The sequence below is a fragment of the Scyliorhinus canicula genome, chromosome 1 (assembly GCF_902713615.1).
Source record: "Scyliorhinus canicula chromosome 1, sScyCan1.1, whole genome shotgun sequence".
Classification (NCBI taxonomy): domain Eukaryota; kingdom Metazoa; phylum Chordata; class Chondrichthyes; order Carcharhiniformes; family Scyliorhinidae; genus Scyliorhinus; species Scyliorhinus canicula.
Genome location: NC_052146.1, coordinates 38,462,050 through 38,716,042, shown reverse-complemented (window position 1 = coordinate 38,716,042; position 253,993 = coordinate 38,462,050). Strand labels below are relative to the sequence as shown.

General features: G+C 46.6%; 4 protein-coding genes and 1 pseudogene across 9 annotated transcripts in view; 3 read left to right on the top strand and 2 right to left on the bottom strand.

Moving 5' to 3' along the window:
* Window positions 1-19,257: 19,257 nt before the first annotated feature.
* Window positions 19,258-67,378, bottom strand: sf3a1 (splicing factor 3a, subunit 1). The gene is made up of 16 exons (XM_038785345.1): window positions 67,242-67,378; window positions 64,621-64,733; window positions 64,337-64,529; window positions 62,881-63,138; window positions 59,400-59,474; window positions 56,674-56,824; window positions 52,497-52,693; window positions 50,656-50,773; window positions 44,028-44,213; window positions 42,731-42,852; window positions 41,676-41,912; window positions 37,708-37,912; window positions 35,388-35,536; window positions 28,599-28,700; window positions 27,784-27,855; window positions 19,258-19,773 (listed from the first exon to the last, which is right to left on the bottom strand). Exons 1-16 carry the CDS (start codon window positions 67,293-67,295, stop codon window positions 19,672-19,674), a joined length of 2,334 nt encoding a protein of 777 aa, XP_038641273.1. The 5' UTR covers window positions 67,296-67,378; the 3' UTR covers window positions 19,258-19,671.
* Window positions 67,379-67,617: 239 nt separating this feature from the next.
* ccdc157 (coiled-coil domain containing 157) lies at window positions 67,618-163,345 on the top strand. Of its 6 annotated transcripts, none has more exons than XM_038785742.1 (11): window positions 67,618-67,693; window positions 70,546-70,922; window positions 119,442-119,601; window positions 122,566-123,271; window positions 125,451-125,528; window positions 137,585-137,775; window positions 144,134-144,310; window positions 149,223-149,391; window positions 150,774-150,910; window positions 151,371-151,465; window positions 163,179-163,345. In XM_038785742.1, exons 2-11 carry the CDS (start codon window positions 70,675-70,677, stop codon window positions 163,195-163,197), a joined length of 1,980 nt encoding a protein of 659 aa, XP_038641670.1. In that variant the 5' UTR covers window positions 67,618-67,693; window positions 70,546-70,674; the 3' UTR covers window positions 163,198-163,345. The 6 variants fall into 6 exon arrangements, with proteins under 6 accessions (XP_038641670.1, XP_038641409.1, XP_038641730.1 ...); XM_038785481.1 differs by lacking the exon at window positions 163,179-163,345 and adding an exon at window positions 154,582-155,193; XM_038785642.1 differs by lacking the exons at window positions 67,618-67,693; window positions 163,179-163,345 and adding exons at window positions 67,703-67,922; window positions 154,582-155,193.
* On the bottom strand, window positions 160,576-187,331 carry rnf215 (ring finger protein 215). Its single transcript, XM_038785908.1, has 10 exons — window positions 186,993-187,331; window positions 179,858-179,992; window positions 177,397-177,468; window positions 176,957-177,042; window positions 175,487-175,541; window positions 172,310-172,414; window positions 165,043-165,162; window positions 164,578-164,715; window positions 163,565-163,667; window positions 160,576-162,996 (listed from the first exon to the last, which is right to left on the bottom strand). Exons 1-10 carry the CDS (start codon window positions 187,299-187,301, stop codon window positions 162,974-162,976), a joined length of 1,146 nt encoding a protein of 381 aa, XP_038641836.1. The 5' UTR covers window positions 187,302-187,331; the 3' UTR covers window positions 160,576-162,973.
* Window positions 172,424-172,975, top strand: LOC119957844 (annotated as a pseudogene).
* A 17,060-nt stretch (window positions 187,332-204,391) lies between the features above and the next one.
* The window catches only part of LOC119957181 (SEC14-like protein 2), a 122,701-nt gene continuing 73,099 nt past the window's right edge, over window positions 204,392-253,993 (top strand). Inside the window, exons 1-4 of the mRNA XM_038785021.1 lie at window positions 204,392-204,541; window positions 227,801-227,876; window positions 246,413-246,456; window positions 251,827-251,889. Of these exons, the coding sequence (XP_038640949.1) occupies window positions 204,488-204,541; window positions 227,801-227,876; window positions 246,413-246,456; window positions 251,827-251,889 (237 nt within the window). The 5' untranslated portion in view covers window positions 204,392-204,487. The remainder of the gene's footprint in view (window positions 204,542-227,800; window positions 227,877-246,412; window positions 246,457-251,826; window positions 251,890-253,993) is intronic.

The window sequence follows — 253,993 nt, the reverse complement described above, 5'->3', positions numbered from 1 at the left end:
ACCTCAGATTTACAAATTGTAATGCAGTCTCTGGATTTTTAAAAGGCCTTCAATAAGGTTCCCCTATCTGAGCAAGGGCAGATAATACAGAGTCAAGTGGCTGTCAGGACAAGGGCAGCAGATGCATGGGAACATCACCACGTGGATGTTCCCCTCCAAGCCTCTCAACATCCCGACGTGGAAATGTATTGCTGGGTCAAAATCCTGGAACGCCCTCCCTAACGGGACTGGGGGTGTACTTACACAACATGAATGCAGCAAGAAAGCATCTCAATGCCACCTTCTCAAGGGCAGATAGGGACGGGCAATAAATATTGGTCACCCACATCCTGTAAATTAATTTTTAAAAAGCTAAAGAACTGACTTCAAGACAGAAAGCAGAGAGTGGAAGTAGAGGGAGTGGCAGAAGTTGGGCGTTGCACAAAGATGAGTGCTGGGGCCTCTGTTGTTTACAATTTACATTAATGGTTTAGATTTAGAATCAAAAACTCAATTTCTAAATTTGCGGATGATACCAAATTGGGAATGGTTGGGGAAGATAGTCAATACTGAGGAAGACTGTAACAAATTTCAGAAGGCTATTAAGAAACTTACAGAATAGGCAAATAATTGGCAAATGAAGTTCAACACACATTATATTGTGAGATAGTGCATTTTGGGAGTAAGAATAGGGAGGTGGTCACATATGGAAGGTGAAAGTCTGGGTAGGGTAGATGAACTAAAGGATCTAGGTGCACAAATACACGAGTTACTAAACGTGGGTTAGCAAGGCCATAAAAAATAACAAACCATGGATTCAGCTTTATTTCTTGAAGAACAGAATTGAAAAAACCTTGGTTAGACCACACTTCGAGGACTCTGTGCAATTCTGGACAGCATGGGCGCGATCTACCGGCCACTTTGCACCCGGCGTGGATCCGTGCCAGCCGGTTAGATTGTGGAAGAGGCAGAAATCGGGAACCACGGTGGGCCCCGATCTAACCGGCCCGCTCCCATTGGCGGGTTCCGGATCCCACCGAAACATGGCAAAAATGGCATTTATATTTTTAACCATCAAATTCCAACAAAAACACAAATATAACCAACAAACCCCCGGAAACAAACCCCAGCCAACATAGACACACAAACAATGCCACCTTCCCCAACCACCCCTCTGTTGGTTCTCCTATCCTTACTCATCTCTCTCAAACCCCCCCCCCCCCGGCTGACAGCTTAATTTTCCTCAAAGAAGTCGATGAACAGCTGCCATCTCCGAGCAAACCCCTGCAACCAACTCCTCAAGACAAATTACATTTTTTCAAGTCTGAGAAACCCCGCTATGTCGCGAACTCAAACCCCCGACTTCGGCACGAACCCCTGATTTAATGCCCTGCCAAACTCTAACCGGCTCCCCCAGCAAGCTGTCACCATTTAGCACATATACTTAAAAATGGGATTAGTGCAAAATGGCTGCCAAAGGGATTGGAGGAGGTGAGTAGCCATCTTTGAAATTGAGCATGTAGCCTGGGGGCTCTGCAGCTGCTTCCTCAGTGCTCCGGGGCGGGGCGGGGGGGGGGGGAGCCCACGGAGCACACGGAGCACACGGAGCAACAGGCCTGATTGAGAAGAATAGGTGCCATCGGTGAGGGGTGACTCCTGAGCTGGGGGGGGGGGGGGGGGCGAGGGTTTCAGTGGCTGCGGGTCCAACAGTCATCCCTCGGATTGTGTATACTCATCACAGTGGCAACTTCAGTTGCTGCCTGTCCATCCCACCAAACACCCCAAGGACAGAACCCCGTTTGTGGTAATATGGTGAAGGTCACTTTAACCCCCTCTGACAGTGGCGGCCTCTGGTTGCACACCTGAAGGCTATCGCTAATAGGGTATAGACATTGTTAGCTGCACAAGCACTTCACAGGTCTCATGTGGATTCCCATGGGTAGACGTGCTATGTCTCAGACAAATATTATTACCTAGCATCCCAATCAGACTGTGAAGCCTGCCCTCTCCCGGAACACTGGATGCGCCAACACCGCAGAGGCAGCAGCCAGCAATCTTTAGAGCTGGGCTTCAGCATTGGGAATATCCCTGTGGCCTGAGGATGGTGTGTGAAACCGTGGCACCTGAGCCCAGTCCAGGTTATGTTCCCGGAATCGGTCCGGGGTCTGGAGTCCGGTGCCCAGGGGCTCCTGCTCCTGCTGTGGGTACGTGTGCAGGGGCGGGTTCCCCAGCACAACAAGCTTTTGGATGGCACCCTGAGAGAAGGCAGGGAACATAAGACTGGGGGAGTCTTGGGGCACCAAGGGTTCTGGGGTGAAAGCTATAAATGACTGTCGGTCTCTCATCCTCTCCAATTCCATACAGGTATCACATTATGGAGGGTATGGTGGACCCCGCAGCAGCTGCCCTCACATTGCTGGTGGGAGTTCAGGCAGGCGGCCACCTGCCAGATAAGGCATCCCCGGAGCTCTCCTCTGAGGTGTTCTCTTGGGAGGTGGGTGGTGGGGTGGGGGGGACCTGGATGGGCCGGCACCATCAGTTGGAGATCCTGCGGGAGAATGGACATGTGGTCAGTGAGAGGAAGGGATCATCTCATCTGACATTTAAAACTCATTTGGCAAAAGGGCAGCACGGTAGCCTTGTGGATAGCACAATTGCTTCACAGCTCCAGGGTCCCAGATTCAATTCCAGCTTGGGTCACTGTCTGTGTGGAGCCTACACATCCTCCCCGTGTGTGCGTGGGTTTCCTCCGAGTGCTCCCGTTTCCCCCCACAGTCCAAAGATGTGCAGGTTAGATGGATTGGCCATGATAAATTGCCCTTAGTGTCCAAAATTGCCCTTAGTGTTGGGTGGGGTTACTGGGTTATGGGGATAAGGTGGAGGTGTTGACCTTGGGTAGGGTGCTCTTTCCAAGAGCCGGTGCAGACTCGATGGGCCGAATTGCCTCCTTCTGCACTGCAAATTCTATGATAACTGCTTCTATGATGTGCAGAGTAGGTGGATTGACCACACTAAATTGGCCCTTAATTGAAAAAAAAAAGAATTGGGTACTCTAAATTTTTTATTTAATTTTGCCAATTACCTTAAATCTGTGATCTCTGGTTACATACCGTCCTGCCATTGGAAAGTTTTTCTGTATGTTTTATCAAAAGTTTAATAATTAAAAATTTTTTTTTAGAGTATCCAATTATTTTTTTCCATTAAGGGGCACCTCAGTGCCATAGGCAGCAGTGCTAACCACTGCGCCACTGTGCTGCCCTAAAATCTTAATCATTTTGCACACCTCTATTAAATCTCCCCTTAATCATCTCTGCTCTGGAGAGAGCAATTCCAGCTTTTCTCATGTCTGTAACCAAAGGTATCAGGATGAGGGACATGATGTGCAGCTTACTCATATCTTGAAGGTAAATTCTTATAGAAAAGAAATACTATGCCCGTGTGTTAAATCCTTCAATAGTCACATCATTCCGATCTCAGTAACCCTTCCTGTCCTCTTCATTCCTTAGACCCAACCTCTTTGTCTCGCCACTGGTGGGAACACCTAGGGCCTGATTATTTTCCAAGTCAAATCAATGTCTTCCAGGTTGGCTCCACTATACAAATTGTGCCAGCAGTGCCCGCTGATTATGAAATTGGCGGACACAGCATTGAATGTGCTGCAGGGTCACCTTCATCCAGCAAATTGGACAAATCAGAGTTCAAACAGAGTGAAGAATGGGAGGCCAGCAGGGAGAATGTTAGATCATTGAGTGAAAGAGATTTGTGCAGGATAACATCCCTCAATGATTAATTCTAAACTGCTGAAATAATTGCCGTCCAATTATTGACTACGAATTGTATGGTGCAATCACTACAGAACAGTACTGCTATGTGATTTTAATTTTAATTTAACAATCATCTTTATTGCCACAAGTAGGTTTACATTAACACTGCAAGGAAGTTACTGTGAAAAGCCCTTAGTCGCAACATTCCGGCACCTGTTCGGGTACACAGAGGGAGCATTCAGAATGTCCAAATTACTTAATAGCACGTCTTTTTTTGGGACTTGTGGCAGGAAACCGGAGCGCCTGGAGGAAGCCCACACAACACGGAGAGAATGTGCAGACTCCGCATAGACAGTAACCCAAGCCAGGAATCGAACCTGGGACCTTAGCGATGTGAATTCATAATGCTAACCACTATGCGACCGAACTGCCCCTTGGTAAGATAATTAAATCAAAGTAGATGTATAGAGAATATCTAAAGTTTGTTGCCATTTTTAAAAATAAATTTAGAGTACCCAATTATTTTTTTCCAATTAAGGGGCAATTTAGCATGGCCAATACTCCTAACCTGCGCATCTTTGGGTTGTGGGGCTGAAACCCACGCAGATATGGGGAGAATGTGCAAACTGCCAAGGCCAGGATTGAACCTGGGTCCTCAGCACCGCAGGCAGTAGTGCTAACCACTGCTGCCCTTAAAGTTTGTTGGTAGTGACATTTGCTGTAACCCAATTACATATTTTCTGTACATTGTTGCTAATTAGTTTATTTGCTGTCAATATAATCTTTTTATTGTGATAAAAGACTTTAAATTGTCGTTTGCTACGTTCAGCACAAATGCCAATTACTGCGTGTCATATCAAATTTGCAGACACCACTAAAATATGTGGGAAAGCAGGTTTCAATGAGGAAATAAGAAATTTACAAATGGATTTGGACAGCCACTGCTGTTTGTCATTTTTATAAATGACCTGGAAGAGGTCATTTTCATTAGAGAGGAGAAGGCTGAGAGGTGACTTAATAGAGACATATAAGATAGTCAGAGGGTTAGATAGGGTGGACAGTGAGAGTCTTTTTCCTCGGATGGGTTAGTAAATTTGCAGATGACACGAAGGTCGGTGGAGTTGTGGATAGTGCTGAAGGATGTTATAGGATACAGAGGGACATAGATAAGCTGCAGAGCTGGGCTGAGAGGTGGCAGATGGAGTTTAATGCGGAAAAGTGTGAGGTGGTTCACTTTGGAAGGAGTAACAGGAATGCAGAGTACTGGGCTAATGGCAAGATTCTTGGTAGTGTAGATGAACAGAGAGATCTCGGCATCCAGGTACATAAATCCCTGAAAGTTGCCACACAGGTTAATAGGGCTGTTAAGAAGGCATATGGTGTGCTAGCCTTTATCAGTAGGGGGATTGAGTTTCGGAGCCACGAGGTCATGCTGCAGCTGTACATAACTCTGGTGCGGCCGCACCTGGAGTACTGCGTGCAGTTCTGGTCACCACATTATAGGAAGGATGTGGAAGCTTTGGAAAGGGTTCAGAGGAGATTTACTAGGATGTTGCCTGGTATGGAGGGAAGGTCTTACGAGGAAAGGCTCAGGGACTTGAGGTTGTTTTCGTTAGAGAGGAGAAGGCTGAGAGGTGACTTAATAGAGACATATAAGATAGTCAGAGGGTTAGATAGGGTGGACAGTGAGAGTCTTTTTCCTCGGATGGTGATGACCAACACGAGGGGACATAGCTTTAAATTGAGGGGTGATAGATATAGGACAGATGTCAGAGGCAGTTTCTTTACTCAGAGAGTAATAGGGGTGTGGAACGCCCTGCCTGCAACAGTAGTAGACTCGCCAACTTTAAGGGCATTTAAGTGGTCACTGGATAGACATATGGATGAAAATGGAATAGTGTAGGTCAGATAGGCTTCAGATGGTTTCACAGGTCGGCGCAACATCGAGGACCGAAGGACCCGTAATGCGCTGTAGTGTTCTATGTTCTATGTTCTATGAGTGGTCCAAAATTTGGCAGAGAGAATTTAACGTGGATAAGTTTGAGGTTATCCATTTTGGTCAGAGGAATAAAAAGGCAATTTACGATCTAAATGGGGAGAAATTTAAAACTGCTGTGTGCAATAGGATCTGAGAGCCCTCATGCATGAATGGCAGAAAGTTAGTATGCAGGTGCAGCAGGTAATAAGGAAGGCAAATGGCATTTTGGCATTCATTGCTAATGGCATAGAGTATAAAGGTAGGGAGGGGCTGTTGCAACTGTATAGCCATGATGTGGAGATGCCGGCGTTGGACTGGGGTGAGCACAGTAAGAAGTCTTACAACACCAGGTTAAAGTCCAACAGGTTTGTTTCAAACACGAGCTTTCGGAGCACGGCTCCTTCTTCAGGTGAATCTCCTTCTTCACCTGAAGAAGGAGCCGTGCTCCGAAAGCTCGTGTTTGAAACAAACCTGTTGGACTTTAACCTGGTGTTGTAAGACTTCTTACTGTGCAACTGTATAGGGCATTGGTGAGACCCTCTTGAGTAATGCACACAGTTTTGGTTCCCTTACTTGAGGAAGGATGTAAATGCATTGGAAGAAGTTTAGATAAGGTTCCCTAGATTGGCTCCAGGTATGGAGGACTTGTCTTATGAAGAAAGATTGAACAATTTAGGCCTATTCTCACTGGAGTTTAGAAGAATGAGAGGTATATAAGATGCTATTAAGGATTGACAGGGTAGATTCAGAGTCAATGTTTTCCCACGTTGGACATTCTAGAATGAGAGGCCATAGTTTTAGGCTAATGGATGGCAAATTAAAACAGAAATGAGAAGTAATTACTTCATTCAATGAGTCGTGAATCTGAGGTACATTGGCATCTTTCCAATCCACCGGGCCCTTTCCAGAATCCAGGGAATTTTGAAATATCATAACCAATGCATCCACTATCTCTGCTGCCACCTCCTTTAATATCCTAGGGTGCAGGCCATCAGGTTCCGGAGACTTATCTGCCTTTAGTCCCATTAGTGTATTCAATATCTTCTCCCTAGTGATGGTTATTGCACTAAGTTCCTCTGCAGTAACTGCAGTTCTTGAAATTATTTTATTAGCTTCTACTGTGAAGACAGAGGCAAAATATTGGTTCAGTGCCTCAGCCATCTGTGTTCCCCATTATTACCTTACCAGTGTCGTCCTCTAAAGGGCAAACATTTACTTTAGCTATTCTCTTTATATACTTATAGAAGCTTTTGGCGGGCAGCACGGTGCCGCAGTGGGTTAGCATTGCGGCCTCACGGCGCCGAGGTCCTAGGTACGATCCCGGCTCTGGGTCACTGTCCGTGTGAAGTTTGCACATTCTCCCCGTGTTTGCATGGGTTTCACACCCACAATCCAAAAAGATGTGCAAGCTAGGTGGATTGGCCATGCTAAATTGCCCCTTAATTGGAAAAAAATTAATTGGTTACTCTAAATTTAAAAAAATAGAAGCTTTTGGTACCAGTGTTTATGTTTTCTAATAATGTTTCCTAGTTTCATTTCATATTTCATCTTAGCATTTTTGATTTTATTTTTAGTAGCTTTTTGCTGACCCTAAAGTTCTCCCAATCCTCTGGCTTACCACTAGCTTTTGCAGTATGGTATGCCCTAGCGTTTGCCTTTATGTCATCCTTGACTTCCTTGTTTCGCCATAGAACATTTTTCTCCCTTTTACTATTCCTCTTACTCTCAGGAATATACTTTAATTGAGAGGAGGTGTTTAATATCTTCCTGAACATCTGCCATTGTTCCTCAACTGTCCTACCCTCAATTATTTGTGCCCAATCTACTTGAGCAAACTCTTTCCTCAGGCCTTTATAATTACCTCTGCCCAACACTAAAACTCTAGGATGGCATTCTGTCCTCTCTCGCTCAATCTGAATGTGAAATTCTAGCATACTACGATCACTCCTTCCAAGAAGATCCTTAATGACCAGAGTATTTATCAACCCTTCTTCATTACATAATACTAAATCTAAAATAGCCCACTCCCTGATTGGCTCCATAACATATTACTCTGAAACAATCCTTAATGCACTCTATGAAATCTCCCTCAAGGTTACCCTTACCAATTTGATTAATTCAGTCAATATGCATGTTATGCATATCCAATCACCCATGATTACTGTTGTGCCCTTCTCACAAGCCCTCATTATTTATTGGTTTACACTATGCCCCACTTTGGAAGTATTTCTCCCGGGGGGGGGGGGGGGGGGGGTGGTAAATTACTCCTACCAAGGAGTTTATTCGCTTGTTTTTTTTATTTCCACCCAAATCAATTCAGCATCTAGGCCCTACTGCCAATACAACTCCACCTTCTGTTCCATCTATTCTTTCGGAATACTGAGCACCCTTGGACATTCAGCTCCCAGTCCCAGTCCTCCTGCAACCATGTTTCAGTAATCCCCACCAAGGGGCTGGTTTAGCATACTGGGCTAAATTGCTGGCCTTGAAAGCAGACCAAGGCAGGCCAGCAGCACGGTTAAATTCCTGTACCAGCCTCCCCAAACAGGTGCTGGAATGTGGCGACTAGGAGCTTTTCACAGTAACTTCATTGAAGCCTACTTGTGACAATAAGCGATTTTCATTTCATTTTATACCCATTTGTCTCTATTTGTGCTGTCAGCTCATTGACCTTATTCCGAATACTGCGTGCATTTAGGTACAAGGGGTTTTTTTTTGTTAGTTTTTTTTAAATTTAGAGTACCCAATTCAATTTTTTTTCCAATTAAGGGGCAAGTTAGTGTGGTCAATCCACCTCCCCTGCACATTTTTGGGTTGTGGGGGCCAAACCCACGCAAACAAGGGGAGAATGTGTAAACTCCACACGGATAGTGACCCAGAGCCGGGCTCGAACCTGGGACCTTGGCGCCGTGAGGCCACAGTGCTAACCCACTGTGCCACCGTGCTGCCCAGGTACAAGGTTTTTAAATATGTCTTACTGATTCGTCTTTCCCTTACAGGATTTTCTTGTGCACTACGCTTTTCACACATTCTGATCTCCTTAATTACCTAGGCCCACTCCCCATAACCCAACCTAACCTTTGGATACTAAGAGGCAATTTAACATGGCCAATCCACCTAACCTGCACATCTTTGGACTTGGGAGGAAACGGGGCACCTGGGGGAAACCCAAGTAGACACCGGGGGAACGTGCAAATTCCACACAGTCACCCAAAAGTTGGAATCGAAGCTGGGTGCCTGGCAGTTTGAGGCAGCAGTGCTAACCATAAAGTCTAGGTTAGGGCATCAAAATCTGTTCTTTTGAAATATGAAAGGAATTACAGGGTCAGCCATAGAATCATTTGTATTACACCATCATCAGATAGCCTACTGAAATGAACTGATACAGGCTCACATAGGAGAAATTGCTAGTTGGGTAAGGCTGGTCCCATACCTCAGCACAAATCATCGTGGTGAAGAAAATGTGAAAAAAAGGCTTGTTAAACTATGGTCGAGACATCTAAAAGCTCTGCCACTTAAAATGAAGCAACGGGGCCAGGATACACAAAGATCAACAGAAGAGCAAAGGAAGTAAATTAGTACCGGAGAAGATTGCAAAGGTAAGATAGGGAAAGGCAATGAAAGGATTTGTAAAGGAGCATGAGGATTTTAACTTCTAAATAGATCAGTGAGGATTTGGGGGTGGTGTAATGGTCAGGCATGATTTAATGTGGACATGGAGTCGGTAGCATCGTTTGGGACATGTTAGGAGTTTGTGAAAGGTTGGAATGCTGGATGAGTAAGCCATTGCATTGTTGAATCTAAAGGTGAGCCTCAATTAGGGTTTTCATGGTCATGGGTGAGGAAAGGGTGGAGGTGCAAAACTTAATTTTTGTTCAGGTGAACAAGTAGCTCGGAAAAGGAATGGATTCAGAGAAAATGGAGTATTTGTCTTGTGGCATCTGAAAGACAATCTGTTATGATGGAACAAAGGTGCTTGTTGGATTGGGGAAGGTAGAGCTGGGAGTTATCAGAAAACATGTTGGAGCTCATTGAGCTATCCTCAATGACGATGTAATTGAGGGACAGCAAGTGGCTGAAGAGAAGGCCGAAAATGGAGCCTAAATAAAGCAAATGTGACTTATCTGTGTAAAATCTCCAAATACATGCTTATGATGACATGGATTATTTTCTTTACTAATATGTTATTCATTGAAATTGTAAGTGCTGACATTTTGAATATTATTGAAATAATTAGTTGTTTAACAGATTATATTTTAGTTTAACTTTGGCTCCTCCTACAGGATGTTCCAACGACAACAGCCACAAAGCTATATTTAGCGTTATGAAAAGTTTTTCAGGGAAGGGAAACTGTACAGTTGGCACCAGAGACCTGTCTGCTTCCTTAACTATTCCTAACTATGCATTTAAGCCTATTCTTGCCAAAAACAGATCAGGGAAAACAATGGGAACATTCTTTTTTTCCTTCTGTTGATCTTTTCTTTTTAATGCCAGAAGACAGCAGGATCTGCCTAATATTTTTAAACATCTCACTGTAATGTGTTTCAGGAGTGTTGTACAGCTGTGTTTCCTCAGTGAAAACTGGTTTTCCCATCAGCAATTCCCGTTATATGCCTGGTCTAGTGTTGCTGTTCCAAAGGAATCTCTCTTAAATTGCAGAATAGAAGCTTGGCAGCCGCTGTGGAAAATATGAACTGCACTTGTAAAACGCCAGCATGAAAACTTCAAAAAGGTATTAAATATATTATAAAACAAGATTTGGGACTGCAACCATAACACTTACATTCTCTTGGGGTTCAGATGTCTTTTGTAAACTGTACCCTTTTGGCATATAATGTCATTGCAAACGTTTATTTGCATATTATCTAATGCATTTATAGGCATTGTTAATTTCGTACTTAATGCATACAAAACATGCTAACCAAAATGTAACTTGCAATTATTGTCAAAACTAGTTAGCTTATTGACTAGGTTTTACACAGGATGTGCTGTTTCGTACAAGTGCATACTTTAACACATATAGACCCTCACTGCTGCTCAGTAACATGAGCAAGTGTGAAAATAAAATGGGTTTCTTCATCATATTCAACTTTGCAGCCACTCAAAGTAGAAACTGGTGATACTTCTCCAATTTTAATTTGAAAGTTAAAATTAATTCACATCCTCTCAGTATTTGTTAAGTAGCAGATGACCTGTTCCCAACCCTTAATAATAGATGAAAAGAAAATATAGTCAATGAAGATGATTCCACGTTGCCACAAGGCTGTTTCCCAATTGGCCTTCACTTCAAACTCCTCACCCAAAGTATTTTTTTAAATTTAGAGTACCCAATTATTTTTTTCCAATTAAGGGACATTTTAGCGTGGCCAATCCACCTACCCTGCACATCTTTGGGTTGTGGGGGTGAGACGCACACATCGCGGGGAGAATGTGCAAACTCCATACAGACAGGAACCCGGGTCCTCAGCGCCGTGAGGCTGCAGTACTAACCACTACATCACTGTGCCACTCGACCTCACCCAATATAATAAATTGCTGTGGCAGTGACCTATTTGCATTGTTTACCAAATCCCCAAAAGGTGCTGGTAGTTTTGGCTGTACTGTAAAGGGAGATTCTGAGTAAAAGCACTTTTGTTTGCACTGAGTGCTGAATTTGTGTGCTTTTGAGTGCTATAGTGAGAGTTTAGTGACTGAGGGGTATTAAGGGTTTATTTTTTAAAAATCTAAAATCTAGTCTTTCTTTTATTTAGTTAATTAACTTAAAAAGTTACTGTTTGGTTGAGAAGAAGGTGAACTTTCAATCAGCTTAAAAAAAGGTTCTACTCATAACTACTTGCAGCTGAAGCTTATTAATTAGCTAATTGGATTAGGCCAGTTTTCAGAGGCGAGAGTCACAGTATAAATCTGAGCTAGTTACAGTGCAGACTTTGTTTGCACTGAGTGCTGAATGTGGGTGCATTTGAGTGCTATAGTGAGAGTTTGGTGACTGAGGGAGTGCTGAATTTGGGTGCATTTGAATGCTATAGTGAGAGTTTGGTGACTGAGGGAGTGCTGAATTTGGGTGCATTTGAATACTATAGTGAGTGTTTGGTGACTGAGGGAGTTAGGTGAGGAGGGAGTAAGGTACTCCTTTTCATTTCATCATATTTCTTCAAAGAGCGTGAAGGGAGCCGGGCGTTTACCGAGAGTACAGCTGACTGGGAGCAGAGTCAGAGGGCAGAGTTCCAGTTGGTCCACAGGGCAGTTATATTCTGTAAGGTAAGAGGGGATGGAGGCTAGGGCAGTTGTATGCTCCTACTGTAGGATGTGGGTGGTGAGGGATACCACCGGTGTCCCCGCTGACTATACCTGCGGGAAGTGCACCCAACTCCAGCTCCTCAGAGACCATGTTAGGGAACTGGAGCTGGAGCTGGAGCTGGAGCTGGATGAACTTCAGATCATCCGGGAGGCAGAGGGGGTAATAGAGAAGAGTTACAGGGAGGTAGCTACACCCAAGGTACAGGACAAGAGTAGCTGGGTTACAGTCAGGGGAAAGAAAACAAACGGGCAGACAATCAGGGATCCATCATGGCCGTTCCCCTTCAAAACAAGTATACCATTTTGGATGCTGTTGGGGGGGATGACCTAATGGGGGAAGGCCCTAGCGGCCAGGTCTCTGGCACTGAGTCTGGCTCTGGGGCTCAGAAGAGAAGGGGGGAGAATAGAAAAGCAATAATGATAGGAGACTCAATGGTTAGGGGGATAGATAGGAGATTCTGTGGTCGCAAGCGAGACTCCCGGAAAGTATGTTGTCTCCCGGGTTCCAGGGATGTTTCGGATCGTGTCTTCAGGATCCTTAAGGGGGAGGGTGAGCAGCCAGAAGTCGTGGTGCACATTGGTACCAACAACGTAGGTAAGAAAAGGGGTGTGGAGGTAATAAACAAGTTTGGGGAGTTAGGCTGGAAGTTAAAAGCCAGGACAGACAGAGTTGTCATCTCTGGTTTGTTGCCGGTGCCACGTGATAGCAAGGATAGGAATAGGGAGAGAGTGCAGTTGAACACATGGTTGAAGGAATGGTGTAGGAGGGAGGGCTTCAGGTATTTGGATAATTTGAGCACGTTATGGGGAAGGTGGGACCTGTACAAGCAGGACGGGTTGCATTCGAACCAGAGGGGCACCAATATCCTGGGAGGGAGGTTTTCTAGCACTCTTCGGGAGGGTTTAAACTAATTTGATAGGGGAATGGGAACCGGACTTGGAGTCCAACTACCCCTAAGGTAGCCGATGTTCAGGTTGTCAAAGCAGGTAGTGAGGCAGTGGGGAAGGTAACACTGACAAAGGAGAGTACTTGCAGGCACGGAGATGGGTTGAAGTGTGTACACTTCAACGCAAGAAGCATCAGGAATAAGGTGGGTGAACTTAAGGCATGGATCGGTACTTGGGACTACGATGTGGTGGCCATCACGGAAACTTGGATAGAAGAGGGGCAGAAATGGTTGTTGGAGGTCCCTGGTTATAGATGTTTCAATAAGATTAGGGAGGGTGGTAAAAGAGGTGGTGAGGGGGGTGACATTGTTAATTAGAGATAGTATAACAGCTGCAGAAAGGCAGTTCGAGGAGGATCTGCCTACTGAGGTAGTATGGGTTGAAGTCAGAAATAGGAAAGGAGCAGTCACCTTGTTGGGAGTTTTCTATAGGCCCCCCAATAGCAGCAGAAATGTGGAGGAACAGATTAGGAAACAGATTTTGGAAAGGTGCAGTAGTCACAGGATAGTAGTCATGGGTGACTTCAACTTCCCAAATATTGAGTGGAAACTCTTTAGATCAAATAGTTTGGATGGGGTGGTGTTTGTGCAGTGTGTCCAGGAAGCTTTTCTAACACAGTATGTAGATTGTCTGACCAGAGGGGAGGCCATATTGGATTTGGTACTTGGTAATGAACCAGGACAAGTGATGGATTTGATAGTGGGGGAGCATTTTGGAGATAGTGACCACAATTCTGTGACTTTCAATTTAGTAATGGAGAGGGATAGGTGCGTGCAACAGGGCAAGGTTTACAATTGAGGGAAGGGTAAATACGATGCTGTCAGACAAGAACTGAAGTGCATAAGTTGGCAACATAAACTCTCAGGGAAAGACACAATTGAAATGTGGAACTTGTTCAAGGAACAGATACTGCGTGTCCTTGATATGTATGTCCCTGTCAGGCAGGGAAGATATGGTCGAGTGAGGGAACCACGGTTGACAAGAGAGGTTGAATGTCTTGTTAAGAGGAAGAAAGATACTTATGTAAGGCTGAGGAAACAAGGGCGCTTGAGGGATACAAGATAGCCAGGAGGGAACTGAAGAAAGGGATTAAGAGAGCTAAGAGAGGGCATAAAAAATCTTTGGCGGGTAGAATCAAGGAAAACCCCAAGGCCTTTTACACATATGTGAGAAATATGAGAATGACTAGAGCGAGGGTGGGTCCGATCAAGGACAGTAGCGGGAGATTGTGTATTGAGTCAGAAGAGATAGGAGGTGTCTTGAATGAGTACTTTTCTTCAGTATTTACGAATGAGAGGGGCCATATTGTTGGAGAGGACAGTGTGAAACAGACTGGTAAGCTCGAGGAGATACTCGTTAGGAAGGAAGACGTGTTGGGCATTTTGAAAAACTTGAGGATAGACAAGTCCCCCGGGCCTGACAGGATATATCCAAGGATTCTATGGGAAGCAAGAGATGAAATTGCAGAGCCGTTGGCAATGATCTTTTCGTCCTGTCAACAGGGGTGGTACCAGGGGATTGGAGAGTGGCCAATGTCGTGCCCCTGTTCAAAAAAGGGAATAGGGATAACCCTGGGAATTACAGGCCAGTTAGTCTTACTTCGGTAGTAGGCAAAGTAATGGAAAGGGTACTGATGGATAGGATTTCTGAGCATCTGGAAAGACACTGCTTGATTAGAGATAATCAGCATGGATTTGTGAGGGGTAGGTCTTTCCTCACAAGTCTTATTGAATTCTTTGAGGTGACCAAGCACGTGGATGAAGATAAAGCAGTGGATGTGGTGTACATGGATTTTAGTAAGGCATTTGATAAGGTTCCCCATGGTAGGCTTATGCAGAAAGTAAGGAGGCAATGGGGTAGTGGGAAATTTGGCCAGTTGGATAACGAACTGGCTAACCTATAGAAGTCAGAGAATGGTGGAGGATGGCAAATATTCAGCCTGGAGCCCAGTTACCAGTGGAGTAATGCAGGGATCAGTTCTGGGTCCTTTGCTGTTTGTGATTTTCATTAATGACCTGGATGAGGGAGTTGAAGGGTGGATCAGTAAATTTGCAGATGATATGGAAATTATTGGAGTTGTGGATAGTGAGGAGGGCTGTTGTCGGCTGCAAAGAGACATAGATAGGATGCAGAGCTGGGCTGAGAAGTGGCAGATGGAGTTCAACCCTGAAAAGTGTGAGGTTGTTCATTTTGGAAGGACAAATATGAATGCGGAATACAGGGTTAACGGTAGGGTTCTTGGCAATATAGAGGAGCAGAGAGATCTTGGGGTCTATATTCATAGATCTTTGAAAGTTGCCACTCAAGTGGATAGAGCTGTGAAGACCACCTATGGTGTGCTAGCATTCATTAGCAGGATTGAATTTAAGAGCTGTGAGGTGATGATGCAGCTGTACAAGACCTTGGTAAGGCCACATTTGGGGTACTGTGCGCAATTCTGGTCACCTCATTTTAGGAAGGATGTGGAAGCTTTGGAAAAGGTGCAAAGGAGATTTACCAGGATGTTGCCTGGAATGGAGAGTAGGTCTTACGAGGAAAGGTTGAGGGTGCTTGGCCTTTTCTCATTAGAACGGAGAAGGATGAAGGGCGACTTGATAGAGGTTTATAAGATGATCAGGGGAATAGATAGACAGTCAGACACTTTTTCCTCGGGTGGAACAAACCATTACAAGGGGACATAAATTTAAGGTGAATGGTGGAAGATATGGGGGGGGGGGAGGGGATGTCAGAGGTAGGTTCTTTACCCAGAGTAGTGGAGGCATGGAATGCACTGCCTGTTGAATCAGAAACATTAGGGACCTTCTGGGCAGCTATTGGATAGGTACATGGATTACGGTAGAATGATGGGGTGTAGATTAATTTGTTCTTAATCTAGGACAAATGTTCGGCACATCGTGGGCTGAAGGGCCTGCTCTGTGCTGTATTTTTCTATGTTCTAAAAGCCAAGTACTTGGAAAAAGACTTAAATCACTTGGGCTGGTCTTGCACATCTCCAAGTAGTTATCTATTTTTACAGAGACAATGGGTTGGGCAATGTCTTTGCTGCTTAAAAATACTGAAAGGATGTGAATTAATTTTAACTTTCAAACTGAAGTTAACTTTCAAATTAAAATTACAAAGTTGATGAGTTGCCGTTAATTAATTATTGCAATATTGAATTTGGAAGACTTGAACTTATAATAGGAACTGATGCAGCTTGTCAATCATTTGGCTCATTGAAGACTAGCTTGCATACAATGGAACGTTTGCACACACAAACTTTCACCAAATCATTGAATGGAGACACAAAATAGTACATTATTTTGCAGAGGTATAACATCCCACGTTCCTTTGTTACTTTCTCCCCTCCTGACCACTATTCCTGAAGGTGCAGTCTTGCTGGGGTATAGTCTGACCATACTTCGTAAGCTAGATTGCATGCAATGGCAATTATTTTCCATTTCTCTTCCACTCATGTCTCTCTCCCCATGCCTCACATATTTCTTTAGATTTACTCCAATTTGATAGTTTCATTTATTTTAAAGATACAGGTCATGCAGCAAGATCGAAGCAAATATTACCAGGTCAGAGCTGGATTCTGTGCTAGAAAACAGATTGATGCCTAGGTGTGTCAGTGGATACCGTCCAGGAATTGCTGCAATGTATATGACTGAGACAAATTATGGGTTATGCCTTTATTACGATCCTGGATCAATCTCCAACAGTTGCTAAGATGCCAGACAGGAACCCCAATGACTTTAAGTTTGTAAAAAAGAGGAAAGAATACTTTCCACACACAAATAGGGATATAGTATATTAAAACAAACTTTATTAACACAGTATTAAGCTACTGTATCACAGAAATACAGCTAACAATTACCATTTAATCAATGCTCAACAATAAAATCAGAGAATCCCATCAGTTCAGAAGGAAGCCAATCGGCCAATTGAGTCTGCACCAACCCTTTGAAAAAGCACCGTACCTAAGCCCTAACTGTTGGACATTAAGAGGCAATTTAGCATGGCCAATCGACCTAATCTGCACATCTTTGGAGCACCTGGAGGAAACCCATGCAGACACGGGAATAACGTGGCAACTTCATACAGTCACCCAAGATCGGAATCAAACCCAGAATTTGGTGCTCTGAGGCAGCAGTGCTAACCACTGTGCCACCCTGCTCCCATATGCAATGAAACACTAACTCCTAACTTTTTAAAATAAATTTATGGAGTATCCAATTCATTTTTTCCAATTAAGGGGCAATTTAGCGTGGCCAATCCACCTATCCTGCACTTCTTTTTGGGTTGTGAGGGTGAAACTCATGCAAACACGGGGAGACTGTGCAAACTCCACACGGACAGTGACCCAGAGCCGGGATTGAACCTGGGATCTCGGCACCGTGCTAACCACTTGCGCCACCCACTAACTCCTAACTGAGGCCTCTCCAATCAAGCAAAACCCATCACAGGTGAAAAAACATTTTAAAATAAAGTTATCAAACACAGGATTACAGGCTCCTCCCATTCATCATTTCCATCCCACTCAAATCTCATGGCCCAATAAAGTGTCTCTAATTACCTAAACCCCAGGAATTATAACAAAAACTCATTAGGCCTCTCCTTATAAACAAAAGCATGGTCTGAAATGATGATGGGGCGGGATTCTCCCGTATCCGGCGGGACGGAGTGGCGTGAACACTCCGGCGTCATCCCACCCCAAAGGTGTGGAATCCTCCGCACCTTCAGGGGCTAGGCCGGAGCAGGAGTGGTTTGCGCCACACCAGCCGGCGCATGCGCGGGAGCGTCAGCTGACGTCATCCATGCACATGGCGGGGGGTTCACCTATGAGTCGGCCATCGCGGAAGCTGACACGGCCCCGATCGCAGGCCAGGCCACCGTGGGGGCACCCCCCGGGGCCAGATCACCCCGCGCCCCCCCCCCCCCCCCCGCCCCGGATCCTGGAGCCCGCCTACGCTGCCAGGTCCCGCCGGTAAGGGACCTAGTCTAATCTATGCTGACGGGACTGGCAAAGAACCAGTGGGACTTTGGCCCATCACGGGCCGGAGAATCGCCGGGGGGGGGGCGCTGCAAGCGGCTGTCGACTGGCACAGCGCGATTTCCGCCCCCGGCGAATCTCCGGTGCTGGAGAATTCGGCGGCCGGCAGGGTTGGGTTTCATGCCCCCCCCCCCAGCGATTATCCGACCCGGCCGGGGGAAGAATCCCGCCCATGGTCTCACTTTTACGAAGGGCCCAAGGACGGCGACTAGGGGATTTTCACAGTAACTTTTGTAGTGTTAATGTAAGCCTACTTGTGACATTAATAAAGATTAATAAAAAAGGTAACAGACACAGCCATTCCACACTTTATGCCTTTAAGTTATTTACTTTACCCGATTTCCTTACCCCTTCCTTTAAATTAGAATTTTATTTCTTGAAATATACCTCCCAACTTCCTGTTATTTTGTATTGATCCAATAAAATAATTTTTGGAGCTACTGTGGGACTAAGGAAGCCTGGAATGGGCTTATTCTCTCTCCCCCTCCCCCCTTGCAGCTCATTTGTCAGGGATTAACCTGAATATATTTAAGTGTTGGTGCATATAGTTGAAGTCCAAAATAGTGGACATTATGTATATAGAACAGCTATTCACACTTTAACAATTACAGGAGGCAGACAGTAAGTGAACACCTTGAGCATTTTCAGTCAACCAGTATGTCAAACCCTAAACATCTATCCTCTGCCACAATGTCTTAGTTTTATTTCGGTCTCCGTGCTATAACATCTGCCTGTTCATGTTGTGAAATTAGACGTTGATTCAATGCGGCTATTTAAAAAAAAAAATCAGCTTTTACAAAGTATTGAGCTGCACAAAATAGCTGGCACACTTACTATATTATAAACAGCATCTTTTTAATTGACATCTTTGGCGCTGACAAATATTTAGCACTATTTGACCAAGTTAGACAGTAATACAGAAGGATAATTTACGTGATGACTACTGTTTCTAAGATTATTACTTTATTTTAAACTGCAGTAGACGAACCAGGGGACATAGCTTTGAAATAGTAAAAAGTAATTTTAGGACTGATAAAGGAATTTTTTATTCATACAGAATGATTAATGTGTGAAATAAAGTTGCAGGTAGGGTAGCAAAGGCAAGAACTCTGGAATCATTTTGTTGGATTCTACAATGGAATCTCTTTGAATGGATGAATTTAAGGTTATCCCACACACGTGCCCCTGCCTTCACAGAATAGTGAAGAAAACTATTGAAAAAATATAGAAATCTTTACAAATTATAGCCAGACACATAAGAATCGATATAATTTTATTTTAAATATTCAACAAAGTTAAACACAATGCAATAATCTGATAAGGAGCAGGGAGAATCATTTAACCAATGTGGGTTTTGTGAATGCAGATTATTCCAGAGGTCAAACCCAAAATTCAGTTTAATCTCTACATGTTTGGAAACGTTTTCACAGAAGTCTTATCAAATTGAATAAATCACATGTACGAAAAGATACAAAGTACTGAACTTTTAGATTTTTTTTAACATTTTAACTTGTATACAGAATTATTTTCATATATGCTACACCATTACATACTTCTAAATAAAGATGTTGCAAGTCTGAACTTCTGTTCAAAAAGTTAACAAATTCTATCGTTTTGAATCGCAATTCCATATGTGTGTAAAAAAAAAAGAGTTCCATTGCAGCATGGTGCTACTTCTTTCGACCTCCACGCTCTTTGAAGGCAAGATGGATAACTGAGCCACTGGTCACGTTGTAGTAGGCCAGAGAGTTTGAATCTTTAATAAAGATGCCCTAAAACAAAAATAACGTCATAATAAATTCCGTGTTCTTCCCCAGTTAGACAGAAGTTACATGACCTTCAACTATACGGTCTTAAAAGCAGCACCAAACAATCATTCCAAGAAAATGGCAAACTTTCCAGCAATTCAGTGCGAGGCAGAAAACACAGTGAAAACAATTTCAAACTACTAATCACAAAATACGTAATGTCCATTTGTAATTCAAGTAAAGGTTGGGCAACATTTTATACTAACTCAAGGAGTACAAATGAATCCCTCCCTTTTGGATGAGGGGTAAGCCATTCACCCCTTTGAGCTTGCTCTGCTGTTTGATAAGATCATAACTGATCTGGTTGTGGCCTCAACTCCACCTTACCATCTACCCGCCATAACCCTTGGCTGTCTTGAACCGATCTAACTCTGCTATGAATAAATCCACGCCTCCTCTGCCTTCTGGGGATGAGAATTCCACAGATTAATGACCCAACAGAAAGGAATTCTCCTTGTCAGTCTTAAAAGAGAGACCTATTAATTCTTAAACTGTGACCCCTAGTTTTAGTCTCCCCATAAGAGGAAACATCCTCCTGGTCTTCACACTGTCAAGCTCCCTCACAATCCTGCATGCTTCAGTAAGAAAGCCGTTAATTCTTTTAAACTCCCATTGGTAGAAGACCAACCTTTTTCACAAGTCCTTGAGTGTACCTTTTCTGAAATGCTTCCAATGCAATTATATCCTTTCTTAAATAAGGAGACTAAAACTGTACACAGTACTGTAGCTGTGGTCTCACCAATGCCCAATACAATGGTGGCAAAACAGCCCTACTTACATATTCCATTCCCCTTGCAATAAATGACAACATTCTATTTGCTTTCCACTTGCTGTACCTGCATACTTTGGAATGGATCCAACAGAACACCCAGATCTTTCTGTGCCACAGAATTCTGTAATTTCTCTTCATTTAAATACTTTATTCTTCATGCCAAAGTGGAAAAGTTTACATTTCCCACATTACACTTTATCGGCCAAATGTGTGCCCACTCACTAAACTCATCTATAGTCACTCTGTTTTTTTTTCATACAAGTACCCAATTCGCTCTTTTTTTAAATTAAGGGCCAATTTAGCATGACCAATCCACCTACACTGCAAATCTTTGGGTTGTGGGGGTGAGAACCACAGGGAAAATGTACAAACTCCACATGGACAGTGACCCGGGGGCAGGATTGAACCCGGGGTCTCGGCGCCGTGAGGCAGCAGTGCTAACCACTGAGCCGCCCTACTTCGAAGACTCTTTATCTTCTCTTGACAACTTATAGAACATAGAACATTACAGCGCAGTACGGGCCCTTCGGCCCTCGATGTTGCGCCGACCTGTGAAACCATCTGAAGCCTATCTGACCTACACTATTCCATTTTCATCCATATGTCTATCCAGTGACCACTTAAATGCCCTTAAAGTTGGCGAGTCTACTACTGTTGCAGGCAGGGCGTTCAACACCCCTACTACTCTCTGAGTAAAGAAACTGCCTCTGATATCTGTCCTATATCTATCACCCCTCAATTTAAAGTTATGTCCCCTCGTGTTGGTCATCACCATCCGAGGAAAAAGACTCTCACTGTCCACCCTATCTAACCCTCTGACTATCTTATATGTCTCTATTAAGTCACCTCTCAGCCTGCTCCTCTCTAACGAAAACAACTTCAAGTCCCTGAGCCTTTCCTCTTTATCTTGCTGTGATCAAATAGTTGAGGTCACAGCACTGATCCCCATAACACTTTACAAGTTAAGTCTTGCCAATCTGAAAAAGACCCATTGATCCCTACTGTTTAGCCAACCAATCCTTTATGCATGTTAATATTCCCCTACACCATGTGTTCTTATCCTGTGTAGTAAGTAACCTTTGATATGGCACCTTATTAAACGCTTTTGGAAATCCAAGCACCACATCTACCAGGTTCCTCTTTTCCCAACTTGCTTGCTACTTCAAGAATTCTAATAAATTAAACATTATTTCCTTTTCACAAAATCACTGATCCCATTATGATTTTCTAAATATCCTGCTTTAACCTCCTTAATAATGGATTCTAGCAAGTTCCCCATGTTAGGCTAACTGACATTCTGCTTTCTGTCTCTCTCCTTTCTTGAATAAAAGTGTTACATTTGCTACTTTCCATTCTGCCAGGTGCCTACCAGAATCTAAGGAATTTTGGAAGATTAGAACCAATATCCCTTTATCTCTGAAGGCACTTCTTTTGAAACCATAGCAATCTGGTCCTGCCAGCCTTTAGGTCACAGAAACATGGGAAGTAGGAGGAGTAGGCCATTTGGCCCTTCGGGCCTGCTCCGCCATTCAACATGATCATGGCTGGTCATCTGAGTAACCTGTTCCTGCTTTCCTCCCCATATCCATTGATTCTTTTAGCCCCAAGACCTATATCTAACTGCTTGAAAAAAAACAATGTTTTGGCCTCAACTACTTCTTGCGGTCGCGAATTCCACAGTCTTACCACTCTCTGGGTGAAGAAATTTCTCTTCATCTCAGTCTTAAAAAGGTGTACCTCATATTCTTAAGACTATGATCCCTGGTTCTGGACACCCTCACAATTAAGAACATCCTTCCTGCATCTACCCTGTCTAGACCTGTTAGAATGTTACAGATGTCTATAAGACCCCCCTCATTCTTCTGAACATCAGCGAATATAATCCTAACCGATTAAATCTCTCCTTGTATGTCAGTCCTGCCATCCCAGGAATCAGTCTAGTAAACCTTCTCCGCGTTCCCGCTATAACAAGAACATCCTTTCTCAGATAAGGAGACGAAAACTGCACACAATATTCCAGATGTGGCCTTACAAAGGGCCCTGTATATTTGCAGAACGACAACCCTGCTCCTGTAGTCAAAACGTCTCCCTCTGAAGACCAACATACCATTTGCTGTCTTTACCGCCTGTTGCACCTGTATCCTTGCCTTCAGCGACTGGTGTATGAGAACACTCAGGTTTTGTTGCACATTCCCCTTTCTTAATTTAAAGACATTCAGATAATAATCTACCTTGTTTTTGCTACCAAAGTGGAAACCCTCACATTTATCCACATTATACTGTATCTGCTATGCATTTTCCCACTTTCTATAATATAATAGAAAAATTCTATTATATTATGGTCACTCATTCCCAAGGGGTCTCACACAACTAGATTGCCAAAGATCCCATTCTCATTACCCAGTCTGGGATGGCCTGTTCTCTAATTGGTTCCTCAATTTATTGGTCCAGAAAACCATCCTGTGTACACTCCAGGAATTCTTCCTCTACAGTATTTTTTTTTTTTTTTTAATTTAGATTAGCCAATTATTTTTTCTAATTAAGGGGCAATTTAGCGTGGCCAATCCACCTACTCTGCACATTTTTGGGTTGTGGGGGCGAAACCCACGCAGACACGGGGAGAATGTGCAAACTCCACACGGACAGTGACCCAGAGCCGGGATCGAACCTGGGACCTCAGCGCCGTGAGGCGGTTGTGCTAACCACTAGGCCACCGTGCTGCCCTTTTCCTCTACAGTATTGACTAATTTGATTTACCCAATCCACATGCAGATTAAAGTCACCCATAATTACAGATGTTCCTTTATCGCATGCGTCTTTAATTTCCTATTAAATGCCATTCCCAAATTCAACACTACAGTTTTGGGGTCTATATACAAGCTCCACTATTTTTCTTTTGTCCCACAGTTCGACCTATTCAGATTCCACATCATTGGTGCAAATATCATTCCTCACCATTGTGTTAATTTCCTCTTTAACTAGTAACGTAGCTCTACCCCCTTTTCCTTTTTTTCTGTCCTTCCTAAATACAGAATACCCCTGGATGTTCAAATCCCATCCCTGGTCACCCTGCAGCCATGTCTCCGTGATCCCGAATATATCATATCCATATACATCTATTTGCATGATTAATTCATTCATTTTATTGTGAATGCTCCGCTCGTTAAGGCACAAAGACTTTAGGCTTGTCTTTTTAACATTACTTGACCCGTTACCACTATTTCTCACCGTTGCCTTGTTTGACTTTTGATTTCTCTACCGATCACTTTTCTTATTCACTTTTCTGAATTTTGTTTGCGTCCTTGGTTCCCCCTCCTCTGACTCCTTACATAGGTTCCCATCCCCATGCCATTTTAGTTTAAACTCTCTTTCACTCTAGCAAATACTCCCCCTGGGACATCAGTCCCGTCCTGCCCAGTTGTAACCCATCCAGTTTGCAACGCTCCCACCTCCCCTAGAACTGGTCCCAATGTCCCAGGAATCAGAAACCCTTGCCCTCACACCATCTTTTCAGCCATGTATTCATCCCATATAATCTGCTATTTCTCTCTTGACCAGCACGGAGCATTGGTAGTAATCCTGAGATCACCATCTTTTAGGTCCTACTTTTGAACTTGCTTCCTAAATCCCCATATTCTGCTTTTAGGACCTCATCACTTTTTTAACCTATGTTGTTTGTATCAATGTGGACCAAGACAACTGGCCGTTCACGCTTCCCCTCTAGAATGTCCTGTAACCGCTCAGAGACATCCTTGACCTAGCATCAGGGAGGCAACATACCATCCTGGATCTCATTTGCGACTACAGAAATGCCCAACTATTCCCCTTACAATTGAATCCATTATAATTAGTGCATGACCACACTTTATTCCTACTCCTAACCGTGGTGCAACTAATTTGGCTGTTGCTGCTTTCCTGAGAGGCCATCCTGAGAGGTTAATGTAAGCCTACTTGTGACAATAATAAAGATTATATTATTGTACTAGTCACTTCTCACTGGAATAAATCTTTGATTAGAGTTATTAAGTATCTATTTAAAAGTCTGCCATTGTATCCCTACGGGCTTCTCTTAAACCTAGTTTCCCCAGTTCACTTTAGATAGCTCTGCCTTCATACCTGTAAAATTATCTTCATACCCTAGTAATTATCTTTATTCAGGTTTAAAACCTTACACCCATTAAAAATGAACATGAAATTCTACATCAGGTTATGATCACTGTCATCCAAAAACACCTTTACCTTTAAGATTACCATCTTCTCTCACTGCTCGTTGCCTGGCCGAAAAAAGCCTGCTCACTGGTTGGCTCTAGAACATACTATTTTAAGAAATTGTCCCAAATATTTTCCAGGCTACCTTTTCCAATCTGATTTGCCCAATCGACATGCAGATTAAAGTTACCATGATTATCGTGGTACATTTCTGACACAGCCTATTTATTTCTTCCTGTATATTCTCTCCCACAATGCAACTGCTGTTAGAGGGCCTGTAAGCGACTCCCGTAAGTGACCTATCCCCTTTGCCATTCCTTATACAAACCCAACTGATTCTATATCTTGCTCTTTCGAACTATGGACATCTCTTCCTACTGTACGGTCGTCCTTAATTAACTGGGCTACCCCCACCTTCTTTTCCTAGCTTCCTGTCAATTTGAAATGTCAAATTTGAAATGTCATAAAAAGAGTGGAAAGGCAAGTTGTGGGAGGGATACAAACAGTTTGTAAAGAAATATTGACAGGTTAGGCAAGTGGGTAGAAAGTTGGCAAACGGAGTTTAATATGGGAAAATGTGAAGTTATTCATTTTGAAAGGGAGAACAAAAGAACAGTATTATTTGAATGGAGAAAAACATTTGTGCATGAAACGCAGAAAACTAGCACACAGGTGCAGCAGGTAACTGGGTAAGCTAATGGAATCTTGACCCTTATTTCAAGGGGATTGGAGTACAAGAGTAGGTAAGTATTGTTGCAACTGTACACGGTACGAGTGCGAACACATTTGGAGTACAGTGAACAGTTTCGGTCCTCTTATTTAATGAAATATATAATTTTGTTGGAGGCGGTTTGGAAAAGATTCAGTCGGATGATCCCGGTATGGAGGGATTGTCTTATGAGAAAAAGTTAAACAGGTAACAACTTTACTCATTGGAATTGAGAATAATGAGAAACGATCTCATTGAAACCTATAGGATTCTTAAGGGGATTGACAGGGTAAATACTGAGAAGATGTTCCCCTCATGGGACAGTCTAGGACCAGAGGGCAGTCTCAGAATAAAGAGGTGCCAATTTAGGACTGAAAGTAGTAATTTCTTCTCTGAGGGTTGTGAGTCATTGGAGCTCCTTGCCTCAGAGAGCTGAGAGGGCAGAGTCCTTGTGTATATTTAAGGCCGAGACAGACAGATTCTTGATCAGCAAAGGAATCAAGGGTTACGGGAAAAGGGCAAGAAAGTGGACTTGAGGAATGTCAAATCAGCCACGATCCTATTGAATGATAGAGCAAGCTCGAGGGGCCAAATGGCCTACTCCTGTTTCTATTCTTATGGTCTTTGATATTCATGACCCAACCAAAGTCATCTTGCAATCATGTCTCTGTAATAGTCACACACATTTATTTTATTTGCACTAACAATTCATCTTTTTTTGCTATTAATTTTTTAAAATAAAGAGTACCCAACTATTTTCCAATTAAGGGGCAATTTAATGTCGCCAATCCACCTAGTGCCTTGTTGCTGTCTGGCAGCAGAGGTCCCCACTGGAGGTCCCTCTGTGGAGGAGCCCTCCCCCTCAATCTTGGGGACCTGGGGTGGAAGGTGCTGCATGTAGCAGTACCATACAATCACCGATTGCATCGGTTCACGGACTCCCAAGAAGCCTGCCATTTTTTCCGCTTGGGGAGTCCGTGGACCATGTCTATGTTATATGTTTTAGGCTGCACCTCCTTTTTAGTTTTCTAACCAATCTTTTGCTGGAGTTTTGTTTGCACTTCAGCCCCACGCTCCTGATCTATGGGCACCCAGTGCAGAGGGGGACGGGGAAGGCGGAGGACCTCCTTGTTAACCTGCTCCTGGGCCTGGTGAGGCACGCCATTTATAGGTCCAGGCAGCCGGCGACCGAGAGGGTTGTCCGGGCAGACTGTCTGCCCCTCTTCCACGGCTACATTCGCAGCCGGGTGTTCCCGGAAAAGGAGCATACGATGTCCATGGGCACCATCGAGGCCGTTCGTGTCCGGTGGGCACCGCAGGGATTGGGGTGTTTTATTGCACCCTTTAATTGCACTCTTATTTGATGTTTTAAGTTTCCATTGATCTTTGCTATATTCAGGCAGTGCTTTGTCCCTCAGTTTGTTTTCTTTCTTCTGTTTTGTTGGGGACCTCATGAGTGGCCAATCCACCTACCCTGCACATCTTTGGATTGTGGGGGTGAGACCCACCCAGACATGGGGAGAATGTGCAAACTCCACACGGACAGTAACCCAGATCGAACCTGGCTCCTCAGTGCCATGAGGCAGCAATGCTAACCACTGCGCCATTGTGTCGCCCATTTTTTTTTGCTATGAATGTTGCGCACCTTCAGATACAGAACCTTTAATTCTGTCTTTGAGGGCAGCACGGTGGAGCAGTGGCTAGCACTGCTGCCTCACGGCACCGAGGTCACAGGTTCAATCCCGGCTCTGGGTCACTGTCCGTGTGGAGTTTGCACATTCTCCCCATGTCTGCGTGGGTTACAACACCACAACCCAAAGGTGCAGGGTAGGTGGATTGGCTACGCTAAATTACCCCTTAATTGGAAAAAAATTGGGCACTCAAAATTTATATTTAAAAAAAAATGTCTTTTTGTACCATTTTCATAATTTCTGGCCTTATCTGCTGGTACAGTCTTAAGTTTGTACACTCTGTCCCTTCCTGCCACACTCTGGTTATCATTCCCTCCATCACTATCCTGCTTAATTATCTCATTGGTTTCCTTTGAGTTACATCTCCTCTCATGTGATCCCTTGCCCATACTATTCACTTTAAAGCCCTCTCTACCACCCAGCTATATTTCACATAGTTATGAATATGTTACAGTTCATTACCCAACAACCGTTAGTTACTAAATGTTAAATATATAAAGCTAAAAACGTTTCAAAGTATTAATAGCAACAGAAGCATGTATATAAATGTAACTAAAACCATTTTCTCTCAATTAAAGCTCTGCAATTTATACCTCATATTGAAGCTTCTGTTTACCAGCAGGCATTCCTGTAGCCTCATGGATTTTCACCTTGACAACAGACACCTGAAAAAAACAAACATATGCATATCAAGATCACTTGATTGCAAGTCAAAAAACAATATTAAAAGTTCATGTAAATGACTAATGAAGCCAACTGAGCAAATCAATAGTAAAGTCGCCATAGTCCCAGATGACCAGAGGCTGCTTTCCTGAGGGGGGGGGGGGGGGGGGGGGGGGGAGAGCTGACTGGTAGTGGTTTAACCCGAGGATCACCACATCTCAGGTGAGGGGCAAGGTTGAGAAAGTGGGGCCTTCATGAATAACCTCAACCAGGTCCAGAAATTAAATCCGCACTGTCGGCCTTGTTCTGCATCACAAACCATCTGTCCAGCCAACGGAGCTAAACAGTCAATACAATAAAGAATACAGGAGAACTTTCACCCAGATTAAGTATTTAGAATGTGGTGCTTGCTACCAAATGGAGCAGTTGATGTGCATAGATACATTTATTGCGTAGCTGGATAGATACACAAAAGGAAAGGATTAGAAGAATGTACTCATATGGTTAGATAAAGTAGAGTAGTAGGGAGCAAGATACATTTGTTGGCCAAATGGCCCATTTTGGTTCTGTAAAAACCACATAACCAAGCACGGTGATGTGTACAAGAAAAACAACATGTGAAAAGGATCTCCTTGAAAGGTTAAATATTTGTTCCATTTTCAATGCATTTTTAACATATTATTTTGCTGCAAGAAATCAATTAGAATCCAAATTCACATCTTACATTTTCATAGCATATCCATACCTGGTCTGTTAGAGGAAGAGTGAAAACGAGGACCTGGCCATTCAGCTTCCATTCAGACTTATCCTGCATGTTAGGTACCTGTATCTTGACTGTGACTGGACCCTTAAAGAAAGAAAATTGATCATATTTGGAGTTGCAAAATTGTTTTGTTGAATAAAAATGTAATCTTGTATTCACTATAAAAAAAGGCAGTTATTTTCTGATATGCATGCAAGTAAGCACCAAAAGTGTATATGCAATGTGCTCTTCATATTACTTTAAGGAATCGAGAATACCAAGAGCTAATCTTGGAAGTACAATGCAAGATACATGAAAGTCCCAAAACGGACTTCCCGTAGCGGCCATGGTCGCACATTTGATAACTCCTGCCAGGGACGGACTTCTGGACCTTTTGCCCCTGTTTTTTTCCGGATTTTATGGGATAAATCGGTGAAGAGTGAGACAGTGAGGAGAAATCCCCCTCCAGTGTATGGAGAATTGGACCAGAAGTTGCCGTGTGAGAAGACACGAGCAGAGCTGGTAAAGCATGGCGGAGAAGCAGGGCCGCGGGGAGGTGGCACAGTGGTTGACGGAGCAGCAGGTGAAGTTTTTCGAATATTGCTTCACCAAGCTGAAGAAGGATACACTGGACCCGATTAAGGCTTCGATTGATCAAGTTGTGCAGAATCAAAAACACGGGAGAGCGATCCAGAAGGTGGAGAAAAAGGTGTCCGAGCACGAGGAGTACATAACCGTGCTGTAGACTAAGGTATAGATGATGAACGACCGCCAGAAAAGAATGCAGGAGAAGCTGGAGGTTCTGGAGAACAGGTCCAGGAGGCAGAATCTTAGAATTGGCCTTCCTGAAGGCAGTGAGGGATCGGATGCGAGGACTTGTGTGATGGACATGCTGGAGAAGTTGATGGGGGCTGAGGCATTCCCTCAGCCCCTGGAAGTGGATAGAGTACACAGAACCCCCGCAAAGAAGCCCCGAGTGAACGAGCCGCCGAGGGCCATGGTGGTACGCTTTCACTGTTTCCTGGACAAGGAACACGTTCTGCGGTTGGCCAAGAAGGAACGGAGCAGCAAATGGGAGAACCGTGAGCTGCGCATTTATCAGGACTGGGCGCAGATCTGGCGAATAGGCGAGCTGGGTTTAATCGGGCAAAAACGGCACTCTTTAAGAAGGGGTTGAAGTTTGGGATGCTGTACCCAGCCCGTCTGTGGGTCACACATGAGGAACGGGACTTCTACTTTGAAACACCAGACAAAGTATGGACTTTTATTAAAGAAAAGAGGCTGAAGGTGAATTAAAAGACACTGAAGCCTTGGCGAAGAACGGTTGCGGCGATTTGTTGTGCTGGGGAACTATAAATATAAGTAGTGCTATGTGTAATAAGGGGCTGTTTGGATGGCTAAAGGTAACTGTCTTGCAGGGAGCTGGTTCGAGGCAGGGGGGATGGGCTTTGGGGTTGGTTCTGCTTTTTGGGTGATTATTTTTCTAAAGTGGCTGCTTCTTCACTGTTTTTTCTGATGTTTGTTTACTGGGGAATGTGATGCTTTTAAAATGTTTGTCCATGTGGGGGATGAGAGAACAATGGGGAGACAGACTGCCTGGTGCCAGGGGCGTGCACGATCAAGTCAGCATGGGTCAGCTGACTCTTGGAAGCACAGTGTGGGGTGAGCAGGTGTTGAGCTGGAGCTTGACCTGGGGGGGTTGGTTTTCTAGTATTGTTGGGGGGGGGGGGGGGCTGCTTTGCTGACAGGGGAGGAACTGTTACTAGCGGACAAATGTGATTTCGGGAAAGGCGACTGCCCGCCGGGGGGGGGGGGTTTCCTCGAGGAAGCGGAGGGCACGAGCTAAAGGCTGGCGGGAAACACGGTGGCGCACTGGTTAGCACTGCTGCGGCGCCACAGACTACACAAGATTGAGGAAGGGGTGGGTTAGCCATGTGTTCCACTCAGGACTGGACTCAAAGACCAGGGTAGTATTGATCTTGATCAACAAACGAATGGCATTCGAGGCAGGGAGAATCGTGTCAGACAAGGGGGGTAAGTGGTGAGTGGGAAGCTGGAGGGGGTGCGGGTGGTACTCGTGAACATATATGCTTCAAATTGGGACGATGTGGAATTTATGAGCAGGTTTTAGGTAAGATCCCAGACTTAAGAGTCACATAACCTGATCATGGGAGGAGACTTTAACACAGTCATTGATCCGGAATTGGACCGATCAAAATCCAGGAAAGGGAGGAGGCCGGCTGTGGCAAAGGAATTGAAGGGGTTTATGGAACAGATGGGCGAAGTAGACCCATGGACGTTTCCACGGCCAAGGCAAAGGAGTTTTCCTTTTTCTCACATGTCCACAAGGTATACTCTAGCATCGACATTTTTGTTCTGAGCAGGGCGCCAATACCGGAGGTGGTAGATACTGAGTACTCGGCAATAGCAGTATCGGATCATCATTGGGTGGATCTACAGATTAGTGTGGAGAGAGGTCAACACCCACGGTGGAGACTGGATGTGGGGTTGCTGGCGGACGAAACGGTCCGTGGGCAGGTTAACAAGTCCATCCAGAACTACCTGGAAACAAATGATAGTGTTGGTCTCCGCAGCGACGGTTTGGGAAGCTCTGAATTAATCTCGATACGGGCCCACTGAGAAAAGGCGGAACGGGCTGAGAGGGATAGATTAGTGGACAGGAGATACTTGGAGGCCCCGGACGTGGGGCTACTGTGGGAGCGGCGGAGGTTACAGGCGGAGTTTGGGCTGTTGACCACAGGGAAAGTGGTGGAACAGTTGAGGAAGGCAAGGGGGGCGATTTAGGAGTACGGGGAAAAGGCAAGCAGAATGCTTGTGCACCAGCTCAGGAAAAGGGAGGCGGCCAGGGAGATTGGTAAAGTAAAGAGTAGAGGCGGGAATATTGTCCTGGACCCAGTGGGGCTGAACGAGGTATTTAAGGACTTCTATAGTAAACTATACGAGTCGGAACCCCCAGCTAGGTGGAGGTTGATGAGGCAGTTTTTGGATCAGTTGAGGTTCCCGAGGGTAGATGAGAATCTGGTGGAAGGGCAGGGACCCCAATTGAGATTGAGGAAATAATTAAGGGGCTGGAGGGCATGCAGTCAGGAAAGGCCCCGGGGCCTGACGGCTACCCGGTGGAATTCTATAAGAAGTTTTCAGAGATATTGAGTCCACTGCTGGTGAGGACATTTAATGAAGCAAGAGAGAAGGGAGTCCTTCCCCCAACAATGTCACAGGCCTTGATTTCATTGATCCTGAAACAGAAGAAGGATCCAGTGCAATGCGAGTCATACAGGCCAATTTCTCTACTGAATATGGATGCCAAACTGCTGGCTAAGATACTGGCCACAAGGATAGAGGACTGTGTCCGGGGGGGGTAATAGGGGAAGACCAGACGGGATTTGTAAAGGGCAGGCAACTCAAGGCCAATGTTCGAAGCCTTTTAAATGTTATTATGATGCCCTCAGAAGGAGAGGAGGCAGTAGTAGTGCTAGCGATGGATGCGGAGACGACGTTTGATTGGGTGGAGTGGAATTACCTGTGGGAGGCGGTGGGAAGGTTTGGGTTTGGTGAGGGCTTTATTGACTGGGTGCGGTTGCTCTATCAGGCACCAGTAGCGAGTGTGCGTAAGAACCGGCTAAGGTCAGATACTTTAAAGTACACCGAGGGACGAGGCAAGGGTGCACCCTCTCCTCGTTACAGTTTGCTCTGGCCATAGAGCCATTGGCCATGGCGTTAAGAGCCTCGAGGAACTGGAAAGGGCTGGTTCGGGGTGGGGGGTGGAGCACCGGGTCTCATTTTACGCAGATGACCTGCTCTTGTACATTTCAGACCCGTTGGAGGGGATGGGCGAAGTAATGCGAATCCTGGGGGAATTTAGCAATTTTTCAGGGTATAAATTGAACATGGGATAAAGCGAGATGTTCACGCTCCAGGCAAGAGGACTGAAGAGACTGGGAGAGCTGCCGCTTAGAATGGTAGGGAAGAGCTTTCGATATCTAGGAATCCAGGTGGCCCGGGAATGGGAGGCACTGCACAAGTTAAACCTATCCCAGTTGGTAGAACAAATGGAAGGGGACTTTAAGAGATGGGACATACTCCCGCTATCACTGGCAGGGAGGGTACAGACTGTGAAAATGACGGTCCTCCCAGATTTCTGTTTGTCCTTCAGTGCCTCCCCATCTTCACCCAAAGGCCTTTTTCAAGCGGGTGAATAAGGTTATTTCGGGCTTAGTGTGGGCAGGTAAAACCCGGCGAGTGAAGAAAGTGTTGCTGGAGCGCAGTCGGGGGGAGGGTGGGTTGGTGCTGCCGAACTTCTGCAATTACAACAGGGCAGCTAATATAGCCATGATCAGGAAGTGGGGGAGGGGTCGCCATGGGAGCAGATGGAGGCGGTGTCATGCAAAGACACCAGTTTGGGAGCACTGATAACGCCACCTCTTCTGTTCCCGCCGGCCCGATACTCCACAAGTCCGGTAATGGTGGAGAATAATCATTGGTTTATACCGGGTTGGCTAGATGCTGGGTTCTGGAGTTGACGAAGGGCAGGAATTAGAAGGATGGGAAATCTATTTATAGACGGGAACTTTCCCAGCTTGAAACCCTTGGATGATAAATAAATTTGAATTGCCAGCAGGGAACGGGTTTAAGTTTTTGCAGGTGCGCGACTTCCCGAGAAAACAGGTGCCGGCCTTTCCCTCCTGCGCCATGGGGATACAGGATAGAGTAGTTTCCGGTACCTGGGTGGGAGAAGGGAAGGTTTCAGATATTTACCAGGAGCTTTCGGAGGCGGAGGAAACTCCGGTGGAGGAGCTTACGGGCAAGTGGGAGGACGAGCTAGGAGGAGAGATAGAGGCGGGTCTGTGGGCGGATGCCCTAAGCAGGGTTAATACCTCCTCATCATGTGCCAGGCTCAGCCTGATACAATTTAAGGTAGTCCACCGGGCACATATGACAGCGGCTGGGATGAGCAGGTTTTTCGGGGCAGAAGATTGGTGTGCGAGTTGCGCGGGAAGCCCAGCAAATCATGTCCATATGTTTTGGGCATGCCTGAAGCTTAGAGGGTTTTGCTAAGGCAATGTCCACGGTGCTAAAAATATGGATGCTGCCGAGTCCAGAGGTAGCGATCTTTCGAGTGTCGGAGGAGCCGGGAGTTCAGGGGGCAAAAGAGGCTGACGTCTTGGCTTTTGCCTTCCTGGTCGCCCGGAGACAGATCTTGTTAATGTGGAGGGACTTGAAGCCCCCGAATGTAGAGACCTGGGTTAGTGACATGGCTGGGTGTCTCAGTCTCGATGGTTGGGGTGTGTGAAATTTGAGATGGGGGGGGGTATACTTATTATACTATGTTGATGTAATTGTTTATGTTATTTCTCTAAAAAATTTCAAATACCTTAATAAAAATATTTTTAAAGAAAAGAAAGTCCCAAAATGAAACTGAACTGTTGGTAGAAAGAGCGTGTATACAAATATTGGAAGAAACTAAAAATAAAAAGGTTACATTTAAGAGTTTGTGCTAGCAGTTTGGCTATTTTCACATGATGCATATATAACATAACAGTGGAATTACTCCTGTATAAACAGAAACTTCTTTTCAGAAGGAAAAACAAGGAACAGGACTATACATGCAATAGAAAGAACTTGCATGGTTCATATACATAAATCCCAAACAAGAAAACACAGGTAGATAAAGCCATCAAACCAACAGCATTCTAGAATAGATGTTTAGTACCAAGTAAATGAAAATAATAAAATTTGTACAAATGTCTGGTTAGGCGAGTTACAGAGATGTGTGCAGTTTAAAAAAAATTTTTTTTTTTTTTTTTTTTAAAAAAGAGTACCCAATTATTATTTTTCCAATTAAGGGCCAATTTAGCGTGGCCAATCCACCGGACCTGCACATCTTTGGGTTGTGGGGGTGAAACCCACGCAGACATGGGTGAATTGCTCCTTAATTGAAAAAAAAGAATTGGGTAATCTAAACTTTTTTTTAAATTTAAAAATTGGCCAGAAAAAGGGAAGAGAGAAACTATAGTTAGAGGAATTTGAGATACAAGACCATGTTAACTGCAAAGTGAGGTTATTTAGCAAAGGTTTTTTTTAAAAATGAGGAAGGATTTTGATTGAATGAATCGGGAAGACTACTTCCTTCAATTGGTGATTCAGTTAGGGGGATCATCAATTTACCAATTTCACTAAGTTAATGGAAGAGTTTTTGAAGAGATTGATTTATACAGAGTGTTTGTTGTTGGGAACATGACTTGACACAAGAGTGGTTGAAGTAGAGATAATTATACATTTTCATGGAAAATTGGATGAATACTTGAAAGAGAACAAGATACAGGGGGGGGTGGGAGAGATCAGAATATTAGTTTTAGATTGCTCCAACAAAAAAAGTCAGCACAAACATGATAGGGTTAATTCTCTCCTACTGTACAGAAAACATGTATATATTTTTTTAAACGATGATAAATTATTTTTAATAACTAATAGTCAAAATTATTGAATTTAGTATAGTTTATGGATTCATAAATATATTCAGGCACTATATGTTCCTTCCCATGGAGAAATCCATGAGCGTGGTGAGGAAAAATTTCTAAATTTAATAAAAATATAATATTTCGTTGTTAACTAATGGCAACTTAGATGAATGAAAACACTTGCTAGTACACTCAGCGATTGACTGAGATTAGACAAGACAAACTATATCAACTATCATGAACACTGCCCAAATGTGTCCTTAAATTTTAACTGAGCATTTATGACTTAATTTTTAAACAGTGTAAAACATACCTTGCTTCTTCGCAGAAACTCTTCCTCTGGGATAAGATTATCCTCGCTTTTCATCTTTTTGGTTGCTGGTTCATCTTCTAGAGGTGGTGGTGGACGAGGAAGTGAAGAAGGAATCGGAGCAGGAACCACTGGAGGTGCAGGTACAAATGCTGAATGTAACAATGAGAGAAAGGAGTTACTTTACAAGTCCTTCCTCTGAAACATAATATCCTGTCCAATATGAAGATAAGAACATAAATAAACAATGTATGTGGGTCACATTTTGTATAATTCACTGTAAGATGTCACACCCCATGTTAATTTTGTGCCCTATGTGATCGTAAAGCCCTGTCACTTGCACCCAAGCTTCAGAATGCATTTTTAAAAAATAATTTAAAAGATGTTGGCGTCATTGGCTTGGTCAGCATTTATTGTCCATTCCTCGTTGTTCTCGAGACGATGGTGGTGAGCTGCCTTCTTGAACCGCTGCAGTCCCAGAGGTGTAGATACACCCACAATGCTGTTAAGGAGAGATCCAGGATTTTGACCCGCAAACATGAACGGAACAGCAATATTTTTTAAAGTCAGGATGATCAGTGGCTTGGAGGGGACCTCCGGGTGGTGGTATTCCCAAGTCTCTGCTGCCCTTGTCTTTCTATATGGCAGTGGTTGTTCTGCCCAAGGAATCCTGGTGAGTTCCTGTAGTGCATCTTGTAGATGGTAACACTGCTGCCACTGTTTGTCGATGGTGGACAGATTGAATATTTGTGGAAGGAGTAGCAATCAAGTGGCTGCTTTGTCCTGGACGGTGTGGACCTTATTGAGTGTTGCTGGAGCTGTACTCATTCAGTTAAGTGGAGAGTATTCCATCACTCCTGATTTGTGCCTTGTAGAAGGTGGGCAGGCTTGAGAACTTAGAAGGCGAGTTACTCGCTGCAGGATTCCTAGCCTTTGCCTTGCTCTTGTAGCCACAGTATTTATATGGCTAATCCAGTTCAGTTTCTGGTCAAAGGGAAACCCCAGGATTTTGATAGTGGGGGATTCAGCAATGGTAATGCTATTGAATGTTAAGGGGTGATGGTTAGATCCTCTCTTTTTGGAGATGGTCATTGCCTGGCACGTAGCATGACTGTTACTTGCCACTCGTCAGCCTAAGGCTGGTTATTGTCCAGGCCTTGCTGCGTTTGGACATAGATTGCTTCAGCATCTCCTATCAAACTATATCAACTACATTGATTTACTAAAAATATCAATTTCATGAATGCAGAGCAATTATATCTCCATAAAGGGGCAGTAAATGTCATTTTAGCATTAACATATCCTGTGCATTATATGGTTATGTCCCTGTTCTCAAAACAATGTTTTCTTTCATTTACTTAGAAACATTCACAAGGAATGAATGCACATTTGTAGCACCTTTAAGAGCCTCAGGATGCAGGGGCAGCACGTTGGCGCAGTGGTTAGCACTGCTGCCTCACAGCGCCAAGGACCCGGATTCAATCCTGGCCCCGGGTTACCGTCATGTGGAGTTTGCATATTCTCCTCGTTCCTGCGTGGGTCTCAGCCCACAACGCAAAGGTGTGCAGAGTAGGTGAATTGGCCACCCAAAACTGCCCCTTAATTGTAAAAAAAAATTGGGAACTTTAAAATTAAAAAAAAAAGTTCAGGATGCTCCAAAGTGCTTCACAATTACAAGTGTAGTCACTGTTATAATGTGGGTAAAGCAACAGCCAATTTACGCACAGCAAGCTCCCACAAATAACAACAACATTAACAATCAGATAATCTGTTTCTAAAAGTGTTGGTTGAGAAATAGAACATCGACTAGAACACCAGGTGAATTCCCCCAGTTATTCTTTGCAAAGGTACCATGGTATCTCTTATGACCAACTGAGAGGACAGACAAGGTCTCGGTCCTATCACATTATCCAAAGGACGGCATCTCCGAAAATGAAACACTCCCTCAATCCTGCACTGAAATGTCAACCTGGATAATGTGGTTCAATGGGGCTTCTAATGTTCAGAAGGTGTCTGTGTTAACAGTGTCCCAAGACCTTACAGCAGATCACTAATTTGTATTTTTATAAAATCCCTATTTTCGTTAGTTAATTTCCCCTGCTATTGCTTCGGAACAAAAACAAAGTTATCTGCTTTTGTCCGATTCCATAATTCCCAACAGATGCATGGAAGCCCATTTTTTTGTGTCAGACAAGCATACTGCTAATGCACAAATCCATGTAGGGAACAATTGCTGGTTGGAAATTTTGGCTGAGAAACAAATCATTTGGATTCACAAACAGATTTAGAATGGAAAATTGGAAAGTCTTTTAAATAATCTTACTTGCTGGTACCACCATTGGTGGTGGGCGTGGAGTTAAAACTGGTGCCGATGGAGGCATTGGTACAATGTTGATTCGAGGTCCGGGGATCATTGGGGGCATAGGAGCTGATAAAACAGGTCCAGGTGCCAATCGAATAACAGGAGACATTGGTGGTCTGGGGATAATTGGCATTGATGACATAATATTCCGGACAGGAGGCGGCATCTGAATGATAAAAAAACATTACAATTGTACATAATGTAAATAATATTAAATCTTCATATATTTCCTGTCTACACTGTATATGTTCCGTAATACAAACTTGATTCAGAAACAACCCTGTATTTGAAACTACAAAAGATAGGCAGAGGATGGCACTGATCCAGCAGAAGCGCAAGAGGCGTATAGAGGGAACTTAAAGAGGAAATTAGGAGAGCAAAAGGGACGTGAAAGGATACTGGTAAGTAAAATAAAGGAAAATCCCAAGTTGTTTTACAAGTACATTGAGGAAAAAAGAATAACTAGGGAAAGAGTAGGGCCCTTTAAGGATTACAATGGTAATGTGTGTGTGTGTGTGTGTGTGTGGGTGGAGCCAGGGGATGTAGTAGGGTTCTAAATAGATTTCACTCGTGAGAGGACAGTGTGGGTATAGAAATCAGGGAAAAGGACTGTAATAAAATTAAAGAGATTAACATAGACTGAAAGGAGATTCTGAGTGGTCTGACAGGCTTAAAAGTAGACTAATCTCCAGGGCCAGATAAACCAGGGGCTGGTTTAGCTCTATGGGCTAGACAGCTGGTTTGTGATGCAGAACAAGGCCAGCAGCACCAGCTGAGAGTTCTGAATCCTCCCTCGGTGTACCTGAACAGGCGCCGGAATGTGGCGACTAGGGTTTTTCCCACAGTAACTTCATTGCAGTGTTACTGTAAGCCTACTTGTGACAATAAAGTTTTATTATTATTATTAAATGCATCTCAGGTTGTTGAGTGAGGCAAGAGAAGAAATAGCAGGGGCACTGGCAATAATTTTCAATTTCTCTCTGGGCACCGGAGAGGTACCGAAGGACAGCGAATGTGGTACCATTATTCAAGAAGGGAATAAGGGATAAACCAGAAAACTACAGGCCAGTCACTGTAACATCAGTAGTGGGGAAACTATTGAAAAAAATTCTGAGACACAGAATTAATATGCATTTGGAGTGGCAGGGATTAATCAAGAACAGTCAGCATGGTTTTGTTAAGGGGAGGTCATGTCTGACCAAATTGATTGAATTTTTCGAAGAGGTGACCATGTGTGTAGATGAGGGAAACATATTTGATATAGTCTACTTGGACTTCTGCAAGGCGTTTAATAAGGTACCCCCATGGGAGACTGATAGTGAGGGTCAGAGCCCTTGGGACCCAAGGAAATTTGACAAATCAGATCCAGATTTGTCAGAGTGGCAGGAAGCAGAGGGTGATGGTCGAGGAGCATTTTGCAGACGGACGCCTGTGTCCAGTGGGGTCCTGAAGGGATCAGTGTTGGGGCCCTGCTGTTTGTGGTTTAAAAAATGATTTAAATAGGAATGTAGAATCAGTAGGTTTGTGAATAATACAAAAATTGGTGGGGTGGTAAATAGTGAGGAGGATAGCCTTAGATTACAGGAGGATTATAGATGGGCTGATCAGTGGCAAATGGAATTCAATCCAGATAAGTGTGAGGTGATGCATTTGGCAAGGAAATACAAAATAAATGGCAGGACCGCTGGAAGCACCAAGGATCAGAGGGATCTTGGTGTGCATATATACCGTTCCCTTAAGGTAGCAGAGCAGGTAGTACAGTGGTTAAGAAGGTATTCCGCGGGTAAAGAAGGCGATGTTGGAGAGGAACCGCAGCGAGGGAGGGCTGGCTTTGCCGAGTCTGGTCAATTATTACTGGGCGGCCAACATCGCTATGATAAGGAAGTGGATGGTGGGTACGGGGTCTATTTGGGAGCGGGTGGAGGCGGCTTCGTGCAGGGGCTCCAGTTTGGAAGCCCTGGTCACGGCTCCTCTACCGCTGCCGCCGGCCAAGTACACCACCAGCCCGGTAGTGGTGGCGACCCTGCGGATATGGGGCCAGTGGAGGAGGCATGTGGGGGAGATGGGGGCGTCTGTCTGGGCGCCAATCTGCGACAACCATCGGTTTGCCCCCGGCAGTATGGATGGGGGGTTCCGAGTATGGCGGCGAGCAGGGGCGGGAAGGGTGGGTGATATGTTCCTGGAAGGGAGCTTCGCGAGTTTGAGGAGCTTGGAGGAGAAATTTGGGGTGGTAAGGGGAAATGATTTTAGATACCTACAGTTGCGGGACTTTGTTCGTAGACAGGTCCCATCTTTCCCGCGCCTCCCGCCAATGGGGATCCTAGACAGAATAGTCTCTGGGAGGGATGAAGGGGAGGGTAGAGTCTCGGGTATTTATAAGGTGCTCATGAGGGAGGAAGGGTCCCAGACAGAGGAACTGAAACTTAAATGGGAGGAGGAGCTAGGCGGGGAAATGGAGGATGGGCTGTGGGCAGAGGCCCTGAGTAGGGTAAACTCGACCGCGACATGTGCTAGGCTCGGGCTGATCCAATTTAAGGTCGTTCACCGGGCCCATATGACGGTGGCTCGGATGAGCAAATTTTTCGGGATAGAGGACAAATGCGCTAGGTGTGCGGGAGGACCAGCGAACCATGTTCACATGTTTTGGGCATGCCCTGAGCTGAGGGGGTACTGGGAGGGATTTGCGGGGGTCATGTCCCAGGTGCTAAAAACAAGGGTGGTGATGAGCCCAGGGGTGGCAATTTTTGGGGTTTCGGAAGACCCGGGCGTCCAGGGGGAGAAAGAGGCCGATGTGCTGGCCTTTGCTTCCCTGATAGCCCGGCGACGAATACTATTGGCGTGGAGGGACTCAAAGCCCCCGAAGACGGAGTGGTGGCTAGCGGACATGTCGAGTTTCCTGGGGATGGAAAAAATCAAGTTCGCCTTGAGGGGTTCTGTGCAGGGGTTCACCCGGAGGTGGCAACCATTTATTGACTTCTTTGCGGGAGAGTGAGCGTCAGCAGGGGGGGGGGGGGGGGGGGGGGGTTAGAGTAGAGTAGGAGGGAAAATATGGCGGGTAGTACCGATGGGAGGGGAGCGGGCTTGTGCAATATGTTACGGTGGAAGTATTGAAAGAACGTGGATGTTTGCACATTTTTGCCTTTTTTGCTTCCTTTCTGATGATGTCTGTAACTGTTTATAAAGCCAAAAACTACCTCAATAAAATTGTTTATTAAAAAAAAAGAAGGTATATGGTATACTTGCTTTTATTAGTCGAGGCATAGGTTTAAGAGCAGGGAGAATATGCTGGGATTGTATGGAATGTTAATTAGGCCACTGCTAGAGTATTGTATGCAGTTCTGGAATCCACATTTCAGGAGGGATATAACAACACTTGAAAAGGGTGGAGAGGAGATTTACTAGGATATTGCCTGGGCTGGAGAGCTTTAGTTATGAAGAGAGGTTGGATAAACTTGGATTGTTTTCCTTGGAGCAGAGGAGACGGAGGGGGGGGGGGGGGGGGGGGGGGGACATGATTGAGATGTATAAAATTATGAGGGGGCATAGACAGGAAGAAACTTTTCTTCTTGGTGGAGGGATCAATGACCAGGGGGCATAGATTTAAGGTAAAGGGCAGGAGGTTTAGAGGGGATGTGAGGGGAAACTTTTTTTACCCATAGAGTGGTGGGAGTGCAGACACTCACTGCCTGAAATGGTGGGTATCATTTAAGAAGTATTTAGATCTGCACTTACGATCCCAAGGCATATCGGCTATGGGCCAAGTGCTGGGAAATGGGATTAGAATGGTTGTTTTTGACTGGCACAGACTCGATGGGCCAAAGAACCTTTTCTGTGTTGTATAACTCAGATATTGTATAGATTATTGTTTCGAACAATCCTCATGCAGAAATGTTTGTTGTAATCATTTTTAAAACCATTGTTAAACTTACAGAAGGTGGTCGGGGCATTGATGCTATTGGTGGAACATTCATTGAAGAATTTGATACATTAGAAAGAGGTTGGGGTAAATCAGCAGGTTTGCTTGGTCCAATTTTCTCTTTGGTATCATCCTCTGGAACCAATCCCTTGGCCTTGTGGATGGCTTCAATCTGCTCCTGCAGAGTGATGTTGGCTTGTGCAGCTTGTTGTGTACGTGCCATACTGCCAGAATGACCATCCCAAGTAACCTTTGTCACAAGAAAATCAATGAATATAATCATTACTTATTGGCTTTTTAAAATGTACAACCAATAAACAGCATGTCTGCAATCTTTTTTTTTGCATTAAGCAAAGCTGGCTTTCCTCCATTCTCTTAAAATAATCTAGATAACCTGTTTTTAAAAATTCATTTAGGGGTGTGGGGGTCACTGATTAGGCCAGCATTTATTGCCCATCCCTAGTTGCCCTTCAGAGATGGTGGTGAGCTGCCTTTTTGAATCGCTGCAGTCCCGGATAAAGGTACACCCACTGTGCTGTTAGGGAGGGAGTTCCAGGACTTTGCCCTAGCGATAGTGAAAGAACGGCGATATATTTTCAATTCAGGGTGGAGAGTGGCTTGGAGGGTAACCTCCAGGTGGTGGGGTTCCCAAGTATCTACTACTCTTGACCGACTTTAACTGAGGCAATAACTTTTATTTCTGAATGTTTTCCCAGGATGAACAAGCAGACCACATCCATTATCAGCATTCTGCATTATACTGTCACAGCACTTTCCATAGTTTAATTTCCTTTAGCACAGTATTTTATAACAAGCCGTTGCTAAAATTTGGAATAGTCAATTACAACAGTTACTCATTCCCAATTAATCATTACTGTGTCAGTGAAAAAGAATGGTGAATGAATTTATATGCGTAAACAACCAGATGTCTGTGTGCAGTTTATGCATGGGAAAGGTTATGGTTAATTTGTGAAATTGCAGTACTAAGAAGCAACATGAAATCTGCTTCTAAACACAGTTTGAGTAATCAGTAAGTTACCAAAGACTCTTAGTAATGGGCGTATATACCTTCTCTTCTGGTTTCTGAATTTCTTCTTCACCAATCTTCTTACCGATGGCCGTTTCTTCCACACCAAAGATATCAGTACGTCGCTCAGCCAGTTGCTTCAAGCTACTTTCAATATCCAGACCTGATGGAGAAAACAGATCAAATCAGAAGAGAGTTCTATCCTAATAATTATGCAAATAAGAAACATAACATTTGCAGAATTTTTCATTAGAATTATTGTTTTTGGGACTAACAATAGAAAGATTTCAGCAGGGGGCAGCATTTTTCATAATTAATCAATGGAACAAGACTTATCACATCAAGGAAGACTAAACTAGTGTTTCTATGCTGCCGTTAATTGGCCATTTTATTTTATTTTTTTAAATTTAGAGTGTCCAATCAATTTTTTTTGCAATTAAGGGGCAATTTAGCGTGGCCAATCCACCTAGTGTGCCCATCTTTTGGGTTGTGGGGGCGAAACCCACGCAAACACGGGGAGAATGTGCAAACTCCACGCGGACAGTGACCCAGAGCCGGGATCGAACCTGGGATCTCGGCGCTGTGAGGCAACAGGACTAACCCACTGCGCCACTGTGCTGCCCTAATTGGCCGTTTTAAAGCAAAGAGCACATTAACAAGTGGCATCAAACGACTAGAGCATAAAAATATTGAAGATTGTTCAGTAGAACACACTTCTCTTTAAGGAGAATACATGCTAGATGTAAATTCGGACTAAACTATGATGAAAAGTTTCTCCAGAGCATCTACTGACTGGCTGCAGATCAGCACTAGATGTAGGGTAGTTTGCAAGTTGTGTACTCTCAACCAAGTTGAGGAAAAACTGGATTTGTGCAAGACAAAACTTTTAAAAATATATATGTGAACTGAAAATAATTTTGCATTTTAAAACAATAATAATAATAATTGCTTATTGTCACAAGTAGGCTTCAATGAAGTTACTATGAAAAGCCCCTAGTCACCACATTCAGGCGCCTGTTCGGGGAGGCTGGTACGGGAATTGAACCCGCACTGCTGCCTTGTTCTGGATTACAAGTCAGCTGTTTAGCCCACTGTGCTAAACCATCCTCTTTTTAGCCCACTGTACTAAACCAGCCCTAAGTATAAACAGATGAAAATAAGTAAACTCGATTATTAAGTGCGTATGAGGGAAAGGAATTACCTGGAACAATGATTACAGTCACAACTGAGAAACAAAACACACTTATTTTTAATATTGATGAATAAATCAGAACTATTGCTGGAAACCAAGTTCCCCTTTTAGGCAATGCTTCCTATGGGACGGCCAGTGCTACTTGCCTGGAGCATAAACTTCATCTTCACTCTGCTTCTCTCTAATTGAGCGTTCACGTTGCTCAAGCCAACGAGGATCCAACAGCCCAATACGCATGTGCTCCTGCATTTTGCTGGCAGGAATCTTTTCCCCAGTGATTGGAGAAATTAAATACTCATCAGGTGCAGGCGCACCAGTCACTGGTTTTGAAGCTAAACGGAATACAAACAAGTTATTTGTTAGTTTACTATTCAATAATTGAGTAAAATATATACTTATATATAATGTATATAATTTATATATATATAAAAATAAAGTAGGAGTAAAAATAGATATGGATACACATATTGAAGTACAAATTCACACCACATTAAGTAGATTTGTTTCTTCACAGTTCAAAAAGTACAGGCACTAAGTTGTTGAATCAAACAAATCAGAAACAAGGCTCCTGCATCATCATTGTATTTGTCTTTGCATCTATCAAATACAAATGATGCAGAGGCATTAATGAGACATTAGCAACATATATTAAAAAAATATTCACTATTAAAGTAATTTAAGGTTACACAGCTGCTTTATCCAGTATGTGAAATAGAAAAATATGGATACATGTATAATACTACAAAAGCCAATCAGGTATAGAAACCCTAAATTTTGCAGATATACATTTTAAGACGCACTGAAGTTATTGTGCCCTAAAACACCAAGGACTTTCTAAATATCCAAAATGACAATATGTCAACTGTACAACCGAGCTATAGATCTGCACTAATGAAATAAATGTTTTGAACTTATACAAGCACTGTACCTATCACTCAAATATTTTAACACTTTCCCAAATATACTTATTTACTCTGAAGTGATTTACTGCTGTGATGTAGTGGTTCAGCGGATTCTTGTAATAACCCAATAGGTTCACTCGAGTCCTTTCGGGAAGGGAACCTGCCAACTGTACACGTTCTGGCCTACATCTAACTTCAGTCCCACTCAACATGGCAGACTTGTAATGCCTTTGTGGCAATGAGGAATGGGAAATAAATGCGGTCTTGCCAGCATTGCCTAAATTCTAAGAACAAACATTTTTTAAAACACTAGGTTCCACAAACAGCAATAAAGTGAATGGTTTGTTTTTCTGGTGTTAGTTTCAGCAAGTATTGGTTAAGACATTGGAGGAGTTCACTCTCCTTCTCCCAGAAGTACCATGGTATTCACCTGAAGAGACTGGTGGGACCCTAGCTGGATATGAAAGACAACATCTACAGCAATACAGAAGTGTAATCCTGAGCGGTGTTGACCAATACATTAGCCACTATTCACATATGGATAATTAGTTTGAAGACCAGGGGGGTAGCAATTCTGATCAGTAAGGGTGTGGCATTCGAGGCTGGGATAATTGTGGTAGATAAGGGGGGCAGGTATATAATGGTGAGTGGAAAGTGGGAGGGTGTCCGGGTGGTGTTTGTGAGCGGCTATGTTCCGAATTGGGATGATGTGGAATTTATGAGACGCATGAGAGGCAAAATCCTGGACTTAAGAGTCACACAACCTGGTCATGGGGGGAGACTTTAACAGTCATTGACCCCGAGCTGGACCGGTCGAAATCCAGGACAGGGAAGCAACTGGCAGTGACTAAGGAACTGAAGGGTTTTATGGAACAGATGGGGGGGGGGGGGGGGTGGATCCCTGGAGGTTCGCGCGGCCGAGAGCGAAGGAGTTCTCTTTTGTCTCCCACGTTCATAAAGGTTTATTCCAGCATTTACTTTTTTGTCTTGAGCAGGGCGTTAATCCCAAAGGTGGCGGAGACAGAATACTCGGCAATCACAGTCTCGGACCATGCCCCACACTGGGTGGATCTGCGGCTTAGTGAGGAGAGAGGGCAGCGCGCATTCTGGAGACTGGATGTGGGGCTGCTGACGGAAGAAGAGGTTTGCGGGCGGATTAACAGGAACATCCAGGATTGCCTGGAAACAAACGATACGGCAATGGTCTGGGAGGCTCTGAAGGCAGTTGTCAGAGGGGAACTCATCTCAATTCGATCCCATAGGGAAAAGAGAGAAAGAGCTGAGAGGGAGAGACTGGTAGAGGAGGTACTCCGAGTGGACAGGAGATACGCGGAGGCCCCCGAGGCAGGGCTACTGAGGGAGTGGCGGAGTCTGCAGGCGGAGTTTGAACTGCTGACCACAGGGAAAGCGGTAGCACAGCTGAGGAAGGCAAGGGGGCAGTCTATGAATATGGGGAGAAAGAGAGTAGAATGCTGGCACGCCAACTGCGAAAGAGGGAGGCGGCCAGGGAAATCGGAGGAGTAAAGAATAAGGAAGGTAACACGGTCTTGGATCCGGGGGGGGGGGGAACGGAGTCTTTAAGGAGTTCTATAGTAAACTATACAAGTTGGAGCCCCTGACGGGAGCGGAAGGGATGAGGCAATTTTTGGACTAGTTGAGGTTTCCAAAGGTGGAAGAGGACTTGGTGGAGGGGCTGGGAGCCCCGATTGAATTGGAGGAGATTGTCAAGGGTATAGGGGGCATGCAATCGGGGAAAGCCCCGGGGCTGGACGGTTACCAGGTAGAATTCTATGAGAAATTTTCAGAAATATTGACCCCGCTCCTGATGAGGACTTCAATGAGGCTAGAGAGAAAGGAACCCCAACCCCCAACAATGTCACAGGACTTGATGTCACTCATTCTTAAACGAGGGAAGGACCCGGAACATTGCGGGTCATACAGGCCGATTTCGCTTTTAAACGTGCCAAATTGCTAGCTAAGGTTCTGGCCACAAGAACGGAGGATTGCGTCCCAGGGGTGATAGAGGAAGACCAGACTGGGTTTGTTAACGGCAGACAACTCAATACCAATGTCCGGAGACTTTTTAATATTATGGTGCCCTCAGAGGGAGGAGAGGCGGAGGTGGTAACAGCGATGGACGCAGAGAAAGCCTTTGACCGGGTTGAGTAGGAGTACCTGTGGGAAACGCTGGGGAGGTTGGGGTTTGGCAAGGGCTTTATTGGCTGGGTGAAATTGCTGTACCTGGCGCCTGTAGCAAGTGTATGTACAAACCGGGTGAGGTCAGGGTACTTCGAGCTTCACCGGGGAATAAGGCAAGGGTGTCCCCTCTCCCCGTTACTATTTGCCCTAGCTATAGAACCACTAGCTATGGCACTGAGAGCCTCGAGAAACCATCGGGTCTCGCTATATGCGGATGATTTACTCCTGTACATTTCAGACCCTGTGGAGGGGATGGGGGAGGTTCTGCGTATCCGGAGGGATTTGGTAGTTTTTCAGGGTACAAACTGAATATGGGAAAGAGCAAGTTGTTTGTGATCCAGGCCAAGGAGCTGGAGGAGAGACCGAAAGAGCTGTCGCTCAGGATTGTTTTCTTAACTGGGTATACAGGTGGCCAGGAAATGGGATGCCCTGCACAGGCTCAACCTGACTCGGTTAGTGGAACAAATGGAAGGGGACTTTAAAAGGTGGGACATGCTCCCTCTGTCACTGGAAGGGAGGGTGCAGACCGTGAAAATGACTGCCCTCCCCAGATTTTTGTTTGTCTTTCAGTGCCTCCCCCATCTTCATCCACAAGGCCTTTTTTAAGCGGGTGAGTAGGATCATTATGGGCTTTGTGCGGACGAATAAGACCCCATGAGTAAGGAGATCGCTGTTGGAGCGCAGCCGCCGAACTTTCGCAACTACTACTGGGCGGCCAATATAGCTATGATTAGGAAGTGGGCGATGGGGGTGGGGTGTGGGAGCAGCGTCATGTAAAGGTACTAGTCTGGGAGCTTTGATAACGGCTCCTTTGCCGTTCTCGCCGACCCGTTACTCCACAAGTCCGGTGGTGGTGGTGACACTGCGGATCTGGGGATAGCGGAGGAGGTACAAGAAGGTGGAGGGAACATCGGTCTGGACCCCGATATGCAACAACCACAGGTTTGTCCCGGGTAGGATGGATGGTTGGCTCCAGAGCTGGCAGGCATCAGAAGGATGGGATATCTGTTCATAGACGGAAGCTTTCCCAGTTTGAAGGCGCTAGAGGACAAATTTAATCTGCCGCCATAAAACGCCTTTAAATATCTTCAAGTACAAGCCTTCCTGAACAAAACAGGTAGTGGCCTTTCCGACGCTGCTGCCACTAAGGATACAGGACAGGGTGGTCTCCGGCACCTGGGTGGGGGAGGGGAGGGTGTCGGATATCTACCAGGAACTACAGGAGAGGGAGGAAACCCAGGTCGAGGAGCTCAAAGGCAAGTGGGAGGACGAGCTAGGTGAGGGGTCGGAAGCGGGTCTGTGGGCAGAGGTCCTGGGCAGGGTTAATTCCTCCTTATCATGTGACAGGCTCAGTCTAATTCAATTTAAGGTGGTCCATCGGGCACACATGACGGCAGCGAGAATGAGCAAGTTTTTTGGGGTAGAAGACAGTTGTATGAGGTGCAAGGGCAGCCCTGCAAACCATGTCCACATGTTTTGGGCATGCCCGGAGCTTAGAGAGTTCTGGCAAGGGTTCGCAAGGGCAATGTCCAAGATGCTTAACACACAGGTGGTGCCGAGTCTAGAGATAGCAATCACTGGAGTGTCAGATGACCCGGGAATTCAGGGGGCGAAAGAGGCCGAGGTCTTGGCCTTTGCCTCCCTAGTAGCCCGGAGACGGATTTTATTAATGTGGAGGGACTCGAAGCCCCCGAGTGTAGAGATATAACCCATGTCGGGTTAACGACATGGCTGGGTTTCTCAGCCTCGAGAAAATAAAGTTTTCCGTAAGAGGGTCTACACTAGGGTTCTCTTGAGATGGCAGCCGTTCATCGACTTTCCTCGGGGAAATTAAAATGTCAGCAGCAGCAGCAATCCGTAAAGGGGGGTGGGGTGAGTGCTTCATTGGGATGGTGTGGGAAGAGGGAAGACTGGGTTGCTTGTGGTAATGTCTAACTGTTATTGTATATTCTCTTTTTATACTATGTTAATGTTCACTCTATTTTGTTTTGTTATTATTGTTACTACTGTTTTACTATGAAAAATTCTGCAAAACCTTAATAAAAATACATTAAAAAAACATATGGATAATTAGGAATCCCAATGTGGCGTATTGTGTGTCAAGTGACTGCAATTTTCATTTGCAAAGTACACGCCTGTGTCCTTCCATGTGTTCGTTGGAAAATGGTCAAGATGAAAAGGGCTTGCAAGTGAATGTTCTACTTGATATACATGTGAAGCACATGAGTGCATGTAAAGAATTTTCTCCTGTGGATCGTCAGAAATGTTATTGGTCTATACTGTTGTCTTGTAATGGGACTTGATCCCATAGTTTTTTGGCTCGGAGGCAAAGATCTTCCAAAAAGAGTTAAGCTGACATTTGTTGATATAGCATACAAAATTCACCATTACTTGGTGGGGGCGGGGGGCAGGTTTGTGGGAATGTCTTTGTGCACAGTACTGGCATTTAATCACTTGGAGCAACAGAGTGGCTGCAGGTAGGAACTGGAGGTGGGTGTTAAAGATTCGTTGGGGGTGTCACATGATCCGAGTGCAGGGGAGGCCGTGTTTTCACGAGCTCGGGCTCTACTCATCTTTTAATCCTTCATTTTATCCAAACACACAGTCTATATATTTTTTGCATTCTTTCAAAAAACGCAGTATGTCTTGCATTCTGTCCCTAAATGATGTTGGTCCAAGTTTGCTGATGAGAAGCCGAGTTGAACCAGAGAATTCTCATTTGACGGAGGTCGGAGGTGCTGGGGTGGGGCCAGCTTGCAGTGGCGGTTTTAGTGAACGGGCACACACTTTGGTGGTGCTGTATGCATCGGGTTGAGGGGATATAAAGACAATAATCCAGCACGAATTTTGGAGAAGAGAGCAAGAGTGCCGGGCTAAACGCCGGAAACCAGTATTTGTTATATTTTGCACTGTAACAAATCACTTGCTCCAACACTGGAGTAACTTCAGAACCAAACATCTGGAAATGCTTCATTATTACACACAGATCCTTTAATCCGCCGCCAAAAATTTATGTTTCCAGATTAGTAGTTTATGAAAAATAAAGCAGCATGGTGCCAGTTTCATACATGTATGTATGCAAGGTTCAAGTGGATTTTATTGCCCATGGCAACAGTAGCTTATTCACCATAAAGTAATGATTTTGGATGCCTACGTTATTTATATAAACAGAATGAACAAAAAAATATAAATCACTCCTGCCCGTACAGATTTTCACTTAGAGGTGTTCTGGCTATACCGTACTCCCATGTGAGCACTGCGTAAAATTAAATACTCGTAAGACATGGTTTTGAATTCCTACTCTGTAAACGGTTTCATTTCATGGATGCCTCAATGTTTCTACTTTCATTTTGTGCTAGGCAGATCATTTGAAATGATACAACACAATTAAGGGGAAATAGGACATATAATGAATAGTTATAATATTAATTGCACTAGATTCGAGAGAAATAGAGTGAGTAATTTAATGATAGTTTTATGACAGAAACCAGACTACACTAAAACAAATTCAACAAAATGGTCAGTTTTGCAGCCTGATGCTGCATTCCATTAACTTATTCCAAGCTAACAATGCACAAAAGTGAACTTAACCACTTCAGATAAATCACTGGTCTTCAGACCAATCTAAAGCACATGTGTAACTTACAGCTTCCCTTAGTTCTGGAAGACTCACCTTTGGGATCGTAGTCCTTCCGAATGATAACCTGATCTGGAGTTGGAGGAAGTGGTGGAGGCATTGGATTATCAGGAGGCGGTGGGGCTTTCTGACTTTCTTCTTCTTCATCTGATCCCTAAGAGAATCATCATACATAAATGTGTAAAAACATACACCTCATTGAAAGCAAGTTAAATTAAAAAGTTGGTATTTTCCCCATTGTTTTTTCAGTTTTGTTCCTATTTAAGACAAAGGCTTACAGCGGTCATAAATCTAGCAATACCATTCTTGATATGATCACTGAAATATGAATGCCCCACACCAGTTTTCTCTCTATTGCTTTTGGAGAAGTCCTTTGAATCATTGACCCAAGGCACAGATAAACTGAAGAACTCATTACATGGTGATAAGCATGCACAAGAAAAAAATCATGTGTCACATTATTTATTTTAAATTATGCATCCGGTTGTGCCATGCAAATTAAATTATATAAAGAAATTTTAGGTCTGAGCTCTCCTTGAAGGAAACCGATAACATTCCAAAAATATAGTTGCTTGGTGAAACCTCCAGAGTTGATAAAGAGTCAAACATCTAAGTGAGAAAAGTTTTAAACCAACATTGAATTCAGTCATTAGAAAAAATACTTGCAACAGAATCTATGAACTAGAACCTAAGCCAAACAAAATCCCATATTTGTTTTTGTATTTGGATCACCTTATTTCAGGGGTGGGCAAACTACGGCCCGCGGGCCGCATGTGGCCCGCCAAAGGTCTTTATGCGGCCCACCAAGTCATTATTTTTTTTTTTTAAATTTAAAAAAAATTTTTTTTTTTAATTATTTATTTTTAAGGTTAATGGGGGGGGGGGGCTGTTGTGTTACTTACTGGTATAGGGTGAATACGTTGACTTGAGTAGGGTGATCATTGCTCGGCACAACGTCGAGGGCCGAAGGGCCTGTTCTGTGCTGTACTGTTCTATGTTCTATATGAGGCGCCCAGAATCATAACCGGGTGAAGTAATTATTTTACTTAATATACTATGCAGCCCTTTAAAATTGTGAATTTCTGAATGTGGCCCTTGCACGGAAAAGTTTGCCCACCCCTGCCTTATTTCCTAATCTTACATTGTAGGTGTACCATGTAGATAATGTTTACTTAGGAACCCAGCCAATCAATTTAAAAAAGACCTTAAAACAACAAATGGTGATTAACATAAAAATTAACTTGGCATCAATATCAAAAGTAAACTACATTTTGAAACAAAAATTAAACCACTCCTTTTGAAATATATTATGATTTAGAAGGTCCATTTTAAAAAAGGTAACATAAGTTCATTGTGACACCATAAATATCAAATACCTAAAATTTCAAACAGTTTCCAAAGTTTGATTCAAGTGAAATTCAGCATTAAGCTCATACCAAGTTTTCATCTAAAACATTACTTATTTCAAAATATAACACATTCTGTCAACAGACCAGCTCCAAGTGTTGGTTGACTCACAGGTCAAGATTTGAATGAAGAGAATATCAGTGAACAATACGGCCTGCGAAGAACTTGAAGGTGCACCAGAGTTGAATATTACCACGAATACTTAATTCATTATTCATATTAATCTTTTTTTTAAAAACAGATTAAACTAAATTGGCATAATAGTTATTACTTTTCTTTTTTCCAACTTTAACAATGAACATCGCCAATAGCTTTGGATTCTACAAATTAATTTCTATTCTATGACCTGTAATCAATTAGATTTGCAATGGTTTGGCCAGTAAACCTGGAAGGGTTTGTAAAATCTGAGGTAATGAAAATAAAAAAATATCTTTACTCAATAGGCAGGATAATTTTTTTTTGCACCTTACCTCATCCATATCCTGTACTTGTGTATCTTGATCCAACTGTGATGGGGTCTCTTCTGGCTTATCCTCTGACTCTTCAACTTCATCATCAGATTCCACCTCCATTTCAACCTCCTCACTTTCCCCAAATTTCTCATACCTCTCTTGCATCAAAATACGAGCTCCAAGCTCTTCTGGTGTAGTCGGTGGAGGGAAATGCCCTGCAATTAGAAAGGTTAATTACCTCATGAACTTAATTGTTATTAAATATCTATTTTCGTCCACTTTTCCCCCAATTAAAAGAGTATCACTCCCAGATTATTACAGAATTTCCTTCTTCAATTAGTGTTAGTACATGTGACTCCAGACCCCAGACCCACAGCACTGTCCTCTGAAATGACATCGCAAGCCACCCCATTCAAGGGCAATTAGGGATGGGCAACTTTGGCCTTGCCAGCGATGGCTACATCCCAGAAAAGAATAAAGCGGAAAAAAAAGGAGAAATTTTGTTACATTAATAGCTAACAGGAGTGAACTTCTGGTGATCAGCATTCAGTCATCCAAATTTACCAAAGAACAAGCATCATATGCAATGAATTTCCTAGAAATACATTAACTATTGTTACGTAAACAAATTTGGCAGCTCCTTTGTGCAAGAATTCTGGTTGAGAAAAGAATCTACACCAGAACTCCGACTGCTTTTAAAAATGCCATTGACTCTTCAACAGCCATCTAAACCAATGAAATAGCGAGATGAGGCCTCAACTTAACATCTCATCTGAAGAATAATATCACAATACTCGCTCAATACTTTGTACACACAAGTCTTGGAGCAAGGCTTAAATCTTTTGATTCATAGGCTAGTAATTAAGCTAAAATGACAGATGACAGAGTAGCTCCAATATATTTTTTTAAAAAACAAACTACATTGATTGATGCAGTATATTCCATGATTTCTGTTGACTGCAACAGCTACTTGCATTTATAAAATTAAATGTAGAAAAACATCCTAAGGCAAAAGGGAAAAAAACAGATCTTGTCAAAAGAATAAATTAGGAGGTGACACCAAAATTTTGATAAACCTATCAAAAAGTGATAAGTTTTAAGTAAGGTCTTCAAGGAGGAAAACAAAGATGTTTGGGGAGGGTGTTGTATAGCATAGCATCTGGGTGGCTGAAGACATGGCCAAAATTGGTGCAGTGAAGGGGCAGGTGCATAAAGGACCAGAATCAATCAACAGAGTTTCGGGAAGTGGGGATGGTATGATTGGAATTAGATGAGGCAGTGGCATAATTTAAACAATGATGAATAGATTAAATTTGTGCTGGGGAACTGAAAGCCACATTGGTTGGTGAGGACAGGAACAATGGATGAGATCTTGCTGCAGGATAGATCACAGGCAGTACAGTTTTAGATGGGTTGAAGTATATAATAATAATCTTTGTCACAAGTAGGTTTACATTAACACTGCAATGAAGTTACTGTGACAGTATATAGAGGGCACAAATCAGAGGCTGGTTAGAAGAGCATTGAGGAAATCATAATTATAGTTTCAATGATAGATAAGTTGAGGTAGGAGTGGTAGCAAATGATATGGCGGTAGATGTTGGTGGGCAGTATTTCTAATGCAAAAATAAATGAGTGTTAACAGTTTAGCGTGGGTCAAATGAATACTTGCGAGTACAAATAATCTTGCTGTAAACTTTCGGCAGGGAAAAGGTTGGGGGTACTACTGCTCAGCAGACATAGATTATGCCTGGATTGAAGATGATGATTTGATTCTTCCCAACTTTTAGCTGCATGAAAGCATTATTCATCCAAGACTTGTGTTAAAAAAACAGTCTGATAGCATTGAAACAGCAGAGGTCAAAAGAGGTGAAGAAACCATAGAGTTCAGTCTCATAAGTGTACATATGTAAGCTGGCCACATGTATGTGATATGAACTAGGGCAACATGTAGTGGAAGAGAAGAGGGCCAAGGGATGCATCTTTGATGGATTCTTGAGGACAGTGCAAGTGTGCAAATAGAACCAATTGTTATAGTCGGATTACAACTGGTTAGCTTAAGAGTGGAAGCAATTTCATCACACTGGACAATGGAGAAGGTTATTGATTATGTTGAAGGCTACACAGATTTAGAAATGACAATGCATCCAATCACAATTAAAGTTGCACAATAATATTCTCCAAGATCATTTTCGTACTGGAGGAGGGTTGAAATCTGATAGGAGGGATTCAAACAGGAAGCGGTGGGAGAAACATGAAAAAAATCTGGAGGCCAAAATATATTCAAGGATCTTGGAACAGGAAAGAGTTTGGTACTATTTACAATGTTAGCTAGCATGGGAGGTAGGAGTTCTGTGGAAATGGGACCGAATGAGGACTGGGTGAGTTTCATAGATGAACTGAGCTTGTTCAAGGGCAGACAAAATGGTGCAGAGAAACTGGAGTGATGGATGGGGTTCATAGATTGGATCGATGAGGAACTGAGAGGAGCTTTGGCTTAGAAGGGGAAGGAGAAAATAAAGAAAAACAATAGCTGAGCATATAGTTTCCATCTTTCCACGATCTCTGCATACTGTTCAAGGTGAGATTGGAGACAAAGGTGGTCGCTGGTGTTCAGTCAGACAGGAAAGGATCCTGCTGCATGATTAAGACAAATCTGACATTGGTGGTTCAGTTACTTCTGTGCTAGATGCACTTAAGTTTGCAACCTTGGTCTTGAATGGTTATCTCAGAAGAACAACTGGGATGGGACAGTGAGTGCTTTGCTGGATAAAGGCATTGAAAGTGGAAGAGAGAGACCAGCTTAGAACATCAGCTGCTGCAAAAAATAGTGCAAAAAATGGGTAAAAGTTTGGTTAATTGAATATTTTTAACATCAATTTATACAATTAACTGCACATGGAAGGAATACTAATGGTTAGAAACAATGCATCCCATGCTGCAAAGAATTGGTTTTCTCAAGGCCATTATCACCGACTTCCTTGCTCAATATCAGGACTGCAAATACCATGGGCGCGATTCTCCGCTCCCCACGCTAGGTGGGAGAATCGCGGGAGGGCCGGGCACTCACGACACGCCGCATCCCCCCCCCGCCCGCGATTCTCCCACCCCTTGCTCGGAAGAATTGCCGCTCGCTGTTTTTCACGGCGACCGGCGATTCTCCAGCCCGGATGGGCCGAGCGGCCTGCCGTTCCCGACCGGTTCACGACGGCGGCATCCACACCTGGTCGCTGCTGTCGTGAACATGGGCGGCAAAGTGCCGTTTGAAGCTTGTGGGGGGCGGAGAGGGGAATGAGCACCACGGCCGTGCTCCGGGGGGAGGGGGGGGGGCTGGCCCACCGATCGTCAGGCTGGCATCTCGAAGCGACGCACTCTTTCCCCTCCGCCACCCCGCAAGATCAAGCCGCCACATCTTTCGGGGCAGCGGAGGGGAAGACGGCAACCATGCTTGCGCGGGTTTGAGCCGTCACATAGGCGCCGCCGTCACGTCATTTTCGGCGCGCCGGCCAAGAATAACGGAGCGCCGCTCCTAGCCCCCCAGGTGGGGGTGCATAAGGAGAGAGGAGCGGTCTCCGAGGCCATCGTGAAACTCGGCTGAGTTCACGAGGGCCTTCCCGATTTTTTTGCAGGAGCGGAGAATTCCGCCCCATGTTTGTTTCAAATGTCCTTTTTTTATAGTCAGCTCACTAAATTTTCCTCTCATTCAACTTTTTGGCTGTATGCATTACACAAATCATGTATTAGTTTGGTTCACATGTAACACCAACAGATTATCCACCTATGGTGTTGATACAGGGACATTTGAACAAGCTTGTGATTCATTATAACAAATATCCGAACACAGGGACCATTGCATATTTATAAATTTAATGCATCCTACAAGTTAAATAACTATTGCCGTGTACTCTAATTTAAGTTTCATTTTCCCTTATTTGAACCATGTTCCATGGTTACGAAAATAATTTGTATTTAAAAGCTTAAAATGAGCAAGTTCAAAGCTTTCGGAATTAAACTGTTATTTTCTACTAATATTTCAAACCAAGTTACTGCCATTGCAAATTCAAATAAAATATTCAAAGGAAAGGATGTTAGAAATACTGTGATCAAAGAGTGAAAATAGTTAATCTTGGAGTAATTGTGTTCACCAACATTTAAATCTAAATCAATATTACTTTCGATAGTACGGTAAGATTACCTTGTTCATTGGGCTGGAAGTCAACAGTTTCCACCACCACAAAGTCATGCCAGTCAATCTGTGCATAGGCTACTCTCTCCCTTTCCCTTTCTTCCTCCTCTTTCCTCCTCTCACGCTCCTGAAATTTGGCCCATTCAACTCGGTATCTAACCTGCATTATACAAACTAAAATTATTTTTATGTCAATATCATGATCTACATTCTGTTTACGCATAGGTGACAGACCTTTTAAGACTGTTACACGCTTGAAAATGAAAGTTCCATAATTACAAATTAAATCAGATCAAAGAACACGGAGGCAGTAGAGGGGCTGAGAGAGATGGTGGGGTGGTAGAGCTGGGTGTTATTAATGTGTTATCCCGTGAAGAAGGAGATTAACATATTGAAGGATTACGGAGAACGGGCAGGACTGTGGAGTTGAGGCAATGAGAGATCAGCCACGATCATATTGAACAGTGGAGCAGGCTAGAGAGGCTTAATTGCCTATTCCTAGTTCTTATGTTCGAAAAAAGAACTAATGTGCTCAATTCAACCTTCCAGCTGTTGGTCTGTAGCCCTGTAGGTAACAGCACTTCAAGCACAAATCTGGTGTTCTTGAATAAGGGGATTTCTTGATTAATAAGGGCATCAGGAGTTATGGGGAACATATCAGCCATGGCTGAATGGCAGAGCAGACTCGATGGGCCAAATGGTGTAATTCTACTCCTTTATCTTATGGTCTCACATCAAGCTTACAGATGAAGGGTTGTATATCCAGCTTTACAGACAACACAATGTTAGGTGGCACTGAAACGTAGGTGGGAGTAGAAAGTCGCACAGGGACATTCTTAAGATTAAGTGGCCAAAACTGTGGCAGATGGGAGTTCAATGTGGGGAAGCGCGAGGTCATTGACATTTTCGACTTAAAAGATAGATGAAAGTATTTTCTAAATGGTGAGAAATTAGGAAATTTAGGGGTCGAAGTGCAGAAATCACAAAGTGGACAGGCCCGACAAATAATTTTAAATGGCTGTGGAATGCTGGCCTTTATCTCAAGATGACAATAACACAAAAGGGGTAGAAGTAATGTTAGTTATAAAAAGTTCTGGTTAAACTCCATTTAGACTACTGGGTTCACTGCCACTGCTGGGCATCTCATCGCATGAAAGATATACTTGCCTCTGATGGGGTTTAGCACAAGTTAACTAGAATTAAACCAGGCCTAAATGCATTAAATTGTAATGACTGTTTAGGCTAAATTTGTATTCCCTTCAGTGATCGGAGACATTTATCATTAAGGAAGTCCAGACTATGAGGACATAACATTAAATTAGAGCTAGGCTCTTCAGCAGTGATGCCAGAAGCACTTCTTCACGCAAAGGGAAGTGGAAATCTGAAACTTTCTCCCAAAAAGGTGTTGAGGCAAAGTCAACTGGAAATTTGAAAACGGAGGGTATAAAGTGATATGGACTCAATGGAGGTGGATGGACTTACGGTACAGATCAGGCATGATCTAACAAAATGGTAGAACGGATTTATGGGGTTAAATGGCCTACTCCTGTTCCTATGTTCCACATCTTGAATGATATTACCAAGGACAGTATGCGAATGAGGAAGAGACCATGGGTTGATCTGTGGAGACTTCTGAGGGGTTGAGAAGGCCCCGAATAAAAACACCACACATTATATTGAACAAGGTTCATAAAGTTGCAAAATCAAAAGGACCATTTATGGCCCCAAATAGTCATTTTAAAATTGTTACAGCAAGTCCTCACTTGTGGCTGCGGTCAGAAAGTTATGCCTTTGGGCAGCATGGTGGTGCAGTGAAGTTAGCACTGCTGCCTCACAGCGCCGAGGTCCCAGGTTCGATCCTGGCCAAGGTCAAGGTCAGTGTGGAGTTTGCACATTCTCCTAGTGTCTGAGTGGGTTTCACCCCCACAACCCAATGAAGAGCATGGTAGGTGGATTGGCCACGCTAAATTGCCCCTTAAAATCGGAAAAAATAATAATTGGATACTTTTAAATTTATTTTTTAAAAAGTCACGTCTTTAAGGGAAACAATTTTAAGAGAATCATAGCTTCCCTAGCAATCTATGTTTAAGTCATACTTGGGTTCCTTTGGACATTTCTAGCCTGGAAAGAAACATGTACAAGTTGAAATACTGTGCCGTACAGGCGCATTGTTGTGCATTCCTGGGTGAATTACCTTGCAAAATAAACTACATTCTGAAATATAAAACTACAATATACAACACAATTATATTATATTAAATCAGTACACAGTACTTTGATACCAGGCTCCATCTAGTAGAACATGTTTGTTGGTGCAGTTAACAGCTGAAATCTTGACCAGCTTCTGCCGCTGGAAGGAGCCCAGCAAGAAGCAAAGCTAGAAGTCAGGAGCTGCTGAAGAACAGGCTCCAAGGACTAAGGTAAGAACAGAGGGCAGGAGCTGTAGGAAGAGGGATTGAGGGAAAGGGTGGAAACAGTGCAGGAAAGCTCATGTCAACAGACAGGCCACAGGACAGGAGGACTGTGGCGGGTGATGTTGAACTGAAACTGGCCACATTAAATCGGCATACTGACACCTTTGCTATGTTAAAATTAAATGTTAAGTGACTCAACGTCAAGCAAGGATTTACTGCATTCCTTTATGATGCACTTTATAAAAACTACACACGAATAACAGAGGTATCAATCACAAACAATGCAGCTTTTGTTTATTACTGTAATATTTACAGTCTTACCTGATCTAAAACTTCTTTAGGATTTTCTGCTTCCTTTTTTAATTTCAGAAGCAGTCCCTTTGGAGGTATTAAGATCTGAACAGAAGGAAAACATAAATATAAAAAATGGAAAACATAAATAAGCTTTTCCCTTATAAAATTCTAACGGTTAAAATTAGTGCACATCTGATTATAATTCTGACATGGAACATAGAACAGTACAACACAGAACAGGCCCTTCGGCCCTCGATGTTGTGCCGAGCATTGTCCAAAACCAAGATCAAGCTATCCCACGCCCTGTCATTCTGGTGTGCTCCATGTGCCTATCCAATAACCGCTTGAGTTCCAAAAGTGTCCAACTCCACTATCACAGCAGGCAGTCCATTCCACACCCTAACCACTCTGAGTAAAGAGCCTACCTCGGACATCCCTCCTATATCTCCCATGTGTGCAGGTTTTTCTCTTTATTTTTTTAAGTATTTAAAGCCAGCTCTGTGCTTGCAGAAGAGAAGGAGAAAGCAAAATTGTGCAAAAAGGATGTCAGGTGACCTTCTACAGCCTCAGACAGGGGTGCCAATCTGCAGAAGGTGCTGGAAGAAGCTGGATGCCAGAACAGGAATCTGAGACAGATCCTGTTAAGTGAAGTTAAGAGAGAGGAGCAGAGGGAAATATTCCAAATTAAAGAGGCGGAGCTGCAGGAAGCAGACATGGAACAAAGTGGGCTTGCGAGAAGCCAGAAGATCTGAGGAAATAGTCGAAGGACGGTGACTTCTTACTATGGGCCTTTGGAGCAGTGGTGTTCTGCTTAGCATGGCTGATTACCCGAGAGTGTACATGGAAGGTGAAGCCCAAATGCACATAGAGATCTAGGGGAAAGGTACATTAGAAAGAGAGAGTGGAACTTTTTTGGAGGCGCAGACTGAAAAAGTGTTGTTTGGGAAAGAATTCCAAAGCAAGTTCTTTAAACGTGAAGTTTGGAAGCCCCCAGGTGAGAGATAGAGTTTCCGTGAGACCAGTGGCTTCACGGTGTGACAAGTGTCGGAGGGGAGGAGGCGACTGATGAGAAATCCATAAGTAGCATGGCATCTGTCACTTGGTTTTGGAATGTGTTGTGTCTGACTATTAGTCAGTCAATCTATTAGTTTACATGTACTGCAAATAATGCTGTACAAGATAGATATTGGAACCGCTGTTATCACTTTGTATCTGTAAAGGTATAGTTGAAGTGAAGAAGTACTGTAATATAGTTCTCATCTTTTCCTGTTTAACAAATGTTTTATTCTGTTGTTAAAGGTTCATCAGCAGACTGCTGTGAACCTGTTCGGTAACTGCCCTCCACGGTGGCGCAGTGGTTAGCACTGCTAACACATGGCACTGAGGTCCCGGGTTCGATCCCAGCTCTGGGTCACTACCCGTGTGGAGTTTGCACATTCTCCCCGTGTTTGCGTGGGTTTCCCCCCAAAACCCAAAGATGTGCAGGGTAGGTGGATTGGCCACGCTAAATTTTCCCTTAATTGGAAGAAATGAATTAGGTACTCTAAATTTTTTTTTTTTTTTTTTTTAAAAGGATAAGAACTTGATCCCCATCACAAACATGTTGGGCCGAAGGGCCTCTTTTTGTGCTGTAAAACTCTATGACCACCAGGGCTTCTCCCGAGCCCTCACCACAAAGATTACCAACCATAACCCTTTTTTATGTTTGGAGCCCCTTCCTTCTTAACTGGGACTTCTCTCTGGCCCGTCTGGGACTCTCTCCATTATGGTGCTCTGTACCCAATCGCGTGATGGGGGTTTGCATAAAATCTTCTTTATGGCATTGCCCATAGATCAAAAATTAGACAATGTGTCTCTAATAGCGTACTGGAATTAACAAGCGCCTTTTGTATTCTCTAAACATCAGACTGTAGATTAATATTTATTGAACTTCACGACCATAAACACAAAATCAAGTTGATCAAACTCAAAGACTAAACTGTGGCTCAAAGTCGATACAACAGATTTGACCTGGCTAAAGAATTGCAAAATTTATATCCGGTCTAAGAAAATGTGAACATTGTGGCAACTCTCTCAGTAAATACAACCAATCCAGTACACGTATTTTAGATGTTTTTTTCCAACAAATAAAGAGCTGCAGTATTGTGACAAAAGACTTCAACAGCTTAGAGCATATTGCTGGTGGCACTCATATATCCCACATGAATCTCGAAACTGGGATTGTACAGTGAAAACGTGGCTGTCATAATTTTAAAAGGTTATCAAATATGGGGTTACCATCTGTGTGGAGCTCTGAAATCCAACAGCCAGAAATAGTTCATATATGGGCAGCATGGTAGCATTGTGAATAGCACAATTGCTTCACAGCTCCAGGGTCCCAGGTTCGATTCCCGGCTTGGGCCAAAAGATGTGCGGGTTAGGTGGATTGGCCATGCTAAATTGCCCATAGTGTCCAAAATTGCCCTTAGTGTTGGGTGGGGTTTCTGGGTTATGGGGATGGGGTGGTGGTGTGGACCTTGGGTAGCGTGCTCTTTCCAAGAGCCGGTGCAGACTCGATGGGCCGAATGGCCTCCTTCTGCACTGTAAATTCTATGATATAGTCATTCTATGATATAAAGATATAATAAATAGTTATGAATACAAGACTTTATGAAATGATTGTGTTGTGAGAGAGACAGTGGCACTGCTGGATGCTTGCGAAGCAGAAAGGCTACAGCTATGAGAGCAGGATACTTGTAAGAGTCGGTTTTCTGTTCAGAAGGAACAAGGCAGATCAGGTGAAGCTTTTGCAGATTTAAGAACTAAGGAGTCACCAAAGTGGGTCATGTTTTTGGAAGCCAGTTTGAATATACACAGAAAATTGAGTGAAGGAACTTTCAAAGGACACTGATGAAACACTGGGAAATATTAGGACTAGAATCTACAAGGCTACATATCCACTGAGTGGCACAATGTATAAACATGGTATGGGGTTTCTGGTGGTGTTAACTAATTCATGGGGATTTTTTTCCCTCTGTCGTTTGTGATTTAGTTGCCCAAGTAATGTTTTGTAATTTTAGTGTGCTTGTTATTAGTAAAAAGACTTGAACCATGAAATCTTGTCATACAATCCTTCAAAGTGGTTACTGGGAAATACACAGCTTTTAAAACATTATTGGTCTCTACAGGGATTGTAATAAAACATGCATGGAATTTCTTATTCTTTTGAGATTTAATAGATTTCCCAGATCTTCACAAGCATTTACAATAGTAAGAAAAACTGTTCGATTACAGAACAAATTATGTGCGTTCAACTTCCATTTCTAACTTTCTGCATCTATCCTCACAAGATATTTACCCTTAATAAACTCTGATGCACAATTGTAGAAATATTAGTCTTGCACTTTCAAACTGTGTTACCACTGAACTTCAGTCGATCTTATGATGTGCAAGTACATTATTTTGGCTTGAATCACATTCTTACCAATTACACACTTCTACATAACTTCTATCCGTAGCTGTTAAATACCTTTGTGTACTGCTCCACTAGTTTGGTGAAATAGTTGAACAGACTGTGCTGCGGTCGCAGAAAGTCAAACTGATAGTTACGTTGTTCTTTCTGCATTAGCTGAGTCAAAAACTGCCGACCATTTCTTGCAACAAATTGAGCAGTTAGCTTCACAACATCTAAATCAAAGGCTGAGATTGATGGGGGATCAGCAATAAATTCAAATTCAGGAGGGGGTTCCTTTGGGACAATTGTTTCCTGAATCACTTGTGCTTGCACCTATTTAATGTAGATAAGAGAGAAAATTAATTCTCAGAAATTATAATTTTGCAAATACAATTGAATGGAATTGTAACTTCTTTTACTAAAAACTTGAAACTGCAAAAATATGATTTATTGAACAATAATTTATAAAAATACAAAAATGAAAAGAGAACATGTTATCTTTAAATGTTTGCGTGATAACACATCACAACAAATGTTCATGCACAACCTTTGTCTATTTAAATAAAATAGTTAGGGTTGCACCTCTCTCTTTTGATCCCTCCACTTGTCCAACATTCAGTGCTGGATAACAAAAATTTCCTTTCACTAAGTATTAGGAAGATCAAAACTATTGTTGTCAGTCCCCGCTACAAACTCTGTAACCTAGCTACTGACTCCATTCTGCTCCCTGGCTACTCCATGAGGCTGAACCAGACAATTCACAGCCTCGGGTTGTACTTGACCCAAAGATGAGCTTCCAACTACACATCATCTGCACCCTGAGACGGCTGACTTTCTCCTCCATAACAGTGCCTAACTCCATCCCTGCAGTTCACTTGCTGCCGAAATTAACATTCATGCCCGTTCCCTTGTGACATGACCATTCCAGGCTCTCCTGACAGGCCTCCCCATTTCCACCCTCCTTACTGCAGAACTCATCTGAAATCCCACTTCCCATCTCCTAACTCATACCACCCCCAATTCACCGATTAATCCTATGCTTGTTGCTCCAGAGTTGGCAATGCCTCAATTTTGATGATGAAAAGTCGCAGACCTGGAAAGTTAACTGTGTTTCTCTCTCCACAGATGCTGCCAGATCTGACTATTTCCACAATTGTTTTCTGTTTTATTTAAAATTATCATCCGTTTTCATAGACCTCCATGACCTTACCCTTCCCATTTCTATCATTTCCTCCAGCATTAGAACCCTCCAAAATCATCTCAGTACTCCTTCAATTCTGACCACTTGACCATTACAGATTTTAACTGCTCCACCATTAGCAGACTCTAAATTCTAGAATTCCCCAACTAAACCTCTCCACCTCTTTTTCTTCCTTAAAATCTACCTCTTTGACCAAGCTTTTGATCACCTTTCCTGCTACGTCCTTATGTGACTCAGTGACAAATTCTGTTTGATAATGCCTTGTGACATTTTCTGTTAAAAGGTGCCATATAACTGCAAGTTGTTATTATTGTTAGCAAGATTACTCACCTTCTGTGGCAGCTGCTGCTGCTGCTGCATAACCTTCGGTATAGCAGCTGAAGGTTCTTGTCCTTTCCCCTCCTTGAACTCATTAACTTTGTGCCGGTAATATGCATGGTAAGGATCATTTGGATTCAAGAAGTTAAACTTGGAGTTGTTTATTTCATTCTGACGGATTCGGGCTTCAAATTCTGGGCCATTTCTAATCAATGTAAAATAATTTGCACATTTAAACTCAGAGGATCAGTGTAGTACAGCAAATACAGACACATGTGTCAGAATGTAGAACTCACCTGGCTACGAAACTCGCAGTCTTGTCAACAATGTTCCTGACCTCAGGAGGAGGGTAGATAATACCAACAATAGGTTTGGTAGTTGCAATTTCATCTTTTGTTTCTTCTGGCAACTTTAAAACAAAATCAAATAATTGTCACCTATCACTTCAAGCACCTTAAGGTTTCCTTAATCACAGCTTATGTCTGCAGATGACAGAGAATCAGAATTCACAATGTAGAAAATTGTACTTTTGTTCCAATGAAACGCTACTGCACATTAACCTTCGAAGGAATGTTCATGCTATGGTAGGATAGGGGCAATACTCTCAAATGTTATCGTGGCTTACGCTGGTGATCAAGTAATTTAGGAAAAATCATTGAAATTGGATTTGCTTTTGGATTTATTTTTTTCATTGTCACGTGTACCTAGGTACAGTGAAAAGTATTGTTCTGCGCACAGTCCAGACAGATCATTCCACGCATTAAAAAAAGGACATATATAAGTACACAATGTAAATGAATAGGCACAGGCAACAGGTGAGCATACAGAGTGCAGTACTACTCAGTAGAGAAGATGTGTGAAGAGATCAGTTCAGTCCATAAGAGGGTCATTCAGGCACTTGATAACAGCAGGGAAGAAGCTATTTTGAATCTGTTAAAGCAGCTATCCACCCGAAAACTCAAACCTGTTTGTCTGCTGTATAATCATAATTGCTGGTGGCAGGATTAAGGCAAGGAGATTAATTTGACTCCAAGATCACACATTTGGTATTGGGATATTAGAACCTAGTTGATTCTCTGTTTGAGTGAACCGTTATTTCCACTATGCAGGTCTACAGTAGCCTGCCTAGAGAATTACTGATAATTGGCCTGCCAATTTGTCTCTTTGATGGGCCGGGCCTGACACTGGGGTATGGAATTCATCCCAGTCAACTGCAGAAAATCCTACAAGCCAATGCTCTATTTATAGGATAGCCTAGCTGGATGAGCAGCAAAAAGCATTTCAGTGTTTTTGGCAGTAGGTTTGGGAGATTGAATAATCAAATTTAGCAGTGCCCCTCTACAGACCAGAGGGTCTTACTTTCATGTTCACAGCATTGTTACTGCGCAGGAGGCCACTGCACAGCATAGCTCCACCACCTCTCCAAATGAGAAACTCATGGAGTACTATTCCTCCACCTTCTGGCCATAACACAGCAAATCCTTCCTTTTCCGAAACCAGTCTAATTGCCCTTTGAATGCTTCAATTGAATCTTCCTCCTCCACATTCTCAGACAGTGCATCCCAAACCCTAACCACTCACTGCATAAAAAATTATTCCTCATCTCACTTTTGCTTCTTTTACTAATTACTTTAAATCTGTTCCCTCACATTTGCGATCCTGTCAAGAGTTGGAATACTTTCTCCCTATCTACTCTGTCCAGACCCTTCATGACTTTGAATATCTCTATCAGATCTCCTCCCAATCTTTGAGATGTTGAAGAGTAAGTTTTCTTTTCAATCTGATCATATAACAGGCGCGATTCAACTAATTGGAAACAAAGTACCATAGCGAGCACATTTAGCCGTGTTTTTCCCAGCACTAAACTTATGGCTCCAAAACACCATTTGCGATAAATAAGGGGCCCCAGCGGGGAACATGCAGCCGAGGCCGCACACTTCTCAGTACAGCAATAGATCAGGATGCCATTTTAAAATCCCGATCTCCAAGGCCCTCGACATGGCACCAAACCCCAATGCACTATGGGAGGGCCCCCGGCACCCCCAAAGCGCACCCAGGCCAGATTGCTAGTACACCAAAAAAATGCCAGTTTGGCATCCTGGCAGTGCCAACCTGGCAGTGCCACTTGGGCACCTTGTCAGTGCCAGGGTCTTGAAGAGTAAAGTTTAACGTTATTAATTGGGGCCGGTTTTAGTGCAAATTAAACACAGCACCTGGTGTCACTGATCGGCCTGAGACTGAGAGAAATTAGATGGCATTCTCTCCCCCCCCCCCCCCCAGCCGCTGATGCTTGTATGTTATTTAACCATGCGTCACTCGCATTGTTTTTGGGCTCCACTCACATCACCAGCAGGAATTACAGCCTGGGAGGCAGGATGATTTGTGGGAGGTACAGTGGTCAGCACTGCTGCCCAACAGGACCCAGGTTTGATTCCGGCCTTGGGTGACTGTGTGGAGTCTGTACGTTCTCCGTGTTTGATATCGGCCTTGGGTGACTGTGTGGAGTCTGTACGTTCTCACTGTGTCTGCAGGGTTTCTTCTGGGTACTCGTTTCCTCCCAGTCCAAAAACGTGCAGTTTGTGTGTGGTTACATGGATAAGGTGGGGGAAGTGGGCCCAGGTAGGGTGCTCTTTCAGAGGGTCGGTACAGACTCGACGGGCCGAATTGTCTCCTTCTGCGCTACAGGGATTCTATTAAATCTATAAATAATAGATGTGGGCTCGGAGTCCCGAAGCTGGGGGGGGGGGGGGGGGGGGGGGGGGAGGGAAGAGAGAGAGAGGGGGATTGTTCTGTTGAGGGAGACCCAGGCAGTGAGGTGGAGGCCTGGAGTTGGGGGAAGGGGAGGCACCACATTACATCGACACGAATGACAACGGAGCCAAGTTTTATTTAATCCCTTTATTTTCTTTCAACTCACCTGGTTTGTTTCAGTCTGAGGTGGCGGCAGAGCTTGCACGGGTCCGGCCGGCATGGCTCCGGTACCGGGAGAAAGGGGGAGGGGACAGACCTCAATCCGTCGCAATTCCGCCAACAAACTCAGGGTAAACAAGATGGTGGCTGTGGACTGCACCATCTGCCTCCACTATAGGGGGTGGAGAGTTAGGCCAACGTCACACATATTTAACAAGGTTCGCGCCTCTAATCACGAGACATCTGAAGATCAATGTTTTATTTAACTTAATTATATTTTATTATTGTTATGTTTGAATGGGAAAGTCCTTTTTATTTGTTTGTGAACCCCTGGCTTGCATGGCACAGCCCTTACGTCTTGTGACGATATCACGCACGTAAAACGCGTGCGCAAACAGAGGTCATGGCACGTTACGTGCGTCCATGACAACACGTTCTCAAACTAACGGTCGGCCGCAGGTAAACACGGTTTCGGTCACACGCTGTGTTTGCCCCAGTAACTATTCAACGCCTCACTGTTTACCCCGTTTGGTGCAAAGAGCTTTGTAATCGCGGACCACGGGGTGTGAGACAAGATCTTACTGGAGATCAGAAAAATCTGTGCAACTGATTTGGGGGCTGCTGCTGGCTCTTCGTCTTTTCTTCATGTCAACAGCTTATTAGCCATGGGGAACACTGCAGTCAAAAGGCAATCCTGCCCCCACTTTTTGTCATACCCGCACAACCGCTGCGAATCAAGGGATTGACGGATTCTTCCTCTTCTGCTTTGGCAGTCCCTCAGGATGGAGGATGACTTGCTTCCACTCCGGCTTGATGGGTAGATGGCTGATAAGTCCAATGTGTGACCCTGCACCCCCCCCCCCCCCCCCCCCCCCCCCCAGACGCTGCCCCATGCTGGGCGGGTGGTGCTTGAAGGGTTGGGTTAATGGTTTTTTTGGTGGCTGGTGCGCCACCTCGGACGTCTCGACTTCATCTCATGATGTGTCTGGTGCCTTCCCAAATAAGCCTTCTCCACTTTGGTCGATAACAAGCCAAGGTGGCCCACGAGTCGGCGAGTATGACCTCTTTAGGGATGCTTTGAGGAGTCATAGATTTTTACAGCGTGAAAACAGGCCCTTTGGTCCAGCTTGTCCATGCTGCCCAGTTTCTATCACTAAGCTAGTCCCACTTGCCTGCATTTGGCCCATATCCCTCTACAGCCACCCTGTCCATGTAACTGACTAACTGCTTTTTAAAGGACAAAATTGTACCTGCCTCTACCACTGCCTCTGGCAGCCCATCCAGATGCTCACCACCCTCTGTGTGAAGAATTTTCCCCTCTGGTCTCTTTTGTATCTCTCTCCTCTAACCTTCCTGAAAGCGTCTCCGCTATCCTCCTAAGAGTCTCCTTCCGCGACCAAGTTTTGAGTAGAGCAATTGCTTTGGGACAAGCTGGGGTATTATCTAATTCACTTCTTCGTCTTCCCTTCCTGCTCAATTCCTCCAGAAAAAACGTAAAGAGGGATATTTTTGAATACATGATACAGAAATGACAAAGTTGGGGCGGCACATGGCGCAGTGGTTAGCACTGGGACTACAGCGCTGAGGACCTGGGTTCAAATTCCAGCCCTGGATCACTATCCGTGTGGAGATTGCACATTCTCCCTGTGTCTGCGTGGGTTTCACCCCCACAACTCAAAGATGTGCAGGTCAAGTGGTTGGCCACACTAAATTGCCCCTTAATTGGAAAAAAAAAATAATTGGTTACTCTAAATTTAGAAAAGATAAAAAAGAAATGACCAAGATACTTTTGTCTTTATATATTGTTTCAACGAAGGATGCCCAGAATTATGTTTATCATGTTACAATATTCTGCTGAAAAGTAATTCACAGAAATGGTTATAATGGTTGTGATTTCTGCATATAAAGCACGGTTTAAGTTATTGGCATATTCTTACATCATTAGTTTTATTTAGTCATGTTCTGTCATCAAAAACATATCTTGTGACTTTGGAAAATAATTTAAAAGTAACACATAAATACCCTAAAACAAAACATGCATAATATTTATATTTCTGAAATAGAAATGTGAGTAATGTGTATTGTCCATATTGTTAGGTGTTGTACTGGTGTTGAACATGAATGTACTCACATTATCCTTATGATTTGCATCAGATGCTGTTAAATCTTTTGGCAGCAATAGCCAAAGCATTGAATATCATTGTGTTATGTATGTGAACTGATGCGTGTACAGAATCTATAGATTATTTTCAAGGAATCCCTACAGTGCAGAAGGAGGCCATTCGGCACATCAGGGCCGGGATTGTCCCCTACCCGGGGGGGGGGGGGGGGGGCGGGGGGTCCCGGCGTACCGGAGTGGCGAGAACCACTCCGGCGTCGGGCCTCCCCAAAGGTGCTGAATTCTCCGCACCTTTACGGGCTAGGCCCGGGCCGGAGTGGCTCCCGCTCCGCCGACCGACGCGAACGGCCTTTGGCGCCCCGCCGACCGGCGGCACGGCTGGCCGAAAGGTCTTCGCCGGTCGCCGTGAGTCCGCGCATGCGCCGGTGCATCAGCGGCCGCTGACGTCACCCTGGCGCATGCGTGGTGGAGGGGGTCTCTTCCGCCTCCGCCATGGTGGAGGCCGTGGTGGTGGCGGAAGACAAAGAGTGCCCCCACGGCACAGGCACGCCCGCTGATCGGTGGGCCCTGATCACGGGCCAGGACACCATGGGGGCACCCCCCCAGGGTCAGATCGCCCCACGCCCCCCCCCCCCCAGGACCTGCTCGCGCCGCTTGCTCCCGCCGGCACCAGAGGTGGTTTAAACCACATCGGTGGGAGAGGCCTGACAGCAGCGGGTCTTCGGCCCATCGCAGGCCGGAGAATCGCCGCGGGGGGCCTGCCGACCGGCGCGGGGGACCGCCGACCGGCGTGGCATGATTCCCGCCCCCGCCGATTCCCAGGTGGCGGAGAATTCCGGCCACGGCGGGGGCGGGATTTACGCCGGCGCCGGGCGATTCTCGGAGAATTCCGCCCCTGGTCTGCACCGACACTCCGAAAGATCACCCTACCTAGGCACACACAATCCCCGTAACCTCACCTAACAGTTAGATACTAAGGGGCAATTTAGCATACCAATCCACCTAATCTGCACATCTTTGGAGTTTGTTCATTAAGTTTCCGAAAATATTTTTAATCTGGTTGCAAATATTTTATAAGTGCAGGACAAAGTAAACAATGCGCCATTACATTAAATTATCATTTAAAACTGCTATTTAGTTTATAAACTGTTGAAACAGCATCCTTAATCTAATTATTTTTTATTTCTTACAGATTAATTGAGCTTGTGGAGCCATTAAATTGTGGTGGCAATTACTTTATGATGCAGTAGCATTTTGAACTTACAACAAAGAAAAGTTTGTAAGACGATGTACGAGGTGCCTTCATTTTAGGAGTTTCAAAATGACACTTCTTCTGGGAAATCAAAACTGTTTGGATTGTTTGCGCAAAGATGTCACAGAAGTACAAGGGATAATCATAGATGTGTTTTCACGGGTTGGTGCAGTTCGCTATCCATCATGGAAATTTCCAGATAAAACAGCATGTGATTTGGATCTTGTTACTTTGCTGAAACGTTTTGATTATGTAGAAGACGACCCAGAGTACACACAGCATTCTCATATTGTGTTGTTTGAATTGGTGATCGACAGGTAAGATACAAGTTGCTCTTTGGCTCTTCTGAAGAAAGCTCTTACTGTGTTTGCTAGAACTCGAGCAGGAAAGAACCATTATACACTCCGTTGTAATTACTCATAGACATAAAGTGTCAGAAAATATTTCCACCTTCAAACAAATTTACCCCGTTATTTTTGTGCCTCCATTTCACAATAATAATGATACTGCTGAAAAAGAGAAATGCTGTTGCAGCTTTTTATCTTGTACTTATCAGACAGAGGCAGGAATGTCAAATTTCAGAGGAAGCAACAATTTGCATTGCAAGAGAAAAGGGTGCTGATAGGTTGGCAAGTCAATGCTGATTGATCGAGGGGTTGCCATGAAGAATGCACTAGGAAACGTTCTCCATGTTTTTCTTAATTCTTACTTCTTATACTAGCAACCAATGTGAGATGTAACCAATCACTGTTTGTCGATGTACCATTTGTCAATGTTCTCTGTTGATTATACTTTTGTCTACTATGTACGTACTGCATACGTTCCCTCGGCCGCAGAAAAATACTTTTCACTGTACTTCAGTACATGTGCCAATAAATCAAATCAAATCAAATGATCAGTCGGGCTCACTACAAGACTCACTTATAATTGCTAGAAGTTACATATATGCACACAGAGGGATCTATCCTGTACAGACAAAAGGAACATGTCCAGATAGTGCACGTGTTCTGATTTAAACAATGTGCAATCCTTTGTACAGTACTGGCTTGCCCAAAGAGTTTAGCATTCTATTGACTTTGTTGATTTTTCTGCAGTGATTACACTCAGAAATCCATCAGCACCTTTAAGAGTCTTCAAAAAAACTACCAATTTGGTTTAACTATAGCTCAATAATAACCTCTGTGTCAGGTCTTGGAGAAAGAGCATTGGAGGATGTTGTCTGGAGATTGTCGCTTCATTGAAATAATGAGCGAGTGCTGCACTGTCAGAGGTGCCAAATTTCAAGATGAGATATTAAATTGAAGCCACATTTAATTTCTAAGTGGACACAAAAAAAGCATGACACTATCCAAAGAAAAATATAGCAAGTTCTGTTGGCTACAAGAATGTAGGATGGTGTAAAAACTCAGCAGGTTTGGCAACATCTGTAAGGAGAGAAAACAGAATTAACATTTTGAGTCCAAATGGCTTTTCAGAATTGAAGAGAGAGAGAATTTGTTAGATTTTAATGATCATCATAAAAAAAGATTGCCTGGTCGTTTATCTCATTGTTTGTTGGACCTTGAGCACAAATTGCTTCTCACATGCCCCAGCTTCACAACAATGAAGCAGTACTTCATTGAATGTGAAAAACTTTAGGAGGTTGTGAATTATGCTATACAAATGTAATTATTTTTTACTTTTTCTACTGAGAACTCAACACATGTAATAGAGTTGTTGTTTCCCAATATAGAATGTTCACTGTCTTCCCATGAGGACAGGCCCCACTTAACTAAGTGCAGAGCTAAGCCTATGGACTTCCTATCTCCAGCTCCTATTACGCAGCTTACTAGTACAGATGGCCAATCGTGCATCATTCTGAGTCTCAGCTGCGGATTCTGAAGAGCAAAACTAAGAAAATACGCAATGTTTTGATAAATCCAGTTCAGTACAGGAGCTGTTCACTTTATAATTTGAAAAGGAACAAGCATGATAATCACAAATTTAGCAGTGACAAAATTAGTTAGGATTGTAAGTGGAATAAAATGGCATCAAATTATAGATCATATTTTGCACATTCTCCTGTGTCTGCGCGGTTCTCACCCCCACAACCCAAAACAATGTGCAGGATAGGTGAATTGGCCATGCTAAATTGCCCCTTAATTTGGAAAAAAAATGAAAATGAAATGATAATCGCTTATTGTCACGAGTAGGCTTCAATGAAGTTACTGTGAAAAGCCCCTAGTCGCCACATTCTGGCGCCTGTTCGGGGAGGCTGGTATTGAACGGAAATTGAACCGTGCTGCTGTCCTGCCTTGGTCTGCTTTAAAAGCCAACGATTTAGCCCAGTGTGCTAAACCAGCCCCAGAATTGGATGCTCTAATTTTTTTTTAAATTACAGATCACAAATATCATTGTATATATAATGTGGTCCTAAAAGTAAATTCAAAGTGCTGATCCCACGTAACTATTCTCTCACATGAATGTTTCTCATTTGTTACTTTGATAAGAAAAATGTATGCTCTCTTTAAAATAGTCTTAATTTTTAAAATGCCATCAACAGGCATTTTACTATACTATTCAGTGGAAATTTTCTTTGATAAATTTTGCCAATGGAATAGCAATATAAAGAAAGGATTTCTGTGATGACTTGAGACCACAAAGCAGATAGTTGAATACGTTGTTTAATAGTTAACGAAGTTTAACAATAACTTAACTCAGCCGAACAGTAGTAACAGTAATAACTATGCAAACAGGAGCACCAGTAAAACAGGGGCGGGATTCTCCGACCCCCCGCCGGGTCAGAGAATCGCCCGGGGCCAGCATCAATCCCGCCCCCGCCATGTCCCGAATTCTCCGCCACCCAAGATTCGGCGGGGGGCGGGAATCGCGCCGCACCGGTTGGCGGGCCCACCTCGGCGATTCTCCGGCCCGCAATGGGCCGAAGTCCCTCCGCTGACAAGCCTCTCCTGCCGGCGTGGATGAAACCACCTACCTGACCCGCAGGCGTGGGCGGGCGCCGGGAACCTGGGGGGGGGGCGAGGGGCGATCTGACCCCGGGGGGGCCCCACGATGGCCTGGCCCACGATCGGGGCCCACTGATCAGGTGCGGGCCTGTGCCGTGGGGGCGCTCATTTTCTTCTGCCTTCGCCATGGTCTTCACCATGGCGGAGGCGGAAGAGACCCCCTCTCTGGCGCATGCGCGGACTTACGCCAGCCGGCGAAGTCCTTTCGGCCCCGGCTGGCGTGGCGCCAAAGGCCGTTCACGCCAGCCAGCGGAGCGGTAACCACTCCGGCGCGGACCTAGACCCTCAATGTGAGGGCTTGGCCCCTAAAGGTGCGGAGACTTCCGCACCTTTATGGAGGCCCAACGCCGGAGTGGTATATGCCACTCCATCTCGCCGGGACCCTCCCGCCCCGCCGGGTAGGGGAGAATCCCGGCCCAGGTCTTGCTTACAGGTCCCCCTCTTACAGAGTGAAAAGCCCACCACAGCCCACACATGCTCAGAGCCTTCAACAGATGTCAGTAAAACAATTACATTGGGGAAAGGCTTATAAGAATACTCTGTACTCAAAATGACACTCGAAAACTTCTTTTCCCCCCCTTAATTTTCAATCTCCCATCAGGATAGAAATACGATTAATGTCTGAAATTTACAAAAGTCTGTCAGAAACTTAGCGATTGTGATGCGACTTGAGCAATACCACTGGAGAATCTTGTAACAGTTGATCTGGAATTGTAGATGAAGATGTAGATTTAAGAAGGTTGCACAGTGGTTAGCATTGCTGCCTCACAGCGCCAGGGACTCGGGTTCAATTTCGGCCTTGAGTGACTATCTAGAGTTTGCACTTCTCCCCATGTCTGTGAGGGTTTCCTGCAGCTCCAGTTTCCACCCACAGTTCAAAGGTGTGCAGGTTAGGATTGGCCATGATCAATGTGTGGGGTTTCAGGAATAGGGGGGGGGGGATGGAGGAGTGGGCCTAGGTAGAGTGCTCTTTTGGAAAGTTGGTACGTGCTCGATGGGCTGAATGGCCTCCTGCACTGTAGGGATTCTATGGAATATCTGAACATGAACATTCCTCTTCCACACCCCCAATAGAGTCAACTGGCAAATCTGGAAACACAGGAACAACTTCCGGGTGAACATCCACAACACTTACTGGAGAATGTGCAAGTCTCATAAGTAAGAAAATTGTCTCAGGAGGACATAATACCTTGAATGGCAAATCCAACAAAGGGAGACGATTCAACGCGTCCGCATTTGCATTGCCTTCCCCTGGTCTGTCCACAATATTGTACTGATGAGCTGACAATGTAATCACCCAGCCCTGTATTCTTTCTGAGGCCATGGGAGGAATACATTTTGACTCACTGAAAAGACTCATCAACGGCTTGTGGTCGATATATATGAACGACCATAGAGGTACCACTGGTGGAATCTTTTCTCTGCAAAAATGAGAGCTTAACCCTCTTTGTCCAACTGTACATATTCCTTTTCGGCCTTTGTCAGCGTCCTAGATGCAAAGCCAATAGGTTTTTCGGACCTGTCCTCCATTAAATGAGCAAGTTCCTCCCAACACCGTAGGGCAAGGCATCGTACGACAGGATAAGTTCCCTGTCAGGATCAAAATGGACCAGCAGATTAGCCAATTGCAGCAACACTTTCCAATCCTTGAACGTCTTCTGTGTGGATTCCCACTCCCATTTGATTTCTTTGTGCAAAAGTAGGTACAGTACTATATAGATCTGACAAAAACTTTCCATAATAGTTTACCAAGCCCAAAAATGACCTGAGCTCTGACACATTCCTGGGCTCCTGAGCTTCCTTAATGGTTTGAACCTTCCCTTCCACAGGAGATGAGCCTTGTTCAGTGATTCTGTGGCCTACACTACATTTTGAGCCTGGAAAATGTGCTTGCTCATCTTCAGATGCAGTCTCTCCTCTGAAAACCTTTTAAAAACTTGATCCAGATTGCCACGGTGCTTCTCCTCAGTCTTCCCTGTAATTAAGATGCCATCAATACTAAGAAACAATATTTTTCACTGTATATTAATATATGTGACAATAATAAATCAAATCAAAGTAAACTGTAACCTGAGGGCCCAACTCTTCCTCCCACTTGGCTTTAATCCCCTCCATGGACACCCTGTCCTTCCCCAAAAATATCCCATAGATCTCCCAAAAATCTCCCATAAACCCTCATTTATTCTAACCCACCGGCACTCCCACCCAACTCCTCACCTTTTTGGCATTCGCCACTCAATAATAATACAATAAATTCAGGAAGCCCAACCCTCCCCCACCTGCCATCCCCTCTGCAGGACCACCTTCCTGAGGCTGACTACACCCCCCCCCCCCCCGGAAATAGAAATCGCGACAACACATTAATTTTCATTGCCTAATGCACCCGACCCGCCAGTGACAGAGGGAGGCTGTCCCACCTTGCCAAGTCTGCTTTCACCTGCCCCACCAAGCTAGTAAAATTGTGCCTACGGAGCCCATCCCAGTCCACGCCACCTGCACCCCCAAATACTTGAAGTGGGCTGCCGTCCTGAGAAATGGCAGCTCGCCCACTCCCGGCCAGGACACTACAAAATAGTCACTCTTTTCCAGGTTCAATTTATATCCTGAAAAAGACCCAAATCTTCGGAGAAGATCCATTATGTTTCCCACCAACGTACACGGCTCTGATATATATAATAAATTGTCTGCGTACAGCGACCCTTATGTTCCCCACCGATGCACTCGGCTCTGATATATATAACACCCTATATATAGGAGACACCCTATGTTCCATCCCCACCCTCGTACTATTCTCTTGCACAGTCCCAAGCTCCTTAAAGCAATGGGCAAAGGCTCTATCTGCTAATGCAAATAACAGAGGGGGCATAGGGCACCCCTGTCCTGGTCCCCCGGTGCAGAGCAAAGTACCCCAAACTCATGTTGTTTGTGTTGGCACTCGCCATCAGTTCCTTATATAATAGCCGTACCCACTCTGTAAATCTCGACCCTATCCCAAACCTCTCAAGAACTGCCATCAAATACTCCATTCTACTCTATCAAATGCCTTTTCCGCATCTAGCGCAACCACCACCTCCGTCTCCCTTCCCTCAGAAGTCATGATTACATTTAATAACATCCTAATATTTGAAAATAGCTGCCTTCCTCTCACAAACCCAATCTGGTCCTCCTGTATCACCTTCGGGAGGTACCCCTCCAACCACGCCGCCAGTATCTTCGCCAGTATTTTTGCGTCCGCATTCAATAGCGATATAGGCCAATATGGCTCACACTCCGTGGGTCCTTACCTTTCTTTAACAGCAGGGAGATTGAGGCCTGCCCCAATGTTTGTGGTAGCACCCCCTTCCCTATCGCCTCCCCAAACATCCCCACCAGCAGCAGCGCCAATTTGTCTTTTAAATTTCTTGTACTACTCCACTGAGAACCTATCTGGCCCTGCCACCTTACCCCACTGCATCCTCCCAATTGTCTCCTCTACTCCCTGTTCCCCCACTGACCTCTCCAGTTTGGTCCTGTCTTCCTCCTCCAGCCTCGAATAGTCCAATTCGTCCAGGAACACCCACATCCTCTGATCCTGCCCCGGTGACGCTGATCTGCACAAATTTTTATGGAACTGCTCAAACATCTTATTAATCTGGTCCAGGGCCACCACCAATTTCCCCCTCCCATCCTGCACCTGGACAATTTCCCTCACCACCATCTCCCTCCGAAGTTGGCCTGCCAGCATGCCTTCTCCCCATATTTGTAAATCGCTCCCCTCTCCCGCCTCAGTTGGCGCACCACCTTCCCCGTAGACAACCGATCAAAGCTAGCCTGAAGTTCCCTCCTTCTGTCCAAAAGGGCCGGATCTGCATCCCCTGTGGAACTCCTGTCCACCTCCAACATCTCCTCTATAAGCCTTTAACGCTCTTGCCTCCCCTCTTTATCCACCTTGACCTTAAACGATATTACCTGCCCCCTCACTACCACCTTCAAGGCCTCCCATACCACCGCTTATGATACTTCCCCCATACAATTACAGCCCGCGTACTCCTCAATCACCTTCCCATCCTTCTCACAAAAACTTCGGCCCCCAGCAACCCCGCATCCATTCTCCACCCAGGTTTCTACGCTACCGCTTTCTCCAGGACCATGTCCACCCAATGCGGCGCGTAAACTGAGATCGCCATCACTGAATACTCTGATCCCCTAACCCCTGCCAGCAATGCCTTCCCTGCCACAAAAAAGTCTATCCCTGAATAAACCTTGTGAACCGAGGAGAAAACGAATACTTCCGCTCACTCCTTCCTCCCTCGTGTGCCCCCCCCCACCCCCCACCCCGACTGGGCAAGCAAGCGCGGCTATGACCTATCCAGCCATGGCTCTTGACCAGATTCCAATCCCGTCCCACTATTATCTTGTGCGAATCCAAGTCCGGAATGGCCCCAAGCCACCTTCCTCACAAATCCTGCATCATCCCAGTTAGGGCCATACACACTTGTCAACGCCACCAACCTCCCCTCCAACTCCCCTGTTACAATCACATATCAACCCCCATGGTCCGCCACCACCTCTTATCTGGAACCTCACTCTCTTACCCACCAAAACCGCTACTCTCCATGCCCTACTGTCGAGCCCTGAATCAAATACTTGGCTCACCCAGCCCTTCCTCACCTATTCTTTCACCTTCAGGTGAGTTTCCTTCCATGGGGCCTCACGGTAGCATGGGGGGGCCTCACGGTAGCATGGTGGTTAGCATCAATGCTTCACAGCTCCAGGGTCCCAGGTTCGATTCCCGGCTGGGTCACTGTCTGTGTGGAGTCTGCATGTCCTCCCCGTGTGTGCGTGGGTTTCCTCCGGGTGCTCCGGTTTCCTCCCACAGTCCAAAAGATGTGCGGGTTAGGTGGATTGGCCATGCTAAATTGCCCATAGTGTAAGGTTAATGGGGGGGATTGTTGGGTTACGGGTATACGGGTTACGTGGGTTTAAGTAGGGTGATCATTGCTCGGCACAACATCGAGGGCCGAAGGGCCTGTTCTGTGCTGTACTGTTCTATGTTCTATGTTCTATGTAACTATCCAGTCTGGAGGTTTCTCATGACCCCTCACCTCCATCCGCCATCATCACAACTCTGGGCCTGGCCCGCTCAGTCTCTTTGTTGCCATCAAACCCCACCCCAGAATCCCCCATCCACTTCCTCTCAAAAACAGCTCACTCAGTATTAGTCCACTCCCCCCACCTTTTACACCTCCTAGGTCTATAAAAACCTGTTTGATCAGGTTCCAATGACTACAGCTCCTCCCCCCACCACACTCCCATTCACTAGCCAGCTTGAGCTTGCTAGTGTGGAGGCCCCTGCAAAAGCCCCACTCCCCACAAATCCCCCCTCCCTTACCTGGACCCAGGTAAACAAAGAAATCCCCTTCAAGCAGACAAAACCCCAGAAAACCGTCATTGCAAAAAATCCCAACTCCAACCTTACCCAAATAGGCAACCCCATTTAACACATATAACAACAGGAAATAAAAAATAGAACAATATACAATCTCCCACCCCCTACCCTCAGGCCAAGACCAATACTCAGTCCCATTTCTCACTTCTGCCCCAGTCCTTCTGTCTTCACAAACACATCTGCTGCTTCTACCACCTCGAAGAAAAAGTCTTTGGAGTTGTAGGTTGGAGTTTGCGACACAGTAGCATAGTGGTTAGCACTGTTGCTTCACAGTGCCAGGATCCCAGGTTTGATTCCCGGCTTGGGTCACTGTCTGTGCGGAGAGTGCACATTTTCCCCGTGTCTGCGTGGGTTTCCTCCCACAAGTCCCAAAAGACGTGCTGTTAGGTAATTTGGACATTCTGACATGTTGAATTCGAGTTCAACAACGGCGCGAAACGGCCCCAATTGCGATCGATTCTGGCCCCGGGAATGGGCTAGCATTGGGGCCGCGAGGAATACGGGGGGCGTGACGTCGGCGCGTAACGCCCGAATGATGCCGCTCCGCATCGTAAAAGGGCGCGAATCACGCACGGAAAGGAGGGAGGAAAATGTCGGAGCCATGGAGGGCCGCCCGAGGTGGGCACGGCAGCCAGTGCTGTGGGGCAGTGCCGCAAGAAGCTCCACGACCTCGCCAGGGTAAGTGCCACGAGGGTGTCCCCAAGTAGCAACCATCCCCCCCCATGTCCCTCATTCCCCCCCCCCCCAGGGGGGGAGGGCACAGGGGGGAGGAGAGTGAGTGGAGGGTGGTTAACAAAGTTGTCACAAACCCACATGAGCGCTGCAACCCCCTGGACCCCCCATCCTCTGTCCCCTCACACTCTACCCACTGGACCTTCCATCCTCTCTCCCCTCACACTGCCCACTGGACCATCCTACTCCTGGCCCAGCGTGTCTAACTAACCCTGTATCATTCTGTTCCCCAGGGCCAGCTGCCGAACGTCCAGGGCCGTCTGGTGCCACACACCGACGACCATCCGCGACGACCAACGCACCCAGGGTCGCACGGCAGAGGGCGGCAGGAGGTCGGCCAGGAGTGCCATCCTCCAAATCCGGGACTCTCGAGCGGGACGTACAGAGAACGGACAGTGACGGCTTTCATGGCTGTGCGTTGCCCGAAGGTCGGGACGTGAGACAGGACAGGACGGGGTCAGTGGACCCAGACGCACAGAGGACGGCGACACAGTCAACGGACTCACCTGACGCTGAACTGTACATGGGCCGCGTGCGCCCTGCGCTGGGACATGACTGGGACCAGGACACTCCTGAATTTCCTGGGTCACGGTCTGGTGTGCACCACACAGCTGAGCCGGTACAGCAGATGGAGGTCGGAGCAGCCGAGGAGCTGGACGGTCGGAGGGCAGCCCAGGCCCAGCATCCAGCTGGCGGCCAGACATTTTCCGGGTTCCTGGATTTACTCGACCCACCTGGACAGCCGATGCATTTTGAAACCCAGGGACACAATGACGGGATGAGGGCCGTCTTCCAGCAGCTGCAGACGCAGTTAGAGGAGTCAAACCGCGTCCAGGAGTAGGGAGTGGTGCCGCTCATGGCAGCCACCCAGGCCGACACTGCACGGGTGGCGTCGGCGGTCGAGGCAATGGGTGAAATGGTATCGGCCATGGGTCAGGTTCTGCAAGGCGTTGGGCTTCATGTGCACGCGTCATCCATGGCCCAGGAGAGGGCTGCCCTCTCACAGGCAGCAATGCGCCAGAGCAACATAACATTGCCGCCGCGCTACGGGCCCTGGCCGAGTCTCACCAGGCCATGGCCCAGTCCCAGCACGCCATGGCACAGTCCCAGCACGCCATGGCACAGTCCCAGCAGGCCATGGCACAGTCCCAGTAGTCAGTCGCTGAGAGCATCGACCGCCTGACGCACGTGCTGGATGGCGTCGCACACTCACAGGTTGAGGTCGCACAGTCCCTGGCAGGAATGTCTCACTCCCTGGACTCCGTCTCAGCGAACGTTCGGACCCTAGTAGATACCGTTGCAGGCCTCCAGGACTGGCAGCGCCAGGTGTCGGTGGGGCGACGGGGCACCTCCCCGCTCGCACCTCCGTCCCACAGTGAGGCCCGGAGGACACCGGGCTCCCCGAGGGAGGAGGAGGTTCTGGGGCTCGTCCCATTAACCCCATCACGGGACGTCCGTGAAAGCTCGGCCTCCCCCCGTCCCATCCCTGATGCATCGGGTGGGCAGCGGGCAGAGCAGGGTGGCACCACGTCATCCGAAACGCCCGCAGAGCAGCCTGGCCCATCAACGCCGGGTCGCCCCAGGAAACGAGTGCCGACAGGGGGACATGTTGCGGGGCGTGATTCTCAGCAGTCTGCCTCCACTCCTGCTGTACCATCTGGGGATTCATTTAGACGTAGTGGTAGGGCCCGTAAGGCAATGAAGAGGGACACAGAGTAAGTTGGCACGGGTGAAGGGCAGTTTAGTTGTAGGGGCTAGGGCAGCTGTACATAATATTCACCATTAAACTCACTATTGCACCTAACTTGTAAGACTGTGTGATTTTTCCGTTGCCATGGGGATCGTAATGGTGACCGAGTGTCGCTGGGGTTGACGAGCGGTGAAACCTCGGTGCCCCCCCTCCCTCCCACAGTCGGACACCGTAGTCCTCGCCACTCCGGCACCAGCTACCCCACGCGGGCACGTGATGGAGTGTCCCTAATGAACTCAGCGACCACCGAGATGGATGGTTCAGCTATTGCCATGAGTCAGACTTTGTCGAACGATTCTGAGCTCACAGCTCATCGCAGATCGGGCTGTCATCATTCAACATGGCACTGATCACACCCGCTGACACAGCCATCAATGTCGTGCCGTACTGTTGTGCCGCAGTGGTAACGGTGATCTCAAAGAGAAGCAGTGTACACGGAGCAGGGGTGCGGGGAGGGGGTGGTGGTGGGAGTTGTGTGCTGTCCGTCTGCACGACTGCCAATGCAGGTGGTAGTGGTAGTGTTCAGTGATGCCGTCGCACGCGACGCGTGAATCTTGCAGCCACCAACGCGTTGCGTGCCCGCTGTCCTCGCCGGTGCCGTCGTGCAGCCTCCTGGGCATTACCAGCACCCGGGTTGTGTGTGTGTGCTGCGCCCGACGCACCGCCAACCTCCTCCACCTCCTCCTCCTCCTCCACCTCCTTTTCCTCCTCCTCCTCCTTTTCCTCCTCCTCCTCCGTGTTGACACCACTGCCAGTGGCTTCTCCCTCCGACTCCTCCTCCAGGGCATCTCCCCTCTGCATTGTGATGTTGTGCAGCACACAGCATAACACAACAATGCGAGCGACCCTCTCGGGCTGGTACTGCAGGGCCCCTCCGGAGCGGTCCAGGCACCCGTATCTCATTTTCAGCAGACCAAAGCAGCGCTCCACCACACCCTTGGTTGCTGCATGGGCCTCATTGTAAAGGGTCTCCGTGTTGGTCTGAGGCCTCATTATGGGCGTCATCAGCCAAAACCTCAATGGATAACCCCTGTCGCCCAGCAACCAGCCCCTCAGCCGGGGGGGCCCATCCCTCAAACATAGCAGGGATGAATGACTGCGCCAGAATGTATGCATCATGCACACTCCCAGGGAACCTTGCGCACACGTGCATGATCCTCATTTGGGGGTCGCATACCACCTGGATATTCATGGAGTATGTCCCCTTCCTGTTAATGAACACTTCCCCGGCCATGAGTGCCTGCGGCCTGCACGGCGACGATGGGCCACTCCGTGGCCATTCCCTCTGCTGCTGCAGCTGCCCCTGCATCCACTATGGGATGTCGCTGTGGACGCTGCTGGATGTCCAACTGCAGTGCAGCGGCCCCAACCACTGCGGTGAACATCGCCGTTCGGTTCGAATACATTATGGTCACCTACAGAAGGGTGGTGGGGGGCAGGGAAACGACATGTTAGACGGAGGTTATTCGACACCTCGGCAGCCGCCTGCCACTGGATACCTGTGTGTCCCGGTGGCCTGGTCGCGCTGCTGACAAGCGGCCAGCCTAACCCCTGGTCACTTTCTGCGTCCAACGGTCAGTTAACTACGTCCTCCTCACCGGTGCGTCAGTGGGCTGTGCCCATCAGCCACAGGACAACCAGCGGCCTTGTCCTCTTCACCGTCCTGCCATGGCAGGGCGGCTGAGATGTTGCATCCGGGGGTGGATGACCCACTCCACTCACTCCCTCCCCCCCTCCCACTACTCGCTCCCATCCCCCCTCCCACTACTCCCTCTCCTCCCCCTCCCCCTCCCACTACTCGCTCCCTCTCCCCCTCCCACTACTCCCTCTCCCCCACTACTCGCTCTCCCCCCCTCCCACTACTCGCTCCCTCTCCCCCCCTCCCACTACTCGCTCCCTCTCCCCCCTCCCACTACTCGCTCCCTCTCCCCCCTCCGACTACTCCTTCTCCCCCCTCCCACTACTCGTTCCCTCTCCCCCCTCCCACTACTCCCTCTCCCCCCCACTACTCACTCCCTCTCCCCCCCACTACACGCTCCCTCCCCCTCCCACTACTCCCTCTCCCCCCACTACTCCCTCTCCCCCCCCTCCCACTACTCGCTCCCTCTCCCCCCCTCCCACTACTCCCTCCCTCTCCCCCCCTTCCACTACTCCCTCTCCAGCCCCCCTCCCACTACTACTCCCCCCCCCCCCCCCCCCCCCCCCCCCCCCCCCGCCGGCCGCTGTGTTCTCAGGGAAGCCTTCCCCAGTCTGCGGAGACACCGGGACGGTCCGCTCACCTCCTCACTGCTCGTCAGCCAGCACAACTGGCTGGCGACTATATAAAGCAGGTGCGGATGGCGACGGCGTGAACTCGGGTCACGCCGTCGGGACTTCGGCCCATCTGGGCCGGAGAATAGCGGGGGTTCTGGAGATTCGCCATTTTGGGTGCCTCAGGCGATTAGCCGGGTTTTGCCGCGCAGAAAACGACGGAAGCGAATTTGGCCATTTGGGAGAATCGCAGGAGCGCGTCGGACCGGCGTCGCGTGAAAAACTGGCGCGGCACGCTATTCTCCCAACCGGCGTGGGGTTGGAGAATCGCGCTCCTTGAATCTCAAGTGGTCATGTTCGGTGATGGTTCTGAGAAATAGAAAAGTAGATCAAGGGCTGGAGTGAGTGATCATGACAAACCGATCAGGGCTAACATATTAAAAGGCCAATTACCCAACATTTGGTCCTTGAGTAACATACTTCAGAGGGTCCCAGTTAATGAAGGGAACAACAATTCTGGGACATGGATGATGGCCAAGAAGTAGTAATATCCATGGACAGACAGAATGGGATGCAAGAGTGAGCAAAGAAAATGCAGTGCAAGTAATGCTAGTGGGTCCAGAAAGGACTGTCAGAAAACAGTCATGCATTGGGGGAGGGACCTCTGATAGTGCAAGAGGACAATCTCACAATGATCATTCTGACTGACAGAAAACATCCAAGTATTTGCCATAGCTTGAATAGATTGTATAATAAAAAATGTTAGTTCGAAACTAGGAGCAGACATCCTCATGGTTGTGAAGTTAGAAAGTGTTCCTGGTACTGCCCAGAAAGGCAGCAGCAGTAGCCTGAATGATGCTTCCAGGGAATAGTATTTTTCAGTGAGATCTGTTAAACTGAAATTAGCTATAGTTCAACCAAAAAACGATCCTGCAATGTTTTATTGATATTGTAAAATAAAACAACATGGTACCTTCTTGATGCATGTTTATTCTACATCCCAGAGTGTTGAAAGAGGTAGCTATGAAGATAGTGGATGCACTGGTGATCATCTTCTAAAATGCTATAGATTCTGGAACGGTTCCTGCAGATTGGAAGGTAGAAAATGCCACCCCACTATTTAAGAAGGGATGGCGAGGGGAAATGGAGAACTACAGTCTTGGTAACCTCCATCCTTAGTAGGAAAATTTTGGAATCATAATATTCATAGAATAGAATCCATACAGTGCAGACTAAGGCCATTCGACCCATCAAGTCAGCACCAACCTTCTGAAAGAACACCTACCTGGGCCCATGATCCCACCCTACTCCCATAATTCCACCTAACCGTTGGACGCTGAGGAGCAATTTTAACATTGCTAATTTATCTAATCCTTTGTGACTGTGGGAGGAAACCAGAGCACCTGGAGGAAACCAACACAGACACTGGGGGAAAGTGCAAACGCCACAGAGACAGTCACCCAAAGTCAGAATTGAACCTGGACCCCAGGTGCTGTGAGGCAGCAGTGCTAACTACTGTGTCACCATGCTGCCCACAGTGGACACATAAGTAATAATAATCATCGCTTATTGTCACAAGTAGGCTTCAATGAAGTTACTGTGAAAAGCCCCTAGTCGCCACACTCCGGCGCCTGTTCGGGAGGGCTGGAACAGGAATTGAACCTGCGCTGCTGGTCTTGTTATGTTTTAAATAATTTGATTGGGCATAGTCAACATGGATTTATGAATGGAAAATTATGTTTGATTAACCTGCTGTCGTATTTAGAGGGTGTTACTGACAGAGTCGGTTACAGTAGACAGTGTACTTGGATTTTCAGAAGACTTCCGATAAAGTCCCCACATGAGGTTGGTTAGCAAATGGGATAGGAGGTAATATACTGACACGGATTAAGGATTGGCTAACAGGCAGAAAACAGTAAATATAAATAATTTGTTCTCGCATTGGCATGCTGTGGCAAGTGGGATACCACAAGGATCAGTATTAGGGGCCCCAGGTTTCACGATATATATCCATGACTTGGATGTAGGGACAAAGCAGCTTCGAGGGGTTTTGACAGGCTTGGTAATTGGGCAGGAACATGGTAGATGGAGAATAACGTTTTTTTTAAAAATGAGGTTATTTACTTTGGCAGGAGGAATAAATGTGCAAAGTATTTAAATGGTGGGCGATTAGTGTGGATGTACAATGGGACCTGGGTGTCCTTGTCACCAAGTGACTGGAAGCTAACGTGCAGGCACAGCCAACAATTAGGAAGTATGCTAGCTTTTATTGCAAGATGATTTGACTACAAGGGTAGTGAAGTCTTGCTTCAATTACATATAGAACAATTATGGTCCCTTCACCGTAGGAAATATATTTTTGCCAAAGGGGGAGTGCAGCAAAGGTTTATCAGACTTGTTCTTGGGATGGTGAGATTGACCTATGAAAGATTTGGGAAACTGGGTCTGTATTTTCTAGATTGAAGCCTATAAATATTAGATAGGGTAGGTGCAGACAAGATGTTTCCCCTGGTTGGGGAATGTAGAACCAGAGGGGACAATTTCAAAATAAGGAAGAAGCCTTATAAGGAAGAAGACTGAGATGAGGAGAAGCCTTCTTACTCAGAGTTGTGAATCTTTGGAATGCTCTACCCGAGAAGGCTGTGGAAGCTAATCATTTAGTAGACCTTGACAGATTTCTAAATACCAATGATAAAAGGGAAAATGGGGAAAAAGCCATTGCAGTTGCAGAGTAGACTTTATGGGCTCGAAGTTCGTATTTCTTATTCGGGGGGTGGTTAAGCACTGGCTTTGAGAAATGTTTTATTGCATTAGAAGCAAATTAAAATTGGGAGTTTGGCTTGTATGGCTTTAAATGGAATTGTTTTTGATATTTTTTTAAAGATTTAGAGTAGCCAATTATTTTTCTTTTTTCCAATTGAGGGGCAATTTAGGATGGCCAATCCACCTAACCAGCAGATCTTTGGGTTGTGTGGGTGAAACCCATGTAGATATGGGGAGCATGTGCAAACTCCACACAGACAGTGACCCAGGGCTGGGATTCGAACCCAGGTCCTCAGCGCCACAGCCCCAGTGCTAACCATTGCGCCACATTGCAGTAACTTTCCCCCTCACTGAGGTTTTACTGATGGTCTATAATTACTCAGGTTATCTTTTCCTCCCTTTTTAAACAATGGTACAATATTAACACTCTGATATCATGCCTGTAGAATTCTGGAAGCCCAGTTAAGGGGCAGTTTTAGCATGGCGAATCCACCTATCCTGCACATCTTTTGGGTTGTGGGGGGTGATATTAAACAGACTAGGTTTGGAATAACTTTAAATTAGCAATCCAATTTATAGCGTGTCCCATGTTAAATGTGCCAGATCCTTGCAGAATGATAACTCTAAAGAAGAGACCAAAATTGCAAAGCTTGATTGATCAGTTGAACTGGCTGGACACTCTAGGCTGGACCTCGGAGAGAGTGCAGGCTCCACGCAGACAGTGACCCAGAGCCGGGATCGAACCTGGGACCTTGGCGCCGTGAGGCATCCGTGCTAACCACTTGCGCCACCGTGCTGCCCTTGGAATCAATTATCAAGGATTTCATAGTACAGCATTTGGAAAGCAGTGGTGTAAAGTCCGCATGGGATTTACAAAAGGAAAATAATGCTTGATGAATCTACTAGAATACTTTGAAGGTGTAACCAGTAGAGTTGACCAGGGTGAACCGGTGGATGTCGTTTATTTAGACTTTCAGAAGGCTTTTGACAAGATCTCATATAGAAGATGAATATTTAAAGTTAAAGCACATGGGATTATGGATATTGATAGAAAGTTGGTTAGCAGGCAGAAAGCACGGTAGCACAGTGGTTAGCACGGTTGCTTCACGGCTCCAGGGTCCCAGGTTCGATTCCCAGCTTGGGTCGCTGTCTGTGATGAGTCTGCACATTCTCCCTGTGTCCGCGTGGGTTTCCTCTGGATGCTCTGGTTTCCTTCCACAGTCCAAAGATGTGCAGGTTAGGTGGATTGGCCATGCTAAATTGACTGAGTGCCAAAAAGGTTAGGTGCGGTTACGGGAATAGTGTGTGCTTGGGTTGGGTACCCTTTTCAAGGGCCGGTGCAGACTCGATGGGTCGAATGGCCTCATTCTGCACTGTCAATTTTATTCTATGAAAAACAATTACATACGAGAAAGGCTTACTCTGTACTCAAAATGACACTCTGTAACAGTTTCTGATTTCATTACACAAACACACAGATGCACTCTGTAAATGTGTGTGGGTTTTCTCCAATCTTGCTTTGCAAAAGGTTTTAAATTTGTGTTGGGGTCCATTACCTCTGTCTTGCTAAGCTTCAGTGTTGATTCAACTTAAGGAAATGGGTAATAACCTTTCGATTTTATGGAACAAGACCATGTGTGGTCCAGCTTAGTCATTCTTAATCCTGTGTGAAATAAATTATGTCAAATTATTGTTAACATTAGTGATAACACATGATTTATGTTCAACAGTACATTTTATTTTTGGTGGCAAGAAACGCCTTTAAAAAGTGATTATGATTTTTGACATTTTCACACTTGTAATATTTATCTCCACAGTCCCAGAATATAGGGCTGTGTGTAAATAATTTTAACCTTGCAGCTTGTTGGTCGAGATAAATCCGTTATAAAGTATTCTGAAGAAGTCAAGAGTACACTTTCATATTTTGGTTAAGCAGATTTCCAATGGGAATTGTTCTTGGCAGTGTAATTAGTTGTTTATAATAACTCTCTAAGCTGTAAATATTTATAAGGATGTGTACAGTTGACTCCTGACACATTTGTTCAAAGATTATTTTAAAATGCTATTGAGCATTTACCTAGTAGCGGCTTCCTCAATGGCTCAGCTGTTTGGGAAGACAGTCGATAGTAGATGCGCCATGTGGACCAGGAAGGTTCCAGATTGATTGTTATTCTGTGCTGAATTAGCAGTTATCAGCTGAGACAGTGCCAAGTGTAGCAATTCTGGTATGGGAGTGGAGAATCAGTAAGAATTGCTGTTCCTGTTTGCTAATTAGCAATCCCTGCAGGAAGTGTGATAAAGATTTGAATATTTCTTGGTTAATGTTTTCAAGCACATTTAGGAATTGGTACTTAAAGATCCTGAGGAATGTTTTCACTGTTTAAAACACCTACAAACTACTTAAAGCAATATCTTGAAGAACGTAGCGAGCTGTACTTATTAAATTGCAACCTTTCATGCGGTACCATTCATTTTGTGCATTTATTACCAATGTTACCACTTGATAAGTGATATCCACTGTAACTAATAGAAGCAGAACATTCTAGAAATAATCAGCCAGTCAAGTAATCTCCATAGAGAGAGAACAAATGTTTCCGGTAAAAATGTTAACTGTTCTCTCTCCACTGATGCTGCCTGACTTGTTGCGTATTTCCAGCAATTTCTGTTTTTGTTTTCATTTTCCAGCATCTGCAGTATTCTGTTTTTCCTTTGGAACTGTCATCATGGGGCCAGTTTAGGTCAGTTGGCTGGACAGCTGGTTTGTAATGCAGAGTGAAGCCAACAACACGTGTTCAATTCCCGTACCAGCTGAGGTTTTCCAAGAAGATCCTGCCTTCTCAACCTTGCCCATTGCCTGAGGTGTGATGATCCTCAGGTTAAATCGCCACCAGGGAAAGCAACCTATGGTCATCTGGGACTATGGTGACTTTACTTGCATAATCCAACATTCCGTTATCTCTCCGCTATTTAAAACATTTTTTTTTTTTAAGAGTACCCAATTAATTTTTTCCAATTAAGGGGCAATTTAGCGTGGCCAATCCACCTGTCCTGCACATCTTTGGGTTGTGGGGGTGAAATCCATGCAAACACGGGGAAAATATGCAAACTCCACATGGACAGTGACCCAGAGCCGGGATCGAACCTGGGACCTCAGCTGCAGCAGTGTGGCACTGTGCTGCCCCATCCACTATGATATCACACTTCTGTCCTCCTTTTGTCCCTTTCTCCCCGGCCCCTCCTTCATATGCTCCTTTTCCTCATATTCACGCCCAATAAGGTTAACGTTGGGCACATATATGTTGACAACACCCAGTTCAACTCCATCACCATCCTTACCAGTACAATCCCCTCAGCATTGCTTCTCTGATAACGAGTCAGTATATCTTCCAATTGACCATTAGGAAGATCAAAGCTATATTATTAAGTCCCTGCCAAAATAAATGTACCCGTACTCCATCCCCATTTCTGGTTGCTTGTTTAGATTGAACCAGGTCATTTACAGTTTAGGTGTCCTATTCAGCTTCAGGCTGAGGATAAATCGCATATCGCTCACCAAGAATGTTCATTTCCATCTCTGAAGCATCACCCACCTCTGTGCAATCTTCATTCCAGTACCATTTCTGCACTTTTGTTACTTCTAGAATCCAATGCACTTGTTGCCATCTTCCCAAATTCCTTCCTAAATAAAGTCATTCAAAATTCTTCCCTGCTGCTCACCTATTATGCTTGCCCTCATTGGATTATTTTGTTCTCTGACATGCATGGTATGAAATTCAAAATCTTCAGTTACAAATTCTTTATAGTTTATTCTGTGATCTCTGCAATCTCTTCTGGCCCTATATTCAAGCTCGTTACTTTTGGTCCTTCAACTCTCAGTATCTAGGGGTCAGTTAACTCAGTTGGCTGGATAGCTGTTTCGTGGGGCAGAGCAATGCCAACAGCACGGGTTCAATTCCTGTACCAGCTGACATAATTCAACCTTGCCCTTCACATGAGGTGTGGTGATCCTGAGGTTAAATCACCACTGGTCAACTCTCAAAGGGAAGAGCAGCTTATGGTCCTCTAGGACAGTGACGACATTTACATTTTATCTGTGCATTATTCTCTCCATCCTCTGCATTATAGGTAGCCAGGATGACTAGACCTTCAATGCTGGAACACCCGTCCTAAATCCCTCTCCTGCCAACGGTGAAACCTATATTTTGAATCCCATTTTCAGTCATCTCCGTTAACTCTTTTACTTGTGATTTCTGTATGTTTCACCTCTGTGAGATGCTTTGGGACATTGTCTGCATTTAAAACACAAGTTGTTTTTACTGTATTTCTGATAGTATTACCCGTCAGCATGGTAGCACAGCAGTTAGAACTGTTGCTTCACAGCATCAGGGACCCGGGTTCGAATCCCGACTTGGGTCACTGTCTGTACAGAGACTGCACGTTCTCCCCGTGACTGCGTGAGCTTCCTCCGGGTACTCAGGTTTCCTCCCACAAGTCCTGAAAGACCTGCTTGTTAGTTGCATTGAACATTCGGAATTCTCCCTCAGTGTACCCAACAGGCACTCCGGAGTGTGGCGACGAGAGGATTTTCACAGCAACTTCATTTCAGTGTTAATGTAAACCTACTTGTGACAATAAAGATTATTATTATAAAAAGTCTGTCTCAACCTCCAGATGGCACTGTTGCATTTTGAAGATTCCCACTTTGAGCTGAGTTGAGGGTGCCCACTGCCACAGGACAAACAGCAGTACCCAGGTTGAATAAAACAGAAACACACAGTATTACTTGATGGGTTAATAATATCATGATTCTGAGAAATACTCAGCAGGCAAGGCAACATCTGTGAAGAGAGAACAGGGTTCACATTTCAGGTCAGTGACTGGGAAATGGGATGGACACGTCATTCCACCCTCACTGTACTTCTGCCCTCACCACTTCCTCTTCATTTTGAGAACCACCATATAGTTCCTCTTGTCCTCATCTTCCACCCCACCAGCCTCCACATTTATCAGGTCATCTTCCATTTTTTCCATCACCTCCAAAGCAATGCCAACTCCCAACACAAATTCCCTCTCCCTTGTTATAATATACACACAAGTATATGATGGTGCACAGACAGGCAGTGATTGACACACAGGATGACAAATGAACACACAGAACACAACAGCCAATCACCAGACAGGACACAACCACTATAAAGCCAGAGGGCACTAGTTTTCCCGCTCTCTTGGGAACCAGCCTCTGAGACAGTCAGAGTCCATGAGCACCAACTAGAACATACACCATGTGGTAGTAAGATAGTCTGGTCAGGTTAGCCTCAGGTCTCCAGTCAGCTCAGCATAGTGTCAACCCACAGTAAAAGTATGTATGATAGTTAAGAGTTCAATAAAATCGAGTTGCATTTCTTCAAGTGTTGGAAGCCTGTCTCTCTCACTGCTGCAGTAAACGCAGTCCTCACAGACCCAGCTTACCCAACACATCATGGTTCCAGTGAGTCATGCTCGAGTTTGACGGACCTACCTTGAGATAGTCTGCCTTTGACCAGCAGTCAGCCATCCGGTAACATGGACAGTGTCCGCCCTCCCCCGCCGCTCCGCATTGCCGGCAACTTCGGTGCAAAGTGGAAGATTTTCAAGCAAAAGTTCCAGCTGTATCTTGAAGCCACCGACCTCGAAGCCGCACCGGATGCCAGGAAGATTGCTCTCTTCCTCTCTACCCCGGGGACCACGCTATCCACATCTTTAACTCCCTCACCTTTGTTGAAGGCGAGGACAAGACAAAGTTTAAAACCGTCCTGCTGAAGTTCGACAGCCACTGTGACACCGAAGTCAATGAGAGCTTTGAATGCTATGTGTTCCAGCAGAGGCTTCAGGGTAAGGATGAACCTTTTCAGTCTTTCTTAACCCATCTCCGTATCCTCGCGCAGTCCTGCAACTACGGCTCCACTTCCGACCCCATGATCCGCAACCAGATCGTTTTCGGGGTACACTCTGATCCCCTTCACCAGCACCTCCTTAAAGTTAATCAGGTCACCCTTACCATCTTCATCGAGACCTGCGTCGTACACGAGCACGCTAATAACCGGTACTCCCATATCAAGGCTGCAGTGATGGTGCGGCAAGGCCCCCACGATGCGGAGTCGGTGCAGGCCGTAAAACAGCTCCAGGGCCTGAGTCTGGATGAGGACGGCCATTTCGCGCACTTTTCCCGGGCTCCTGCGCATGCGCGCCATGACCAAGGGGATGGCGAGGCCGACGACCGAACTGCGCAGGTGCGCACATCGTTCGACTGCACCGCGCATGCGTGGTGCGCATGGAGCGTCCTGACGTCGGCACCATGACGTGTAACAACTGTAGCTCTGCCCATTTAAAGCGGCAATGTCCCGCAAAATCTCGATGCTGCCTCCAGTGTGGCAAGCTTGGCCACTACACAGCCCTGTGCAGATCTGCTCAATTGCCCAACACACAGCGATCCCAGCCACAGCGCAGGAACGTCCGGTCAGTACAGCAACTCGTTGCAGACTCTGACTCTGACATGGTTCCAGATCACGATATCGAGGGCCTCACATCCCCATTCCGGGTGGGCATCATCACCAAGCATACGATGCTTTCAGCCAAAAAGGTGAAACAACTCCCAGTGATGAGCATTGATCCGGACGACGAGTAGTGTGCCACCCTCACGGTCAACAAGGCTTGCATACGCATCAGGCTGGACACCGGTGCTTCAGCGAACCTCATTTCAAAGTCTGACCTTGATACCATCCGCGTCAAGACAAGCATTCTTCCACCGGCCTGCCAGCTCCTCAACTACAATGGCAATGCCATTGCTGCCAGTGGCTCATGCCAGCTTGCGGTATCCCATCGTTCTTGAAAAGCAACCCTGTGTTTTGAAATTGTAGGAATCAACAGAGCTTCCTTGCTCAGTGCTCAGGCCTGCAAAATCTTGAATCTTGTTTAGCGGGTTCACACCATGTCGTCCGCTGAGGCAACGGCCTCGCCAAATGTCAACTTCCAAACCCAATTAGATGACATCATAGCACAATACCACAGCGTCTTCGAAGGTACGGGCACACTCCCCTACCGATACAAGATACTACTGAAGCCGAATGCCACACCTGTGGTTCATGCACCGCGTCGGGTGCCAGCACCCCTTAAGGACCGCCTCAAGCAGCAGCTGCAAGACCTCCAGGACCAGGGCATCATTTCTAAGGTCACGGAACCCACGGACTGGGTTAGCTCCATGGTTTGTGTTAAAAAACCGTCAGGGGAACTTCGCATTTGTATTGACCCCATAGATTTGAACCGTAACATCATGAGGGAACACTACCCTATCCCCAAACGAGACGAGCTCCCCAGCGAAATGGCTCACGCAAAGCTTTTCACGAAGCTGGATGCCTCCAAGGGGTTTTGGCAAATACAGCTGGACGCGTCCAGTCGAAAGCTGTGCACATTTAACACCCGTTCGGTCATTACTGTTACAACCGGATACCCTTTGGCATCATCTCCGCCTCGGAGGTGTTCCACCGAATGATGGAGCAAATGATGGAGGGCATCGAGGGGGTGCGAGTGTATGTCGATGATATCATTGTCTGGTCCACAACTCCTCAGGAGCACATCGATCGCCTCAAACGAGTGTTCCATAGGATCCATGAGCATGGCCTTCGACTTAATAGAGCCAAATGCTCGTTCGGTCAACCAGAATTCGCGCCCGCCACAGAGACTGAATTTATAGACTGAATGTTGCATTACTTTGTGATCCGTTTACACATCTGTACATATTGTTTCTTCCTAATTTGTTGTCTGCCCTCAATCTGTACTAGACACCTTCCCATGTAAATACATTCACATACTTTGTATATAGTCAGGCTCCGACACACACACTCACTATTTATTGACCTATACACATTTTATAAAAGTAAAAAAAAGGGGGAGATGTCATAATATACACACAAGTATATGATGGTGCACAGACAGGCAGTGACTGACACACAGGATGACCAATGAACACACAGAACACAACAGCCAATCACCAGACAGGGCACGACCACTATAAAGCCAGAGGGCACTAGTTTTCCCGCTCTCTTGGGATCCAGCCTCTGAGACAGTCAGATCCCATGAGCACCAACTAGAACATGCACCATGTGGTAGTAAGATAGTCTGGTCAGGTTAGCCTCAGGTCTCCAGTCAACTCAGCATAGTGTCAACCCACAGTAAAAGTATGTATGATAGTTAAGAGTTCAATAAAATCGAGTTGCATTTCTTCAAGTGTTGGAAGCCTGTCTCTCTCACTGCTGCAGTAAACGCAGTCCTCGCAGACCCAGCATACTCAACACATCACCCCTCACCAGTCCTCACCCATGCTGTCCATTTCCTATGTAACATCCTGATCTACTTTCCTATCATTCCTAATTTTGTGAGGGTCATGAAAAATCCAGCACAAGTTTGTAGAACAGAAAGAAAACTTTATTTACAATACACATATATATATATATATTTATTATATATATATATATATATCTATATATACACAACAGTAGTGAATTCTCCCAATGAGCCAGAGAAGACACAGCCAGAGTGAGACACAGCTAAGAGTGAGTTTGGGAATTTGATGCTAGGTGGGAATTCAAAGCTTGGGGAGGGGAGGAGGTGCTTTTTATCCCTGGTAAGTGACTGGTAAGTAGTTTTTCTGTTTTCTTTTTCTTTTCATTGGTATATTGACTTTTTTCTTTGCTTTTTTTTGGAATTGTAGTTGTATAAGTTAACTGAAGGTTTAAGACATGGCAGGAGATCGCAGACCCATGTCATGCTCCTTGTGTGCGATGTGGGAGCTCAGGGACACGTCCACTGTCACTGGCTCCTTCACGTGTGTCCAGTTGCAGCTCCTGTTAGACCGCTTGACGGCTCTGGAGCTGCGGATGGATTCACGTTGGAGCATCCGCGATGCTGAGGATGTCGTGGATAGCACATATAGTGAGTTGGTCACACCGCAGGTGAATGTTACTGAGGGATATAGAAAATGGGTGACCAAAAGACAGAGGAAGAGTAGGAAGGCAATGCAGGTGTCCCCTGCGGTCATCTCGCTGCAAAACAGATATACCGCTTTGGATACTGTTGAGGGAGATGGCTCACCAGGGGAAGGCAGCAGCAGCCAGGTTTATGGCACCGTGGCTGGCTCTGCTGCGCAGCAGGGCAGGAAGAAGAATGGCAGGGCTATAGTGATAGGGAACTAAATCATAAGGGGAATAGACAGGCGGTTCTGCGGATGAAATTGAGACTCCAGGATGGTACGTTGCCTCCCTGGTGCAAGGGTCAAGGATGTCTTGGAGCAGCTGCAGGACATTCTGGGGGGAGGGGGGTGGGGGGAGGCTGAACAGCCAGCTGTCGTGGTGCACATAGGCACCAACGAAATAGGTAAAAAACGGGACAAGGTCCTACAAGCAGAATTCAGGGAGTTAGGAGCTAAACTAAAAAGTAGGACCTCAAAGGTAGTAATCTCAGGATTGCTACCTGTGCCACGGGCTACTCAGAGTAGGAATGTCAGGATAGATAAGATGAATGCGTGGCTTGAGAGATGGTGCAAGAGGGAGGAATTCAAATTCCTGGGGCATTGGAACCGGTTCTGGTGGAAGTGGGACCAGTACAAACCGGACGGTCTGCACCTGGGCAGGGCTGGAACCGATGTCCAAGGGGGTGTTTGCTAGAGCTGTTGGGGAGGGTTTAAACTAATGTGGCAGGGGGATGGCAACCAATGCAGGAAGTCGGAAGGTAGTAAAACAGGGACAGAAACAAAAGGCAGTAAGGGGGAAAGTGTAAGGCAGAGGAGCCATCGTCAAAAATCAGAAAGGGCGACAGTACAAGGTACAGTGACTGAGGGAAACTCAGTGAATAGGCCCAGTAATACTAAAAGGAATAAAACGGGAAGTAAAAAGATAAATGATAAGCGACGCAGCAGGTTGTTACATGAAGATATGAGTTCGACGACAAGGAAAATTAGGAGAAAAGTTAAGAGGAAATATAACTTAGGAGAGGTTACTGATCGAGGTGTTAAGATTCAAAACAGAGGTATAAAAACCAACATAAGTGTACTTTACCTGAATGCTCGTAATATTTGGAACAAGGTAAATGAGTTGATGGCGTAAATCATCATGAATGACTATGATTTAGTGGTCATTACTGAAACATGGTTAAAGGATGGTCACGACTGGGAGTTAAATATCCAAGGGTATCAAATTATTCGGAAGGACAGAGTGGATGGTAAGGGAGGTGGTGTAGCTCTGTTATTTAAGGATGACATCCGTGCAATAGTAAGGGATGACATCGGTGTTATGGAGGATAAGGTTGAATCCATTTGGCTGGAAATCAGGAATAGTAAGGCGAAAAAGTCGCTGATAGGAGTAGTCTATAGGCCACCAAATAGTAACATTATGGTGGGGCAGGCAATAAACAAAGAAATAACTGATGCATGTAGAAATGGTACAGTAGTTATCATGGGGAATTTTAATCTACATGTCGATTGGTTTAACCAGGTCGGTCAAGGCAGACTTGAGGAGGAGTTTATAGAGTGTATCCGCGATAGTTTCCTTGGACAGTATGTAATGGAACCTACGAGGGAACAAGCCGTTTTAGATCTGGTCCTGTGTAATGAGACAGGATTGATTAATGATCTCATAGTTAGGGATCCTCTCGGAAGGAGCGATCACAATATGGTGGAATTAAAAATACAGATGGAGGGTGAGAAGGTAAAATCAAACACTAGTGTTTTGTGCTTAAACAAAGGAGATTAAAATGGGATGAGAGAAGAACTAGCTGAGGTAGACTGGAAACAAAGACTTTATGGTGGAACAGTTGAGGAACAGTGGAGAACCTTCCAAGCGATTTTTCACAGTGCTCAGCAAAGGTTTATACCAACAAAAAGGAAGGATGGTAGAAAGAGGGAAAATCGACCGTGGATATCTAAGGAAATAGGGGAGAGTATCATAAGAACTTGGAGCAGGAGTAGGCCATCTGGCCCCTTGAGCCTGCTCCACCATTCAATGAGATCATGGCTGATCTTTTGTGGACTCAGCTCCACTTTCCGGCCCGAACACCTTAACCCTTAATCCCGTTATTCTTCAAAAAACTATCTATCTTTACCTTAAAAACATTTAATGAAGGAGCCTCAACTGCTTCACTGGACAAGGAATTCCATAGATTCACAACCCTTTGGGTGAAGAGGTTCCTCCTAAACTCAGTCCTAAATCTACTTCCCCTTATTTTGAGGCTATGTCCCCTAGTTCTGCTTTCACCTGCCAGTGGAAACAACCTGCCCGCATCTATCCTATCTATTCCCTTCATAATTTTAAATGTTTCTATAAGATCCCCCTTCATCCTTCTAAATTCCAACGAGTACAGTCCAGTCTCCCCCCTCATTGGGGAACCTCAAACGCTCTGATGATTGTGGGATTAGCATTAGTCCCCAGCCAGTGGTGAGCAGCAGTGCCGGCCCTAAGGTTGCTGGCGCCCCGGGCAAGCTTCGGGGGGGGGGGGAGCCCAGGGCGGGGCCAAGGGGGGCGGGCCGAGGGGGGGCGGGGCCGAGGCCAAGGGGGGGCGGGGCCGAGGCCTAGAGGGGGGGCGGGCCTGAGGCCGAGGGGGGCGGGGCCGGGGGGCGACGGGGGGCGGCGGACGGAGGTCGGGGGGGGGCGGATGGGCCGCCCTGGGGGAGGGTGGCCACCGCGCATGCGCTGGTTGGCACCGGCCCAACTGCGCATGCGTGGGACTCGAGTCTCTGGCGCCCCCTAGCACATGGCGCCCCGGGCCACTGCCCGAGTTGCCGGTACCTTGGGCCGGCCCTGGTGAGCAGGCAGGTTATAACATACCCCCCCCGCCCCCAAGTCCAAGGAATCCACCGAAGACCCTGGCGAAGGAGGGCGTCAGACTCATTTTGCCCCAGGCCGGGCACCATTTGCACGAGGCGCTGGATCAGGCGGCGTATAATGAGATGGAGAACGGCCCTTCCATGATGACCGGCTACGTGTTGTACATCCACGGCCCGTGGGACCGAGGACTCCCCCCTCTGAGGCGTTCTGTGCCTCCATCTCGGAGTCCAAAACCTCTGTCATCTCAGCGTCCCTATCTCCACATGATTCTGTAACGATCTGTGCAGGCTTTGAGTATGGCGCCAGAGAAAGATCATGAGGAACACCCTCCACTGTGTCTGGTCTCTGCGACTGTAGTAGTGAGCTCTGGGGGCAGGGAATGTTTGGAAGAGGCGGCCTTCTGGACTGAACGTAGTCTACACGCTTGAGCTGGAGATGACCCTGGGCTTGCACCTGGTAAGAGATTGGGCCCGTTCATCGAAAGATAACGCCAGGGATCCACTGAGCACCACCAGCACTCTGCTACCGGTTGCTGCCCATCGATTTGCACCCATGGCTAGCACTGCTGCTAAATAGCGGGCATTATATCTGCAAAACCGTCTAGTCCTGACAAAAGGACACTGAGCTGAAATGTTAACTTTCTTTCTCCATAGCTGCTGCCCAACCTGCTGAACATTTATTTATTTTTATAAATTTAGAGTACACAATTATTTTTTTCCAATTAAGGGGCAATTTAGCTTGGCCAAACCACCTAGCCTGCACATCTTTGGGTTGTGGGGGTGAGACCCATGCAGACATGGGGGGGGGGGGGGGGGGGTGAGACCAGCAGAATATTTATGGCATTTTCTGTATCTATCACGATTTTCACCATTCACGGTATTTTGCCTTTGTTTGCAAAAAATGAATTTTCAAAATAAATGAGTCTGAAGAAAAATCCACAAAAGCGGAAAAAAAAGTTTTAATGAAAATAATGTATGAGCCTGATGTGTGACACACATGGAAACTGACAGCCATTTTCAAAAGGTTCCAAATCAAATCGACTGGGAAAGCAACACAGGTAGTTTCTGTCTGATCACGGTTTCTCTCCCTCTCTGCAAGAGTATAGCCTCTGAGAACTTAGACACGGCTCAACAAGATTTGAGACTGAGGGATCTCCCAAGTGAAAACAAGGCAATCGACAACTGCTGCACTGCCTGCTCAGTTATTTTGTTGATACCAATTATGAACAGTATCTCCATACTGCACCCCAGTGAAACACTGGAGAGTGGGACGTCAGAGCTTGAGGGTCATTCTGGAGGCTTCTAAGTCAATGAAAACCATGCTACAAGTTGAAGCTGGAGACGTTATGACTCATAGCATGGTTTCTGCCAGTTGGTTAGACAAGGAGCTCCCAGGACAGTTTGAACTCACGCCTCTTTTGTCTCATTTGCAATGGGGCCTCATGGATGATCAAAATGACCTCTGCTTCTGCCAGAAAGACTTAATCAGCAATCTCTCGTCTAGTCCATGTTAGCAAGAAAATTGACTTTAAGAAAAAAACGTTGACGACGTTTAGGGTCCCAATTTAACTCACTCAAAGCCCATTCAGTTACAGTGTTAAAATTGGGCCCTTGCAAATTAGGCTATTGTTTTCTTTTTAATTAAATAACTTAGTTAAAGGACTTCCGGTGGCTGCAATGAGGAGTTAAGTCGCACATTCGGCAACTCCCGCTGAGAACGGACTTTGGGGCTCTTTTCAGGGCCCCCAACGTGGGAAGAGGTCAGGAGTCGACCCCAACGGTCCTATGGTCCGGACCAGGAGTGGGGTAAGGAGAAAACCGGAGAAAGCACCCCCGAGAAAGCGGGGGAAGGAAGACAAAATGGCGGCCGGCGGAGGCCTTGAGGAGCTGAGGCAGTGGGCTCAGGAGCAGCAGGCGACTCTGCTGCGCTGCTTCCCGGAGCTTAAGTTGGAGCTGCTGGAGTCGCTGAAGGTAACCAACAGGGAGCTGATGGAGACCCAGACAGCCCAGGGGGCTGCGATCCGGGAGCTGCAGCAGCAGGCCTCTGAAAGGGAGGATGAGGTCGTGGCTGTGGCGGGGAAGGTGGAGATGCACGAGGCGCTCCATAAAAGATGGCAGGAGCGGTTTGAGGAGCTGGACAACCGGTTGAGGAGGAAGAATTTGCGGATCCTGGGCCTCACGGAGGGGCTGGAGGGTTCGGACCTAGCAGCCTATGTGGTGACTATGTTAAACTCGCTGATGGGGGCTGGGTTTTTCCAGGGGCCCCTGGAGTTAGAGGGGGCCCATAGAATTCTGGTTAGGAGGCCCAAGCCGAACGAGCCGCCGCGGGCGGTATTGGTGCGGTTTCATCGGTTCGTGGATCGTGAGTGTGTGCTTCGGTGGGCCAAGAAGGAGCGGAGCAGCAAGTGGGAAAACACGGAGGTGCGGATCTTCCAGGACTGGAGTGCGGAGGTGGCGAGGCGGCGGCCGGGTTTAACCGGACAAAGGCGGTGCTCCATAGACGGAGTGTGAAGTTCGGCATGTTGCAGCCGGCGCGTCTGTGGGTCACCTATAAGGAGCGGCACCATTATTTTGAGTCCCCGGAGATGGCGTGGGCCTTTGTGTAGGCCGAGAAATTGGACTCAAACTGAGGGCCTAAGATGGGGGATGCTGTATAATACTGTATTTGTATTTGCTTGGTTTAATGTAAGATGTGGGTTGGCTTTAGGGTGGTTGGGGTGATGTTGATTTGTCTTTTCTATATGGGTTTTTCTGCAGGGCCGGGTGGACGGGTTCAGGCAGAGGGGTAGACGGGGTGTTCGGGGAGCTGGTGGGGGGGACTGACAATGGGAGTAACCCTGGAGGAGGCGGGCCGGGCAGGGCGAAAGCGCGGGCTTTCTGCGGGTTTCCCGCGCTGGGAGATGGTGGGGGCGGGGTCGGGGCTGAGAAGCGCGGGTCATTGCTGGCTGTTTTCGTTTCCCGCGCAAGAGCGGGGGGGAGGGGGAGGATCCTTTGACGGGCACGATGGAGGAGGGGTAGTCCCACGTGGGGAGGAGACGGAGGTAGGGCGGGAGTCGCCGGGGTCAGCAGAAGTTAGCTGGCTCACGGGAGTGCTATGGAGGGAGGGGCGCGGCTAGGAGGGGTCCTAGCCTGGGGGGGGGGGGGGGGGGGGGGGGGGGGTACCGGGTTGCTGCTGAAACGGTCAGGAAGGAGCTGGAGGACGCAGGGGGTGCTGGAGAGGGGGAGTTGCCGCCGTGGGAAACTGGCAGAGCGGGGAACGCTGGCCGGGGGGTGGGCAAGGGATGGGGTATGGCTAATCGGCAGGGGAGGGGGGCAGGGAGCCCTCTGATCCGGCTGATAACCTGGAATGTGAGGGGGCTGAATGGGCCGGTCAAACGGGCCCGGGTATTTGTGCACCTGAAGGGACTGAAGGCGGATGTTTCCATGCTCCAGGAGACACACCTGAGAGTGGTGGACCAGGTTCGGCTGAGGAAGGGATGGGTGGGCCAAGTATTTCACTCAGGGCTGGATGAGAAGAGTAGGGGGGTGGCGATCCTGGTGGGGAAGAAGGTGTCGTTTGAGGCGTTAAATGTGGTGGCTGACAGTGGCGGGAGGTATGTGATGGTGAGTGGTAAGCTGCAGGGGGAGTGGGTGGTGTTGGTGAATGTTTACGCCCCAAATTGGGACGATGCGGGGTTTATGCGGCGTATGTTGGGCCGCATTCCGGACCTGGAGGTGGGGGGCCTGATCGTGGGGGGGGGGCGACTTCAACATGGTACTGGATCCCCCATTGGATCGATCCAAGTCCCGGACGGGTAGGAGGCCGGCGGCGGCTAAGGTGCTGAGGGGATTTATGGACCAGATGGGGGGGGGTGGACCCCTCGAGGTTTGCGAGGCCAAGGGCCAGGGAATACTCGTTTTTCTCCCACGTACATAAGGTCTACTCGAGGATTGATTTTTTTTGTCCTGAGCAGGGGGTTGGTTTCGAGGGTGGAGGATGCGGAATACTCCGCCATTGCCATTTCAGATCATGCCCCGCACTGGGTGGACCTCGGGCTGGGGGAAGAGAGGGACCAACGTCCGCTCTGGCGCTTGGAGGTAGGGCTGCTGGCAGATGAGGAGGTGGCCGAGAGGGTTCGGGGGTGTATCGAGAGGTACCTTGAGGCCAATGACAACGGGGAGGTCCGAGTGGGGACGGTCTGGGAGGCATTGAAGGCGGTGGTGAGGGGGGGAATTGATCTCCATCCGAACCCATAGGGAGAGGGAGGAGCAGAGGGAGATGGTGCAGGTGGATAGGAGATATACGGAGGCTCCAGAGGAGGGATTGCTGGGGGAGAGGCGTAGCCTTCATGCCGGATTCGACCTATTGACTACCAGAAAGGCGGAAGCTCAGTGGAGGAAAGCACAGAGGGCTGTGTATAAATACGGGGAGAAGGCGAGCAGGATGCTGGCACACCAGCTCCGAAAGCGGGACGCGGCCAGGGAGATTGGGGGAGTGACAGATAAGTGTGGGAAGGTGGTGCGGAGGGGAATAGATGTTAATGAGGTCTTCAGAGACTTCTATGGGGAACTGTACCTGTCGGAGGGGGGTGGAATGGGGCGCTTCTTGGACAAGCTGCGATTCCCGAGGGTGGTGGAGGAGCAGGTGGAGGGACTGGGGGCGCCGATCAAGCTGGAGGAGGTGGTCAAAGGGATAGGGAGCATGCAGTTGGGGAAGGCGCCGGGGCCGGATGGGTTTCCGGCGGAATTTTATAAAAGGTATTTGGACCTGTTGGGCCCCCTGTTGGTCCGGACCTTTAACGAGGCAAGGGAGGGGGGGGGGGGGCTTTGCCCCCAACTATGTCACAGGCGCTGATTTCCTTGATCCTGAAACGGGACAAGGACCATCTGCAGTACGGGTCATATAGGCCGATTTCGCTGCTGAACGCCGACGCTAAGCTGCTGGCAAAGATCCTGGCCACTAGAATAGAGGATTGCGTGACCGGGGTCATACATGAGGACCAGACGGGGTTTGTGAAGGGAAGGCAGTTGAATACGAACGTGCGAAGGCTCCTCAATGTCATTATGATGCCGGCCATGGAAGGGGAGGCGGAGATAGTGGTGGCAATGGATGCGGAGAATGCCTTTGATAGGGTTGAGTGGGAGTATTTGTGGGAGGTGTTGGAGAGGTTTGGGTTTGGGGAGGGGTTTATCCGGTGGGTGAGGCTGCTCTACGAGGCCCCGATGGCGAGTGTCGCCACAAACAGGAGGAGGTCGGAGTACTTTCGGCTGTACCGGGGGTCGAGACAGGGGTGCCCCCTGTCCCCCTTGCTCTTCTCGTTGGCGATTGAGCCCCTGGCCATGGCATTGAGGGAGTCAGGGAACTGGAGGGGCCTGGTGCGGGGTGGGGAGGAGCATCGAGTGTCGCTGTATGCGGACGACCTGTTGCTGTATGTGGCGGACCCGGTGGGGGGGATGCCGGAGGTGATGAGGATTCTTAGTGAATTCGGGGGTTTCTCGGGGTATAAGTTGAACCTGGGCAAGAGTGTTTGTGGTGCTTCCGGGGGATCAAGAGGAGGGGATTGGTAGGCTCCCATTGAAGCAGGCAGGGAAGAGCTTTAGGTACCTAGGGGTCCAGGTGGCTGGGAGCTGGGGGCCCTGCACAAGCTCAACCTCACAAGGTTGGTGGAGCAGATGGAGGAGGAGTTTAAGAGGTGGGATATGTTACCGCTGTCACTGGCGGGGAGGGTGCAGTCCGTTAAGATGACGGTGCTCCCGAGGTTTTTGTTCCTGTTCCAGTGCCTCCCCATCCTTATCCCGAAGGCCTTTTTTAGGAGGGTCAACAGGAGTATCACGGGATTTGTGTGGGCGCATGGGACTCCGAGGGTTCGAAGAGTGTTCCTGGAACGAGGCAGGGATAGGGGGGGGGCTGGCATTGCCCAACCTCTGTGGGTACCATTGGGCTGCCAACGCAGCGATGGTGTGTAAGTGGGTAATGGACGAGGAAGGGGCAGCATGGAAGAGGATGGAGGCGGCGTCATGTGTGGGCACGAGCCTGGAGGAGCTGGTAATGGCGCTGTTGCCGCTCCCTCCAACGAGGTATACCACGAGCCCGGTGGTGGCGGCTACCCTCAAAATTTGGGGGCAATGGAGACGGCATAGGGGAGAAGTGGGGGGCTCGATGGAGGCCCTGATATGGGGGAACCATCGGTTTGTCCCAGGGAGCATTGATGGCGGATTCCTGGGCTGGCACAGGGCAGGGATTAGGAGGTTGAGGGACCTGTTTGTGGAGGGGAGGTTCGCGAGCTTGGGAGAGTTAGAGGGGAAGTTTGGGCTCCCCCAGGGAACATGTTTAGGTACATGCAGGAGAGGGCGTTTGCCAGGCAGCAGGTGGAGGGGTTCCCCTTGCTGCCCCACGAGGGGTGCGGGATCGGTTGCTCTCGGGGGTGTGGGTTGGAGGAGGGAGGATTTCGGACATATACGGTGATGCAGGAGGTAGACGAGGCCTCGGTGGAGGAACTGAAGGGTAAATGGGAAGAAGAGCTGGGTGAGGAGATTGAGGAGGGGACGTGGGCGGATGCCCTGGAGAGAGTGAATTCCTCCTCTTCCTGTGCGAGGCTTAGCCTCATACAGTTCAAGGTGCTGCATAGGGCCCACATGACTGGGACGAGGATGAGTAGGTTTTTCGGGGGTGAGGACAGGTGTGCTAGGTGCTCGGGGAGACCAGCAAACCACGCCCATATGTTTCGGGTGTGCCCAGCGCTGGGGGAGTTTTGGAAGGTGGTAGCAAGGACAGTGTCGAGGGTGGTGGGATCCAGGATCAAGCCAGGCTGGGGACTCGCAACTTTTGGGGTTGCAGTGGAGCCGGGAGTGCAGGAGGCGAAAAAGGACGGTGTTCTGGCCTTTGCGTCCCTAGTAGCCCGGCGGAGGATTCTTCTTCAGTGGAAGGATGCGAGGCCCCCAAGCGTGGAGGCCTGGATCAATGATATGGCGGGGTTCATTAAATTGGAGAAGGTGAAATTTGCCCTGAGGGGATCAGTACAAGGGTTCTTTAGGCGGTGGCAGCCTTTCCTCGACTTCCTGGTGGAACGGTAGGGAAACAGGCCGGCAGCAGAAACAACCCGGGGGGGGGGGGGTTTGGATCGGGGGAGGGAGAACTGTGTACATGGGTCTGTGGGATGTGGCGGGTGTTATCTCTTTCCCTTTTGTCGTTGGGTGTTCTTTTGTTTTTGTTTTTTTCTCCTGTTTGTAGTTGCTTTTGAAGTTGGGTGGGAATTGTTCTTGGGGTGTTACCGCGGTTGTTTTGTTAATAGAGTTGAGCTGTTTATATTTTGTAAAAATTTCAATAAAAATTATTTAAAATAAATAAATAAATAAATTAGTTAAAAGGATAACAATGCAACGTCATTTTTTTTAATAAACAACTTTATTGAGGTATTTTTGGCATTGTAAACAGTTACAGTATACAGTAATGTGCAAATATCAACCCAAAACTGAAACATAGTGCAAAAGACCAAACCTCTCTCATCAACAGTACCCCTATTTATCCCGCCTATTCTACTCTAATCTACCCTACCCCCCCCCCCCCCCCACCCCCCCCCCCCCCACCCCCCGCCCCCCGCTGCAGTTTAATTCCCCGCAAAGAAGTCGATGAATGGTTGCCACCTGCGGGCGAACCCTAATCCAGATCCTCTCATGGCGAACTTAATTTTTTCCAGCCCTAAAAAGCTCAACATATCCGAGAGCCATGCTTCGGTCTTCAGGGGCTTTGTTTCAGACCCTCCATGCCAGTAGTATACGTCGCCGGGCTACCAGGGAAGGAAAGGCCTCCCTCGCCTCCTGGTCCCCGGGTCTTCCGAGACCCCAAAAATTGCCACCACTGGACTCATCACCACTCTAGTTTTCAGTACCTAGGACATGACGTCTGCAAATCCCTCCCAATATCTCCTAAGTTTTGGACATGCCCAGAACATGCGGACGTGGTTCGCTGGCCCTCCCGCACACCTAGCGCACTTCCTCTGTGTCATTAACCTTCCGGTAGTCCTGCATATACTTCCACAGTCTCTCGCACACGCCCTCCTTCGCTAGCAATCCTACATCCAACCTCCATTGCGGGCGCAGGTAGCTCCCTTGGCAGACCTGCAGGTCAACCCAGTGTGGGGCATGATCCGAGATGGTGATCGCCAAGTACTCCGTGTTTTTTACTCCGCCTACAGCTGCTGACCTCCACTTAACGTTCTGCGAGAAAGTCAAGGAAAGGTTGCCACCACCTGGAGAACCCCTGCAAGGACCCTCTTAAGGCAAACTTTATCCTTTCCAACCTTAGAAACTCAGCCATGTCACTGACCCAAGTCTCCACACTTGGGGGTTTCGCGTCCCTCCACATTAACAAGAGCCGTCTCCGGGCTACCAAGGAGGCAAAGGCCAAGACTCCGGCCTCTTTCGACTCCTGCACTACCGGATATTTTGCCACCCCAAATATCGCTAACCCCCAGCTCGGCTTTACCCGGGTGTCCAAGACCTTGGACATAGCCTTTGCAAAGCCTCTCCAAAATTCTGTAAGTGCCGGGCATGCCCAAAACATATGGACATGGTTTGCAGGGCTCCCTGAACACCTCACACACCTGTCCTCCATCCCAAAGAACTTGCTCATTCTCGCCACTGTCATATGCGCCCGGTGCTCCACCTTAAACTGAACCAGGCTAAGCCTGGCACAAGATGAGGAGGAATTGACCCTGCCCTGGGCGTCTGCCCATTAGGCCCTCATCCAGCTCCTCACCCAGCTCCTCCTCCCACTTGCCCTTCAGCTCTTCCACCGTGGCCTCCTCCGCCTCCTGCAGCTCCTGGTATATGTCCAATACCTTTCCGTCCCCTACCCACACGCCCGAGACCACCCTGTCCTGTATCCTCCAGGCCGGTAGCAGCGGAAATTCCCCCACCTGCTTCCTCACGAAAGCCCGGATCTGCAGGTACCTAAATCTGCAGGTGCCCTGCGGGCAACCCAAATTTCTCTTCCAGCGCCCTCAGGCTAGCAAATGTCCCATCAATAAACAAGTCCCCCCATCCTTTTAATACCCGCTCTGTGCCAGCTTAGGAACCCACCGTCTATTCTACCTGGAACAAACCTGTGAATGTTCCGTATCGGGGTCCAGACCCTCCCCCCTGTGCCGTCTCCACTGACCCCAGATCCTCAATGTTGCCATCACCACCGGGCTCGTGGTGTACCTTGTCAGTGGGAATGGCAGCGGTGCCGTCATCAATGCTCCCAGGCTAGTATCCCTACAAGACGTCTCCTCCAACCACTTCCACACTGCCCCCCCTCCCTCTACTACCCATTTCCGAATCATGGATATATTCGCTGCCCAGTAATAGCTGCAGAAGTTCGGCAGCCCCCCCCCCCCCCCCCCTGCGCTCTGAAAACAGTCTCTTAACACGCGGCGTCTTGTTTGCCCACACAAATCCTGTAATGATCCTGTTCACCCGTTTGAAGAAGGACTTGGGGATGAGGATGGGAAGGCACTGGAAGACGAACAAGAACTTGGGGAGGACCGTCACCTTCACGGACTGCATCCTGCCCGCCAGGGAAAGCGGCAGTATGTCCTACCTCTTAAAGTCCTCCTCCATCTGATCCACCAGCTGCGCTAGATTGAGCTTGTGCAGGACATCCCAACTCTTAGCCACCTGTATGCCCAAATAGCGAAAGCTCCTCTCCATCATCTTAAGTGTCCCAGTCTCTTTTCCTGGCCCCTCGCATGTATCATAAAAAGTTCGCTTTTCCCAACATTCAACTTATACCCTGAAAAGTCCCCGAAATCTTTAAGGATCTGCATGACCTCCCCCATCCCCTCCACCGGATCCAAAATGTGCAGGAGCAGGTCATCCGCATACAGTGAAACCCGATGCTCCTCCCCCCCCCCCCCCCCCCCCTCCAGTTTCTAGACTCCCTCAGTGAGGGCAAACAGCAGGGGGACAGGGGGCACCCCTGCCTCGTTCCTCGATGTAGTCTAAAGTACTGTAACCGCAGCCGGTTCGTCGACACACTCGCTACAGGGGCCTGATACAGCAATTTAACCCACCCTATGAATTCCTCGCCAAATCCAAATCTGCCTAACACTTCCCACTGGTACTCCCACTCCACCCGATCAAAGGCTTTTTCCGCGTCCATTGCCGCCACCACTTCTGCATCCCCTCCTTCCAAGGGCATCATGATCACATTCAGGAGCCTCCGCACATTCGTGTTCAGCTGCCTGCCTTTCGTAAACCCCATCTGATCTTCATTGATTACTCCCGGGACACAGTCCTCAATTCTGGTGGCCAGGATCTTGGCCAACAGTTTGGCATCTGCATTAAGGAGCGATATCGGCCTGTAGGAGCCACATTGCTACGGGTCCTTATCTCGCTTAAGGATGAGCAAGATCAGAGCCTGCGACATCGGCGGGGGAAGGGTTCCCTTTTCCTTAGCCTCGTTGAAGGTTCTGAACAATAACGGGCCCAATAGCTCTGAGGATTTCTTGTAAAATTCTACAGGATATCCGTCCGGTCCCGGGGCCTTGCCGGACTGCATACCCTCCAAATCCTTAACCAATTCCTCCATCTCAATCGGGGCCCCCAATCCCTCTACCCGCGCCTCCTCCACCTTAGGAAACCTCAGTTGGTCCAAGAATCACTTAACCCCCCCCCCCCCCGCAATTTCCCTGGCCGCCTCTCTCTTCCGCAGTTGGTGCGCCAGCATCCTGCTTGCCTTCTCCCCATACTCGTACACCACTCCTCGTACCTTCCTCCACTGAGCCTCTGCCCTCCCTGTGGTAAGCAAGTCAAACTCCGCCTGCAGACTCCGGCGCTCTTTTAACAACCCCTCCTCAGGGGATTCTGCATACCTCCTGTCCACCCTGAATATCTCCCCCACCAACTTCTCCCTCTCCATCCTATCCCTCTTCTCCCTGTGGGTCCTGACTGAAATTAGCTCCCCTCTGATAACTGCCTTCAGCACCTCCCAGACCACACTCACTGAAACCTCCCCAGTATCGTTGGTCGCCACATAGCTTTGGATACTCCTCCGAATCTGCCCACAGACCTCTCATCCGCCAATAGTCCTACGTCCAGTCTCCACAGAGGGCGTTGGCCTCTCTCCTCCCCCAGCCCCAACTCCACCAAGTGCGGGGCATGGTCCGAAATCGCAATGGCTGAGTACTCTACCCCCTCCATTCTCGGAATTAGCGCCCTACTCACCATGAAAAAGTCAATCCGCGAGTACGCCTTGTGAACATGGGAAAAGAAAGAAAACTCCTTCGGCCTTGGCCTAGCGAATCTCCACGGGTCCACTCCACCCATTGGTCCACGAACCCCCTCAGGACCTTGGCCGCTGCTGGCCTCTTACCCGATCTAGACCTAGACCAATCCAGTGCCGGGTCCTGGATCGTGTTGAAGTCACACACACACACCACACACACACACACACACCCCCCCTTGGGAGCATACACGTTCACTAACACCACCCGAGCCCCCTGCAGCTTGCCACTCACCATAATATATCTACCCCCTTTATCCGCCACAATACCCCCCGCCTCAAATGCCACCCGCTTGCTCACCAAGATTGCGACCCTCCTGGTCTTCGCATCCAGCTCTGAGTGGAAGACCTGCCCATCCCTTCCTCAGCCTGGTTTGATCCGCGACCTTGAGATGCGTCTCTTGTAGCATGGCTACGTCTGCCTTTAACCCCTTAAGTGCAAAAACACACGGCCCTCTTGACCGGCCCATTCAAGCCCCTCAAGTTCCATGTGATCAGCCTGGTTGGGGGGTTAATTTCCCCCCCCGCCCCCACTGCTGTCTAGCCATCTCCTTTTCTTGGCCAGCGCCCGCGCCTCCTGCACACTCCAGCCCCCCAGCCGGAGGCTCCCCGTCCCGACTCTCCCCTTTTCTCCGAAAATTGATTCCCCTCCAGTTAGCAAAGCAGCATCCCAGCCCCCCCCCCACCCCCACCCTAGTCAAGCGTTCGCTTAACCCCCCCCCCCTAGTCAAGCGTTCGCTTAACCCCCCCCCCATTGCACTCCCACAAGTCAGCTGACTCATGCTGATCCCGGCCGCTCCCGCCTCTACCTCCAATGCCCCTGTTGGCTCCCTCTACGGGTCTTCGACCTCCCGCCCCTCAACTAAGTGAGGTAAAGAGAGTCCTCCCCTACATCCCGTGTGTACAAAGAAAAAACACAACTCTCAAACAAACAAACTTCGGGTGCTACCCCCAATGTTGAACGAATAAACTGCTCTCACTGTCTGGCCCGACCCCATCACCCGTGACGCAGCTCTTCCCCAACTGCGACCCAGCCCAGAACCCTGAGGGCCCAGGGCACAGGGGGCAACAAAAACAAAAGAGAACATGGGGAGAAAACCCAACATAACACCGCCCCAGCCCCACCACCCCACCAGCTTGCCCCAACAACATACTGCAGTCCATTATTTTGAGTCTAGCTTCTCGTTCTTTTTTAAAAATATATTTTTATTCTCCTTTTTCACAATTTTTCTCCCGAATTTACACCCAACAACAATCAATAAACAACAACAAATATCTCAAACCACATAACAGTAACAACGATCCCATCCTCCCACCATGCCCAGACATCAGCCCGCATGTTAACATAAACAAATGACAAAGAAAAAAAAGGAATCAGGGATTACCCATAGCCATCTTCAACATACACAGCCCCCCTCCCCCCGCACCCCAAACACCCTTCCCCCCCCAACTAATGTTCGATGTTATCCAGTTCTTGAAAGTGCATAATAAATAGTGCCCATGACTTGTAGAACCCCTCCGAGCTTCCCCTCAGTTCGAACTTAACCTTCTCAAGGGTCAAGTATTCCAACAGGTCCCCCCGCCACGCCAGGGCACAGAGTGGAGAGGCTGTTCTCCATCCCATCAGGATCCGCCTTCGGGCGATCAACGAGGCGAAGGCTATGATATCTGCCTCCGCACCCGTTTCCAACCCTGGCTGATCCGACACCCCGAATATGGCCTCCCGGGGACCCGGGTCCAGCTTCACATGCACCACCTTGGAAATTACCCTAAACACCTCCTTCCAGTACTCCCCAAGCTTTGGACAGGACCAAACCATATGAACATGATTAGCCCCCCCCCCTCACACACGAGGTGGAGGCATTCACTCTCCGGAGCACCTCACACCAGACCCCCTCCTCTATATCCCCTTGAGTCTTAATCCCCTTCTCTTCCCATTTCCGAAAGCTTCCGTCCCACCTCCCTGGCTCAAATCTGTGGTTCTCCCGGATCGGCATTTCCCTTGACCCTGCCCCCAATCAGAAGTGTTGGCGAAACTGCCTACAGATTTTCAATGAAGCTATTACTACCGGACTCCCTGAGTATTTCCCCGGAGCTATCGGGAGCGGGGCCGTTGCTAGTGCCTTCAGCCCCGACCCCCTGCACAAACTCTCCTCCATTCTGACCCACTGGGAATCAACCCCTCTAACCCAGCTCCGCACCTTCTCCTCATTCGCCGCCCAGTAGTAGTACATCAGGTTCGGGAGACCCAAACCCCCTGCCTACCTTCCCCTCTGTAGCAGCACCTTCCTCACTCTGGCCACCTTCCCTCCCCATATAAACAAAGTAATCCTCCCCTCAATGTCCCTGAAAAAAGACTTTGGCAGGAAAATCGGTAGGCATTGAAAAATAAACAGAAATCGCAGCAACACATTCATTTTAACCGCCTGCACCCGACCCGCCAGTGACAGAGGAAGACAATCCCACCTCGCCAGGTCGGCTTTCACTCTCCCCACCAAACTAGTGATATAGTACCTGCAAAGCATTCCCCACTCCCGGGCAACCTGCACCCCCAAATACCTAAAGTGAGTCCTTGCCCTACGGAATGGCAGCCCCACGACCCCTGCCCCCACCTCCGGTTGAGACACCACAAAATACTCACTCTTGTCCAAGTTCAGCTTGTACCCAGAGAAAGACCCAAATACCTGCAGCAACTCCAATATTCCTCCTATCGACGCACTCGGCTCCGACACATACAGCAGCAAGTCGTCGGCATACAAGGATACCCTATCCCCCCCTCACTATTCCTTTCCATGCTCCTGAACTTCTTAATGCGATAGCCAACGGCTCAATCGCAAGCGCAAACAGCAGGGGGGGACATAGGACATCCCTGCCTCGTCCCACGGTGGAGAGAGAAATATCTCAAACTGATATTGTTCTTGCGGACACTCGCCTTCGGCTCCTTATATAATAGCTTTATCCAGTTCACAAATCTTGGTCCAATCCCAAACCATTCCAGCACTGCCATCAGGTACCCCCATTCTTCCCGATCAAACGCCTTCTCGCCGTCCAGTGCCACCACCACCTCTGTTTCCTTCCCTTCCGCCGGTGCCATAACGACGTCCAAGACCCTCCTAATGTTCGAAAACAGCTGCCTCCCTTTCACGAACCCTGTCTGATCCTCACCTATCACCTTCGGGAGGCACTCCTCCAGCCTACCCGCAAGTACCTTTGCCAATACCTTTGCGTCCACATTAAGAAATGCAATGGGCCTATACGACCCACACTCCGTCGGATCCTTATCCTTTTTAAGCAACAGTGAAATCGATGCCTGCCCCAAGGTTTGCGGCAGCACTCCCTTCCCTATCGCCTCTTCTAACATCCCTACCATCAGGGGTGCCAACTTATCCTTAAATTTTTTATAATATTCCACCGGAAACCCATCCGGCCCTACCACCTTCTCCGACTGCAATCACATCTTTTATCTCTTGCTCCTTCTAATGTAGCCTTGTCTCGCTCCCCTAGCCTCGGGTACTCCAACCCATCCAGAAATTCCACCATCACACGGTCTCCCCCGGGTGGCTCTGACCTGTACAACCTCTCGTAGAATTCCTCAAAAAACTTGTTAATCAGAACATGTCTCCATGTTCATAAACTGCACCCCTCGCTCGCCTCAGTTGGCGCACCGCCTTCCTGGTGGATAGTCGGTCGAAGCTCGCCTGTAGTTCCTTCCTCTTTCCCAGCATCGCTGGGTCCCCGTCCTCCTCATAACTCCTATCTGCCTCCAACATCTCATCTATTAGCCTCTGCCGCTCCAACCTCTCCTCTTTGTCCACCCTGGCCTTAAACGAAATTACCTCACCCCTCACTACCGCCTTTAGAGCCTCCCAGACGACTGCCATTGACACCTCACCCGTACAGTTGAATCTTACATATTCCTTAATTACCTTTTCAATTTTTTCAAGAATACTTGGTTCCCCAAAAGCCCCACATCCAGTTTCCACCCCGGCCTCTGCACTACCCCCTTCTCCAGCACCATATCCACCCAATGCGGCGCGTGATCTGTCACAGCAATTGCAGAGTATTCCGACCCCTTGACTCCAGCCAGCAAAGCCTTTCCCACCACAAAAATGTCAATCCGCGAGTATACCCTATGGACTGCTGAGAAAAACGAGTACTCCCATTCCCCTGGGTGCAGGAACCTCCAAGGGTCCACCCCTCCCATTTCCACCATTAGCCCAGCGAGCGCCTTTGCCCCCCCCCTGATGGGACCAGTGAGCGCGGCCATGATCTGTCCAACCTTGGCTCCTGCACCAGGTTGCAGTCCCCCCCCCCCCCCACACACACACACACACACACAATCAGCTCGTGTGTGTCCAAGTCAGGAATGGCTCCAAACACCTCGCAAATCCCGCATTGTCCCAGTTGGAACCGTACACACTTAGCAGCGCCACTAATCTCCCGTCCAGTGCCCCGGCCACAATCACGTATCTACCCCCCTGATCTGCCACTACCTTCTCCATCTGGAAGCGTACCCTTTTGCTGACCAACACCGCTATCCCTCGAGCCCTTCCATCAAATCCAGAGTGAAACACTTGGCTAACCCAACCCTTCTTAAGTCTCACCTGGTCCTTCACCCTCAAGTGAGTCTCCTGCAGCATTGCCACATCGGTTTTCAGAGTTTTAAGATGCGCAAGCACCCTTGACCTCTTGACCGGACCTCCTAGCCCTCTCATGTTCCACGTAACTATCCTTACTGGGGGTCTTCTCCCCCCCCCCCCCCCCCCCCCCAACCTTTCTTATCCACCATCAACATACCGCCGGGCCCTGCCCCATAAGCCTGACCTGCCCCTGTCCATTGTTAACATCAAACCCCTTCCCCCTCCTCCCGAAATCCCCCCCTACCTTTCCCCCAGAAACAACATGCCCCAGCATCCAACCCTCCCTCCACCCCTCTCGCTCACCTCGTAGGCCCACTGACGCCTGCTATCCAGGCTCCAATGTCCGCAGCCCTCCTCTCCCCTCACCTCCGTGCACTAGCTGACTGACTTCAGCTAGCTAATGCGGATGGCTCCCCCCCCCCCCCGCCGCCAAGACATATCATCCCCTTCCACCCGTCCCAGAGAAAAATAAACCAAACCCAACAATCCAACCCATACAATTCACTAACATAACATTTAACCATGGCAACACAGAGCGCCCATCAACCCACCATTAACTTAAACTCTATAACAATACAAAGAGAAGTAGATTACAATACAAAAAAATACATAAAAAGAAAGTTATAACATTTATTCATTTTCCGGCTGTTCAAATACAGTCCACAGTTTCTCTTCCAGCTCCGCTATTCATGTCTGTCCCAAGCCTTCTGCCTTCACGAACGCCTCAGCCGCATCCGCTGTCTCAAAATAAAAGTCTTTGCCGTTATACGTTACCCTCAACCTCGCTGGGTACACCATACCAAACTGTACCGCCTTGTACAATGTCACCTCCACTCGCCCAAACGCCGCTCGTCTTTTTGCCAACTCTACCGTCAAGTCCTGGTAGATCCGGACCGTAGTACCATCCCATAGTATGGGGCTGGTTTAGCTCACCAGGCTAAATCGCTGGCTTTTAAAGCAGACCAAGCAGGCCAGCAGCACGGTTCGATTCCCGTACCAGCCTCCCCGGACAGGCGCCGGAATATGGCGACTAGGGGCTTTTCACAGTAACTTCATTGAAGCCTACTCGTGACAATAAGCGATTTTCATTTCATTTCATTTCATATCTCCCGCTTCTGCTTCGCCCAGTTTAACACCTTCTCTTTCATGCAAAACTTATGGAAGCAGATAATTACTGCCCTTGGCGGCACGTTCACTTTGGGCTTCGGCCTTAATGACCGATGGGCTCGGTCTAGCTCGTACTGGGAGGGGCTCTCACTCTCCCCCATCAGCTCCGCCAACTTAGCGAAGTATTGTGTTGGCCTTGGGCCCTCTGTCCCTTCGGGCAAGCCCACAATTCTCAAATTATGCCGCCTTGAGCGGTTTTCCAAGTCTTCCAGCTTTGCTCGGAGACCTCTATTAATCTCCACAGCCCTCCGCAACTCATCTCCCATCAAGGTGACCTGGTCGCTGTGTCGTGACATGGCTTCCTCCACTTCTTTCATCTTCTCGCCCTGCTCTCTCACCTCGGCCAATGCCTTTGCCACCGCCACCTTCAACGGGCAATTATCGGGGCGATTGCCTCCTCCACCAGTAACCTCAATGCGGCCGCTGTCTCCTTTTTCCAGGCCTCCATGTGCCTCGCAAACTGTTTTTCCAGCTCCCCCGCCATCACCTCGGTCATCTTCTCCACCGTAAATAGTGCGGCCTCGCTTTGCAGTTCGGCTTCCGCCATCCTATCACCTCTTTTATTCGTCTTCTCCTTCAGCGACGACCCCGCACTTCCTCCTTTCTTTAACGCTGCTTTTCGCATCCTTTAGCAGCTTATTGTTTTTCACTTTCTTTCTCTTCTCCTCTCTCTCTCCACCCTTCTGTCCTTCATCAATCTGAATTATTCTTTTTTTTAAAGACAAAGGGGAGGAAAAAAAACTTCACCAAACTTCTTTAAATCTTCCAACTCTCTTCCTTTCCCCTCTGTACTCATCCAGAACTCCCCTGGGACCAGGTTCCAGCCTTCTTTCTTCCTCCTAGGTGGGAGCCATCAGTTGTGGGACACCGCACTTACATGGTGTCCTGGACTCAGGCCTGCCTCCTCGGCCTCCTCGTAGTTCCACCCCCGCTGCTCTGGCCCCGACGCCACGCTGGGCCCAGGACCTCAGCCCCCAACGCCCCAACACCCGCGCGGGGCTCTTCACCGGTTTTTAAACCGGCCCCACTGGCCACTCGTGACTTCCCCAAAGGCCGACGGTAGTCGGGGGTGCGTCGCAACTCGGGGATTTCCCCGAAATCGCCGCGACTCGCTGCCACCGGCGGGAGCTCTTTGTGCTGCGGCCGCCCTGTGCGCCCACGCCACCGGAACCCCAGCTTCTTGTTCTTTATAAAAGTCCACGCCTCATCCGGCGTATCGAAATAGTGGTGCCGGTCCTGATGTGTAACCCACAGCCTCGCTGGTTGTAACAGTCCGAACTTCACCCCTTTGCTGCTGATGCACCATCAATTGGACTCGAGTCGTGAAGAAGTTCCAAATATCAGGCTTTAATTAACTAATTGTGGGCCCGGCAGTCGACTTACAGAGAAAGGCCGACTGCCGGCTGCTACGGGTTCTTATACCCCACCTCATAGGAGGGGCTACTGGCCTCTCGGCCAATCGGCGAGCAGTCACATGACTGACCATAGTCAATTGGCAGAGAGACACATGACCTGCCTGAGCCAATGGGCAGCGAGTCCTCTGCACCAATGGCAGCACTACTCTGAGGTACCATAAACCTCCTAGTCATACCACCACAGCTGTGGAGGACCGCCTTGGCCCGGTTGAATTCCGCATGCCTCTTGGCCAGCTCTGCACCCCAGTCCTTGTAAATACGGATCTCACCGTTCTACCACCTGCTACTTTGCTCCTTCTTCGCCCATCGCAGGACACACGCCTTATCGGTGAAGCGGTGGAATCTTACCACCATAGCTCTCGGCGGCTCGTTCGCCCTAGGCCTCCTTGCCAGGACTCTGTGCGCCCCATCAGCTCTAGGGGCCGCGAGAAACCACCCGCTGCCATCAGCGTTCCCAGCATCGTGGTCACATACGCACCAGCATCCGACCCCTCCACGCCTTCAGGGAGACCCAGAATCCGTAGGTTCTGCCTCCTTGACCTGTTTTCAAGGTCTTCCAGCCTCTCCTGCTATCTTTTGTGCAGAGCCTCATGCGCCTCCACTCTAACCGCCAGGCCCAATATCTAATCCTTATTATCAGAGGCCTTCTGCTGCACCTCCTTGATCGCCTGCATCTTCTGGGTCTCCACCAACCTTTCAATAGAAGCCTTCATAGGGGCCAACATCTCCGCCTTTAACTCGGCGAAGCAGCTTCTGAGAAACTCCTGCTGCTCCTGTGACCACTGAGCCCACGGTGCCTGATCTCCGCCGGCCGCCATATTGTTTTCTCGTGCCCGTTCTCTTCTCTTCTCCAAAGCCGCTTTTTTGATCGCTCCACTCCTGGTCCACTCCATACAGCGCTGGGGGACCCTCACTGTTTCCTTCCCACACCGGGAATCGTCGTCCAAGTGCCACTGGAGCTCCGTAAAAGGGCCCAAAAGTCCGTTATCGGCGGGAGGTGCCGACCGTGTGACCTACCTAGGCATAGCCGCAACCGGAAGTTCCTTTCTGCGCATTAGTAATAAAAAAACACAGCTACACAGTACCTACGTCACCCCACTTCATCCAATACCTTTAACCCCCATTGCTTCCAGGCCAAATTTCTGTCCCATTGGAAGCTCCAAAAAGAAGACAAAAACAGAAGAGAAAGAGAAAGCAAAAAGAAAACCCAAACCCCCCTCCCCTCGCCTATGTACCCATAGGCAGCGAAAACGGAAAACAGAAACTACAAAGTACCTGTAAAGCAGCAAAAAATAGAAAGTCAGTCCAAGAAAACTAGAAGTCCCACAAACAACAATACTCAGGCTGTGACTTTGGTCCGTGGGCCCTCAGTTCAGCACCAGTCCCTGATTCTTTGCGAACTCCATTGCCTCATTGGGGTCCATAAAGTAGTAATGCAGGCTTTGGTGCGTGACCCACAGCTGCGCCGGGAAAAGCAAACTGAACTTCACGTGCTTTTTGAACAAAATCTCTTTAATTCTTTTAAAGGCTGCTCGCTGCCTGGCCACCTCCTGACTCGGGTCTTGATAGATGCGTAGGACATTGTTGTTCCATGTACAGCTCTTTGTACACTTTGCCCACTGAATGACCCGCTCCTTGTCTGTGAACCTATGGAACCTGACCACCACTGGTCCGAGGGCCCCCCCGGTCACGTCTGCCTCACCTGCACTCTGTGTGCCCAATCCAGCTCCAGCGATCGCGGAAAGGAGTTAGCCCCCACCAGCTGCTGCAACAGGTCTGCCACAAACGTCGTGGCGTCCGCACCTTCGGCCCCCTCTGGGAGGCCAATAACTCAAATTTTGTCTGCGGGCTCTGTTTTCCAGGTCTTCAAGCCTGTCAAGCAGCCATCTCTGTAGATCCTTCAACCCATCTATCTCTATTGCAGCAATCGTTTGTGCGTCCGCCTGTTCCTCCACCGCTTGCTCCAGCTCCTTGACCTTTTTGTCCTGGGCTACTAGTCTTTGGTTCACTTGCTCCACTGCTTTCTGAAGCGGTTCTAAGTTATCCCGCTTCATATCTTCAAAACTTCCTTTTATGAGCTGCAGCATATTGTCCAGCGCTGCTTGGATTGTCTGGTCCGCGGTCTGTACGTCAGCCATCTTTGGTCCCGGGTCAGCTCCCACACCACTTTGTCTCTGCCCCTTCCTTTCCTGCTTTTGCTGCTTTCTTTCCATACAGCTCCGCACGCTTCAGTCAGCAACTTTTTGGCCGTTTTTTCTAGCGCTCAAAAGTTCCGAAAAGTCGGGAAACCAGGTCCAAAAAGCCAGCCGGAGTGAGAGCCACCGAATGTGCGACTCACTCCCTCATCGCTGCCACTGGAAGTCCCAATGCAACATCATCTTAACCAAATCATCAACTGATATAAAACTATTCTGCAACATACAACCCTGTATTACAAAATGAACAGCTGTGTACTAAATCCTCGCATCTTTACAAAATACTGTTTTTTTTTAAAAAAACTTCGAAACTGAAAATGTTAAAATATTAAAGTAGGCAGAAAGAGTTAGCAGTGGCCACTATTCCATCTAAATTTTGTACTTCTTTCTTCCAGGCTGGTGTTATTGCTGCAGAGTTTTACACACTATGTTGACTTTCTTACGAAGGAGCAGAGTATCCCTATTTCCAAGTCAGTGGGTCCATCCATGTCCGTTGGCTTGGTGGTGAAGAAATACTGGAACAGTATGCTTAAACTTGGCACCCTCCACCAACAGGTAGGTGCAAGACTGACAGTGTTTAGGATTCATTTTCACTACATTTTTAAAACTGCTCTGATTTTAATTCTTTATTTGGAATCACAATACCAAAAAATAAGCAGACAGCCACAAAGAAATGCAATTCAAATGCTTTGTCATCTGACTTGTTTCAAGTTTTTTTAATTTTACTCCCTTACCCTTCCGTTCACAATTAAAAACTGTGCCATTCACTGGACAGAGTGATAAGCTACCAATCAACAGCAACCAAGTATCACAAAACTATCCAATTAAATTAATGACTTTTTCAACATCCAGCAAGCTGGAACCACGACAAAACAAACCAGTCAAACTGCTCAGACAATTTCTTAATGCTTGTATACAGCCTCCAATTTTCTCCTTTGCCTGGATTAGTGTATGCAACTGAAAATAACATTTGAAATATATTTTTTTAAAGATGCAATTCTGAAAATAGACTGTTCGAAATGCCTTCAGGGAGCTCTCATCCCCCACCTCTGAATAGGCCTCTCCTTCAGTCTGGGCGTAGGAATCTTCTGAAAGGCATCTTTGAAATCTGCCCAGTGACTCCATCTTGGCAATTCCTCTTTCATCCAGAACTTTTTCACCATTTCCAGCCTGGGTGACCAATTGTGGGGAAGAAAATATGGGCGGCTTTGCCAGAGATGTAGGAACAAAGGAACAGGAATAGTCCATTAGGCCCGTCGAACCAGCTGCACCATTCAGTTAGATCAAGGCTGATCATCTACCTCTATGGCACTTTCCCACACTATCTCCATATCCCTTGATGTTATAAGTGTCCAGAAATATATTGAATCCTCTCTTGAACATTTTTGAGCTTCCGCAACCCTCTGGTTTAGAGAATTCCAAAGATTCACCACCCACTGAGTGAAGAAATTCCTCCTCTTCCCAGTCTTAAATGACCTGCCTCTTATTCTAAGACTGTGTACCCTGGTTCTAAACTCACCAGCCAGGTGACACGTCGTATCTATATCTACCCTGTCAGACTCTGTAAATATTTTGTAGGTTTCAATGAGATCACCTCTCATTCTTCAAAACTATAGAGAAAACAGGGCCAGTTTCTCTCCTCATAAAATAATTCCGCCATCCAGGGATTAGCCTGGTGAACCTTCATTGTACTCCCTCCATGGCAAGTATATCCTTCCTTAGATAAGGAGACCAAAACAAGACACACACTATGTGTGGTTTCAAAGAGGCTCTATACCATTGCAGTAAGACATCTTTACTCCTGCACTCAAATCCCCTTGCGATGGAGACCATCCTCCATTCAGGCCAGGACAGACCTCCCCAAAAACCCCAACCACCCACCTGCCAAAGCTGGACATCTCCCTGAGGAAAGCTCTGGCGGTGCTGCTGCTCACTCGTGACTGAGTGCTGAACATGCGTACTAGACCGGCTCTGGACTGTGCACGAGCAGCAAAACAGTGCACAGACACTCTGAACAGTTTCCCTACTCACGGCCGGGAGGAATCCGGGACACGTGGTGTCACAGAAAGCCCAGGCCCAGGATTCCTGGACAATCCCCAAACATCCAGGATAATTGGTCACCCTTTTTCCCGTGCCCATATCTAATTTCAGCAGTTCAATTCTACATAGGCAGTAATGGGAATTGTAACAACAATAACTCTTAGTTATATATTACATTTAATGTAATAAAATATTCTTCACAGGAGCATTATAAAGCAAAATGTGATACCGCGTAAGGAACGATTAGGCGGATACCCAAAAGCTTGGTCATAGAGGTGTTTTTTTCTTTTAGGAGTGTCTTAAAGGAGGAAAGAGAGGTAGTGGGACAAAGAGGTTTAGGAAGAGAGTTTTAGCGCTCAGGGCCTTGACAGCTAAAGGCATGGCCACAAATGATTGGGCGATTAAAATCAAGTCTGCTCAAGAGGCCAGAATTAGAGGAATGTAAATATCTCTGTGGAATGTAGGGCTACATCAATAGAGATCTGAAAATATGGATGAGAACCTTAAAATTGATCAGTTGCTTGATGGGATATAGGCCATTGAGAACATGGGTGAGAGATGAATGGGACTTGAGGCTAGTAAGAGCACAGGCAGCATATATTTGAATGGCTTGAAATTTACACTGGGAGGCCAGCCAGAAGTGCATTAGTGGAATAATCAAGTCCAAAGATAACAAAGGGTTTGAATGAGGGTTTCAACAGCGATGAGTTGAGGCAGTGACAGAGTTGGATGATGCCACAGGGGTCTAAATAGACTGTCTTAGTGATTATACAATTATGAAGCTGGAAAGTCATTTTGGGATCAACACCAGTTCAGTTAATCTACTGTGTGTATACTGTGACAGCACCTATCTAATAGCAGCCTGACAACTTGGGAAAAGTTTCAGTTGTTTGAATTTGATCTAGACACTGGAAATGGTAAACAAACTCCAGCCATCACTTCTTTTTATTTTAATTTTAGAGTACCCAATTATTTTTTTTTCCAATTAAGGGGCAATTTAGCATGGCCAATCCACCTAACCAGCACAACTTTGGGTTATGGGGGTGAAACCCACGCATACACGGGGAAAATGTGCAAACTCCACATGGACAGTGACCCAGAGCCGGGATTCGAACCTGGGTCCTCAGTGCTGTGGTCCCAGTGCTAACCACTGCACCACTGTGCTGCCCCCAGTCATCTCTTCTGATGACAAAGGAGTTCCCAAGGTGGGATTACTTGGCAAACTTCAAGGACCTCTTTTCAGGAAGGTTTTCTTCGGTTTATTAATCCGTTCACATGACACCACTGACAGATTTAAAAGCTCTGAAATAAGGAAAAACTTGCTTTGCTATTTTCTTGAAATACTGCCAAAAATAATATATTATCTGCCCTCCATCAAAATACTGTTTTAAGTACTTGCTGTTCAAATTAAATTATAACACGTATTGCACATGAGAGAGCAGATTATTTAAATGTTAAATTGTGTTCTTATTTTAATAGAAAAAGTTGATGGCGGCAGATCTTTCTAAACTGCAAAGCGACCTGATGAATTCCAAGGCAGAGATTAAAAGGTTGAAGAATTGTTCATGTGTACCTTGTAACTCATCGTCAATCCCCAGCAGCATTAAACCTACAGGAATGCCTCGGTCACAAATGTCTGCCACACCCGTGCACATTGGATTAGATGAAGCATGCAGAAACTCTCCTAGTATAGCTACGGATACTCGGAACATTGGTTCACAGACAGTGGAATCGGCCCTTGTACCATGTGATGCCTGTGCCTGCACACAAGCGACCCTTAAAAAGGTCAGCAATTCAATTATCAGCATTTGCCACAACCAGAATATCCCATCAGCTCTCAGCAGATTTCAGGAAGTGGTGAAAGAAACCCTTGGCAATGAAATGATGACAGCAACTGATGTGGCATATTGGGCCTCTGAACAGAGCAAAGACCTGACACGAATAAACAAACATCTCACTGAACTCATGAGCAGCATTAGCCCACTAAAAGCTGAACTACAGGCCACAGCAGAGCAGCAAAATCAAATGAAAAAGAAAATAGATAATTTTAATAAAGAACTTGAAAAGGAAAAAGAGCAGCAAAGCCTGAAGATAAAAGAGTTTGACAAACAAATGGAGGAGATTAACAGAAAAAACTCTGAGACAGTAACAAAACTTGAGCATGATAAAGAGAGACTGAGGAAAGGTAATCTTAATTTCATATGACACACTTATTTTAAAAAAAATTTAGAGAGCCCAATTCATTTTTTCCACTTAAGGCGCAATTTAGCATTGCCAATCCACCTACCCTGCACATCTTTGGGCTGTGGGGGCGAAACCCACGTAAACATGGAGAGAATGTGCAAACACAACATGGACAGTGACTCAGGTCCAGGATTAACCTGGGATCTCGGCACCGTGAGGCAGCAGTGCTAACCACTGCACCGCCATGCTGCCCTTCATATGACACAAAATGGGCCATACCTTCCTGGCTCCCCAGCACCGCATTTGTGGGGTACTCCAAAGATGTGCTGGGGAATTCCTCTTGGAAGTTCTCACTTAAGGGTTTACCCAGCAATTGCCCAGAAGAGCTTACTTCCCCTGGACAATTGTGCTGCACTGGGAACCATCTGACAAAGCAATTCACATCTCCAATTTCAGATGGTTCTGCCAGTTTTACACTCATAGTTACTCAGAGAGTTAGAAAGAAAAGAACTTCAGAGTAACTATTTGAAAGACCCAGACTGAGCCCCACATGGGAAATCCCCCATACCCCGACCTCCAGGAGACCCCCCCACACCACCACCCTCTTGAAACCAAGTATCCCCTGACCCAAATGACTCCCCCCCCCCCCCCCAACCATGTACAGACCTGACGTGCCTCCCCCTTGACCCAGCCCTTGCTCGTACCCCTCCCACGGAACCGACTCGACAAACCCCCCCTTTGTCTGCACCTGATGTGATACTGACCTGACCATATGCTCAACACCCCCCCCCCCCACCCCCATCCTTAGCCTGACCTGACACCGGGCCTCATTTCACTGACACCCACCCTGCTGCCGATGTCTTAACCCCGCATCCCATTCACTTACTTTTGAAACTTAGCCTCTCCATTTCAATGGCCCCATTAAACTCTCCTGCTTTACCGCAGCTAGTGCTGTAAAAAGGGGGTTTCTTGTATACCTCGCTGCTGGAGCCCCTAAACTGCTTTGCTGTTTCAGTCCCACTTGGCCTGAGTCAGGAAGGTTGGGCGAGTCAGGGGCTTTGGATTTCAAGCAAAGCTAAGTCGCTACGGAGTGGCAATCAGCAGTTAATTTCCGCTCCAAGGAAGTTATGCGCCAATATATTTTTCATTGATATAGGCATCATTTGGCATTCATGCTGAGGATATAGGGGCTGGTTTAGCACAGTGGGCTAAACAGCTGGCTTGTAATGCAGAACAAGGCCAGCAGCGCGGGCTTAATTCCCCTACCGACCTCCCCGAACAGGCACCGAAATGTGGCGACTAGGGGCTTTTCACAGTAACTTAATTGAAGCCTACTTGTGACAATAAGCGATTATTATTATTATTATTATTATTATATTTAACTACACTTCAAGCGCATTTATTATATTTTTATTTAATCACTCCTCCCTTCCATCCTATTAAGGGTCCTCGTTTTTTGTTCTTCGCTCCCTTTGACTTTTCCCTGTCTCCTGACTTTGCTGAAAGAACATAGAACATAGAACAGTACAGCACAGAACAGGCCCTTCGGCCCTCGATGTTGTGCCGAGCAATGATCACCCTACTTAAACCCACGTAACCCGTATACCCGTAACCCAACAATCCCCCCATTAACCTTACGCTACGGGCAATTTATCATGGCCAATCCACCTAACCTGCACATCTTTGGACTGTGGGAGGAAACCGGAGCACCCGGGGGAAACCCACGCACACACGGGGAGGACGTGCAGACTCCACACAGACAGTGACCCAGCCGGGAATCGAACCTGGGACCCTGGAGCTGTGAAGCATTGATGCTAACCACCATGCTACCGTGAGGCCCCATTACATGCTTATTACATTTCTAACATTTTCCAATTCTTATGAAAGGTCATTGACCTAAAATGTTAATTCTGATTCTCTCCGCAGATGCTGCCTGACCTGCTGAATATTTCCAGTGGTTTCTGTTTTTATTTTGGGTTTCCAACAGTTGCAGTATTTTCTTTTCTAACATTCTTAAAATTATTTTCAGCTGTCTTGAACTCAATTAAACATTTGATCACCAAAACCTCCACTCTCACCCTGAAATTACATTTTGCCCTATAGGGAAGAGCTGGGTTGTGAAAAGCTGTGAGATATTTTCTTTAGCTTGTCTTGAATTTAATTCTGTAGCTCTGTTTTAGGAAGTGCTACATTAGAAGAGAAACTATCAATGCTGAAGGACGAAGTTAAAGGACAGCATGTACTCATAAGTGAACTTGGTAAGTCTGGAATACACTCTTCCTGGTATTTCTTTTGATGATTGATTGTGGTTGGCCAGGTGGGTTTTGAGGGAGTGGAGGAAAATGGAACTTAAAGAATATTCACATTTCAAAATTCTTTCACGGGGTGTAGGCATTGCTAGCTAGGTGTGCAATTATTGCCCATGTCTAATAGCTCCTGAGAAGAAGGTGGTGAGCTGCTATCTTGAACTGTTGCTGTCCACATAGTGTAGGTACACCCACAGTGCTGTTTGGAAGAAAGTTCCAAGATTTTGACCCAGCAACAGATATCATTTCAAGTCAGGATGGTGTTTGGCTTGGAGGGGAACTTGCAGATGGTGGTGTGCCAATGCATCTGCTGCCCTTGTCCTTCTGGGTGGTAGAGGTCATAGGTTTGGGAGGTGCTATTAAAGGAACCTTGGTGAATTGCTTAGGTTTTTTCTTTCATTTTAAACTGAGTCCAAGTCCGATTTCAGGAATTTTTATCTTCTACTTGGACCTTTCTGCGTCTCTGTGGGTGCCAAGATTACATGTGCTCATTAATTCCTTAGCATTACTTTGATCACAGCCCAGCTTTTTCCATTAACCTTCATCTTGTTGGCAGCCCCTCAGGCACTTCCTAATGGTTTTCTATTCATCTGGTTACCAGCTTTCATCCTGTACAGCAGATTTGAATATATTAAGCAATTGGCAACATATCTACTGAAATGCCAGTAGGGGCCTTTATGTCTTTGCCTATATTTTATGATTTACCTTTTTATACCTTGTTGTAAAAACTAATAAATAAAATTTACAGGTTTGATGTAGTGGTGGTGCTTGGCAACTGCAGAGCACCACCACCACATCAAACCCACAATTTCTTTTTCAAACTTTATTTATTGGTTTTTACAAAAAGGTAAATCATAAAATATAGACAAAGAAAAAGTTAGAAGAAAAGGAGTTCAAAAAAGAATACGACCATAAGACATAGAAACAGAATTAGGCCACTCGGCCTATTGAGTCTGCTCCGCCATTCAATCATGGCTTATATTTTTCTCATCCGCATTCTCTTGCCTTCTCCACATAACCCCTGATTGATCAATGTTAGGAAAATTGGGGCTGGCTTAGTGGGCTAAATAGCTGACTTTTAAAGCAGACCAAGGCAGGCCAACAGTGCGGGTTCAATTCCCGTACCAGCCTCCCCAAACAGGCGCCGGAATGTGGCGACTAGGGGCTTTTCACAGTAACTTCATTTGAAGCCTACTTGTGACAATAAGCGATTTTCATGGTTTTTTTTTCAAAATTAAGGTAGGTTTAATGGTAGTTTTGTCTTGGTAAACATTAGAAATAAGGTATAGCTTTATGTTATTTGTTTTAAATTTAGAGTAGCCAATTTTGTTTTCCAATTAGGGAACAATTTAGTGTGGTCAATCCACCTAACTTGCACATCTTTGGGATATAAGGGTGAGACCCACACAAACACTGGGAGAATGTGTAAACTCCACACGGACAGTGACCCGAGGCCGGGATCGAACCTGGGTCCTCAGCGTTGTGAGGCAGCAGTGCTCACCACTGCGCCACCGTGCTGCTCTCGATATAGTTTAAAGTGGGTTTAATTTAATTTTCTTTTTAAATTTAGAGTACCCAATTCATTTTTTCCAATTAAGGGGCAATTTAGCGTGACCAATCCACCTACTCTGCACATTTTTGGCTTGTGAGATCGAAACCCACGCAAACACAGGGAGAATGTGCAAACTCCACACGGTCAGTGACCCAGGGCCAGGTTCGAACCTGGGTCCTCGGCACCATGAAGCCGCAGTGCTAATCACTGTGCCACCGTGCTGCCCAGGTTTAATTTAATGTTTCTGTGCCTGGACAGATAAAACCTATAGTTAGATTCATGCTGGACAACAGTGCTTGTATGTGTAGGGATTAGTTTGAATTCCAACTGTCATTCTGTTGTGCTTAGAGAGGGCTATGACATAAAAGAGTAAATAAACCAGCAGTGGCTGCTTACCAATTAGGGCCTTGTAAGGTAGAGAAGGTTTTAGTTTTTGGTTTAGCTAATTTGATTGCAGTTGGAGATAGGTAGTGAGAGAGAAGGCAGCTCTCACAGTTGATCTAGTAGCCATTGGTTTTAGAAGTATAATGAGGGAATCAGAACCTCTTCGCCTTGCTAGACGAAAATCCATACTATGGAATAATGGCCGAAAAAAACAGATGCCAGAACTCTAAAATCCAGCTAGTTAAAGAAACTAGAGAAATTAAGAAAGTTTCCAAGCAGTGTAGAACAGAGGAAGCTGGCAACCAGAACAGCTTATTGTTCATTAAAGTCACAGAGAGTTGAAAAGACATTGGATTGTGAGAGAACATTAATATTTCTGCAGTAGTGAATGTTTATGGAAAATTACTACAGTTTGGGAGACGTTATATTAAATAATTGTGGAAATCGGTGGCTGGACCGTGGAGTTTGTCTTCAATCCTTTAAGACAAAGGAAATCTGAAGGGAGAGGTTTAAACCCCGAAAGCGAAACCTTGATGGAAGCAGTGGAATTTAAAAGAAGATTGAGAGTCTGATTTTTGAAAGTAGAATTTGAAATCACTCATGTGGAAGCCAGAGTTCAATGAGACAAGGTGGCTCGCAGCATAAGAATCATAGGGGGGGATTTTGAGGATGAGCGGGCACGCATGCGCAGTGCGGCCGCATTTTTTTTGTACGGTCACAGTCTTTTTGAACGTCGCTTGCAGCCGGCATTGTTAAAAGCCGGCTGTTGCGTGCAAATTTGCGCAATCAGGAGTGCCGTGACGGACGGCTCTGCGACCCTCCCGACCGCGACCCACCCGCGGATCGCGCCCCCGCATTTGAAAATGCCTGGCTTAAGATGTACATGTTTTTTTTTTTATAAATGTTTTTATTCAGTTTTCATATTTTATATTGAACAAATTACAAATTGTTAGGAGAGAAAAAGAACAAAAAAAAAAAAAAAAAAAAAAAAAAAAAAAAAACAACAAACAAACACGCAAAAATTAACATACATATTTACAGGTAAGCATCTTCGTAGTAGTAACTGCGCCCGCCCCCCCCCCCCCCCCCCCCAACATGTTTATTTAGTTTGGTTTTGGGCCTTAGCTAGCCATCGAACCCCCGTACCGAACCTGTAGCCCCTCCCGCTACCTTCCCCCGACTATTCTTCCTCTTGTACATTGGCCACAAATAGGTCCCGGAACAGTTGCATGAATGGCTCCCACGTTCTGTGGAAGCCGTCGTCCGACCCTCGGATGGCAAATTTGATTTTCTCCATTTGGAGAGATTCCGAGAGGTCGGACAGCCAATCCGCAGCTCTGGGCGGTGCTGCTGACCGCCAGCCAAACAGGATTCTACGGCGGGCGATCAGGGAGGCAAAGGCAAGGGCGTCCGCCCTCCTCCCCAGGAATAGATCTGGCTGTTCTGAAACCCCGAAGACCGCCACTATCGGGCATGGCTCCACCCTCACTCCCACCACTTTGGACATAACCTCGAAGAAGGCTGTCCAGTACTCCACGAGTCTGGGGCAAGACCAGAACATGTGGGCGTGGTTGGCCGGGCCTCTTTGGCACCGTTCACATCTGTCTTCCACCTCCGGGAAGAACCTACTCATACGGGTTCTTGTTAAGTGGGCTCTATGTACCACTTTTAGTTGCGTCAGGCTGAGCCTTGCGCACGTGGAGGTGGAGTTGACCCTATGCAGTGCTTCGCTCCAGAGTCCCCACCCTATCTCCATCCCCAGGTCGTCCTCCCATTTCCTTCTTGTTGCGTCCAGTACGGTGTCGTCCCTATCTACCAGTCGGTCATACATGTCACTACAGTTCCCTTTCTCTAGGATACTTGCGTCCAGTAGGTCTTCCAGTAGTGTCTGTCGTGGCGGTTGTGGGTACGTCCTTGTCTCCTTTCGTAGGAAGTTTTTGAGCTGCAGGTACCGTAGCTCGTTCCCCCCAGCTAGCTGAAACTTCTCTGTCAGTTCGTCCAGTGTTGCGATCCTGTCGTCCGTGTATAGGTCCCTGACTGTCAGTGTCCCCCCGTCCTGCCTCCACCTTTTGAAGGTGGCGTCAGTCAGTGCTGGTGTGAACCTATGGTTGTTGCAGATGGGAGCCCTGTTCGACATTTTGGTCAGGCCAAGTTGCTGCCGCAGTTGGTTCCAGGATTGGAGGGTGGCTGTCACCACTGGGCTGCTGGAGTGTTTTTTGGGTGGGGATGGGAGTGCTGCCGTGGCGAGGGCCCGGAGGGAGGTTCCCATGCAGGAGGCCTCCTCCGCACGCACCCACTCAGCCTCTGGCTCCTGGATCCATCCCCTTACTCGCTCGGCTGTTGCTGCCCAGTGGTAGAATTGTAGATTCGGGAGGGCTAGCCCTCCCCTGGTTTTTGTTTTTTGTAAGACCTTCTTTGGGATCCTAGCATTTTTACCCCCCCATACGAACGCCATGATGAGTTTGTCCAGCGCTTTGAAAAAGGCCTTGGGGATGTAGATCGGAATGGATCTAAACAGGAAGAGGAACCTGGGCAGTACGTTCATTTTGATCGTCTGAACTCTAAGATGTACATGTTTAATAAATGTTTTTTTCTTGTTAAAACTAATTAGCGGTCCTGTTACTGTTCCTCCACATTTTATATAAAATAAGTAAAAGTTAGAGGGCGTGATTCAGTGATCTGCGCAATGGGTGAATTGCGCCAGAGTCCAAAATCCAGATCTGCCTATTTAAATGAGCTTAAGGCTCATTTAAATACCCAGACCATGGATTCACCCGGCGCCTGGGACTGTACAGCCGCGCCTGGGAGACCTCGCCAGGGAACCGACTAGTATACAAATGAAACCACACCTCAGGAGGTCTCACAGGTCATTGGAGACTATCCTAGTCAGGGACAAGGCAGGGTGGCACCTGAGCACCCTAGCACTGGCACCCTGGCAGTGCCCCCCAGCAGAAAATCTCTCTGAGCGTGGCATCGGCGGAGAGAAACTCCCTGAGGCCAAAACAAACTGGCAAAGTGCCATTGAATAGCGTGGTGATTCTTAGCGCTGGAGCCTGACAGTCCGTTGAATCGTGCCAGCAACCTTGAGCCAGGATTCCACACTGGGATCTTCCTGCCCAGTTTTAATACCAACTGGGATCGCACCAAGAAACAAAGGGAAAAAAGAGCAATAGAAAGAATTATTGAACTTATAGAAGAAAAAGAAAGGTTGTCAAAATAACGAATAACAGATTGCCGGACTGAATCAAATGTTTTAATTGTGCCACGTAAGGAAAATTTAATCCTTTCATGTTGAAGAAACAAAGGGCAGCACGGTGGTGCAGTGGGTTAGTCCTGATGCCTCACGGCGCCGAGGTCCCAGGTTCAATCCCGGCTGTGCGTCACTGTCCATGTGGAGTGATGCACCATCAATTGGACGTGAGTCGTGAAGAAGTTCCAAATATCAGGCTTTAATGAACTAGCTGTGTGCCCGGCAGTCGACTTACAGAGAAAGGCCGACTGCCGGCTGCTACGGGTTCTTATACCCCACCTCGTAGGAGGGGCTAACGGCCTCTCGGCCAATCGGCAAGCAGTCACATGACTGACCTCAGCCAATTGGCAGAGGGGCACATGACCTGCCTGAGCCAATGGGCAGAGAGTCCTCTGCACCAATGGCAGCACTACTCTGAGGTACCGTAAACGTCCTAGTCATACCGCCACATTCACCTCTTGTGGAGAAAGAAGCCGGGGCGGGGGGGAGGGGAGACGAGGAGAGGAGAAAAGGGGGGGGGGGGGCGTCGAACTGGTAGTATGACTAAAGAGAACGAGGTGTACCGAGATGTCTGGTGGCTGTCCACTGGCCCGCGACGAATGTACAAAAGAACAATACCGCGCACAATGCACTTATGAACAATCGAGGAACAAACAAGCAAAAAAACGAAAAGGAAGATGCAACGGTGTTCAAGGGAACGCTGAACAACACAAAGAGTCCGACAAAAAGTCCAGTGGAACATCAAATCGACTCGATGAAAGAGGACCCCCGGTCGCTGTGGATGTATGCGGGGTAACCAAACAGGGAGAAAATGGAGAGGGGGGCCTTGGTGACGGTTATTGTGGTCATGTCGGGGCAGGGGATGGCAAAAGGAAAGCGGGAGTGCTCGTCAATCACACTTAGAAAGTATATGTTGCGGTTGTTGGAGGGGAGGGGACCCTTGAAGTCCATGCTGAGACGTTCAAAGGGGCGGGACGCCTTTAGCAGACGCGCTTGCTTGGGGCGGCTAGCACTCCGCGCAAATGTGGCAGTCCCTAGTTACGGTCCTGACCTCCTCGATGGAGTAGGGCAGGTTGCGGGTCTTAATGAAATGGTAGAAGCGGGTTACCCCTGGATGGCAGAGGTCCGTGTGGAGGGTGCGGAGGTGGTCTATCTGCGCGCTGGCGCAGGTACCGCGGGACAGGGCATCAGGAGGCTCGTTGAGCTTCCCAGGATGATACAAGATATCGTAGTTGTACGGACAACTCGATCCGCCACCGCAAGATCTTGTCGTTCTTGATCTTGCCCCTCTGTGCATTATCGAACATAAAGGCCACTGACCGTTGGTCTGTGAGGAGGATGAACCTCCTGCCGGCCAGATAGTGCCTCCAGTATCGCACAGCTTCGACTATGGCCTGTGCCTCCTTTTCCACCGAGGAGTGGCGGAGTTCGGAAGCGTGGAAGGCCCGGGAAAAGAAGGCCACGGGTCTGCCCGCTTGGTTCAGGGTGGCCGCCAGAGCTACATCGGACGTGTCGCTCTTGATCTGGAATGGGAGGGACTCGTCGATAGCGCGCATCGTGGCCCTTGCAATGTCTGCTTTGATGCGGCTAAAGGCCTGGCGGGCCTCCATCGACAGTGGAAACGTGGTGGATTGGATGAGGTGGCGGGCTTTGTCGGCGTAGTTCGGGACCCACTGGGCATAATAAGAAAAGAAGCCCAGACAGCGTTTGAGGGCTTTGAGGGAGTTGGGGAGAGGGAGTTCCATTAGGGGGCACATGCGTTCGGGGTCGGGGCCTATCACTCCGTTACGCACTACGTAGCCGAGAATGGCTGGACGGTCGGTGTTAAACACGCACTTATCCTTATTGTATGTGAGGTTAAGGAGTTTTGCGGTACGGAGGAATTTTTGGAGGTTGGTGTCATGGTCCTGCTGGTCATGGCCGCAGAGGTGACATTGTCGCGATACGGGTAGGTTGCCCGTAAACAGTGTTGGTCAACCATTCGGTCCATCTCCCGTTGGAAGACCGAGACCCCATTTGTGACACCGAATGGAACCCTTAGAAAGTGGTAGAGGCGCCCATCCGTTTCGAACGCAGTGTACTTTCGGTCACTCGGATGGGCAACTGGTGATAGGCGGACTTAAGGTCCACCGTGGAGAAGACTTTGTACTTCGCGATCCTGTTAACCAGGTCGGAGATATGGGGAAGAGGATACGCGTCCAGCTGCGTAAACCTGTTGATGGTCTGACTGTAGTCAATGACCATCCGGTTTTTCTCCCCAACCCTAACCACCAGCACTCGGGCTCGCCAGGGACTGTTGCTGGCCTCAATGACTCCTTCCTTCAGCAGCCTCTGGACCTCGGACCTGATGAAGGTCCGGTCATGGGCACTGTATCGTCTGCTCCTAGTGGTGACGGGCTTGCAATCCGGGCTGAGGTTCGCAAACAAGGAAGGGGGTCCACTTTGAGGGACGTGAGGCTGCAGACAGTAAGGGGATGGGAATAGGGCCGCCGAATTTAAAGGTCAAGCTCTGCAGGTTGCATTGGAAATCCAGTCCTAAAAGTGCTGGTGCGCAGAGATGGGGAAGGACGAGGAGTTTGTAATTTTTAAAAACCCTCCCCTGGACCGTGAGGTCCACTAGGCAGCACCCGGTGATTTGGACGGAGTGCGAACCTGAAGCCAGAGCGATTTTGTGCTTAACCGAGTGAACAGGGAGTGCGCAGCGTCTTACCGTGTCAGGGTGGACAAAACTCTCTGTGCTCCCGGAGTCTAGTAGGCAGCACGTCTCGTGTCCGTTTAGGAGGATTTGCGTAGTCGCCGTGGAGAGCGTGCGGGGCCACGATTGGTCCAGTGTCACAGCAGCGAGTCGTGGCAGGAGCTCGGAGTCGTCTTCTCCCATGGAGTATTCACTGGTGGGGTCCTCTGTGCCGACCCAAGATGGCGGCGCACGTCGGCCGCATGTGGAGTCGGGGTCCCAAAGTGGCGGCGTCCGGAGCCCACACGTGGAGTCGGGGCCCCAAAATGGCACGCCCGTGGCTTGCACGTGGAGCCGGTGCCCCAAAATGGCGGCGCCCGGGGCCCATACGTGGCGTCAGGGCCCCGTTGGTCACTCGTGGTGGCTGGGAGCGGGGGCAGAGAGGTCTGTGGGCCGCCTGGGGCCTGGGGGGGTGCGGGGGGGGGGGGGGGGGGTTGATCCTCGGTCGTTGCGTGGAGCAGCAGGAACCGACCTGGACTGGCAGACCACGGAGCAGTGGCCCTTCTTACCGCAGCTCTTGCAGACTGCGGAGCGGGCTGGACAGCGCGGGCGGGGGTGCTTGGCCTGGCCACAGAAATAACAGCGGGGCCCCGTGGGCTTATCGGGGCGTCCCGCAGCGCAGGCCTGGGGGGGTCGGAATCGACGGGGGTGAGGGGAGGTGCGTGCCAAGTTGCCCAAGGGGTCGCCGCGCGGCTGGGGACATATGCGCGGGTGTTTCGGTCTGCAACCTCCATGGAGGATGCGAGGGTCCGTGCCTCAATGAGGCTCAAAGTGTCCTTCTCTAGGAGCCGCTGGCGTATCTGAGAGGATTGCATGCCCGCGACAAAGGCATCCCTGATTAGCAGTTCAGTGTGCTCCGCCGCAGTAACTTGCAGGCAGGCGCAATTTCTCCCCAGGACAATGAGGGCCCGATAAATCTCATCAAGAGACTCACCGGGGATCTGTTGCCTTGTTGCCAGGAGGTGCCGCGTGTAAACTTGGTTTACAGGCCTGAGAAAATGTCCTTTCAGGAGATCCATGGCTGCGTCATAGTCCTGTTCATCCTCTATCATCGAATAAACGGCGGTGCCCATGCACGAGTGGAGGATGTGGAGTTTCTGCTCCATTGTTGGTTGATTGTCTGTAGTGGTGAGGTAACTATTGAAGCACGCCAGCCAATGTTTAAAAGTTGCTGACGCGTTTGTAGCATGCGGGCTGACGCGGAGGCAGTCTGGTTTGATCTGAAGCTCCATTTCCAAATTCTAGTTCATTAAATTGATGCACCATTAATTGGACTCGAATCGTGAAGAAGTTCCAAATATCAGGCTTTAATGAACTAGCTGTGTGCCCGGCCGTCGACTTACAGAGTAAGGCCGACTGCCGGCTGCTACGGGTTCTTATACCTCGCCTCATAGGAGGGGCTACCGGCCGATCGGCGAGCAGTCACTTGATTGACCTCAGCCAATTGGCAGAGAGACACATGACCTGCCTTAGCCAATGGGCAGCGAGTCCGCTGCACCAATGGCAGCACTACTCTGAGGTACCGTAAACCTCCTAGTCATACCACCACATGGAGTTTATACATTCTCCCCGTCTTTGCATGGGTTTCGCCCCCACAACCTAAAGATGTGCAGGCTAGGTGGATTGGCCACGCTAAATTGCCCCTTAATTATAAAAGGAATGAATTGGGTACTCTAAATTTATTTTTTTTGAAAAGTTGAAGAAACATCATCATCTCCTTGACCCATTGCAAATGGGAGGGTGGAGCAGCAGACTTCCAATTGAATAAGATAAGTTGACTTGCAAGTAATGAGGCGCAGGACAAGGCATCTGACTAGTGAGGATCTACACCTATCTCATCAGGGATTACCCCAAAATTCCAATAATAGGGTTACTATCAATAGATTTATCTCGCAGCGCCGAGAAATATATAGCTGTATTACGTGAGGGGCCTCAGCGGAGAACACACAGCCAAGGGCACACAAGCCCCATTTTGAATCCCCCCAGCCCTAACGCATTATAGGAAGGTCCTTTACAAACCCACAAAGTATATTAAATCCACGCTCTCAATTAAGATTCAGGGTGAAGTGTTGGGAAATTCCCATATCTTCCTATACCTTGAAAACTATCTATCCCAAAAGCTAACATTGTTGAAAAGGTATACACTGAATCCAATATGTTAGCCAGCCTGTGGCAAATTACATACTCGAGTAATTTATACATCAAGGCACAGATAGATAGATTCTTGATAAGCAAGGGGGTGAAAGATTATTGGTGTGAAGTGGGAATGAGAAGTTGAGGTTACAATCAGATCAGCCATGATTGTATTGAATGGAGTAGCAGGCTCAAGGGGCCGAGTGGCCTACTCCTCTGTTTGAGTCTTTGAGAATTGTGGTATCAGACCTGAAACTAAACTCAAAGTACGGTGTTGAAACTTGGACAGCTTTTACAAATGCCATATCAAGACCCTAGAATGTAATCAATGCTATTAGAAGAATCTTAGAAAAGAAGTGGGAAGGCAAGGAACAAATATAACCATCCTCCAAGATGTGGACAAGTATAGAAGCCGTGATAATCATATTAGTTGAAATAAATTGGGAATGTCATGTTATACCCCAAATCAAGACAGCCCAACAGGTGCTCAGAGTTACACCAGGGAACCCCTTCGCGCAAGGGCCCAAGAAATCATTTCAAAGAATATCTCAAAGCCCTCATGAAGGTCTGCTTAATCAACTTCATCACATGGGAAACAGATGCCCAATCACGATCAAAATGGCTATCCATCATTAAAATGGTGTGAAGACCTTCCAATGAACACCAGCAGCCACTGAGAGAATGGCAAGAAAGATGAAAAGAGAGGGCTGCTGCTTGAGTCAATGATCCACCAACACCTCTACTGATACCAGCCAACAACTTCCATAAGGAAGAATCGTCTCTGATGAGAGGGATTGTTGGTCAACCTGGAAGTGCCAACATGTGTCAACGGGCAGTGCCGGGGTAGGCTCTTGTGGGAGTTCCACAAGAGGGTGGTTATGTGTGGTGGGGGAGGGGAGAGTGGGCAGTGAGGGGGAAACCTGCAGGCCTGATGGGGAGTGGGGGTGGAAACGCTAGTGATACATCCGCGGTGGTGGGAGGTAACCTTCAATGATTGTCATGGGGCTGGGGGGGTGTTCCCGATACCTCCATGGTAGTAGTGGGGGGAGGGAGCACCCGATACTTCCATGGTGGGTGGTGGTGGTGGCGGGGGGGGGGGGGGGGGGGGGGGGGGGGCAGTGCCACTTCAGTGTTTATCGGGATACTCTTTAAAGATGGCACCCAGTTATCTACAGAGCTGGGTGCCAGCACCATCAGGCCCCACCCCACAGAGTGATGGTGGAAACCGCGTCCACTCTTTTTTATCAGAAAGGCTCAGGTTCGAGAGTGAAAGCTGGACTGTGCAGCTGGATAATTTTCACTCCGAGCTGACACTTTGGTAAGATTCCGGACTATATTATTGGGCAAATGATTCAGAGACATATGTTCAAATCCCACCATAACAACTTCAGAAATTTAGTTAATAAAAAGCCAGTATTGGTAATGGTGACTAAGGAAACCTAATGAAATTTAGGATTTTTGTAAAAGCCCAACTAGGTCACCAATGCCATCTAGGAAAGCAAATGTACTGCTGTTGCCCTGTGTGGCATATATCTGATTCCACACAGTGATGTGGTTTAACTTCCCACTGAAATTACCTCGCAAACTATTTAGTAGTATAGGGATGAGCAATAAAGTGTCTTTATTGTAGACCAACACAACTCTTCAGGGATGATTTCACTAATACTGAAAGTTGAATCTAAGGTTCTTTTAGTTTGGATTCGAGGAGACTGGCATCTATCTGTCAGCCAATTTCTGGCATGTGCATTGCAAAATCTGGCCAACTCTAAGACCAAATTTATCACACATCCATGATTCTGCCCTAGATTCAGTCACCAGATTTTGTAATGCATAGGACACAAATTTGCTCACAGACACTAATCTCCTGAAGTTCAAAAAAACACTGGTGTAAAAAAGGCAAGATTATATGATGTGGTTTGAATTTGAATTGTAATTCTGTTGCTATTTCTGGCTAGAGCTGTCTAAGCAGACACTGTTGGAAGAAATGAGAACCAAGATGGCAGACAAAAGTGTGATGCTGACTCTTGAAGAGCAAGTTAAACTTCTAACCGGTCAACTGACGAAAACAAAACAACAGCTCAAAATGATTAGCAGCGAACTGGACAAAGAAAAAGTGAAAATCAACAGCATGTTGAGACATGAAGAGGTAATGAACCTAGCAAATTACAATATAAAAAGCACACTAATCTTTAAGAACATATACATATTTAGTCCATATTTAATTCTACATTAAGTTCATGTCCAGCTCCATTCTCTTACGCCAGAAATCCTGCACCAAATACTAGTTTGCATTAGTCAATGAGGAGGAAAAGGCAATAGGGAGAGAAAAGACTGTGGGCACGATTCTCCGGCCTTGTTGCGCCTTCGCTCGAGAGAAACAAGGCTGGTGAATAGTGGGAGAGGCCGAAAATGTGAAGCGTGGCAGGTGCCAAACAGTTTGCGATGCAACCAGACCGCTCCCATAGGCGAAATCGTGACCTCGTTGTAGTGTGGCGAGAAACTGATTATCACCACTTAAGCCCTATTCCCATAAAACAGGAGCCACCCCTTATCCAACGGCCTCCCGTGATTCATCGGCCTCCCCAGCAAGTGGTCACGCTGGCACCGATTCGTACTTCTTTTTAAAAGTATGAACCTGACGGAAGGGCTTCTATGGGGAGCCGAGGAAGTGAGTAGCCATCTTTGCTCATATGCAAAGAGCCCGGGGGCGCTGGTCTTACCACCCCAGTGCTCGTGGGGGACCCTCCGCAGGGGTGTGCCGCCATGGGAGGGTGGGAGGAAGCGTTCGGGGGCGGGGGTTGTGGGGGGCACCGGGGGGGGGGGGGGGGGGGGGGGGGGCATCATGTGCGGCACCACGATGCCAACTCCTGTATTGTGTGTACCCATTCCGAGAGCAACTCCTGTCCCTGCCCGTCTGCCCCATCATTCACCTCTAACCCCCACCAACTGCCGAGGCCTCTGGCCGTGCGGCCGAGAGCTATTGCTAATACGAAATTGGCAGTCGTGGTTAAGTGAGCACTTCAAACAACACCAAGTGGATTCTCGTGGGTGGGCGAGCGGGACATGTATCATATAGGAGTCATGCCTGATCGGACTGTCATGCCTGGACACTGTGCCTGAACACTACGGGAGGCAACACCACACACGCAGCAGCTAACATCCGAACATCCAGGGGATGAGACACACCTCCGAGGACATGTCCACGGCTGGAGGGTGGTTGAGTGCCACGGCGAGGGGACCAGCGCCCAGTCCAGGTGATGTTATGAGTGGGTGTCTGGGGTACAGGATCTGGGGTCTGGTGAGGGAAGCTTGTTGCGGCTGGAATTGTAAGGGCAGGGCGTTCTGGGTATGGGGGAGGGGGTGGAAATCAGTGGGGTAATGGCGGGTCCCGGGGTTGGAGCCACCACTTTGTCAGTCTAATACCCTCTCCAAATGCCTCACAGATATTGAACGCTATGGCAGGGATTTTGGACCCAGCAGAACTTTCCCTAGGGTTGCTGTTGCTAGGCCGGGCCTCCAGATGCCGGCGACAGCGGCAATAGCATCTGCAGATGCTTGAGGCGGCGGCCCATGTGCCGGATCCCACCCCACACTCTGAGGACCCGGCTGCCCATTAGGCCAGGGAGGGACCCAGAGGGGGAGGCCCGCAACAGCCCAGCATTTACAGGCGTTACTGGTCATTTGAACAGATGAGGACAGCGCATGCTGCAGTAGGCTCCGCCTCAACAAGAAGATGGTGCGGCGTCTGTGCCATGTCCTCGGACACTTGGCACCACATGGAGGAGGAGGACACCTGCCCCGGTTGCCATCAAGGTCACTGCAGCCCTGAACTTCTACACTTCAGGATCCTTCCAGGGCTCGAACGTGGACATGTGTGGCATCTCTCAGGCCACAGCTGACAGATCACGGATGCCCTGTTTGCCCGGGTGGAAAACTACATCAACATTGACATGGACCAAGCCCAACAGGATGCCAGGGCAGCAGGTTTCTCCACCATCACCGGGATGCCACAAATCCAGGGGGTAATAGATGGCACGATGTTGCCCTGCACTCACCTGGCCACCTTGGAGTGCCCCACGTTAAAAGAAAGAGGTTCCACTTCCTGAACATACAGCTCATGTGCAATCACCACATGAAGATCATGGATATGTGTGTACACTTCCCGGGGAGTGTCCACAACAGCTACGTCCTGGGGCAGACGGTCATCCCCAGCCTCTTTGAGGACAACCCCAGGATGGGCGGCTGGCTCTTGGAGGATAAGATGTATCCGCTGAGGACCTGGCTAAGACGCCAATATGGAGGCCAAAGACCGAGGTGGAGGCCCGGTACAAAGAGGCTCTTGCAGCCACCCGGGCTGTGATTGGGAGTTGCATCAGACTCCTCAAGGTGCGGTTCCGATGTCTCGACTACTCCAGTGGTGCACTCTACCCACCCCTCGGAGGGTCGCCTGCATTGTGGTGGTCTGCTGTATCCACACAACCTCGCACAGCAGCGGGGCGACGAGATGGAGGTTGGTGATGAGGAACATGTGGCCACCTCCAAGGAGGATGATGAGGTGGCGCCGAACCAGCAGGGGCTGGAGGACGAGCCCAGGGAGGAACCGGTGGACCAGCTGTTCAACTTTCCCGTTCAAGCCAAGAAGATGCAGCCTTGTCCTTCTACATTGCTCTCCAGAGCCTCATAAACTGTTTTAATTTGAGACAGTTATTCATGTGTACTTCCTGTAATCTAGTACACTGCATTTGTTGCTCACTTTTATCTGGACGAGTATGAGTTTGCCAGATTTTGTAGTGCAAGTGAATTTACTGAGGAAAAAGTTCCAAAGTGTTTATCAGACAAATTAATTTTAAAAGACTTTCCTTTACACTGGGGAGACAAAATGCAGTTAGCTTCGCTGAATACCCTTTTACTGGCTGCATGTGGCCTTGATCTTCCTGTGAACTACCATGCAACTTGTATTTGCTTTGTCACTCTGACCTGCCTTTAGTGTCGTGTCCGAGACTTAAATGAAGCTTAATGCAAACTTCAATAACAGTATCTTAATTTTCTACTCTGCAGTCATCTGCTTTAAACAACATCTTCAGTGATTTCAGACCTAGTTAAGAACATCAAAACAGGAATATGCCATTTAGCCTTTAAGCCTGTTCTTTTTTTTTTATTTGATTTATTATTGTCACATGTATTAGTATACAGTGAAAAGTATTGTTTCTTGCAAACTGTACAAACAATGCATACCGTACATAGGAAAGGAAGGAGAGACTGCAGAATATAATGTTACAGTTATAGTAAGGTGTAGAGAAAAGATCAATTTAATACGAGGTAGGTCCATTCAAAAGTCTGATGGCAGTAGGGAAGAAGCTGTTCTTGAGTCGGTTGGTACGTGACCTCAACCGTTGGTATCTTTTTCCTGACGGAAGAAGGTGGAAGAGAGTATGTCCGGGGTGCGTGGGGTCCTTAATTATGCTGGCTGCCTTTCCGAGGCACGGATGGGAGGCTGGTTTGCATAATGCATTGGGCTACGTTGACGACCTTTTGTAGTTTCCTGCGGTCTTGAGCAGAGCAGGATCCATACCAAGCTGTGATATAACCAGAAAGAATGCTTTCTATGGTGCATCTGTAGAAGTTGGTGGGAGTCGTAGGTGACATGCCAAATTTCCTTAGTCTCCTGAGAAATTAGAGTCGTTGGTGGGCTTTCTTAACTATACTGTCGGCATGGGGGGAGCAGGCCAGGTTGTTGATGATCTGGACACCTAAAAACTTGAAGCTCTTGACCCTTTCTACTTCGTTCCCATTAATGTAGACACGGGCATGTTCTCCACTACGCTTCCTGAAGTCGATGACAATCTCCTTCATTTTGTTGGCATTGAGGGAGATATTATTGTCATCGCACCAGTTCACCAGATTCTCTATCTCATTCCTGTACTCTGTCTCGTCATTGTTTGAAATCCGATCCACTACTGTGGTGTCATCAGCAAATTTGAAAATTGCGTTGGAGGGGAATTTGGCCACAGTCATAGGTGTACAAGGAGTATAGTAGGGGGCTGAGGACACGATTGTGGCCTGTGGTTTAGAAAGTTCAGGGTTCCGTCGCAGAGGGAGGAGCCGAGGCCAAGGCCATGGAGTTTGGAGATGGGTTTCATAGGAATGATGGTGTTGAAGGCTGAGCTGTAGTCGATAAATAGGAGTCTAACATAGGTGTCTTTGTTATCTAAGTGTTCCAGACTAGAGTGCAGGGCCATGGAGATGGCGTCTGCTGTGGACCTGTTGCAGCGGTAGGTGAACTTTAGTGGATCAAGGCAATCCACTATTTTGTGTAAAATAATTTCACCAGAGCATCTACTGTAGTGTTTTATGATAGTGACAGACCACAAGCCTCATTATTGGGCAATCCCTCCTATCACCTCTGCCCAGCATTTGGTCCTGTTACTAGCAGCCAACAAATATTCCATAGAGCATCGCTCTGGAACATGAATAGCCAACCTTGATGTTTTGCTCCTGCAAGCCTGGCACCCTTGCCTGTGTTAGAAGAGTCACAATGGCCTTGAATGTCTTTGAAACCCTCCCCATATCAGTGAAGCAAATCAAGGCTTGGACACAGAAGGATCCAAAGTTATCAAAGCTAAAGCATATGACCCTGAAATGCATGATCTGAGGACAATCCTGTGATGACATGAAACCATACCTAACTAAGAGAGATGAACTCAGTGTCAAGGATGGTATAATCTTGTGGGGATCCGGGTGGTTGTTCCCCATCCAGGGCAGCGCCCCATCCTAATGGAATTACATAACGGCAACCCTGGGATTTCCAAATGAAGATGCTCACCAGGAGCTACATTTGGTGGTCCGAGCTCGACATGGACATCATGGACTTAGTTAAACAATGTAACTTATGCCAGGAAAACCAGAAACCCCCACTTCAGCCTCCCTACACCCGTGGGAATGGCCAGGCAGGCCACGGGTGCGGCTGTATGTAGACCGGGCCTTTCTTGGCATCTATGTTCCTGACCTTGATGGTTGCGTATTTCAAGTGGATGGAGACACATTGTATAGCCTCTACAATCTCCCACGCCAGCATCGAGAAACTTCCACAAAGTTTTAGCACACACGGCGTACCGAAGGTCTTATTCTCCGACAATAGCACAGTTTTCACTAGTGGGGAGTTCCAGATCTTCATTAAGTCAAATGGCATCAAAAACATTAGGACGGCACCATATCATCATTCTCCAACGGATTAGCAGAACGAGCAGCGCAGACCTTCAAGAATGGCATGAAGAAGCATCAAGCCATATCAATAGAGACTAGGCTGGCACGGTTCTTATTTGATTACAGTACCACTCCCCATACCACGACAGGAGTTGTCCCAGCAGAACTGTTGATGTGACAGTGGCTCCGCACCAGGTTAAGCTTGTTATTTCCAAACTTGGCGGGGGGGTGGAGTCCCAATTGGAAAACCAAAAAAGGAATCATGATGCCATAATATCTGAGAAAGTGTTCAAGACCAGTCAACATACGAAATTTCAGAGATGACTCCAGTTGGGTCCCTGGAGTCTTATTAGAGAAAATGGGGCAAGTTTCCTAAATAATCCATATTGGCAACCCTTAAGCACTCACTGCAGAAGCAAAGATCGCTGATCCATTTCACACCTCCCAATCCAGCTTCACCAACTACAGACTCAAGGCTGTATGCGAAGAGGCCTCCACATTGTGGAACCACTGGGGTAAAACTGACTTGAGTGGGGAGGGATGTTATGACAACCATGAACATCGGGGGAACATCGATTCATCTCCCCGTGGGGTTTGTGGAATGAGTTCCCCTATTGAGCAGGCCAAGGTTTGGCCAATAGGAACCATTCGGCAGGAGTTTAAAGCCCGCAGTCAGACCCCAGGCCGGCGTTCCTGATGGTGTCCGTATTGGGATGTAAGCAATGTACACCACGGCAGCGGTTCTTTTCATTGTTCAAATAAAGAGTTTTGTATGAAACCTGGCCTTGGCAGAGTTATTAGAGACGATCTCATGACTGAGATGAGCTTGGAGAAGACAGGGAAAAATAGATTGAAGATTAAATAGAGAGAGATAGGGGCTCAGGGATAAAAGGAAATTTGGCTTGTTGGAAAAGGAAGGGGGTTGATACAGCAGAACAGGTCAACTTTATCTTGGTTATCTAGAAAGGGGGCATTACATTTTGCATATAAAGGCCTAAGAGGGAAAAAAAAGAGATTTGCATTTATGCAAAGCTTCTCATGGCTACCAAACATCCAAAGCACTTTACAGCCAATTAATGCAGCCAATGTAGGAATGTAGCCAAATTTCCTTTTGGAAAGCAGGAACTTAGGATAAATTTAATAATACCCTTCTTAGAAAAACAGGACACAGCCTGATTATATTCACACGGTGATCATTACAATGTACTGCTAACTGGAAAGAAGCTATGCTTCAGATTTTATTAAAGGGAAGTTTTATTTTAATTGTTGATATTAATTGTGTTTTTCATTAATGAATCAAGTCTCTGAAAGCTAAGATTAAAACTCTGTTACAACGAGTTGATCATTTGGATGAAGAATGTGAAGAGCTGAACACCAAATTAGCTGAGTCTGAGGCTGGAACAAATAGGCTGGAAGAACAACTGAAGACAGTCAACATAGAAAAAAGTAACGTACAGGAGCAACTCCACAAACAACTGGTGGGTCCTTAGAACCTGAGGAAATTTTTAACAATGTCGAAAGTCCTTCAGGTAGCAAATTATGAATACTGACTTTTTAAAAAATATTTTTATTCTCCTTTTCACATTTTCATCCAAATTTACACCCACCAACAATCAACAGCACGGTACAACAGTGGTTAGCACAATTGCTTCACAGCTCCAGGGTCCCAGGTTCGATTCCCGGCTTGGGTTGCTGTCTGTACAGTCTGCACGTTCTCTGTGTGTGTGTGGGCTTCCTCCGGATGCTCCGGTTTCCTCCCACAGTCCAAAGATGTGCAGGTTAGGTGGATTGGCCATGCTAAATTGTCCTTAGTGTCCAAAATTGTCCTTAGTGTTGGGTAGGGTTACTGGGTTATGGGGATAGGGTGGAGGTGTGGGCTTGGGTAGGGTGCTCTTTCCAAGAACCGGTGCAGACTCAATGGGTCGAATGGCCTCCTGCACTGTAAATTCTATGATAATTCTATGATAATTCTATGAACAGTAACAAATACAATGACAATCCCCAGGCCAACAATCCCTTCATCCCACCAACCCCCAAACAACCCTCAACATTTTAAATACAAACATCAAAGAAAAAGTATCAGGAGTCCACCATCACCCCATACATAGTCACCAACAACATACACAGTCCAAACCCCTCCTCCTCAACCACCCCCACTAATGTTTGATGTCATCTAATTCTTGAAAATGCATAATAAACAAAGCTCATGAATTGTAGAACCTTTCCATCCTTCCCCTCAACCCGAACTTCTTTTCTCGAATGTTAGGAACTCCAGCAGATCCCCCTGCCACGCCAGGGCACAGGGTGGAGAAGCTGACCTCCACCCCAACAGGACCCGCCTTCGGGCGATCAATGAGGCGAAGGCTAAGACATCTGCCTCCAAACACTTCCAGACACTTCCAAACCCAGATGATCTGACACCCTGAGTATGGCTTCCAGGGGACCCAGTTCGAGTTTCATATGCACCACCATCAAGATTACCCGTAAGACCTCCCTCTAATACCCTTCCAGTCTTGGACAGGACCGACATATATGAACTTGGTTTGCCCCCCCACCCCCCCCCCACCCCCGGCAACGTTCACAAACATCCTCTACCCCCTCAAAGAGTCGGCTCATCCTCGCCTTTGTGAGGTGCGCCTATACACCACCTTCAGCTGTATCAGCCCCAAACTCGGGCATTCACCCTCCAGAGCACCTCACACCACAACCCCTACTCCACTACCTCCCCCAACTCTTCCTCCCACATTGTCTTAATCCCCTCCAGCGATGCCTTCTTCTTCCAGAATCACCCCATAAATCGCTAACATTACCCACCTCTCCACTCCCCCTGTCGTCAGCACCTCCTCCAACAGCGGGGAGGAGGGGGGGGGGGGGGGGCGGCACCACAGGAAAGCTCTGTATCTCCTTCCTAGCAAAATCTCGGACCTGCATATACCTAAAATATCTCCCCCTGCCCCAACCTATATTTCGCCCCCAGCTCCTCCAGTCCTGCAAACAGGCCCCACAAAAACAAATCCTTTAGTGCCCTACCTCCCTTCTCCTCCCATCTCCGAAAACTGCCATCCCACTTCCCTGGCTCAAATCTATGATTCCCCCGAATCGACATTTCCCTTGACCCTGCCCAGAGCCTAAAATGCTGGCTGACTGCCTCCAGATTTTCAACATCGCTACTACCACCGGATTCCCCGAATATTTCCCCGGGACTATTGACAACACCCTCAGCCCTGACCCCATGCACAAACTCTCCTCCATTCTAATCCACTGGGGGTCCCCCCTTTAACCCAACTCCTCACCGAATACTGATATTTGTGTAATTTTCTTAATTATTTTCCACTTAAGTCTTCAAAAACATGGTCTGAATGAGCAGTTGGGTTTGATTTTTACTTATGTCCTCCGCAATGCTGTTGTATTCAACTTCAGGAGTTTTGTAGTTACGTGGGGAACTAACATTTTCATATATTCCTCCTTTCTGATGCGGAAGCATATGGATTTTATTTGATTACTACCCACAGTGGAATGACTTGGGAATTGTGAGGATGATCCCACATACTGCTTACTACATGGTATTGTTTCCTGCCTCTCATTCCATTGTGCCACCATGACAACTCTACAGGTATAGTAAATGAAATCAAGTAAAACTGTAGATTAGTAAAGACAAATGTGGGTCAATTGCAGGCAGAGACAGGAGAATTTATAATGGGGAAAAGGGAAACGGCAGAGAATTTAAATAATTACTTTGTGTGGGTCTTCTACAGGGTAGGCAATTTTGGACTGAGATAAGGAGGAATTTCTTCAGAGGGTAATGAACCTGTGGAATTTCCACCACAGAAGACTGTGAAGACCAAGTCAGTCAACATAATTAAGAAGGAAATAGATAGATTTCCAGACTCTGAAGGTGTCATTGGGTATGCGGAGAGAACAGGGTATGGTGTTGAGATAAAGGATCAGTCAAGATCACACTGAATGGTGGAGCAGGCTCAAAGGACCAAATGGCCTAATCCTACTTCTGTTTTCTGTGTTTGTGAAAGAAGATGCAAAAACTTCCCAGAAATAATAGGGAATCAAGGATCCTTCAGGAATGAGGAACTGAAATAAATTTATTTAAATGTAGTATTCAAGATATTAATGTGGCTAATAGTTGATTAATCCCCAGGACCTGACAATCTACATGCCGGAGTGTTGAAAGAGGTAGCTATAAGAGATAATTGATGCATTGGTGGTCATCTTTCAAAACTCTAGGGGCGGCACGATGGTGCAGTGGTTAGCACTGCTGCTTCATGCTCAGAGGACCCAGATTTGATCCCAGCCCCGGGTCACTGTCCGTGTGGAGTTTGCATATCCTCCCTGTGTCTGCGTGGGACTCACCCACACAACCCAAAGATGTACAGGGTAGGTCTATTGGCCACACTAAACTGGCCCTTAATTGGAAAAAAAAATGAATTGGGTACTCTTTAAAAAAATTTTTAATCTTTCATAACTATATACACGCTGGAATGGTCCCTGCAGATTGGTATGCTTCAAATGTAACCTCACTTGAAGAAAGAAGGGAGAGAGAAAATGGGGAACGACAGACTTGTTAGCCTGACATCTGTAGCAATACTAGAAGCTAATATAAAGGATGTGATAAATTTGTACTTAAATAATAATATTATTGGGTAGAGTCAACATGGATTTATGAATGTTTGACAAACCATTTGGAGTTTTTTGAGGATGTTACTAGCAAAATAGATAAGGGCAAACCAGTGGATGTGGTGTATTTGGATTCTCAGAAGACTTTTGATAAGATCTCACATAGGAGTTCAGTAAACAAATTAGAACATAGGATAAGAGGTAATATACTGGCATGGATTGAGGATTTATTAACAGACAGAAAACAGAGTAAAAATAAATGATTAATTCTCAGGTTGACAGGATGTGGGATAGACTAAAGGGGTAACGCAAGGATCAGCGCATGGGCCTAGCTGTTCACATTCTATATCAATGATTTGGAAGTGGGGATCAAATGTAATATTTCCAAGTTTGTGAATGACACAAAACTAGGCAGGAATATATGTTGTGAGGATGATACAAAAATACTTCCAAGAGGATTTGGACAGGCTTAATTAGTGGGCAAGAACGTGGCAGATGGAATATAATGTGGATAAGTATGAAGATATCCACTTTGGTAGGAGGAACTAGGGTGCAGAGCACTGCTTAAACGGGGAGAGATTGGAAAGTGTTGATGCCCAAAGGGACCTAGGTATCCTTGTTCATAACTCATTGAAAGCTAGAATGCAAGCAATTAGGAAGGCAAATGGTGTGTTGGTCTTTGCCGCACAAGGATTTAAGTACAGGAGTAACGATGTCTTACTTCAATTGCATAGAATCTTGGTTAGACGGCACCAAGAGTATTGTGTACAGTTTTGGTCCCTTTATCTAAGGAAGGATATACTTGCCATAGAGGGAGTGCAGTGGAGGTTCATAAAACTAATTCATAGAATGGCAGGACTGTTCTGTGAGGAGAGATTCAGGAGACACGACCTGTATTCCCCAGAGTTTTGAAGAATGAGAGGTGATCTCATTGAATTTACAAAATTCTGAAGGGAATACACAGGGTAGACGCAGGAAGGATGTTTCCCCTGGCATTGAAGTAATTGATCAGCCATGATCTAGTTGAATGGCAGAACATGTCTATTGATCTATCGGGCTGGATTCTTTGGCTGTGCCCGCCGCAAAATTGCCACAAAAAGGTCCATTGACCTCGGGCGTGAATTTCCAGTCCTCGGTCCGACGCAGCAAAATAATCCCGCCCATAGTCTAGATGGTGGCTGGCAAGGGCTTGTTTATGAATAAACAGATATTTTAGAAGGAAATGTGGAGAATGATGCTGGTTAGTAACCTGCTGGCAGAATCCAACGGAGCCAGAAGGCAGAAATGAATGGTGGCTTGACTGCATGACATGGGATGGAAACATCATCTGAAAACAGATAAAAGTAATGGATTTAACCATTTTTCAACACAGCTGTCAGATGAATGAGTGTCTCTTGGCCCTACCTACATAAGTCTATAAACATCTGCTGGAATGTTCACTGGAGCAAATGATACCAGATCACATCATGAAAAACCTGTGGGAGAATTCAGTCCTGGCCCAGATGGTAACTGAAGACAGCCCTATTGTGGGATATAGCTTGCAGTTTTCATGACATATCTAAATAAGTTAAAATAGAAGTGCATTTTAATGCCCAACTTGAGATCACAAACGACTTTCATTTAGGTATTGCTGTTTACAGAGGGAATCAAGATCTATAATTTGTTGGTCTGCATATCCACCCCTGCATAAGCTTCATTCCTGCTTAAGTACAATCCAGATAAAGGCCAATTTTGATTTTCTCTTTTCCTTTCTCATTACAGAAACTAACAGGTCAGCTGCAGCAAGAAAAACATGGTCTGGAGAAGTCCATGGCTGAACTAAAAGAAAATCTGTCCCAGTTAGAGAGCCAAGTTCAAGAATATAAGGAGCAGTGTAGACTTTTGGTGGCATTCCCTGACTTAAACATGCCATCTGAAACACAGTACGAGAGTAAGACATTTCTATTATTTTAACATTTTGAATTAATCTAAATTATTAGCACAAAACAAACACTTAATGAAAATGTGAGGACAGCATTCAAAATTATACTTACATTGTTTATGTTATCTCTGTTGGTTAAGTCAGATCACTTCTTGCCAGTTTATCATTGAATATAGATGACTGCTAAGCAAATTATGACATGATAAGCCATTGCCACTGTACTTTTCTGAGCCTAATTCAGTTTAAGGTAGGGAACACTTGACTAGGGCGATGAGTGGGTTCTTCACGAATGTTGAGGATTGGTGTGATCGCTGTTCTATTGTGCCAACTAACCATATGCATATGTTTTGGTCCTGCCCCAAGCATATAGGCTTCTGAGCTTTATTCGTTAATCCCGTGTCAGAGATACTCCATATGAAGTTAGACCTATGTTCGCTGGTGGCAATATTTGGTGTGTCAGATATTGGTGGTTCAGTCTGGGGTAGAGGCGGACGTTGTGCCTTTGTCCCGCTGACAACCCGGAGACAAATATTGCTTGTTTGGAGGTCTCCCACTTTGCCCAGTGCCTCTGCTTGGCTGGGTGATTTAATGTAATTCTTGCATTTCGAGAAAGTCAAATTCACCATCAGAGGGTCAGTGAAGAGATTCCATCGGAGATGGAAACCATTCATTTCTTTTTTTAAGGAGTTAGTCACCATCAGTTGTTAGAGGGTACAGGTTAATTTTGGTATTTAATGTTTCTTGGGTGTTGTGTTTTCCTCTGTTTTTACTTTTATATTTGATCGTGATGTTTCTCTTTTTGTCCTGGCTTGTATTGATTGTTATGAAAAAAATTCAATACACTACTTTTTTAAAAGTATGTTTAATACATCAGCAAGCTAAAGGAGCAAGAGCAGCAGTCACATGGGAGCACCATTACCGTAAAGTCGGACATCATCCTGACTTCGACATAAATAGAGCCCGTCCTTTATTGTCATTAGGTAAAACTCTTAACTTCCCATCTATCAGGGCTCTGGGAGAACTTTCATCACATACGTCATCTTCATGAAACTACAATAGGCAATATATGCTGGCTATGGTAACAAGGTGCATATCACAAATTTTTTTTAAATGCTTGAGAAGAATGGAGTAAAATTGATTAGATTTTCTTAAAATAAATCAGAAATCCTCCCTTCTCTGAGCCATATAGATCATGAAGTTTCAAATCCTGATCTGATGTGTTGGCTGATGTGAGCTAGTGGGGTGCTATATCTAAATACACCACAGATAGGGGTTCACAGTTCTTCTTATCACACAGCATTTGCAGAATGTGTCTAAGATATGGTTGAGCAAAGGATAAGACTCAATACTGTATGTCCTGCACAATTGAATATAATTTTTGTTTCTGATAGGTACAGGTGATATTGCACAGGACATGGATAAACAGTTACTAGCAAACAGCTTGCGTATCAATATTCTGGAACAGGAGAATTCCCGATTGAGAAGCACCCTCACAAAGTTGCAAGAAACTACACAAGGAGCTTTAAAGGTGGGATTGTCAAAATTAAACAACTAAATCTTTCAGGCCCTTTTCCCTTTCTTCTACCTGGTTAGGTTGTTCATGAATGGCCTGCCTTCTCAACCTTGCCCCTTGCCTGAGGTGTGGTGATCCTCAGGTTAAATCACCACCAGTCAGCTCTCCCTCTCAAAGTGGAAAGCAGCCTATTGTCATCTGGGACAATGACAACTTTAACTTTACTTTACCTGGTTTCTTAATTCAGTAACACCAAGTATGGAAGCTGAAGGTATTCAGACTCAACAGAGCCCAGCTGTAGAAAAGCCACCTCCTGTTTTGCTGGCAGTCTTTATTTTGAGCAGAAATCATGTCTGGCATGATACTGGTAATATTTGTAACTCATGTGACATGATATGCACAGCGAAAGTTGTTTAATTTAGACACCATGTGAATTTTAGGTATGAATTCACATTAATGCTTCTCTTTGTTTTAGATCATTCCTCAGACAAAGCTTTGGTCACCCTCAGGGCTGTCAGAAGATGGACCAATACCCGATGGCAATGTAGGAAGGAACGAGCTTAATACAGCGTAAGAGGCCCACATCCAATCTTCCCAGTGGGGAGGATGGATTTTAATCCATCAGTATCAATCCAGTTTAGGATTTGACACTCAACATTAGCTAACAATAATGTTGCTAACCAGTTTAAAAATGGGATGCGTAAACATATGAATACATGAAAAGTAGTAGGAGTAATCATAGCCATATATAAAATGTACAAAACAGATGATTAGCAATTTGGGCTCAGCAAGGAATGGCTTGAGTGTGAAAATTGCATTTGGTTTGTCCTCTGGCATTGAAGTCAGCTTTTCAGAAATATGGTGGAGAATTAATTTTTATGGTGACAAACAAAATGCCACAACTCTTAAACATCGGGCTCTTCTACTCACACCCATGTCAATAAATCCAAATTGATCAAAATATAGTGACTTTCAGAAAATCTGTGCATGTCTGTAATCTTCCGAATAGTTATAATTATCCAAACAAGGGCAGCATGGTGGCGCAGTGGTTAGCACTGCTGCCGCACAGCACTGAGGTTCGATCCTGGCCCCTGGTCACTGTCCGTGTGGAGTTTGCACATTCTCCCCGTGTCTGTGTAAGTCTCACCCCTATAAACCCAAAGATGTGCAGGGCAGGTAGATTGGCCACACTAAATTGCCCTTTATGAAATGAAATAAAAATCGCTTATTGTCACGAGTAGGCTTCAATGAAGTTACTGTGAAAAGTCCCTAGTCGCCACATTCCGGCGCCTGTCCGGGGAGGCTGGTATGGGAATCGAACTGTGCTGCTGGCCTGCTTGGTCTTCTTTAAAAGCCAGCGATTTAGCCAAGTGAGCTTGGAAAAAAAGAATTGGGTACTCACTCTAAATGTATTTAAAACCAAATAAATAAATAATTATACAAACACAACCAGCAATGAGAGTAATAATAAAGAGTGGGCATTGCAATGGTAGGAGTTATTTAGAAATTAAGTGTTAAAAGTTAGGCGGCACGGTGTGCAGTGGTTAGCACTGCTGTCTGACGGTACTGAGGTCCCAGGTTCGATCCCGACCCCGGGTGACTGCCCACATGGTGTTTGCACATTCTCAGTGTCTGCGTGGGTCTCATCCCACAACCCAAAGATGTGCAGGGTAGGTGAATTGGTCAGAATAAAATTGCTCCTTAATTGAAAAAAAAATTGGATTCTCTAAATTTATCAAAACAAAGTGTTAAAAGTTATGGAAAGCATTGAAATTGAATACATCAACCTGTAATTTATGAAAAAAATTGTAATTTGGGATCAGATTATATTGTTTTCCCTCAAGGATTTATAATCAAATGGAGGAGGAGAAGACAATACAGTGAGGTCATGCTTTTGTTCTCTGTTGGACTGGATGAGATGGAAGTTTATGCTCACCATTCTCTACTCCATCCAGAATCCATGTATAATTATTCTATTACAGATTCCTCCTTCCATTCAACCATTTTTTGATTGTGATATTTAAATAAACAAACCATTCCTTCCACCTAAACATCCGCTCCCCTAAAAAAAATGGTTTTAATATTTCTCTAATCTTCAATTCCCTTTGTTCATTAGGTATTGATCCAGGTCCCTTAAAAGCTGTCAGATTTATCCAGATCTGCTCTCAAGCATAATTTATATAAGTGCATAATATCACAAGAAGCCAATGCTGAAGGATAAGGGTTTGCAGAGAAATGGAGTCAAACAAGAATTTGTAAATGAGAACTTTCAGTTTGGAATGTTGGTAGACTTGGCTGCTGAACGAGTGGGATCTGGTGCAAATGGCAGACTTCTAGATGGGTTTGCAGGGTAGATGAATTGGCCACGCTAAGTTGCCCCTTAATTGAAAAAATTAATCAGGTACTGTGAATTTATATAAAAACAGACTCTAGATGAGTTAAGAATAGGAGTTAAAAACTGTTGCTTCACAGCGCCAGGGACCACGATTTGATTTCCCGGCTTGGGTCACTGTCTGTGCGGAGTCTGCACAGTCTCCCCGTGTCTGCGTGAGTTTGCTCCGGGGTACGATTCTCCGAAATGGAGACTAAGTCCGCACCGTCACATTTCACGACGGCGCGAACAGTAGCGATTCTGGCCCGCAGAGGGGGCCAGCAGGGCGCTGGAGCGGTTCATGCTGCTCCAGCCTCCATTTGCGGCGCCAAATGGGTGGCGCCAACCCACGCATGCACAGTTGGGCCGCGCCAACCCGCGCATGTGTGGGGGACTTCTTCAACCCGCCGTCCTTGACGCAACATGGCGCAGGGGTTCAGGAGCCGGCCGCGCAACAAAGTAGACCCGGGGTGGGGGCGGAGGAAGAGGCCGACTCGCCGATTGGTGGGCCAGATCCCATCGGAGGTCTCCCCCCCCGATGAAGGAGCACTTTTCCCCGCCCGACACACGACCCTTCGCGCAGAGTTCCCACTGGCAGCGAGCAGGGGTGAATGGCGCCATTGGGACTCTGCTGTTTCCGCTTGGCCCATACAGGCTGGAGAATCGGTGGCCCGGCCGCGGACAGCGACCGGCGCTGCGCTAAACGCCCTCAGAGAATCGCGTGCCAGGGCGACGTTGCACGGTTGCAGTGATTCTCCAGCCCGCACGGTTTCCTCCCACAAGTCACGTGCTTGTTCGGTGAATTGGACATTCTGATTTCTCCCTAAGTGCGGCGACTAGGGATTTTCACAGTTACTTCATTGCAGTGTTAATTGTAAAATTATTATTAAGAATTTGTAGTTCAGGCTCACGGCAAGAAAGGCCAAGAGAACGAGCAGAACAAGTTATTTAAAATGCATCTTGGAGTGAAGCAATGCATGGTTCAACTTAAGCAAACAGTCGGGCAGAGGAATGGTGTTTTTGTTGGAAACCAAATAAAATGGCTTCAGTCTTCTCCATCAGTACATTCTGATGAACACAAGGAAAAGTAATTGAATTCAATATATTCCTCAAGTATGTATACGTAGAATATCACGACTTGCGTATTATATGAGTATAAATATATCAAACCGTGGGGGAAAAAAACAAAAGTTTTTGAACATTTGAGTTAATGAGGGTTTTAAAGTATAACTTTGGGTCTGTTTTCTTCACTGAATGGCTTTTGATAATATTCCAAAAATAGAAATAATAAACATTTTGCATGTCAATTTTACAGAGGAATGATGAAAGCCACAAGAAACTTAGGTGTAAATACGAGACCCAAGTCCAACCAGAGGCCTTGGAGTGAGCCACGGGTGACAACCCCTTCCATTGAACGAATAAAAGAACCTGTAACAAATGTCTTTAACTCACCAGAAACATCTGCCATTGGTGTTTATGCAAGGCTGAAAAGGGCAGGGGCCTTACCGGGTATGAAAGCTATATCTGATAGCATGAGGAAGAACAACAGAAAACTACATTAGGATTGCATTGTGAGCCACGGAGAGTGTGGTCTGTGAAACATTGCAGTATTACATTTATTTAAACTTGGCAATTTTCAAACCTTGCTGTCTTAACTACGAACTACATCCTCTTATCAAAAAAAGTTCAGAATGAAAGGATTCACTGCAAAGCAAAACAAAAAAAACATGCAGTGGGTGGGGAAGAATTACCCCAGTACAATTCCTGACATAATTGTCTATCATGCCACTGAAAATATGGCAATCATGTCAAAAAATAAAACCAGCAAATGATTCTTCCATATTGTAAACTACTGCTTGTATTTCTGGAACATGCCATTCCCATGCGTCACAACAGCTGCTTTTAGTGCCGTATCAAACCAGAAAAATTAAGGAGAAACCACAGATTACCCCTGTACCAACAGAAGTCCACAGGAAGTCTCTTCATAGCACAAGAATTTAAAAAACATATGGGCTGAATTCTCCGCCGTCGGGATTCTCCATTTTGCCGGCAGCCCGGGGGTTTCCCGACGGCGTGGGGCTGTAGCACAATGGGAAACCACATTGACCAGCCGGTAAAACGGAGAATCCCGAACCAGAAATCTGGCGCGGTGGGATGGAGAAACCCACCATAATTGGCGTGAAATTGTGTAGTGTTTAGTTTTGTATTAATAAGCTGAGGAACTTTAACTAATTCACTGTGTAAGACAATGCATCAGGATAATAGTAGCCAATCACGCAGGTAAATTGTCTGTATTGAGATTACATCTTGGAAACTGGTAATTAAAGTTAAGAGCAATTTTGCTTGCAACAGGTATCTACATCAAGATAGAAACACCATGAGGCTTTTGCTGAAGAATACACTGTTTTATCAGTACATAGTTTATGTGTAATGTGGTATCTACAGTGCCAAATACCAGCCTGTAACCACACTGCAAATTCATCTGTTAAGGTTCTACAGTTCTGGTCCCAGGAAAGTATTTTTATAAATACATCTTCTCTTTCTAATCAAACATTTCAGTTGAACTTAATTAAAATGAGACAAACTCACAATATGATTCTGCATTCGGTGCTACAATTGAATGTTCTACAATGCAATATAAAATTACACTGATCTTGTTCCAAACAACTTGTAAGTGATTACTTAAACCCAATACATGATTCAATGTTTAATCTTCACTTTTTAACCACAGGTAAATGCTGGTGTGGTGTGATCTGTGTACAAAATTGGGCCTTTGTTTATCAATTAAAATAAAGGGCACGGCTGCATTGTTAATTATCACTTTAGTGTGTAGTGATATTTAATAAGCATACAACTTTCATAAAATATTAGATTCAAATCAGTGATGAATTATGCTAAGATTCAATGAATCCAAAAGGTAAAATTCCATCTCTTCCACCATATCTTTGAGAGAACAGCTGCACAAACTCTACCCCCAAGCTACAGAAGGAATATTGGATAGAAGTTCCAGGATATAGAAATGCATATAACTTTTGAAGTCCTGTAATATGCCACATTTCATGAGTGACTGGTGGCTGGTACACTATTGGCAGAATTACAGAGACAATAAAGTTCTATCTGGAGGAAGTGAATATATAAAACCCATCAAAGAAAACACTGGTGCTACAAAGCATTTACATCAGGTAATTTGACCCAACAGGTTCACATTGGCATTAATATTCCACACAAGCCCCCTCACACTGACCCATTTCTTTCTTTTTTATAAATTTAGAGTATGCAATTATTTATTTTCAATTTGAGGGACAATTTAGCATGGCCAATCCATCTAACCTACACATCTTTGGGTTATGGGGGTGAAACCCACGCAGACACGGGGAGAACGTGCAAACTCCACACGGACTGTGACCCAGGATCGGGATTCGAACCCGGGTCCTCAGCGCCGTAGTCCCTGTGCTAACCATCGCGCCATCATGCTGCCCCTGACCCATTTCATCTAACCCTATCAACACATCCTTTTTAAAAAATAAATTTAGAGTACCAATTCATTTTTTACAATTAAGGGGCAATTTAGGGTGGCCAATCCACCTAGCCTGCACATCTTTGGGTTGTGGAGGCGAAACCCACGCAAACACATGTAGAATGTGCAAACTCCACACGGACAGCGAACCTGGAACCTCTGTGAGGCAGCAGTGCTAACCACTGCACCACCGTGCTACCCAGATCAACACATCTTTTTATTCTTTTCTCTCATGTACCCACCTAGTTCCTCTTGCATGCATCTACAGTTTAAAAAAAGATAAAACATTTTGTCCACCCACACTCATCTCTGTTGGAAATATTTTGAACAAAATGCTTACATTCAAAACTAGTGCTGGGGAAAGACAAAATCTGACAAGTTGTGTGCTCTTCTTGCTGACTAGGGCACAAGAGGGGAATAGTGGGATGGGGGGAAAAAATGGTGATGCAGGAAATTTTTCTTCATTAGCTGACCACTACGGTTCTCTAGCCATTGTCTGCAAGGTAAAGAAGAAAAGACAATACCCAATTGGTCAACAGTGAATGCAACAAAGCAATATCAGCATCCTATTCATTCCCGTGAAATTTCAACCCCATGTACTCTCCGCCTTATCACCTGCCTCCACCCCTACCTCACCGCATCTGCTGCTCAGACTCTCTCATCAATTCCAATGTTCTTCTGCTGGCCTCCCATTCTCCAAAATCTTCAGCTTATCCCAAACTCTGGTAACTATCTTTTTTTTGTTCTTGCATGGATGTGTGCATCACTGACAAGACCAGCATTTGCTGCCCATCCCTAATTGTTCTTGAACGGAGTGACCGTTTCAGAGGGCAGTTAAGTGTCAGTCACATTGCTGTGGGTCTGGAGTCACATATAGGCCAGACCAGGTCTGGCCTATATGGCAGATTTCCTTCAATAAAGGACATTAGTGGACCAGGTGGGTTTTTATAACAATCAATGATAGTTGTCATGGTCACCATCACTGAGACTAGCTTTATATTCCAGATTTTCTTGCTCATTGAATAAATTACACCGTGCACCTGCACAAACTCAATCCTGCTCACTCCTCACTACTAACCTTGCTGACCTGCACTGGTTTCCATTCCACTTGCACTTCAAATTATAATTCTTAACCTTCATGGCCTTGCCACTTTCAAACTTTGTGGGAAAGGCTTGATGGAATTTTCCTGCCCCCTATTCCAGGACTTTTCCTGGCCTTCCTCCAGGACGACAATCTCCTTTGCCCCAAGCTCTCTCAATTCCTCTAACTCTGGTCTCGTGGATGAGATGATCTTCACTATTTTTGCTGCTACCAGCTTCACATATCAACATTAACGTTTGACTGGAAAGATCACAAATTAGCTCATTCCTTTGGCAAGACTTCCATGGCTATTTAGTAGAGACATGAGATGTCAGACGAGTCACTGATAAACTAATGAATACATGTAGCACAAAGCTTCCTGTATGTTTTAATTATTTATGTTCATCCTACGACAGAAAAAAAACATACAACCACCTAACCTACTTTACCAAAATGGCACTTGTTAAGCAGCAAAGACAAAACAAAACCACTGGACTGAGAGAGTGAAGATGTGTAAATGACTCTGGTAATATTTGTTTTAACAATATACAAAAGAGATACATTTCATTGGCGTAGCAAATATAATAATGTCTTCTATTAGTTGGTAAGACACGAGTGTGCTATATATTGTGCAGAACAGCTAGATCATGTCACTATGAAACATAATATGCTTTTAGTGTGTAGAGATGTAGAAAAGTACAGGATTGAGTCACGTGACAAGATCCAACCTCAACCATACTGTACAGGTGTGGTGCTCATCAAGAACGATGAATGGAAATCACTGGAAATTACTTTGTATTTTGTTCCCATCAGTTAGAGAACACCAAACTGAATGATACACAAGGACCTAGTGATGGGAGAAGAAATGTAAAAAAGTAACTTCACGCAGCTTATTTTGATGGCGATAGAAGTTGTTGATAACTTGGAGGAAAGATTGCCTGTTCACTATTTGCAGTGAAGTAGTTCAAATTTTTTTTTAGCATACCTAATTATTATTTTTTCAATTAAGGGACAATTTAGCGTGGCCAATCCATCTAATCTGCACATCCTTGGGTTGTGGGAGTGAAACCCACGCAGACACAGGGAGAATGTTCAAACTCCACACGGACAGTGACCAAGGGCCAGGATCGAACCCAGGTCCTCAGTGCCATAGGTAGCAGTGCTAACCACTGCCACTGTGCCACCCTTGAAGTGAAGTAGTTAACGGTGTTTCTGAAACTAATATGTTTTATTTAAGGAGGTTACAGGGTTATTAACTGCTGTACACATTATGTCAAGAACAAAACAACCTTGTTTGCAGTACATTAAAGACTACAATCGCTTGTTTTAAAATCAGGCACAGGCTTTTTTATTCATAACGTTTGGAACAGGAGCTACAAAGAAAATGGTACAATATAGCTATTTTCTGAATTATTTTCAATTAAAATAAACAGCTTCTGTTCAGAAAAGCTTTGCAACAGTTAACCAAAAAAAACACTTTCATTTCCCAGCACATCCTCTCCCTCTAAGTCATAACATGGTATTTGTATTTTTCTAAAAATTACATTTTTCAAAAAAACAATTTAAATAAAGGATACTTTTTGCAACGTACAAGTTACATTTTGTAAATTCATTATTGAAGCAAATTGCAGCATGCGAGTAAAATGGGAGACGGTGTCTGTTTTTTGATTAACGTAAAGCCCTCGTCTAAAATTTAAATAAACAATCATAATACACTGTAAAATAAATTACATTTTATTCAATCTTGTAGTTAAACAATTAAGAATAAAATATCTCTTAAAAACTCAAGTTTTGGAATTTTGTTTCCAATATAAATGCTAATAAATAAACAATACTACTGCTGAATGCGTTGGTTCATTGTCTACTGACGAATAACCTTACCTCCTGGGGAAAATGGTCTGTCTTTGAGGTTGAGTTAGTTACATGATAATCAAGTCTAATGAAATTGGAAAAGACTGCATTATTAATCAAACTACGCAGGTCTGTAGTGATTTAGGGCATTGTTCATTGATGATATCTGGACGCCTGATATTTTGACATATAGATTCCCCCATCAGGAAGGCTGATCCTAACTGAAGAACCTAAAAGACAAGAACCAATACTCCACATGTAAGCAGCGGTGTTTTAGTTGGTTATTTAGGTTCTTAGTTCTTTCCAACTTGCACTCAAGTTCTCTAAGGGGGCAGTATTTTTCAGGGAAATAAACTAATTCATAATTATTTCCTCAAATGTATTTTAGGCATATACCCAGCTATAGTTTTTGTACCAATGATACAGAAAATTTAGCCACTGATCCATATATTAAACATCTAGCCTTTCCATAGGCTTCTGCTACCTTGGGAGTTTTCAGATTGGCTTCACCGAACAATGCCATTCCATATATGTTTACTGTAACACTGAATCACCATTTGTTAAATGGAAGTTTAACAATTTCAGAAACTTTTGATTCACATTTAATCTCCATAATTGTTAATTTTTAAGAGTGTGTATCCATAACTGGAATTGGGAGAAGAGTACTCCCGTGCCCTCAGCCTCACAAACCTCCATGGATCCACCCATCTGGTCCATAAATCCTCTCGGGGGGGGGGGGGGGGGGGGGGGGTAAGGGGGGTGTTCCTTATTGTAGTTTCTATTTTTTTTTCTATGGTTATGTAACTTAACATTGTGTTAATTTAAGTTGTTGTTAATATGTTGTGTTGTTCATTGAGGGGCGAATATTTATGATTGCTATTGTTATTGTTGGTATTTTATTATGGTTCGATGTTGTATAAATACAAAATTTTTCAATAAAAATTTTTTTTTTTAAAAACTGAAATTGGACAAAAGGTGTATCCTCTGGGCAGAGAATAGTAGTTTAAGTTTGAAATTTAGCTGATGTTTCATAAATTTCTTTCTGCTAGATTTTAGCACCAGAGAGAAAAATACATCAACTTCTGGAACTCATTTACACACATCATGCTCAATTCATTCTTTCCAAATTGCTTTATCTCCTAAGAAAGTAACCAAACTAAATGAACTTCCAAGATAACTTGCCTCCATCCCTAAATAGTAATCAACAACAGATGTAAATATACTACCTAAGTTTACATGATTCCAGCAACAATGAACCCTGCACATTGAGGTTGTGATATTCTGAGACTTCTTTTCTTTTACATTTACATGAATAGTTTATACATTGACATAAACAATAATACAAAGGTTTTCTTCTGAAACCAAATTAGGGGGCATGATAAACATTGAAGACTGGGAAATTGCAGGACATGGGCAGGCGAGGAGAGTGGACAGATATGAACATACCGGCAGGTTGTCAGGTGCAGTTCAGTTTAGAAAATGTAAATTTTGAAATTAAGAACTGTGAAAGAAAGTATATCCCAAATTTTGCTATCTTTAAATATGTGCAGATACATGTGTCTTTAACAGTAACTTCATTGCAGTGTTAATGTAAGCCTCCTTGTAGATTTACAAGCCTATTTGTAAGATTATTGTTAAGAATTTGTAGTTCAGACTCACGACAAAAAAGGCCAAGAGAAAGAGCAGAACAAGTTAAAAAACAAGTGGTGAATATGGTTTCGCCATGCTGGGGGTTATGATTGGTTGAAGAAGGCATGAAAACTTGGGATAGTCGGAAGCTGCACATTGAAATGAACAAAGGAAATGAAAGAATATGAAAAGCAGGAACAGCAACCTACAACACTCGGGGAGCTGGTGTTCAGAGGCACTGGAATGTTTAAGTATTTTTCATGGAACTAGAAAAAAAGTGTTTGCTACAGTCTTCGCTTCATTAAAAGCCTCTCCTTACATAATGCAAGAACACTTTACAATGCAAAATGCACACTTTGAGAATTGGATCTTATCTTACAGTTAAAGCACATGCACTCAATTATTAGATTTTAACCATTTGGGGGAAACCTTTAGGTTTATCCAGATTGCTCCAAAACTCAAATTGCACACCATTAGCGGTTTTAAAAAGTTACGACGAGACGATTGCGTGCATTTTTAAAATACAGATTAATTTGCAAGAACAATGATCTAGCCAACTGTCATGTCATTGTATTTCTAGGGCAGCACGATGGCGCAGTGGTTAGCGCTGCTGCCTACAGCGCTGAGGACCCGAGTTCAATCCTGGCCCTAGGTCACTGTCTGTGTGGTGTTTGCACATTCTCCCCCATGTCTGCATGCGCCTCACCCCCACAACCCAAAGATATGAAGGATAGGTGGATTAGCCACGCTGGATTGCCCCTCAATTGGAAAGAAATGATTGAGCACTTTAAATTTATTTCTTAAAAAGAAAAAAAAATCTAGCATTTTATTTCTACATTACGAATGCCTGATCGCTTTACAGCAGTAAAGTGCCGAAAATGGATGAGGAAGATCAGAGTTAACAAGGTTTTTATTCGATTAGGTCAAAAAGTTTTCAGGCTTGGTAAGATCTATAAACTTCTCAATAATTCAGTTATTTTCATAAGAATCCAAATTGCAAAATACATCAGGGATAATAAATTGCATAATTTAGACTCAACTGTTTTTAATACACCAGCAGCTAAATTGTGAAACTGGTTTCCAAAGCACGGCACCATAAGCTGCCAAAACCTTTGATAGGTTTTAAATGCTCTAATTGCAGATCTGTCTTGTCACCTATATGTGAAGAACACAGCTTTGCACTGAAAGGTGCTCCATGAATAGCCTCTGAATTAGAAGTCAGAAGCATACTTAACTATCAGCAATGCATTTTTACAACAGGGACTAGATGTAAACTTTAAGGAGAATAAATATAGTCAATAAATAAGGGGTAAAATGCACTGTTACTTCAGCACGAACATAATAGACTACTGAATAGGTATAGTCTTTAATGGTTTAACCACTAAAACAAAGAGTATGTCTAACTAACCATCATTCATGGGTATATCAAAAGCAGGTTACCTCATGTTTGTGCAAGTCAAAAAACAAAACATTCCAATGAATGTTAAAATCAAGTGTTCACTTGATTACCACAAATTTAACTGGTTGTGCAGAATGGAATGAATAAAGTGCAATATAGCAAGTCTTAAGATGTACATAAATTGAGAGTCATGGAGGTCTCCTGTTTTCCGTTCTCGAGAAATAATATATTCAGCCGATCTCACATGGATCACCTATTTTTAAAGACAAAAAAAAGGATACAAGACAATAAATACAGGTTAATTTGGTTCTGTTTTTCTTTATATGCACACATTTATCCCCTGCTCTTTCCTAAACATTAAAGTGATGCATGGTTTAGTACAGGCCCTTTGACTGAATCTATGTAACTTCCATCCATTCTTCATGTGTCCCACAGATGTCAGGAGATTGTGTGACCATGAAGATCTTCAAAACAAACTTGATGCTGTCATGGCTTGCACATCAACAGGGCTACGTGGTCACCAATAAAGAATTATCCCAGGAATATTACAGCTTTTCAGAAATTGTTTTTTAAAATTGGATTAAATCATTATTGTAACATTGCTCCTGTGATCAGTTTCAATGCATCAATTATACACATTTCTGTCCAGAAGATCATTGTTAAAGTTAGTTTACTAAGTTATAGCTTTTTCCACGTAAAAAGATGCGGGGCAATGGGGACTGAGTGGGGAAATGGGGCTGATTGAATAGCTCTAAAGAGCCAATGTGGACTTAATTGGCCAGATGGCTTCTTTTCTACACAGTAATGACTATAATTCTTACCTAGTACATGTCGTTTACATAGGGGACACGTCTGTTGAAGTAGCAGCCAAGGATCAACACAGTCCCTGTGAAACTCATGTAGACAAGGCAGCACTCGTAAACACTACAAGTAAAAGTCATATTAAATATCTTCAAAGCATTTTCTCCCTTCACCAAAAGAATTTAATACAATGTTCTAAGTTTTCACCTCAAGAGTAATGTTGAATCTAAAGTATGTTATTAAATGACCCTCAAATAAACGCAGCATGGCTTAATGACTTATTATTAATAGGTGACATTGGCTCCTAGAATAGTTCATCTACTTAAGGCAGTGGGCAGCTGAATTATACAGACCAAGGAAATATAAAGAAAAAACTGAATCTGAGAAACAAAGAGAGAATGCTTCGAAAAATGTCATGGGGTCTTTCTTTTCTGAAGATACAAGTGGGCCTTGTTTAATGTTTAATCCAAAAAGAAAGCTTCTCTGACAATACAGTACACCCTCAGAACTATACAAAGTATCAGCCTACCATTATGTGCTTAAATCTTTGGAGTGGGTCTTAAACCCCCCAAACTCTGACACGCATATGACATTTATACTACCAAGATACAATTGATGCTTTTATTAATTTTTATTTAAAGTCACTTGTGGTTCAAAAAACCCATTAGCATATTTTGCAATAAGAAAGAGATCTGGGCGGCAGTGTCGCAGTGGTTAGCACTGCTGTCTCATGGTCCCGAGTTCCCGGGTTCGATCCCGGCCCTGGGTCACTGTCTGTGTAGAGTTTGCATATTCCCCCCGTGTTTGCATGGGTTCCACCCCCACAACCGAAAGATGTGCAGGGTAGGTGGATTGGCCACGCTAAAAATTACCCCTTAATTGAAAAAAAATAATTGGGTACTCTAAATTTTTAAAAAGAGAGATCCAAGCAGAATCAAAACAGTCAGACCATGAAAGAGGATTCAAATAAATATCCGTTACTTTTATTGCCCAATTCCTTGCCTTGTTACTCAAATCACAAACTGAAATACACCTGATTTTTATGGAATTCTTCCAAGCACACTGCACAGCTCTCAAGTTCTTGGGACTGTGTTTTCCGTCTTTTATTCGGATAATATTTTCTAGTTTTCAATGCTGATAATTGCTTTATGACTTGTTGCTTCAAGGGCGTCTGGAAGCAAATAATAGAATGAAGGGATCAATGTTGATACTTAAAATAGTGTTTAGTCATTTAATTTGTGTATAAAGTAGTATAAAGTAGATTTCAATAATTTTTAAATAAAGTTAACAAAATTAGAAAGTATTAAATAGTTTCTAATCTCAATTCTTATCAAGTTATGATATAATGCTCCATTTTCTTTGATGCAGCAAGGATATGCAAACCAATAAAATGTGGCAAAAATTACATCATACAGAACATTTCTGTTTTAAAATCAATTTTCTAAGTCATGATATCATTAGTATAATCAGCCTGTTTAAACAGGAATGAGAGACAAACCTCCATATCTTCACTGCTTGGTTCATAATGTCTGTATTGCCACTGAGCCTGCACAATGACTCCAGTGCACAAGATTAAACCCACTAACAGGATAGTGTTCCACAGCTGCTGCAGATATTTCTGGAAAAGAAAACAGAATTCATTCCTACTCAAGGCAGTAGTACAAAATCTAGGCTGACGCTCGAGTTCAGTACTGAGGGAGTGCTGCATTTTTGAATATGCTGTCTTTTAGACAAGATGTTAAACCAAAGCCCTATCTACTTTCAAAGATGGAAAAAACGTTTCCCACGACATTACTTTAAAGAGCGGCGTCCTGACTAATATTTATCCCTCAAATGAACATCATAAAAAGGCAGGATTATCTGGTCATTATCACAATGTTGTTTGGTTGAGTTGCTGTGTGTAAATTAGCTGCAACATTACAATAGTGACTGCACTTCAAAAAGTACTTCATTGACTATAAAGAGCTTTGAAATGTCCCGAGGTCATGAAAGGTGCTTACTACATATATCTATACAATTTTTCAAGACAAGGAAATTTAGTGATTCTAGTTTAAAACACATTTATTGTCTACTTAGAATCGCTACGGTGATTTATCTAATTTATGAGGCTCTTGTGAGGTTTCAGTTTTCTTAATTTTATCACATTTATTTACTATTTATCACATGTATTTATTTCTCATTTAAACTTCAAGTTAGAACTTCCGGTTGCGGCTATGCAGAGCTACGTCGCACGTTCGGCTCCCGCCAGGAACGGACTTTTGGGCTCTTTTTAGGGCCCCCAGCGGTACTTTTTCAACGTTTCCCGACGTGGGAAGGCGCCAGCAACATTTCCCCGGCAGTATGTGGCCTGGACCAGGAGTGGGGCGAGTAAGAAAGTGGTTGCAGCGCCAAAGCAGAAGCGAGGGAAGAAGCACAAGATAGCGGCAGGCGGAGACCAGGAGGCAGTGGGCGCAGGAGCAGCAGGAGACTCTCCACTGCTGCTTCAGGGAGCTTAAAGCGGAGCTGCTGGAGCCGTTGCAGGCTTCAATTGACAAGCTGCTGGAAACCCAGACGGCCAAGGGGGGGCGATCAGAGAGATCCGGCAAAAGGCCTCCGAAAGAGAGGATGAGACCTTAGGCCTCGCGGTGAAGGTGGAGATGCACGAGGCGCTCCATAAAAAATGGCAGAAGAGGTTCGAGGAGATGGAGAACCGGTCGAGGCGGAAAAATCTGCGGATCCTGGGCCTTCCGGAAGGGCTGGAGGGGTCAGACGTGGGGGCCCATGTGGACATCATGTTTAATTCGCTGATGGGAGCTGGGTCCTTTCAGGGACCCCTGGAGCTGGAGGGGGCCCATCGAATGTTGGCAAGAAGACCCAAGCCGAATGAGCCGCCATGGGCGGTGCTGGTGCGGTTCCACCGGTTCGCTGACCGGGAGTGTGTACTCAGGTGGGCCAAGAAGGAGCAGAGCAGCAGGTGGGAGAATGCGGTGGTGCGGATCTACCAGGACTGGAGTGCGGAGGTGGCAAAGAAGAGGGCCGGGTACAATCGGACGAAGGCGGTGCTGCACAGGGAGTGAAGTTCGGCATGCTGCAGCCGGCGCGTTTGTGGGTCACCTACAAGGACCGGCACTTTTGCTTAGAGTCCCCGGAGGAGGCATGGGCCTTTGTGCAGGCCGAGAAGTTGGACTCAAACTGAGGGCTGGGTGCGGGGGTCTGCATGTAACTATGTTATATTTTGAGGGGGGGGGGGGGGTTCATAGAATTTAGAATCATAGAATTTACAGTGCAGAAGGAGGCCATTCAGCCCATCGAGTCTGCACCAGTTCTTGGAAAGAGCACCCTACCCAAGGTCAACAACTCCACCCTATCCCCATAACCCAGTAACCCCACCCAACACTAAGGGCAATTTTGGACACTAAGAGCAATTGATCATGGCCAATCCACCTAACCTGCACATCTTTGGACTGTGGGAGGAAACCTTAGCACCCGGAGGAAACCCACGCACACACGGGGAGGATGTGCAGACTCCACACAGACAGTGACCCAAGCCGGAATCGAACCTGGGACCCTGGAGCTGTGAAGCGATTGTGCTATCCACAATGCTACCGTGCTGCCCCTCTGGGTTCTCTGTTTAATGTTGGTTCTTTGTTGTTTTCAGGGCGGGTGGGGCACTGTTTTCTGCTTGGGTTTGTTGGATGGGCTCGAGGAAGGGGGCAGACCTGCAGTATAGGGGGCTGAAGGGGGGTTGAGGCCCCACGAGGGGACCGGGCCGGTAAAGGGAGCTGCTGTAGAGGACGTGGGGTCGGGCAGGTGGAAAGCACGGGCTTTTACCAGCGCTGAGGGTTGAAGGGGGTGGGGCCGGAGCTGGGAAGCGCAGGCTTTTTCCCGTTGAGAGCAGGAGGGGGAGGAGGAAAGCCTGCTGGTGGACACTGGGGAGGAGGGGAAGGCCCACGCTGGGAGGGGTCGGAGAAGTGGCGGGAGTAGCCGGGGTCAGCAGGAGTCGGCTGACTTGCGGGAGTACAATGGAGGGAGCAACGCAGCTAAGGTGGGTCCTAGCTGGGGGGGGGAGGTACCGGGTTGCTGCTGGAATGGCCAAGAAGGAGCTGGAGTATGTGGAGGGGGTCAGGATGGGGGTTTGCTGCCGTGGGGAACGGGCCGAGCGGGGGGCGCGGGCACGTGGCAGGCTGAGGAAGGGTAATGGCTAGTCGGCGGGGGAGGGGGGCAGGTAGCCCCCTGATCCGTCTGATAGCCTGGAATGTGAGGGGACTGATTGGGCTGGTCAAACGGGCCCGCGCGTTTGCGCACCTGAAGGGGCTGAAGGTGGATGTGGCCATGTTTCAGGAGACGCACCTCAAGGTGGCGGATCAGGTTAGAATTGAGGATGGGATGGGTAGGCCAGGTGTTTCATTCGGGGCTGGATGCAAAAAATCGGGGGTTGGCGATCCTGGTGGGGAAAACGGTGTCGTTGAATGTGGTGGCAGACAGCGGCAGGAGGTATGTGATGGTAAGCTGCAGGGGGAGCGGGTGGTGCTGGTCAATGTATATGCCCCGAATTGGGACGATGCGGGTTTCATGCGGCGCATGTTGGGCCGGATTCCAGATTTGAAGGGGGATTTTAACACGGTGCTGGACCCGCCACTGGATCGATCCAGATCCAGGACGGGGCGGAGGCCAGCAGCGGCTACGGTGTTGAGGGGGTTTATGGACCAGATGGAAGGGGTGGATCCATGGAGGTTTGCGAGGTCGAGGGCCAGGGAATTTTCATACTTCTCCCATGTGCATAAGGCCTATTCCCGGATTGATTTTTACGTTCAGTAGGGCGCTGATTGCGAGGGTGGAGGATGCTGAGTATTCGGCAATAGCCATTTCTGAGCATGCCCCGCACTGGGTGGACTTCGAGCTGGGGGAGGAGAGACACCAGCACCCGCTTTGGTGCTTGGAGGTGGGGCTGCTGGCGGACGAGGTGGGCGGGCGGGTTCGAGGATGTACCGAGAGGTACCTGGAGGCCAATGACAATGGGGAGGTCCGGGTGGGGACGGTCTGGGAGGCGCTGAAGGCGGTGGTTAGGGGGGAGTTGATCTCCATTCGAGCCCACAGGGAGAGGAGAGAGCAGAGAGAGAGGGAGAGACTGTTGGGGGAGATGTTGAGGGTGGAGAGGAGATACGCGGAGGCTCCGGAGGAGGGATTGCTGAGGGAGTGGCGTAGTGTCCAGGCTGAGTTCGACTTGTTGACCACCAGAAAGGCGGAAGCTCAGTGGAGGAAGGCACAGGGAGCGGTGTATGAATATGGGGAGAAGGCGAGCAGGATGCTGGCGCACCAGCTCCGGGATGCGGCCAGGGAGATTGGTGGAGTTAAGGATAAGGGAGGGAATGTGGTGCGAAGGGGGGTAGACATTAATGGGGTCTTCAGGGACTTTTATGAGGAACTGTATCGGTCCGAACCCCCAGCGGGGGGGGGGGGGGGGGGGGATGGGGCGCTTCTTGGACCGGTTGAGATTCCCGAGGGTGGAGGAGGGACTGGGGGTGCCGGTTGAGCTGGAGGAGCTGGTCAAAGGGATAGGGAGCATGCAGTCGGGGAAGGCGCCGGGGCCGGATGGGTTCCCGGTCGAATTCTATAAAATGTATGCAGGCCTGTTGGGCCCCCTGTTGGTTAGGACCTTCAACGAGGCAAGGAAAAGGGGGGCTCTGCCTTCGATGATGTCTCAAGTGCTGATTTCCTTGATCCTTAAGCGGGACAAGGATCCCCTGCAGTGTGGGTCATACAGGCCGATCTCACTCTTAAACGTGGACGCCAAGCTGTTGGCGAAGATCTTAGCCACGAGGATAGAGGACTGTGTGCCGCAAGTTATCCACGAGGATCAAACGGGGTTCGTGAAGGGGAGGCAGCTGAACACTAACATACAGAGGCTCTTGAATGTTATTATGATGCCGACGGTAGAAGGGGAGGCGGAGATAGTGGTGGCGTTGGACGCGGAGAAGGCCTTTGATAGGGTTGAGTGGGGGTACTTGTGGGAGGTGTTAGAGAGGTTCGGGTTTGGGGAGGGGTTTGTCAAGTGGGTGAGGCTGTTATATGAGGCCCCGATGGCGAGCGTGGCCACGAATGGGAGGAGGTCGGAGTATTTTCGGCTATACCAAGTGACAAGGCAGGGGTGTCCCTTGTCCCCCCTGCTTTTTGCGCTGGCAATTGAACCCCTGGCCACGGCGCTGAGGGAGTCGAGGAACTGGAGGGGGCTGGTGCGAGGTGGGGAGTAACACCGAGTGTTGCTCTATGCAGATGACCTATTGTATGTGGCGGACCCGGTGGGGAGAATGCCGGAGGTTATGAGGATTCTCAGGGAATTTGGGGATTTCTCAGGGTACATGCTCAACTTGGGAAGAACGAGCTGTTCGTTGTACACCCGGGGGACCAGGGGGGGGGGGGGGGGGGGGGGGGATTGGTAGGCCCCCACTAAAAAGGGCGGAGAGGAGCTTCAGGTACTTGGGGGTCCAGGTGGTCAGGAGCTGGGGGGGCCTTGCTTAAGCTTAATCTCACGAGGCTGGTGGAGCAAATGGAGGAAGAGTTTAAGAGGTGGGACATGCTGCCGCTGTCTCTGGCGGGTAGGGTGCAATCAGTCAAGATGACGGTGCTCCCGAGATTTCTGTTCCTGTTCCAGTGCCTCCCCATCCTTAAACCGAAGGCCTTTTTCAGGCTAGTTAACAGGAGCATTACGGGGTTTGTGTGCGCGCACGGGACCCCGAGGGTGAGAAGGGTGTTCCTGGAGCGGGGCAGGTATAGGGGGGGACTGGCGCTGCCCAACCTCTGTGGGTATTATTGGGCTGCCAATGCAGCGATGGTGCGTATGTGGGTGATGGACGGGGAAGGGGCAGCATGGAAGAGGATGGAAATGGCGTCCTGTGTGGGCATGAGGCAGGAAGCGCTGGTAAAGGCGCTGCTGCCGCTCTCTCCAACGAGGTATACCACGAGCCCGGTGGTGGCGGCTACCCTCAAAATCTGGGGGCAATGGAGACGGCACAGGGGGGAGGTGGGGGCCTCGATGGGGTCCCCAATACGGGGGAACCACCGGTTTGTCCCGGGGAGAATTGACGGCGGGTTCCTGAGTTGGCACAGGGCAGGTGTTAGTAGGTTGGGGTCCTGTTTGTAGACGGGAAGTTTGCGAGCTTGGGTGAGCTGGAAGGGAAGTTCGGGCTCCCCCTGGAGATCACCTTTAGGTACATGCAGGTAAGGCCGTTTATCAGGCGGCAGGTGGCGGAGTTCCCTCTGTTGCCGCCGCGTGGGGTCCAGGACAGGGTGCTCTCGGGGATGTGGGTTGGAGAGGGGAGGATCTCGGCAACGAACCAAGCGATGCAGGAGGTAGACGAGGCCTCGGTGGAGGAGCTGAAGGGTAAATGGGAGGAGGAGCTGGGTGAGGAGATTGAGGAGGGGACGTGGGCGGACGCCCTAGGAAGGGTGAACTCCTCTTCTTGTGCAAGGCTTAGCCTCATACAGTTTAAGGTGCTGCATAGGGCTCACATGACCGGGACAAGGATGAGCCGGTTTTGTGGGAACGAGGACAGATGTATTAGGTGCTCAGGGAGCCCAGCAAACCATGCCCATATTTTCTGGGCATGCCCAGCGCTGGGGGTTTTGGAAGGGCGTAGCAAGGACGGTGTCGAGGGTGGTAGTATCCAGGGTCAAACCGGGCTGGGGGCTCGCAATATTTGGAGTTGCAGCAGAGCCGGGAGTGCAGGAGGCGATAGAGGCTGGTGTTCTGGCCTTTGCGTCCCTAGTAGCCCGGCGGAGGATTCTTCTTCAGTGGAAGGATGCGAGACCCCCAAGCGTGGAGGCCTGGATCAATGATATGGCGGGGTTTATTAAATTGGTGAGGGTGAAATTAGCCCTAAGGGGGTCAGTGCAGGGGTTCTTCAAGAGGTGGCAACCATTCCTAGATTCCCTGGCAGAATGGTAGAAAAAGGCCAGCAGCATCAGCAATCCGGGGGGGGGGGGGGGGGGGGGGGGAAGACACGTTTTCTTTGTTTTGGGCTGAAGGGACGTGTATATTTGTTCATTGCTAATGACGGGCGTTAATTTATTTTTTCGTTTTGTATACCTGGGGGGGGTTTGTCCTTTCTTTTCTTGATATTTTTTGTTATTGATATTTTGTGTAAATTTTTTTTTAAATTATTTAATATACTTCAAGTTATTTGTTCCAAAGTCTTTTTAAAAAATCTTTTTATTGGCTCTTCCAAAGTCTCTCTGGCTGAACTCAACCAAGGTATGTAGCTTGTAGCAGAAAGTCGACTCTTCATAACAGGCGACATCATTTTCTGCCCCCCACCATCTTATAACCACGATGTGCTACTAGTAAGTAAGCCTCCATTTTCCACCCCACAAATGGAAGTTTTACTTACTCGTACCTTATAAATGGGCACGGGGATTCAAGCAGGTGATACAGGCATGTTGTGAAGATACGCAGAGGTTTAAGACAAGCCCACACAGAGCAAACCCTATATGGTGAATGACACCAAGTCCCACACCGACAGTTCAGTCCACATTTATAGCCGGCACATAAGTCAACCCCTGTTTTTGGAGGTATTCTGAGGCTTCAAAGATCGATTTCCGCACCAATATCTACGATAACTTATTTCTGACTTCTGCTAATTCTAAATCTGGGCCAATTACTAGTTGCTTGATAGCAAGATAGGCTAACATACTCTCTGACTCTCCCTTCCTCGAACAAAAAGGGGATGGGGGCGCAACAGAAAATAGTGACTCAGTGAAAATGAAAGGGTATTTATTACATTACATACCTGAACCTGTGAGCTGTTCTCTCCTGTACAAATCACTCCTTGCCATTCCCCATACAGACCACCTCGTGAACGCCCACAGGTTGACCACAGCGTTAAAGTTACTCCCTGATGTTAGAAAAAAAAGAATTTTCACTCCAATATTCCTTCATAACAATGTTGGTTTCTTAAAAAATATTTTTATTGATCCTCCCCACTCCCGAGCTTGGATCCTCCCCACTCCCGGGTTCGGGTCAATATGGCGGCAGCTGGCAGCGCCCGGGTGATGGGCTCAGTCAAGGTGGTGAAGCCCTTTCTGTCCTGGAACCAGAGCGAAGCCAAGCGGCGGGTGCGGGAGTTTGACCAGGCCTGGTACCAGGAGGTGCCCAACACCATACAGAAATTCCACCTGGACATCTCCGTGAAACAGGGATGGGATAAAGTGCGGGAAATGTTCATGAAAAATGCCCAAGTCACCGACCCCGGATTATTGACTTGCTGGGTAAAATGGATCTTGAAGAAACTATTCAAGTGTGGAAACAGCGGACACACATCATGCGGTACTTCCACGAAACAGAAAGCGCTCGACCCACAGATTTCCTCTCCAGGTTCTATGGCGGTCAAGATTTGTAAATAATGCGAGAGAATGGCTATTGTAAAATAAATGTATTCAAAAATAATAAAAATCCTGTCAAGTTAAAAAAATATATATATTTTTATTGGTGTTTGGAGTTACAAAAAACTGACTTTTGCATGAAAAAGACAATGCAACAAGAATACCAAAAAAATTGAACCAACAAGATTTAAGTCCCTCGCTGTCACCATAACCATGACTGGGCTCCAACAATACAAATTTACATCTTTAGAGTAGTGTACAGGTTTTTACAATGATTTGGCCGATTTAAGCTAGGGGCTCCTACCGCTTGGTTGTAGGGGTTGCACCCAGCTGTACCCACATATACAGATATAGGATCATAGGTTCATGAGATATAGGAGCATATTTAGGCCATTCAGCCCATCGAGTCTGCTCCACCATTCTACCATGTCCAATACGCTCATCTGTTACCTACAATGCTACAGACCAAGAGCTGGATTGCAAATTCAGCCAGAACATCTGCTCCAATCAGGCAATTTAGCCTCCCAAGCCTAAACACCTTCAATGTGATCATGGGTGATCCCATCCTAGCCTCAACTCCACTGCCCTGCCCATAACCCTTCAACCCATTACCAATTAAAAATTTGTCTAACTCCTCCTTAAATTTATTCACTGTCCCTGCATCCACCACACTCTGGGGTAGCGAATTCCACAGATTCATAACCCTTTGGGAGAAGTAGTTTCTCCTCATTTCTGTTTTAAATTTGCTACCTCTTCTTCTCAGATTATGACCTCTCGTTTTAGAATGTCCCACAGGAGACAGCATCAGCTCCATGTCTACTTTATTCATACCTTTTAGCATCTTGTATACCTAAATTTGATCTCCCCTCATTCTTCTAAACTCCAGAGAATATAGTTCTAAACTGTTGAATCTCTCCTCACACAAGGGCGGCACCATGGCGTATTGGTTAGCACTGCTGCCTCACGGCACCGAGGACCCAGATTCGATCCCGGCCCCAGGTCACTGTCCAAGTGGAGTTTGCACATTCTCCCCGTCTGCGTGGGTCTCACCCGCACAACCCAAAGATGTGCAGGCTAGGTGGATTGGCCACATTAAATTGCCCCTTAGTTGGAAAAAAAAAAGAATTGGGCACTCTAAATTTTTTTTAAAATCTCCCTTCAAACGACAAACCTCCCATTTCTGGAATTAATCTAGTGAACCTTCTCTGAACTGCCTCCAATGCCACTACATCTCTCCTCAAATAAGGGGACCAAAACTGTGCACAATACCCCAGGTGCGGTCTCACCAATGCCGTGTACAATTGCAACAACACTTCCTTACCTTGATATTCAATTCCTTTTGCTATAAATGCCAATATTCCATTTGCTTTCCTTATTATCTACTGCACATGCATGCTCGTTTTCTGTGACTCATGCACAAGGACACCCAGGTCCCTCTGTATCGGAGCACCCTGAAGTCTTTCCCCATTTAGATAATAAGTTGCCTTTCCATTTTTTTGATCAAAATACATGACCTCACACTTATTCACGGTAAACTCGGTCTGCCACATTTTGACCCACTCTGCTAACCTATCTATATCCATTTATACGGTTCTTATTTCCTCATTGCAACTTCCTGTCTTGTGTCATCTGCAAATTTGGCTATAGAACCTGTATCCAAGTTGTTAATATAAATTGTAAATAGCTGATGCCCAAGGACCGAACCCTGTGGCACCCCACTAGTTACATCCTGCCATCCCGAAAAAGACCCATTTATCCCAACTCTCTGTCTCCTGTCCGTCAGCCAGTCTTCTAATCAAGCTAATAGGTTACCCCTAATCCCTTCTGATCTCACCTTGTGAATTAACCTTCTATGTGACACCTTATCAAACGCCTTCCGGGTGTTGGGGTCCTTCCCCTCACTTGCTGGTAGACTCCGTACCGCTGGGGGAAAGGGGGTGACAAGTTTAGTCAGAGCAGTTAAACCACATGGGTTAACAAAGTTCAATCTCTGGTTTGTGCTGAGTTAGCTGATCTCAGCCAGGGCAGTAAAGCATGGCGCGACAATTTACCTTAGTACCCCTGGGTTAGCAAGGAGACAACTGCCCAGAGTTGTTACTCCTCATCTTTATATAGTAACCACTCCTAAAAAATTGGATGGGTGCAATTTTGGGAAAATAAGGACAAGCCTCCATGGTAATGTCTCTGGGCCTGAATTGACTGCCTATGCTCACTGTCAAATATAATACATAAACATACAGCACTTGTGAAAGTTTTGCATAGCAAAGAGTCAACACCTTCAGAAGAGGAGGGGGGAAAAACAAGAAAAGGTATTTGTTTTATACCTTCACACAAGTGTCATCAACTCAATATCCCTAATACTGCCTCCCAACACTGACATTTTTACTTTGTCCATGTTAAAGACACTAACTGTAATGTCCCAGCATACATTTTGGACAGTTCACAAGCTACAAAACTGGGTTCTGATTTAACAAATAATTTTACTAGCCAATTAGCCGGCCTCAAAGTCATTGATACATTTTATGATAACTCAGCAATCACACTACAAGCTCTCAACATCAAAAATAAAATAAAATCCAACGTACCAGATTATCCTGAATTATGCTTTTAAAGGTTATTTTGGCAGATGCGCGAAGACCACTGCAATCAAAGATTTCAATGCAAGTTATCTTTAGCATGCCTAAGATATGTACACTTGTCAATCTATGTGAAAGTAAAACAAAAGATGTTGTGCACACCCCTCTTTTAAGACCCCGGTGGCATCATTAAAGAACAGCTGCACATGAATGCTACTAATAGGCCTAGTTCATTGCCACGATGGAGAGTACAGCAGTGCAGAAAATAATGTACTTCCAGCTTTAAAACAAGTAGTATTTACCCAAGGCATTGATGTGGGCGTGATTAAAAATGACTGCACTTCAAAGAAATTCAGTGAGAAGTGTTTTGAGACCTTCTTGAGGGATGTGATACGGTGCTACAGAAATGTAGGTTCTTTCTAGTCCTTCATGAATTGTATGTTATGATTTATATAGCTTTAGGTTTGAATGCTGGATTTTGGGACGACATGTCAAAAAACATTAATGAACCAATATTACATGATGTGAAGGGAGGGCAAATAAACAAGACCAGCAAACATTTCCTACTGCAGAGGCGTTTGGCCACTATTAATTGCTTTTCAGAATTTTATCATATAGAGACTTGGAAAAAAAAAGGGACAAAGTTCCAAGATTTTGTGGTGCTGCAGGGTGCCTTGCAGACCAATAGGAGGAAGATTCCATCTTTTCAGTCTGCACAAGGCATGTTCTGGGAAGGTACAGAGCAACAGGCAGGCACATCCTCACAGAGAGAGAGGGGAAAACGCTACACTACCGTGGCCAATCTTGCTCACCCCTTGGATGGGCTTTGTACTGCTCGGGCACTGACTGTGGGCCCTTAAAGCTTGAGATGGTAAATGCACAGGAAGCCCACGATGTAAGGAGGAATGTGGAAAATAATGACACTATTCCAAAAAATCTTAGAAATTCCAAACTCACGGTTATCATTCATGAATTTTTTTAAAAACAGCACTTGTGTAAATTTCAAAAGGGGGACTATAGAACGCAGAACCGTAAGGCATGTACTATTCCCAATTGTTGAACTAATTTTTTAAAAGTTCTGCATTGTGTTCAGGGCTTCATTCAAGTTCAAATAGATTTATTAGACATATTCCATCGCAAAATTCTGAGGAACGGTGGTGTAGTGGTTAGCACTGCTGCCTCAGGGAGCCACGGATGCGGGTTCATTCCTGGCCCCATGTCACTGTCCATGTGGAATTTGCACTTTCTCCCTGCGTCTGCGTGTGTCTCATCCCCACAACCCAAAGATGTGCAGGGTAGGTGGATTGGCCACGCTAAATTGACCCTTAATTGGGAAAAAAAATAATTGGGTACTCTAAATTTATTTAAAAATATATATTTCATAGCAAAATATTACACAATGTCTTAAACTGATGACACTCTGTGATGACCTAGTCAAAATAACTCTAAATAAAACTGAACAGTCAATCCTTGTCTTACCTTAATAGGGCCCCCAAAAGCTTGGTCACATTTTCAGAACCCTGCATTACAACCACGGGTTTAGAAAGCACTTGAGAGATGTCCATCTTAGAAAAAATACAAATATAACTATTTCACTATAACAAGGATTCATTGGTGAATCATGAAATGCTTGGGAAAAGACAATTAAAAGTAATATTTATCAGATCAAAAGATAAAGAGTGTGGTAAAACAATTCACATTTTGCAATTATCATCTGGTTAAAAAAGTACTGCAGCCGCCGATATCCTTAACTAGGTTGGGCAATAAGATTGCAGGCTTTACTAAGAAGCCACAAAACAAACAAAAACCGAAACAACTAAATTTAAAAGGACTGCACAAATATTTAAAATATTCTGAATAGATACGCTGACTGCAATATATGTTATATATTGTACGAGAGCAAATACATTTTGAGTTACCTCAGTGAAGGCGTTTTGATTTAAAACCAGAATCAACAGTGCAGAAGCTCCCAGAACAAGCGCTCTTTTCATCTGCAACAATAAAAGCCATTTTACTAGGTCAGACAGCAACATTGGCGTGAAGCAAGTCGAAATGTTAATCTATAAAACAGCTCTAAATGTTAATCTATAGAACTATTGGCAAGCTAGATTTTGTTGTAAATCAGAAAATGATCTTTATGAAGTCTGTTATCAAATTACAAGCCATCACCTGCCATAATTTTCTATTGTGACCTGTGTCAGTAATATATTGTTTAAAGGATATTATTTACTTACAAAATATAAACTGATCCTATAGCTTTATTATTTCTGAACTAGAAGCTTAAAAGTAATATACAGCACATTAAATTCAGCTTTAGTGACAAATCCAAAATAGAATGGAGTTACTGCCTGCGAAACTGGGCGAGGTCCCAGAGTTCCAATCACCAAATTTCCAAGACTGTCTTGGAGTCTCCAGGAAGTATTGACCTCTTGGACACTGCTGCAAGCAACCCAGGAGAAAAGTCACATGGGCAGTAACAAACAATTATTTTTTTCCCACTTTCTTTAAGAAACTTTTCTCTCTTAATTCTAAAAACATTGAGAGTTGGGGGTAGGGATGGCAAGGAATCTGTTTGACTAGTTGGGACATTGGAGGTTACAGGCTCCAGGACTGCGTTCCACCAGAATTGGTAACCCTACCCAATCGTAGTATTCCTTCACCAGCTTCCAGACAAGATAACAAGCCTGTTATAGACAGGAATATATTTCCCTGTTAATTTTTTCAAATTATCTTTTCCTCAGGTTTGTTTTGTTACAAGTTTTCCTATTAGGGCAATTTCTGCCGCTGTTATAAGAAGAGATAATTTCCTTAAACTGCAGAACTCCAGCTGAAACCATTCTTTGAAAGAGAGACGATGGATTTCACAGAAAAAAAACGTACATTTTAAAAACAACTTCTGGGCAGCACTGCAATGCAGTGGTTAGCACTGCTGCCTCACGGCACCGAGGATCTGGGTTCAATCCCGGACCCAGGTCACTGTCCATGTGGAGTTCGCAGATCCTCCCCCTGTCTGCACGGGTTCCACCCCCACAGCTAAATTGCCCCTTAATTGGAAAAAAATAATTGGTTACTCTAAATTTATAGGAAAAAATAATAAAAACTCTACGAAACAAATTCAATCTTCGGAAAATATATTCTGGTATCAAAATAAATGCTGTGCGGAAAAGTTTCCTTAATCGTCAGCTCAAAATTACTGAGCTCAAAATCTTTGCCATAAAAGGCTACATTTCCTACAAACTGAATAGTCAGCCAATATAAAATGTAGTTATGAACTGCAGACTTATGGAAGTATGCAGCTTCAAATGTACTTGGAAAACCAACATTGCATGTACATCAGGAAAAAGTTCAAAGTGCTTTACGAATGAAACAAATATAGTGGCCATTTCAGAGCAATGTGGTTATTAGAGCTTTGAACTTACACATGATTTTCCCTGAGCAGGAACTACTGAATACTGTTTGATATAAATTTGTTGAAATAAATTAAAATATAGAAATTTGCACAGCTGCAACACAAGAGTTTTGGATTTCTGCCCTGGAAGCTCAAGTTTGAAGCCCTGTCTCAAATGGTACACACACTTGGGCTTTTCCTAGAGTAAGAATTTGCTATTGGTCTCACATGTTGTCTTTAGACAAGAGGAACAAACAGAGTTGAGATGTGACTCATGGTAAACAAATTCCCAGTGATGGATTTTAATGGAGACATGTTTTTTTTTTAAAAAAAAGTATTTCACCTGTAGACTCCAATTAACAGGTTTAACTCCATTTAGTTTCATCCATAATGAAGATATTTGTGTGTAAACTTGCAACAATTTTTGAGACAATGGGGACCAAATGTACACCTGTGATTCAAAATATTTGGATGCCTCAATGCTACACATTATGCTCCAAAATCATTGCATTAACTGAATTAGACATTGCCTTTTAAAGTGTACATCTGAATAAACAAAATTTATCCAGATTATGTTTCTCTGCATTACTGTGTAATGCTTTAAAGAGTTATTTATCAAAAAAATAAAGTGTGCATAATTTAAATCAAATACTCTTAATTCAAGGCATCTTATTTTACCCAGAATAATATATTTATATTGAATCTAATTACATAGTCTGCAGTACTAATGCTGTTAATGTCTTTGAAATAAGCAGTGTTATAAGCAGAACACAAGGAAAGACCAATCATAATCTTGATAGGGAAGATGACAGTACAGCATCTATTTGAGTACAGGTCAGAGAGGTCATCACATAAGTATGAAAGGGACAACAGATTAATTCCTACAAAAGCAAACTACACTCTACTATATGAATGAGATACTCTAACTTAATAAGTTGCGAATTTGATATTAATATAACGTTTCAAAAGTAAAGGTATATCATATTACTTGCCTTACTAACAACAGCTGCAGCAAATGATTCCTGCTTACTGTTCCTTTTTCCTTCAACCTGATCTTCATCAACAGGCACAACCCCAATCCATTTCTCTCCAGTGTTTGGCCGGATATCCAACTGTTCATCCTTAACCTTAAAAATAACCACTATGAATTTGCATCACCTAATTTTAACAGTGCTTTATTAAAAGACTACATCTAACAGAGGGCTAAATTACAGTCCAAACATCTGAAAGTATAATGTATAAATAGAAAATTATCAGTCTCTGCATACATTTTTTTGGAATTTAAATTCACACACTTTGAGGAAGTACTTATGCCACTTTCATTATGACCGTCTTACCAATCAGAGGGCTTTTAATCATTTCATTGTAATTTGGTGGTATATTTATTCAAAGAATAAATGACAAAGAACTAAACTTATCCAATTGACCATCAATCTATATTTAATTTGGTGACCAAAACTAACACAACATGGACTCATCAGTTTGGACCGTTCAGGTGTATCTAGCAAATCCAAGGGTACATTGCCCAATTAACCAGACAACAATCTTGCTCATACAGTTCACAATAAAGTTGTTGTCAAGTTAGCAAAACTAGAATTTTTTATTTTATTTTTTTTTTTTATAAATTTAGAGTACCCAATTATTTTTTCCAATTAAGGGGCAATTTAGCATGGCCAATCTACCTATCCTGCACATCTTTGGGTTGTGGGGGTGAAACCCACGCAGACACGGGGAGAATGTGCAAACTCCACACGGACAGTGATCCAGGGTCAGGATTTGAACCCGGGTCCTCAGAGCCGTAGGCAGTTGTGCTAATCACTGTGCCACCGTGCCGCCCAGCAAAACTAGAATAAATACAACTGTCTACCCAGCTGACACAATAAGGTACCGCTGCAAAGTTAAGGTTTTCAACTGAGTACAGACCAGTAACCTCCCCCCGCCCCAACGAGAACCTGCAGTTGATTAGAAAAATAAAAAATAGAGGAAAATGTTTTAGGAAAGCACTTGAGTAACTGTCATTAATATATCAGAACAGTGAAACACTTAAATCTTTAAAGGGTTTTTAAAAAAATGACAAGCTGGTGATCAAATGTTCCATTATAAGGTGATAACACAGGAAGTAAAGTAAAAATGTACTGTGTTGTATACAAGGTTGAGAGGAGATTTAATAGAGGTGTTCAGAATCATGAGTGGTCAAGTCACACGGGATCAAAGGTGAGCTTGCAAAATGGATACAGAACTGACACGATCATAGAAGACAGAGGGTAGCAGTGGAATGGAAATTTTCTGAATGGAGGGCTGCGACTAGAGATGTTGGGCCCATTGCTGTTTGTAGTATATAAAAATAATTTGGAGGAAAATGTAACTGGCCTGATTGGTAAGTTTGCGGATAGTGATGAAGACTGTCAGAGGATACAGCAGGATATAGATCAGTTGGAGACTTGGGCGGAGAGATGGCAGATGGAGTTTAATCCGGACAAATGTGAGGTAATGCATTTTGGAAGGTCTAATAAAGGTGGGAAATTATACAGTAAATAGCATAACCCCATAGAGTATTTCCGCAGGTCACTCAAAGTGGCAATGCAAATGAAAAAGGTAGTCAAGAAGGGATACTGCTTGCTTACCTTCATCGGCCGGGGCACTGTATAAAAATTGGCAAGTCATGCTGCAGCTGTATAGAACCTTAGTTAGGCCACCTTGGAAAATGGTGTTCAATTCTGGTCGCTACACTACCAGAAGGATGTGGAAGCTTTTGGAGAGGTACAGAGGAGGTTTACCAGGATGTCACCTGGTATGCAGGGCATTAGTTATGAGGAGAGGTTGGATAAACTCAGTTTGTTCTCACTGGAATGACAGAGGTTGAGGGGGCGACCTGAAGTCTACAAACTTATGTGGGGCATGAACAGAATGGACAGTCACAAGTTTTTTCCCCAGGCTGGAAGAATCAATTATTAGGGGACATAGGTTTAGGGTGCAAGGTGGAAAGTTTAGAGATGTGCGAGAGAATCTTTTTTACACAGAGATTAGTGGATGTCTGGAACAGGCTGGTGGAAGCAGGTACGATAGTGACATTTAAGGAGCATCTCGACAAATACATGAATAGGACAGGAATAGAGGGATACCGACACTGGAAGTGAAGAAGGCTTTTGTTTAGATGGGCAGCATGGAGGGCTGAAGGGCTTGTTCCTGCGCTGTATTTTTCTTTGTAGAAGAGTAGGAGATAACAGTTCCTATTGGTGGAGGGTAGGGAACCAGAGGACACTGATTTACAGTGATTGGTAAAAGAGGTGACCTGAGGGAAAAAACAAGTAACTATGATCTGGAATGTGGTCCCTGAGAATGTGTTGGAAGTAGATAAAAACATAGCTTTCAAAAGGGAATCAGAAAAGAACCTGAAGGCTACAGATTTGAAGGCCACGTAGAAAGGATGGAGGGGTGGGACTAGCTAAGTTGTTGCAGTGAGCTGGCATGGATACTGCATGCTGAATAGCCTCTCTGTGCTGTAACCTTTATATGCTTCAATATCTTAACAATCATTCAGTACCAGTTACAAAGGAGGCATGGCTAGACTTATAGTCAAGGTTGCTTGTGCAGGCACAAGCGTGCATTAAAAGATTTTTTAGTTTTTATTATGCTAGTAGACCCAACACTTTTATTTTAATAACATCTGTGCACTACAGTCCTGGTGATAGCTATTCTAGGAAATAGGGACCGTTCTTTTATATATGACCAATTAAAATAACATCTGGGTCTCCAATAATCCAGATATTTCATTGAAAGCCTGTACCTGGGGAATTTTCAAGATGGCAGACAGAGGAGTCAACAGGGTAGTGGTGGTGGGGTAGGGAGTTATAACAGTAGCTGGAAGATGTTGAAAATATTAGGATTATAAGATTGTTATATTTCGGGACAGTGTCTTTAATTTAGGCTAAAATGACAGAAGTCATATGAGTCGTTCTGAAGTGTGCCTGGCAGCAAGTATTGGTAGTTTGACTGTTAAAAATTAAAGGGGGCCCAAATTGTTTTCAAGGGAAGGTGGTGCAAGAGGTTTACACTTGAGGCAATGGCAGCAGACTGTGTGCGAACTACTAGATAGATCGAGTTTCCACACACACAGATGGGGAATGTCAGCTTGTGCAAATGTCCAATAAACTGTCCATTTACTTGCAAGAAAAAGTGGTGGATTTCAAGGGTAGCTAATCAGCATTTCTACCTGGATACAAGACTATTGTGATTTACGCTGCAATGGAAATGGGCTTTGAGAGGGGAAGGGTTTCTGTTGTGGTAACTTGACCACAAATAGGTAGCCAAAACGATGTGGCAAAAGTTAATCTTCTTTAATATATAAAAATAACAACGTCTAAAATACAGCATGCACTCAATAACATGAGCACCAAGCTAAACATTGAAATAACAGTAACAGAATAGAATTAGAATTAATGACAGTTAAATACGAATATACAAGGTAAAAACATGATATCACAGCACTTACTGATGACATCAGCAATGGATTTAAATAAGAAGATGCATAATAATAACATCTGTGAAAATTCACAAACTCAGGCAGCCTGCCATGATCCAGGAGAGGGAGGGCAGCTAGGGGCCGAAGGCTCTATGGTTCACTGTGTAGGAATATGGATTGGAGTTCATGTCCGGATTGATAATACCCAATTCATGAGGAGTTAAAATGAGGGTTTAACATTTGCCTAGCTTGCACTAGAGGAAAAATCTCTGGGAATTAAAACCTCATTGGAAAAGACAACTCTGAGATTAAGGAGGCGATTCTCCGAGTCCCGCGCCGGAGAATCGCCGCAACCACGCCACGATGCCCCGACACCGGCGTGCAATTCTCCAAGGTGCGGAGAATCGGCAACACTTGCACTGGCGCGTTTGGCGCGGCGCCGGCCGCTGGAATCAGCAGGGCCGCCGATTCTCCGGCCCGGATGGGCCGAGCGGCCGCGCTCATACGACAGAGTCCTGCCGGCGCCGTTCACCCCTGGTCGCTGCCGGCGGGAACTCTGCGCGACCTGTCGGGGCTCAGCCTGTGGGGGGGCAGCTCCTTCACCGGAGCGGCCTCCGATGGGGTCTGGCCCGCGATCAGGGCCCACCGATCGGCTGGCCCGCCTCCCCCCTCCCCAACCCGGGCCTACTTTCTGGCGCGGCCGGCCCCTGAACACCGAGGCCATGTTGAGTCGGGTCCGGCGCGCTAAAGAAGTCCCCCGTGCAGCGTGAACCGCTCCAGCGCCATGCTGGCCCCTGTGGGCTCCATATTGGAGAATCACCCCCTAAAGCTCCCAGGCTAAGAAAGACAAAGAGCAGCAGCAAACCCTCTGCAGCCAATAATCACTTGTGACTGGTCCTGGGAGAATTCCATGTCTACTTAAAGGTGTTGCCAACATCTAATAATAATCTTAATTGTCACAAGTAGGCTTACATTAATATTGCAATGAAGTTGCTGTGAAAAGCCCCTAGTCGCCACACCCTGGGACCTGTTCGGCTACACTGAGATAGAATTTAGAATATCCAAATTACCCTACAGCACGTCATTTTGGGACTTGTGGGAGGAACCGGAGTACCCAGTTCATATTTCATATGTTTTAGAATATAACTTTTAGTTTTAGGAATTGGTGTTAAATATAAGATAAATGCAAACATCTGATTGAGAAACTGATACATTTTATGAAGTAAATACAAATAGCTTAATGGTCAGAGGCAGAAGTCTAAAACTTAAACAATGTATGATCCATTAGTGAGGTTTTTAAGGGAGCTAGGGAATCTACCCTCACTTCAATATTTAAAAAAAATTATTTATGTAGTTTCCTAATGAAAGAATGTAAAAGCTAGCAATTCTGGGAAAGAGTTGTAAAACTGAATTAGATATAAAGTGTTCATATGACTCGAATTAAAGAGTTGAGTTGAAGGTAAAAATAATGAATTACATTTTTGGAACATCACATGTATGTCATGTTTTGAAGGAAATGGGCTGTGCTGTTGGAACAGTTCTTTGTTTACTCTTCCTCTGTGTTTCAAAGAAAGCAGTTGCAGATTGGTCTGGGGGGGGGGGGGGGGGGGGGGGCAAAAGGAGATAACGGTTAGTCAGGCCTGCATGTTAAACAGAGAAAATAAGATCTTCATTGTTTAACACACAGAATGCGGGTGCAGCCTCAGCTCAGTTTAGAGACTTGGAATTTGTGAGGGGGGAAGAAGTTGGAAGATTTGTTTAGCTCGAAGCTAAGGAAAGAAAACCCTCAGTAAAAGGCAGTTAGCCTTCTGGCAGAAACCATCAGTCAGTTTAGAAGAGGCAGAATAAATCATCTGCCAGGAGTTGGGAGACATCTGTCGGTGCAACAGCTGAACTTTGGGAGCATAGAAAGACATTAGCAACCAGAGGTGTTCCTGAAGTTTAAATATCGAAGCAAGAATGCTGTGAAGTTTGAGCTGAAAAGTCCACAGTTGTGAGGTTTTAAAGAGAAGTTGGAGGATCACCTAGCCAAAAGATAATGGAAGGATCCCCATGAAATTTTATACCTCAGAGAATAGCTGGATTAAAGTTAATTCCGAATGACTGCAGCATACCTATGGGTTGATGCCAGGAAAATGAATTACCCTTTGAGAATTTGTAAAATAAGGTAACTCTTGGTGGAGGGTGGGGGGGAATAAAAATAACACTGGATTTATACCATACGTAGGTATAAACCAATTGCCATGCTTGCTTTTTTTTTCTAAATATGCAATCCTGTTTTTGTTTCAATTGTGAAATCTTGTGGCTTTGTTCTTTCAGTTAATTACTGGTGTTGCAATTTCTCTTTAAACATTAATGATCTCTACAAGATGTAGGACAGTTATTTCTGTGGAGTGCAGCACGGCAGTGGTTAGCACTGCTGCCTACGGCACCGAGGACCAGGTCCGATCCCTGTCTGTGTGGAGTTTGCACATTCTCGCCACGTCTGCGTGGGTCTCACCCCCACAACTAAAAATGTGCAGGTTAGGTAGATTGCCACGCTAAATGAAATTAAATGAAAAATGAAATGCCCCTTAATTGGAAAAAATAATAATTGGGTACTCTAAATTTATTTTTAAAAAACATTTCTGTGGTATGTTTCTGTTGTGCTAAAAGAAAATGAGAATGTTCAGTTTTGTGGTTTACCATATAAGTTGTCTCCAGTCCTTTGCTACAGTAACAGTTATAAAACATAATCTTAGATCATAGAATTTACAGTGCAGAAGGAGGCCGTTCGGCCCATCGGGACTGCACCAGCTCTTGGAAAGAGCACCCTATTTAAGCCTACACTTTCACCCATCCCCGTAACCCCACCTAATCCTTTTTGGAAATTAAGGGGCAATTTTGCATGGCCAATCCACCTAACCTGCACATCTTTGGGATGTGGGAAGAAACCAGAGCACCCGGAGGAAACCAATGCAGAGACAAACTCCACACAGACAGTAACCCAATCTGGGAATCGAACATGGGACCCTGGAGCTGTGAGGTAGCAGCGCTAACCACTGTGCCACCGTGCCGCCCTTGTGTCGGCCTTTCGGCTATTAATTGGACTTTTGAATTTCTCTTTAGAAGTTCAGTGGACATAATATCAAGATAACATTCTGTAACTAGCCATTGAAGGCAACATTGTTCCACTTGGATGAAAGTCCACTCAAAAGGGCCATTCGCTTATGTCTTCGATCAGTACTTGAGGCACAACGGGAATCATGTGGAATGAATAATATTGCGTCAAGTTATCAAAATACCTTTGTCAAGTTAAAAGTAAATAGCACTGACAATAAGTGACTGACCATAAATTACAGTTTGTTCAAAGCGAAATGCAACAAACACCGATTCAATGACTGCGATGTGACGCTTTGGGACTAGAATTCAAATAAAAAAAACAACCGGCATTTGATGTCAACAACTCATTCGGCAGTGGTGTATTTTGACAGGCCGGCCCCGAAGGTAAACATGTTAATCCCGTCAGATGACTGGTTGTGAAAATATATCACAGTTTCCCCTTTTTGAATTTTACCCCTGGTACCAACTCCGAGGGGAAGGGCGGCTGCTGCAGATTGTGGAGAAAGATTAAAGCAAGGTTTTATGCATCTGGCATCCACAAATGTGCGCAATGCAGCACTTACTAATATTAAGCTTCCTTCTAAGCTGTCCTGGTTATGTTTGGGAAAGGCGCGCAGCCCCTGGTTACCTTGGCCGGGGCTCTCAGACCCGCTGCCAAGCGCCAGCACGGTGCCCTGCAGGCGGTAGCTGCTGCCCGACTTGAAGCCGAACTCCGCCGACCAACCCCTCCGAGAATCCGTCAGGAAAACATCCACCAGGGCCACCTTCTCGGCTGCCACCGCGCACCAGCGAAAGAAATAGCCGGCCAAGAGCGAGTAAAAGCCGAGCCTCTTCCACCAGCCTGCCGCCGCCATCTTCACCCCGTCACCCATCAAGGGGGGAGGGGAGAGCGCCTGTCAATCAGAGGGCACCTTCCGGGTCACCTTTCGCCCAACCCGGGGGGGAGGGGAGAGCGCCTGTCAATCAGATACCGCCTTCCGGGTCACCTTTCGCCGGTTGCCGGGGTCACGTAACCAGGCCTCGTGGCCCGGGAAGAGCCTCATGCTTGGTGTGGTTTGCAGCTGGATGGCGTGGTTTTGCTGCATCAATGCCCCCCTTTTTAAATAACTACCGTTTTTCTATCATCGCACCGCGGCCCATTTGATATTACTGATCAGAAATGAGGATTCCGTCCGCCAACTATGCAAGCTTGCACGTTCACAGGAGAGCCTAAATATACACAATACTGGAGCATTTTATATGTGACTGGAGCATATATCAATCATTCACAGATATTGAGGAAGAAAGGATGTCGACAAAATCCAGGGGAACAAAGCCAGTTAAAAATTGTTTTTTTTTCTCTTTTAGTTACACAAGATAGTTGAAACCACCACATTCTGTCTTCTCCAAAGGGAGAGAATGATTTTGCAACCCTCGGTGGAACTCAGCATCTGAAGCGACCACCTTTTTGTTGTTTACTTTAGCTGGGTAATTTTTATCAACTGTTCTAGTAAAAGACCGAACAGTTAACGCATTTTACTTGTGAGTTAGTTCTAGCTTCCAGTTCTGCTGCTCCATGTAGAAAAAAAACAATTAAGCACTGTCCCAGTGTATGATAATTGTTAATAACAAAATGAGCAAATCACCAGAATGTTCGTTAAACCAGTCTGCGTAACTTTGTGTTGGTCATCGACATTGTTCGCTTTTTCAATACAGTTGATTCCAGATAAATGCACAACTGGTGCAAACATTTTCCAATCAATGCATAGATTCCAGTGTATGAAACCTCTTTCCATTTATTCCCATTAGACAGTACTGACAATATTTTTTATTAATAATTTGAATTTTTAAAAATCAATTATGCCCTTGAGTTTTGAAAATGTTGCATGTTATTTGTTTTCATATGCAATTTTTAGATAAAAATTTGGATTTATTGTTATGTGTGCCAAGGTACAGGGAAAAGTATTGTTCTTTGCACAGTCCAGGCAGATCGTTCCATACATGAAAAAACATAGGACATATGATAAATACACAAAGTAAATACACCAGCACAGACATCGGGTGAGCATTCGGAGTGTAGTTCTGCTCAGTAGAGAAAATGAGTGCAGAGATCAGTTCAGTTCCATAAGAGGGTCATTCAGGAGTATGGTAACAGCTGGGAAACAGCTGGTTTTGAATCAGTTAATGCGAGTTGTAAGACTTTTGTATCTCCTGCCGGATGGAAGAGATTAGAAGAGAGAATAACCTGGGTGGGAGGGGTCTTTGATTGTGCTGCCCATTTTCCTAAGGCAGCAGGAAGTGTAGACAGAGTCAATGAATGGGAGGTGGGTTTGTGTGATGGACTGGGCTGTATTCACAATTCTCGAGTTTCTTATGGTCTTGGGCCGAGCAGTTGCCATACCAGTCTGTGAGGCAGCCAGGTAGGATGCTTTCGATAGTGCATCTGTAAAAATTGATAAGAGTCAATGTGGACATGCCGAATTTCCATAGTTTCCTGAGAAAGTATAGGCGCTGTTGTACTTTCTTGGTGAAGAGTGACATGGATGTACCAGGACAGATTGTTGGTAATGTGCAAATCTGGGAATTTGAAGCTGTCAACCATCTCCAGCTCCTTAGTTTTACTGACGTTGAGGTGGAGGGGCTGGTTTAGCACACTGGGCTAAATCGCTGGCTTTTAAAGCAGATCAAGGCAGGCCAGCAGCACGGTTCACTCCGTACCAGCCTCCCCGAACAGGCGCGGGAATGTGGCAACTAGGGGCTTTTCACAGTAACTTAATTGAAGCCTACTTGTGACAATAAGCGATTTTCATTTTCAGATTGTTGTCGTTATATCACGCCACTAGGTTCACTATCTCCCTCCTGACTCATGGTTGTTTGAAATCTGACCCACGACGGTCATGTCATCAGAAAACTTGTAGATGGGAGTTGTAGGCAAATTTTGCCACACAGTCGTGTGTGTATATAGGGAGTATAGTAGGGGTCTTAGTACGCAGACTTGCGGGGCTCGGGTATTGAGGACTATCGTGGAGGAGGTGTTGTTTATCCTTACCGATTGTGCTCTGTGGGTCAGGAAGTCGAGGATCCAGTTGCAGAGGGAGGAACCAAGTCCTAGGTTTTGGAGTTTTGATATGAGCTTGGCTGGGATTATACTGTTGAAGGCAGAGCTGTAGTCAATGAAAAGGAGCCTGACAGGAGTCATTGTTGTCAAGATGCTCCAGGAATGAGTGTAAGGCCAGGAAGATGGTGTCAGCTGTGGACCAGTTGTTGTGGTATGCGAATTGGAGTGGTTCAAGGCATACTGGGAGTATGGAGTTGATGTGTCTCATGACCAATCTCTCATACTGATAGATGTCAAGGCCACCAGATGGTAGTCATTGAGGCAGGATGTCTGGTTCTCCTTTCGCACTGGTATGATGATGCAGGTGGGAACATCAGAACAGAGCAGGGAGCGATTGAAGATGTCCGTGAAATTATATAATAACTTCAACTTCACTTAACGTTTGATCAGTTTATAAATTCACATTTCAATGATTCTTCCAATAAAACACAAATTAAAAGCTATTTGCGTTGTATCTGTTTTCTTTCACCATGATGGTTTGCATTTGCTTATTGTATAATAGGAATGGATCAGCTTCAACTTGACCGTCAATCTGATTTACGCAGGTTTCTGCCACCGTGTCACATGCATGATTCGCAGTGTTTATTTGTTTATGTAACAATCATCTCCCTGCAAAAGTAGTTCATTTTATAGGTTTCTTCTGAAATTTAATGTGATAAGGAGTTATGTAAATTTAAGTATTATTCATTGTTTTTTCAAATTAAATTAGAGTATCCAATTATTTCTTTTGCTACTAAGGGGCAATTTAGCACGACCAATCCACTTACCCAACAAATATTTTTGGGTTGTGGGAGTGAGACCCACAAAGACATGGGGAGAATGAGCAAACTCCACAGGGACAGTGACCTGGGCCAGGATTGAACCCGGGTCCTCGGCGCTGTGAGGCAGCAATGCTAGCCACTGTGTCACCATGCTGCCCTTAGTATTATTCATTGTTAATATAATATGTTAACTCAAAATTACTACAGTGCACCGTCCCACTGAAAGCGCACCGTACCTATCCCTGTAACCCAGTAACCCCACCTAACCTTTTGGACACAAGGGGCAATTTAATAATGATAGTAATCTTTATTATCACAAGTAGGCTTACATTAACACTGCAATGAAGTTACTGTGAAAAGCCCCTAGTCTCCACATTCCGGCGCCTGTTTGGGTACACGGAGGGAGAATTCAGAATTTAGCATGGCCAATCCACCTAATGTGCACACCTTTGGACTACGGGAGGAAGCCAGAGCACCCAGAGGAAACCCACTCAGTGTACGAACTGCACATAGTTACCCAAGGCTGGAATTGAACCTGGGTCCCTTGCGCTGTGAGGCAGCAGTGCTAATCACTGCCACCATGCCACCCCTTGTTTTCATTAATAGATTTGTCACACCATAAACTTTAATACAGTATGCAAGTTTTGCAACAATGGCTATTTATATTTTTGCAGTGAGTCCCCTGTGATCTGTTGTCAGACTGTTTGTCCAACATCTAGTCTTAGATGAGTCGCAACTTCCTCCAGACAAACACTGGAAAGATTGAAGCCATTATCTTCAAACCCTCTCACTGATTCCATACCACTTATTCTCCTTGTCTAAACAAAATTTTTCACAATCTCAACACAATATTCAGTCTGAGCTTTCAGCTCCTCGTCGTTTTCATCCCAAAGAGGGTCTACTTTTACATCCGTAACATCACCTTTATAAATTCGTTATTCTTCACTTTATTAAGTTATTTTGGCACCACTCACCATTCCCTGGCTGAAAGATAACAGTATCAATGTGTTGTCCAATACGACCAGCCACAGAGGTGGCAAATTGATGCTGTTCATTTGCGGAGCCACGCAATATCAAGTTGTGTTAAGAGTTGCTGTGGTGGGCACCAGTATGGCCGTTATTTGGCAGACTGTTATTTGTTGTCTGCTTCTACTTGAGCAAGTTAGAATCAGCCATGTTACTGTTAAGTGTCACATATCAGTCAAATTACAACTCATATTTATTAGTAGTTAAGTTTTTGAATTTCTAGTGAACTGGAACCTGAAGGACCACTTGCTCAATTCATCAAATCAAATTGTCAACCTTCTCTGTTCCTGTTGTCTTTATGTGTCTCTAAATGTTAATGCATTTTATAATCTTTATTGTCACAAATAGGCATACATTGCAATGATGTTACTGTGAAAAGTTAGATCTGAGGGACAATTCTGTGAAGGCCAGGCTTTTGAAGGACAGTGGTCCATTGCTCTCGGCATTTTCTTAGGAGCCTAGTGACACAGGGAAAATTGAAGATTTCGTTTTTTTTTGTTTAGCTCATAGTTAACAGTTTCCACAAAACACTTGAGTGTGTGCACTGGACACATTATATGGCTGCCAGTTAGGGTTGAAATGTAAACTTTTGGCGAGCTCTGATAGGAATTTGATTTTCTGAAATTAACAGGAACACACTGTCAGAAATAGAGGGCAGGATTCTGTGATCCTGAGGCTAAGTTTTGACGCCGTCGGAAACGCCGTCACATTTCTCGATGGCATCAACACGGCCTCAGAATCAGCAATTCTGACCCATACAGGGGGCCACCACGGCACGGCACCAGGGGCTGTTTAGCACACAGCTAAATCGCTGGCTTTGAAAGCAGACCAAGCAGGCCAGCAGCACGGTTCGATTCCCGTAACAGCCTCCCCGAACAGGCGCCGGAATGTGGTGACTAGGGGCTTTTCACAGTAACTTAATTTGAAGCCTACTCGTGACAATAAGCGATTTTCATTTCATTTCACTGGAGCAGACCACGCCGCTCCAGTTGCTGATCCTGGCGTGAACTCGGTGCCGCAGGATCCGCTCATGCTCAGTGGCAACGGCGCCAACGCGCGCATGCGCAGTCGCTCTCTTCAACGCGCTGGCCCTGATGCAACATGGCACAGTGCTGCAGGGGCCAGTGCGGAAGAAAGGATGTCCCCAGCCAGAGAGGCCGGCCTGCCAATTGGTGGGCCCCAATCGCGGGCCAGGCCACATCGGAGCCTCGCCCCCGGGGTCGGACTTTACTCCCCGTGTGAACAGCGCCGTCGAGACTCGGGTTTTTTACGAAGGCCGCTCGGCCCATCCCGGACAGAGAATCGCCGGGCGGCCCAATAGAGCGGCCCCCAACCGGCGCCGTGCCAACCACAGCGGTGCCAATGGCGCTGATTCTCCCGGCATTGGGGCTGCATGGTGCGATTCATACCGGTTGCGGGGATTGTCTGGCCCCACCCCGGGCTGAGAGAATCCCGCCCAGAACATTTAAGCTACCACCCTTTGAGGGTTTATAGAATAGATTTGCTTCGTAGAACAGTTAGATTGCAAATCGCTTTTGAAGCTGTTGTTGTGGTTCTGGCTGCGAGTTTATCGATGCTTTAAAATCACAAAGCCACTTTCAAAGGTTTGCACATTTGTTTTATTAATGTTGCATATATTGTGTATCACCTGGCAAATACGGTGACCTGATTGCCACAAGTTTGATGAGCCCTTGAAATTCTATTGGACAATACTGACCTATCAGGACTGACTAATATGAGATGTGCAAATGAGGTGGAGACTAATACATCGGATGATTTTCCTTCACTCCATGTGAGAATTACCCTGTCTCTGCTTAGCACTCCCCCTGATGACATGGTGAGATATTTTGTCCATGAATGTACATCTTAAAACTTGAAGTACAGCATGCCGAAACTCAAAAGCTCCACCCAGTTCCACTCAGCCAATGTTTACCAAAATTGATGTGAGGTACACTTACGTACTCAATCTAAGTGAATAATATTTAAAAATTCTGTGTTGGTTAACATTTTATATTTTTTTATATATGCCGTATATATCTTCAGTTTTTCGGTTTGATGCTGCTTCCTGTGCTTTCTGTTGCTATCAATAACAGGCAATGGGATGCAGGTAAATTTACAAAACTCAAGGGAAATTAAATTACCTTTTCAGTGCGTGCGCCCATATTCTTACAAGCAACAACGCTATAAATAATATTTTCCATTTTCTTTAATTACCGAGAAGTAATAATGCTGAAAATCCGCGACATCAACACTTTTAACACAAATTTTGTTTATGGTTTGGTCAGGATTCATCTGTATGATTTTTCCTCACTGGTGAAATTGTATTGATCGGGTTGATTTACGTACAGGTTTCAATAAAGAATGCAGGGCGGATTATTTATCCTGTCAGTGGGTATTATTTTTGATTTATGTAGACTGGTGAGATGGCTGCTTTCAACGATACAGCAACCATTAATTATTCCTGCAAGTTGACAGCCAATTGTGCTGTGACAGCAACTCTATTGAAATATGAACTACAATCAGATAGAAATAACTTGCTTTTTTATATCACCCCTCTCACAACATTTAAAGAATATATTTATGAGACTTCTGGTTGCGGCTATGAGGAGCTAAGTCGCACGTTCGGCAGCTCCCGCCAGAAATGGACTTTTGGGCTCTTTTTAGGGCCCCCAACGGCATTTGTTCGATGATTCCCAGTGTGCGAAGGTGACAGCAATATTTCCCCGGCACTATGGATTGGACCAGGAGTGGAGCGGTGAAGAAAGTAGATTTGGACCGGCGAAAAGTGCGAGGGAGGGAAACCAAGATGGCGGTGGGTGGAGACCAGGCAGCGTGGGCGCAGTGGCCGCAGGAGCAGCAGGTGTTTCTCCAGCGCTGCTTCACGGAGCTGAAGGCAGAGCTGTTGGAGCTGATGAAGGCTTCGGTTGACAAGCTGCTCGAGACCCAGAAGACCCAAGGGGCGGCGATCCGGGAGGTGCGGCAAAAGGCCTCGGAGAACGAGGACGAGATATTGGGCCTGGCGGTGAAGGTAAAGGCACATGAGGTGCTGCACAAGAAATGGCAGGCGAAGTTTGAGGACATGGTGAATCGGTCAAGGAGGAAGAACTTGCGGATCCTGGGTCTCCCGGAGGGGGTGGAGGGGTCGGATGTCGGAGCATACGCGGTCACGATGCTGAACACGCTGATGGGCGCGGGGGCCTTCCCGGGGCCCCTGGAGCTGGAGGGGGCCCATCGAGTCCTGGCGAGGAGGCCCAAGCCCAATGAAGCGCCGTGGGCGGTGCTGGTGCGGTTCCACCGCTTCGTTTGACAGGGAGTGTGTCCTAAGGTGGGGAAAGAAAGAGCGGAGCAGCAGGTGGGAGAATTCAGAGGTCCGGATATACCAGGACTGGAGCGCTGAGGTGGCCAAGAAGAGTGTCGGGTACAATCGGGCTAAGGCGGCGCTGCATCGGAAGGGAGTGAAATTTGGAATGTTGCAGCCGGCGCGACTGTGGGTCACCTTCAAGGACCGCCACCACTACTTCGAGACGCCGGAGGAGGCGTGGACCTTTATCCAGGCCGAAAAGTTGGACTCGGATTGAGGGTCAGAGATGAGGGGAGGTCGAGAGAGGATTGATGTGATTGTTGTGTTTTGGGGGGATGTTCGGTTCTGTTTGGTACTGCTTTTTCTCTTTTTTTTGGTTTGTAGTGGGGGTTTGGTGGGAGTGTGGGCATTGGTGGTTGGAAGAGGGGGCCCCGTGGGGGGGGGGAAGGGAGAGGGGAGGCCCGAGGTGGGGGAACTGGGATTAGGCCGTGAAAGGGAGCTGCGCGAGAGGGGGCGGGGCCGGCTTGGTGGAAAGCGTGGGCTTTTTCCCGCGCTAGGGGAGGAAGCGGGCGGGGGGGGGGAAGGGTGGTGCCGGAGAGGAGCACACGCTGATGGACAGGAGTGGGGAGGGGAGATTCTCACACTAGGGAGTCGATGGAGTGGCGGGAGCGGCCGGGGTCAGCAGGAGTCAGCTGACTTACGGGAGTGCTATGGGGAGAGGAACGCAGCTAGTGGGGGGACCTGGGTTGGGGGGGGGGGGAGAACTGGGTTGCTGCTGCAATGGCCAAGGGGGAGCTGAAGTCTGTAGAGAGAGTCGGGGCGGGCGTCTGCCGCTGGGGGAATGGAGAGTGCGGGAGGCGTGGGCACGTGGCTGGCCTAGAAAGGGTGATGGCTAATCGGCGGGGGAGGGGGGGGGGGGGCGGGGGGGTAGCTCCCTGATCCAGCTGATAACTTGGAATGTGAGAGGCCTGAACGGGCCGGTCAAAAGGGCCCGGGTGTTCGTGCACCTGAAGGGACTGAAGGCAGATGTGGTCATGCTCCAGGAGACGCACCTGAGGGTGGCAGACCAGGTTAGGCTGAGAAAGGGGTGGGTAGGGCAGGTCTTCCATTCGGGTTTGAACGCAAAGAATCGAGGGGTGGTGATTTTGGTGGGGAAGCCGGTGTCATTTGAGGTGCTGAGCATTGTGGCAGACAATGGAGGTAGGTATGTGATGGTGAGTGGTAAACTGCAGGGGGTGCGGGTGGTCTTGGTGAATGTGTATGCCCCAAACTGGGACGATGCCGGATTTATGCGGCGCATGTGGTGCCGGATCCCGGACCTGGAGGCAGGGAGCTTGATAATGGGGGGGGGGGGGACTTCAATACGGTATTGGATCCAGCATTGGACCGCCCTAGGTCCAGGACGGGTAGGAGGCTGGCGGCGGCCAAGGTGCTGAGAGGTTTATGGACCAGATGGGAGGAGCGGACCCATGGAGGTTTGTTAGGCCGGGGGCTAGGGAATTCTTATTCTTTTCCCACGTCCATAGAGCCTACTCCCGGATTGACTTTTTCGTGATGAGCAGGGCGCTGATTCCGAGAGTGGAGGACACAGTATTCGGCCATAGCCATCTTTGGCCATGCCCTGCACTGGGTGGACTTCGAGTTTGGGGAGGAGAGGGACCAGCACCCACTGTGGAGCCTGGAGGTGGGGTTGTTGGCGGATGAAGAGGCGAGCGGGCGGATCCGGGGTGCATAGAAAGATACCTAGAGGTCAACGATAATAGAGAGGTACAGGTAGGGGTGGTCTGGGAGGTGCTGAAGGCGGTGATCAGGGGAGAGCTAATCTCCATTAGGATGACGGTGCTCCCGAGGTTCCTTTTTATATTCCAGTGCCTTCCCATCCTGATCCCGAAGGCCTTTTTTAAGCGGGTCAGCAGGAGCATTATGAGGTTTGTATGGGCGAAGAAGACCCCGAGGGTGAGAAGGGTGTTTCTGGAGATGAGCAGCAACAGAGGAGGGCTGGCATTGCCTAATCTATGCGGGTGCTACTGGGCTGCCAACGTGGCGATGATACGCAAGTGAGTAATGGAGGGGGAGGGGACGGCGTGGAAGAGGCTGGAGATGGCGTCCTGTGTGGGCACGACCCTGAGAGTGCTGGTGACGGCATCGCTACCGTTCCTGCCAACAAGGTACACCGCCAGTCCAGTGGTGGCAGCGTCCCACAAAATTTGGGGGCAATGGAGACGCCACAGGGGGGGAGGTAGAGGCTTCGGTGTGGTCCCCGATCCGAGAGAACCATCGGTTTATCCCGGGGAGAATGGATGGGGGGTTCCTGAGCTGGCACAGGGCAGGGATTGGAAGGATGGGGGACCTGTTTATAGACGGGACGTTCGCGAGCCTTGGGGCGCTGGAGGAAAAATTCGGGCTCCCCCCAGAAATGCCTTCAAGTACATGCAGGTAAGGGCGTTCGTCAGACGGCAGGTGAGGGCATTCCCGCTGTTGCCAGCACGCAGGATCCAGGATAGGATCTCGGGGGCGTGGGTTGGAGAGGGCAAGGTCTCGGTGATTTACCAGGAGATGCAGGAGGAGGAGGAGGCCTCGGTGGAGGAGCTAAAAGGTAAATGAGAGGAGGAGCTTGGGGAGGAGATAGACGAGGGTACGTGGGCGGACACCCTAGGTAGGGTGAAGTCTTCCTCCTCTTGCGCCAGGCTTAGCCTGATACAATTTGAGGTTCTGCATAGGACGCACATGATTGGGGCAAGGCTGAGCCTGTTTTTTGGGGTAGAGGACAGGTGTTTGAGGTGTTCGGAGAGCCCGGCAAACCACGCCCACATGTTCTGGGCTTGCCCAGCGCTGGATGAGTTCTGGAGGGGCGTTGCGAGGACGGTGTCGAAGGTGGTGAACACCCGGGGTAAGCCGAGCTGGGGGCTCGCAATATTTGGGGTATTGGACGAGCCGGGAGTGCAGGAGGCGAAAGAGGCCGGTATTCTGGCCTTTGCATCCCTGGTAGCTCGGCGGAGGATTCTGTTGCAGTGGAAGGATGCAAGGCCCCCAAGTGTGGAAGCCTGGATCAGCGACATGGTAGGGTTTATTAAATTAGAGAAGGTAAAATTTGCCTTAAGAGGATCCATGCAAGGGTTCTTCAGGCGGTGGCAACCGTTCTTAGACTTTCTACCAGAGCGTTAGGAGATGGTCAGCAGCAGCAGCAACCGGGGGGTACTTTGTGTTTACTATAGTATTTATTATTGTTTCTCGTTTAATGGGGGGCATGTAGGGCGCGATTCTCCCAAAACGGGAGAAATCGTAAAGCTGGCGTAAAACCCGGGCGGGTTTGACGCCAGCGCGCCCCTTCCCGGCCGGGGACCGATTCTGGTCCCCGGTCGGGGCTAGCAGCCCGACGCCGTAGGCTCCGGCAAGACGGGCTTAACGAAAATCGTTAAGCCCGCTTGCCGGAGTTAGCGCCGGCTGACGCGTCATATGACGTCACCGCGCATGCGCAGTTTGGAAGACTCCAACCCGCGCACGCGCGGGTGACGTCATCGTGTTTTTGCGCGAAACCCGCGCATGCGCGGGCCGGGTTGCCCCTCAGCCGCCCCGCGAATGGATACTGCGGGGCGGCGGAAGGACAAGTAGTGCGCGGGCATTAGGCCCGCTGCCCGCGATCGGTGCCCACCGATCGCGGGCCCATGGCACCCTTGGCACGGCCGTGGTACGGCCATGCCAATCGGTGCCATGGTTATTAATAGCGAGTTAGTCACGCCGTTTTTACGAACGGCAAGACCAGGTGTGTTTGCCGTTCGTAAAAACGGCGTAAAGGGCTGGGACTTCGGCCCATCTAACAGCTGAGAATCGCTGCCGGCCGTAAAAAAACGGCGGCAGCAATTCGGGTCGGGACTTCGGCGGGGGCGGGGGAGAATAGCGGGAGGACGGCAAAAATGTTGGGAAGGCCCTCCCGCTATTCTCCCACCCGTCGTGGGGGGCGGAGAATTTCGCCCGTAGTCTGGGGGAATGTGTGATATTTATTTAAGAGGCATCTAGACAGGTATATGAACGGGTGGCAACAGAGGGAAGTAGACCTTGGAAAATAGGAGACCGGTTTAGATAAAGGATCTGGATCGACGCAGGCTGGGAGGGCCGAAGGGCCTGTTCCTGTGCTGTAATTTTCTTTGTTCTTTGTTCTATATAGCTATAATCTGTTTATTTATGCATTTTTTGTTGTTTCTCTTATTTTTGTAAGGGGGGGTTGTTTGTTGGTGAAAAATTTTGAATAAAAATGATTTTAAAAAAAGAATATATTTATATTGAACATCAGTTTGGTAAGTACAAAACAAGAAAACAAACCAAAAAGGATAACACTCACACACGCCCAGAACCTCCCCCCAACAGGTGACGTTGATGAGCTCTTTAAAGTCCCTTTGGCTGAGGAATAAATAAATATTGCATATTGGCCAGGTCACTGAGGAGAACTCCTTGACCTTCTCCAGTGCCACGGGATTGGTTTTACACTCAGCTAAGCAGGTAGATAAAATACAATGCTTCATCCAAAAGATGGTGCCCCTCCAATAGTGCAGCACTCCTATACTGCACTGAAATGTCAACCTGAACTACATGCTCAAGCCCATAGTGTGGAGGTTGAATGCACAACCGCTGGGAGAGGCCACGTCTGAGCCAAAATTAGACCAACACCTAAAGTTCAAATAGCATTTTTACACTTTGTATCAACCTCAGCATACAAACATATGAATTAGGAGCAGAAGCCACTCAGCCCCTCAAGCCTGCTGTGCCATTCAATAAAATCATAGCTGATCTTAAGATCATTGTAACCTCAACCCCACATTCCTGCCTACCCCCGATAACCTTTCACCCCCTTGTTAATCAAGAACCGATCCAGCCCTGCTTTAGAAATATTCAAAGATGCTGCATCTACCACCCTTTGAGAAGAGTTCCAAAGACTCATGACCCTCTGAGAGATAAAATACAAACCTCATCTCTGTCTTAAATGAGCAACCTCTTATTTTTAAACAGTGACCCCCTAGTTCTAGATTCTTCCAGAAGAGGAAAGTCCTCTCCATATCCACCCTGTTAATATGCCTGAGGATCTTAAAGGTTTCAATCAGGTTGCCTCTTACTCTTCTAAACTCCAGTGGACAGAAGCCTCACCTGTCCAACCTCTTCTCATAAGACAACCGGCCCATTCTTGGTAGAAATGTGGCACTGGGAAAGATACAGTATCACAAGCATATATTTAATTGGGATTTGGTGTGCAGTTTCATGATCCAGAAGTAGATGGAGCAAACTTTGTACATCACAACACGCTCCATTCCATTCTAGTGATTCATTGTTTTTGGAAGATATTCCCTAGAGGGAAAACTCATTGACGTACCAACTTGGAGTAAATTTCAGAACAACAACATATACTTCCATAGCACCTTGAGAATAGATAAATGTTCCAAATTCCTCACAAAAGCTTAGTAAAACAAAATGGATTTCAAGTCAAACAGGTTGGTCAGAAAGGTAGGTTTTAAGGAGAGGGGGACAGAATTGCAGAGGGAGTTTCACATGATGGGACATAGGTGGCAACGTTAAGGTGAAGGGAAAGGTGGAATGCGCAGGAGTCTAGAGTTGGAGTGCTCAAGGGAGCTAAAGAGGTTACAGAGACAGAAATGGGGAGACATTGAATAGATTTGATCGGTAATTTCATATTTGAGGTGTCACGGAAACTGAAGTCAATGTCTATCAGTAACTGGGACATTGCAGAAACATATATGAGCATTTGGCTTACCTGAACATAGAACATTACAGCGCAGTACGGGCCCTTCGGCCCTCGATGTTGCGCCGACCTGTGAAATCACTCTAAAGCCCATCTACACTATTCCCTTATCATCCATATGTTTATCCAATGACCATTTGAATGCCCTTAGTGTTGGCGAGTCCACTACTGTTGCAGGCAGGGCATTCCACGCCCTTACTACTCTCTGAGTAAAGAACCTACCTCTGACATCTGTCCTATATCTATCTCCCCTCAATTTAAAGCTATGTCCCCTCGTGCTGGACATCACCATCTGAGGAAAAAGGCTCTCACTGTCCACCCTATCTAATCCTCTGATCATCTTGTATGCCTCAGTTAAGTCACCTCTTAACCTTCTTCTCACTAATGAAAACAGCCTCAAGTCCCTCAGCCTTCCCTCAGAAGATCTTTCCTCCATACCAGGCAACATCCTGGTAAATCTCCTCTGCACCCTTTCCAATGCTTCCACATCCTTCCTGTATGCGGCGACCAGAATTGCACGCAATACTCCAAATGCGGCTGCACCAGAGTTTTGTACAGCTGCAACATGACCTCATGGCTCCGAAACTCAATTCCTCTACCAATAAAAGCTAACACACCATACGCCTTCTTTTTTTTTTTTTTATAAATGTTTTTTATTCAGTTTTCATGTTTTATATTGAACAAATTACAAATTGTTAGAGAGAGAAAAAAAAACACGCAAAAATTAACATATATATTTACAGGTGAGCATCTTCGTAGTAATAACTGTGGCCTCCCCCTCTTTGCCGGCATACATATTTTACATTCCCCAACATGTTTATTGGCATTTATTTAGTTTGGTTTTGGGCCTTAGCTAGCCATCAAACCCCCGTAACGAGCCCGTAGCCCCCCCCTCCCCGCCGCCTACCTTCCCCCGACTATTCTTCCTCTTGTACGTTGGCCACAAACAGGTCCCGGAACAATTGCATGAATGGCTCCCACGTTCTGTGGAAGCCGTCGTCCGACCCTCGGATGGCGAATTTGATTTTCTCCATTTGGAGAGAATCCGAGAGGTCGGACAGCCAGTCTGCAGCTCTGGGCGGTGCTGTTGACCGCCAGCCAAACAGGATTCTACAGCGGGCGATCAGGGAGGCAAAGGCAAGGGCGACCATACGCCTTCTTAACAACCCTCTCAACCTGGGTGGCAACTTTCAGGGATCTATGTACATTGGCACCGAGATCTCTCTGCTCATCCACACTACCAAGAATCTTACCATTAGCCCAGTACTCTGTCTTCCTGTTATTCCTTCCAAAATGAATCACCTCACACTTTTCTGCATTAAACTCCATTTGCCACCTCTCAGCCCAGCTCTGCAGCTTATCTATGTCCCTCTGTAACTTGTCACATCCTTCCGCACTGTCCACAACTCTACCGACTTTAGTGTCATCTGCAAATTTACTCACCCATCCTTCTACGCCCTCCTCCAGGTCACTTATAAAAATGACAAACAGCAGTGGCCCCAAAACAGATCCTTGTGGTACACCACTAGTAACTGGACTCCAGGCTGAACATTTCCCATCAACCACCACCCTTTGTCTTCTTCCAGCCAGCCAATTTCTGATCCAAACTGCTAAATCACCCTGAATCCCATGCCTCCGTATTTTCTGCAATAGCCTACCGTGGGGAACCTTATCAAACGCTTTACTGAAATCCATATACACCACATCAACTGCTTTACCCTCATCCACCTGTTTGGTCACCTTCTTAAATAACTCAATTAGGTTTGTGAGGCACGACCTACGCTTCACAAAACCGTGTTGACTATCCCTAATCAAATTATTCCTTACCTGAATTTTATAATGTGGGGATGCTAGCGTTGGACTGGGATGAGCACAGTAATAAGTCTTACAACACAAGGTTAAAGTCCAACAGGAATCACTAGCTTTTGGAGCACAGCTCCTTCTATAGGTGAGTGAAGAGGTGGGTTCCACAAACACATATATAGACAAAGTCAATGATGCAAGATGATACTTTGAATACGAGTCTTTGCAGGTAATTAAGTTTTACAGGCCCAGACGGTGCGACTGGAGAGAAGGATAATCACAGGTTAAAAAGGTGTGAATTGTTACAAGCCAGGACAGTTGGTAGGATTTTGCAAGCCCAGGCCAGATGGTGGGGGGTGAATGTAGTGCGACATGAATCCAAGGGTCTGGTTGAGGCTGTACTCATGCGTACTTCCCCGGAATGGAGAAATCATGACATCTTCTTCGCAGCCTTCAACACATCATCGATGCAGACGAACATCTTGCCAAGGCCATCCCCACACCCCGACTACTTGCCTTTAAACAACCGCGCAACCTCAGACCATTGTTTGCACCAAATTACCCAGCCTTCAGGAGAACAGTGACCACAACACCACAAAACCCTGCCATGGCAACCTCTGCAAGATGTGCCAGATCATCAACATTGATACCACCATTACACGTGAGAATACCAAGAATACACAAGAGAATACCCACCAAGGGTTCGCACAGTTACCTCAGCGCCGAGGTCCCAGGTTCAATCCCGGCTCTGGGTCACTGCCCTTGCGGTGTTTGCACTTTCTCCCTGTGTTTGCATGGGTTTTGCCCCTACAACCCAAAGATGTGCAGGGTATGTGGATTGGCCAAGCTAAATTGCCCCTTAATTGGAAAAGAATTATTGGGATCTCTAAATTTATATATAAAAAAAAGAATACCACCCACCAGGTATGCGGTACATACTCGTGCGACTCGGCCAACGTTGTCTACCTCATACGCTGCAGGAAAAGATGTCCCAAAGCGTGGTACATTGGCGAGACCATGCAGATGCTGCGACAACGGATGAAAGGACATCACACAACAATCACCAGGTAGGAATGTTCCCTTCCAGTTGGGGAACACTTTAGCAGTCAAGGGCGATCAGCCTCTGGTCTTTGGGTAAGTGTTCCCAAGGCGGCCTTCAGGACGTGTGACAATGTAGAATCGCTGAGCAGAAATTGATAGCCAAGTTCCGCACACATGAGTACAGCCTCAATCAGGATCTTGGATTTATGTTGCACTACATTCACCACCCACCAACCCACCACCTGGCCTAGGCTTGCAAAATCCTACCAACTGTCCTGGCTTGAGACAATTCACACCTCTTTAACCTGTGATTATCCCTCTCTTCAGCCGCACCGTCTGGACCGGTAAAGACTTAATTACCTGCAAAAAGTTGGATTCAAAGTATCATCTTGCATCATTGACTTTGTCCATATATGTGTTTGTGGAACCCACCTCTTCATTCGCCTGAGGAAGGAGCTGCGCTCTGAAAGCGAACCTATTGGACGTTAACCTGGTGTTGTCAGACTTCTTACTGAACTTTATAGAGGGTGCAGGGTGGGAAGCAGATATAGGAGAACATTTGAATAGTTTGGCCTGGAGGTGATGTTTTCAACGATTGATGGGCAGAGCTGAGGCGGAGGCAGGCAATTTTATGGAGGGGAGATTTGCAGTTTTTGTGATAGTGAGAATATGGGGCTGGGAAATCAGCTGGGAAATCAGCTTGGGGTGTGTAGAATATTGAGATTGTAAACAGTCTAGTTCAGTTTGAAACTGGGGAGGATAATGGAGTGGGGGGGGGGGGGAGGGTATAGAGTTTATTGCAGGTACTGTGGCTTCGCTTTTTCCTGATGTTTAGCTGTTGGAAAATGCAGTTTATTCATTGAGCATACTGCGAACACAGATGAAGTGAACAGGTTGCGAAGGATGGCGAAGAAGTCGATTTGGCTATTGTCAGGATATTAATTATCTGGAAACTGGCCCTTGAGCCCAAGTAATTCAACAGGACGGTTACAATTTAGTCAGTTCGGATACTTTTTTGAAATGGAGACGATCGATTCAAATGGGAAGCCTTTGTACTCGATGGCGCAATTGTAATTTTAAAGCCAGCATCATTCAAAGTGGCATTGCGCTGTGTTCATGGTGTGAAAAAGAGCACGTTGTCATACAAACGGATACACGGCCCTGTATATATGTCAGGCCAGCAGAGGGAGGGATGCTGTAGGAGAGAGAGAGAGAGAGAGGCGTTTGCTAGGCGTCAGGGGCGAGGCGGAGCGGAGCGCCATTCTGTCAGATCAGCTGCGATGAGCGGAAGGGTCGGCGACCTGAGCCCCAAACAGGCTGAAACTCTCAGCAAGGTAAGGGACAGGGGGGTCTGCACTGCGGCCGGCCGAGGAGTCACAGGTTTTTAATAGATCGAGGGTATCCTAATAACAGATTCTCTCAACACTGGGGCAAGTGAAGGTCTTGCTTATTTCCTATTGTTGCGATTACACATTGTCAGTTTCATTTCTCTGCTGTAGCTAGTCCGGGGAAATCGACCACTGCTCTTCAAACATAAACCTCGACTTTGCACTGCAGGGCCCTGTGAGGGAGCAAAACAAAAAAGGGCAGCAACTGGGCTGGACACCGCCGGAGGTGAGGGACTGGAAAGGATTCAAAACGATTCTGTTCCTTGCACTGAGCCGCGGGGATGCTGGTCACTTTGTATCCAAGGGAAATAAATGCTTTGGGGGGGGGGGGGGGGGGGGGGATATGCAAATGGATGCTCAGGTTATTACAGGTCACACTCAGAAACTGGGTGCGCACAATCCGCCCCGATAAGCACTTGAGGTGTTGTTGCTGTCTCAATGGGCAGCTTCCTGAGAGATACTGGGAGGTGCTAGTGGGGTTATCGCTCGCCCTCAGCTTTCAGATACAGCTTTACATAATTAATGGTGTGGAGGCGCCGGCGTTACTGTACATAATTAATGACATTGAGAATGTTGTGATAGAGGGATGCCCCATCTCAGACCACCTTGTCACGGTGGCGTGGGTGGAAGTCAGGGATTATACACGCGGCGAGGTATCACAATTTGTATTACTGTGTGGCTGCGGTCATTGCAAAGGGACATCTGTGTTTGGAGATGTTGCAGCAGTGACTAAATCTTGTCTCCGACACTGCGGGAGGGCATCACATGAACAATCTTACAGGGAAAGCCAAACAAAATAAAAGGAAGAATCAGCCTCTTTGCATTCTCTCCCCACCATATGGTAGACTTCAGAGCGGCGGTGGGAATCAGTTTGGGAGAAAGGGTACCGATGGAACATATTACGGGGGGGGGGGGGGGGCAGAATTTCCTGGGACTGTGCACCATAGCAGCGTCACATCTATGGCGTGTGTCTGGAAATTGAGGGGGCGCAAGTGACCCAGGTCTTCACTTGTTAACAAAATGCCCTGGGAAGGTGGCACGGTGGCGCAGTGGTTAGCCACGGCTGCCTCATGCCGCTGAGGACCCGGGTTCGATCCTGGTCTTGGGTCACTGTCTGTGTGGGGTTTGCACATTCTCCCTGTGTCTGCGTGGGTCTCACCCCAACGACCCAAAGATGTACTGGTTTGGTGGATTGGCCACGCTAATTTCCCGCTAATTGGAAAAAAAAGAATTGGGTACTCTAAATTTAAAAAAAAATGTCTACACCTCTTCCCAACGAATCTTGGCAAAACAGTATTCCACTTTGAAAGCTCCACCCCAACTGTAAGATCAATGGCCACGCCTGGTGGAAACTAAAACTAGAAAAAGACTGTGGAGAGGGGGACAGAGCTAATCTGTTTGAAGGGTTTTCATCAGAACTTGGAAATGTTAGAGATGTAACAGGTATTAAGCAAATAGAGGGGAAGGGGAGGGGGAGACAGGAGAGATTAAATGAAAAAAGGGGTAAAGATACAAAGCGAAAGGGTGTGGTAATTGGACAAGAAAATAAACAAAAGGTGGTTCCAGCAGAGATGTGAGTGGAAATGGCCGAATCACCAGCTGTGGCTGAAGTGGGGGTAGAGACTGAGATCAGAAAATGTTGAGCTGATGGTTGAGTTCTGAAGGCTGTAAAGCGCTTGATCATGCTTACAAACTGAAGAGAGGTGTTCCACAAAATGGTCATCCAATCTGGGTTAGGTCTCCCAGGTGCAGACCACACCAACAAATACAGTATATGAAATTGAAAGAAGTACAAGTAAATCGCTGTTCCACCTTCAAGGAGCGTCGGAGCCTTGAACAGTGAGGGGGGGGGGGAAAGAGGTTTACAGGTAGATGCTGCAATGCGTGGATAACGTGGAACCTGTGGACGTGCTGTACTTAGATTTCCAGAAGACACTTTACATGTCGCCATATCAAAGATTATAGTGGAAAATAGGAGCCCTTGGTGTAGGGGATAACATTAGCGTGGATAGAAGGTATGTTGGCTAGCAGGATGCAGAGAGCAGAAATAAATAGGTCATTTTCAGGTTGACAAGATGTGATGAGTGGAGTACCGCAAGGATCAGTGCTGGGGCCCCAACTATTTACACTTTATACAAATTACTTAAGTAGCCAAACAAGTCTGCAAAGGAGCATAGATAGGTTAAGTAGGTAAGCAGAAATTTTGCAGATGGAATTTAATGTGGAAAATGTGAACTTGTCCAGGAAGAATAAAAAAGCACCATATTATTTAAATGGAGAGAGATTGCAGAATTCTGAGATACAGAGGGATCCGGGTGGCCTGGTACATGAATCAAGAAAAGTTAATCTGCAGATACAGCAAGTGATTAGGATTTTGTTTATTGTCACGTGTACCAAGGTACAGTGAAAAGTATTTTAGTGCAAGCAGCTCAACAGATCATTAAGTACGTGAAAAGAAAAGGAAATAAAAGAAAATACATAATAGGGAAAAGATTAGAGTGATTGTCAGATAAGTAAAAAGTGGATCTGTTGGGGAGAGCTCGCAGAGAGTCGCCATGCTCCAGTGTCATCTTGTGAGATTAGGAAGGTAATGGAAAGTTGTTGTTCATTGCAAAGGGAATGAAATATAAAAACAGTGACAATAATCTTTATTGTCAGAAGTAGGCTTACATTAACACTGCAATGAGGTTATTGTGAAAAGCCCCTGATCCCCACACTCCAACCCCTGTTCTGGTACACTGAGGGAGAACTCAGAATGTCCAATTCACGTAACAAGCACGCCTTTTGGGACTTGAGGGAGGAAACGGGAGCTCCCAGAGGAAACCCACGCAGACACGGGGAGAACGTGCAGACCCCGCACAGACAGTAACCCAAGCCAGGAATCGAACTCGGGTCCCTGGCGCTGTGAAACAGCAGTGCTAACCACTGTGCTGTCGTGCCGTCCATATTTCCTACAGCTGTACAGGACATTGGTGAAATCACATCTATGATACTGTATAATTTTGGTCTCCATATTTAAGAAAAGATATAAATATGTCAGAAGCATTTTAGAGAAGATTCATTCGACTGATATCCGTGATCTTAGGAGAAAAGGTTGACAGGTGGGGCCTGTATCCATTGGAGTTTAGAAGATTGAGAGGTGATCTTAGTGAAACATATAAAGATCCTGGGGGAACTTGCCAGGTGGACTCGAAAAGGATGTTTCCTCTTGTGGGAGAGACTAGATCTAGAGTTTACAGTTTAAAAATAAGGAGTCTCCCATTTAAGACAGAGATGAGAAGATTTATTTTCTCTTGGAGGGTCGTAAATCTTTGGAACTCTATTTCCCAGAGAGTGGTGGAGGCAGGGCCAACAAGTATTTTGAAGTGGAGATGCCAGCATTGGACTGGGGTCACAATAAGAAGTCTCAGAACACCAGGTCCAACAGGTGAAGTCACCTGATGAAGGAGCTGCACTCCGACAGCTTGTGATTTCAAATAAACCTGTTGGACTTGAACCTGGTGCTGCGAGACTTCTTAAAGTATTTTGAAAGCAGAGGTGAGTGCCAGGCAGGAACATTGGGTTGAAGCCAAAGATCAGCCATGATCCTATTGAGTGGCGGAGAAGGTCCGATGGTCTACTCCTACTTCTTAAGTTTTTGTGTTCTTGACATCAGGAAGTCACAGGGAGTTGGCAAAATGTGGAGTTGAGGCAACAATCAGATCAGTCATTATCTTTTAAAGATAATTTATTGAAGGCGTATCCAAAGCATGTAGAGAATACAAAAACAGGAACAATCCATAACATTAAACAACAACAAACACCGCATAACATATTAACAATACATATAACTCTATAACAATACAATAAAACAGGAGTCCCCTATATATACAAATATGAAGCCAATGCCCCCAATAAAAAAGAGTAAACAAAATCTTTATTTCTTATTAAAACAAAATAATGAACCCCCCCCCCCGCCCCTTAACAATCAACAACATTACTATTCCCCCTTTCCCACCATGACAGCAGGATCCTCAGACACACCAAAGATAGCTATCCATGGAGAAGGCATGGCCACTACCCCTACCACTCAAGACAGTACATCCGCAACACCCTTCGAAAACTCCCTAGTTTTGGACAGGACCAGAAAATGTGAGCATGGTTCGCAGGGGATCTGGCAGATCGTGCACATTGATCAGCCACATCCGGGAAGAAACAGCTCAGCCTAGCCGGGGCACAACACCCTCCCCCCCCCGGAATGAACCTCAACTACTTGCTCAAAAATGCCCTTATCTGGAGATACCTAAACTGATTACCGCTGGGCATCTGATAGGCCTCCGCCAACGCAGTGAAGTCTGCAAACCTCCTACCGAAGAACAGGTCCTCAAAGCAGTGGACCTCAAGCAGTCCCATTCCTTAAACCTGGCATCCAAGCTTGCTATAATGAATCAGTGATTGCCACTAATCGGAACCTTCCTGTATATGCCCTCCAAGCCAAAATGTAATCAGCAATGGTTCCAAACCCTCAGAGTGGAGACCACCACTGGGTTTGATGACTACCTACCCGGTAAGAAAGGAAGGGGAGCCGAAACCAAAGCCCTTAAGGAAGTCCGTCTACACGGAGCTCCTCCATTCTACACTGTACCAGCCCTTGGTCCAACAACCATCTTCGGACCATAACAATATTAGCAGCCCAGTAGTAACATTGAAAATTAGGAAGGGCCTCCTCTCCAGACAAACTCATTCAATACGAGGGACCCTCGCCGCCCACACAAAGCCCAAGACAAGTCTATTAATCTTTCTCAAAAAGAATTTGGGCAGAAAGATTGGGAGGTTCTGAAAAACGAAAAAGAACTTCAGCAGGATCACCACATTAATATTCTGGACTCTCCCAGACAAAGATTGAGGCAGACTGTCCCACCTTTTGAACTCCTCTTTCATCCCCTCTACTAAGCATGTCAGATTGAGTTTGTAAAGTTGCGCCCAATCCCGCGCCATCTGAATTCCCAAATAGCGAAAGCACTTTCTAGACAGGTGAAACAGGAGCCGACTCAAACACCCCTTCCATCCTGTGGAGCCAATTAAGAACATCTCACTCTTTGCCGTAAAGTAACCCCGTTAATGGAGATGCTTGCCTTCGGGCTGAATATAGCAATTCAACCAAATCCCTGCCCCAATCCAAACCATTCCAAAACGTCAAACTCTACTCGGTCGAATGCCTTCTTGGCATCCATTGACAACAGAACCTCCACCTCATTTCCTCCAGCGAGCATCATGATAATATCAAGTAGCCTTCAAATATCAGGTGCCAACACTCTGCCTTTTACAAAGCCTGTTTGAAATGGAAAAAAAAAAGAAATGAAAATCACTTATTGTCACAAGTAGGCTTCAAATGAAGTTACTGTGGAAAGCCTAGTCGCCACATTCCGGCGCCTGTTCGGGGATGCTGGTCCGGGAATTGAACCGTGCTGCTGGCCTTCCTTTGTCTGCTTTAAAAGCCAGCTCTTTAGCCCTGCGCTAAACCAGATCCTCTCTAAACACTTCTGGCACACAACCCTCAATACGGGTGGCCAAGATCTTGACCAGAAGCTTTGCATCAACATTCAGGAGGGAAATCGGATGGTAACATTCACATTGCTCAGGATCTTTGGCCTTTTTTTGGATAAGAGAGATGGAGGGCTACGATTGTTCGGGGGAAGCGAGCCCCTTTCCAGCACCTCATTCTACATCCGTACCATCAAAAGACCCAGTAGCGTACCAAAACATTTATAAAATTTGACTGGGATCCGTCCGGTCTCGGGACCTTCCCTGACTGCATCAAATTCACATATCCCAGCAGCTCCCGCAGACCTACCGGAACCCCCAGTCCTTGCGCCCTAGCCTGACCCATCATCGGAAACTCCAACCCATCTAGGAATCTACTTCTCAGCTTGTACCCTGATGGCGGTTCTGATTGGTTTACCCTTCGTTAGAAGGATGCAAAGATTTTGTTAATCCCCACAGGGTCCATGACCACCTCTCCCCCCTCATCCCTAAGTCCACCTATAACCCTAGCCACCATCTGCTTCCTTAGTTGGTGGGCGGGCATCCTCCCAGAATTCTCCCAATGTTTGTACAAGAACCCACTGGCTCTGTGCAGCTATCTCACCTCATTCTCTGAGATAACCAAATTAAACTCCTTCTGGAGCCTCTGACGCTCCCTCAACAGTACTTCATCCTATGATTCCAGGAATCTGTGGTCAACTGCTAGGATCACCTCCATCCATCTCGATTGTTCTTTTCGCTCCACCCTTAGCCTATGCGCCTTGATCAAAATAAGTTCTCCCCTTACCACTGTCTTCAGTACCATCCGTGGCACTCTGGCGGAGAGCTCACCAGTGTCATTCTGATCTGTATAATTACAAATTCAGGGAGTTAGGAGTTAAACTAAAAAGTAGGACCTCAATGGTAGTAATCTCAGGATTGCTACCAGTGCCACGAGCTAGTCAGAGTAGGAATGTCAGGATAGATAGGATGAATGCGTGGCTCAAGAGATGGTGCAAGAGGGAGGGATTCAAATTCCTGGGGCATTGGAACCGGTTCTGGGGGAGATGGAACCAGTATAAACTGGATGGTCTGCACCTGGGCAGGACTGGAACCGATGTCCTGGGGGGGGCGTTTGCTAGAGATGTTGGGGAGGGTTCAAACTAATGTGGCAGGGGGATGGGAACCGATGCAGGAAGTTGGAAGGTAGTAAAACGGGGACAGAAACAAAAGGCAGTAAAGGGGAAAATGTAAGGCAGAGAAGCCATGGTCAAAAATCAAAAAGAGTGACAGTACAAGATACAGTGACTGAGGGGAGCTCAGTGAATAGACCCAGTAATACTAAAAGGAATAAAACGGGAAGTAAAAACATTAATTGTAAGCGACACGGCAGGTTGTTACATGAAGATATGGGTTCAACGACAAGGAAAATTAGGAGAAAAGTTAAGAGGAAATATAACTTAGGAGAGTTTACTGATCGAGGTGTTAAGATTCAAAACAGAGGTAAAAAAGCCAACATAAGTGTACTTTACTTTTTTGATGGCGCAAATCATCGTGAATGACTATGATTTAGTGGTCATTACTGAAACATGGTTAAAGGATGGTCACGACTGGGAGTTAAATATCCGAGAGTATCAAACTATTTGGAAGGACAGAGTGGATGGTAAGGGAGGTGGTGTAGCTCTGTTATTTAAGGATGACATCCGTGCAATAGTAAGGGATGACATCGGTGCTATGGAGGATAAGGTTGAATCCATTTGGGTGGAAATCAGGAATAGTAAGGCGAAAAAGTCACTGATAGGAGTAGTCTATAGGCCACCAAATAGTAATATTATGGTGGGCAGGCAATAAACAAAGAAATAACGGATGCATATATAAATGGTACAGCAGTTATTATGGGGGATTTTAATCTACATGTCGATTGGTTTAACCAGCTCGGTTGAGGCAGCCTTGAGGAGGAGTTTATGGAATGTATCCGCGATAGTTTCCGAGAACAGTATGTAATGGAACCTACGAGGGAACAAGCGGTCTTAAATCTGGTCCTGTATAATGAGACAGGATTGATTCATGATCTCATAGTTAGGAATCCTCTCGGAAGGAGCGATCACAATATGGTGGAATTTAAAATACAGATGGAGGGTGAGAAGGTGAAATCAAATACTCGTGTTTTGTGCTTAAACAATGGAGATTACACTGGGATGAGAGAAGAACTAGCTAAGGTAGACTAGGAGCAAAGACTTTATGGTGGAACAGTTGAGGAACACTGGAGAACCTTCCAAGCGATTTTTCACAGTGCTCAGCAAAGGTTTATACCAACAAAAAGGAAGGGCGGTAGAAAGAGGGAAAATCGACCGTGGATATCCAAGGATATAAGGGAGAGTATCAAATTGAAGGAGAAAGCATACAAAGTGGCAAAGATTAGTGGGAGACTAGAGGACTGGGAAATCTTTAGGGGGCAATAGAAAGCTACTAAAAAGCTATAAAGAAAGGAAAGATAGATTATGAGAGTAAACTTGCTCAGAATATAAAAACAGATAGTAAAAGTTTCTACAAATATATAAAACAAGAAAGAGTGGCTCAGGTAAATATTGGTCCTTTAGAGGATGAGACGGGAGTTTTAATAATGGGAGATGAGGAAATGGCTGAGGAACTGAACAGGTTTTTTGGGTCAGTTTTCACAGTGGAAGACATAAATAACATGCCAGTGACTGATAGAAATGAGGCTTTCACAGGTGAGGACCTTGAGAGGATTGTTATCACTAAGGAGGTAGTGATGGGCAAGCTAATGAGATTCACTAGGTTAATCCCAGAGCTGAAGGGGTTGGATTACGAGGAGAGGTTGAGTAGACTGGGACTGTACTCGTTGGAATTTAGAAGGGTGAGGGGGGATCTTATAGAAACATATAAAATTATGAAGGGAATAGATAGGATAGATGCGGGCAGGTTGTTTCCACTGGCGGGTGAAAGCAGAACTAGGGGGCATAGCCTCAAAATAAGGGGAAGTAGATTTAGGACTGAGTTTAGGAGGAACTTCTTCACCCAAAGGGTTGTGAATCTATGGAATTCCTTGCCCAGTGAAGCAGTAGAGGCTCCTTGATTAAATGTTTTTAAGATAAAGATAGATAGTTTTTTGAATAATAAAGGGATTAAGGGTTATGGTGTTTGGGCCGGAAAGTGGAGCTGAGTCCACAAAAGATCAGCCATGATCTCATTGAATAGTGGCGCGGGCTCGAGGGGCCAGATGGCCTAGTCCTGCTCCTAGTTCTTATGTTCTTATGAATGACACCTTCCAATCTCTCACATAATCCCTTATCTGTGAAGAGACCAACGTCTAATCCCCACTGGCGTCTAGAAGTGGACGGATTCAAGGGCAGTATGGTGGCGCAGGGGGTTAGCACTGCGGCCTCATGGCGCCAAGGTCCCAGGTTCGATTCTGGGTCCCTGTCCATGTAGAGTTCGCATATTCTTCCCGTGTTTGTGTGGATTTTGCCCCCACAACCCAAAGGTTGTACAGGGTAGGTGGATTGGCCACGCTAAATTGCCCCTTAATTGGAAAAAAATTAATTGGGTATTCTAAATTTATAAAAAAAAGGAAGTGGACTGTTTCTCCTCCCGCAGGTCTACCCAGTCAGGGGTGTGATCAGACATCACGATCGACGAGTACTCTGTCTGCGCAACTCCAGGAATCAGCGACTTCTCCAAAACAAAAACTCTATTTGGGAATAACATTTGTGAACAAGGGAAGAAAAGGAAAACTCCCTCACCATAGGCCTCCCAAACCACCCCCCTCCCCTCCCTCACCATAGGTCTCCCAAACAACCCCCCCTCCCGAGCTGCATGAATTTCAACAGCTCCCCCAGCCATCACCAATGTCCTCCCAGACCTGGAACTTGATCGGTCTAACTCTGGATCCAAGACAGTATTAAAATCCCCCCCAAAATGAGTCTGTGCGAATCTAGGTCCCAGATCAGGGACAAACCTGCCTCATAAAATCCATATCATCCCAATTCGGGGCATATATATTGCACAGTACCACTGGGGAGCCCTCCAACCGCCCACTTACCAACACATATCTACCACTCGGATCCGCAATGAACCTCTTCATTGAAAAGTACAACCTTCTACATATCACTACGGCAACCCCTCTCGCCTTCATATCCAGACTAGAGTTATACACCTGGCCAGCCCTTCCTCTTCTCAGTCTAGTCTGGTCTGCCATCTTCAAATGAGTCTCCTAAAGAAAGATCAAGTCCGCCCACAGGCTCTTCAGATGAGCAAATATGCACAACCTTTTAACAGGGCCATTCAGGCCGCACCTAATGAGGTCACTGCCAGGCTTCCATTGCCATCTACTCCCGGATCGCAGCACCTTAATAAAACTCAGACCGTCAGCTATTCCATACCCCCCTGCCAAACTCCACCCTCCCCACCCAAAACTTAAACCAAAAGACAGAAATATACGAAGTCCTATCCTCCTCACACCATTTTGTCCCCCACATCTCTTCCGTTTACTGGTTTTCACGCCAGCGTGGTGGGCCCCATGCGAAGCCCACAGCCACTCTGAACCTGCTAAAGCACCTATACCCGATCCCAGACAAATAGAAAGGAAAGTGCCTGAGTAAGTAGATACCTCCTCCCACCCAGTTCGTGAGCACAGTCCCACCTCAAAAGAACAAAGAAGGAAGCCGAGAGGAACATAGTAACAGTATTAGAATACACAACAATGAAACTAACAATACAGTCCCCAACAACTCAGAAGAAGAACATTTGAACAGTTTAACATATTTACAAGGTCTTGAAGAAGTTTATCTGCCTCCTCAGGGGTGTCCAAGAAGTATTCCTGTTTACGGAAGGTGATCCACAAGTGGGCTGGATACAGCATACCAAATTTCACACCTTCCTTGTGGAGAACTGCCTTGACTTTATTAAAACCGGCACGGCGTTTAGCCAGTTCCACGCCCCAATCGGGGTATATCCTGATAATGCTCCCCTCCCACGCGCTTTTCTTTCCCTGCCTATCCCATCACAGGATTTTTTTCCTTGTCCAGGAATTGATGCAGACATACCACCATTGTCCTTGGTTGTTCACCTGCTTCTGGTGTCCTTCTCAGCACCTTCAATGCGTGATCCACCTCTGGGGGACGATTAAAAACTTCCTCCCCTACCAGCCTCCGCAGCACCTGTGGCCCATACTCTGAAGATTGTGAACCTTCGAGCCCCTCGGGGACACCCACTATCTGGACATTGCTCTCGGTTCCCCAGCTAGTCCACTTTATCCTGTACCTTTTTAAAACTGCCGGTAATCAGTGAGAGCTCTGCTTCCATCACATCCAAACGGTCCACATGTTCGGCGACAGACTCCTCCATTTTTTGTAGCGAAGTGCCCTGGGACTCCAACTGCTGCTCAACCCTCTCCACTGCTGTTTTTATTGGGTCAATGGCCCTTACCAGGTCTTTGGATGTTTCAATCCTCTATTTGGAAATTGTGTGGTTTAGAAGTCCACTAATTGGGCTACAGACCTTTGGGCCGGGAGTACAGGCTCTGAGCCCACCGTCATCCTGCCTTCGACCCCGCTCTCCAAAAACTCCCATTCTGTCCACTGCCTTTTATTTTCCTCCGTCACTTTCCGCTGAATTCATGCTCTAGAAACCTGCCGGCATTTTCACAATGCTGAACCCGCACTTCGGGCCTGAAATCCCATCGGGACTTTAGATAAGAAAACAAAATCTCTGCGTTGGAGCCACCAAGTTCATGGTAGTCTACCGCATGGCTGCCACCAGAAAGCCACTAGTGAGAAAAGGCCTAGCTCCCTCAACCTGTCTTCATAAGACATGCCCTCCAGTCCAGGCAGCATCCTAGTAACTCTCCTCTGTACCCTCTTCCAAGCATCTCCATCCTTCCTATAATGAGGCGACCAGAACTGGACACAATATTCCAAATGTGGTCTAACTAGGGCTTTATAAAGCTGCAGCAAAACCTCACAGCTCGTAAACTCAATCCCCCTGTTAATGAAAGCCAACACACCATACGCCTTCTTAACAACCATATCAATCTGGGTGGCAACTTTGACGGATCTATGTACGTGGACCCCAAGATCCCTCTGTTCCTCCACACTTCCAAGAATCTTGCCTTTAACCCTGTATTCAGCATTCAAATTCAACCTTCCAAAATGAATCACTTCACATTTATCAAGATTGAACTCCATCTGCCACTTCTCAGCCCAGCTCTGCATCCTGTCAATGTCCTGTTGTAACCTTCAACAGCCCTCAACACTACCTACAACTCCACCAACCTTTGTGTCATCGGCAAACTTGCTGACCCACCCTTCCACTTCCTCATCCAAATCATTTATAAAAACCACAAATAGAAGAGATCCCAGAACAGATTCCTGCGGGACACCACTGGATTGGATTGGATTGGATTTGTTTATTGTCACGTGTACCGAGGTACAGTGAAAAGTATTTTTCTGCAAGCAGCTCAACAGATCATTAAGTACATGGAAGAAAAGGGAATTAAACAAAATTCAAGAAAATACATGAGAATACATAATAGGGCAACACAAGAGGTCACTGACCTCCAGGCGGAATACTTTCCATCCACTACCACTCGCTATCTTCTTTCGGCCAGCTAAATCTGTACCCAGACAGCCAAGTTTCTCTGTATCCCAGGCCCCCTAACTTTCTGAATGAGCCTACTATGGGAACCTTATCAAATGCTTTACTGAATTCCATATACACCACATCCACTGCCTGACCTTCATCAATGTGTCTCGTCACATCCTCAAAGAATTCAATGAGGCTTGTGAGGCATGACCTGCCCCTCACAAAGCCATGCTGACTATCTTTAATCAAACTATGTTTTTCTAAATATCCATCAATCATATCTCTCAGAATCCTTTCCAATATTTTGTTCACCACAGACGTAAGACTGATGGGTCTGTAATTCCCAAGGATTTCCCTATTCCCTTTCTTGAACAGGGGCGCAACATTCGCCTCCCTTCAATCATCCGGTACTACTCCAGTGGAGAGTGAGGATGCAAAGATCATCCCCAACGGCACAGCAATCTCCTCCCTCGCTTCCTGTAGTAGCCTTGGGTATATCCCATCTTGCCCAGGGGACTTATCTATCCTGATGCTTCTCAAAATTTCCAGCACATCCTCCTTAATATCAACCTGTTTGAGCCTATTGACCTGGTTCACACTGTTTTCACTAGAGACAAGGTCCCTCTCTCTAGTGTATACTGAAGCAACATATTAATTGGGTAATAAATGCTGGCCAAACCAGCATTTTGTTCAGTGGGAACTCAGCTGTTGGAGTGGGCGGAGCTACAGAGTCGAGCGGTGAGTATTTAAACTAGCTGCTTTGCGGGTTCAAGTCTTTACGGCGGGAACTCAGCTGTTGAAGTGGGCGGAGCTACAGAGTCGAGCAGTCAGTATTTAAACTAGCTGCTTTGCTGCTTAAACGGCGGCCACAGGGTCTTTGGGGATAAATTTGAAGAGTGACATCACAGCAAGTGCTCCAATTAGAAGTAGCTGAGAGAAATTTAACTCTTTGTGTGTTGGTAAGTATTGTGATTGGTAAGTAAAATCTTTATTCCTTTCACTTATTCATTGTTTGATATTGTATTTGTAATCAGTTAAGATAAAGTGTAAAAATGGCAGGGGATCCCAGACCCGTGTTATGCTCCTCGTGCTCAATGTGGGAGTTCAGGGACGCGGCCGATGCCCCTGACTTCTTCATGTGTGGGAAGTGTGTCCAGCTGCAGCTCCTGTTAGACCGCATGACGGCTCTGGAGCTGCGGATGGACTCACTTTGGAGTATCTGCAATGCTGAGGAGGTCATGGATAGCACATTCAGTGAGTTGGTCACACTGCAGATTAGGATTGGTGAGGGAGACTGGGAATGGGTGACCAAAAGGCAGAGAAAGAGCAGGAAGGCAGTGCAGGTATCTCCTGCGGTCATCACACTCCAAAACAGGTATACCGTTTTGGATACTGTTGGGGGAGATGACTCACTAGGGGAAGGCAGTAGTAGCCAGGCTCATGGCACCGTGGCTGGCTCTGCTGCACAGAAGGGCGGGAAAAAGATTGGCAAGGCTATAGTCATAGGGGATTCAATCGTAAGGGGAGAGACAGACGTTTCTGTGGTCGAAAACGAGACTCCCAAATGGTATGTTGCCTCCCGGGTGCACGGGTCAGGGATGTCTCAGATCGGCTGCAGGACATACTGAAGGAGGAGGGTGAACAGCCAGTTGTCGTGGTGCACATAGGCACCAACGATTTAGGTAAAAAACGGGATGAGGTCCTACAATCAGAATTTAGGGAGTTAGGAGATAAGTTAAAAAGTAGGACCTCAAAGGTAGTAATCTCAGGATTGCTGCCAGTCCCACGAGACAGTCAGAGTAGAAATTCAAGAATACTGAGAATGAATACGTGGCTTGAGAGATGGCACAGGAGGGAGAGGGTTCAGATTTTTGGGTCATTGGAACCGGTTCTGGGGGCAGTAGGACCATATCAAATTGGATGGTCCACACCTGGGCAGGACTGGAACCAATGTCCTAGGGGGTGCTTTTGCTAACAGTATTGGGAGGTTTTAAACTAATGTGGCAGGGGGATGGGAACCAGATTAGGAAGTTAGAGGTCAGTAAAGAGGCAGCAACTAAAGCCAGTAAGGTACTAGATAATAAAGTCAATGTGACGAAGGGGAAGAGTAGACAGGGAAGAGATGATGAATGCAAAGGGACAGGTGGTTTGAGGTGCATTTGTTTTAATGCGAGAAGTGTAGCAGGTAAGGCAGATGAATTTAAGGCTTGGATTAGTACCTGGGAATATGATGTTATTGGTATTACTGAGACTTGGTTGATGGAAGGGTAAGACTGGCAACTAAATATCCCAGGGTATAGATGCTTCAGGAGGGATAGAGAGGGAGGTAGAAGGAGTGGAAGAGTTGCATTACTAGTCAGAGATGATATCACAGCTGTGATTAAGGAGGGAACGATGGAGGATTCGAGCACTGAGGCAATATGGGTAGAGCTAAGAAATAGGAAGGGTGCAGAAACATTGTTGGGACTTTACTACAGGCCTCCCAAAAGCGAGCATAAAGTAGAGGTACAAATATGTAGACAGATTATAGAAAAATGTAGGAGTAATAGGGTGGTCGTAATGGGAGATTTTAACTTCCCCAACATTGAATGGGACTCATGTAGTGTTGGAGGCGTAGATGGAGCAGAGTTTGGATGGAGCATCCAGGAGAGTTTTTTTAGAGCAGTATGTAAATAGTCCAACTCGGGAAGGGGCCATACTGGACCTGGTATTGGGGAATGATCCCGGCCAGGTGGTTGAAGTTTCAGTCGGTGATTACTTTGGGAATAGCGATCACAATTCCTTAAGTTTTAGAATACTCATGGACAAAGACGAGAGTGGTCCTAAAGGAAGAGTGCTAAATTGAGGAAAGGCCAAGTATAACAAAATTCGGCAGGAGCTAGGGAATGTGGATTGGGAGCAGCTGTTCAAGGAGAAATCCACATTTGAAATGCGGGAGTCTTTTAAGGAAAGATTGATTAGAGTGCAGGACAGACATGTCCCTGTGAAAATGAGGGATAGAAATGGCAAGATTAGGGAACCATGGATGACAGGTGGAACTGTGAGACTAGCTAAGATGAAAAAGGAAGCATACATAAGATCTAAGTGAGTTAAAACTGATGAAGCTTTGGAAGAATATCGGGAAAGTAGGACAAATCTCAAATGCGCAATAAAGAGGGCTAAAAGGGGTCATGAAATATCTTTGGCTAACAGGTTAAGGAAAATCCCAAAGCCTTGTATTCGTATATAAGGGGCAAGAGGGTAACTAGAGAAAGGATTGACTCACTCAAAGCCAAAAGAGGGAATTTATGCGTGGAGTCAAAGGAAATGGGTGAGATTCTTAATGAGTACTTTGCATCGGTATTCACCAATGAGAGGGACATGACGGATGTTGAGGCTAGGGATGGATGTTTAAATACTCTAGGTCAAGTCGGCATGAGGAAGGGGGAAGGTTTGGGTATTCTAAAAGGCATTAAGGTGGACAAGTCCCCAGGTCCCGATGGGATCTATCCCAGGTTACTGAGGGAAGCGAGGGACGAAATAGCTGGGGCCTTAACAGATATCTTTGCTGTATCCTTGAGCACAGGTGCGGTCCCGGAGGACTGGAGAATTGCTAATGTTGTCCCTTTGTTTAAGAAGGGTAGCAGGGATAATCCAAGGAATTATAGACCTGTGAGTTTGACGTCAGTGGTAGGCAAACTGTTGGAGAAGATACTGAGGGATAGGATCTATTCACATTTGGAAGAAAATAGACTTATCAGTGATAGGCAGCATGGTTTTGTGCAGGGAAGGTCATGTCTTACAAACCTAATAGAATTCTTTGAGGAAGTGACAAAGTTAATTGATGAGGGAAGGGCTGTAGATGTCATATACATGGACTTCAGTAAGGCGTTTGATAAAGTTTCCCATGGCAGGTTGATGGAAAAAGTGAAGTCGCATGGGGTTCAGGGTGTACTAGCTAGATGGATAAAGAACTGGCTGGGCAACAGGAGACAGAGAGTAGTGGTGGAAGGGAGTGTGACCACTGTTGTTTGTGATATACATAAATGATCTGGACGAAGGTACAGGTGGTCTGATTAGCAAGTTTACAGATGATACTAAGATTGGTGGAGTTGCAGATAGCGAGGAGGACTGTCAGAGAATACAGCAAAATATAGATAGATTGGAGAGTTGGCAGAGAAATGGCAGATGGAGTTCAATCCAGGCAAATGCGAGGTGATGCATTTTGGAAGATCAAATTCAAGAGCGGACTATACGTTCAATTGAAGAGTCTTGGGGAAAATTGATGTACAGAGAGATCTGGGAGTTCAGGTCCATTGTACCCTGAAGGTGGCAACGCAGGTCGATAGAGTGGTCAATAAGGTGTACAGCATGCTTGCCTTCATCGGAAGGGGTATTGAGTACAAGAGTCAGCAGGTCATATTACAATTGTATAGGACTTTGGTTAGGCCACATTTGGAATACTGCGTGCAGTTCTGGTTGCCACATTACCAGAAGGATGTGGATGCTTTGGAGAGGGTGCAGAGGAGGTTCACCAGGATGTTGCCTGGTATGGAGGGTGCTAGCTATGAAGAAAGGTTGAGTAGATTAGGATTGTTTTTGTTAGAAAGACGGAGGTTGAGGGGGGACCAGATTGAGGTCTACAAAATTATGAGAGGTATGGACAGGGTGGATAGCAACAAGCTTTTTCCAAGAGTAGGGGTGTCAATTACAAGGGGTCACGATTTCAAGGTGAGAGGGGGAAAGTTTAAGGGAGATGTGCATGGAAAGTTTTTTACGCAGAGGGTGGTGGGTGCCTGGAACGCTTTACCAGCAGAGGTGGTGGAGGTGGGCACGATAGCATCATTTAAGATGCATCTCGACAGATATATATGAACGGGCGGGGAACAGAAGGAAGTAAATCCTTGGAAAAAAGGCGACAGGTTTAGATAAAGGATCTGGATCGGCGCAGGCTGGGGGGGCCGAAGGGCCTGTTCCTGTGCTGTAATTTTCTTTGTTCTTTGTTCTTTGTTCTAACCAGCGACACCCACATCCCGCAAATGAATTTTTTTTAAAGTTCAGCAATTTCAGGACTTTTCCTCTGTTCCCACACCCCTCACCTTTCTTATGTTTTTGGCTGTTGCAGATGATTCTATTTCCATTTGCACCTCTTTTAGATCCATCCTTTGTCTCTTTACTTGTCCCCTTAACACCCCATTTGCCTTCCACTGTCAAATCTTTTGTTATTTAATCTCTCCTGTTTTCCACACTATCACAATACTTTCCCTTTTGCTCTTTTTATCTTCACCTTTCTTTCCCCACCTTTGTACTTGTTTTTAGAAATTTTTTTATTCAGGCATTTAGAATTTAAACAATTTTTAAATATCAGGTTTCAGTGAGAACAGAACAATGGCCGGGATTCTCCGACCCCCCCCGCTGGGTCGGAGAATCCCCGGGGGGGAGGTGCGAATCCCGCCACGACGCCGGCTGACCTATTCTCCGGCGCCATTTTTCGGGCGGCCCCTGGATTTCCGCCACACCGGTCGGGGACCGTTGACAGCGGACCCCCCGGCCAATCTCCGGGCCCCGATGGGCCGAGCGGCCGCCAAGTTTTGGCCAGTCCTGCCGGCGTGAATTACTCACCTCATGCATGGTGGGACCTGGCAGGTGAGTGTGCGGGGGGGTCCTCGGGGCGACGCAGGGGTATCTGACCCCCGGAGGGGCCCCCACGGTGGCCTGGGCCGCGATGAGAGCCTACTGATCTGCGGGTGGGCTTGTTCTGTGGGGGGACTTCTTTCCTCCACGCCAGGCCTCTCTGGGCTCCGCCATATTGCCTGGGGGCCAGCGCGGAAAAGGAAACCCCCGCGCATACGCGGAAATACGGCGGCCGGTCTGCGCATGCGTGAGATCACGCCGGCCATTCCGCATCTGCACGAACTCGCATCGGCCCTTCGTCACCAGCTGGAGTGGCGCCAACCCCTCGGGCGCCCACCTAGCCCCCCGGAAACTAGGAGAATTCCTCACTTTCGGGGGCTGTTGACGCCGGAGTGGTTGGCGCCGGTTTTCCTGCCAGCGTGGGGGCTTAGTCCCCAGAATGGAGAATCCCACCCAATATAACCAACACACCCCCCAGCAACAAACCCCACCCAACATTGATTCGCCCCAGATCCTCCTCCCACCATCTGGCCTCCAACTCCCCACCCAGCTCTTCTTCCCACTTTCTCTTCACCTCCCCTATCAGGGCTCCCTCCCACTCCATCAGTTCCTTGTGGATCTCTGAAACCTTCCTCTCTCCTACTCCTACTCCCGACACTACCTTATCCTGTAGCCCCTGGAGCGACAGGTGTGGGAAGGTCGAAACCTGTCCTCACACGAAGTCCCTCACATACGGATACCGGAACCCATTCCCACCTGGCAATTCAAACTCCTCCAAGCTCGGGAAGCCCCCATCGATAAAGAGATCTCCAAATCTCTCGACCCCAGCCCACTGCCACCTCCGGAATCCACCCCCCCCCCCCGGAGCAAACCGCTGGTTACCACATATCGGTGCCAACACTGACGTCCCTTCCAGTCTCATGTGCTGCCGCCACTATCCCCACATCCTCAAGGCTGCCACAACTACCGGGCTTGTGGAGTACCTGGCCGGCAGGAACGGCCGCGGTGCCGTTAACAATGCCCCCAAACTCATGTCTTTACATGAGGCCGCCTCCACCCACTCCCAAACGACCCTTCCCCCACTACCCACTTCCAGACCATTGCTATATTCGCTGCCCAATTATAATTATAAAATTCGGAAGAGCCAGCCCCCCCCCCCCCGCCGCTCCCATAGCACCTTCCTCACCCGCGGGGTGTTACCCGCCCAAACAAATCCCAAGATCACCGCATTTACTTTTTTAAAGAACGCCTTGGGCCTCACCTTTGTACTTGCTGAAAACCTGTTATGTCTCTAAGTTTTTCCAGTTCTTGTGAAAAGTCAACCCCAAATAGTAAACTCGGTTTTTCTCTCTCCGTTGAAACTGTCGGGCCTGCTGAGTTTTTCCAGTATTTTTCTGTTCTTGTCCCGCTGGATTTCCAGCTGTATTTTCCCTAATTTGCTGGACTAACTCTGCTTTAATTGTCGCTGTCACTGAGAGCCAGAATGCCACCAGTGACCTGGAAGAGAGCTGAAGGATTCATCAGTAATAATAATCGCTTATTGTCACAAGTAGGCTTCAATAGCTTTTTAATTTGCAATTTTGAGATTGCAGACACATACATCTTTGCACTCTTGAAGTGTATCGAACCAGTAGAGGACGGCAGGGTGGCACAATGGTTAGCACTGCTGCCTCACAGTGCCAGGGACCCCAGTTCAATTCTGGCCTTGGCCGACTGTGTGGAGTTTGCACTTTCACCCCATGTCTGCTGGGTTTCCTCCGCGTGCTCCAGTTTCCTCCCACAGTCCAAAGATATGCAGGTTAGGTGGATTGGCCATGCTAAATTGCCCTAAGTGTCCAAAGATGTGCAGGTTATATGGGGTTATAGGGTGGGGGAGTGGGCCTAGGTAGTGTGCTCTTTCAGTGGTGCAGACTCAATGGGCCGAATGACTTACTTCCACACTGTAGAAATTCTAAATGCAAGGATACTTTGTATGGGTACAAAACTAATGCTTTCCAAAACAATTAAAAAAAATTAAAAGAGTGATTTCTTTCCATTGGGGCAATAATTGAAACAATTTGTTTCTTGATCGGGTCAGGGTTAGTAAAAATGCCACTGACTTGGACTGCTTCTTTGGCTCAGTGATGCACTAAAATGCTGATTTTATCCCATCTCTAAACCGGGGTCCTGTAAGCAAACTGCATATTTGAACAGGATCACTACTGGGATCTTTATTACCATAGAATTGCAAGAACAAAGGTCTTTAGTGTAAGGCAGAGATGAGCCCAGACGTAAGTTTATATCACCGCGGTGCCGTCAGTCAAACCTACCCTGTGTTATAAGGACTACTGTATGTGCAACTTCCTCAATTAGCTGATTCCTCAATATATGTATTGAATTGTCGAGTGTACCTCAACAGTTTTACCAGAGGTACACAGATATACCCAGCAAATTTAGCACTTGATGCTCTGGGTTTGGGTTAGGACAGATCTGCTGTGGGCAAATATTCTGCTTATCAAGTGCAAATGTGGGATTTATGTTTAAAAGATTACTCAGTGAGAATTGAGTCAGGACAGCACTCTTCATTAACAACACTGGTCCATTCTGTACAAGGATTTAATACGTTGATCATAATTCTTTGAGTTAACCTGTTTGTTATGCCCTAATGTACTATATTTTCCCACATTGGAATATAAAACCAGAACAATTAGGGTGTAGCCATTTCTTACACTGCCTGTTGACCAGGGCCATGGACAGTTTTACAGTCCAGCATTTCAGGCTTAGCAACAAAGTTCACTTACAGCTGACAGAATAATATTTGGGTTCCCAATAAATCCATAATATTCAAAATTTCTTCTAATTTCATTCACGCGATTGTTTGAGGGAGATCTTGTGGCACCCTGATCATGACCCTAGATCTTGGCTAGAAGCTCCGGCTTCAAGTCCCACGCCAGAACTTGTTGGCCATGGAAGGAGAGTTGATAATCCTGTGCAGTAGGCTGATAATCAGCCTGGAAATCAAACCAAATCAAATACTTCCACCACCTTCCCACTATCTCACAAAGGAAAAACAGACGTGTGCTTGAAACTAAGCTTTTCAAAGAAATGATTCGGTGTTCTGCTGGAACTGGCAAAGTCTAAAGGCTGATTGAAAATTAGTCATTGCTTCTGAACCTCATTGTGAGTAATTATTTTTCCAGCACATTGTGGGGTGGGTTTGCCGCTGGAGGTTGGAGAGACATGATGGTGCCCCATTAATATAATCATCATAATGTATCTCAATTTGTAAAGTCCTGTGTAATGGCTTGACAAAATGATTTGCTGCAAGTGGCTGCACAAGAAAGAAGTCATAACAGAAAGAAAAAGTAATTTATTAGTCCACGAAGAATAAAAATGTGAACTTTGCACATTGCTAGCTCCCACACTCTCAACAAACTGTTCCAATAAAGACATTTGTACAGAGTTGGGCTTTATGAACAAGCATTTTGTTATTCTTTATTTTTATATCATTTGTGTAGTGATATTAATGCCAATCAAGGGGAGAGATGACAGTGTTTTCTCAGCATGTTCCAATGCTGAACAGCATTGAAAACTCCCAGATCAGGTATTGCACGGTTTAGATTGTGAATTGACTTTACCCTGCGCTATTTCATCAGTTAGTTGGAGCCTCTACAGCTCTCGCTGCACCTGTGTGATATTCCCTTTCCAAACACCGTCAATCCTTAATATGTTTTCAGGGTGATGTGTGACCAATGATGTACTCCAGTGTCATGGTTAGGCAAACCCATTTATAATGAAAATGGGACGAATATAGGCAAAATCAATTTCAGTTAAAGCTAATAATAATAGGGCAGCACGGTGGTGCAGTGGGTTAGCCCTGCAGCCTCACGGCTCTTGAGGTCCCAGGTTCAATCCTGGCTCTGGGTCACTGTCAGTGTGGGGTTTGCACATTCTCCCCGTGTTTGCATGGGTTTCACCCCACAACCCAAAGATGTGCAGGGTAGGTGGATTGGCCACGCTAAATTGCCCCTTAATTGGAAAAAATGAATTCGGTACTCTAAATTTATTTTTAAAAAGCTATTAATAACGATTAGAGCGAGCACATTATGATCACCTCAGAAATATTTGGACTGGTTAAACTGCAGATAATAGAGTTGAAACTGAGCGTCCCAACCAACTAAGTTTCCATATTTCACGCGCTGATTTTGTTGTATTGTGATTAGTAGCTATTTTTAAAAAAAATTATTTTTCCAATTAAGGGGCAATTTAGCGTGGCCAATCCACCTACCCTGCACATCTTTGGGTTGTGGGGGTGAGACCCACGCAGACACGGGGAGACAATTAGTAACTATTAACAATTAACTGTTATTAATTGGCGTAGAGTTTGTACATTCTCCCCGTGTCTGTGTGGTTCTCTCCGTCACAGGGGCAGCACGGTAGCATTGTGGATAGCACAAATGCTTCACAGCTCCAGGGTCCCAGGTTCGATTCCAGCTTGGGTCACTGTCTGTGTGGAGTCTGCACGTCCTCCCCGTGTGTGTGTGGGTTTCCTCCGGGTGCTCCGGTTTCCTCCCACAGTCCAAAGATGTGCGGGTTAGGTGGATTGGCCATGATAAATTGCCCTTAGTGTCCAAATTGCCCTTAGTGTTGGGTGGGGTTACTGTGTTATGGGGATAGGTAGGAGGTGTTGACCTCGGGTAGGGTGCTCATTCCAAGAGCTGGTGCAGACTCGATGGGCCGAATGGCCTCCTTCTGCACTGTAAATTCTATGAAAACCGAAAGATGTGCAGATTGGTGGATTGGACACGCTAAATTGCCCCTTAATTGGAAAAAAAATAAATTAAAAAATAGTTACTAATCACATTTTAAAAAAAATATTATTAATTGACATTCAAAAACTTTAGCACACTTCCCCAATGACCTATAAGAAAATGTATGCACTGGAACTAACTTTTAATTGAGCCAAAGTTAAACATGAGCACTGAGAACCCACACACTGCAGACAGAATGAATGTCCTGACTGGCTGTTTATTAAAGAGAATTTTTCTGACTCAGGATTAAACATGAGTAACACATTTAAACCGAGGGAAAATTAATGTCCGCATGAATTTGCTCTCATCTTCCGTGACCTTTCTCTGCAGCGAACTGATGTGTGTTTAGTGTAACTAGTTTAAGACTTCAATACTGTTTTAGTCCAAACAATATATTTAGTCAGCAGCATTTATTATCGATTGATGTAATTTTCAAATTCTGCCAAACACAAGTGGGTGTGTTTATTACACAGAGCTCTTTATGATGCTTGATATCAAACATTTGATGATAGCTTCTGAGATTTGCAGCCAAATAGTTTAAAATAAAGAAGGGCTAGTTGCTGACGAAGCAGTATAAGTGCTTGTTCTGCACTCTGCAGTTCCAGGTGAGCCAGGCAATGCATTAAGATGCTGATGGACTTTGAACTGTGTACATGAAATCAGAGCGATTACAATTGTTTTTCTGTCTGTTCCGCAGTTCCGAGAGAATATTCAAGATATCCTGCCTAGCCTTCCTGCTCAGGATGACCACTTCCTCCTGCGATGGCTGAGAGGTACATTTGTGTTCAGTTGCATGGAAATCTGCAGTTGTGTTTATTTCTTCCCAATGTTTTCCCATGCTTTACTCATAAAGTGGACTTTCACCCGCATGCTTAGTTGTCAAGCAGGAGTTCCACAAAATCAGACAACTAAGGCCTTGGCTAAACCATGAGGCTGTTCTCTTCCCCCATGTTGGCAGTTGGGTAAACTTACAGAATGCTCAGAACAAAGAACAAAGAAAAGTACAGCACAGGAAGAGAGGCCCTTCGGCCCTCCAAGCCTGTGCCGACCATGAGGCCCGTCTAAACTAAAATCTTCCACACTTCCGGGGTCTATATCCCTCTATTCCCATCCTATTCATGTATTTGTCAAGATGCCCCTTAAACGTCACTATCGTCCCTGCTTCCACCACCTCCTCCGGCAGCGAGTTCCAGGCACCCAATACCCTCTGTGTACAAAACTTGCCTCGTACATCTCCTCAAAAACTTGCCCCTCGCACCTTAAACCTATGCCCCTAGTAATTGACCCCTCTACCCTGGGAAAAAGCCTCTGACTATCCACTCTGTCTATGCCCCTCATAATTTTGTAGACCTCTATCAGGTCGCTCCTCAACCTCCTTTGTTCCAGTGAGAACAAACCGAGTTTATTCAACCTCTCCTCATAGCTAATGCCCTCCATACCAGGCAACATCCTGGTAAATCTCTTCTGCGCCCTCTCCAAAGCCTCCACATCCTTCTGGTAGTGTGGCGACCAGAATTGAACACTATGCTCCCAAGTGTGGCCTAATTAAGGTTCTATATAGCCGCAACATGACTTGCTAATTTTTCCAAGAGATCTCTGACTGTCAATACGCTTGAGGGTTCTACCAATCATTGTATATTCCCTACCAGTATTAGACCTTCCAAAATGCATTACCTCACATTTGTCCGGATTAAACTCCATCTGCCATCTCGCCGCCCAAGTCTCCAAACGATCTAAATCCTGCTGTATCCTCTGACAGTCCTCATCGCTATCCGCAATTCCACCAACCTTTGTGTCGTCTGCAAACTTACTAATCAGACCAGTTACATTTTCCTCCAAATCATTTCTATATACTACGAACAGCAAAGGTCCCAGCACTGATTCCTGCAGAACACCACTAGTCACAGCCCTCCAATTAGAAAAGCACCCTTCCATTGCTATTCTCTGCCTTCTATGACCTAGCCAGTTCTGTATCCATCTTGCCAGCTCACCTCTGATCCCATGTGACTTCACCTTTTGTACCTGTCTGCCATGAGGGACCTTGTCAAAGGCCTTACTGAAGTCCATATAGACAACATCCACTGCCCTACCCGCATCAATCATCTTTGTAAACTCCTTGAAAAACTCTATCAAGTTAGTGAGACACAACCTCCCCTTCACAAAACTGCGCTGCCTCTCATTAATACAACCCCTTGCTTCCAAATGAGAGTAGAGCCCGTCTCGAAGAAATCTCTCCAGTAATTTTCCTACCACTGACGTAAGGCTCACTGGCCTGTAGTTCCCTGATAATCCTTGCTACCATTCTTAAACAAAGGAACAACATTGGCTAGTCTCCAGTCCTCTGGGACATGACCTGATGTCACACACACACACCCCCAGTCGGATCACTCAGAATAGCAGATATCTATCACTTACCTCTTCCCAAGCTGCTTCCCGGCTTTCTCTCTCGCTCTCAAAAATGAAGGCCGCTGGAACCTGGGGGTAAGATTTTATATCACCTACCTTCCCAGGGTGCTCCTGGTTTTCTCCCTGCTTCCCAGAATGCACTCTGGACCTCTCCCTGCTGATTACCAGATACAAAGCCAAACAAAGGAAACAGAACAAAAAGGGAAACAGCACCTCTGCGCCGAATTACCACAATGTCCAAATTACCAAGTTCCAATTCCCACTCTGGCTGTGTCTCACTCACTCAGGCTATGTCTCCTTCACCTGCACAACAGTTGATTAACATTGATTATGCATCCAGACAGTTTAAAGGAATGGACTAAAAGGAAAGGCCAAGTTCCGGATAAATCAGTAGAAATGGACTGCACAGTGCCACAAAGGTTAGCACTACTGCCTCACAGTGCCAGGGACCCGGGTTCAATTCTGGCCTTGGGTGACTGTCCATGTAGAGTTTTCACTTCCTCCCTATGTCTGCCTGGGCTTCCTCCAGGTGCTCCGGTTTCCTCCCACAGTCCAAAGATATGCAGGTTAGGTGCGGTTACAAGGATAGGGTGGGGGGAGTGGGCCTAGGTAGGTTGCTCTTTCAGAGGGTCAGTGCAGACCTGTTGGGCCAAATGGCCTCCATCTGCACTGTAGGGATTCCATGATTCTATGAAGTGTTCCAATTTCCACTCCCACATTCTAGGCATGCTAAAACATTGCTTTGTTATGTTGATACTAATACATCTAAATTTGCCACCCAGTTCTAGCCCATCGTTTTATCTCGCTTTCAGCAAACCTATTCAAATGTTTGTTCATTGCAAACATTTCAGAAACTTTGGTGGTTTGACCTTAAACTTCATGAACCGTATTTCTTTGACAATCAGTCCACTTTACTGTGAGATTTTCATTAGCATTGTGTAGTGTATGGAAAGTTCTTTGGCATTGTTTAAATCCTTGTTGGTTGGAGGCCATTAGTTTGTTTTTGTGGGTTTATTCAGCTTGTTTACAATACAATGATAACAAAAATGCTTATTCTACATTTCTGTCAGTATGTAGTGATTTTGCAGATTGCATCAATATCATCAACATGTAGATTCTTCCTTGACTATTGTGGTTTTAGGAATTAAATAAGAACCATCCTTCTGCCAGTTGTTGAGTATCACAAAAGCTGAGTGTGAGCATGGGGTTCAAGAGAATGTTTGCGGAACGTTAAAAATAATCAAAATTCTACAATGCATTCATCAAAGAGCCAAATGAAGTTTCGGAATTTAATATGAGTCCTTTGTGTGCAGTTATGTGGCAGAAATCTTAGGAGGATTTTCACTTTACCCCACATAGTAGTCCCTGGCCAACTCTGGAAAGACTTGCACAGAATAAACAGGAACATCTTGTTTTTCTGGAAAATACGACACTGTTTATTACCAAGTATCCTCAGGTTGTGAAATGTGCTAAATAAATGCAAGACTTTTTCTTTCACACAGTCATGCATTGCTGTTGTTCAGGGGTTTGATATAATTACATTAAAATGGTTAATCCATCGATCTATTGCTTAACATAACGTCAATTCACAGCGGCACTCCATTTCGTAAAAAAAAAATTAAGGCTTCTCTGCAGGCTCATTGGATTTTTATTGTGAATTAATCAAAATAACATCCGTTTATAGTGTGCCTTTAATATTCACAGGACACCCCTACAGTTTCACAGCCATAGAAGTGCTTCTTAAAGGTTATCGCCATTGTAACGTAGGAAAACATACTCAACAAGGTGCCACAAACACCTTGGAGAGCTGCCGGTCCATTTGAATGGCTGGCCGTTCTCCAAGGTGGGACTTTCTCCCGGGTGAGTGACGAAAGTCCCACCTTATACTAGTCAATGCTCGTTAGAACATAATATGACACGAGGACTGCTGGAGTCAAGCTGGTCGGGTTTTCACTCCTTCGTAGAAGGAAGTGTAGTCTGGAATGGTCAGGTACGACTTGTCGAACCTAAAATTATCTCTTTTAAAAAATAATTTTTATTCAGATTTTCACAAAATATCAATAACAGAAAATATTAACAATAAACAAAATATTAACAATTAAGAAAAACAAAAAAGAACAACCCCCCCCCCCCCCCCCCCCCCGCGTTAAATACAAAAAGAAGAAAGGGATTAACACCCGTCATAACCAAAAAACACATGTACACGCCCCTTCAACCCAACCCACCGAAATGACCCCCCCTCCACCCCGGGCTGCTGCTGGCCTTTTTGTCCCCTACCATTCTGCCAGGAAATCCAGGAAAGGCTGCCACCGCCTGAAAAACCCCTGTACTGATCCCCTCAGGGCAAATTTCACTTTCTCCAATTTGATGAACCACGCCATATCGTTGATCCAGGTCTCCACGCTTGGGGGCCTCGCATCCTTCCACTGAAGAAGAATCCTCCGCCGGGCTACTAGGGACGCAAAGGCCAGAACACCGGCCTCTTTCGCCTCCTGCACTCCCGGCTCCACTGCAACCCCAAATATTGTGAGTCCCCAGCCTGGCTTGACCCTAGATCCTACCACCCTCGACACCGTGCTTGCTACCCCCTTCCAAAATTCCCCCAGCGCTGGGCATGCCCAGAACATATGGGCATGGTTGGCTGGGCTCCCCGAGCACCTAGTACACCTGTCTTCACCCCTAAAGAACCTACTCATCCTCGTCCCGGTCATATGAGCCCTATGTAGCACCTTGAACTGTATGAGGCTAAGCCTCGCACATGAAGAGGAGGAGTTCACTCTTTCCGGAGCATCCGGCCACGTCCCCTCCTCAATCTCCTCACCCAGCTCCTCTTCCCATTTACCCTTCAGCTCCTCCCCCGAGGCCTCGTCTACCTCCTGCATCACTTGGTATATGTCCGAAATCCTCCCCCCTCCAACCCACACCCCCGAAAGCACCCTGTCCTGGACCCCACGTGAGGGCAACAGAGGGAACCTCACCACCTGCCGCCTGGCAAACGCCCTTACCTGCATATACCTAAAAATGTTCCCTGGGGGGAGCCTGAAATTCTCCTCTAACTCACCTAGGCTCGCAAACTTCCCATCTACAAACAGGTCCCTCAACCTCCTAACCCTGCCCTGTGCCAACTCAGAAACCCGCCATCGATTCTCCCTGGAACAAACCGGTGGTTCCCCCATATCGGGGACCCCATCGAGACCCCCACCTCCCCCCTGTGCCATCTCCATTGCCCCCAAATTTTGAGGGTAGCCACCACCGGGCTTGTGGTATACCTCGTTGGAGGGAGCGGCAACGGCGCCGTTACAAGCGCCTCCAAGCTCGTGTCCACACAGGACACCATCTCCATCCTCTTCCTTGCTGCCCCTTCCCCGTCCATTACCCACTTATGCACCATCGCTGCGTTGGCAGCCCAATAGTACCCACAGAGGTTGGGCAGCACCAGCCCCCCCCCTATCCCTGCCCTGTTCCAAAACACCCTTCTCACCCTCAGGGTCCCATACAAATCCCGTAATACTCCTGTTGACCCTCCTAAAAAAGGCCTTCGGGATAAGGATGGGGCGGCACTGGAACAGGAACAAAAACCTCGGGAGCACCGTCTAAAATTATCTTAAGCAATGTGTCAGCCTTGGCTCAGTGGTCACACTCCTACTTCTGAGATAGAAGGTTGTTGTTTCAAGCATTGTTCCAGAGAGGGTACGAAAGGTGTGCTGCACTGTTGGAGAAACCATCTCTTGGATGAGGCAGAATAACATTATACCTCAGGTTTTTGTAAAAGTTGCCACATCAGTTGTAATAATCCACAGGAGGCAGGAGTCCCGTGACCACACCAATATTTATTTCCAATAATTATATACAAGAGCCGCTCCAAACAATGCAATTAGCATTCCAGTCAACTTAAGACTGGATCACAAAGCCTACACAGGTGCTTATATGGGCCTATGATAGCTCATTGAGGGAGCTCATACTCCAATTGGCCAACCAATAATGCCAATTGGAGGTAATTACAGCAGTATTTGAAGAAAAGCAAGGGAGTGCCCCTGATTATTTATTTAATGATTGTGGGGGCTGGCTTTGCATAAATTGTCTGCCTGAGGAAAAGATCAAAGTAGCGAGTGTGTGAACATGGTTTTTGTTTCACTGGCTGGTCTCATGATACCTGATCAAATATTTGAGTTCACGATTTGAGTACTTCTTGCCTATGCCATACCCAGGCTATAACCTAATAGCTGCAGACAGAGACCTGACTGCTGCTTGTTATCACTGCTGATTTCATTTAACTTGAGCATAAGCAAGTAAGCATTACTTGAAACAAGGAAAAGTAAGGCACTGCTGCCTCACGGCGCTGAGGACCCTGGTTCGATCCCGGCCTCGAGTCACTGTCGGTGTGGAGTTTGCACATTCTCCCCGTGTCTGCGTGGGTCTCACCCCCACAATCCTAAAAAATGTGGAGGGTCGGTGGATTGGCCACGCTAAATTGCCCCTTAATTGGAAATAAAAGAGAATTGGGTACTCTAAATTTATTTAAACAAAGGAAATGTAGACAGAGACAAAGAGCAAAGCCAATTGGAACATAACATGCAATCATTGTAAAATTCGGACGTCAGACGACGACAGTGAAATAGCAGAGGGGATAAAGGCTACAAAAGTGTAAACCAAAGAAAATGTTCCATCTGGTTTACATATTATTCGAAAACTTCCAATGAAAGTTAAAGTATTACTTGTCAAAATGTACATAAATGATCAACTTTAGGGCAGCACGGTGGCGCAGTGGGTTAGCCCTGCTGCCTCACGGCGCCGAGGTCCCAGGTTTGATCCCGGCTCTGGGTCACTGTCCGTGTGGAGTTTGCACATTCTCCCCGTGTCTGCGTGGGTTTCACCCCACAACCCAAAAGATGTGCAGGGTAGGTGGATTGGCCACACTAAATTGCCCCTTAGTTGGAAAAAATTAATTGGGTACTCTAAATTTAAAAAAAAAGATCAACTTTACGTAATTTTATTTCTAAACATAGCCTAATGAATATATATATATATTCAATTTTAATTCTGCCGGCCTGGCAGGAATGGGATGGATGGTTAAAGTGAGAGCAGGTGCTTTTCACTGCATTTTTGTCACCTCCATTTTACATGTTGGTTCTGCCAGTCACAGAACAGACAGGCAGAAGCCTCATAAATAGTTATAGGTCTGAGTCCACTGGCGCCATTCAGATTTCAATGTGATTTTAATCATACCAGTGCTGAGCGTGCTAATGAAATCTGGCAGGAGGGCAGGTTGGGAAAGTTACTTCAGTACCATTTCCGGTTCCTTCAGGACCTCGACAGAAGCCTCCTCTTGTGCCAATTCCTGCCCATCGACCTCCGTGGCATTTCTTCTGAATTTGGGCGGGAATCCATGCTGCAACACGGTAATGAAGCCCAGGAGTTAAAATGGCCGAGGCCTCGTTGGCAATATTGTCATTTGTGCTCTCCATCTGCCCCAGACCCTGCACCTTTCCCCCTGAGTTAAAATAGGAGCTTAAAAGTCTTGTCTATGGCATGAACTTCCCATCAGTGCAACAATCACTTACTGTCACTTGCTTCTCTCAGATTTTGTAACTCGGGGGAAGTCATTGGTACACATGGCTGCATCATGCCTGGAGTTTAGAAGAATGAGAGGTGTCTTTATAGAAACATATAGGATTCTGAGGGGGCGTGATAGGACAGATGCTAAGAGATTGTTTCCCCTTGTGGGGAATGTCAGAGTAAGGGGTCGGCCATTTAAGACAGATGAGGAAGAATTTCTTCTCTCTGAAGGTAATGAATCGAGAGAATTCTTTACCCCAGAGAGCTGTAGAAGCTGGGTCGTTAAGTATGTTCAATGCTGAGATGTATATATTTTTAATACAGAGTTATGGGGATAAAGCGGGAAAGTAGAGTTGAGGATTATATCAGATCAGCCATGATCTCATTGAATAGCGGAGCATTTTCGATGGGCCTACTTCTGCTCCTACGTCTTATGGCCTTATGGAATGCGATAGGTTTGAAGGACAAGATGGCTTTTGCCCATCAGTCTTTTTTTGTTTTCTTTGAATTTTAAAGTACCCAAGTGTTTTTTTTTCAATTAAGGGCTAATTTAGCGTGGCCAATCCACCTAGCCTGTAATACATTTGGGTTGTTGGGGTGAGACCCACGCAGATACGGGGAGAATGTGCAAACTCCACACAGACAGTGACCCGGGGCTGGATTCTTCACGATGTCTACCCAAACATTCTGAAACGCTTCAGCTAGTATCTGAAGAAAGAACGTGTTCCTTTCTTAATAACAATAGCTGGAACTTCAGACTTTATAGGCACACAATGACACCTAATAATAATAATAATAGCTTATTGTCACAAGTAGGCTTCAATGAAGTTACTGTGAAAAGCCCCTAGTCGTCACATTCCGGCGCCTGTTCGGGGAGGCCGGTACAGGAATTGAACCCACGCTGCTGGCATTGTTCTGCGTTATAAGCCAGCTGTTTAGCCCACTGTGCTATCCCAGCCCCTCAGCTGAACAATACACTGTGCATCATTTGACATAATGCCTCTGCCATTATAATAATTGATTGATTTATTTGATTTATTGTCACATGTACTGAGATACAGTGAAAAGTATTGTTCTGCATACAGTCCAGACAGATTGTTCCATACATGAAAAAACATAGGACATACGATAAATACACAAAGTAAATACACAAACATTGGGTGAGTATACGGAGTGTAGTGCTACACAGTGGAGAAGATGTGTGAATAGATCAGTTCAGTCCATAAGAGGGTCATTCAGGAGTCTGGTAACAGCGGGGAAGGAGCTGTTTTTGAACCTGTTAGTGTGTGTTCTCAGACTTCTGTATCTCCTGCCCAATGGAAGAAGTTGGGGAATAACTTGGCTGGGAGGGGTCTTTGATAATGCTGCCCACTTTCCCAAGGCAGTGGGAGGTGTGGACAGAGTCAGTAGATGGGAGGTGGGTTTGCGTGATGGATTGGGCTGTGTTCATGACTCTCTGTAGTTTCTTACAGTCTTGGGCCGAGCAGTTGCCATACTAGGCTGTGATGCAGCCAGATAGGATGCTTTCTATGGTGCATCTGTAAAAGATGGTAAGAATCAGTGTGAACATGCCAAATTTCCTTAGTTTCCTGAGGAAGTTGTGCTTTCTTGGTCATAGCGCGACGTGGGTGGAGCAGGAAAGATTTTTGGTGATGTTTACACCTCGGAATTTGAAGCTGTCAACCATCTCCACCTCAGCACCATTGATGCAGACAGGGGTGTGTAGGTTACTTCGCTTCCTGAAGTCAATGACCAGCTCTTTAGTTTTGCTGACTTTGAGGGAGAGATTATTGTAGTTCCACTACTCCACTAGTTTCTCCATCTCCCTCCTCTACTCTGACTCATCGTTGTTCAGGATCCGACGGTCGTGTATTCAGCAAACTTGTAGATGGAGATGGAGCCAAATTTTGCCCCACAGTCGTGTGTGTATATGGAATATAGTAGGGGGCTAAGTACGCAGTCTTGCGGGGCCCCGGTATTGAGGACCATCGTGGAGGAGGTGTTGTTAATAAGTATACAATCAGACTTACTGCAAGCTACTTTATGAGATATCTGACAGTAATATAATAAAAAGGATGGCCAGTGTGTGCAGTATTGCTTCTAGATGTCAGACTATATTACAGATGCAAAATAATTTTTAAACTTCTGACTGAAAATTGTAAGTTCTTTCTACCTTGTAAAGTTTCCTGACCACAGGCAGCACGGTGGCACAGTGATTAGCACTGCTGCCTCGCGGTGCCGAGGTCCCAGGTTCGATCCCGGCTCTGGGTCACTGTGTGGAGTTTGCGCATTCTCCCCGTGTTTGTGTGGGTTTCGCCCCCACAACCCAAAGATGTGCAGGCTAGGTGGATTGGCCATGCTAAATTGCCCCTTAATTGGAAAAAATGAATTGAGTACTCTATAAAAAAAAAGTTTCCTCACCAAGGAACAATTAATGTTTGATTGATCTTTGTGTTTAGAGTAGGCGGGAACAATGGGAGATGGAGGGATGTGTTACGCACTGAACTATGTGTACATTTGTATTTGTATTGTTTATTGTTATAAAATCAGAAATGCCTCAATAAAATGTTTTTAAAAAAATGTTTGATTGATCTAAGCCCTTTGCTTAATAAACTACAACGGAGTTTGTGACTTAAAACAATTTAGATGTTCCTTAGCAGAATGAATCTGTGTGCATTGCAGAAAGCACTCTTGATTGGATGGGAGAAGAGATTTCTCAAATTGGATGCAGCAATGGCTTCTTGGGGGATGCAAGTGAGAGTTAATTGGGAGTTAATGGTGAGGCACTGACAGTAGAGCAAGAGAGTGTGCAGGTTACATGAGCAGGATACATGGGGCGGCATGGTAGCACAGTAGTTAGCTCTGTTGCTTCACAGAGCCAGGGTTCGATTCCCATGTTCTCCCCGTGTCTGCGTGGGTTTCCTCCGGGTGCTCCGGTTTCCTCCCACAAGCCCCGAAAGATGTACTTGTTAGGTGAATTGGGCTTCTGAATTCTCCCTCAGTGTACCCGAACAGGCGCCGTCGTGTGACGACTAGGGGATTTCCACAGTAATTTCATTGCAGTGTTAAAGTAAGCCTACTTATGACACTAATAAAGATTATATTAGATTATTATATTAAATGGATAGTTTAGAAAGAAAGAGTGAGAAGTAATGACGGGTGTTTAGGGGTGGAGTGAAGGGTATTGACTAGTAGGTAAATTAAGGGGTGAGAGAAGTCATGGGAGCAGGGTCGTGGGGGAAATCATGGGTGTTTGGGCAAGAGGAGGGAATAGTAGGAAGTGACAGAGGGTCACACTTTTATTTTTAATAAACATTTTATTGAGGTATTTTTAGTATTATAACAACAACAAAATAAACATTGTACATGAAACTATAAACATAGAGCAAAAGCCGTCTCCCTCCCTTACAGGTCCCACCTTTATTAACCCCCTACTCAAAGCTAAACTAGCCCCCCCCCCCCCCCCCCCCCAACCTTCTACTGACGATTAATTTTCCGTGAAGAAGTCGACGAACGGTTGCCACATCCAGGCGAACCCTAACAGTGACCCTCTCAAGGCGAACTTGATTTTCTCCAGAGAAAGCTAGCCATGTCCGATAGCCAGGTCTCCGACTTCGGGGGCTTTGAGTCCCTCCAAGCTAATAGTATCCGTCTCCGGGCTACCCGGGAGGCAAAGGCCAGAACGTCTGCCTCTTTCTCCTCCTGGATTCCCGAGTCTTCCGACACCTCGAAAATCGCCACCTCTGGACTCAGGGCCACCTTTGTTTTTAACACCGTGGACATGACATCTGGAAACCCCTGCCAAAATCCCCTAAGCTTCGGACATGCCCAGAACATGTGGACATGGTTCGCTGGTGCTCCCACACATTTTGCACACCTGTCTTCCACCCCAAAGAATCTGCTCATCCGGGCCACTGTATTGTGAGCCCGATGAACGACCTTGAATTGTATCAGGCTGAGCCTGGCACATGTTACGGACACGTTGTCTCTACTCAACGCATCCGCCCATAGACCATCCTCTATCTCTCCTCCCAGCTCCTCCTCCCACATGCGCTTCAGCTCCTCGGTCTGCGTCTCCTCTGACCCCATAAGTTCCTTGTAAATGTCAGAGACGCTCCCTTCTCCTACCCACCCTCTGGAACCTACCCTGTCCTGAATCCCCCTTACCGGTAGGAGCGGGAAGGTTGACACCTGTTTACGTAGGAAGTCCTGCACCTGCAGATACCTGAATTTGTTTCCCCTCGCCAACCCAAACTTCTCCTTCAGCACCCCCATACTCGGAAAGCTCCCCTCTATAAACATATCCCCCATCCTCTCAATCCTTGCTCTCCGCCATATCCGGAACTCCCCATCCATCCTTCCCGAGGCGAACCGGTGATGATTACAGATTGGGGACCAGACCGATGCTCCCTCTGCCCCCACATGTCTCCTCCATTGCCCCCAGACTCTCAGGGCTGCCACCACCACGGGGCTGGTGGAGTACCGTGCCGGCGGGAATGGCAGAGCCGCAGTTACCAACGCCCCCAGACTGGTGCCCTTGCATGAAGCCGCCTCCATACCCTCCCATGCCGATCCCTCCCCCACCACCCACTTCCTGATCATGGCTATATTCGCCGCCCAGTGATAGTTACTAAAATTTGGCAGCGCCAGCCTGCCCCCTCCCCGACTCCGCTCAAGCATTACCTTCCTTACCCGCCGGGTCTTGCCTGCCCAAACAAAGCCAGTGATCACTTTGTTGACCCGTTTAAAAAAGGACCGCGGAATAAAGATGGGGAGACATTGAAACATGAACAGGAATCTCGGGAGGGCCATAATCTTCACCGTCTGCACCCTCCCAGCTAATGACAACGGGAGTGCGTCCCATCTCTGAAAATCGTCCTTCATTTGGTCTACTAGTCGGGCCAGATTTAATTTATGCAGCCGGTCCCATTTCCGTGCCACTTGTATGCCTAGGTACCTAAAGCTTCCCCCTACAAATCTAAACGGCAGCTCCAATGTCAGTTGAAAGGGATTCAGGACCAGCATGTTCCTGTGCGGAAGACCTGATAGATGTCTACAAAATTATGAGGGGCATAGACAGAGTGGATAGTCAGAGGCTTTTTCCCAGGGTAGAGGGTTCAATTGCTAGGGGGCATAGGTTTAAGGTCCGAGGGGCAAGGTTTAGAGGAGATTTACGAGGCAGGTTTTTTTACACAGAGGGGAGTGGATGCCTGGAACTCGCTGCCAGAGGAGGTGGTGGAAGCAGGGACGATAGTGACATTTAAGGGGCATCTTGACAAATACATGAATATGATGGGAATAGAGGGATGCGGACCCAGGGAGTGGGTTTTAGTTTAGTTTTTAGTTTAGACGGGCAGCATGGTCGGCACAGGCTTGGAGGGCCGAAGGGCCTGTTCCTGTGCTGTACTTTTCTTTGTTCTTTGTTCTCCCCCAATGGCCTCTCCTGTCCCCTTGCCTGGACCACAAACATCTCACTTTTCCCCATATTTAGCTTATACCCCGAAAACCGGCCAAATTCCCTGAGAATCCCCATGATTTCTTCCATCCCCTCTATTGGGTCCGATATATACAGAAGCAGGTCATCTGCATAGAGCGAGACTCTGTGCTACCCCCCCCCCCCCCCCCCCCACAGACCAGCCCCCTCCAGCCCCTTGAGGCTCTCAGACCAATTGCCAACTGCTCGATAGCTAGCGCGAACAACAGTGGGGAGAGGGGGCATCCCTGTCTCGTCACCTGGTGCAGTTTAAAGTAGTCCAATGCTGTCCTATTCATCCGTACGCTTGCCACAGGAGCCTGATACAGCAACCTGATCCAGTCAATAAAGACCCGCCCAAATCCGAACCGTCCCAGTACCTCCCACAGATAATCCCATTCTACCCAATCAAAAGCCTTTTCTGCATCCATTGCGATCACTACCTCCACTTCCCTACCTTCCGGGGGCATCATGATCACGTTTAACAACCTTCTTACATTGGCCACCAACTGCCTTCCCTTACAAACCCTGTCTGGTCCTCCCCAATAACGTCCGGAACACAATCCTCAATTCTGGGGGACAGAATTTGGGCCAGCAGTTTGGCATCCACATTCAACAGAGATATCGGCCTTTAGGACCCATACAGCTCCAGGCTCTTGTCCCACTTCAGAATCAGTGAAATTGTGGCCTGTGACATCATCGGGGGCAGCACCCCTCTTTCCTTTGACTCATTGAACATCCTCATCAACACCGGCCCCAATATCCCAGAGAACTTTTTATCAAACTCCACTGGGTACCTGTCCAGCCCTGGGGCTTTACCCGACTGCATGGCCTTCAGAACCTCCACTATCTCTTCCAACCCGATCGGGGCCCCCACCCCTTCTACCAGCTCCCCGTCCACCTTTGGGAAATTCAGACCCCCAAGACGTGCCTCATCCACTCCGGCCCCGTAGTGGGTTCCGACCCATATAGCCTACTATAGAAATCCCTAAATGCCTTATTCACCTCCAACCAGGTTCCCATCTCCGTCATTTACTTTCCCTATCACCCTGGCTGCCTCCCTCTTTCTAAGTTGCTGTGCAAGCATTCTGCTGGCCTTCTCTCCATGCTCATAGATCGCCCCCCTCACCTTTCTCAGCTGCTCCACCGCCCTCCCTGTGGTTAACAAGCCAGACTGCGTCTGTAGCCTCCACCGTTCCATTAAAAGCCGTGCCTCTGGGGTCTCCGCATACCTCCTATCGATCTGTAGTATCTCCTTTACCAGTCAGTCCATCTCTGCCCTGTCTATCTTCTCCCTATGGGCCCGTATCGAGATCAGCTCCCCTCTAACCACCGCCTTAAGTGCTTCCCAGACCATCGCTGCTGAAATTTCCCCCGTGTCGTTGACCTGCAGGTAGTTCTGAATACATTTCCTCAGCCGCTCGCACACCCCTTCATCCGCCAAAAGTCCCACATCTAACCTCCATTGTGGGCACGGGTTACTGTCTTTACTAACCTGCAGGTCAACCCAGTGCGGAGCATGATCTGAGATTGTGATCACCGAGTTCCCCATGTCCGCCACCCCTGCCAGTAAGGCCCTGCTCAAAATAAAGAAATCGATCCGGGAGTACACTTTATGCGCGTGTGAGTAGAAGGAGAACTCCTTCACCCTCGGCTGCCCAAATCTCCATGGATCTACTCCCCCCATCTGCTCCATGAACCCTTTTAGTTCCTTTGCCATTGCTGGCACCCTGCCCGTTTTCGAGCTTGACTGGTCCAAGCCAGGATCAATAGTTGTTGAAGTCCCCTCCCATGACCAACCTGTGCGAGTCCAGGTCCGGTATCTTCCCCAGCATCCTCTTTATAAACTCCACATCATCCTAATTTGGTGCATATACATTTACTAATACCACCTGCACCCCCTCCAGTTTCCCACTGACCATAATGTGCCGACCTCCCACATCCGAGACTATTCTACCCGCCTCAAACACCACCCGCTTATTGATCAGGATCACGATCCCTCTAGTCTTTGAATCTAGTCCCAAGTGAAAGACCTGAAAGATCCAGCCTTTCCTCAATCTAATCTGGTCAGTTACTCTAAAGATGCGTCTCCTGCAACATTACCACGTCCGCCTTCAGTCCCCTAAGATGCGCGAACACACGTGCCTTCTTGACCGGCCCATTTAACCCTGGAACATTCCAGGTGATCAGCCTAGTTGGGGGGCTCATTGCCCCCCCCCCCCCCACTTCGCCGATCAACCATCCCCTGTTTGGTCCCGCCTCCAGCCCATGCTCCGCGCCTCCACCGGCCCTCCCCCAAGCAGCCTCCGCCCCCAACCTCCTCTCTGTCCCTTAGCCCAAGTCCCTCCCTCATCAGCAGAACATTCCCCCCCCTCCCTCCCTCGTAACAACACTCTGTAACCCAACCCCTTTAATAAACTGAACATATGCACTTCCCCCCACTACGATTCTGTAAGCTAGCCCACCCAGCTAGCTTGGTGGCCCCCATCCCTGGCGCCGGATAGTCTCCCACCTATTGTTTCCCCCCCCCCACTCATACAAATATACTCCAAAACCAAACAATCCCCACACAACTGCCCAACAGAAAAACACCAAAATCTAAACAAGCACACCTCCACCCCCAACAGTGCAAATGAAAACCTCAACTCACTCAGCTCTGCCACTGGTCCCAAATCAATACAGAAGGCATTATAAACAGCTTCCACAAAACGAAAAACGGGAAACTATTTTAAAGAACAGAAAAAAAAAAAACCATGAACGTTCCAGCAAAGTTCAAAAGTTCTCAGTCCACCACCGGTCCTTTCTTTTTCACTAAGTCCAGTGTGTCCTCATGCGACTGGAAATAAAAGTGCTGTTCCTCGTACGTGACCCAGAGACGGGCCGGATACAATAGTCTGAACTTCACCTTTTTCTTAAAAAGGATCGACCTAATCTGGTTGAAGCCTGCTCTTCTCCCGGCCACCTCCACACGCCGGATACTTTGTCCCATTTACAGCTCTGTGTCTGTTTGGCCCACTGTAAAATACACTCCTTATCCAAGTACCTGTGGAATCTCACCACCATTGCACTCGGGGGGGGGGGGGGTCTCCCATTCGTGGCTTCCTTGCGAGTGCTCTGTGAGCCCTGTCCACCTCCAAGGGCTGGGAGAATGCCCCATCCCCCAGCAGCTTCTCAAACATGTCCGTGATGTCTGCCCCAGCATCCGCTCCTTCGGACCCCTCCGGGAGCCCAACGATTCTCATGTTCTGCCGGCGGGACCTATCCTCTAGGTCCTCCACCTTCTCCAGGAGCTTCTTCTGCTGGTCTCTCAGCATCCCCACCTCCAACTCCACTGCTGTTTGATGTTCCTCCTGCTCAGCCAGCACCTTCTCTACCTTCTGGATCACCCGATCTTGGCCGTCCAATCTAAGCTTCGGCAGCTCAATTGACTCTTTTATCGGGTCCAAGCAGTCCCGTTTCTGCTTAGCGAAGTCTTCCTGAATAACTTGCATCAGCTGCTCCGTTGACCGCTGGGTCGACAAACTAGAGGTCCGGTCCTCCGCCATGCTGTCTCCCGCTGCAGCTTCAGCCCACGCCTGCTCTATCTTTCTGTTTCTGCCTTTACGAGCACTTCTGGTCCTTCTCTCCATACACCAATGTGGGAATTCAGTACACAATTGCCTCTGTCATCAGGGTCCGAATCTTCTCACACGCATCCCTTAATTGAGTGACGGTTAATGGGGTCGTGTACAGCATATCTAGGTCTCCGTCTGTTGTGGCCCTGCGCTGTGTGGTTACAGGGTCCATAGGGGTGTGTTCTGCCTGTGCAGTCAGGGGTTGGGGCGCCTTTCGTTTCTGGGGTTTCTCCTGTGTACATGTGCCATGTACATATCTATGGGCAGTTTCACTTAACTCCTGCCAGTCGGGGCCGTTTTCTTGGTCTAACTGGGGTCCAAACGTGCTCTGGAACCCATTCTGAACAGAAAGCAAGGATTGCAGTTCTGCAATTTGCTTCCGGCACTTTGCATGGTCTACCGAGCTCTGCCTTTGTTCCATCGTGGAAGTGTGGAGTGCTCGTAGGGCTGCTTTTAAGTCATTGCACTGCTTCTGCAACTGCTCAATCTGTTTTACGGTTTCCTGTCTTACCAGGACCGCACGTTGCGTGTCTTGGTAGGCCTTATCATATTGGGTCTGAAAACTACTCAAATGGGTGAGACAAGATTGGTGTGCCCGCTTGGCATCAGCCACCTCTTTGTCCCCCGCCGCTAACTGCTCTCTCAGTTCCCTGTTCTCTCTCTCAAATTCGCTCACATCTCCTTCACTATTCTTATCTCTCTCTTCAATCTCTCTACGGAGCGTCCTAACGATCTCCTCTGTGCCTCGCAATTGTGCCAAGCAGGACACGATTGCCATCGGCTTGCGAGCTTTCCCTAAACTCTTCTTGTGAATCTCTGACAGGGTCTCCCACCAAGTATGCCCTATACTTCCGGGACCTGTTTCATCATTCACGCAGAATTCGCTCCAAAGGGGCCATCCTATCCCTTTGAGGTACTTTCTGATTTCCTGTTCCCATACGGGACACTGTCCTACTCTATTGGTCGCTGCAACCTTGAATTCCTGGGGGTTCATAAGGCGTTCCATTGCCTTCATTGCCATTTCTCTCTATCTCTGGGTTCTCTACTGAATTTCGAACAGGGGTGATAAAGTGGTGATGTAGACACGGGTACGGCTTACGCTAATTTCCGGCCTACAAAACTCCCGACAGTTTTACGTAACAAAATCTCTCAGGTTTACCTTATATCCCTGTTAGTACGCATGCAAGTAACACACTTCTGAATCTTGATGGTTTGATCAGTATTGGTCTTACGCTTGTGGTTTTTAAATTTCCCAATTGGATATCTAATTCAAAGTTTGGGTTCTCTCGGAGTGACTAGGCCACTTCTTGGTCGAGTCCCGTCAGAGGTCGCCAGTAAATGTTGCTCTGTTTATCTGCCTCTAAATATGGTCGACTTCCTTAATCCTAATTATGTTTGCTTTAGAGTCGCCAGGTATCTCTCGATACCGCCACAAGGTTCAAACCCGAATACTGATCAAAGAACCAAGGCACCAGTTAGTTAGTTCAAAGTCAATACTATTTATTTACACACAATCTCTACTCATGCACAAATACCATAAACTAAACTATCTCTAACGCTAACGCCTATACTTAACTTCAGGTGCCAACTCAGTCAGAGGAACAATGGCCGTTGTTCGGATCTGAAGCTGTTGGGTACGAAGGTGTAACAGAAGAACAGCTAAGGTCATCCGTCTGATGGCGAGCGTTGACCTTGGACTTACTCGCTTCTGGTGCAGCTGGTGGACGGGTCTCTCCATTTCGAGAGCCGCGTCTAAGAGAGCGATTCTCTCTCAGGGGCTTCTTCTTATACCTGAAGGGGGCTTTGCGTGCTTTTGGACGGGCCTTGAACTTGGCCCCAATTAATTGGACCGCATCTTGATCATCGGTATCGATCTCGACCAATAAAGGGGTGGGTGCCCTGATGGCTGGGCGGGTCTTAGGTGGCCATTGGCCTTGCTTTGTTTGTGTCTTTCTGGCGCCGGGGTGTCTGCCTTAGTATCAGTTACTTGAAAGTTATTCCTTTGATCCCGGAGATGGGCCAACAATATGTTAATTGACCTACAGTTTCAGTCTCGTCTGGGAGTTGCCTTCTCAATACGTATCCAGACTCTGTGCCTGGCTGCTTTCTTAGCATTGTCCATGTTTCCCTATAGTCTTTGCAAACATCCATTTTGTACTCTGGAAGTGGCCACCCCAGATGGCTACAGTGTCCCTGATTGTGAAATATATTCTAAGACAAGAATTTTAAAAAAGTGACAGAAAACTTTCTTTATTTGCAGCCAGGGGTTTCAACCTTCAGAAAGCAGAGTTTATGATTCGCAAGGTAGGTGAAGCTGCTATTCAAATTGCCCTAAAAATTGTGGTGAATGTAAAATATTGCCATATTTTATATATTTTATATATTTTTTGCAGTAATGTCATTAAACCTGGGTTAAGATGCAGACAGTCAGTAAGTCTGCTAAAGCCATGATTAAGGGGTCATAAAAGTGTCAATCATTTATTTTGCAGGTGAAGTGTTTATTAATAAATTTGAGACCCATTTACTTGCTTACAGCTCGCTAGCTAATGGAATATTGTTTACAACTAAAGGACAACTGGGATGTAGATAATTTATGAAGGGTATTGTGTTTGGTCCTGGCTAAACAGGTCATGGGACATCCTTTGGTAGGAGACAGAAGAATGCCTTATGCTTTGGTACAGGTGATGTAATTAAGAGGAGGAGCCAGGTCTGTCTGACTAAGTTAGTTCTTTCTAGGATTTCAATCTGAACAGCTTGGTCCTGAAAGGTTCTCTCTTCAAAGATCCTGCAGAGAGAAAGCAAGTAAAAAACCTGCTTGTTAACTTTATTCATGAGTGGTATTTGAACTATATTGCTTAATTGGAATATAGTGGCAGGATGAAGAGGTAAGTTAAGTGGTTCTCTTTCACTTAAGAACTGTTGTAACTGTTTCTTTTGGAAAATATTTAATTCAAGGCATTTTCACACATATAGACAAAAATTAGAAGAACAACAGAATATCCGCCCATCCCGCCTCCCCCCCCCCCCCCCCCCCCCCCCCCCCGGCTTGCTGACCCCTTAATCCTCGTTAAAGAAATCAATAAACGGATTCCACCTCCAGGTGAACTCCTCTGCTGATGTCCTCAGAGCCAACTTGACCATTTCCAACCTTAGGAATCCTGTCAGGTCACTCACCTGCACCACCCGCTTTCAGCGGCTCCGAGTCTCCCCACCCTAGCAAAATCCATCTCTGGGCTATCGAGGAGGCCTCTCTCACCCCCCTGGACTCCTGGTGTTCCGACACCCTAAATATCGCCACCTCTGGACTCTGAACCCTCCACACCCAACACCTCGGACATCACGTCCGTGAACTCCTGCCAGGACCTCCTCAGTCTCGGACAAGCCAGGACATGCGGACATAATTTGCGGGTCCCCCTGTGCACCGCGCACACCTGTCCTCTATCCCTGCAAGGAACCTACTCATATTCACCCATCATATGAGCCCTCTGTACCACTTTGAACTGGATGATGCCTAGCCTCGCATATGACGAGGACGCGTCCACCCTCCAAATGATCCCCGCCCACATCCCAGCCCCCAGCTCCTCCCATTCCCCTTAATGTCCCCCACCAGTGGAGAGTGGATACCCCTGCCTTGTCCCATGATGCAGCCCGAAGAACCCTGAACTCACTCAGTTTATTCGCAAGCTCGCAACCGGCACCTTCTATAGCAGCCGGGTGCAATCCACAAACCCCTGCATGAACCCGGACCGTCCCCGCACCTCCAACAAATATGCCCACTCCACCTGATCAAAAACCTTCTCCACACCCATCGCCACCTCCAACTCCACCTCCTGCCCCTCCGAAGGCATCATGATTTCATTGAATAACCTTCTCACATTAGTTGACAACTGCCTTCTCTTCACAAACCCAGTCTGATTCTCGCCTATCACCCCTAGGCACACAGTCCTCAATTTGTGACACCAAAACCTTAGCCATTAACTTGCCGCTCACATTCAACAATGATATGGGGTGGCACAACCCATACTGCTCCGGGTGCTTGTCCGTCTTCAAAATCAGGGAGATGGAAGCCTATGAAAATGTAGGGGGAATTCCACCCCCTCTCCCTCGCTTCATTATACACCCTCGCCAGCAGTGGCTCCAAGTCCGCACCAAACTTTCTATAAAACTCTACCAGGAACCTGTCCGGCCCCGGGACCTTCCCGGCCTGCATCATCCCCGTACCCATCCATTACCTATCTCAGCCCAATTCGGGCCCCCAGTCCCTGAACCAGCCCCTCCTCCACTTTAGGAAACTCTAACCAATCCAGGAGCTGCTGCATCCCCTCCTTCCTGGTTGGGGGTTCTGACTTGTAGGGCACCTCAAACGCCTCAAACCCCCCATTCACCCCCTCCAGGTCCATCACCATCTTACTCTTATCATCCTTAACTACCGATCTCCAGTGGTTAGCACTGTTGCCTCACGCCGCTGAGCACCCGTGTTTCATCCCAGCCCCAGGTCACTGTCCGTGTGGAGTTTGCACATTCTCCCCATGTCTGGTTGGGTCTCACCCTCACAACCCAAAGATGTGCAGGTAGGTGGATTGGCCACACTAAATTGTCCCTTAATTGGGAAAAAAAGAACTCTAAATTTTAAAAAAACTCGACCGATCTCCCTCGCCGCCTCCTGGTTTCTCAACTGGTGGGCTAACATCCTGCCCGCCTTCTCCCTGCACTCATACACTGCCCCTCTCTCCCTCCATTGCTGCCCCACTACCTTCCCTGTAGAAACTAGCCCAAACTCTACCTGGAGCCTCCGCCTCTCCTTCAACAACCCTGCCTCCGGCGCCTCCGAATATCTCCTGTTCACCCTCAAAATGTCATCCACCAGCCTTGCCCTCTCCTCCCGCTGCGTTTTCTCCCTCTGCACCCGGATTGATATAAACTCTCCCCTGACTCCAGCCTTGAGTGTCTCCCACAGCATGGTAGTGATGTGACCTTCCCCTGTGTCGATCAGCTCCATGTAGCTCTGAATGGCAGCCCTCACCTGCTCACACATCTCCACATCCGTCAGCAACCCTACATCCAGCCTCCTCTGCGGGTGCAGAGCGACCCCCCCCACGGACCACTCGCAAATCCACCCAATGTGGCACGTGGTCTGAAGCCACAATCGTGAAGTACTCCAAGTCAGCAACGTCTTGACCAATACAAAAAAATTCAATCCAGGAGTACACCCGGTGCATGTGGGTGAAGTATGAAAACTCCTTTGTCCTCGGCCTCCCAAACCACCACGGGTCCACCTCCCACGCATTCCTTAAACCCCCTCAGCTCCGCGGCCACTGCTGATACCCTCGACCACTTGGGACTGGACTGGTCTAAACTCAGTTTTATGACCTTATTAAAATCACCCCCATAATCAACCGATGCGAGTTCAAATCAGGAATCTTCCCCTGCCTCATAAAATCCACGTCATCCCAGTTCAGGGCATGGACGTGTACCACAACCACTGGCATCCCCTCCAACTTTCCACGAACCATCACATATCTCCGCCCATGGTCCGCCAAAATATTCCCCACCTCAAATGCGGGTTACTCCTCAAATGCATGAACACACGCGACTGTTTCACTTGCCCATTCAACCCTCCCACATTCTATGTGACCAGCCTGTTCGGGGAGCTCTCTGCCCCATTCCCCTATCGATCAACCATACCCCTTTTTGAGCCAGCCCGCGTCATGCACCCCTCCAGGCCCAACCCTGGATGTCCACACCATCGATCCTTTCCCAACTGCGCCACATTAACCAAACCCTTGTCAGCAACTCTCCCCCGACCCTTAAAAGAAAACCAACCTCATCCCCAACCCCATGTCACCCTCCTGGCAAACCCCCACTTCTTCCCCATTAACTAGTCCACCCAGCTGGCATGGTGACCCCTGCCCAAGGCCCCCAACCATCCTGCCTCCCTCTAGTTTCCCTCGCCCCCGAACATCCCAGCCGTCAACCCCTGATGAGTAACAACAGGCACACCCACCATCACTGCTCCCCGTAAGAACGGCCCCTGGAAAGCCCACCACCAAATACTTTAAAAGCACACAAAACTCCTCCAAAGCTCAATGTCCTCATACTCCTCCCAGTCCATTGTCCCTCATAAATTCCATCGGCTCCTTTCGCGTGTGAAAATAACGTTCTCGTTTCTGGTAAGTCACCCACAGGCGGGCCGAGTATTATACCCGGCCCACCGGCAATTTTCACCCCCTTTTCAAAGAGGGCAGCCTTAACCTGATTAAACCCGGCCCTCCTCTTCGCCAGCTCCGTAGCCAGGTCCTGGTACACCTGCAGCTCACTCCCTTCCCAGGTCTGCCTCACATATTGAAGAATTTTCTCCTTGTCCAGAAAGCGGTGCAACCGCATCATTATCGCTCTTGGTGGCTCGCCCACCTGCGGCCTCCACCTCGCTGCCCTGTGCGCTCGGTCCACTCGAGAGGTCGATCAAAGGGCCCCTCTTCCAACATCGTTGCCACATATACAGCGGCCTCCACACCATCAATGCCTTCAAGCAATCCTTAAGTTTTGCCTCCTGGAACCATTCTCCAGATCCTCCACCTTCTCTCAGTTTCTTCTGGCTCTCCCGCAGTACTCGCACCTCCGCCACCAACAAGGCTAACTGCTCGCCGCGCTCCCCCACCGCCTGCTCCACTTTCTGGATTGCCCGGCCAGAGGATTCCAGCCTCTGCACACTTCACTCGATCCCAGATCTTGGCCAGGTCTTCCAAGGCCTCTTTCCTCTGTTGCAGGAACCTATTGTTCAAAAACTCTACCAACTGCTCCATTGACCGCTGCTCTTTCTTGCTTGCACCTCTCCTTGTCTGCGGATCCATCCACCAGCCACACCAGAGGACTATTACCTTACCCAAGCACTCCTGTATCTCTTACCCTCAAATACTGTGCCTTTCGGGCAAGAATAGGCCAAAAATTTCCACCTTGAGTGGGAGCCAACAAATGTATGACCACTCACTCCATGGCTGCCACCGGACATCCAGAACTGTTAACTGTCAGTCAAGCCCTATCACCTACTAAAAACCGGTTGGGCCCACTGCCACTTAAGGGAGCCGCATAGCTTTCTTGTGCCTTCTCAAGGTTGTCCAGCAGAAGTTGTGCGGGGGGGTGGGAGAGTTCCTTCGTTGTCACTCAGTGCCCGATAGAAGGGCCTGGCATCGGGCAGGTATGTAGTCACTGGAGGTCACTCCCTGCCTTTGTCTCCAACCGCCCTTCCTCCCTGTCTCTCATGACACCCACCCCGCGGATCCCATCTCGCCTATGTCCATGGATCCAACGACAGGCCTTAGCAAAGTCTCTGGAGCATTGCCGACAACAGCCACCACTCCCATTGGCACTGACAGCCATGGAGAGCTACCAGGTCTCTGATTGTCTGGTGGCTCTCAGGTGGGGGAGGTGAGGCAGGATTCCTGCCATTGGGGTCCTCATTCCCGGGGAAGGCCAATTAGGTGCCTGACAAGCACTCAATTTGAATGGCCTCCCCCAACAGAATGATGCGTGTTTCCCACCAGTTCTCGAATCAGTGGGCAAGATCCCTGTCACCAACATGAAATCCAGCCCACGATATCAATAGATAACCATGTTCAATGAGTTTGCAATGATTGTGCATTGGATGGGGAAGTAACTTTTCCTTTTTTTATTTAGCATGTAGAGTTTAGGAGACAGATGAAAGTTGACACACTCAGGAGTGACTGGGAACCCCCTGAGGTAAGACCATTCCTCTGTCCATCTTGGAAAATAAAACTTTGTGATCCGACTCAAATCTGATTGAACAGATGAATGAACCCTGAACTTTGTACTGAACTTCATCGTTCATAATGAAAGAGTGGAAAATATATCGGTGAAGTGGCATTGTGAACTGTTCTGTTAAATGTTTTTCTACCTGTCTGAATTAAGTCAGCTAGACTGAGATTTAGGTACGTGGAGAAAGCTGATGATAATTAAACAATTAAAAGAATTGTAGAACGGTAACAGCACGGAACGCAGCACGGGGGCACAGTGGTTAGCACTACTGCCTCACAGCGCCAGGGACCCGGGTTCAATTCCAGCCTTGGGTGACTGTCTGTGGAGTTTGCATATTCTCCCTGTGTCTACGTGCTTCAGGTTAGGTGGGGTTACAGGGATACGGCGAGTGAGTCGGCCTAGGTGTGGTGCTCTTTGAGAGGGTCGGTGTAGACTCGATGGGCCGAATGGCCTCCTTCTGTACTGTAGGGATTCTATGAAGTGTGCCAATTTGCACTCCCATGTTCTCAAACATTGCTTTGTGACGTTGATATTAAGAAATCTAAATTAGCCATCCTGTCCTAGCCCATCATTTTATTTCCCTTTAAGCAAACTTATTCAAATGTTTGTTCATCGCTCACAGTTCAGCAACTTTAGTGGCTTGACCTTAAACTTCATGAACTGTATTTCTTTGACAAACAGTCCATTAGCATTGTGGAGTATATGGAAAATTATTTTCCACTGTCGTAATTCTATGGTTCTAAGGAGGCCATTCGGCCTATTGAGTTTGCACCTCTGTCGCCTCGAAGTCTATTATTATCTTCCTCAGTGCTCGCTACATTTACAAGTTTCAAGGCGCCTGCAAATTTCTAAATTGTGCCGCATACTCCCCAATCCAGAAGTGTGGACTGATGAAGAGAACAGACCAAAAAGAATTAAAATGAGCAATACAAAGGGCAAACAGAAAAGGAATGGTGTGAAGGATAGGCTTAACATAGACAAGTGTATATGTATCGACTATGGAGCCACTTGCAACAAGGTGATTCAGTAACAGGCAGACTCAGCCGTGGCCTGTATTATGGCAACCGTGATGCAAGAGGAATCTCAGAAACAGGTTTAACCACTGCTGATAAACAACACAGAAAAAAATTAGCATGGTCACTAAGGACAGACCAAGCACTAAAATAAATGGAGGAGCTCTATATATATCAGGGTTACCTAGAAGGTAAAGGGTGTAACTCTGTTGGTACAGGGTAAGTTTTCCAATGATATAATCTAGCTAGGTGTATGTAATGTGAAGAGAGCAACAATAATTCTTGGGGTTTTCAATTGAACACTCAGTCACAGTAATCAGGACAGATTGCTCATGAAGAGATAAGGGAGGTAAAGGGAGGGATTTGCAAACTGAAATGTCATACTAATCGGGGACTTTAACCTAACTTACATTGGGGAATGAAAAACATTCCAGAATCTAAGCTACTTAATGGGAAAGGCAACTGACTGAAATTCTGGGAATAGAACCAGTGATACCCTTGGCAACAACATCCATAAAATTTGACATAAAGTGAGACCTATATTGGAAACCAATTTTTAGCGACACAATTTTAAAAATTGCCCATGCCAAAGCAATGAGAGAAGAGATTAGATAACTCCACTGGTGGTAGTATCCAGCTCGGGTTGTCTGCCTCAGAATACATGAGGCAATACTAGGAATTAGTAGTTATTACTAGGGGCAGCACGGTAGCACAGTGGTTAGCACAGTTGCTTCAAAGCTCCAGGGTTCCAGGTTCGATTCCCGGCTGGGTCACTGTCTGGCAGAGTCTGCACATTGTCCCCGTGAGTGCGTGGGTTTCCTCCGGGTGCTCCGGTTTCCTCCCACAGTCCAAAGACGTGCAGGTTAGGTGAATTGACCGTGATAAATTGCCCTTAGTGTCCAAAAAATGTTAAGTGGGGGTTACTGGGTTACGGTGATAGGGTAGATACATGGGCTTCAGTAGGGTGCTCTTTGTAAGGGCCGGTGCAGACTCGATGGGCCGAATGGCCTCTTACTGCACTCTAAATTCTTTGATTCTATGAATTAGACGATGCA

Bases quoted from the DNA above. Each gene is read 5' to 3' on its own strand.
- sf3a1 (XM_038785345.1), bottom strand. From the start codon at position 67,295: ATGCCGGCCGGACCCGTGCAAGCTCTGCCGCCACCTCAGACTGAAACA. The intron at 52,694-56,673 runs GTAATCTTACCG...TTCTAATTGCAG, and splicing joins CTTCCAGCCCAATGAACAAG to GGCATTTCCCTCCACCGACT. The intron at 42,853-44,027 runs GCAAGTAGCACT...TTTCTCCATCAG, and splicing joins AGATGAAGTTTATGCTCCAG to GTCTGGATATTGAAAGTAGC.
- ccdc157 (XM_038785481.1), top strand. From the start codon at position 70,675: ATGACACTTCTTCTGGGAAATCAAAACTGTTTGGATTGTTTGCGCAAA. The intron at 123,272-125,450 runs GTAATCTTAATT...GCTCTGTTTTAG, and splicing joins TAAAGAGAGACTGAGGAAAG to GAAGTGCTACATTAGAAGAG. The intron at 125,529-137,584 runs GTAAGTCTGGAA...ATTTCTGGCTAG, and splicing joins TGTACTCATAAGTGAACTTG to AGCTGTCTAAGCAGACACTG.
- rnf215 (XM_038785908.1), bottom strand. From the start codon at position 187,301: ATGGGTGACGGGGTGAAGATGGCGGCGGCAGGCTGGTGGAAGAGGCTC. The intron at 179,993-186,992 runs GTAAGTGCTGCA...GTTATTTTTAAG, and splicing joins TAGAAGGAAGCTTAATATTA to GTTAAGGATGAACAGTTGGA. The intron at 164,716-165,042 runs GTTTGTCTCTCA...ATTTGCTTCCAG, and splicing joins CAAGCAGTGAAGATATGGAG to ACGCCCTTGAAGCAACAAGT.